General features: G+C 32.7%; 20 protein-coding genes across 39 annotated transcripts in view; 12 read left to right on the plus strand and 8 right to left on the minus strand.

Moving 5' to 3' along the window:
- Window positions 1-16395: 16395 nt before the first annotated feature.
- Window positions 16396-20294, plus strand: LOC106787824 (EF-hand calcium-binding domain-containing protein 11-like). Its single transcript, XM_014750521.1, has 5 exons — window positions 16396-16407; window positions 16548-16625; window positions 19746-19841; window positions 19899-20040; window positions 20113-20294. Exons 1-5 carry the CDS (start codon window positions 16396-16398, stop codon window positions 20286-20288), a joined length of 504 nt encoding a protein of 167 aa, XP_014606007.1. The 3' UTR covers window positions 20289-20294.
- Window positions 20295-20314: 20 nt separating this feature from the next.
- On the minus strand, window positions 20315-29265 carry LOC106787844 (multidrug resistance-associated protein 7). Of its 3 annotated transcripts, none has more exons than XM_014750561.1 (17): window positions 29196-29265; window positions 26580-26744; window positions 25745-26494; window positions 25410-25661; window positions 25044-25326; window positions 24756-24979; window positions 24447-24684; window positions 24108-24376; window positions 23800-24027; window positions 23532-23743; window positions 22581-23439; window positions 22279-22505; window positions 21664-22170; window positions 21401-21592; window positions 21059-21302; window positions 20827-20966; window positions 20315-20741 (listed from the first exon to the last, which is right to left on the minus strand). In XM_014750561.1, exons 2-17 carry the CDS (start codon window positions 26721-26723, stop codon window positions 20624-20626), a joined length of 4887 nt encoding a protein of 1628 aa, XP_014606047.1. In that variant the 5' UTR covers window positions 26724-26744; window positions 29196-29265; the 3' UTR covers window positions 20315-20623. The 3 variants fall into 3 exon arrangements, with proteins under 3 accessions (XP_014606047.1, XP_014606045.1, XP_014606046.1); XM_014750559.1 differs by lacking the exon at window positions 29196-29265 and adding an exon at window positions 27301-27389; XM_014750560.1 differs by lacking the exon at window positions 29196-29265 and adding an exon at window positions 27151-27300.
- Window positions 27543-34030, plus strand: LOC106787845 (vacuolar protein sorting-associated protein 35). 4 transcript variants are annotated; one of them, XM_014750565.1, is made up of 13 exons: window positions 27543-28471; window positions 28544-28706; window positions 30392-30590; window positions 30816-30939; window positions 31025-31220; window positions 31288-31482; window positions 31558-31641; window positions 31725-31961; window positions 32191-32339; window positions 32430-32916; window positions 32983-33402; window positions 33480-33623; window positions 33692-34030. In XM_014750565.1, the coding sequence occupies exons 1-13, from the start codon at window positions 27618-27620 to the stop codon at window positions 33869-33871; spliced, it is 3432 nt and encodes a 1143-aa protein (XP_014606051.1). In that variant the 5' UTR covers window positions 27543-27617; the 3' UTR covers window positions 33872-34030. The 4 variants fall into 4 exon arrangements, with proteins under 4 accessions (XP_014606051.1, XP_014606048.1, XP_014606049.1 ...); XM_014750562.1 differs by lacking the exons at window positions 27543-28471; window positions 28544-28706 and adding an exon at window positions 29321-29829 and having other exon boundaries at window positions 30371-30590; XM_014750563.1 differs by lacking the exons at window positions 27543-28471; window positions 28544-28706 and adding an exon at window positions 29323-29829.
- A 452-nt stretch (window positions 34031-34482) lies between these two features.
- On the plus strand, window positions 34483-37793 carry LOC106787847 (tRNA (cytosine(34)-C(5))-methyltransferase). Of its 2 annotated transcripts, none has more exons than XM_014750567.1 (11): window positions 34483-34624; window positions 34763-35242; window positions 35310-35394; window positions 35477-35639; window positions 35712-35819; window positions 35890-36077; window positions 36156-36300; window positions 36385-36714; window positions 36788-37155; window positions 37257-37424; window positions 37514-37793. In XM_014750567.1, exons 1-11 carry the CDS (start codon window positions 34559-34561, stop codon window positions 37630-37632), a joined length of 2220 nt encoding a protein of 739 aa, XP_014606053.1. In that variant the 5' UTR covers window positions 34483-34558; the 3' UTR covers window positions 37633-37793. The 2 variants fall into 2 exon arrangements, with proteins under 2 accessions (XP_014606053.1, XP_014606054.1); XM_014750568.1 differs by having other exon boundaries at window positions 35480-35639.
- A 115-nt stretch (window positions 37794-37908) lies between these two features.
- On the minus strand, window positions 37909-44319 carry LOC106787846 (centrosomal protein of 104 kDa). The gene is made up of 16 exons (XM_014750566.1): window positions 44030-44319; window positions 43182-43346; window positions 42290-42501; window positions 41994-42180; window positions 41710-41921; window positions 41380-41587; window positions 41075-41222; window positions 40860-40986; window positions 40301-40527; window positions 39962-40231; window positions 39559-39772; window positions 39311-39492; window positions 39069-39214; window positions 38885-38986; window positions 38685-38810; window positions 37909-38612 (listed from the first exon to the last, which is right to left on the minus strand). Exons 1-16 carry the CDS (start codon window positions 44067-44069, stop codon window positions 38542-38544), a joined length of 2637 nt encoding a protein of 878 aa, XP_014606052.1. The 5' UTR covers window positions 44070-44319; the 3' UTR covers window positions 37909-38541.
- A 950-nt stretch (window positions 44320-45269) lies between these two features.
- On the minus strand, window positions 45270-46484 carry LOC106787830 (probable dolichol-phosphate mannosyltransferase). The gene is made up of 4 exons (XM_014750528.1): window positions 46279-46484; window positions 45959-46169; window positions 45657-45847; window positions 45270-45576 (listed from the first exon to the last, which is right to left on the minus strand). The coding sequence occupies exons 1-4, from the start codon at window positions 46419-46421 to the stop codon at window positions 45357-45359; spliced, it is 765 nt and encodes a 254-aa protein (XP_014606014.1). The 5' UTR covers window positions 46422-46484; the 3' UTR covers window positions 45270-45356.
- Window positions 46485-47126: 642 nt separating this feature from the next.
- LOC106787854 (N-alpha-acetyltransferase 25, NatB auxiliary subunit) lies at window positions 47127-51294 on the minus strand. 2 transcript variants are annotated; one of them, XM_014750578.1, is made up of 11 exons: window positions 51196-51294; window positions 50961-51107; window positions 50595-50819; window positions 50196-50449; window positions 49855-50078; window positions 49379-49685; window positions 48995-49299; window positions 48618-48876; window positions 48247-48492; window positions 47581-48153; window positions 47154-47486 (listed from the first exon to the last, which is right to left on the minus strand). In XM_014750578.1, exons 2-11 carry the CDS (start codon window positions 51019-51021, stop codon window positions 47265-47267), a joined length of 2676 nt encoding a protein of 891 aa, XP_014606064.1. In that variant the 5' UTR covers window positions 51022-51107; window positions 51196-51294; the 3' UTR covers window positions 47154-47264. The 2 variants fall into 2 exon arrangements, with proteins under 2 accessions (XP_014606065.1, XP_014606064.1); XM_014750579.1 differs by lacking the exon at window positions 51196-51294 and having other exon boundaries at window positions 47127-47486; window positions 50961-51021.
- Window positions 51295-52354: 1060 nt separating this feature from the next.
- On the plus strand, window positions 52355-55236 carry LOC106787855 (nicalin). The gene is made up of 7 exons (XM_014750580.1): window positions 52355-52707; window positions 52918-53105; window positions 53193-53522; window positions 53632-53841; window positions 53916-54320; window positions 54427-54647; window positions 54721-55236. Exons 1-7 carry the CDS (start codon window positions 52533-52535, stop codon window positions 54857-54859), a joined length of 1668 nt encoding a protein of 555 aa, XP_014606066.1. The 5' UTR covers window positions 52355-52532; the 3' UTR covers window positions 54860-55236.
- Window positions 55237-60645: 5409 nt separating this feature from the next.
- Window positions 60646-61997, minus strand: LOC106787850 (serine/arginine-rich splicing factor 1B). The gene is made up of 3 exons (XM_014750573.1): window positions 61607-61997; window positions 60999-61383; window positions 60646-60884 (listed from the first exon to the last, which is right to left on the minus strand). Exons 1-3 carry the CDS (start codon window positions 61774-61776, stop codon window positions 60693-60695), a joined length of 747 nt encoding a protein of 248 aa, XP_014606059.1. The 5' UTR covers window positions 61777-61997; the 3' UTR covers window positions 60646-60692.
- Window positions 61998-62560: 563 nt separating this feature from the next.
- On the plus strand, window positions 62561-65305 carry LOC106787841 (protein RER1). Of its 6 annotated transcripts, none has more exons than XM_014750549.1 (6): window positions 62561-62786; window positions 63190-63382; window positions 64080-64184; window positions 64277-64373; window positions 64461-64678; window positions 64816-65305. In XM_014750549.1, exons 2-6 carry the CDS (start codon window positions 63308-63310, stop codon window positions 64906-64908), a joined length of 588 nt encoding a protein of 195 aa, XP_014606035.1. In that variant the 5' UTR covers window positions 62561-62786; window positions 63190-63307; the 3' UTR covers window positions 64909-65305. The 6 variants fall into 6 exon arrangements, with proteins under 6 accessions (XP_014606035.1, XP_014606036.1, XP_014606038.1 ...); XM_014750550.1 differs by having other exon boundaries at window positions 62573-62791; XM_014750552.1 differs by having other exon boundaries at window positions 62574-62786; window positions 63299-63382.
- A 406-nt stretch (window positions 65306-65711) lies between these two features.
- LOC106787825 (piggyBac transposable element-derived protein 4-like) lies at window positions 65712-67953 on the minus strand. The gene is made up of 3 exons (XM_014750523.1): window positions 67943-67953; window positions 67182-67395; window positions 65712-66809 (listed from the first exon to the last, which is right to left on the minus strand). The coding sequence occupies exons 1-3, from the start codon at window positions 67951-67953 to the stop codon at window positions 65712-65714; spliced, it is 1323 nt and encodes a 440-aa protein (XP_014606009.1).
- Window positions 67954-68705: 752 nt separating this feature from the next.
- Window positions 68706-97475, minus strand: LOC106787843 (diuretic hormone receptor-like). 5 transcript variants are annotated; one of them, XM_014750557.1, is made up of 12 exons: window positions 97221-97475; window positions 96642-96827; window positions 86649-87680; window positions 72925-73111; window positions 72497-72590; window positions 71836-71929; window positions 71374-71454; window positions 71216-71280; window positions 71024-71143; window positions 70750-70935; window positions 70325-70479; window positions 68706-69806 (listed from the first exon to the last, which is right to left on the minus strand). In XM_014750557.1, exons 3-12 carry the CDS (start codon window positions 86977-86979, stop codon window positions 69662-69664), a joined length of 1458 nt encoding a protein of 485 aa, XP_014606043.1. In that variant the 5' UTR covers window positions 86980-87680; window positions 96642-96827; window positions 97221-97475; the 3' UTR covers window positions 68706-69661. The 5 variants fall into 5 exon arrangements, 3 of the variants coding, with proteins under 3 accessions (XP_014606043.1, XP_014606044.1, XP_014606041.1); XR_001381845.1 differs by lacking the exons at window positions 96642-96827; window positions 97221-97475 and adding an exon at window positions 90182-90420 and having other exon boundaries at window positions 70131-70479; XM_014750558.1 differs by lacking the exons at window positions 96642-96827; window positions 97221-97475 and adding an exon at window positions 90182-90420 and having other exon boundaries at window positions 70370-70479.
- Window positions 97476-99064: 1589 nt separating this feature from the next.
- On the minus strand, window positions 99065-104760 carry LOC106787849 (protein spinster). 3 transcript variants are annotated; one of them, XM_014750571.1, is made up of 10 exons: window positions 104271-104760; window positions 103941-104137; window positions 103643-103794; window positions 103357-103560; window positions 103129-103257; window positions 102791-103052; window positions 102602-102700; window positions 102299-102518; window positions 101296-101394; window positions 99664-99749 (listed from the first exon to the last, which is right to left on the minus strand). In XM_014750571.1, exons 1-9 carry the CDS (start codon window positions 104371-104373, stop codon window positions 101342-101344), a joined length of 1419 nt encoding a protein of 472 aa, XP_014606057.1. In that variant the 5' UTR covers window positions 104374-104760; the 3' UTR covers window positions 99664-99749; window positions 101296-101341. The 3 variants fall into 3 exon arrangements, with proteins under 3 accessions (XP_014606056.1, XP_014606057.1, XP_014606058.1); XM_014750570.1 differs by lacking the exon at window positions 101296-101394 and having other exon boundaries at window positions 99065-99749; XM_014750572.1 differs by lacking the exons at window positions 99664-99749; window positions 101296-101394 and adding an exon at window positions 101795-101905.
- A 323-nt stretch (window positions 104761-105083) lies between these two features.
- LOC106787848 (melanotransferrin) lies at window positions 105084-109605 on the plus strand. Its single transcript, XM_014750569.1, has 9 exons — window positions 105084-105218; window positions 105455-105867; window positions 106002-106119; window positions 106189-106368; window positions 106442-106965; window positions 107043-107207; window positions 107314-107402; window positions 107483-107823; window positions 107930-109605. Exons 1-9 carry the CDS (start codon window positions 105164-105166, stop codon window positions 108577-108579), a joined length of 2535 nt encoding a protein of 844 aa, XP_014606055.1. The 5' UTR covers window positions 105084-105163; the 3' UTR covers window positions 108580-109605.
- A 7292-nt stretch (window positions 109606-116897) lies between these two features.
- LOC106787851 (mucin-5AC-like) lies at window positions 116898-229863 on the plus strand. 2 transcript variants are annotated; one of them, XM_014750574.1, is made up of 8 exons: window positions 116898-117632; window positions 215406-218362; window positions 219160-219285; window positions 219432-219542; window positions 219862-220048; window positions 224690-224871; window positions 227965-228205; window positions 228373-229863. In XM_014750574.1, exons 1-8 carry the CDS (start codon window positions 117482-117484, stop codon window positions 228618-228620), a joined length of 4203 nt encoding a protein of 1400 aa, XP_014606060.1. In that variant the 5' UTR covers window positions 116898-117481; the 3' UTR covers window positions 228621-229863. The 2 variants fall into 2 exon arrangements, with proteins under 2 accessions (XP_014606060.1, XP_014606061.1); XM_014750575.1 differs by lacking the exon at window positions 228373-229863 and having other exon boundaries at window positions 224690-224870; window positions 227963-228093.
- A 10803-nt stretch (window positions 229864-240666) lies between these two features.
- On the plus strand, window positions 240667-244791 carry LOC106787826. Its single transcript, XM_014750524.1, has 9 exons — window positions 240667-240850; window positions 240992-241017; window positions 241697-241820; window positions 241947-242070; window positions 242596-242772; window positions 243195-243350; window positions 243442-243754; window positions 243842-244131; window positions 244554-244791. Exons 1-9 carry the CDS (start codon window positions 240667-240669, stop codon window positions 244789-244791), a joined length of 1632 nt encoding a protein of 543 aa, XP_014606010.1.
- An 11024-nt stretch (window positions 244792-255815) lies between these two features.
- LOC106787835 lies at window positions 255816-257777 on the plus strand. The gene is made up of 3 exons (XM_014750532.1): window positions 255816-255999; window positions 256741-256843; window positions 257298-257777. The coding sequence occupies exons 1-3, from the start codon at window positions 255985-255987 to the stop codon at window positions 257537-257539; spliced, it is 360 nt and encodes a 119-aa protein (XP_014606018.1). The 5' UTR covers window positions 255816-255984; the 3' UTR covers window positions 257540-257777.
- A 359-nt stretch (window positions 257778-258136) lies between these two features.
- On the plus strand, window positions 258137-260647 carry LOC106787834 (homeobox protein 2-like). Its single transcript, XM_014750531.1, has 3 exons — window positions 258137-258162; window positions 258934-259000; window positions 259354-260647. Exons 1-3 carry the CDS (start codon window positions 258145-258147, stop codon window positions 260583-260585), a joined length of 1317 nt encoding a protein of 438 aa, XP_014606017.1. The 5' UTR covers window positions 258137-258144; the 3' UTR covers window positions 260586-260647.
- Window positions 260648-262117: 1470 nt separating this feature from the next.
- LOC106787836 (shematrin-like protein 1) lies at window positions 262118-263025 on the plus strand. Its single transcript, XM_014750534.1, has 3 exons — window positions 262118-262205; window positions 262452-262608; window positions 262695-263025. Exons 1-3 carry the CDS (start codon window positions 262188-262190, stop codon window positions 262751-262753), a joined length of 234 nt encoding a protein of 77 aa, XP_014606020.1. The 5' UTR covers window positions 262118-262187; the 3' UTR covers window positions 262754-263025.
- Window positions 263026-274141: 11116 nt separating this feature from the next.
- LOC106787827 (mucin-2-like) overlaps window positions 274142-275212 on the plus strand; it is a 2984-nt gene continuing 1913 nt past the window's right edge. Inside the window, exons 1-3 of the mRNA XM_014750525.1 lie at window positions 274142-274150; window positions 274250-274416; window positions 274543-275073. Of these exons, the coding sequence (XP_014606011.1) occupies window positions 274142-274150; window positions 274250-274416; window positions 274543-275073 (707 nt within the window). The remainder of the gene's footprint in view (window positions 274151-274249; window positions 274417-274542; window positions 275074-275212) is intronic.

The following is a 275212-nucleotide window of genomic DNA, read 5'->3' on the forward strand; positions in this document are numbered from 1 at the left end:
CTGAACGTCAACGGATAATCGGAGATCTCATAAGTACGATTCGTTTGTGAGACATCGAACATCTGTTTTTTACTTTGCCAACCTACTTTTTATCATCTCGTATTATTACCTCTCACGTTTTTTCTCTCGAGATATTTGTGATAATGTTTTTTTTAAAATTAAAAACTATAACACGTAACATTTTAATATATATATATTTTTTCTATATTTATTATCGTTTGTCGTACGTTTATACATTTCATGATGAAAAGTAAAATTATTGTTATAAAGATCCTATGAAAAATTACCTATATATCATACAAAGATATATGTAGGAAACAAGTTAAATCTGTTTCAGTTTATACATATGCGAATTAAAGAAACTTTCTAAACGATTAATTACTTACTTCGAACATTTAACACGAATGCTTGAATATCAGTAAAGAATCTTTTAACAAACCTTTATTCCACTACTATTGTGTGTATTTTCTTGAGAAAATCGAAAGACCTTAGATGCTTTTCTCTTGTCTGCTGATTTTATCTCAAGCACGTTTGCTTGAACAATATCGTCATTTAGAACGTTAGAGAAACGATCTAAACACTCGAAAATATTTTTATCCTATTTCTATCAATCTAATACTCTTAATTGAAAAGCTTTGTTTCCAACTAGCTTACTTTTCCAACATTCTATAAACCTATCTCTCTTTTAACTAGATTTATTAAATAACGTAGAATGAATAAAAATACTTGCAAAAGTAAAAAGTTTTAATTAGTACGAATTACCTAAGTACTTTATATGAATATATTCAGATTACTTGTACAATTTTTAATCAACATAAATACGTAGCTAAATATTTAGAAAGCATAGTTTTCACGAGACTCACTAGACGGTCTTTTCTTTTTTCCTCTCTCGAGCGGAGCATAGATATCAAAACGCGTACACGTATGTATGTACAATTATCTCGTGACTTCTGCATTGAACGACACAGGACGGAGTCTGCAAGGGTGTCTCCCTGCTTACAGCTTTCTACGAACAAACAACACGTACTTTATAAAACATCACGTTCGAGGCTACGTCACCCTCGAAGAAAAAAAAATCTTTGTCAGATTATTACTACGTAAATATATTTAAATATAAAACATACAAATTATCACGTTAATAACACATTCATACAATTTAATATTAAAAAAATATCCTAGTATCAAAATAATTTTCTATGTTAACACGTCGACAATTGAATTTTATACAAATTATTATATCCTCGTTATACTCATAATCATTATATACTCATTAATGTTATAAGTAATATTCACAGCTTTTTGCTACATATAATACGCAATATAAATAAGAAAAAGAGAAAACAACAAGAGAATCTTTAGGATCGAATTATCATTCGAAGCTTTATAAACGTTAAATTCAAATCGATTCCATACGTTACCTTCCTAGCACCTTTTATCTTCTTTCTACAACCACATCTTGCTTCTGTTCACCGCATCTATTGTTTTGCCTCTCTCCTGTTCCAACTGTGCAAACTTGTGTATAGATATAATATATAGAACTACACGGATCCTAACCGTCCATTTAACCCCCTTTACCCTTCTCATCTTGCCTATATAAGACGGGATATTCGTATAACATAATTAAGAGCATTCTCTTGTATTATCTATAGTATATCATTTACGTTTGTATATAACGAAATAAATAAGAAAACTAATTTTCTATCATAAGTGAAAATAAATCACAAGAAATTAAATAATATTGCAAAGTTACCGACTTAATTTCTTCTACCAACATCATTTTTGTTGCGGTACAAACGCAAATGATATAAAAAAAACGTATAAAAATCTAATTTATATTTAAAAAATTATAAAAATCATTCAGATATGAAAGTAACAATAAATTTTGTGTTAATAAAATGAAAAAAAAAATAACAAATATCTGCATATACGTAAATAAAAATAGAATTAGATGAAGCATAAAAATAAGTGCCGTTATTAAGGATAAATTTAGTGTATTTTGGCTGGAAGCTTAGCTCTTAAATTTAATTTGACATTTTTAGCAGATCCACAAGAAAGCTATGCGAAAGAAGGTAAGATGAACAATCGTGTGCGACAAGAATCCTCCGAACAGTACAAGATGCTTGCTTTTCTCAGTTTACACGGGTGCTCGAAAAAAGCTGACTTCGTTCTTCGTATCTTCTCATCCTTCTTTGTGTTTCGTATACGATGCTAGGTATTCGTCTTTCTCCGGTAAGATAATACATACATATATACCCACACATATATACGTATAAACACACGTCTTGAGACTGCGATGTATAGTGTGCAGTCATGGCACGTTTAAACGGGTTTCGTTACGGAAATTGTCTGCTCGATGTTATTGTGAAACGAAGTTCGGTTTTTCTACAAGAGTAACGAAAAGAAACATCCTAAATACTGAATGTAAGATATACGGACGAAAAGAAATACATACTGACCGAAAATAAAATGTATATAAGTATACATCATTGGGTATAAATATCAAAATTATGTATGGATATATATACATATATATTCTTATTAATCAACGACATAGCCATAGTTGAATTATTAGTTTCCGTCAGATCACTAAAGTCAAGCAACGTGATTAATAAAATAAAATAACGAATAATAAAATGGATGGGTGACCCGTTCGAAAAAACAAAAACTGTATAAATGGCTCGTTAATGATTTCCAAATAATATAATTATATCATATTTTATTTTTCGATTCATATTTTTGATTTAAAAATATGATTGATTAAATGTACTATTTTGTTCTAATAAATATAGTTTATGGAAACGAAAGAAGTGGTTAGAATCTCTTGATGTTACTTCCATTAGTCGTCTGAAGAACTTCTGAACTCGACAAGGATATTTTATTTCGTGATCGCAGTCTCTTCGTCGTAGTACTTTCGGAGATGTTCACGAGTCCGAAGAAAAACAGAGATTTTTTCTTTCATACTTGAGATCGAGAAACTTAGAAAGACGATGAAAGAAAATTGCTGTGTAAAAGTGTTATTTCTTACTTCCTTTTCTTTTCTTTTCTTTTTCTAATATTACAGTATTTATGTATCTTACAATTTGGTTAATGATTATTCTTATAATTGTTTCAACATTTAACTAAAAATATCTACCCCAAACAATACCAATTTATAATTTCAATACGATACTCTAAAGTTACTGGTCGAGTGCATATGAAAGAAAACTCAAATAAAATGAATATCTTGAAACTCTCGCTTATTAACGATAATTAAAAAAAAAAAAAAAATATAAATAAAGTAAAGAAAATGTATACGTGCATCAGTTTAAAGAGAAGCATAAGCACTTAAGGCCTCTTCCTTAAACAATACCCAATACGAAGGATACATCATATTCCATTATATTTAAGGTTGAAGCCTGCTAAGGTACACTAATTAGGTGCTACGAGTACGAGATGGGGGTTCATCGAAAGAGAACCAGCGATCGAGATACAAGCTCTTATAAGTTTCCATGACTCATTCTACGTATTAAATATAGATAACACACAAATGTACGATACACATATACATAGACATATATACATCGACATACATACATTGATAAATACACGTAAAAAGTAGTATTTGAACGTATACTACAGAGGTGGGTGATGTAGATGTATGTACGTTCGAAACAAAACGAGGTGCATTTAACGATACGCGTAGAAAAGAAAATTGCACGAGACTTTGTCTCTTCTTTGCTTCTCCATCTTCGTTCGTTCGTTCTCTCGCGACACGCGATGTAATGACACCAACGGAGAAATTGTGGTGGGACTGGGTGGGTGACATTGCCATAGTCACGACGATCCATTCCACGTCGTGGACGCAAGATCGTCGTATTATTGCACGGGAGAGTAAGAAAAGAAATACGACAAGGCATCCTCGCGTTCAATGCAATTTCTCGGAAAGAACGTTCTTCGTTGTCTTTCTCTGGCATTGACTGAAAAGAGAACCGTGTATTTATTAAGAACGAGAAAGAGAACGTTACTCGCCCCGATGAGATGGAAACTCGACTTCCTACATCCTACGTACGTACGTATGTATGTATTTATATACGTGTGAGTACATCTTTATTATATATATATGTATACTATAGGTATATAAACGTATTTCTTGGCTTGCTTGACGTACTTGCATTGTCAACGCGCGTTAAATACTCAACGATTTCGAGCGTGTCAGGTATATCGAATGAAGAATCTTTCGCGTCATCCACTTTAATAGAAAGCAGGAAACGATATCTGAAAATCGAGTAAATATACCGTATTGCATTCGTTCTTGACGTCGACTTAAAGCGAAGCAATCAAATGTTTTTTCTTTCATTCAATTACATTTGAAATAAACATCGAAACTAGTTATGATTTATCGAATAAATATATAAAAGCGTTATTACATTTGGAATTAATAACGTCAAGGTACTCATAATCATTGTAGGGTTAATAATATTGAAAAATCTTATCAGTACGTTGACATTTTCAACGAAATCAGTATTCACATCTATTTCTATAAAAGCATTGAAACATGTATCTAACACGCGATTTACATATCTATGAGACAGATTCTTCGTCACATCCATTACCATATGACTATCTGACACAAATATCATGTTATAAATACCATACACCAGTTTTACATTCATATATATATGTAAACTACATATAAATACATATACGTCTGTAGATTTTTCTATGAATTTCCAGAACAGTACATCTCAAAGCAATTTCCGTCAAACAGTATTGTAAAATATACGTCGATTTTGAGGCAAGTCGATCGTAAAAATAAGGATAGCTCGATATAGAAGAGAATCGAAGTAAAAGAAAAGAGGTTTGCCGTAGGAGACCGTATCGTGGAAAGCGTATGTGAAGAATAGGGTGGTAAGACGGGTGCAGAAAGGGGAGGATAGGAACGGAAGTCTCCTTTGTTCGAGCGAAGTACACCAGCGGCTACGACAGCATAGCGAAGCGAGCACTACGCTCGAGACGTATTTCTAAGTGTGCGTAGATACGATGTGTGTAGTATACGCACATTCACGAAGACGATGCATCGTCCAAGCACACCACCCCTCTTCTCCTCCTTCTCCCTTATCCTCGAACGCACCCCGTGCAAAAAAGAAAAAGGGTTGAAGTTTAACGTAGAGCATACGCACTCGCGTCTACCTACACATACATGGAATAAGAATACGAGTTGAGGCAAACAGTCGGCGGAGATGGTGCAGTGCTAACGTTTTATTTATCAGCGGTGATGGCTTTTCAAGGCCTTCCAAGGGTCGCCATTTTTTGGTAAGCACAACTGAAAGAGAAACTTCTTCCCCTCGCGAGCTAGTGCAATCGAGATCGCGCGATGAGCGACTCGCGAGAGCGTTTCGCTGGCTTTTCAATCTCTCTTTCTTCCTTCCTTTTCCCTTTTCTTTCTCTCTTTTCTTTCTCTCTTTTCGTATCATTCAACCCTCTCTTTCAGTCTCCAGTATAGTACATATTTAGACACGCGGAGAGATCGTGACGAGCACGCGATATACTACACGAGAAAATCGTAAATTAAGAAACACCTTCGTTTTTCTTCTTTTCTTTCTATTTTATTTTCCCTTTTTTTGTACCTTTCATTTTTTACTTTCTCCATTTCTCTTTGACAAAAATATTGTGCTCTTCCTTTCTTATGAACGCAACTTCTGTCCTCTATTTCTTTTTTTAGACGGTAGAAAAAGTACTACTACTACTACAACCAGATAATCTCCCATTCGTGTTAAAGTAGAGAAACTTTTCATGAACAAAGAGTCGAGCCTTTATTTACGATGGAAAAATCTTTCTTGTGGTCGGCATCATCGAGAAACGTTCGTAGTCAACTCAGTTGAGGTGACTATCGTGTACCTACAACCGAAGTCATTCCTTGACGTTTCCTCTCCCAATGTAACACCCAAGTGTGAGCCAGCGAACGAACGAACGAGTGCGCGCGCGCGCTTTCTTCCTCTGGGCCTCTCTTTTGCATACTCCAAGTAAAAAAAAAAAAAAAAAAAAAGCAAAAAAGAGAAAAAAAAATATCGTGAAGGCGTCGTTGAAATATTGCAACGTGTCATGCCACGAGAATTGCTGCACCGTCGACGATAATCTACCGCTGTCTCCGAGTAAGAACGACGACGATTCGTATTCCTCGAGTTCAAGACGGAGAAAAAACAAGTACTAGCACGAAGAAGGACTACGAATTTTACGACAAGTAAAAGTTCCCATTGATACGTGTTTCTATGTTTGTGCATGTTTATGTGTATTTATATATACTTCGTAAAAATGTGTGTACACGTGTGCATACGACATATACCTGTAAGTATCGTCTTGCTGGGATAGTAAATTATGAGACTCGGAAAGTATCCGTGGCCACCGTGAATAGATCTAACTCGATTTCCGCTATCTACCTTAAATCTATCGTGAAAAAGAGAGAAAGAGAGAAATACAGAGACAAAGAACAGTTTTTTTTTTTACTGTCATTCTATTTATTTTTGTCTTTATTTTTTTAAGATTACCCAATGGAAGCGACAAAAAAAAAGATTTATTTTTACGTGAATTATATTCGATTAAGTTTAACATATGTATTAGATAATACATTAAATAATTACGAGAGTACGGCAAATTTTGATAATTCTTACCCTACGGATGGTGGGAAAAATAAAAAAAAAAAAACGATAATAGAGATAACCGTTCAGCTGCGGTCAGGTTTTCGAGGTTCCTCTTTTCTTGCGGTGGATGTGTTTTTTGAGTAATTTTTTGCTAACATTCGCAAATTAAGCTCGTGCCAGTTACATGAATCGTACGGAAGTCATGAGGGAAGGAAGGGAGTTGGAAACAAAAGTTTTGGCGCCCCTCGAAAGCGAGAGAGAAGGAGAAAGGGGATAGAAAGTGAAAGAGAAGGAGAAACGAATAGGCGCTTAATTAACTCGTACCACCGGTATCCGCCAAATACTCGATGCTACTACGATTATTCGCAATTCCAGAATATATCTGTGATTCCTGGCGGTAAGCCAACAAAAATCACACGCCTGGACAACGATAATCACGAAAGCGACTTTTCAAATCGACTCTTTTATCACGTCGTTTGTTGCGATTAAAAAAGAAAACGTTTTCCATATAGATACCTACTACCCATTGGCTATCATACCATTTATCTTTGAACAGGAAATGACTATTATATCTCAATACTTTTTATTACGCGATTATTCGTCGTTGTCTTTAAAAAGAATAAAAAAGAAAAGAAAGAAAAGACACATAAATTTATCGTTTATCGAGCGTAGGAAAATTCTGGTTACGTAAGCATCCCAATTCGTTCAATAATAACTCGGTTGTAGATATTTTTTATTCCAGCTGCAAATCGTATACCCCACTCGTCTGCCTCTCTTATTTTAATAACGAACTATTAACAGACTTCCTCCCCTTGTTCTTACAACTGCCTCCCCTCTTCACCGGATAGCCGATCAGCCTTCTCTTTTACCCCTGACCCGTACCCTACTCCCTGTTTGCTTTGAAGCCAGCAGCTCGTGATTTTAAAACTTTACCATGAAAGAGAATCCAGAAATTACACAAAGAGAAAGAAAAAGAAAGTCCTCATCATACCACGAATTTTCTTCTATTCTACATTAATATTTCCAAAGCAAGTATTCCAATGATTTGTCCTTTAACGTTCTTTTGTGCTTTTTCTACTTCGTCGATACCTTACAAAGAATTCCAAGCGAAACTGCTTTTTATTTCATGAAAACACTCTTACATTTATTTTTATTACAATAACATTGCTTTCTTTTACAGGAAGGTAATACCAATAATTGTAAAAACAAAAAAAAAAGCATTGAAAATAAATAATTTCGGAAAGTATGAACTGCTGCTGCATCGAATTAAATACCCGGAAGGAACTTCTTTAGGCTTTCAATACCTTTCATCAAACGCTTTAACGTAGATAAAGCACGGAAAAAAGTGTATAGAAAGAACAAAATGATAACGAGTAAGTTGCATCTTGAAGATCGTGACTCTCGAGTAAAATCTAAGTACATCAATCTAATGAAAGAATTTGAAAGAGCCTCATCCCAACAGTTCTACCCTAAGGGTTTTAACCGAATGCTTGAAGTGTACGAAAAATAGAGAAAAGCGATAAAACAATACAACGAAAAGCGAATGTATGAATTATTAACACTGTTAATTAAATGAATTTAATCAATAAAACAAAAAAACCTATCCTGAACTAATAAAGTATACAGTAGAATATACAATTTTCATGAGTAACTCCTAGAAAGGAATTACTCATGTGCTCGTCACTAATTTATTGGAATRATTACAACCRGTAACTCGTGCCGATTRGGACCTTTCATCCTCGACATGATTGAGCACYGGAGGGACTTTAAATTTTTTTACTCACTCCGTAAGAAGTTCTACGATGGCTCCAAAACACTCCTACTTTGCAGCACAAGTATTGAAGAATATCTATCGAAGATCCATCGAAGATCCACCGAAAAATTCATCCCACATCTTTGACAAGGTAGAAAGTCCGTTGCCTGTAAAATAAAATAGAACAAAATGATAAGTCACATGTAATATGATTCAAAATCATATCAAACAAAAACGAATAAAATGTTAATTAAAATGAATACTTACAATGCATTCCAATGGGATGCAGCTCAATTGCACCATGGCGATGCACCTCGCGTGAATCTAATGACGCGGTATAAACGAAAATAAGAAACTATAGATGAGTTTCTTATCGCGAAACTGAAATTAAATTATACGGCGAACAACACTGACTCTAATTCGCGTTTGATTTTAATTTATTGTGCACCCGATCACTGACTCTACAACTGCTTCCAAAGACTGTTTTGCACACAGTCAATGCAAGTATAAAAATCTTCATTGATGCACTGACTCTAATACGCGAACAGTCTGTRCGACTGTTTAAAGATAAAAATRMAACTTTACTCGAACAAACTCTAATGCAATTACTGCATTGGTCGCAGTTAATTTAATATATAAATCTCAAAAATAGCTCGCGAACGCGACGGAATTGAAATTAACGAACGAACGTGCTTCTAATCCGTGATTTTAATTATATATTTAAGCGATACAACACTCCCGTATATTGCTTCGCGCACGATTGCAATCTGAAACAGAAATAAAAAAACAATACTATTAATATCATTACTATTACTAAAAACCATTAAAATGTTTGTGGAATTATGRAATACAAAAATATACTCACTTCGAATCTTCATCGATGAATGCACGATGGGTCTCCTACCCTTAGGGTGACGATGAGCACACGTTTGAACCGAATAAATAAAAGAAACTTACGGAGTTTCTTTACCCGAGCAAACGGAAACTTTTTTAACATGCGACGATCAACACTGATTCTACTTTCCGATTATTTTATATTTGATTTTAACGATGCAACACACGAGTACTTCATTGCCTACGCGCTCGATTGCAATGATGTTCTGAAACAGAAAAAGAAAAAGAACAATTAATGTCATCGTCGTAATAAAAAAATCATTAAAGTTATCATAGAAATGTTTAATAAAAAAATATACTTACTTTTAGTYTTCATTGATGACTGCAGGATGGGTGTCCTACCCTTAGGATGACGACGAATAAAATAAAATAAAAGAAACAAATCTGTAAAAAAGCTGAATCATACTAAAGATTATATTATAATACAATATTAAATATAATCTATAATAAAAAAATATTCTATCACAAAGATTCGATGTTAGATATAAAATGTTGTCTAATAAACAATTGTCGAATGTTTTAATTAGATAACACGTTAGAAATAAAATTAATCAATAATTTAATACGTTACACGTTCACGTTAGATCTTAACTCGCCGAAGGACGGGAGGGGAATGAGATACGTTACTACTTATTCTTCGTCCAACGTTCGGCTGTTTACGTTTTGTCCTCGGCTGTCTTTCTTCTGTTTTCACCTCGAGAAATTCCTACAAATATACATACACATTCATAATTGCCTGTAGGTTGTATGTTTTGTTTTCTTTTTCTCTCTCTTTCTCCCACTCTCGTTCTTACTCTTTTTATACATTTCTATGTAGGTTAGAAAAAGAATAATGCTTACCTCGATGAATATGAAGATAAAAAAAAGTAAACACAATTGTTATACTGAGTATATGTATTCCTGCTGCACTTTCCAATGCTCTCGAAACCTAAGAAAAATAAAAAATAAAATTACATTAGGTACAATATAAAGAAAATCAAATATATGAGTGTATGTGTATGAGCTACCTATCCTTATGTATATATGCCTGTATGTGTTTATAGGTTATAAAAATTGAATTTAATACGAAATACGATCTTTGAAGACATAATTATGAACAATAATTAATTAGAGCATCATTAGAGATGGTAATAAGTATCGATACTGTGAAAAAAAGCTTGAAATTAGAAAATAATATTATTAAGTAACATTGGTTAGATTTGGCGCGAAACTGATATACACCGATGATTATATTATCACAGATATCTTTCGAACTTTTTAATATTTCGTTTTAAAAACACTCACGTATGAAAATCTTGTATGTAGCAATCGTTTGATATATAATAGGAAGATGTAAAATACTTTATAATTACCTGAGATTAACGGGACGACGTAGTATCCGTGCAATCTCCAGCACTGACGCCGCGAAAAGAAAGAAGGAATATCAGCAAAGAGCCCTGATTGGCTGATAATTATTTAGATATCAAGTGACCAATTAGAAATTCCCAATAACAATATAGAAATGTATTTTACGCACACAAGCTTGGCCCGTCACACGTACGTAACTCGGCTTTCTTCATGACCACGCTAGTCAAGCTTGATATGATAATTTATTTATTAAATAAATTAAAAATCTATTCTGTTTTTAGAGTTATTTTTAATGTTTAAGAAAATGTATATGTGTTCAAAATTTGTAAAAATGTTATTATACAAATAACTTTTAAAAAGTCGATTATATTTTCGCGAATATTATTTAAATCTGACGACGCCTCGCGAATAATGCACGTTAGAAAACGGGTTATAAAATTAGAGAATAAGAAAGTTACGTTGTCTACTCTTTGTAAAGATTTCTTGAAGTAGGTTTGATAATGATAAGAGAAGTTTTTATATTACTTCTAATCTCCCTATTTTCTTATGCAAAAGTATTAAGAGAGATCTCGTTAAATTTGTATTAAGTTCGATAGTACGTTTAAAGTAAAGTCCAATTCTGTTAGATACGATAAAACATAGATACAAAATGTTCCAAGGACGGTCTGCTGCCCCGTTAAGACTTAAGGAACTGACGAGTAGCAAGTTCCTTAAACCCCCTAGACAAGTACGGTTCGTTTATTCGCAGAGGTCTGTGGTCTATCTCAAAGGCGACATCTCTCACTGTTCACGGAAAATGGCTCTCGCAATGGCTTTTCCTTGAATACTGGTTGCTAGTTGGGTCTACATTCAGAAGATATTAAGTGAAAACATTGGAGCTACTTCCAGTGCACGTATCCGCCTAATATTTACCCGGAAAGATATCGCAAAGAAACCATCAGCAGACACGGTTCTTTTTCTTACGTCGAAAGTACTCTTGCCTCTCTCGTCCATGTTGAATCTTACTCGTCAGAGTCTTAGTGAAAACCACAGACGTCGAGGTTCTTCCCGTTGACGGTACTTCGTGAAATCGCATAAGAGCAAGATACGCCTTAAAATAATCTTACCATTTCGCTGGTACATAGCCCAACAGCCCTCGGAGTCGTGTCTCTACGACCAAATAAACCAAGAGACGAGCAGATCTTATCACTATCAATTTACTATACGACGTTCCAAGGCCGTACAACCAGTGAACTTTACGATTCTGTTTTGCACGAGCTAAGCGAAAGGGATCTTATCGAAGTCACCCCGATTGTTCGGTTACGGTAAAGGGTCAATCTTCCTACTTTTTCCCCAACATATTGGTTACCTTAATCTGACGTCAAAGTACTTCAAAACTTCTATCAAAATCGTTCGGAGATCTCTTAACGAACATTTAGATGATACGATTACCTTAAACTATCTAATAATATTAACTTTCCTATTTACCCTAATCTCTTCTAGTATATATTAGCAACATACGGCTGTCTCGATTAATACTCGAGCTAACGAAGTACTTCCGACGCGTTAGTGCGTATAAAAATGTCCTCGAGCCGGGTAGAACGTACAGTGCCTGTGCAATTAAATCGACGTGCCAGCTCCATAACCTTTATTACACAGCCATTACTGTTTATTAATTAACGTAACCTATAGAAAATAATTACGTATATAACAAACGAGTCGCGGTTAAAAATCATTACCCATACGATAAAACCGTCTGGAAATGCGTGCAACATTTAACGTTTCACTTGAAAATGATTTTCTCTCGCTTCGGTTGCCAAAATAATTAATTAAAATGAATTCAAAGGACATTGACAATTTATTTTTTATTGGTAGACTTTCTTGTCGCTTCATTTAAATGATAGATTTTTCGATATATAAGTGAAAAATTTCAATCATTCGCCAATAAGATCTTCGCAAACGTTAAATACTGTAATTTATTTATCAAAATTTGAAATATGCTGAAAAAACTTGTCCATTACTTCAACGCGTTATTTTTCCTCGCGTTCCTTTATTCTATGTATTCTTCAGATTAATTCATGATTTATTTGGACTTTCCTTAATCTTAACTTTATCAGATTTGAGAGGATCTTCAGAAATTTCCTTTGAAATATTAAAAAAGATTTCCTTTTCTATAATAAATCTTCCATACTTTTGTGTTCTCTTATTCATCTATAATTTTCTTTATCTTATTTTTATTCTTCAAAGACATAAGAAAGAGTTCAAATGTTTATAAAAAGAAAAACCATTTGTGTGCTAAATAGTAGAATAATATTTAAATCTTCTAAAAAATATATAACTGAGATAGAAATAATCAAAAAAAGAAGAAGAACCTAGAAATAATTTTCTATTTCAGAAGAATATTATTACTAAATAAAATTGGAATTTATTCATTCAGATCACAATTTATTCAGATCTAATATGTATGTATGTACTATACTCTTGGTAAAAGCAGTCACGATATTACATGCCAAATGAAGCATGGATTATAAAGAGGTGGCCGCTATCGGGGAGTGCGGAAACTTCATCCCCTTTCTACGCTGTCGAACTAAATAGAAAGTCCTCGGCAGGATGATGAAGGCACAGAGATATTTAAGCGCGACCTCGTAATAATATCGTTTACAAGCAGAATCCCGCGAGAGGAAGGCGGTACTTTTTTCCGGTGCTTTATTCCATTAAAGCAAGGGAAGCCTTGCCTCATAACGAATCCTCCTCCGCCAGTCAACCAGCCAGCCAGCCAGCCAGACAGACAGACAGATAGATAGATAGACAGACGGTCGCTTGTCTCGAATTCGTTCTCACTCCAAACCTCATCCTCCATCGTCGTTTACTCTTTTTCAACTCGATGATACACCCCACGGTTATGACGATGTTGATATTGAAAATGCTTAAACTTCGAGTCACAACACTTTCCTCCTGCGAAATAAGAACTGTACAACATCTTTGATTCCAATAAAATGTATCTCTTTCAGTGATATTACACTTCACTTTTCCAAATGTAACGAGAATTCTTTGAATTTGCATTTTTCTCTTTTTCTTTTTCTTTTCTTCTCGAGGTTACACACCCTATTTATCCCAAAACTCTGTTTTTCCTCTTTTATAATCGTACACCAATGGAGCGTCGAAATAGATTTCTGTGGAAGGGTTCGTTTATTCTACGTGTGCCTGTCTTTAATTTCAACCCTTCGAAAATGTTCAACCCTTTGGAATAACCAACGTCGTCCTACTCATCTTATCGCACCAATACACAATACGAAGCCGTCCTTCGGCTCTTAAACTCTTACTTTGGAAAATGCGCGAGGGTGTGTGTGTATATACTCGTGGACAGTGCACGCGATCCGACCAAATTCGTTTAACCCAATTAAGGAACCCTGTTGCAAATCTTCGAGTGACTGCTCAGTCAATTGAAAGTTACACGTGTTTCTGTCAGCTCACATTTAACATCAAGCTACGAGGGTTAGGGGTGTAACCGGATATACATTGTCAGGAAGGAACGAACTAGAAGAGAAAAAAGGATGAGAAGAAGTAAAACGGTGCGTACGATTGGTAACTGAGTATCACCGTATTCAGTATTTATGTGTATACTATGTATATATCTACATACAATTTCAACTTCTCCCGTTCTAGAAAACATGGTGAAGTATATCGAAGTCCATTGAATGTACACAATTACTAAGAATCTGATAAATCAATATGATGGTTCAAGAGTAATCAATATATACACATACATACTTTATACATTACTTATGTACTAGATACGTATAATATATGGATATAGAACGAAAGACAGATCAAGCAGAATTTACTTTCCAGTTAATTGGCAACATTACCGTTACATCTCGAGTAGGTACTGTCAATACAATCGAATTTATTATCCTGTGAAATCTCTGTTCGTTTCAGGATTCTATTTTCATCTTGAAAACTAGAACGTTCCTTTTTCTACAATTAAACCGTTAAGATTACTTTCTATACATTGTTTTCTCTCCTTTATACCAACTTACCGGCCCAATTAAAGGAATATCCTCAAGAGTAAGATCGATCCTTTTCCTATCATGGAAATCTTATTATATTAGAACAGTACGATGGTATTATAAAGATAAGATAGTATATACGGTTTATCGTTTACGTAAACTAACATTGATCCTACAGTAACTTTTAAATAGATTATCGAAATACGTTTAATGCCGGATATCGATTCCTATAGTAAAAAGAAAACTCTTTCTCTGTTGATCCTTCGATATTAATTAATGCTATTTGCCTTTAAATTAATTCTTTTAAAAGGAAAAAGGTAAAAATCAAAGATATTTGTTTTAGTAATTTCAAAAGTTTCTAAATGAAGATACATTTGTTAATTTATATTCAACAATTAAATTTGTAGAAAGAGAAAGAGATAAACAGAAATAGAGCAATCCAATTGCTACCTCGCTTTATGCTTACACGTTTGACTTGCATCTCCATCCTGAGTTGCATCAATTTCGTATTGAATACGAACCGAACACGCATGTTAGGCTAGCCAATCGTATGCTTTTGACACAGTTCGCTGCTAAATTATTATAATGTTGTTCTAACAAAGCTACCCAACGGTTGGTTCAAATCAACCTACCTTCTGATTCTATACGAAAAGCTATCAGGAGAACTGGCCGTATTCGCAATCCATTACAATAATCATTCATTATTGTTCAATGAACAACTTACGAACGTTAACGAAAGGAAGTTTTTCATATATAGAAAAAGTGTCTTCTCTTTTAAGACGACTCATTTCCAGAATGACCGTTAGACTTAACGTAAAAATTTACATAATACCAGACGATAAGATTCGCTCGTCAACGATCCTCCTTTCACATGGCTCGTCAATTACGATGCACGAGTTATGAATGGCCGCCTTGACGATCTAGAAAAAAGAGTTAGAGTGAGGAAGAAAAAGAGAGGAAGAAAGAGAAAGAGAGAGAGAGCTCCTCTCATACCTTTAACGCATCAACGGTTGCCGTCAACGGGCGTTCTCGCTTCGCTTAACTCGAGACGTAGTAATGATTCCGCAGGACAGAAGTAAATGTAGAAAGACCCGCCACCTTCTCTCGTGTCTCCGCCATTTCTCGTCGCGACAGACTCTATAACGTGACTGAGTATGTATATGTACAAGAGAAAGTGTAAAAGAAAGAGAGAGAAACAGACAGAAAATACGTCGCGTCGAAACACGTGCTTATCCCTCGACGAATTCTCAACAGAAATTTACGAGATAACTTTTTAAAAGTGCGTCGCATTAATTGGAAGAAGGAGGTAGAAAAGTGTGTACAGAAAATTTGTTTACTCTAACAACATCGAAGACATCGTTTCTCTCTCATGTAATCGTACGGTTTCCTTTTCCATCCAAAATCACCTGATGGTGCATGTACATATATACAAACAAAGTTTTCACAGGTATACTGTATACGTAGCTAACAACAGGGTTTAATCTGTATGTATATGAGCATATATGATATACGAGCATGACACTGACCCACTTGATTCTTCCTAGTCCTCGATCGATGAGTTCTCCGTACGTTGATTCATAGACGACATACGAGCTAACTATTCTACTCACCCTTCTACTATTCTTCTAACTAACTTCCCTAAGCTCGATTACCTATAAGTACCGATAAAATAATATGCACGATCGAAAAGTCAACTGAATTATAAATTCCAAAATTGCTAATTATGTATATACGTTGAATTTTATTATCCAAAAGATCGACTGTTTTACATATTATTTAACGAAAGAGAATATACATGAGTAACCAAGTAAGTTAGATTCTATTCTCGTTATCTCAGTAATCCTATATATTTCTTCACTGTTCATTATCCTTTTATCTTCCATCATCAGGATAAATCGTCGTCTTTTATTTATCTTCTGACTTTTAACTCAAAAAACGGTGGATCAGAGTTATCTCGAGTTTCGCGAGCAAAGAAGAGATCTTCATCATCATTATGAGAAAAATCAACAACGTGTGCGAGGACAGGTATGAAAAGACAATCCATCATAGACAAGAAGAGAGGAAAAGAAATAAAAAGAGAAAGTAAGAGAGAGAAAGAGAGAGACAAAAAATAGGAAGATAGGAAGCTCGTAAGAAAACGATCGCGCTCGAAGATCCATTTTCCATAAAAATGGAGTGTCGAGACGTCCTTGGATTATCAGCGATCCCATCCAGCGTAATCATCGATAAAACAAATATTATCTAAAATTACAATGCGATATCTACTGGCTGACGAATAGGGAAGAAGAAAAGTGTTAAGGGAACTCATTTGACTGTGAGTGGAGAGACGCGAATAACGCGCGTTTACCGAGGGGAAAACTCGATAGAAAATGGTAAACCCGGATACGATTCTGTCGTGTTACGACACGAATGCGTTTCCTACCGCGATATACATACGGGAGATGCGCGTTCTCCAGCACACTTTTGCACCATGTTTCCCATCGCCTGCACGCATTAATCACGGTAAAAGCCGTAATCCACCGGCGCCAGTCCGTATCTTGCCTTAGTTAATGGAAATATGAGAGGTGTTACTTTCGTCTCGTGACATCTATTTCTTTTTTTTTTTTCTTTTTTTTTTTCGTCACCTCCCACTCTTCTCCTTCTTCGTTTTACCTTTCTTTTTGATTCGTAGAAAAACCATTGTAACATTACATCGGCGTAAATTTTGATATATAGGGGGAGGAAGTTCTCCAGTGGCGGACACCTAAAGTTTTCAGGAAATAAAATAAAAACTATTTCGCGAAAAATGTAACTTTATTTATTAATTATGTAAGTCAACACAAATTTTAGAATCAATATAAATTAACAAAAATACAACTTCTATATAATCATATTTAAAAACAGATATTAAACTTAGGTGAAAAAAAATATACAATTTGTGGAAGTGACACCTAGTACCGGACAGACTTTACTTCGAACCACTAGCACCGGACATTTTTAGCACATTCAGCATCGATCACATATATAGACGTCAGAACATTTTTCTATATTCGTTTAATAATCAAAGGAAGTATAAAATCCGTAGAAAATGAAAAGATATTTGTTCATGTTATACATAAAACTTTCGTTACATACTTTTCAAGATGCAGATTGCAAAAAGTGCGTTCTCCGCCGGCTTGCAGTAGGGAAAATTGTGATTTGTGCGAACAACGCGTTGTTCGCGTGCTTCTGACGAAAAGGGAATTGTGAGTGTAATGAGTTATGGTCGTTTCTAGTTAATTCGAATATATGGTCGAGTGGAACGAGCAATCGGCGTAACGCTGGACAGTTACATTGCATTCCGAGTGGAAAAGTAAAATGATCGAAGGGAATCATTTTTCTATATATCAACGACATTGGCATCGTATTTTCGTTCTTTTTTTTTTTGTTTATCGCGAAAATCGAAATCGTAAAGCCCACGCAATATTTGTAACTTTAAAACAAAACTCATTTGAATTTTCCATTATACTATCGACAACACATAAAGAGTAACACTGACCTGCTATGAACAAACAAATTATCATTACGCAATTTAACCGCAACTTTTTGCCGAGTTCCAGGTGAGCCAAGCGTGTTCCATCATGGCGCAAACTAGTTTTCAAAGAACGAAGCGCGGTCTCTGTGACGGCAAGGGCCTCTAGGGCCTCTGCGTACTCGTTGAACCGACCCTCAGTAGGTGCACTTTTGGCGTAGCAGGCAACCCCTACGGCAGCGACCATGCTTCAAGCCTCGAGTACTCGCCGAGACGGGCAGGGGTGAAAGGAGATATATACCTACCGTGTCACGACAACCTACGCGTAAGATGAAATTTCAAATATTCCTACGAGATCCGTTAAACCTCTTAACAAACGAGATCATTTTCGAAAAGAAACCTCCTGTATCGAAAGTCATTGATAAATATGAAAACTTAGTTTCTAGCGGATTGATCATTCATTCAAGAATGATTTCTCGTTATTTAAATATTTTTAAACATTTTCACAAGATTTCCAGAGACATTTCAAGACGAGTTAATAAAGAAATCTGAGGACCCTCTAATACACGACAAAAACTAATCTTAAATGTCACCAACGGTGTATTTTGATTACCGGAATGAAACATAAACTCGTTTAAAAGACTCATTTGATTTTACGCTCCAGCGATTTCAAACAGAGAAAATTCAAAGGTCTTAATTTGAAAAGTCAATCCGACTCTTGACCGTGAAACTCCGACGAAGCAAATTTTATTTCATTGTTAGTCTTCTTGTGCTCCTGTTATAAGTAGGTATTCTTCACCACAGTCTTAGGCTTTACAACTTAAATATAATACGCTTCCTTGTTAAAAGTTTTTCGAGTCATTGAAAGTAACGCTCAGTTAATACAACTTTTTGAACTTGAAATATCACATCAAAAGTATGCATTTGGATCTAAAACCCACATGGGGATCTTTTTTTATAATTATTTCTTCCTTTATATTATACGTATTTTCTTCTTATGATGGAAGGTAGAAAGTACCAAGCGTTTTGTCTAAAAGACGGGCAATTAAAAAATTAGAGTGCAAATTAGTCGAGATTACAGCTCATTAGTTTTCATCCACCTTGTAATGGTGACAGAGAAGGGCGAGGAATTATACATATATATACATACATAATACTGAATACGCGTGAATGCCTGAATGCAGTTATCTATAGACGTTATGTCAGTCCAGATGAAGCTGAGAAGCGAGTGCCAGTGTTTACGACAGTACGCTAATTGGCTGCGAAAACGGTTTCCATCGTAGAATGCTAAATATTTCAATAAAATAGATAATAACAATTATCGGCTATGAGATTAACATTCATATGTTTCATATAAAATATAAATTACGACACATTTGTTTATATAAAGAGAAAGAAAATAAGTTTCATAATTTTTAATTCTGAAAAAAAGATTTATCGATCTTTACCAATTATTAGTATAAATCAATCTAAGCAATAAATTTATTAAACTAACTTCAATCTCAATTTTATAAATATTTAAATATCTACAATTATTTTCCGAAAAATCTAATGAATCTTAATATTCAGCGATATATAAAAACGGTAACAAACAAGTACCTACATCGTCTTTACATTTTTTAAAATTTGTATTATTAAATATATGTATATTATAGGCATTCGATTATGCTGACAGGAATAATGAAGGATCTTTAACAAAACATCAATATAAAATAGCAATGACGGCATTGTTTGGTTACTGCCCTAATAAAGTTCGATAAGTAAAATCATTATTTGTTTCTGTTAACAAATTTACGTTATTATTACAGTTGGAGATAAATTATGTTTTTCGCTCTTCTTCACACGAAAAGATCTCATTCAAAGAATTTGAAAATTGGGTATTTAAAAAATATCCAATAAATCAATTGACGATTAGTTTAGAAACTATATTTGGCTTAATAGATAGTGATAGTAAGTATTACAAATGATATAAAACTTTAGATTGTTTTCTAATTTAAAAATAATATATTTATATGTCTATAGATAAAGGATATTTAACGATGATAGATTTATGGAAAACCAGTGAAAATATTGATATGAGAATATCACCATTAGTATGGTATAAGACATTTAAGGAATTAGATCAGTTCCAAAAGGGATATATTGATTTGGCTGATTTCACATTCAATTTTACTAATATCAAAAATAATATCAAATAGTAACAAATAATAAATGATTTAAAATGCATTCAACAACGTCGCATGACGCTAATATTTGATCTAGCGTTTTATATAAATTATTTATACACATTTGTATTCAATACTTAAACAACTACCTTTTTTCGCTATATCATTCTTCTCATCTCTTATTCAGACTTATATATAAAAATATAATTATCTTATATTAACAATAACATTATATCTTACGCATTATTTATCTACATGCGATCGTTATCTAATATTAGGAAAATAATCGTATATACAATTATGATTATATTCTATAATATAAATTCTAAAAAAGTATTAATATTAAAAGATATTAAATCGCATTAAATTTATTCTTTATCTGAAAACTCTTGATTAGCTAAATTATAGAAATACGAATCTGAATTTTGTATTAGTATATTTGGTTCATCAAATTCTAATACTTCTCCATCGCCCATTACTAATACCCTAGAAAATAGAAGACCAACAATTAAATACAAATTTTGGTATTCACACTTACATATTAAATATTTAAATAGTTAAATTATTATACCTATCACAATGCATAATTGTTCTTATTCTATGAGCTATAGTAATTACAGTGGCACTTCGAAAAGAAGACTTTATTGTTGTTTGGATAAATTTATCCGTTTCTTGATCGACATTGGCAGTTGCTTCGTCTATACAAACTATCTATAAAAATATAAATTTGTTTATTTAAACATACGTATCACTAGAAATAATCTCATATATTTTTGAAGATATTAATATTAACTTAAATATACCTTAGCATTATGTAGAATAGCTCTAACTAAACATAACAATTGTCTCTGGCCTGCACTCAAATTTCTACCACCTTCGTCTAATTGAGCACCCAAACCTCCTAAACGATAAATTAATGAATGAACCTTACATTTCTCTAGAGCTTTATATATATGTAAATCTGGATATTGATTTAATGGATCAACATTTTCTCGAATAGTCCCTGAGAAAAGGAATGGATGCTGAGGTATTATAGCTAGTCGAGACCTAGAATTACATTTATAATTTTTTATAAATCTATTTGTATAAACAATTATATTATATATAATATGCTACATTTAAAAAAAAAAAAAACTTAATTTTACCTTAATGCATTCAATTGCAAAGTTCGTATATTAACGTTATCTATTAATATACTTCCTGAGCTTATTTCTACTAATCTAAATAAGGAAGTAAAAATAGAAGTTTTTCCGGCACCGGTACGTCCTACGATACCAATTTTCTCAGCTGGCCGAGTAATAAATGATACTTCTTTCAATGATGGTATTAAATGCTCTCTACAAGAAAAATCTTCAGTTAGAATTATAATTAAATAATATATTATAGTAATTATATTTTAAATACTTGCCTATATTTTAGAACAACATTACTGAACTCTACAACACCTTGACTTGGCCAAGCAAATGGTGGACTATCTCCACCTATAGTCTCTATTGGAATATTATCCAAATACTGTTTTACTCGCTCGACCGCGATCAATTCTCTTTCTGTTTCAGTAAATGCATTTACTACACCAGATAATAAACTTGTTATGGATAAAGCATATGTAATAGCTAGACCTATTAAACCTGGATCTGCTATATCATACTGATGCTGTAAAACAGCTATAATGCTGACACCAGCTAAAAGTGCCACTCCTATAAATTGTAATCTAAGAGACAGCCATTGGCTCGCCGAAATTGATGCAAATTGTGTTTTTTGACTAGCTTCCAACAAAAGTTCATTTTCTTGTACAAAACGAGATACAGCTCGAAAGGCCCTAATACTGCTAAGTCCACACAACGTTTCATTGAAATGAGCATAAAGAGGTGAAAGAGTTGTACTGGATAGACGTTTTAACTCTCTGGACGTTAATCTAAATTTAAATTAAATTTAAATTAAATTTATAATATAAATCAATCACATAACAACATTAAAAATAACTTTTCGTGATGGCTAGTAATAAAATTTTCAAGCATAATACCTATAATGATTTTGTATCCAATGATAAACTGGGACAAGTGGAGCCAAAATTAAAAATATCCATGGTAACCCATAGGATGTTACAATGATTGTGGCAATTAAACCAAATAACTGTGCAAATAAAATATTTATAATAAATGGTAAGGTATCATCAATTGTATATGTGTCCGATGAAAATCTGTTTATAATTCTTCCCAATGGTTGAACATCAAAAAACATACTTTTAGCCTAAAATTATACCATAAAAGATATTTATATAATAATGTAATTATCATTCTCACACAAATTTTAACTTTTCAATACCTTTATCACAGTTTTTAACAGTTGTTTATGAAGAAAAGTAGCTGCTTGAATTCCACCATATGCAAATATAAATGCTCTTATTAATGTAAAAACTGAATTAAATAAGGCTAAGAGGCCATATACAGTTAAGTAATAGTTATTATCTTGTACAATAGAATTGCTGAGGTAATATCTTAATTTTATTGATAATGGCTTAATGGTTGAATTGAACGACGATATATTAGTATGTGTAACCCAATAAGACAACCATAAATCTGTCATATTTTTGGAACTTTGCATTAAAATCATAGAAATCAATATAGATATTGCTAAATAACGTCCCACAGCTGTAACATATGATGTATATACTTGAAACTTTAAATTTCCTTTCTCTGTATATTCTTCATTATATGCAGCATCTTCTTCTAAGTTTACAAGTTGATTTAATTCATTTGATGACATTTTTTTAAATCTATGATTCAAACCAATTCCAAATGATTCAGAAGATAACAAATAATCTTCTACATCAGGTATAACATCACTTGGTTTGCCCATCTTGATAATTTTTCCATTTAACATTTCTATAACTATATCTGCATGTATCAAGTATTGAGTTTGATGTGTGCATAATATCCTCGTTTTATTTTTTAATAAACCTAAAATAGCATGCTGAAAAACATGAGCGGCTATATTGGTATCTAATGTTGCTAAAACGTCATCTAATAAATATATATCTTTATCTGCATATATAGCTCGAGCCAAAGAAATTCTAGTTTTCTGTCCACCGCTTAATGTGTTTCCTGCCTCACCTATGGCACTTAAATCTCTTTTTGGCAATGAATTGATATCATCAAGAAGAGCACATGCTTCCAATATACTCCTACATAATATAAAAATATATTGATATGATATTTTATTACATATATATAATAATATATATATTCAAGCAGGATTATTTAAAAGAGTACTTACTTATATTTATTATAATCATAAGATTTTCCAAAAAGTATATTATCTCGAATAGTACCACACTGTAACCAAGGATTTTGCTTCACATATCCAAAACCTTTGTTTATATCGCTTAATGCAATAGTACCATGAACTTTAGTTATTTCTGCTAAAATAGCATCAAGCAATAGTGATTTGCCACTGCCTACTTCACCCATAATTCCAATCAACTGTCCCTGCATAAATCGATCATGATTTGTTGAAAGAAAATCCATACATAAATATTAATTACCTTTTGTACTGTAATATTAATGTCCCGCAAATTGAAGATATTATTATCTTCAAAAGTAACATTCTTTTTAGTCTCTGTATTAGAACAAGAAGGTTTCGTTACATCTTTGACATTCGAAAGCTCGACGCTATCATTATTTTGACCAATCACAGTTGTCACATTTTTAAACATAATCTCAATTCCTGGTGGACTTTCCATGTAATATGAACATATATTCATATCTGGTAACTACTTAACATAAAATAGATTTCATTAATAATTTGATATATACAAAAGATATTTAAAATTTATTTGAAAAATATAGGCACATTTAGCATTTTTTGAACTCTCTTGACTGAAACCCATGCTTCTGTAAGACCATTCAATACCCATGGAAATGCGTTCAGTGGACCAATTAACATATTTAATAGTGCCATGCTAGTGAAGACTATTTTAGCATTAAGTTCATTTCCAAGTAGTACATATGTCGTAAAAGTTAAAATTGATATCAAAACAGGTGTTGTTGCCCAAAAGTATACACATAAGGCATCTAAATATTTCCTTCCGCTTAAATATTTTATTTCCTTCTCTCGTAATTCTAAAAACAAAATCCTAAATAAAAATTGTTCAATATTACTTTAGCATATAAATTGATACAGTATACTAACTAAAAATGTTCCTTGAAAAATGTTCTTCCCATACATTCAATTTTATTGTAGTTATACCACGTAATGCTTCACCCATAATTCTAACTCTTTTATCTTTATATTCCATCAATTTTGTACTAAGTACACCAATTTTATTCGCTATTATTTTGTTTATTGGTATAAGTATAACTGCAAAAGTAACTCCAGCTAGGAATGAAATTCCTATTTGTTGATAGAGTAGATATAATGTCACAATTAGCTAAAAATAAATTAAAAATTTAGTTTATATTGATATAATTTATGTATATGCATCAAAATTAAAAAATTTACCTCCAGTGGTATACTCCAAAATGTATGAAAACTTGGACAACTGTTAACAAGCCGATCATTATCTGTGGTCATAAAATTAACAATTTCACCAAAATTAAATTGCTGATGTAAATGAACATTAGAAGAGTATAATGTTTTTCTATAAATCAGCGTAACAATTGTTGATCGTATTTTCAAACCAACAAGGGACATCCAAAATGTAAAATGTGCATTGCAAAAAGCACCTGTAAAATAACATATCATATATTAATTATCTATAAAAATGAAAATAAAACTAAAAACTCTTACCTACTAAAGCACTAACGATTATCAAAGATGCATATAAATATCCATATGAAATAGGTTCATTTTTGTCTTCAATGAAACTTATTAATCTACTCAGTAATATAGGTCCCATAAATGAAGAGCAATCTGCAATGAACTTTAATATTCCAACTGCATAAAATTGCCATCCAAAACATTTATGTAAAAGATTTAGTAATGTTAATTTATTTTGGATAACATTCGTATCTTGTTGCAATATTCTTTCATTAGTAATTATATCCTCTGTACCATTAGTCAAAGTTTGAATCTGAAGCATATTTTAATTTCATAAAATATAACATAAACAATAACGAATACACTAAAAATAAATATTTTGCTACTTATAAGAACCTTAGAATGTTTATCTATTTTTTGAGAAATGGTGTTTGTAGTAATATTTTCTGGTAAATCGAATAAATCATCAGTATGATTTAATAATCCTTGAACACCTTTCTCCATCAGTGGTGTCACCCAATGGAATAGCAATTTAGAACCCAAAGTAGCATCCTCCATTGCAGTCCCGAGATAACTTGGGTCTTGGTCTCCAGGAAAATGTATGTAAGATGAAGTTGGTGTATTCAATAATGCAGTATGTTCCCCTACCTATAAAAATATAAAAATAATATAAATAATAAATGCATGGAATAAATTTTGATTAAAAAGATCAGCAATTTTTTATAACTTACTTCATAAGGAGATCTTGTAGATTGCGATCTAATATTGACAGGTACTAATGTTAATATATAAAGTATCAAAAGCGCTACTGTACTGATACTGAATCCCAATGATAAGTTAGGTAGAACATCATCCATAGATGTGTTATTATAATGACTTCGCAGTAGTAATATGGAAATGACAGATAACAAAATTATCAATGCTCGAATCAATAATGGACCACGCACATTGCAATTATTTCTTCTCCTCAAGCTTATAATAAAGCAAAGATGAACAACCCATGCTAACCCTTCAGTTCCTGCTACAAGATAATCAATTGGTTTAGCAGCGGTTGCTTTATTTCCCAATGCAGTAAGTTCTGGTATATGCTCTTGTGAATATGATAATAGTATTGGAGAATGTGTGGTTTTTATACTATTAGGTGAAAAAACTAATTTGGCAAAATTTGCTGTGTAATTAATTCCATTGCGGATACTATTTAATACATCGGTAGACTCAAAATTGAAATCTTTGTTGTTTGGCGGTAATGTATCTGGCGTATTAGTTATAGACGTATTACTCTTGAATTCTTTATGCATTGGAGAAATAGTAGTATTAGTTAAAATAATATAAGCCCTTATTATAGGAAGCACTATGAGACAGAGAGTAATTAAAATCCTAAGAGTTATTGCATAGTGACAGTGACTTCCACGAAGTAGAGAGGCATTTTGTTTTCCGCAATGATATGCAGAAATAATGGCTATTAAAGTTAAAACCGGTATCTGTAAATAATCAAATACATTTAAATCAAATAACTAGATATATATAAAGGTATTCTAATTATTTATATGAGTTCTATTATAATACTTGAAGGCAAAGTTGTTGAAAACAAATTCCAAGATCATGTGTTTCAGGATTTAATGGTTTAATGCCACCAGAGTGTCCGCATAATTCCGTCCAATTCCAATCCCATGTCCCTCCACCTGTATCTCTTAGCCAAGCATTCTCCATACTTTTACGTTATCAATTTACCTTGGAGATAAAACAAATTTTGTTATAAAACATTATATAATTTTATTATAAATAAAAAATAAATGCATAAATTAAGAAATATATTTCAATATATACTAAAAAAGAGTATTTAATACACACAAAAATAATTGAAATCATTTAAAACATCATCAATAACATTATCAATTTTTTGTTTGATTACACATTTGTCATAGAAAGAGATTACAATTATATTTAGATATTAAGACAAAGAAAAAAAAAGTTCAAAAAAATAACCACTCTCTCTCTCTCTCTCTCTCTATTAAATTTATTCAAACAAAGATAATGTGAGTCACTTGGAAAATATGATAAAACACAATATAACAGTTATGGAAAAAATCGTAATATATTATTTATATATTTGCACAATTAAAAAAATATCTATTACTTTTATATATTTCACACTTTTTTATGATTTTTATTTTCCATTATATATGCAATTACACTACTTTGACAACGCTTTTAGTATATGCGAAGTTGATGCGGTTAACCCAAAATTAAACTGTGATTAATGCGAGGGTTCCCAACTACTACTCACGTTTCGAATCTGGTCCGGTAGATAATAGTGACGTTAAATTAATTTATATTATCGATTTTAAATAATCTTTACACATAACTATATATTTTTAGATAATAAATAAAAAATTAAGTAAATAATATGCTAAGGAGAATGAATTTGAGCACATGTTTGTGATTACATCGTTTATATAACTAGAAAAGGAAAACTATATCTTTTTCTACTTTTTGTTAATCTACATTCAACCATAATACTTCGTAATATTTATAGAATAAATTATACGTATATGATTATGTATAAAAATAAATAAAAGTATCAATTATTAAGAAAGTAAAATTATGTTTATGGAAAAACAGGTTTCAAGTGTCAAACAGAATCTTATGAAAACAATGACAGAGGTTAAAAACAATTTGGAAAATGAATTGTTAAATTATTTGGCTGGGAGTGATGCAAATTTCAAAAGTCAACAAAAAGATGATCCCGAATTGACATTTGAAGAGAAACGAACGATTGCTAGTGATTTACTTAAAAAAAGCTATTGTTTATTTCTTGCTAAATTTGGACATCATTTAAATGAAGAATATTTAAAATATTTTGATAGTGTAAAGGATGAAAATTATGAAGTATCTTATCATATAAATAGATTACACAGACATTTTAATAATTCCATTCGACAGAGAGATATAAAAAATAGGCGATATGAAGCACTTAAAAAATTAATTGAGGAAGGAGAATATTTCAGTGAATGTGAAATGATGAAGCGTAACCCATTATTGTATGAACATCTTGTCGGGCAATATTTAACACAAAAGCAAAAAGAAACTCGTGATAACATAGATATGAAAAATACTACTTTTGTTCATCTCCTCATGGAAAGTATTGAAAGAAATTGGGTTAAAGAGCGTGAAAAATCACAAAAAGAAGAAGAAGATAATGTTATAGAGGAGAATGATTCTGACGATACAAATGAAAGTTCTTTATCGAAACAATCTAACTTGGAAACAGAACAAATTAAATCTTGGGGTGAATTTACTGATGTTCCAGTTAAACAGGAACAAGAAACCAAAAAAAAACAGACACATAAATCTGTACAACAAATTTCAAATAAAGAAAAACAAATACTCAAAGAAGAATTTGTGACACATATGTATCAAAGCTTTCTAGAAGGAAAGGATCCTGATTTTGATTATAGGTATTATTAAAAAAAAATATTATTTAAGATTAATTTGAACTTTATATTTATATATTTAATATTTTGTTCTAGTGTGGTCGATAATAATGAAGCGTATGATAATGTAGATTTGCGAACTCAAGATGAAGAAGAAAAATATTTCGATTCTGAATCACCTGAAACTATTATTCCAGAAAATAGCATAGCTCAGAATGAATCTGAAGATGAATTGGATGCTTACATGCGATCGTTGAAGGTTAATTAATATTTCTTTACAATTAGTTCATTCCAAAAGTTCTGACTTACAGAAGAGTTATTTATTCAATAGGAACAGACTTCTTCAAACACGCATAGTGTCGACAATGAGACATAAATTTATAAATGTAATATTTTAACATAAATATTGTAAATATTAAAACAAAGACTTTTAAACTCTTACCAACATTTTTTTATTATTTCTTAATACTACTCTTATATACACAACAAAAGTATATTAACTTTTTATCATGTAAATCAAATAAATATATATTTAATATGATTTATTTATTTTTAATTAATTTAAGATAATCTTTCACATATTTTACATTAAAAATAAATTAATAAATAATGTGTATTTATATATCTCAGCGATTCTACAAATATTTCAGCTCCATATGGGGAATGGAGTGCATCATTATTATAAGCAAACATCACTTGCTCGGTATAGATTCTCAAACATTGGTCATAATTCTAGCCATTCCAGTACCTTAATGATGAAGTCACTGGAACAACGGTGCAATAAGACTATGGTTGCCGTGTATGACGCTAGAGTCCAGATTTGAAAACAGACACGTTACTAGAATAGAGGACGCGACTGCAGTAGCTGCTCCGTTTGTTTCCATTGATCAGCCGTGCAGTGGTGCTAGATTAATCCTGAGGCGCCACATATCTTCATTATTTATCAATTTTGTACTTTTGTTCGACTTGTAAATATCCCCCCAATATCTTTTTTATTGGTCTTCATGCAAAGTCGCCATTGAATGCATATTTGATAGATATCATATGTTGTAAATGCAATTGACATTTCTTGTTCGAGTCACGATTTCTCACATTGGATATTAGCAAACTTTTCATAATAATCAAGAATTCTCAAGCATTCAAGGCTAAATATTACTGATGGAAAGAAAAACTCAGTTGCTTATGTTAGAAAGGAAACTCCCCACCATGAAGAATTAATGTCCATATATATATTTATTCAAGTATATACATAATCAGTTGTACAATGTACCTACCGGCTTGACGACGCTCCGTTTAAAGAACTATAGTGAAATCAAATATATCTTCCTTATCGAGAGGGTGTTTTCAAAGTGTAGTAGTTATTTATTTTTGCCTAAAAAATGGTAAATACTTCATCACTTTAAACAGTGTATTATATATTTTGCTTGAAAGCTTTATTAACCCTATGATCTAATTGTAAGTAAAGATACATATGACTATCTTTAAACAACAAATTTACTGCATGACAAGGTTAATCTATGTAAAAATGTTTAATTATATACCTTGAAATATATCTTCATATAAAGTAATAAAAACTATTTCTTTTAAAAATTTAATTTATTATACAATTAATATTTTCAAAATTAAATATTATTTCTATTGTAATATAGTAACTTTTAAAAAAAATAATATTAATCTAAATGTATTTTATATATTGCTTAAGTTATTTTATTTATTCGTCTCATCTTTGCTATTTAGTATTTGTTCATATTTTAAAGAAATAATAAATTGTTGATTAATCAACACAAAATTTGTTAGGTTAAATATCTTTTATTTAATAAATTCAATTATCTTAATGACTTCTCAGATGCTTAAGCATATTAAATGGTGCATGCTCGATTTGAATGGCTTACCTGGTATGGTACTACCTGGTGTTCCTGGTAGGTATCTTTATTTTTTTCACAGCCTATGACATCTGCTATGACCGGAGTGGAAGAGCAAGAAAAACTCCTTGAAGATGCAATAGGCGTGGTCAAAGTTCAAGCTTTTCAAATGAAACACTGTTTGGATAAAATGAAGCTCATGGATGCATTAAAACACGCTTCCACAATGTTAGGAGAACTTAGGACTTCACTTTTAAGTCCAAAAAGCTACTATGAACTTTGTATCCTTATCTTAGTAAAAATTATTTATTCTTATTCTAACGCATAAGTTCTTTATAAAATATTATTTTTAAATATTGCTATATAGAAAAAAATTTGTTATAATAATATAAAAATAATTGCTTATGAATTTAAAAGTCAAGTATTGTTAATATGTGAAGATGAAATTAGTGTCCTAAAATATAAAACATAGTTTTAACAAAGTTTTCCTATAATATGAAAATCAGATATGGCAATTACAGATGAGCTGAGACAATTAGAATTATATTTATTAGACGAATTTCAGAAAGGAAGGAAAGTTACAGATTTATATGAGTTAGTGCAATATGTGGGTAATATAGTACCAAGATTGTACGTTGATATTTTTCATTACACTATATTCTACTCTCTCTTAGATTAGATTATTAAATTAATAAAAATTCTATTAATATTATAGATATTTGCTTATCACAGTTGGATTGGTGTATATTAAAACAACTCCAGGCCTAAAAAGAAATCTCCTTCGAGACTTAGTAGAAATGTGTAGAGGTGTACAACATCCTTTAAGAGGTCTTTTTTTGAGAAATTATTTATTGCAATGTATACGTAATATATTACCGGATGTTGCAGAAAGCGATGATGAAGATGGAACTGTAAGGAAACAAATTAAAAGAAACAATTTCAATTGAAACATTTATAATGAGAGTTGTTTATTTGCAGGTTCGTGACAGCATAGATTTTGTTCTTATGAATTTTGCAGAAATGAATAAATTGTGGGTACGTATGCAACATCAAGGTCACAGTAGAGATAGAGAGAGACGAGAAAGAGAAAGAGAAGAATTACGAATATTAGTTGGAACAAATCTTGTACGATTAAGTCAATTAGAATCTGTTACATTAGATAAATATAAGAAGGTAAGTTGTTTTAAATTTAAATTATATTAAATATATTTGATAAATACTATTTCTCTATTAAATATTTTTTTTTAGTTAGTATTACCAGGTATTTTAGAACAAGTAGTCAGTTGTAGGGATGCAATTGCTCAAGAATATCTCATGGAATGTATTATACAAGTATGATATTATAAATAAAGTGTGATTAAGTATTTCCTTAACATATAAATAATATAATTGCTTATTATAAATTATGCACATAGGTTTTTCCTGAAGAATTCCATCTACAGACACTAAACGCATTTCTAAAATCTTGTGCAGAGCTACAGAATGGAGTAAATGTGAAAAATATAATTATTTCTTTAATAGATAGACTTGCAGCATATAGTCAGAGATCGGATGGTGTGGGAGGACCAGGAAGTCCTAATCAAGTTCCAGGCATCCCACAAGATGTTAAACTTTTTGATGTATTTAGTGATCAAATAGCAACTATCATTCAGGTACAAATAATTAACAAATAGAAATCGATTTTGTCATTTTTATAGTTCACAATTACTCAATGATGATCGATCTTATGTAACTATTGATATTTACATGATTATATATAACATGTATACTACACATCTTCCTTACTCATTTAGTTTAAGTCTGAGAATAATTGAAAGGACATGTTATTAAAAAATACTTATTAATATATTTGTTAATTTAAATAATATTTTATTATTTTAGACGAGACAAGATATGCCAGCTGAAGATATAGTTTCCCTTCAAGTAGCTCTCATTAATTTAGCTCATAAGTGCTATCCAGATAGGGTAGATTATGTTGACAAAGTTTTGTTGACTACTGTACAAATATTTCAAAAACAAAATGTAGATAAGTACGTATGATTATAACGTAAGCAAATACAATTAATTTTTTTCGTTAATTACAGGAAAGATAGATACACTAAAACTTCATTTTTATTTAGGTTGGAGTACAATAGTGCTGTGTCAAGAGAATTAGTTAGATTAATGAAAATTCCTGTAGATAATTACAAGAATATTTTAACCGTCCTGAAATTGGAACATTATGCACCATTATTAGAATATTTTGATTACGAGGGTAGAAAATTATTAGCTATTTATATAATAACCAATATATTAGAAAATGAAACATTGATACCAACTCAAGAACAAGTGGATACTGTTTTGTCAATGGTCGCACCATTGGTTCAAGATCAATCTGATCAGCCTAGCATAGAAGAAGATCCTGAAGATTTTGCAGAAGAACAAGGACTTCTTGGTCGATTAATTCATCATTTTAAATCTGATACTGCTGATCAACAATATATGATATTGAGTGCTGCAAGGAAACATTTTAGTGCCGGTGGCAATCGAAGGATAAAATACACACTTCCACCTATTATCTTTCAGGCGTATCAGTTAGCTTTTACATATAAAGCATTAAAAGATCAAGTGCGTAGATCTTTTTGAAATAAAAAAAGAAGATATATATAATTCAATTAAATTTATAATTTTCAGGATGATATGTGGCAGAAAAAATGTCAAAAAATTTTTCAATTTTGTCATACAACTATAACTGCATTATTGAAAGCTGAATTGGCAGAATTACCACTAAGGTTATTCCTGCAGGGCGCTATTGCTATAGGAGAAATTCGTTATAATAATTTTGAAATAGTTGCTTATGAGTTTATAAGTCAAGCATTTTTAATATACGAAGATGAAATTAGTGACTCAAAAGCTCAACTTGCAGCAATCACATTGATTATTGCTACGTTTGAACAGATGAGTTGCTTTAGTGAAGAAAATGCAGAACCAGTGAGAAACCAATGCGCTTTATATGCTAGTAAATTATTACGAAAACCAGATCAGTGTAGAGGTGTTGCAACATGTTCACACATATTTTGGTCTGGAAAATCTTTAGCTACAGATGGAAAGGAAGTAAATATATCTACATTTAAACATGTATTATAATAGCAATTTTATGTTTCATATCATTAAAATTGTTATAATTTTAGATGCACGACGCGAATAAAGTGTTGGATTGCTTAAAAAAAGGAATAAGGATAGCAAGTCAATGTATGGATACGTCTGTACAAGTACAGTTATATGTAGAATTGTTGAATCACTATATTTATTTTTATGAAAAAGGAAATACTGCGGTAAGATGGTTATTAATCTCATGAAAATTGTTATATAATAATATATAAAATATAATTATTTACTACAGGTTACGGTACAAATCTTAAATCAAGTTATTGCAAAAATTAGGGAAGAACTTCCCAATTTGGAAGTTAGTGAAGAAACGGAACAAATTCAAAAACATTTGGCAAACACATTGGAACATTTAAGAGATAGAATGGAATCGCCAGAATCTGAGGGTTTATCTTATCAACGCCTTGTTTTGTAATAATATAAGAGTTTTATTAAAATTTTGTAAATATAATTCTAGAACAAAATGATCTAGAATACGATAATACGAAATTTTAAAAGCATATGTTTATTAAACGTACACCTGTGAAAAATGAATTGAATATATTTATCTGAATAAAATAAGCTGTTAATAATACGTAGTAAGATATTATTAGATTAAAATTGTGTGTGTGTGTGTGTGTGTGTGTGTACATTGTTTTAATAAAAATTTATTATATGTCATAAAAAATATATCTAATTTATATATATACACTTGACTAAATAGTTAATTTTAAAATGATAAATTTCTTTTCTATTAGCTAAAAATATAATAATAAGGTACACAAAAAGTCTAATCCATAATTCGTTGTTTTCACTGAAAAAAATTTACGAAAATACTTTTATTTCTGCGTCACTTATTAGAATGATCCCAGAAATGATTCGAGTAATATATTTGTTTTCTATGATATTAAAATCAATATATTTACAAACAAACATTCATTCCATTCTCTCTATTACAAGTCTTTTTGTTTTGAAATATTTTTAATTTCGCGGATTTTTTTAATGTATATAATGGCGCCATCTATTGTTGTTAATTTGAAGAAAAAAGTGGTTTGTTGGTGGTACAGTGTGGCACGTGTTTATTTTAAAAAGAATTCTTAAATACATTCGTTATTTAATAATAATGGGTAAAGGACGAAAACATAAACCAAAAAAGAATTTTGCTGAAAAGCGCCGTGAAAAACAACAAGTAAGAATTTATTAAGTTATTATATATACCGGCAACGATTAAGGGTTATCTTTTCTAATTCAATGATATGTTATTTTTTTATGTTGTATTATTTCTTAATACATATGTTTTCCTAATTTATACTTAAAATTTATCTAGAAAAAAAATGAATGGGATAATATACCACACAGAACTTATGCTGATATAGTAAGAGAGAATAAGGATTTTGAAAATTATTATAAAACACAAAATATTGTTCCTGAAGAGAAATGGGATGAATTTCTTTCCACAATGAGGACGACTCTACCAGTAGCATTTCGTATTACTGGTTCTAAATCCGAAGCAAAAGTTTTACTAGATATTATAAAGAGTGACTTTTTTAAAGAAATTTTAAATACTAATTTAGAAGATGATCAAGAAGATACTGATAAGAAAAAACCAATATTACATTGCTTACCATTTTATCCAGAAGAATTAGCATGGCAATTACAATTAACAAGAAAAATTATACGTAGATCTGAAGCGTACTTTAGATTACATAATTTTTTAATTGCAGAAACAAATAGTGGTAGTATTAGTAGACAAGAAGTAGTTAGTATGGTACCACCTTTAGTCTTGGATGTAAAACCTTGGCACAAGGTAAATACATATGTTATGGATTATTTCCTTAATCATTATGTTCGTTAAATATATTATTTTTTTGTAGATACTAGACATGTGTGCTGCACCAGGATCAAAAACAGCACAGTTGATAGAAATGATACATGCAGATGAGGGTAATATACCTCCAGGTATAAATTTTGTATATCTAATATATTTATATTTATGTGAAAAAAATACAATTTGCATACTAATTAATTTATTTATTCACAGAAGGTTTTGTAATAGCAAATGATCTTGATAATAATCGTTGTTATATGCTTGTACATCAAGCTAAAAGGTTAAATAGCCCTAATATTCTTATCACCAATCATGATTCATCAATCATGCCAAATTTTAATGTAACTCGGACTGATGGTACAAAAGACATTTTGAAGTTAGTATAAATTTTGTATTCATATATTTTTATATTATTCATGTATTAATACAAACATTATTTTATAAATAGATTTGATAGAATACTTGCCGATGTACCATGTAGCGGTGATGGTACAATGAGAAAGAATCCAGATATTTGGTGTAAGTGGAATGCTGCAAATGGTGATAATCTTCATGGGTAAATATCATAATTATGTTAATATAATCATCAAATTTATCATTCTTAATTCATATCGGCTGTTTTATAGTATTCAATACAGAATAGCAAGGAGAGGATTAGAATTATTAGCAGTTGGAGGTAGAATGGTGTATTCTACATGTTCATTAAATCCTGTTGAGAATGAAGCAGTTCTTCACAGAGTTCTTGCTGAAACACAGGACTCTGTTCAAATAGTGGATTGTAGAGATTTAGTACCAGGATTAATATGTGATCCTGGTAAGTATTTTGAATTTTCAAAATCGTATACATATTTATGTATAATCTGAAAAAAGTTGTAATAATAAAATATTTTAGGTGTAACACATTGGTTGCCAGCTTCTAAAAATTTACAATATTATAATTCATGGGAGGATGTACCTCAGCAGTGGCAAACACAAATTCGACCAAAAATGTTTCCACCAAATAAAGAAGATTGCTCGAAGTTTCATCTAGAACGTTGGTAAATTAAAATTATAGAATTTGTTTATTTTCTTTAAGCAATTTATAGTTCAAGTAATATAATTTATATTTCGAAATGACATAGCATGAGAATATTACCACATCACCAAGATACAGGAGGATTTTTTGTTGCTGTACTTGAAAAAGTTAAACCTTTGCCATGGGAAAATGAATCAAGCGTATCTAATCAAAATCTAGAAAATACAAACACCGATAATAAAAAAGGTGAACTGAGTCTTGAAGAAGAGGCAGAACATGAGGAAAGAGAAAATAATTCAAGTGACAAAAAAAGAGCATTGGAAGATGAAAAGAAATTGCAAGAACCCCAAAGGAAACGTAAAAGATTTATTGGATATAGAGAAGATCCGTTTGTTTTCTTTAAAGATGATAAAGAAGACGTTTGGTTATCCATTAAGTAAGATTTCATATATTTAATTCTAAAAAATGTTCAGTATACAAAATGTTGATCTTTTCCCTAAATTCATTAGAGAATTTTATGACATATCTGATGATTTGGATCCACGATGTTTATTAGTCAGATGCAATGAAGGGAAAAAGAAAAACATCTACTTCACATCACCAGCAATCCGTGACATTGTCATATCGAACGAAAATAAAGTCAAAATGATTAATACAGGTGTTAAAACATTTGTACGCTGTGACAACAAAAACATGAAATGTGCCTTTAGACTTGCACAGGAAGGAATGCAAAGCGTTTTTCACTATATTGGCAAGAGCAGAAAACTTAAAATAATGAAAGAAGACCTAATTATGCTCCTGCAAAATAATGAACCCCGTACGCCACCTGAAATTATCAAATTGACCTCAGAGACTCAAGAACTTCTTAAAGATTTTGGTATGATTTATTTAATATATATTATGTATTATTATAAAAATTAAATAATAATAAAATTAATAAATTAAATCTTATATCGATTAAATAATCTGCATTTTTAGCAACTGGCAGTTGTATACTTATATACGAAGAAGAAAAGGCTGATAAGCTTTATCCATTAAAATTACAGTTGGTAGGTTGGAGGGGTACTATGTCTCTTAGAGCTTATGTGCCTATTCATGATGCGATTCATAACTTACGTTTACTAGGAGCTGACTGTTCAATGTTTGGTATGTAATCTGAATTTTTTATAAAAGATATATACAAGATATATGAATTTAATTGTATAAGTAACTATGGTTTGATACATATTTTTCAGAAAAAAATAAATTCAAAGAGAACCGCAATTTGTTAACAGATGAAATTAATAATGAAGAGCTGCCAAATGAAGAGACTATTATTGAAGAAAAAATTGACGAAAATGGTGATTCTTTATAAATGATTGAAATAATTATTATTACTGGTGTCAATGCTAGTAATAATCTTATACCAATTTAATGTTCCTTAGAGCAATGAATGTTCGTTCTTTACCATATATACATATATAATATTTGTTATATACAAATAAAATACGTATATATACTTTACTACAAACTTTATACAAATTCTGCATTATTCAAAAATTGAAATAAGCAGGTAAAGGAATATCAGATAATGTAGATTCATAAGAAAAGAAATAAAATACTTTGAAAGGTAAAATTAAAACGTCTATAATAATGGGAAATGTATTTACTATCTATTTTTTGAGAAATAATTACTTTTATGAAATTACATATCTTATTTTATGATATTTGAGCAAGAAATACTCTTCTGAGAATTAATATTTTTGAACTATTATTATTATTGTTTGGTCATGGACCTAGTAAGATTTTGTTATTAAAGGATATTGTACAAACATGTTATAAATATTGGCCGGATACAGAGGAATCATGAATTCTGAGGTGGCTAATGCCATAACGATTGATATTATACTGTTAGATAAATTTAACCATCTGGAGTATTTATCTTATACTTGCAAAAAATGTATACTTGTCTATGATTGACTAATTTTTACCCTCGAATTGTTATATTAAATATCACCTTATTCGTTTTCTATTTTATTCCATAATAGAATTTTAATTTTTAAAGATTGAAGATTATGTCATTTTCAGTTAACAATCTTCTTAACTAAATGTTTCTACTTATGAGAAGGACGGGTTTAGCTAGAAAACGATTTAAATATAAGTATAAATATGAAAAACGTTGGACAAGTTATAACAAATATATAAACTACAAAAAATAAAGAAAATTATAAAAGATTTTCTACAATTTGTTGGACTAGAACAGATTTTAATTGGATGGCTAATGCTAGTAATCTCTTCCAGTTGGTGAAGTTAATTTACCACCAAGATTTTGTGTATTAGATGGTGATCTGGAACCTATAAAACAGAATAATATTAAGAATCAATCTTACTAATAGATATGAAAATAATTTTGTATATCTAACTTACAAGATTTTCCGATTTTATTTCGTGTATTATTTTTACATGGTTGATCTCCCATTAAGTGTTCTCTCCACTTATTTTGATTAACCAATTCATGACAAAGCGGACAGTGCTCATACCCTTCAATAGGTTCTAAAATAAAAATTTATTATTTTAATTTTATAACTTTTTTTCTTTCTTTTTTTTTTGACTTATTTTAGTCATACTTGAACATGTCTTTTCTTTCCTATGTTCATCAAAAGAACCTTCATGTACAGCTTGCTTACAAGTATCGCATTTTCTGTAATTACGCCTCATATCGCATTCATCTGTGAAAATAGAAATATATTAATATCAGATTGCCTCAATTTTCTTTTATCGTATACAATTTTTCAATGAATAGGTAATTACTTAGTAAATGTGAATTCAAATAAGAAATTTCAACAACTTGTTTACATGCTTCGCATCTTGTTAACATTGGACAACTTCTCCAGTAATGTATATTTAAACCTTCTTCAGAATATACTTGTCCTTTAGATAAACAAAATATGCACATTCTAGAATAATAGATAAAAATTATTTCTATGGATACATTTCTATTTACATATTTGCATATATATATTATAAATATTTTTGAAAAAGAAAATACTTACTTGTCTCCCTTATGATCAGTACTATTTTCGGACGGGGACGTAATACTCGTAGAACTACCTGTACTAACAACTGGACTTGTCCTTTGTGGAGATTTTGTTAATTCTGTTACATTATTTTCTGTTGATTTTGTGCGCGTTGGAGTCGTCGTAGCCTTATGCCCACTTTCAGCTTCTTTTTTTCTCTATAATTAATTAAAACAAAAATTGTATGCACATATTTTCTTTTTTTTTATTATAAAATCGTATACCTGAAGATCTATCAAATCGAACTCGTGAAAAAGTTGACGATAGAGCAAGTTTCTTCTAGTAATATCATCATCGGGAGGTAATTGCTTACGAACCAACCTAGGATTAACTTTATATACTAAAACTAAAATTCTTTCTGAAACTTTTCGTACTGCTTCTGCCGGATGGTGCAATCCTGAAGAACCCAGTTCAGACAATGTTCGGCATGTTAAACCACTGCAACAATTGCAATATCTTATCAGAGTAATTGCATTTTAATGATTAAGATTCATTTTGAGGAAGGACCTCTATAGATCAAATAAATATTTGAAATAATTATTATTCATTACAGAGGTCCAATATTCCTCTATTACTGATTTGATATAACAGAAAAATATAAAGTGAAAATAAAATATAATGGTTCACCTTTGTTTATCAGTTGATATTCCATGATTTAATATTAATTGTTCAACCATTTCTAGCCTGCTCAATGCCAGTCTTTGATGCGTACTACTACTAACTGGTCTTGTTAAATGAACTGGAATTATGTGCAATTCTCGGACACATTTACAATCTGCCATACTAAGAATTGTGTGCACTGCCATATTATGAATTCTTGGAGTAGTGTCTCCTGACTTTGTCAGAAGTTCTGGAAGTAAACGTTCTACGCTTCTTGCAATTTCAGTCGATGATACCCTGATAAAATATTATTTTTAATATTCGTGTTTTTTGTTAAAGCGGATGATACATTTATATTACTTTTACCTGTCTGCTGCAAATTCAGCAAAAAAGATTCTAATTAATTGCGCAGCTAAGCTATAAACACTGAAGACTTTGTCTCTTAAAGCTCTATGTAATAACAAAATAGCAGCCCTAGCAGTTTTATTTGCAGAATGTTTTGATACTTCTGGATCGAACGTCTTTAATTCTTCTTTTAACTGCATTAATCCTTCTTCTTTATCAGTAAATTGTTTCGAATAAAATTTTTCCACCTAAATATACATATCATTTAATATTAGGAGTACATTTAAGTTTCCGCCATTTGGTAAAAGACCGCACCACCAGCAAACTATGATTATATCGTTATATCGTAAGGTTGAACATTTGTCAACAACATAAAATTGAAATATTTAGCAATTTTGTATCAGCATCATATATTTTTTTCGTACGAAAATATCGAATTTTTAGCCGAGAATAAGCGTCATTTGCAAGAACTTTTAATTTACTTCTTTAATTTGAAGAAATTTGTAGCTGAAGCGCATCAACTTAAATATTTTTTTGGTTTATAATTGTACATCTAAAGATTAATAAGAATATTGATTACCATTTCCATTCCAAACACAGCAATAGGTAATGCAGCCTGCTTTTTTTCCCTATCGTTAAGTTTAGATGCAGCTTTTGTTTCTGTGTTGTCCATATGGCATTCCCGTGTGAATTCATTCGTATGCGAACTAGAACACGTTACATAATTAATACACTTGAAAAATATTAAAAATGTATTGTTTTATAAAGCTAACACAGACATTTAGATTTACTTACTGCCTCAAAGCAGGTATAGTTCTTTCCTCGTAAGCTTCATAGCTGGAACGGAGTGCAGGTCCTGCAGATTTAGTTTTTCTTCTTAATGATCCCTTATTACAATTATTCTGCCTTTCGAGTATGCCATTTGTAGGATTATCGGTAACTTCTGTAAAATTAAAATAAATATTAATTTACGTGTTTAAACACATATATGTATTAAATAACGAATTAGATTAGTTTTTTTTTTAACTTAATTAGACTATTTTAATTTAATTAAATTAAATTAGTTTTTTTATTGGTAGTATGAAAGAACTATGTTATACCGGGACTACTTGGTTTTTGATGTAACGGTGATACAGGTGGTTGATGAGCTGGACCTGTAGGTGACAAAGCTCCATCACGATTAGGTGGAACAACTAATCTTGGAGGAGACGTGATATCTTCCGCAACAGCGGTTACATTCGAAGTACAAGTATCTACGGTAATCGGTTCTTTTCCTTCCAATGACGATAAATTATTTTTTTCTAACGGCTGTAGTAAATAATGAAAGAAGAAAAATAATCGCTTCTTCCATTTCACTCGGATACTTTTATTTTATTTTTTTATTTTTTGTCGATCAATTACGTCTTATTGATTATACAAAGCAAGCTCACCCCATGAATTTCAAGCAAATCCTCGACTTCCAAACTTTGATAAACTTGTTGCCTATATTGTTGCGCCTGCGCTTTCTTCGCTTTTGCTTTGTCATAATCTTCCAGGGCTATCGCATATTTTTTTTCCAATTCGTATTTTCCAAGACGTTCTCCAGCTTTCCTTAAATTTTCCATTGCCACTTTGAGCTTCGATGCGTATTCGAATCTTTCTTCTGAAAGAAGAAAATTCGTAAATAAGAGATACTACGAAGATTATCAGTCAAATATTAAACAGAAAATTTCACCTTCCACGGCTTGTAACTTTTTTGCTTCCATCTGTCTAATTATTTTTGCTACTTCACGATCAACGTACATCTCAAATGCTAAATCGTCGTAAGGAGACGTGTAATGGGGGTTGTATGGTGCATCTCCTTGACCACTTAATTCTTGACCATAAGGTTCTCCGAGAATGTTGATTGCGATTAGACCAACCTGAACGAACATTCTAAAGTTACATTTTTGACTATGTACGAATAATTAGTTTAATCAAATATTAGATATTCGTAAAATCAATGTTTTTCTATTAAATTCAAATATATACCTGATCGTGGATATTGTGCGCATTTCTGTGCGGTTTGTGAAGTCTAAGCTTGAGCGATACCGCTTCTGTTTCCGGAAGTGCAACGCTTTTGAGCTCCCTACTTTTATAAAGAGTCGAGGCATTGTCCGATAAGGTAATATACCCCAAATAATTGAATTCCGAAGTAACAGAAACGTTTTCTTCTTTCGTTGTCCAAATTTCCAATTTTTCCGCTTTAATTATACACCCATTTATATATATTTTTATGCATATCTATCTATATATATTTCGATTATTACTTATTCAATTACGTATTCTTATAAATAAATTAATCGTGACATTGGTTAGAATTATCGTTTGAAAATCGAATAACTTTTATTAAACGAAGCCTTTAAAAATGTATAGGCTGACATTGATGTTTTAACGACTAATCTAATGCTCTACGAAATCCCTTTTTCCGACGTACCATTTCCATTTCCGGTTGTATAACAAGAAAAGGAGGAAGAAGAGAGAATGACAGAATATAGCCTCGGGAAGTTAGATTAGGCACGGCATTAATACAATTTTCACTCTACTCAAATTGCTTTTCTGTTGCGAGGTAGAGCCGAACAATAATAATGTTTTTTTTTTAAATACGAAAGAGACCTTTTCATTTATGAATTTAAAAAGAATAGAATACAAAAATGTACCTCAATATATTTATTTCCAAAGAAGACAATTAATAGTAATAAAAAAAAAAATATATAAATATTTATAGACTGTTCATTCTCCATTTTTAATTATAGAATATGCTGATAAAGTTTTGCGGAAAAAACTGGAACATTCCGTATATATATATGTATATACAATACATATTTTGTCTTTAATAATTTAATAAGAGGAAATAAAAAAGTAAAAAGAATATTTAATTTACGTATAAGGTACTGATGTGCGAGAACTTGTATCCTGGTAAGTTTTGTAGGTCCATGAAGACGTAGTATAAGTTCCTGAGGATAAACACACTTTCTTGCACTTTGCCAGCCTCGTACCGTCGGTCCATGTATATTAAGTTCTAAAGAAGAATGTCTATCCTCTTCACCTGTACGAAGGAGCAAAGAAGAAAAGAAAAAATAACTTTTCAAACGGTTGTATTAAAAAGTTCTTATATAATTTCTGTTCATATATAAAGCCTGTACACGTGCAGCATGTGAGACGTTATTTATATATTTCAAGAGTTGGTCGGAACCCGACGATAGTACACATTGATCTTTTCATTAACTTTATGGAAATAACTATTCCTCGTGCGTTCGTTAGCGTTGCACGTCAAATTATATCCTTCCGACGAATTAAAGGATAAATGTCAACTGGTGTCACGCGATGCAATGATACAAGAATTATATCGGTCTTTTAATGAGTAACACACAGAATGGGTTGAATCGAAATTCAATGATTGAATAATAATCTTCTCAATTCTTTTGAACACATGTCGAACACAATAATAATTATTTTTTACCGTATACATAAAATTGCATTTTGTTTGTAACAATTAAAAGAGATGTAAATTAATACAATTCAAATAACGCAATCTAAAAGAAAATCAATGCGCCTGAATGCATGCAATCGTGTAAACCCTATGTCTTTGCGGATTATCTATGAATTTGGATAAATATACGAATAATTGACTACCGATTAACAATATATACTTTTTTTACATTAATTATTATTAGGTTATAATAAAAAATAGATCTTTTTGAAGTAAAAAAACATAAATTGTCTGCTTACTCGTGGCGTAAACGACGTTGAATCCTATCTTCCTCGGCATGCTCGATGAAATCTATTTTTTTACGCGAAATAATGTACGACAGCTACGACTATTAGGAAGATACCCAAGTAAATTAGAAAATAATGAAAAAAAAAAGGAGAGAAAAAGATAGATCAAAATTTAAAAGGCACAGCCATTTGAAAGCTCGATAAAAGGGAGCCTGCAAGTTTCACCCCGGCGCGTTGGCGGATCAACTACCACGTCTAGCCGCGGCGAAGCTTGCGACAGAACTGACTGTCTTGCCCTGTGTTCTCCTCATATTGCTCCGCTACGAACATCAAAATTTCATTTAATTCGAATATATATTTTACCAGTCGTTCCTTTTTTTTAAATAATATAATATTCGAAAAACAAAATTCAAATTCATCAATTTGTTTCATTTCGAACAGGTACACGTAATATCCGTTATTACAAGATCGTGGTATATTGTTTTATTTTTATAAATGAAATTATTTTAACATTACGATCAGATGAATATTAAAAAATATTAGTTCCTATTTTTTTTTGTATTTTTTGATATCATTTATAATGAAATCATTCTTCTTTAAAATGCTCCAAGTGTTTTAGCACTTTGTGAAATTGTAAAAGAGTTAAAGTGGTATGAAATTCTGATGAAGTTCATTTAAGTACACCTCATTGTTATGAAAAAATGATGAAGAGATATCGATGCCTTTTTAATTTTCTATAAGATTTTAAGTATTTGATCATTAAGAAGAATCTGCATTCGCGGTATCTTCCTCCTTTATACTCGAGTCAAAATATAGACGTTAATATCGTAATGGATCAATAAACGGAGGCTGCGTGACGTCACAGGGTGCGGCGAGGGTGGATAAAACCGCGCGAATCGTTATACGTGTTCTGCTTTTATCATTCACGGCCACGTGAGTACGCACGTGCTTCGAAGTACTGATATTAGCACACACAGACCACTTAAGCTTATTTGTTTGTAAGATTAACGGATATATTAATTGATATAACTCGTCAACGTTAATTGATACTTTCAACTGAATTAAGTGATTATATCTAAATGACATACGTCGTGGAAAATATTTGCTTTACTTAAATTATTTGATTTTATATTATCAAAGAGACAGCGCATAAAGATATTTAAAAGTATCATAATTTAAAATAAAAACAGACAATACTTTATTTGTACATAAATTATTTATATAAATATTATATCTCTTACAATTATTTTAATATACATATATTTTATTATCCTATTATCTTAATATATAAAATTCAAAGGAATGTCAATATATTTTTTCATTTGAATTGAAAAGTTCACTATGTGGTAGCAAATAAATATAAAAGACCTTTTACAAATTGAACAATTTCAGAACCACCCAATTTAGATTCACCATACACTCGATCAATAAATGCAATTGGAACTTCACCTATGGTATAATTAAATTGTCGTGCTCTTATTATCATCTCCATTTGAAATACGTATCCTTTAGATACACACGATTTGATGAGTTGTTCCAATACATCTTTTTTATATAGCCTACAATGAGAGAAAGAAAGAGGAAAAAAATCAGCACATATTATATATCTAAAGAAATTATTTTAAAAATTAAATATTACCTAAAGCTCCCTGTAAGATCACTCGCACCAGGTCTCAGTAAAAATTGAGTTAGAAAATTAGCACCTCTGCTTATCAATTTTCTTTTAAAATCCCAACCGTGAACACCACCACCACCAGCATATCTAGTTCCGCTAACGATATCCAAATTTTGATATTTTTGAAGTTCTATCATTTTTGGAATATACTTGGGCTTAAATAAAAAACATTGATGAGTTATTTATTTTCTAAACGAAAAGAAATATGTAAAAGAAAAGATATAAATGTCATATTCGTAAATCATTATAAAGTACATGATATTTACATGATGAGACAGATCTGCATCCATTAAAATAATAAAGTTTCCTGTGGCATATTTGATTCCATGCATATATGCCGTTCCTAATCCAAGTTTTTTCTCTCTTGGTTTCAAAATAATTTTATCATCCCCATATAATTTTTGTAACTTTTTTGCTAAATCTAAAGTACCATCGGGTGAACCATCGTCAATTATAATAATTTCATATGTAAACTTACTGAAATTATAAAAAGTCATAAACACGTAATTATTTATATTATTCAATGAAACTGTAATAAGTTGATACATGTCACGCACTGAGAAGGTTAGCTCTTCTGTGTAGTTACCTCTCGTTCATATATTTTATTATTAGCCATACTATAATTGGTAAATTTTCAACTTCATTGTATGTAGGAAGTAGAATAGTATATTTATCGTTTTTTGATAATTTTCTCAGAGCTTCTAAAGTCTGTTCTTGTTCTTCAGACATTATAATAATCTGTAAAAACCTTGTTTTTATCACTTGACCAAAGAATACAGAAATACACAGAAGCTCACAAATCCACTTGTTTCTAACCAGATTCGTCTTAGTTACTAACCTGACCACCAGTAGGCGATAGTAAGTATTTAACGTAATGACGGTACAACTATCAAAGAAGGATTATAGGAAATGCTATCAAGTAAGGATTGTTGGATTAGATACTTGTTATCGCCCACTGGTGGTCAGGTTAGTAACTAAGATGAATTTAGTTAAAAAAAGTGAATTTTCGAGCTTCTATGTATTTCTGTATTTTTTGACTCGACAAGAATGTCAATGTGAAAAGTCAAATAAAAATTCAGATTTTTGTGTAGTTATCATTTAACATTGGAGGCGCCCGTGTCGTCATTTATAACACTCGCTCTAGTGAGCAAACAATATCAATAAAACAATTACAAATACCTAATTCTTTATTTTTTACAAATGAAATATTTCATTCTTATATATATAAGAATATATTTCATTTATATTTCATTTTTTCAATGATTAGCATTACCTTTAATTTTAATACAATCTTATCAAAGAAATAAAATTGTATTGAAAATATATTGATGACTATTATGAAAATCCAATCATTTTGTATCTAGTAGGATGGTTTATTTTATATATAAAATCTTCTATTTAAAAAAAACTTGTATAGATAGAAAACCAATTATCTAAACAATTTAAACAACTCAGTTCTTTATTATAATTGCTTAGATTTAAGAAATATTTACACGCTTAATGAATCATGTTAAAGATCAGTAGATTGATGGATGGATAGAATAATCTTTGTACAAAGTTTTTTGTATGATTTCAGCTTTTCAAGCTACTCAAAAGTTTTAATGTTAACTGAGAACGTGATCTTAATGATTTGCAACTTTGTGCGAGACTGGCTTGTCCTTGTTTTATAATCATGGCACATATAGCATCTTCCGCATCTAATCCTGTTTCAAACGGATACTTCTCTAATCTTTTTAAAGCTGCATCTACGTTTCGCACTTTCTCCGAGAGAAAAGCAACTATTTCTTTCCAACTCTATAAAATAAAATCAATAAGTTAATTAACAATAATATCAACCATTTCGATAAATTACTAACTGATCATAAAATATTTCAATATTTCATCTTACCTCAAGACCTTCATTTTTTTTATTCTTTCTGCTCGATGTTATAGGTTGCAATCGTGATGCATATGAAACACACATTACGCTAATTATAGCAAGTGTTTCACTGCATGTAGATACTCTTAATAAAAAGTTTTTAAAAGATATAGGATCATTATGTTCAGGAAGACATAGTGGTTGTAAACATAAAGTAGTTTTGAGCATTTCCATACAATCATTGTATAGAGAAAAAGATTGACCTAAATATTCAGCAAGTCGCGCTATAGTTTGTAATTGTTCAGAATAATGAGCCTCGCGTAACCTTTCTACTGCATCTAAAGGAACTAACACACCATATGGCTTGTCTTGTTTCTCATCTATATTGAACTTTTGAAGGATTTGTGGAATAAGTTCATTATCTAATTGTTGCAAATCTGTTGAAAGACAAAAGATGAGCGCAGAATTTGGTTCAGCAGTTGCTGCTAAAATCCGTAAAATTAAATTTCGTGCTGCAAGTAGTCTTAACATGCATATACAAGTGTCTTCTCGTCTTCTTGGATCTTCGCCATTTGGAGATAACGGTTCCCATTCACGTACAACCTATTTTAATATACGCACGAAAAGAGTTTATAAAGACGAAAAGCGAAGATTTTCAATATAGAACACAAATATAAATAATTATATGATATATACTTCCAAATCACGGTTATCACGTAATTGATCCCATCTAATTCTGTCTTCATGTGGTTGTATATGCATACTAGACAGGGCAGAAAAGAGAGACTTAAAATTGTCACAACAACTTAAATCTAATAACATCTTATCAATGGTTGTAACAGCAAAGTGTAATGAATTTTCCAAATGTTCTCTCAATTCCATAAATTCTTGAATTTTTGTAAAACTTCCATATTTATATGCAAATGTCAAATAATCTGCACTCTACAATAAAAACAAGAAATATGAGTAATCTTTTTATTGACATTCTCTAAACAAGTTATACTATATTTGACTATTAATGAATGAAAAATGAAAATAATAATTATAGTATTTTTTATAATACATACATCTTTATAATTAGCAATGAAGAACTTCGTTGAATGATCAAGTGTTGTTGAAGCTAATGATAAATGTCCAAATGGTGCAAGAAGAGGTACATGCAGATAACCCAATGAATCCAACTGAATATGTTTTATATCGAGTAATGCGAAAGCATTATCAGCAGAACCAACTAAACCAGCTTCTAAATATGTGCGCACCAGTAATATTTTAATATGAAAATTTGCAGGACTTGAAAAAAGGCCACGTTCGAGTATGCTCATTGCTCTGAAAAATAAATCCACCATATTTTTAAAACTGTTTGCATATTATCCAACATACAGAAGTTTCATTTATTTATGATTAGTGTAGGTAGAACTATTGCTAATAATAATAATTGCATTACCCATAAAGGAAAGAGGCTTCATTAGTTTCACACCATAATTGATGCAATAAATAAGTAGCCAAAAGTACGTAAGAATCAGCTGGACAAAAGTCAGTAGGTAATCTATCTGACATAGGACATAATTCACACCCTTTTTCATAAAGATCACATAATCTCCTTATCAAATATTTTCTGTCATTAATATCAGCTAAAGGAGAATGATGAAAGCCGCACATACGTCGCAATTGTTCTAAATGCATATGTCGTTGCATTTGTTCAACAGTACTTGGAAATCCGTCTGGTGCAACTCCAACATCTTCTGCTATCTAAAAAATTAAATTTATTTATTGTATAAAATACATATTAACTCGTTAAATAGAATATAAATATTAATAATAAATTAACCTTATTAAGTAGTTGTTCTTTGCCAGCAGGGGTTAATAAATGTAAATATAATCGTAAATCTCCAGCTATACAGCTCTTCTCACCAAAATTTTCAAAATATTGGCACATGAAATCAACACAATCCATCAAATTATTATTATCACTTTCTCCAATACGTTTTAATAATTCAAATCTTGCTAGATATGGTCCTCTCACTTTCCGTTCTGATGATGAAATGATTTCATTAAGAAAATCTAAGCATTCGGATGGTTCTTGAAATTTTAAAGCCGCAGAAAGATAATCTTGATAGTATTGCCAGTTGTCGGTACTATTTACAAAAACAGTTATATTTATACAATTTTAGAAAGAACTAAAACTAGATTAGAGAAGGAAATAGAACTATATTTTATATTTAGCTTATTTTATATAAATTCATTGATACTTTATTATAAATAATAACAAATCTAGTAATGACAAAAATATAGAATAATCCTTACTTCTGTTTAATAAGAAGTTTATACGTATCCGCAGCTTCACGAAATTGTTCTAATTTCATCAATAGTGCTGCTTTTTGTTGGGGAACATGTGATAAATGAGAAGCTAAAGGTCCAGACAGAACTTCCAGCATTGCTTCGCTCTTACCCTGAAGTTCTAATATCATTAAATAAAGCTGTACTTCTTGTTCAGCTTCTATTTTTCCTTCCTTAACAAACTTTAATACCTATTTATACAACACAATATTTCAAGATTATGAATGTAATAATAATAATATTAATAATAATAATAATAATAATCAATAAAATCAATCATGAGAAAAAAGTATTTTACGTTTACAAACCATTCGTTCTGCTAAAGGCAATATGACATTATTAGCTAACTTTTCCTCTGCGTTTATGGCCTGCATAACTATACTCATAACGGCCCAAAAATAATAAGGATTTTTTGGTTTTAATTTGTACAATGCAAGTGCAGTTTGTTGTTGTTTTTTATAATCACCCAAACGAACGTAAGACATAAAAAGATGCGTCAAAAGTTCTTCATTATTCGGATCCGCCTTTGCTGCTGCTTCGTATACTTCACTAACTTTATTAGCTGTAAACATTAGCATAATTGAATAAATTATAATAATCAAGATAAATATTGTACTGTTGAGTTTATAATATTATTAAATAAATAAATAAATGTGAATAAGTGGGGAAATTCATCATTTACTACTCTATAATGAATATTAGCTTACGTTGATTGACTTCTCTATAACAAATACTCATTGCTTGTAATGTTGAATCTTCGCATGGTATTTCAGAACGAACTTTATCCATTATAGCATGACATTCATTTTCCTTGCCAAGACGAAGTAAGGCTAGTGCTTTGAGTACTCTAGCGCATTGATTGCCGGGCTGTTTTCTAAGTACTTTGTCCGCCTCTTGAAGTGCTTGTTTATTATTTCCATTGTCTAAAGAATCTGAAATATAACGAGTGATCGTGTATCATTTTGTCGGTTATTACATAACCTCTCTACCGGTCTGAAGAAAAAATGTTTCTTTTTAAAAATATATTAATGTTCGGCATAGAGTGTTACTTTATGTTATACAATTATATTTACCATAAATAGGTCGCAAGCGACGTTCGTTAACCGTGCTATCCACATGGGTCTTAGAGGCCATGATACTTTTTAAAGAAATTTTAAATCAACAAACCGATGAAGCAACATTCCTTCATTTAACTGAAAGTTTAGGGCGACATCGGTCTACTAAAAGATATATCGAAATAAATCTAAAATGAACCTATACATAGTTTCTATCAAAAATGACACCTTATACGTTTAACCTTATACTTACACTTAGTTAATAATTCTTCTACTGACTCTTCATTTTTAAAATTTTATGAATACTCATTTTTGATTAAAAAATAACTTTAGATTAGTCCAATTCTATGGGATTGTTCTTAAACCAATAAGAAAATTAATACACCTAATACGTGGGTTATATGCAAGAATTACATCCAATAGCAAAAAGAATAGTTAAATGAAACTTTTTTATTGGCTCGCGTGTATAAATATTGCTGCATTATTTACAAAATAAACTCTCAATAAAAATTAAAGTAATTAAATGTCTTTTTCGTATAATATATAATATATTTACTTAAAAAATATTGTTTTTTATATATCAATTTTAAGAAAAAAATATTTTACTTTAGTAATAAAAAATTAGACTAAAGGAAGATTGGTATTATTGTTCAAAATGGCGTACATTTAGCAGAAATTGAAGTAGAATAAATTTAAAGTAAAAAAGAAGAAGATATTGTATACTAAATTTACTTTTAAACAATTAATAAGTACATATACATATCGTTTTATTGATGTTGATAATTTTAAGAAAGGAAATAATATATATATGCACATATAAACATAAATATATATATAAAAACTAAATGTTAAAACAGAAAATAAACATTAAAAAACTTAAGCAATGTAATTGTTCGTATAAAAATTATGTAAATTACAAAAAGAATAAAAAATAACAGAATAAAATAGAATTATAAGAAACATATTATGGGTTTATGCAAATTTTTTATGTGGCTTTAAATAGATTATCTGTAAAAATGTAATATACATTTCATTAATCCGTCATTAATAAAAAAGTCTATTACTGAATCAATCAATCTATGTTTTTAAGTGAGATGGTGCAGCACACATAACCGCTGCTCTTTCTATACCATGATTAGAATCAGATCTAGAATAATATTAAAAATAACAACCTGGTTTGAACCTATATTATTGCATATATTTTTATCATTTTGTCTAACATTTGTCTTTTGATTTTTTATTGAGCTTTTAATGTTATATACGTAATATCAAATAAATAATTAATTAATTAATTCGAGAGTTCTATAGGCACAATACGGATAATTTGTATTCAAAATATTTCAAATTCGACGACACTAGCGACCATTCTTGAATTTATCTAGTACATGTGTGATAATCTGTTGGCTGCACTGAATTGTACTTTGAAATTTAATTAAATAAAAGAATACGGTTTTTAGAAGTGTGGAATCGTCTCTTCAACCGATATTGTAGGTTTTATATGGAGTTAATCTATTAAAGATAGTTAAATGAAATTGACTGAAAAAAGTCAAATTTATAATAAAATTTTACAAGAAAAATACTCTTTTCATTATGTGGTTAGAAGAATATGATAGTTTTGCTGAATTATGTCGAGGCTATTTACCATATTATTTATTAATAGTCTTGCCAATTTTTATTATTATCTCTCCGGTTAATCCTGTGGCAGCATCACACGAATTTCCAGTATATCGCATGCATCAACATGATTTGCACGGAATTCCGCATGGTAACAATCGTTGGTTATATATTTTTAACTTTACATTCTAATTACCATATTTATTCCATTTTTAACCTTTACTCAAGACATTTTTTTTCTATTCTATTATGAGAAACATTGATGTTTTTTTATTCATCAATGTACAATTAGTTATCTTAAGTTAAACATTTTTTTGGAAGAAGTTCATATTTTCTGATAAAAATTGTAATTATTTCTTAGGTTGCAGAAGTGCTTCCATTTCATTGGAAGCAAGATCGCTCATCGGATGGAGTACTTCCAGGCACTGTGTTATTACTAAAGCGTTAGATCTTACACCTAGCATGTTTCAATCCATTAAGAACAAAGCTGGAGCTTTAGTTATCATTTTACCTGAGAAATTAAATGAGTTAACATTGGATGAGAAACAAGTTATTATCTAATTTTTATCACATTACTTTATATCATAATTTGTTTTTAATATAAATATCTCTAATAAAGCATTTCTTCATCTATAGCATATTATGGATTTAGAAAAAGCTATGCTGTCAGACACAGAAACTCCAATTGCTGTTTATTTTGCAACTTGGCATCCGGATCTTCAAAGGATTTTAGATGATATCACAGATGGATCTGTGATAGATGAAAAATCTCATTCTGCAGCAGAAGCTATATTTAATTCTATTTCTGCTAGTGGTTATCAAGTAGTTGTTGCATCAGGTCAACCTATGGTTAGAAATGATGCTAAAATAGCAATATTACATGGAAAATTAACAGGAACCGGAGCGGAAGAAAAATTACCTACTATAGCAATAGTTACACATTACGATAGCGCAAGTGTAGCACCGGTAAGTAAGATTGGTTTTTTATTTATATTGTTTTAAACTTATTTAAAATCATTTCTTTTATTATTATGAAACCATTAATATAAGATTTACATTTTATACTCATGTATAGGAATTATCTTTTGGAGCAGACAGCAATGCATCCGGAGTGGCGATGTTATTAGAATTGGCTAGATTGTTCTCTGCGTTGTACTCCACAGGACGATCAAGACCCCACTATAATCTTGTTTTCATTGCTACTGGAGCAGGGAAATTAAATTATCAAGGTAGTAAAAAATGGTTGGAAGATCAATTGGATGGACTTGAAGGATCTGTTATTCAAGTAATATTTTCCTGCATAATAGATAATTTATATTACTTTCACAATGTACATAACTAAAATGCAATTCATTTCAGGATGCAGCCTATGTTATATGTCTTGATACACTTTCTGCAACAAATAATCTCTATATGCATGTCTCAAAACCACCAAAAGAAAATTCATCTGGAGGAATGTTTTGTAAACAATTAAAATCTGTAGCAGATTCTTCAAATACGGTACACGTTGAAGGCGTACATAAGAAAATAAATCTTGCAGAAGAAACATTAGCTTGGGAACACGAAAGATTTAGTATTAGAAGATTGCCAGCAGCTACACTGTCCACATTGAAAAGCCATGAAGATCCTGCCAGAAATACAATTTTGGATATAATGGAAGAAGGACAAATCGATATATTGTACAAACACACTCAAGTGATTGCAGAGGCATTAGCAAGGCACATTTACAATCTAAGCTCTAACCATATATTTGCAGATTCTTTGGTAGGCTCTTTTTTTATTCAACTAAATAAAATATATTTATTCGCTGATATAAAAATAAGTATTTATAAATTATAGATATATAAGAATTAATATCCTTTCTATACAGGAAGTGTCAAAAGAATCACTGTCGTTGTGGTTTACGTACTTGGCATCTCAACCAAGAGCTGCTCCATTATTAGTTGATAAAAATAACCTATTAATTGCAACATTGAAAGAATCTATGTCACGATATCTTGGAGATGTTAAAGTCACATTACATGGGCCTGATAAGCAAGATCCAGAGTTTATATTTTATGATGTTACTAAAGCAGTGCTAAATGTATACAGGTAAACATTCATTTGTTATATTTTACATATAAGTGGATTATTAATTTTATTTACACTATCGACTTCATTTCAGTGTAAAACCAGCTGTTTTTGATCTTTTCCTTACTGTTGCCATTGTCATGTACTTGGGATTGATATATGTGATAGTACACAACTTCCCACGTGCTTTTAACCTAGCAATTAGACTTTCTACAAAAGGCAAGTCATCTTAAGCTTATACCATGATTCTAGAATGCCAAAGCAATAGTCTCAAACATTTATTTATAGAAAAAATTCATCATTAGCAATGTACTCGAAGAAATGAGATACATGTACTTTTGATAAAACAACTCGAAAAATGATTGAATAAAATTAAGGTGGACGCATAGAAAAGATATATACAATACTTTGATCATCTGTATATTACAGTGCATTTATGAGATTTATAATATAATTATTTCGTTTTACTTAATTTTTGTTTGGCAATTCAGATACTTACATAAATTTGGAGAAAAAAGGGAAATGGATAGCTATTTTGTGTTGTATATACGTGTGTGTTACTTATTAAAATGAAATGAAATAAATTATGAAGTCTGCTACAATGAGAGCATACAAAATGAGTATAATTAACATTCAATTATATATCCTGAAATACCATCCCTCAAAGTTAGAGAAACACTATAACGGAATAAAAAAAAAAAAGGGAAAAACTATCGTGATCGTCGTGTTCCTTATTAATAATTTTTGTTTAAATATGTATCTCAGCAACTTATATGTAATATGACACCAAGCAGATCCCTTAAAACTGTTCATAGAGTTTTTTGAGGAAATCAACGTTCACGATATTATTTTGCGTGTACATAAAGAGGAATCATGAATCATTAAGGTTTATAGAATGTTCATTAGACTTTATTAATAGATAGAAAATGATTAAAACAAATAGTGCAATATGCAATTGACAGCTACTTTATATTATATGAAAGTATATATATATATACAAAAATATATATATATATATATATATATATAAGAAGATTAAATTTATTATTGATCTATTGATTCAATTAAAGACACAAGAGGAAACATTCAGAATAAATATTAGCTCTAGAAAGATACCTGTTACTTTACTAACTGAACTTTTACTAAGATTTATTTTAATTGAAAACTTGTGTTGCAAATAACTAAAGATACATGCATGTTAGTTTTGCTTCAGTTATATAATAGCTGTATGTATACTTGCGTTAGAGTCAAGTTGAATGTCTACCAATGATTTGATTATTTTTAAATCTTCGATGATAGGATATTGTTACTTAATAATAAAACTGATTTAAATGAAATATCACTGCCAAATTATTTCTATACTCATTAAACTCATTAAATTTTTATACTCTTATACACGACAATTTTCATTCATTAAATATTCTGTGATTTTTGCAACGTAAATTAAATGTTAACAAGCGCATTTTTAATTAAAGCATTTAAGATTACGATAAAATTAGTGTTTATATAAAATCAGATGATAAGATTGCATATAAATAGAAATAATTATTAACATAATGAAATAACAAATGTACCGATCTAAAGCAAATAATCTATGATACTAAGTTAATGCTATTTCGAGCAGTATGAACTTCCAAAATTAAAGACAAAAAATTATAGTGAATATTATAGAAGAGCATGCGCGCTAATGAATTTGAGTGGTATCTCAAATAGAAATTACTTTAAATACCTTACAGAAATCACTTTTGTTATCCTCATATGTCAACGAAATCTGATAATCTTGCACAGATTCCACTAAATGTAGATCCAAATTCCATCATATGTGATCTAGGAGATTTCCATGAACCCTATGAGATGCGAAGACCGCTATACTGAGACACTTTCAATTGATAACATTTCATATCCAAATCCATCCTCCATACTGACAGTGTTCATATAATTAATCCAAGTCATCCTCTCAATAAAATCCGTCCATTATTTTCACTTAAATTATCCAATATTCCAAAAATCCTCCATGTATACTAATTTATCCTGCAAGCAATCCTAATGCCAAGTCCTGTCCTTGAGCCATGTTTGTTGTAAAATATAATTTCAGGATATTGAGTTTCTCTAAATCTATGGATGTAGTCCAAGAAGAAAAATTGTCTTTTCGAATCCTCTTCATACACTAAGTTTCGAAGATATATATTACGTTGGAATTAATAATGTTGCACAGATAAAAAAGTTTCACTTAATTTCAATTAGTAAGAGGTGCTAGTTTAAACCATGAGAATAGTAAAAATTACTGATAGAAATAAGCAAAACGAAATTAACATCATACGAAGTAATTTATCGGAGCAACTATCTAAACGCGAAAAAGACTATCCCAATCATATACACCTATACTATTATATATATGCAAAACATCCTATATACACCTACTATTTGGAGTTTTTCAATCTAAGTAAAGTTAGCAATCTTTTTCATTTCTTTGAAATACTTAAGAATATCTGGCAAAATATGTGATTTGTTATCACGAAGAAAAAAGAAAATCATATCATTATCCCGGCAGCTAACAACTCGATAAAAACGGATATACTTTGATATGATTATATCCTGTGAATAAATTTTGTTAAATCAAAAAAGACAAGTTGACATTCCATTACCAGTTTGACCGTTCACAAAGTAATGAATAAATTCAAAAAAGCAATATTGCCAGTGAGAACTTGATGAATAACATAACACTCAATCTAAGAAAACTTAAAGCACATGAATGTTGAAACTGCTGAAAGTTCACATTACTTTTTTCCTTTCCATTCACCGACATAAACAGCACTTTTAGGCACAAGCAAACATAATTTAAATGTAATTCGAAAAAAAAAAAATATGGACGATCGATTTGACTCCTTGTAATGGATTTGCCAACGTTTCCTGATGAAAATCCAGCTAAATGTGAATCCTCGAATGAAATGCACTGTGCTCTTAATTCATTCCTTTCCTTATCCTCAAATTCCTCTTGAAAGTATCCTTAATGTCTCATTACTTTGATTCTCATTTAATCCTTTTATAACTTATGCTCCACACAAAATCCATCCAAAACGCATTCCATTTTATCCCACCGTCAAGCACGAACGTGTATTATATCCATCCAAGAAGTAAGATCGTGTCGATTTGAGTTTTTCATTCATTGTGTTACAATCCAATCCAATATACAAAAGAAGAAAAAATACATTAGTCTCTTAGACAAGAATAGTTAAAGATAAACATAAATATTATAAATGCAAACATAATCCTTGTGATCTAAATAAGTGCTCAATTTAATGAAAATATTCACGTAATAGATACGTAATAAAGTTAAATTTTAACTATTAACGAGAGATGTGTACATGAAAGAGAAATTGAAAAGTATTTTACAAATCTGAATAAAAGTAAGATCACAGGATTAATTTGCAATATATTTTGATATTTAACAAAAGAATCAATTATTTTTCACTTGTAATGCTAAACATATTGGACAAAAGGCAGTTTTTAAAAATGTGTAATTCTAAGCATTACGTACGTCATTAAAAATACATTTTAAATAATGTTAACAAAGTATAGAAGCATTGAAATTGATAAAAAAAAAAGATTGAGCGCAATTGGATTATTCATCCATTATGAATGTATTTTTTAGAATAATGTAAATTTGATTTAGATTTGTTATTTTTGAAAATTAAATAGGCTTAATGCATATGTATATGCACATCTACAAATTTATATATATATATATATAAAAGAAAATCAACAACAAAAGAGAAATGAGAGAAAGTAAAGATGGCTAAATAAAATATTAAAGATGTTGCTATGAATTACAGATATTACAATTTCGTATTCTTAGCCAAAGATCACTTTCTCCCTCATCAATAAGAACATAGAAATGCAGGTGGATAAAATGCTTTAGCTGGATATTATATGTGCGTATGTCAGGACAATTGAAATCCTTGTAACAAAACTTAAGAAAATGTTTACTTGGAATTTTACAAGTCGCAATCCTAATATAGTAAAATAAATTTACCATCATCTACCATCAACAATCACTTAATTCATCATATTTATAGACATTTAAAGATTATATTCTTTTTATGCCAGATCTCAACAGAAATTTTGTATTTTTTAAATTAGATATCCGTAGGCATACATGCACCACTGTCCAGTTTATACAATTCATTTTTACTCACTAAAATATTTATATACAATTAAGAATTTTAATCATACTACATCAAATATAAAAGTATCTAGATTTTATGATAATTTAAATAGAAATAAACAGTGAAAATATAATCTCTACAGTTTTAACATTTTGCCTACCCATAATTATAATTAGTGTTATATATTAAGTTTAGCTGGATTATAATAATAAACAAGAAGATTTGAAATATTTAAAAAGGCAATGTGTAAAACTTTACCCCAATAATATTTCCATAATGAGTATAATATAAGTAATATCAATTAGTTGTAATTTTTTAATTATTCTTATTCGCGAATATTTCTTTTGTTTTACTAATAACATAATAGAGAAATAAGTTGAAGAATAATATAATTGTTACAAAATGTATTTTATATTTAAAAAAAAACCCATATATCATGCAAAATTTATCAGTATCTTTTTAAAAAAAAAAGATACATAGTTCTTAAGCAAATGTAGATTTATATAAGTGGTAATTAGGCAGTTAAAAAAAAATGTCTAATGTGTGTGTGGATTATGTATGTATATACTTATATAAAATTTGCTGAAAAAAAACACTCACAAACTTTTATGGTAACATAATTTGGTTCTATAGTGAATGAAAACAAATTATGGGATATATATCAAATAAACAGTAATTATGACATGCAACAGTTTTGTATGCAATAATTTATGATCAAAATATCTCAGTACCTTCAGTGATATTTAATGGAAAATATTAGTACGGAAATGTTGAAATATAAAATTTAAACTAATGGCATAATTATAAAAAGAATATAAAGTTTATGAAACTAATATATAAACTAGTCAAAAGAAATACAATTGGTGTCATTTATCAAGATTCAATATGACAGAAACATATGTATATATAATGATACATACTTTGATTAAAATACAGAATGCTTTTATCAAAATTATGTTCTAATACTGTAGTTATTTATTTCAAATTGTTTTGGAAACCAGATAACTTTTTATTTATCTACTTTAATTTTCGAAATATTATTTTTTTATATCATAGATAGTAATATAATTCTGCCATAAGTTTAACATAAAGCATACAAAGATTAAAAATAAAAAAACCTATTATATCTTAATAGGTTAGATAAATTTTAGTGTAATATGTTTATTTTGATAAATTTCGATAAATAACTATGAATGATTGAAAGAATCTCACACTGGATTTGGTACTGTAATATGCCTACCGGATTCTACATTAACTAATGTATCATTAAAAAATATACTGCAGATCATTGAATATGAATAATTACACTGATTGTTTGGAAGCATCAAACATTCTGTTGCAGATGTAATTAATCAATGTATGATCATTGAAGGTGGATCGTCACACACAATCCCTTTACTAACAGTACTTTAAAATTGTTACATGCTTTATAAGTAATTATGAAGAGAACCAGTTTGAAAATATAAAGGAATGTATTTTATAATGTACAAGTGATCTAACTGGTGTAGTTTTGCATATTTGTTGATTAATAGTCGATTATGAGCACAATTCCTTTTCATTGTTATTATGAAACTTGCTATTGAAACTTATTATACTTTATGATTATTTGGGATATCGTATTATTGCTGATTCAATTATCAACAATTTCAAAATTAAAAATAAAAGTCACAAATTTGTGGTTGTTATGTTTTCTATGCAAGAGGAATGTGCCCAATTCATATACCGAATATGATATCAGAATATTCTAGTGATGTCAGAAAAGATATTTTTATAATCCTTATAAAGTCTAATTGGATTGAAGTTTTCATAATTAAATTTTAAATCAGCAATAATAAAACATGGTAAAGCAAATATCAATAAACATTTACTTATATTACCATGTGAAACATATACGTACACACTAGTCGTACGATCGAGATTTGGAGTGTGATCTTGAGCGCGAGTAATTACGCCGTAACGGTGAATATGTAGGAGAACCACGGCGTCGTGGGCTATAGCTTCGTGAACGGCTTCTACCCCTTTCTCTATCCTCACTACGTCCTCTGTCGCCACTGTTGTGATCTTCTTTAACGCGTATATATGCCACTTCGCCCTACACAATTCAAATATAAAAAAGATATAACAAAAACAAGGATATATAAATTGACTTCACATTACAAAAATTATTTATATTTTAAATATATATACTTATAAAAGATCAACATACCTCATGAGACCTAAATCTTGAATCATCAAGTTTTTTCACTGCATATTTCATATCTTCGTAGCGCAAAAATTCAACAACTCCTGTTCCATCTTTATATACATCTGCAAAGCATACATCGCCAGCTTCCCGCATGTGATCTTTCAAATCTTGCCAACTTCCGGATGGAGGTAAGCCGGTAACAAGAACTCTATATTGAGAACGTCTAGCTGGTGGACCACGTCCACGAGAGTTACTCATTTCACCCCGTCCACCTCTACCAGTATCTCCTGCTCCACGACCTCCACGGAAATTATTACTTGGACCACCACCTCTTGGAAATTCAACTCTTAATCGGTAACCGTCATAATCATATCCATCTCTGGCATGTACAGCATCTTCAGCATCTCTACAAGAAGGACACAAATTTTATAATGAAAAATATGTTCACAATTTTACAAACATAAATATAGTAAGAGATGACCACAAATTTTAATAAAAAATAATGTTTAATATTATTATCGAAATAATGGCAATTTATCATTTATTATATATCTAGAAAAGTAAATATATAAACAATGGTAAATAGAAATTGATTAATTAATCAACTGGAATTAATTTATCGATGTTACCTTGGATCGTCAAATTCGACGAACGCGAATGGTGGTCCCCTACGATTTTTTAAATCCACAAACGTAACTTTCCCAAACTTATAGAAAAGATCTTGAATATCTTTTGTTCTTATGTCTGGTGGTAAATTGCCCACGTAAATCCTGCATTCATTTCTACCTCCATGAGACATGTTGCAATCTTTTTTTTTCTATAGACCACTATCTTATTACAATGTTACACGTTGATAATGTTCCACGTACAATATGATATTGTATCAACGATATTTCGATACTCTTCGCTGTTGTAATAAACAAAATGGAGGTACCGGCTGAAGAAGACGATGGAAAATTCTTCGAGAAAATCACAGAATAAGATATTGGTTAGTAAAAAATTGCTCTTATCATTGGTTATAGATAAAGTTAAGAGAAACAGGATGTGCAAACGAAGTTTGTCATAATCAAAGCGCTACCTAGTTGTCAATTTTGGAACTTATTCAAATTTAACTGGCAAGAAATTGAATTTGATCAATTGAAATGAAACTATACATATATTCATAATTTATAAAATAAAATATATACACATATATGTATAAGTTTTATTAAACTTTAATTAGTTATAATACGTAAATTCACGAATTATACGTATTTCATTATGTAATAAATTTTAAGACAGTTTAATGAAAATCATTAACGTTACATGAAAATGACATCTAACTCACAGAATTTTTAAATTTTTGTCTGTTTTTTGTTTTATTCTATGTTAATATCTATTTTTTTAGACTTACTTTATTTAAGACCAAATTTCTTGTGTATCTAAATTTATATTTATATTTTTTTATTTATTTAGTTACTGAATCATATTTTAAATAAAAAATTTCTTGGATAACTACTATCAATAACTAACTGTATCCTGACATTAACCAATCAATGGGAAGATAAAATATGTAGTTACATTCGAACTAGATTTTAAACCTTATGTTAGTGAGATGGTGCTGTGGAAGACTAAGCATTTTGTAAATTCTATAGAACGCTTAATCATAGTATCTCATTAATGTTGTGACGTGTTATATTTTTTTAACTAAATCTTAAAGATTTGATTGTATAAATTAATAAAGAACAGCGGACACTTTAGGTAATTCGATGCTGGATATATTATATGTTGAAGTCGTTCGACTATTGCTGAATCTTATAAGATGACGAGGTTAGGTACATACCTCTTCGTTTATTTTTCCTTTGATTAATAGGACATAATTTCAAAGTTTAGAATTTACCGCTTATGATAAATCGTAAGCTTCCTTATAATATTTTTCAATTAAGTATTAAGTTTTTCATTTCATTATATTATTAAAAAATATATAAGTAATTATAGAGATAACTTTTCAACTATTACTGTAACATATCTACAACCTTGAATTTCTATTGATAATACTTCAATTACACGTCAAATTACAATCATTCTGCTTAAGGCATTAATATTTTTCTTTCGGGTGATAGACCAAGATAATCAGATTATATTTCTATCTGAATTATTTTGATATATGTTACAAAGTTTCATTTTTAAGATCAGAAATAGTACTGTGTAATATATTTGTAATGGTTCCTAGATATCAGCATTAATCGTTTTTGGATATATGCAGCAACTATTGTGTAGTATTCAACTATCGTTCCCTGAGTTGAAGCTGGAATATAATAGACATTAAATTTATACTTTAGAAAAGTAAAATGATGCAAGATGAGGATCTTGGGGGTCCAGCTAGACGAAATATTTTTTTTCAAACAATATCAAAAATATCACAGGTTAGTAATATCTATTTTATTAGTAATATCTATTTTATTAGTAATTACTTTGTTATCCAAATATAGAGTTTCGTATAAAGATCAGGCATTATAAGATAGTTAACACGTTCCTTGCCACGTATACCGTTTTTGGTACACGCTAAAATGCATTTGTACATCAAGCTGAATTTTTTAATTTGAGATGTTTTCATCTAAAAGTAATTGCTGGTAACACTGTCTTATGTAACGTAATGATGTTTACAGCAATTTTTGAGTCGTGTACCGATAACGGTAAAAAATTATGTGTAAATTATAATAGTGAAACCGCGTGAAATACCACAAAAAAGGTAACAACCTTTTGTAATGATTGCCATAACTTACGCATTAATTATTTTAACAAAATTCATCGCTACATGAAAATATAAGTCAAATATAGGATATACTTTCTATTTCGTATTCACTTTTGTACATAACTTTTATTTCAATTATTCAAAATGAAATAAATTTAATTTATTAGTGTTATTTTTTGCGCATTTTGTCGTTTCAATATTTATAATTATGAAAGTAATATATATTCTCTAAAAAACAAGTTAAAAACAGGTATTCCTAGAAATGACATCTCCTTATAAACAGCATGACAGGGAACGTGTTAAAAATTTTTTTATATAATATTTCATCTATATTAATATCTTATAAAATAAATTTACTTTATATATAGGCACATCAGCGATACTTAGACTTGTGGACTCCACATGTTATATCAAGATGGGTTTTTGCTTTACTTCTAGTAATCATTTTTTTTCTACGTGTGTTCCTTACTCAGGTAAATATACATTTTATAATTGATCATTAATGAGATGAGTTTATCGATATTATTTTATTAATAACATTCTTAATATTTATATCCTCTTTTAGGGGTGGTATATAGTAACATATGCATTAGGAATTTATCACTTGAATTTATTCATAGCATTCCTTACACCGAAGATAGATCCTGCAATGGATTTGGATGGTAGCTTTTTTAATAGATTTATCATAGTAATATCGTATTTAAAAAATTATTCCAGATATAATTTTTGTTTTTATAACTTTTTCATAGATATCGAAGGCCCAGAGTTACCTACAAGGGCCAATGAAGAATTCAGGCCATTTATAAGAAGATTGCCTGAATTTAAATTTTGGTACTCCGTGACGAAATCTACAATTATTGCTATGATATGCACCCTCTTTGATTTCTTCAATATACCAGTATTTTGGCCAATATTAGTTATGTATTTCATAACATTATTCTGCATTACAATGAAGCGTCAAATTAAGGTAAGATTTCATCATATCTATTTTTACAAGTCCTTTATAGACAAGTAAAATAAATAAAAATATAAAAATAGTTTTCTATTTAGTTACGATTAATTCAAACTAATATATCAGCTTATGCATATATAAATTACTTTCAGCATATGATCAAGTACAGATATTTGCCTTTTACTCATGGAAAACCAAAGTATCAGAATCATGAGGATACTTCAAGATTAATACCAGCGAACTGAATAGTTGGAAAAAATGCTTATTCATACAAGCGCATAAGTATAGATTTCAATTTTCCAAGCATCGGATGGAGAAACAAGTGAAATTTTACTATGAAACATTTTTTTATGATGCTATGTATGAATAAGTTCATTTCCTTTTACCAGGAAAAGATTATTCTATACAAGCATTATTCCAAAATATCATGTTATGCAGTATATAAACTGAATCACATCGTAATATATGTGTATTATAAAACTTGTACAAAGTATTGTTAGGTCTTACATAAATGTGGACATGATAACAATATGAACAATTATGCAGTTGTTAATATAATATTAAATTATCACTGAATGTAAAAATTAATTCATATACATAGAATTCACAATACAGTTTCAGATCCATTTCTTAACTTTATAATATTGTTTTTTTTATCCTGTTTTGTATATACACAAATATACCGTGCACCGAATATAACCTTCCTTGTTTAAATCGAAGGAAGCTATTTTATGCATATGCACATATATGCATATATTTTTTTTTCTCACATAATTTTTATTTTATATTATATTTCTACATGGAATTTAGCAATGTAATAAATTAATGGGTCGCGAGTGATGTAATTTTTTCGTGTATTATGCTGATTGTAATATGAACGATTAATTGAACCCGTAAGAGGAAGAATTTTTTTTATTAATCCTTTACATATTTGGTAAATTTCTTACAGTTAACTTAAAATAATTTCATATACAAATTAATGTATAAGACTTTTATATTTTAATATTTTATATATCTTTATATTTCAAAGAAAGAAATTTGTTAAACATTAAGATTTGTATTGTTGCTTTGTATGGTATTTTATAAAACAATCTCCAAGATGCATCCTTGGCTTGTCAGGGCAAGTATCACAATAATATGTAGTTTGGTGTCTTTCGCCAGACTTTATTCGTTGAGAGCAAACTTTGCAATCCTTCTTAACTCCTGTTAGCATAATATGTAGCTTTCCATTCAATCGAATTTCATCAAAACTGCAGGTCGAAGTAGAAACTCGATCTCGTGTCTGGTGAAAATCTCCTCTCAATTGGTCAACTAAAGTTTTTACATACTGCAGATGAGTAAGTGGCCGTTCGTTTCTCTGCTTCTTTACTGATTTATAAAGAATATAAGAATTGATTAAGCAGATCTCTAAACCCCAAAAAAATAGTTTTCTCCACCATTTCAAGGACTTCCTTAAAAAACAGTATGTTGAAGCATATTGGTCAGCTTGATCAACACCACCCATATATTTTATATAATTTATTATAACATTAGGTTTTTTTACAGTAACTTCAATACCACCTCGCAAAATTCTTTTTGTGGCAGTTACACCTGCATTATCCCAAGTGGTCAAACACGTGACAATCCTTTTGTCCTTCCATGCTAAAACTAAAGTATTACCTTTGCGATATGCTACTGTAGAATTCTTCTGGAATTCTGGTTTTCTTATTAGTAATGGCAGTTCCTTCTTATTTGTTAGGATCGTCCCAGTTAAGTGGCACTTCAGTTCGCGTAATTCTTTAGCCAAAATATAACTAGTATAATACTGATCCGTGAATAGGTGGTGTCCCTGAGCACCGGGAATTTTTTCCAACATCATCGTGTAGAGATGCAGTGGAATTCTAGTTGATATTGGAAGGTCAGGTCTTATCAATTTTTCTGTTGTCAGAGCTCCATAATAGGGTAGTATACCACAAACATAGCCAGTGTTGGAATCTACTATTGTGTAAATTCTAATACCCCATTTGGTTGATTTCTTTGGATTATAGGTAATGAATGAAACCTGACCTTTGAATTTGATAGTGGACTCATTCATACAAATCTGTTGTCCTGGTATAAAGTAGTTCAAGAATTTGGAATTTATGTAATCAAGGAAGCTGCTTACTAACTGTAAACGGGTTCTTGGATTTGTATTTTGTGTTGAAATTGTCTTCAAATGAAGCATCCAAAAGATTTGGCTAAATCTATCTCTCGTGAATGTGTTTGAATAAAAAGGAATGTGGCTAACATTATTTCTTGACCAATATTTTTGTAAGTTTGTCAACGGCATGGTCCCCATATTTATTATTAATGCAATAAACGCCCAGAATTCTTCGTTGGTCACTTTATACCAAGTTCGCCATATAGAATGCGATGATAGTGTCTTCTCTTCTAACTTCTTTGTAGCATAATTATTAGTTTCATGCACTATTTCATTAATTAGTTGATCGGTAAAAAATAATTTAAAAAAATCTAAAGGTTCTTTTATGTTTGAAGATACTTGTGGTCCTGCGGATCTTTCGCCGGGTACAAATGGTATTCTTTGTGGTATTTCTTCGGATTCTGTGCACGTTATCCATTCCGAAATTTCTGTTTCTTCTGCGGAATCACTGTCGCTTTCATATTCATTCTCTATTACTCTGATTTTTCGCGTTCTTACATCTCTTACTTCATCACTATCTTCATCACTATCTTCATCACTGCTTTCCTCTTCTCTATTAACAAGTGTTTTGTAGATAGATGTAATTTCGTTATTTAATAACAAAAAATCAAATTCATCTTCACTTGAATTAATTTCTTTATAGTATTCCATGCTTATAGGATATCATAAATTAAAAAATAATATTCTTATTGTCACGACTACCGAGCTCAGATTAATGCAGAGAAACGAAATCTGATACAGAATCGCCGACTAATTTGAAATAAAAAAATCTTATCGCTATATAAAGGTATATCATATTACATTTTGGAAAGTTATGCATTTCCTTTTTCATAAGAATCAAAGAAAAATAAACATCGCCATCTTATAACAGTGATCGCATATCGCGCAAACCGAATGGTAACCGAAAGTCATCTCTCGAGTTGCAGCAACAAAATGATGACTGCGAGTCACCTCTCAATTGAAAAAGATTAACAGATCAATAAATTAGAAATTAAAAAATCAATTCGAGATTTGAACTTTTCCAATACATTTATATTTTATCATATCTTTTAAAATATAAATATAATATAAATATAAATACACTAAAGAATAGTGTTTACTTTACCGTCATCTCGTTAAGTACTTACTATCGCCCACTGGTGGTCCCAGTAGTAATTAAGATGAATCTGGGTAGATACAAAAGTGGATTTGTGAGCTTCTATGTACTTCTCGATTCTTTGGTATAATATAATAAATTTTAAATGAATCTGTACAATACTCCTATTTACATGTGTGCGTGAATTTTTCTTTTTATTAAAATAATAATTTTTAATTCTTTACTTATTTTTTATTATTTTTACTAAAATATTGTTTTTTATCGTAAATTTCTGTATCAATTACTATATGTATCAGCTCTAAACTACGTAAAAGGAGTATAACATATATAAACTTACATGTTATTATAGATGCATAATGAGGACGTTGTTTCTCTGTTCAGTTTTTATTTCATATTTTGTACATATCAATCGCTAATTTATAGCTTTCGCAAAATAAATTCTGTTCTTGCAGTCGTTATTACAATCAATAATTCTTGTTATTAAAAAAATAGTAACTATAAACTTACCGAAGCTGTTAATTTCACGTAATGTCAAATATAATGGTGTGTCTGTGATCTTGTAATATTATAATGAAATGTCCAATACAAGAGGTGCTTATGTGTAAAATAGACACTTTGAAAGTCTTTTAAAGAATCTTGAAATGTCAGGTACAGATTTCTAAAATCTTTATATAATTTTGAAAAAAATGTCACTTTTCATTTAGATTCCTAAATCAATTAGTAAATATGTAACATCCTATAATCAAATTACTTATTTATGACATTACTTTGTTTTTTTTAGTAACATTTTCAAATATATTTGATAGAGTTATTCCGCGTTTTACATTTCCTTAAAATAATATTATTCAGTCTAGTTTGTAATTAATATTTAATTGAATTTTACAATGTGAAAATGAAGATAATCCAAAATGAAGATCTCAACTGCATAACTTAATATTATATGCTCTTATACTATTTTATGTACACATACAATATTTCATTTACAATAATTAAATACTAATAGATAAAATACTATACATATACATTAATTTTAATCGTACCATGCTGTAAGTCAGGAGGTATGTGTAGAATATTATTATACAGGGTGGGTTAGTAATCGTAGTACAACTAGATAGGGGTTGATTTTACATGAAAAAATAAAACAAAATATTATAATGACATACGATTACTTACCCAATATATATATGTATCAGCGAACGTGTATATATCCAAGGAATATATGTAAATGAATTTTATGGATTCCTATAATTGAAAATTAATTTCTATACATAAATACGTACACTCGTATAGACATTTGAATCTCATCTTTCAAGTTTGCTTACAGATTTTTAAATATTTAAAAACAAACAAAAACTCTATTATTGCTAACGATAAAAGTGGAAAAATAAAGGAGTCTTATAATCTTATAACAAAATAATAATATAATATTTATTAGTAGTATTTAATCGATTTAATGCATATTAATATTAATTATATATCATAATTTTTGGCTGGTAGAAAAATCGTGAATACTTTTTAAGTGAACAAAGATGCGTTGAAAATTTTGAAGCAATCAATAACATATACAATGTATACAGATCGCGAGAAGTACATCATCAATATATTAACATCATAATTGATAACACGATGACATTTATGAAAAGATATTTCTACAATGAGTTCATTACGCTTAATTATCTTACCACAGTTTCTTCTCCCATCAAAATTCGCTTTGTGTTAAACTTTATTCATTTGAGTCTTCTGAAATGGGTTTCTTAGATTTGTCCAGAAAGGTTGTTGTTGAATTTGGACCTATCACCGTTGTGGTTGTTGTTTCACTTACCGTAGATTCCCTTTTACGATATGGATTTGAAGGTTGGCCGTATAGCCTGAAGATCATTTAGAAAACGTTATCGTTTAGTAATCAAGAATATTTCGACGAGGATTTATTCTCTCGTCGTGGCTCGATTTAAAAGTCTTAACGCAATAATATACGTAGGTGGGTAGACAAGTTTGGAGGTTCAACAAAGAAAAATTTGTTCGTTTTGAAATAAAAATGAGTTTAATCGACAACAATGGTTTCTATGTCAAGTTCAAAACTTTTCAACTCACCTACGCGTATATCTCTTTTAATGATATAGAGTTATGTTATATTTATTTCGCGAGAAAATTTTATTTTCTATTGATTTTCTATTTCCTTTCATTAGATATACCTTGATTATTTCTCGATAAGATTTATCGTTGAAGAAACGCAGCTTCTCTCGATTTTCTACATTTCGGTCGTCTTACAAAATAAAATTAAAAGAGGAGAGTCGCTCACGTTCGTCATTTCTGCGTTCTTTCAACGTCTTGAAGCACCGCAAAGCGATTTTAAGACGTGCGCGTCTTCGGCGCGGACTTCAAGTACCTTATGCTTTCTGTTCTTGAGCGCGGAGACCAATTCTTGTAATACCTTCGACTATTGCCAAGATCACGCGACGTTGTCCACGTTGCAAAGTGATGTCTCAGTGCACTTTGCACCTCGGTATTGAGAAAACAATAGAATAGCGTCACCAGCAAACCCTGTCGTCAAAAAAAGCATTTCAGATCCTTGCATTTTCTTCTTTTACATTCGATTCTTTTTAAGACTATTATTTTTTAGGATATTATATTTAAAAAAAAAAAGTAAATGATTGCGACACCATCAAAATGTGCAATAAATTTCCAAGCGACAGAAATTTTTAGGCAATGATTCTATTCTATTTTAAAAGCTTTCCTTTAAAGTTTCTCTCTGTCCTAATGGCGAGCGTAACAGAAGCTTACCATTAAAGGACCTTTCTGTCGTAATATTACCTGAGAAGAAAGTAACACAGCACGGGTGTAAGAAAATGCATTAGCCGCTTGACCTTCCGTTGGTCCAGCGAGAACCAGAACATATGTCACTCCAAGAAGTGGTATGAGCACCAGTAAAGCTTTGCTAGCTTTTCTGTATTGTTGCGTTTCTGCATTGTTCGCGGACCATAATTTAGTTATTAGTACCTATTAGAAATGAAGAAAAAATAATCGAGAGTCAACGCTCATTCGTACAAGAGATTGTTTTTTACGTGTCTACAACATAAATACATACCCACATGATCAAGAATAAGAAAATTACATTAACAGCAAGAACTGTAATGACAGATGCTTGATAAATCCAATCGCATGGATGTGATGTCATCCATGGACAGTGTTTCCAAAGTGCGATATTCTGTAAAATATGATCGATATAGATTTCAAATATGACGAATATCTTTGTTCATTCAATTTAATATCTTTATACCTGATTTTCTTGAGTGACCAAAGATTTGGCAATACCCCATATGGCTATGATGAAAATTGGAACACCTTCAAATCAGATTTATGGATTATACGTGAAAAAAAACTGAAGCGTTAGAAATATTATACAAAATTATCAACGATAAGATCTGAAAAACTTACCCCAACCGATCACAAGACACATCCTCAACTTAATATTATCACCCGTAAAAGTTCTTACAACTAACAAATAGAGATACAATCCTGCAAATAGAAAATAATTAGAACATTTACTTTGAGCTTTGTTATGATTTACGTATAACATTTATATATACGGTTAATTTATCTTCGATAAATATAGAATAAATATATATAATATAATCGATCTTTATAAATATCAAATTTAAAGAATTTACTATTAGTTAAATATCGTGTTACTGTTGAATGATAAATATTGAGTTCTTCTGCAACCTCTTGAGTTGTTTTACATGAATTCGTTTCAATAATGTTCCCTCGAATCATTATAGTCAATAGCTTAAAAATCAAGTATCAAGTATAAAATAATAAAAACAGTAATTATTTTTCTATCAAGCTAATATTTGTTCTTTGCTTTACTTGTTTGAATTTAATTAACAATATACTGACCTTCGACAAACATCCAGAAGAAATTGGTCAGTTGAAAATAATGAAGAAGGGAGAAGAACATGACACAAGTTGGTATATCTGTTTGCATGGAAACCTACAAAATGTGATAAGAAGAAATCGACTAATAATTATTATTAGCAAATTATTGTCATTAGATATCTTTGTCTTTGTTAATTTATTCATTATAAAATATAAAATGTTTATATAGATGGGAAAATACTTCGATAGCCATTTAATCGGGAACCTTAACTCTACAGATTCTAAAAGAGATTAAGGATACATTAAGTGAGCTTAGTCTCTATTATTCGAAATCGTGCCGACGAGAAAGAGCAAGTGCAGAAAGTAATTTATTCGATTAACGCTTAATCTGTAGAGTTTTACACGAAGAGAGATAAGTTGATAGGACACCGATTTTTTTTTAAATTCTACATAATTGTAGCGGTTCATCAGAACCATGCATTATGATAACAGTAAGACTCAATATTCAATCGTTTCTATATAAAAAAATGCATGAAAAAGTTTCACTTGCATTCTTATATATCAGTTCGTTTCAGATGGAAAAATAAATTTTTACAGTTTAATTTAAAAACAAAAATTATTAACATTATCGTAAAAAATGTTGATTAACATCAGGTTCATATGATGGTAAGTTTAACTATACCTGCATTGCGGTAGTTAATATCCACATAAGGTCAGCCAGAATGTACGTTAACATTAAATTTATATGAATATTGTTCCTGAGACATCTCAGTTCTCTATAACACGGAAAAAAATTAAAATATATATATGTTTCAATATTTAATAATAAATTATCATATTAATATATTTATGTAAATTTTCGTGTAATATTCAAATATGGAAATTGTATTTCTGAACTTATGTAAAGAACTATATTGCAATGAAACTATTCATGGTGTTATATAAAATACCAACGCCATTGCATTTTCATTAGGGAACGGAAGAATTATTTTCTGATGGAATAAAATATTATAATAAAAGAATAAAAAAAAAATATTTCAAATGCTATCAGATGACATTTTCCGCTTAATATCAATACTTTTTCGCTTTATTAAGATAGGTCATACTTACTTAAAATATAGAAATATGGAGACAGCTACTGCTAGTGTACAAAGAGATAAGCCATAACCAATGAAGTATATTTTTGTTGTAATTTCTACATCAGCTTCTACGGTTGAAGGTTGAATGTTATGACACGAAGAATAATTTGTATAACTATCCCATGTACCATTTTGCCAACACCATCGACTTGCGTTCTCTGTGAAATTCAAATATTACCATTTTAAATCATCCCTTCAGTGTTTAGTATTTTTATATTTAAATATTAATATAAACCTACTAATTATATTACAGTATTATCATCATGGTTTATATTTCAAAAGACTATAATTGTGTGTACTTAGTTAAGCTTGAAAATGTTAATAACCTTGTTTTCAGAAATAGGTTACTACGAGAAGAGGGGGGTACTTTATCGGTTGTGACACAATTTTACCTATCTCGTGTTTTTTTCTTTTAATATCTTTTTTTCTTCTTCTTTTCGTTCAAACATCGTATCGACTGTAAATTCATAGCCGTCTGATTGAAAAAAACATTTGTGCCATGACGAATTCTTTTCGTTGGATTGACATCGTGTTTCAATGTCGTCAAGTCAAATCAAATCTGAACTTATATCGTTCGAACGAAGCAAAAATAGTATCTAATAATTCGACAGCTTTGTACTAATCGATTATTTGCACCACGAAACTTTCGTGATATACACACTATCGGCAAAATCTTTGGAATCACTACGCAAATTTAGAAAAAAAATGATATTATTTATAGAAAAAAAAAATGAATATCTTTAAAGTAAGGGAGGAAAATTTATTTGTCAACCGAAATTTATAAGTAGTATGTTTTACATTTGGTATTATTTTTATTTTAATCAAAATTGACTTTAGTTTTAATGATAGCCTAATATATTCTGGTCATTTTTGCAATTAATTTTGCGAGTGTTTCTAATTGAATATTTTTCTATTCTTTCTTGTAGAAGTTGCCAAATATGTCCTATTGGGAAAGTTCATCTCTGTATATATATTACACATACGTGCAGCTTTATGGAAAAATAAAACTATATAGGAAAGTATAAAAGAGTATATGTATAGGAAAATGGATAAGACTCATCAAGTGTATTTGAAACATTTGTTTTTCTTCTTTTATAATGTTTCTTTTTAAAATCTCGTTCGATTTAAGAGAATGAGTTCTCATCCCTTAAAAATCTTTTCAGAAAAATACGAGAGAAAGCGTATTCTCTCTATTTCAACCTCTTCTGCAAGGATACATATTGAAAATTTCAAATCTACATTCGTTCGAAAGAATCAAGTTACCCATCGTGACCTCTTTCTTTTTTTCGTATTCTTGTGCTGCATTGATCGTGAAACAGAAATATCGAGAAACGACAATTTTTATTAATCTGTCTCGCGATAGTTATTATAGATCGTGTTGTATTATTCACGAGGCAATAGAAGAACATCCAATGTTCTAAAATAATCGAACGTCATCACTTGAACTTTCAATGTTTTGCATATTAAATAAGATTCTTCTCATTCGTAACCAATGCAATGTTATTCTTTTCTCTTTTTTTTTTTAACGTGATAATCGATAACAAACGTAAGAGAGAGAAAGAGAAAGAGAAAGAGAGAAAAATATAGAATTTACAACACAATAGATTTATGTTTTTAGGAGAATAGCTTTTGCGAAACAAGATGAGAAAGATAAGACATAAGGAAATATTTCAAGCTGTCAAGTTAGAAGTTTATTATTATCGCTCAAGTGGAAGGTGTAATATTACGTAGAACGAAATGTATAATTGTAGGATGATAAAATAATAATATAATATTAATATATTTCTATATAAATTACGAAATAATCTTTACATGGAGTACCTGTTGCATTTCTGACATTCTCATAAATTTTCAATGTGAAAAGTATATTAACTCACGTTATAAACATGAGTTTTTAATAATAATGGATAATTGATAGTAATTATATTAATGGATTTATTAAAATACTAATATGTGATTCGCTGTAAATCACGTAAATATATTCATTTATTATTAACTCTACGCATGTTTAATTATTACTATTTGGAATAACTACAAATAATTTGATCAATGGTGTATATATAAAATATACAAATTATATTTCTATATTTGTATTTTATACCTATTTTCTTTATTCACGTGAAAACGTACGAAAAATGCAGGTTTTATCACATTTTGAAATATGTTCCAACTCGGTGTAGAGCGCAGATACGAAGTCTAGATCTGTTGTTTGCAGTACGGTAAACAAGGGAGTCGTGTATACAATGAAATATTGCAGACAGATGCAAAGGCTAGGCGTTTTTCTACCATCATCTATCACCATCCCAATGCATTTTATGGAACATATAAAAATAGGCATGCTATTTTTTTTCTTTTTCTTTTTATCATGATACGGATAATTTTTATTTTATAAATAAACACTCGTAGACAACTTTTTACATAAATACCTTCGTTATGAATTAATGAATTAGATAAATAAGTAATTTTTTCTTTTTTCATGATGGAATATTTAAAAAATCTTTCTACTACTTACTACGGAAATAATTATAAGAATCTAAATAGTACAACTAATCCATTTATTCCTTAATTTACTATTCATAAAATAATACAATTAACTTTTTTTTATACATTATTTTACTATAACCCAACAATATATCATTTCATACTTTACTAATAATTATAATCGTAAGAATTATTTACTTCTACGAAACTTTTAAAGTTTCTTCTAGTAAGCAATATATTCATTCATGAGTAGGCCACACGTTATTTACCATAAAAGCTTAAAAAGTTTCTTACCGACGTATGGTATCTACAATAATGATTACTGACGAAGTATGAAGTGATGCATGTTTTTAGGCACATTACATTTCGTGTTTATAATGCTCATTTTCGTTTGTAGAATTATTATGTAAATATGTATTTATAAATTTATTCAATGATATATATATATATTAAAATATTTAGCATACATACATCGTATGCTTTACAAGCTCATACTTATTTAACGAAAAAAGAGAAAAATTATGATGATACGATATAGTTGCCTTTGGTAATTCCTGTGGGAAATCTCTCAGTACCCAATGGTTCATTTCTCGACTAATAACACACGATAACGCAAATTTGCAATTTCTATGAATGCAAATATTGTTTATTTTAAAATTAACATTCGCTATCGTAAAATTCCATACCAAATGGTCGGTTTGATATAAGCCACATTTGTATAAGAATTGAGTTGAACGATATAAAAAAAGAAGACATTGACTGCCATTGCAAATAGATTTTTGCAATTCTATTTGAACATCCGAAGTACCATAAAGACTGTCGATAATCCGATACATAATGCTATCACCGAGAGTTGTCACTTAAGGTAGACAGTATATTACGATAAACGAGTTAGCACCGGTGGAGTACACTTAGTAAGTGAATTTAGTACGATGAACTTTTCTTTCTCGACTTTTTCTAACTTTCTTCTAGATGGTCCATTTTAGGTTTATAGAATTAATGCAGCTGCAACAGCTCATGTAGGTGGCAGGGTTGTGACAGGCATCTGTGCGTTCACTGTCCTAGCTTCCATGTTACTTGATTATGTACACCAGATAAATACGTGCATGAGCAAGAGCTTGTAAATCAATTCTTCAAATATCGCCATAGAAATGTCTCTTACACATAAATATGATTAACACGTTCGCGACCGGGCCTAAATTTACTACACCATGAATCTACCATCGGTGATTTAACCCATCGTGAACGTGTTAAACAATTCGCTTGATTAAATATCTATTTCTCATTTCTAATTTTGCTGTCGATGTGGATGATAACGATTATAGATAGCGAGATGTCAATTGCATTCTCCATCAACGCATCGGTCTCTCTTCTCTCTCTCTCTTTCTCTCTCTCAGTGGCTTAAAATCATGAATTATATTCGAGAAGGATGGAAGCTTGTTGTCAGGCGTAAATGATTAACGTTCGTCGCTCATATCATCTTCATTTTCCACAACAAGGCGTTTTCCGTTTCCATCGACTATATTCAACGTGTAAAATCGATCGTACTGTTTCGAACAAGGTGATAGAAGAAAAGAGCAACAAAAGTGAGTCATGAGTACGTGTTATGCTTGGATGTTCGTCAAGCCGTAAGGAAGATGCACACTTAATTGCTGTTAATTGTACACAGTCGTTGGTTTAGTGTTGTAGCGTTAATTGAATCGGCAGCATCTGAACGAATTCCTGTGTGTTATGTTTACGGTGCTTTATGGCAATGCCATGACCAAATGCGCCAAGTGTACCACGTTAATTTCAACTTTATGTACATATATAACACACGTAACACATCTTTATAGATAATAGTACTGGAGAAATATCCATGTGCCTCGAGGCGAATACATTATTGTCAAACAAAATCCACTTCTGTCTTTAATTACTTTCGAAATAATTCCCCCTTCCCTAGCTCACTTCTTTCTAATTTTATTCTGTTTTTATTTAATGTTTTAGAAACGTTTTAAAAACGCGTTTTAAATATTTCCGTTACAAGTTTCAATCGTATCCGTCCATCCAAAGTACATTCACGTTTCCGTCGTATCGTGTTTCCAAACGTTTACAGACAGGGTCATAAATTCAATTACCAGTCTCTTGAAACAAAATAATCTCGTTTTCTCTCTTCAAGCTGCTACAGTAGTCAAGGTCCAACAGTCATTAGTTTCGTCGTAACAAGTTTTATCGTTGTTGTTGCACTTATTAGAAATGACGATATTGTTTTTTCAATAATAGACTTTTTCTTTTTATCCGAACACGTAATTCATGTTGTATGTTATTCGTAGGAACGGGAGCAAAAATTAATTCAAATTAATTCAAATTAAACATCTCAATATATAATTTGTGATTGTACGTATAAAAACAAATTTAATATCGCGATAGCTATTCATTTACTTTAAATTAGTGTATCGAATAAATTCCGATATTTTTTTCCAACCATACGTAAGATATTTGTAGAATATCGAATTGTATGTGATTTCGAAATTTACGTATAAAGTTCGTACATATTTAATTATGTATATAAATGTTTGTATAAATGATCTAATGTAACCGTAGGCTTGAATTTTTATCTTCCACGATAGAAATAGTTCAAAGTAGTTCTGATTAAAGTTACTATTAAAATATACTATATCTTATTTATTCGCTTTTTAATCTTTAGCGATTCTATCGCGAAGAAAAATAAACGAAAGGCAAAACTTATAGTTTGAAAGAGGCAAGGGTATTGTCGAGATACAAACCCTTGGGCTTTTGCCGAAACTTTTCTTAATTATTTCGTTTTAAAATGCAGCAGAATAAAGCAATTATTAATATTTAATTAAAATTTATATAGATTGAAAAATCATGGACATTGTACATCAATAGGTGATATCAAACAAAATTATCATTTTTCATTTTAAGAGATTTTCTCTCAAGTAAATAATAATTGGTTACTTAAGCTATGATATTTTATTCATTATATGGTAAACGGAAATGGCATGGTGAATGGTAATATCATTAGAATTCTAGAAGTTCATCGATCCTTTTTACGCAGATAGATTATTTTCTTTTCATTAAACGAGAGAGAATGCATTAAAAAAGAAGACAAAGTTTCTAGCATCATCTTTGTTATTATAATTTTATCATAACAAGAGTGAAGAGATAATATTATATATACTTAAAGTTTCAAGTTTAATTTGGTGGGATTTCACGATATTTAGGTATTTATCCGGATGACATAACTACATAGTGTATGTGTATATATTTCCATTATTCAAACAGTGAAATAGAGTCAAAGAGAAAGAGAGAGAGAGAAAGGATAGTTAAAAGCATTTGCTATAACAATGTGGTTACGAGAAGTTTGCAAGTACTTAAGTTACGTGAAATTGTGATACCGATGTATCTGTTAATTACGTTTCACGGTTTGCAAATCAAGAATTGTCTTGAAACTTATTTCTTGTTTCTATATCCAACTAAGGAAAAGGACGATTAAGGCCACTTCTGTGTCTCTTTCTTGTGTGTCTCTCTCTTTCTCTTTCTCTCTCTCTCTCTCTTTCAAGGTATCAGAACATATTTTACTACTTGAAATGTTCATTTACATTTTAAATAGGAGAATTTTTTTCATTCTTTTTCTTTTCAATTCAAATTCCATAGCGTTTGAATAAAGAAAGGCCGACATTTAAAATTGATTCATATTTTATAATTCAATTATATTATAATTCTAGCAAAATATATATTTTATTTGTTTCATATAAATAATAAGAAATAAACGTTTTTTTTTTATTTTTTTTTTTTAATGGTTTTCTTTAAAGCATAATTATTTATCGAATCATTTTCATGTTAAAATAATTGGCAATTACAAACGAACAAATTGAATTTTACTAATCTATTATTTGGAATATCGTTAGTTTTGAAAAACAGATGATTTTTGTTTGTAAACGGTATTACTTCCAACGAAGTAAAGGTTAAATTTCAAGAGATAAATTGGGGTTCGCTGTTGGCTTATAAAAAATAAAAAGGGTAGACACAGCAGATCCAGACATAGCACGAAAGGGTGATATGTTAACAGTAGAAATCTGTAGGAAAAAGTTTTGCAAATTCCGTTCACGTCTCGCCATTCCGCACGCGTTATTACCAATGTCATTTGTTAACATCTTCTAAGTTCACTATCCCTCTGACTTTTTTTCGATAATGTGACTGGAGTGTCTTCGAGATAAGAGCAAGGAAGGTGTCTAGGTGGCTGTCGATACCGTTTCCTAAATTTTCTGATGTCCTCAGTGATTTGAAATAAATAAGATAACACTATAAAAAAAAAAAATAACAAGGAAAGGAACAGAAAGACAGAGCAAGAAAGAAATAAAAAAAGAGAAAAATATTTGTATGACACCGTTGTTGGCATTTCTTGAACTTACACTCTAATAATAACATTTAATTAATGAAGATTTTATTTTTTTATTTATAACACATTAATTTCATTTTTCATTATAACATATTAGCAAAACAAAGAAGAAAAAACCATAAAGGAAATAAGAAATATAGAGACAGAAAGAGAAAGGGAGAGAAAAATAGCTCTATGATACGACTACTTTCATAAATGATAAAATTTAATCAATACAATTTTTTCTCATATATAACAAATTCTATTAAAAATAAGTAAAACTCGTGTCGAAGAATATTTATTTAATAAGATTATTGTCATTTAATCCGAAATTAAATTTTTATGATGTTTTTTGAGAAATGATAAATCTGTTTCAAAGAATTTGGTGGTCATTCTCATCGTTAGAACAGATATTTAACTTTTATTATTTCATTAAATGAGAAGCTGTGTTATATCATTTTTTAGATATTCGCTACGCCAAAGTTATACCTCAATATTATCTCATTTTCTGTAACTTCTGTTTCATCCGTTTATTGTTTTTCGATGCAAATACATTTCCTTATACAAAATTCTATGCTAATTACTATCGTGTTTACGGTTCTGGATCGATTTTCGCGTGTATTATAATATTCAGCTTATAAATTTCATATTGTAATCAAATTGATAACATTTGTTTCGCATACGCGAGATTAAGAACAATCCTTGAAATTGGTTATTATTTTAATTAATCTAATGGAATATTTGTTATTTTAATAGAGAGAATAAAGTATCTCGATATAATTCATATCATTAAATTATAACTTTTTTAAAAAGTAAAACCATTTTTTTTATTTCTATGTACAAGCGAAGTTACATATATGTATATGTATGTATACGAGAAGTAATCGATTATTCCCTATAGGCACACGCCCATATTTGTAAAAAAAAAAAGAAAAAAGAAGATTAAAAAGAAAATGGAAAAAAGATATATGAATTTCAAAGAAGATATTTTTCTAACAGATTAAATATATTAATTTAATTGAACATGTCATCCGATATATTTAAATATTGTTACTTTTAAGAAATTATATATACTACTTAATTGGACATATGTATTGATAGAAAGCTGAACTAACGAAAACAAATATTTATTTTCCACTTTCGTATTCTCCACTTTTAGTTTTAGTTATAGTTGTTGTTTTTTTTTCGATTTTTTGTTTATCACTGTTATTTCTTTTCGATGGGTGATTGAAAAACTTGTGCGTAGGATTAAATTCGGTATGAAAATGTCTGTTAGTATTTTATTGGAAAAGCCAATGGATGTTAAATGAATGCAGAATACATACAGAATATATGAATCAAGTTGGCACGGTAAAAGAAACGAACGAAGAATTCATAACAGCCAATCAACTAGACAAATTGATAGTGAAAATTCAAATAAATCTTTACATACGTGGGTATGTAAGATCTCTTTTTTTTATCTTATGGATTATCGACATTTGTCGATGTAATTTAATATTTGTGATTTGTACGACCGATTATGACTAGTATTAGAAATAAAAAATAATAGAAACATATTTATTACGGTATGTGCACGTTAAAATAGTCAAGACGGTTAAAATATATTTATAATAATAGATATGATGGTACCCATAACATAAATTCGAATATATTTATATTTATAATTATATAAGATATAATTTAAACTTAAATAAAAAGAATTATCGTAAGGAATTGAAAAAACAGTTCGCGCTTAAAAGTTGAACAATCGAAATTTACTACTTTTTGTTGATGTCTCCAATTTCACTAATATTACACATAATCACTATCACTAAAGTTTTTAGTTTTAACTATAGCCAATGTTTCAATGAATAACGTGTAAAAATTTTAGTGCAATCATTTTTGTAGTTCTTTTTTTTATCTATGAAACCATAAAAATTCAAATTTGACGGTACCGTTCTCAATATCGTACAATTAATGTATGCAAAAATAAATCGATATTTTTAACACTTTTGACTAGAATGACCTTTTGAAAATTGCGTAGGAATCGATGGAGCTGCGTATAAATAATAAATCTAATCATACGAGTTAAGGGTTATTATATAGGCAAGTTTCCGCTATTAGAACCGCGATAATGGTGAATATTCTTTGAGGTATAATCGCATCGGTTTTAGGTCATTACTAGCTGATGATGAGTAATAATTACGAACGATCTATGCAATTAGGATACAAATTTAACGATGGATTTCACGTCGTTTAGAATAAATCAAAAGCAAGCGTAAAAAAGTATCGATTAATTATTATCTTAAATATTAAATTGTATTAACATATTTTTTGTATATTAACCGAGAAAAATATTAATTATCGATGTTTAAAAAGATTGGACGGCGAAAGAATTGGGTCGAATTGAAAGTACGTATTGATGAAGAATATATCAAAGAGACAATAAAGTTAAATTAAAATAGATTGATCATAACAAACTGAATTAATTGAAATCACAACGTACAGGCTATGAAAAAAGTCTTTCATAAAAGTCTTTGAAGAGGAAAGATGAACGTATAATTGAATTATATCTAGTAAACGTAAAGCATTTATATCGTAATAAATGAAAAGCGATCGAACCTACGTAAATAACATATTCTTCGTAGGATAAAAAAGAAACATCGTCGTTAACGGAGTCATTAAGGTGTGAATTATTGGTTCATATGTTATAAAACATGTCTGATGAGATACAAGAAGAATAAAGAAATCGAAAAAGACGATATGTGGATCATAATAAATCTCTAATATATCTTTTTGAACAATCTGAAAATCGATCAATGCATCTAAATAAACATATTAATAATGTAAATTCAGTTGTAATCGATATATAATAGTAGTAAATTCAGTTGCAAACAAGACTTTTAATATGGACAGCAGTATTACCCATTCTAGTTAAATGTAAATCCGTAGCATAGCCGCGTAGTCCTGTTATGTTTTACTACAGATGTAGTAATGAATATAGCGCTAAGTCAATATTAATGATTGTACCCTTGGGATTAATTGGCATGTGAATAATTGCTCACTAAAAGTTTAAATCCTCGTTTTCTAGAAATAGGAAAGGACACTGGAGACCTGCTTTATGTATTTATGTATCAAGATTTTGTTTTTAAACTATATTTATTATTTTCTTTATATACATTTCGTAAAACGTTATAATTAACGTTAATGCAATGAAAATTGACAAAGAGCTTAATTAAGATCGTATCTTCTTCAGCGAATAGAAGTTTTTTTTTTGCAATAAAATCCTAATGTATTATATATGTTCAATATATACATACTCGTATTTATATCACGTATACGTATGTTATATACGCATATTACATAAAAATGCAACTATTATTTTATCAAGATACAAGCTGTCATTTATAGAATAATAGACAGTTCCATAGAGATGAAAATGAGGAGAAAACAAGATTTAAAGCAACATCGAATGTAGAAGAACGTTATCGGGCAAGGTAAAATATCGATTCTACGAACGATTCTCGTCGTTCTATATCGTCAATTACACGAATCTCTAATAATCTATTATCTCGGTGATATTGACTCTGTAACAGTGTATGAGAAAACAAGAGAGCAACTACATTAACGAGAATTCACACATATCGAAAATAAGCGAACATTCCTTCTATATATCAATTCTGGCGTCACCTACTGACGTTAACATTTTTATTTATAAATATATTTGTGTAGTAAACGATGAAAACACGTACGAAAAATGATTGCACAATCATTTAGCGAGAAGAACTGTATATTATCTTTAAGAGAATTAAAGAGACAAACAATCTACAGTTTCTTCAACAGAAAACAAAGGAAAAGAAAAAATTTAAAAAATCGAACGATTTCTTTACCGATATCTCTTCGAGAACATAAACGTAAAATGTACCATTTTTATTGATTCACCTAAGTGAGATTTTGTTAGCCTTGAGAAGATGGCAACTCTTAATTAATTCGACTCAAGACAATATTTGAGTGGCTTTTCCTTTCGCATTTAGCATTAAAGCATCTCATGGCATTTCCCTAAGGGTCCTTTTCAAGCGTTTCTCGAAAGTCATAGCCACAAGACCGTCATTCAAATTCATACGCAAATTTAATTACACCATCGAGGAGTGTCGACTCGTTTCTAACATTGATATCTTTCATTTCTTTTCTTTTTCTTTTTTCTTTTTATTTGTTATACATTTACAAATTATTTTCTATTATAAATGTGAGGGATATTTTCGATTCGTCTTGAATATTATTCCTCGTGGTTCTTGTTAGTATCTCTCTCTCTCTCTCTCTCTCTCTCTCTCTCGAATTGATTGCATTGATTTTCAATTCGTCCTGCATTGATAAGACATAAATTCAATTAGGATCGTCGATCTGTGAAATACCGTTGGTATATGGAGATATTTCAAAGACGCTTCCCAATCCCATTTTTCGTTCATCTCTCATACGAAATCTATTTTCTATTTTTCTATTTGTTTCCCAGGTTAACGTGATTTAGATTTTTGGATTTATAACTAACGTACAAATAACTACTATAACTATTCATTTAAATTGTACAATAACTAAAATAAATACACTTATATTCTGTTGAATTTATTTCATTTTGGTTTGATCGAATCGTATAATACAAAGCTACATATGGCTCAAAATTATGAATTAATATTATTAAATCCATTGTTAAATCTATTGTGCTAAACCAAAGTAAGCGATTATAGTAAAAGTCTTTGAGAAGCTTTTCTAGTTAATTCTCATCGTTAAGTAAATAAAATAATTAAATGTTGTACCAAAGTAACGATAAATGGATCATATGCGATAAAGCCGAAATGCAATCACAATTTCAGATATTCGTGGAGCCATTACTATAAAATAATCGAAGCGGCAAATATACTATTATCTGATCGATATTATAATATGAATATAAAGCTTTCTCTATTTGTTTTGTTTATTAATAAAAATAATAATATTAGTATAAAAGAAAAATGATGTATATGAAATTTCATTTTTAAATGAATCTTTTGAAGGTATACGCATATATATCTACTTTTGTGAGTTATCGAGAAACTTTCGGAAAAGTAATTCAGATTAATTTTTTCCTCGTAATGGATTAAATTTCCAATTTCCGATTCTCTTTTAAAGACTTTGAAGTCCTTATCAACGGAGATATAAAAATCTTAACGTAAACTGATGGCAATGAGGAAGGACTTATCCGAATACAAAAGAATCTAATTACAAATAAATGTAGATTATCGTTTTTCAAATTCTAATTTAAAAGCTTCCCACGTAAACAAAGCTCGCTAAGGAATTATTTTGAATAAGTTTGAAAAATATAATTTAGTTTGCAGGGAGAGAGAGAGAATGAGAAAGAAATAAAATAAAAGAAAGGAAGAAAAAATGAAATGTGAAAAGAGTATGTAAATAAATCGAAGACGTAAAACCTGTGTATACAGGTGCACGCTTTAGTAATTAATTTTTTCTTTTATACATTCCATGGAACAGAATGTTTTCAATTACAACAAATTTTTTTCAATTTCTTTTTCTTCTCTTGATTATTATGTCCATTTGACCGTACTGCTATCATTATTTTATTCGTTATAAATTCTAACGATGACGAATACAAAAAGAATAAATCTTTCAAATTTTTTATATTCTATTATAATATAAAAAAAAAAAATTCTATAAATATTTCTTGCTGCAATAGTAATGTAATAAAATGCTTATCGAGAATAAAGGAGACGTTTTACGAATTCCAAGAAATTCCAGAGTCTAATTGTAGACATCGGTCAGAAAATATTTTGACCTAATGCTATTCGATATTTCGCATTGAGAGATTCTCTTTTAACTTTCCTAAAGTTCGAATACATGACTTCACTCTAAGGGCATACCAATTTAATATCCATCATCTCGTAATTTAGTATAGTGTTCGAAGCTTTGTCTGGAAATATGGTGGGATAATATTCGATATGATTAAGTCTAAAAGAATAAATTACATAATGATTCTCTTTTTTAAATGTATGCGGTAAAGTACGAAATCCAGCATTCTGTAGAATTTTGTACTTTGCCGGTACATATATATGTTGCATGTGTGTATATGTTTATGTATGTGTATATGAGTTTGTATGATACATCAACGATGTACTTCTATAAACGAAGAGAAAATACTTCTAGAAGATATTATCTCTCTTTCACAGTGTAATTAATTAAAGTGAAAGTAATATACCGTTGGACTTGGATATTTATTTCAAGAAAACTAATTCGTATATCGTATTTAATCTTTAAAATAACACTAAGGAAAAGAAACTGAATTACGCTAAGATGTATTATTCTTGAGGCATTCTCCCGAGAGTTGGTTTAAAAATTTTATTCGAGTTGACGTAGCACAGACGAAAGAAATTCCTGATGGATTACAAGTTCCTTTACAACAACTTCCTCTTAGTGGTATTACATCATGATAATGTAATCCAATAATAAATGACTATGAAAATATACCTAATAATGCTTTTTTAAACCTAACTCTACTAATCTGCCGACCCCCGTTATTAATTCGAAATCAAGTATTATACCAAAATTCATCATACTTTCGAATAATTAAATAAGAAACTTTAAAGTAAACGTTATAAATACTTGGATATAAATTGTAAAATGAATCTTGCTTGGTTTTTAATTTTTAAAGAACTTAATTAATAAATGACAAGTAACATTCTTCCTTTAAAGTCGTCGCATGAGGAGACTTATTTTTTTTCTTTTTCAAGAAAGGACTGCGAGTGAAGAAAAGAAAAGTGAAAAGAAGTAAAGAAGAAAAAAAATGAGAAAAAAGCTTTGATACTTACGTGTATTGTCGTACCGTATGCCATTAAGTTCTTCGAAGCAAGGTAATACGGCAAGAGTTCCCGGTGAGGTGTAAGGCCAACAGAGTAAAGAGTCCCAATTAATTTCGCAGCCATCACGGCCCTCCGTGACTATTCCTTCTTTAACACCATCATTGATGGCTTGACGTTGGTATCGTTGTTCCAACAAAAGCTCTTGATGCTGTCGTGCGAGGCACTTCAATTCTTTCTCGTTGTTAAAGTCCTCCTTGAAGTCCGTAATGTACTTCAAAGCGTTTCGCACGTAATTACGATCCATAGATTCGTCGCTGTTCGACGACAGCCAGCTAGCCATGTCTTATTTATTTTTCTCTCTCGTTATTTCGGAATTTTTCTTTTAAACTTAACAAAATATTGGGATTTAATCGATCAGAGAGAGATAATTGCGAAAAGATCTAAATTGGCAGATTGCGCGAGAATAGTCTCTCTTTTAATATAAAATTCTATTTATTCTTTTTTTTTGTTTCTCCAATTATATTTTTTCTTCTTTTTTCACAACTTTTAGTAAGTACTTTAATCTTTCTCTTTCCTTCTAGTTTTTAATTGTCCCATATATGCTATAGTAGTTACTGCACAAATAGAATATCGTTTCTATAAATATTCTTTCTGTTTCTGTTTCTCTTCCACTTGTTGTCAAATATTTTTTACTTTGATCTATTATCTAATATGCGCGTATCGTTTCCATGACTCTTTTCATTTCGTATGAGGTTACTCGTAACAGAAAAATAAAATGTAAGATATTCTATTCTTGTCTTTAACTTTGAATCGGAATACGTCCCACTACATCGTAGTTTGTATGGATTAAAAATTGCTAAAGTTGGTAAGGCTCAAAAGAAAAAGTTATATACGTTTTCTCTGATATTCCTTATCTCGTTACAGCTAAAGTTAATAATGTCACAGATATGCCCTGCGGAAATCAGCCGTTCCTTTTATTTCCCCTCGCTTCGTTATTTACGTTGTCCATACGTGATGCTTTGCGTTGGTGTTTACTGCAAACTGCATTTAGGAAAAAAGAAAAAAGAAGAAAGAAATCCATTAAAACGCTTTTTTACCACAATCGCAAGTAGAATGAGAAAATAAATAATAACGTCAAATATTTGCGTTATCATAAACAATATTTTCTTAACTCCTTATCTACGATACTAAAGTTCGTAATTATGTTTTATTTTTTGTTAGAATAATCTCTATTGTAAACAATCGTACTTCCATTTTTTCTTATGTTAGAAAGAACAGAGAGAGAGAGAGGAAAAGAGATACATTTGAAAATCCATTAGTGGTATAAATAAGGAAAAGAAAAACCAAAAAGAGAGAAATTGTTTTTATAAAAATCAAGATATTTTAACCTTTAGAAAGAAAGTTTTGTAATAGTATTTAAAAGCATCTTATTTTGTATTAATTAAATTTAAATGAGAAAATGTGTTGTTTCTTTATCGATAAGAAATATCCTCTCACGTTTCCCCTTCATAGTTAGAATCACAGGACGTTCCTATAATACGCGCTTTATTGTCTCAATAAAGGTCTGAATCACATCTACTCGACCAATGAATACGATTCTTGAGAAGCATCTAGCGAAACTCTCGAAACGTCAAGCGAATTATCGATCCTCCACTCGAAAGGACGTGCGTCTGGTAACCATTACGCGTGATCTGGTAGCACCTTCTCTCAATACTAAGGAAATCCGGCCTTAACTTTCTATTGTCACGTCGCGTGCTTACACTTCATTGATATCTTAAATCGATACGCTATTACTAAATAGTGATAGATAGGTGGATAGAGAGAGAAAGATATAAACAAAATTAATAAAATACAAATGTCATCAAATTAAGAGACATTGAGAATCTACATTGCATAGAAATGGATTAGTTTCTAATCTCTTATCACTATTTAACAACATGTGGTGCATAAAAATCACGTTTGTCGCTTAAAATTATAAAATGGAAATTGCAATCCAATTTACACCCCTTTTGAAATCGATCGATGCAATTGGTTTAAGATCTTTGAGATCTTTTGAACGTTAGACAATTAGAGATATATATATGTATATAAACAAAATTAGTAAAATTCAAAACTTATGAAAGTAAGTAAATCATCAAGTTATCAATCCTTTTCAAGTCGACTGATATAATCGCAGTAAGATCTTTGAACCATGGTAAGATATATATTAAATAAAAATTTTAAATTTCGTCTATTCAGGAATAGATTCTTCGAAACCCTCTAAACGTTATAGGATAATCTTCTTGACGAATCCTTCGGGTCCGATAGTGTCTTTTTAAGTTACTTTGGAAATTTTATGTTCAAAGACATGCTCGGTCTCCATGGAGTAATTCCATTTTTTCTTTTAGATACGGGTTATGTTTTTCACAAAGAGAACAATGAAAACGTGGAAGAACGAGAGAGCGGTGTTGGTTCGCGACAAAAAGTTCATAAAAGTATATACGCTCAGTGAAATAGTACTCGAAAACTTCCGTTGAACTAATTCTACGAGTTCTCTGCTCTCATGATCGTGCTTATGAATTCCCCTTATTGTTAACGTTTTGTACCATGCAACGCAACGTACGGCATATTACTCGAGAATGAGACATTCTGAATATGTACCGGATAGAAATGGATTATATTTTAATCTTGTCGGAGAATTAGAAATGTATATGTTATTTTAATACATTTATATTTAACTATATTTCACACGTGGATATAAAAAAAATTAAATTTTATTTAATTTATTTTAATAATTCGATTGAAACGATTACTTGAAAAAATTATTTAAATATTTGTAGTATTTTTCGTTATTCAATTAAACATTTATTTCGATGTATTTAATTAATTATTATCTTCTTAATGGCTTTCTCTCTTTTTTTTTCTTTGCTTCTTTTTCTATCTCCTATTTAACGTATATATCTATCCGACAACGAGAGATCGACGATTAAACGCTTCACGAGAGCTTTCGGCTAGATCTTTCGCAAGAGCTTTCGTAGTTCCAGTTAATGGACCACCCATTTAATGTCGATGTACGTATATATATATATGTCTTTTTGAAATTCTGCAAATGGAAGTACGATCGATTTTTCCTATTTATATCCAATGTATCTCTAACTTTTACTTATTTTTCATTTTATAGAAATTAATTTGATATCTACTTTCTATGGACATTCGATCGTTGCAACTTTATTTATCAACAGAAAAATTGTTCGGAATATTGCTGATAGTATCTAATATTTTAACTTAAAGGAAGAAAAAAAAAACCCAAGGAAAAGAAATAAATTAAATGTTAAAAGTTTAATCTCATATACTCATATAAGTTTGTCCAGATAAGTTAGCGAGAAGTATCAAAGATATTTAAAAATTTATCTTCTTGAAGATTCTTTTGAAAGAATATCAAAAACTTGCTTTCAAAAGAAAAAGAAAAATTATAATAATTATTTTCTCGGCATAGAAGAAAAGAAGAAAAAAAATGATTTTACGAAAGATTTATCGTTAACTATATAATGAAGTGTTCTCACACTGAAAGGGTAGTTGCATCCTTCGTTGATAAGAAGATACGACAGGGCACGTGGCGAAGAAGGAAGAATAATAATAATAATAATAGGAGTCTGCGGAGTCATTCGTGAATATATGAAAACCGCGAAATTCGGAGAATGCACCACGTTCTCGATATGGATTTTCGTCTGCACCAGAAGCCGGCGAGTACGACTGCCTGCCTCTCTCAACCTCGCGCGTTCTCGCGAAACTCTCGAGGAAAACGAAAGAGGAGAGGAGAAACAAGGGGGAGTGGAGGATGTGTCTATGTTTCCATGCCTGTGCGTAGATGTATAAGAGTACGTGTTTCAGTAGGTGGAAGAAGGGAGCATGCGCTAAGATCCTTTATCATTCTGCGCAGGTGCAGATGAAACGCGCCGAAAGGACTTCCTCGACTGTAAAACGGATAAAAAAAGAAAAGGAAATGATAATGATTGATACAAATAAAGAAAAGGAAAAAACAGATTACATTTCGTATAATTTTTCGTATTACACTCGAAAAATAATTTAAAATATCAGATATTTATTTCATTTGTTAAATTAAAATAATATAAATCAATATACGTTGAGTGTATAAAAACATAAAGCGAAATGACGTTTTGTTTATTCACTTTTTGGTACTTCGAATTATTCAAATTCCTTTTTCATAGGAAGTGTTGTCACGAGGATGCCTGAAAATCGCGATGACACCGTTTTCTTGCTGGAAAATGTCTTGTCGATCGAAATGTGTTTAATACGGCGTACGGTCAAAGTTGGATGAGTAAACTTGTTTTCAAAGTTCGACAAGTTCAAGTTTCACAGAAGCTTTCTTCTTGTCTTGGAAATTCCCTTTCCATTTCTTTTCTTTTTCTTTTTCTTTTTCTTTTTCTTTCTTTTGTTCCTTGTCGGGGAACATTTTCTCTTGGGTATTTTATTTAAGTTATTTATAATTTACATCATGCATGAAACTTGCACGTTGCATTTCTATGTTATATGTACGTTTATATGTGAACGATAAATTCGTGAATTTAACGAAGCATAATAAAATAGCAAGACTATAAGGTAAAGTATCACACGTGAATATGAAAGAGAAAGAAATAGAGATGGAGAAAAAGAGAATGAGAGAAAGGTCGAATGAATAAATGCTGGATGAGAGATCGGAGGGATATCGTACCGTGTACTATGTGCGTGCGCAAGCACGAGCAAATGTTGTTAAAGAGAGTACACGTTCAGAAAATAATGATTCTTCCATTCGTGTGCAAATTTACGTAGATTTATTATCATTCTGATCGTTTGAATCGTATTCGGAATTATGCACTTCAACGAATTTATATTGAAATCATCGAATATTTCTCTTCCTTTGTATTTTTCATGCTTTGTGAAATTGGTTATTAATAAAAATTATCATTTATCAAAAGACTCTTTCAAAGTTCAAGAGTTACTTTTTGTCGTGTTACTGTCAGAGAAAATGTTGTCATCTGTCCATCTCAATAGAAGAAATATTATATTTCCGTAATATTTGTACAAATTGAAAAAAGGGTTGGTTTGACAGCTTGTCAAGGATTATAGACAATATACAAACGTTTGCCGTAAATAAAAACATACTCGATAGATATGGTTTTCTACGCGCTCGCGAATTGACGCGATCAAATATTATTTTAAATAAAAACATTAACAATCTATATGAAAAAGAGACAATTAATTCTAAGAATTACACTCTAATTAAAATAATCTTTTTTACTTATAGTAGAGAGCATGTATATTATTGTTATACTACGTAAGCGTGTGAGGTATGTATACATGTGTATCTATTGTATATAGACTCGTAAAAAAGAAATGCAATCTTCTATCGATTGCTATAAATTTCAAATTGATTGCCAGCAATTTTACGATTATTTCCTGGTTGTTTACTATCTCTCAAAGTTAACATTCTGTGTACAAAATAAAACTAGATTTAAGATACTAAGAGAGTTTAACGTTAAATATAATAAAAAATATTTAATACGTATTCGGGGTAATATTTCATTGCACATAACTCTTTTATGATTTTTAACTAATATTTAAGACATATTAACTAGAATATTTTTTATGCGTAGAGAAGAGTCAATGCAAAGTCTACTTATTGTCTGCTATGAAAAACATTAGTCTCGTTTTAATCAATTTAGTATCCTGTCATGGTATACATGAAATATTCATCACGTCGTAATGGGAAGAAAGAACAGTCGAAAGTGTCACGGAATTGAAGAAGGTGCGAGACATTATTTTAAATTTAAATCGAAAGAAACTGACTCAGCACTTTAATAAAACGAAGAATTCTGTACCTTGACTGTAAAATATTAACTTACAATTCGGATTTCATCATATAATTCTTAATAATCTATGTAAAGATTGGATTATGCAAATTTATAAAGAAATAATACAGTCTTTTATTGATTTTATATTAAGTATTATGCTATAATAATAAAACCTCTTATTCAAAATGATATAATAATTATTAATAAATAAACAGAAGTAATTTTATCGACTTTCAATCCCAGAATGATTTGCAATAACGAGTAAATATGTTTTCAAAGTTACTATACATACCTACACTTTTATATCCTCACGTAATCTTGTTTTCGGCATAAAAAGACGTAAATATAAAAGACGATTTTGATTACACCGTTCTCCATATAATATTACGACTTTCGCATAAATTACTTAATCGTAAACATTTGAAAACCCATAAATCGATATATAACGTAGGTAATCTTTCTTCTAAAATATGCAACGCATATTTCAACGTCTATACGAAATAGACGCTATTATGTATGAGTTTACTAAGGTATTTTCACAAAACAGTTGAAATCCATTCAACTGAAGTGATATCACAAAAGGTAAATCACAGAAGACGTTTAAATTTCCCATGTATCTCCCATGTTTCATATGAAATCGTACTCAAACTCAAAGTGGTCCAAATTGAACATGCGTACTAAATATATATATAGTTATATTCTCCTTAATGTCTGCTATTCCATTTTGGAATGGAAGGACTCGTGTGAGTGTATAGCGATATACTGTCAAGTGTCAACCCGATAGTGTGCCCTTGCTGCCATTTGCCAACGTCGAGATCTACAACTCGCAATTCATCTATATGTGTGTATGTGGTCAGGAATAAGTGTTTAACGGGAAGCATTTACAAGATATTAAAGCGTTAAATCATGTTCAAGTGAATCTTGTAATCATTTTGGTTGAACGACCGGTACAAGAACCGAAGCTATTCATTTAAACGAGCAAAGAAAAGAATATTATCCAAACTATTATCTTACTTTTTGCCACTAAAAAAAAGTTTGGCCCTACTAGCTAAGGAGATTAATGTGATGGAGTGGTGTTAAATACACCATCTTTTACTTCTACCGAAGACAAATGTTGCTGACGTTAGGAAGGAAAAGTGAGAGATCGTTTATCAAGATACAAATGACTATCTTTAAAAATACTTTCTTTTTTTACCTTAGATACGTCACACAATGGTATCGATTCAATTATGTATATAATTAATAGATATTTAGAAATAAATTTAGTTGATAGTGATCATGTTTAAAATAACTTTTATTCTTTAGTTTCGAAATTCCAATGACCCTCTCGTATATTCATAAAAACAATAAACAAAGATTCATATCCCTGTACTCATTTTCATTGATAAATAACTATGTTCCCCATTCTTTCTTCTAGATTCTTTATGAAACAGCATATTTTCGAAGTCTGAAGTTTGAAATTCTTCCCTCAACAATGTTGGTACATACATACATATATACATGTATACGAGATGCATATATCGTATAAACGCAATCCTGAGGACGAGTCTTTGGCAAAACCAAGGGAGAAGAAAAAAAAAAGTAAAGTACAACAGAATATGTCTGATATTCTCTTTCGAGAGAAATAAGTAAAAATTCACAAAGGATAATAACATTTCTCTCTCTCTCTCTCTCTCTTTTTCTTTTTCTTCCTTCCTCTTTCGTAGAAGAACCCTCAAGCTTTTTCGACCTGGGAAAAAATGTTCTACCTACGATACATCGATGTAAAAAGATTGAGGGTTGTGGTTGGAATAGCGGTGGAGCTATTAGATTCACGATAAAAGGCTGATCGACTAACCTTCCTTATGCATTTGCGAGATAACAACTAGATATATTTAAATGAAGACATTACTATTTATTAGCTAAAATACGAGAGAAAATCTACAAATAAGAAGTAGTTTATGGTTATTTATTTATATTTTAGGTTGATATTTACAACCCTATAATCGTACTATGACATCAAACATACTGGTTACTATAAAATAACGTTCGTGTTTCGCAATACATCGTGAAGAAAGTTTTCTAAAGTTTCTTATAGCGAACGTTTGAAATTGGATCTTCAAAATATAACTTCTTTCCCTTGACTTTTTGCCATTCGAGTTTACAATGGCAAATCCGATTGATACTACCGTGAAATGAAATTCGTTCTGTTAAATAGACTTTTACGTTTTAGAAGTATCGTGTATTCGATTACTTTCTAAATATATCTGGTTTTCTTTCTTATAATAAATAAATAAAACTGTAAATAATACTCTTCGTTTTCTTATATTTGTATGTACTTCAAAAAATATAAACTTATTGTTAGTTTGAAACAGAAAAGAAAAAGAGAGAGAGAAATGAAGAAAAAAAAACACGATAAAATAACATTTGATATCTCCATGAAGTCGAAATGTTCTTTTATGATATTTTCGAGATGCAATATTTTGTTACGTTTAAACGTCTATTATTTACCATCGAATTAGAATATTTTCAAATTAGGATTTCATCTTTAATACCTAAAGTATCTATTTTTTTAAACTACGGTTAAAAGAATGTAAAAAAGATATTAGTAAAAGTGGAAATTAAATTGAAATATAAGATGTACGTGCCAAGAAACCATTTTCTTTGATAATGTTTACCGAAAGAAAATGAAGTCGAGAGAAAAGAAAGCAAATAGTTACGTTTCTAAATAACCTTCGACACGCGATATCATTTTATTTATTTTTAGACCATGACCATGGGTGTTCGAATTTAGAGTAAAAAAAAAAGGAAAGACAAAAAAGAAAGCCTGTCTTCTCCAGAGAAAGAATCAATTTAGATAAAACGTATTCGTGACTTTGATTTCTTTTGATAATAAAAAGACAACAATTTTCCCTAGGAACGTTTTACTCGCACGGAACTTTGTCATGACCTTTTCACAGTCTTAATGGGACGCAATAACGCAAAATGTTCTGACTAAAGGTAAAGTACACAGTTGGGATTAGACGAAAATATGAGATGAAAGTAAACGCGGATACATTTATATTCAATACAAATTATTTTTACACATAAAATTATAATCATATGAGAATACAATTATTAATTAGTAAAATTAATCGTTTTTCAATAAAGAAAAACAAATTCTTTATTATGCCATGGAATAAACCTTTTATACACTTTCAAATAATTCCGGATAAAGCGAGTTTACGAGGTAATCGAACATGAACTATAAACGACCGTAATGGCGCAAACTATTATATTTCTTTAATGCTCTAAACATAACGAAAGAAAAGGAGTCGTCTTTCTAAAAGAGATCACAGCGCGCTTCAGAAATCAAACGTTTCTCTTATTAGCTTTATTATTTTCTTCTTCGATTATTAAATATAATAATACGCTTTTTTTAAGTTTATTAAAATGTTTACGTTAAAAAATTTAACATGACTTATATTTTCTATTATTTTATATTATTCGTATTAACGAAGGAAATTAGACCTTTGTATATACTATAACAGAGTTGGCATTTGTCATTAAGTTCGTAGTCTCTTTTGTAAAATTATACTTCTCTTTGTCCAGCAGAAACTCGCAAGCAAAAAATATAAAAAAGCATCAAAGAAGAAAATTCTTGTGTTTCAAATTTCTCTTGCTATATGTTTGTATTCTCGATTTGCACGCTTTAATTAAAATGTATATCGTTTCAAAAAATTAAATACTCACGAGAAAAAGAAAATGAGAATAAAATTTGGTTTATTCTCTTTTTATATATTGAGCATATTTGTTAATGTAATACTTGAAATAAATTTGATGAATAATTTTCTAATTTATCATCAAAGAAATCGATAATATTATGCGATATCGTCAAGTTAGAATTCTACCTTGTCGACGTCATGCATTACTCATTAAACTTTACCACCAACGAATTTCAAATACGTAGAATAAAAGAGATAATGCCATCTACAAGTACATTATTTTATCAAATAACTAATTATCTTTTTTATACACAATAATAAAAATAAAAACAACTAGAAATTTAAATAAAAAACAATGTAAAAATATTTGTTTTTTTTGTCTCTCTTTCTTTCTTTCTTTTCAATATCTTTACAAATCAAAAACGTAATTCAAAGATATCGGTCCAATTTGTATCATTTTGCTAAAAAATACTTTAAACTAAACTCACCTTAACATTTGCTTTATCACAGATGATGAAATATCTTTTAATAATAAACCGAGGTCCATTCATAAAATCGAAGTCATAAAATTTGATGCTAGTCGGAAGATGTAATCGGTAGTGGGATCGTTTCCAAATGTTTCCCGTATGTGCTGCGTTTTCCTTTCATGACTCAGATGTTTATTAGTGCAAGCTCTGGATCATAAAATATAAATTTATTGTACGTTTCATGTTATGATCTGTATTCGAATATAGAACATTTCCAAAATGAACTAAAATATAGACAATTTCCAAAAATATTTTAGAGTATAGAAAAGTTTCAGAAAAAGGAAGTTTTCAAAATTTAATACATTATAACGTATACAGTTCAAATTAATAAAATTCGAATATATAGAATATAACATAATTGAATGATTTTCAATTCTTCATCGATGAAATTACTATAATGTAAGAAATGTTAGAGAAATTCTCATATTCATTAAAAACATATTATAATTTTATATACGTTTTTTCTTGGACATGCAAATGATAAATAAATATTAATTATTAGAAAAACTGGGGAGGGGAATGAAATTCTTTTTAAAATACCTTCATGTCCCTTAATATTTATAAAATTCAATCATTGCATGGCGTCCTGTCTTGGTTTCACAATTTTCACTACATTCACCAAGAATTTCACACAACTTTTTAAATACTTATTCTCTCAGTTATATATAAAATGTTAATAAAGAAATTACACACTGTATTTTTTCTTGACATTCACAAAACAGCAATAATAATTCTGCTACGTCGCAAAGAGATTTCAAACTGAAGACCTGTAGCGTTCTGTAAAATTCAAACAGTAAATTGCTAATGCTGATTGGTCAATCGCTCAAACCATTGCGGAATCCAATCAACCAATCAGCGACCCCGTCTCTTACTTTATATAACTTCAGCCATCACATAAAACAATGTATATTATTCAATTAGGAATATATTACATGCAAATAAGAACTCTTCTTATTAAAGATCTTAAACGATTGGACAATTCGTCTTACTTGTGTAATCGTCCAATCATTGTCGAGGTGCATTGATGATATATACAATCTAAAAACAAATTCTAGATATTTATTTTTATATATATATACCGGTAATTAAAGATTTTTTTCTTCTCTTATTTAATATATGTAATGATTTATATTAATACGAATAGATTATTTAAATAATAACTCTCATTCGTAACAACTTAATACGACTCTTTTGATGTAATTAATGAACTAACGATAAGGAATCGTAGGTAGCACGATTAAAACTAAAAAGGTGGTAAGATTTTATATTCATTTATGAGAATCTTACGAGATATTCTTACTTATCTTGGTTAAATATTAGCACTACTAACAAGATCTTGGCTTCTTATATTTACCGTTACTGGTATGTTACATTGAGAAAAAGGTACACCGGTAATTCAAGGAAAAAATAATTGAAAGTTGCGCTGAGTGGATCACTTACATTTTTTCTTTTTTAAGATTAAATTCCTATCTTATAAAACATTAAAAAAAAAATATGTTTGTTTATGGATAAAAATACTGAGAAACTTATGAATATGATTTTTATACAGTACTTTATTATATGTACTGTCTAGTAGGAAGTATTTTCTTGTAATATTAGTATGATATATATTATTAAGTATATTTTAATAAGTAACATAACTATACGTTATTAATGATGATTTATAATTCGACGAGACTTATTCAGATAATATTTTTGGACGGCCTACTAATGCAGTAATTTTAAATATTTAATATTTTCTGTGAGAGAGAGAGTACTACAAAATTGAAATTCCCGCTATTGTATATATACTTACTCGCATGTAACTTTCTAATTTACGAATTTAATCTTTACAATTATTACTTCTTTAAATGAAATTACTCAGAAATATTTGTTATCATCTTCATTAATGGTAAAATAATGTCATTGATATCTAGAAAAATTGTCGTGGGTATCTATAAAAAGTATTTTACTAATACGTTTATAGATATATACAAATAAAAATACACCTGTACCGTTTTAATAATCTAACATTTAATCAATGTTTAATATTTTATATAATACCTTAATTTTAGAGACTCTAATATTTAACGTTTGTAAAATTAATTTTATATTGTTCAATGTTTCAATATTTTTAATAGGTATAAATTATAAATACTGTATTAAAATTGCTACATTAAAAGAAGATAAATTATTGATAATGTATTAGCGATGTTTAAACAACTGTATTGTAGCAATTATTGATATTATATTAACATATTTCGTCATATGTTAACTAAATGAATTCATAATTTGATTATCTATATTAAACCTATATTAAATTATATATATATATATATATATATATAAAATTATCATAAAGTTACAAGAGTATTATTCTAAATTAGATTATAATTAATAGTTATGCTAATTTTAAACATGAATAATTCAAATATAAATAAGTAATTATATATTAACTCTTGACTACATGTTTATTTGTCAAAAGCAGCACCTTTTATATCAATAATGATAAATGGAGAAATTTTAGTGCCAGAATAAGTACATAGAGTTAATAAGCCTAAATATATGGTAACTAATAGTAATTAAATATTCTCATTTCGAATAGTTTGACATTAGTATTGTTAATAGTAATTTATTTATCGATGCTTAATAGCACTAATTTCTTACTAATATAAGGACTAATATAAAAATATAAATAGCATCTGCAACATGGCTGCATATTTGATTGTATATCTTTTTTTCAAGGATTATCATTTGTTACACTAATAACAATTGGCTTAAAATAATCTTTCTTCTTTCAAATGGTGTTTGAACACAGTTGATATCCTTTTTATTCTTACTTAAACTCGTTTTTATATTGTAAACAATTCAATAATATTTTACTGTTCCTTTAAATGTTCAAATTTTCTTGAATCATCCCTGAGCATATAATTGCTGTCTTTTTCTACTTTTTTAACATCAATATCTTTCCTGTACATCTAATTTCACCTTAATCTTTCTAAATGATCAATTATGTCCTAAATGTTTCATCTTGTGATTCACTTTCAGTTTCACCGTTACATATATGTACAGAATCTGAAATACTTCCACCTAAAACATATGATATAATCCATAGATAAGAGTCAATAATTAAAATTTAAATTAGCCTATAAAAGGTAAAAACAAGATTATAATTTTTACACATTATTAAACAATAATACAATCTTAAAAACACATGTTATATCGTTCTAGATAAATTTGGGAATGAAGAAATTATTGTTAGGTAAATTTCTTCAATTAATACAATAATTTCAACGAGGACAATAAACTCTTCATCTATATATTTTCTTTTTTGTGATTTATTTTTTAATTTTACTCCCTTTAAACATACTTCGCATGCATAACATTAATATAATTGAATTAAAGCATTACTTTTTAAACTATACACATATGCACATTTCTCAAAACTAATATTTGTGAAAAAAAAAATAATGCATTACAATTAACTATCTAAGTGCACACAATCAAAATTAATTAATATTTTGCACACAATAGAATAACATACTCAAATGCAATATTATATTTCATATAGTGTATATATTACTAAAATATATGTGATTATAAGTAAAGTAAATAAAACAAAATTGTAAACAACATCTCCAATATAGTAAAAATATTATTTATCACTTCGAGCACGTGATTTACATGTAATATGTTTCAAATTTGTGTTGTTTAAATGTAAATTGTCTTCTGATAATAGAAAAGCACCATAGTTTTATGAAATGTTAGTGTGATGAAAGCTTCCCATGCTGCATCATTCTAAATGAATTATTGAAGTAATGTATAAAAAAAAGAAACAAAATTTAAATGAAACAACAAACGCATAACCTTTAAAATAAAATTTAAATAATAAAGTTAATAATATAAGTATGATTGTATGATGAAAAAAAAACAAATTAAACTGATAATCAATTTAATCTAATAGATAATGCAACATTCAGAAATTTTTCATATTTGAAGCTTTTTTCTACTATTTTAAAAACAACATTAAAGCTGCATATATTTAAATACAATTATTTGTTGTATTAGCATTGCAAATTTCAAATTATTTCAAAACGATTTCTTTTTTTCCCATGCAAAAACAAATTCTATAAGTAATATCCTTGTGATAATATCCTAGAAATTATATAGATTTGTTATTTCTTGATCAAAGCATAACAAAAAATTTATTAACAAGAAGAATCTTTTCTGAAAGGAAATTGGCAGGATCTAATTACACTTATCAATTTATAATGTGGTGGTTGCATATAGAGAATAGATTGTTCAAGTGTTCATAAATAAATATTATCTACAGAAGCTGTTTTAAAAAAAAATGGAAATATTTTATATTTATCTAGTGTTAATATATAAATATTTAAAAAAAATATATTGAATTATTTTTCACAACAAAATTGTAAACAGCGCTGTATATCTATGGCATATAATACTTGTTCGTTTCTTATTAAATGTGGCTGTAATATTATATTAATGTAAAAAATTTCTTTTTCAAGAGTTATCATTAATAAGCTTTGATAATGAAAGAAAATATGCATAAAAATTAAATTGATTATCATGTTCAAATAAAATAAACCAAAAGTTGTGAAAGTAAATTATGTACCAGATACACAGCACATTATCAGATGTGGCCCATTAAAGACGATGACCTATAAACGTGTTGTTGCAGCTTGCCCATTATTCTTAGTATCTAGATATTTGTCTGCAAGAAAGATGTTTGCATATTACACAAAATAATGTCATGCACATTCCACACATTAACTGTGCAAGATAATATATCTGCTAAAAAATATAAAACAATGCACCATCATCACCCACTATACTTGTAGTTCGTTATATAATTATTAGATTACTATTTTTTTAATTGTTTTTACATTTAAGTTAATTTAAATAAGTATTATGATTCCAATAAATAATTAAATAGTAATTTAGACATATGTGTAGTGTACAAAAGTTAAATAAATTTATGCTACGATGAAAAATATTATATTAATAATTAAAATGAAATGTTTTGTTTTACATAAAAGTAAATGATGATGAATAATTTTTGAATTGTTAGTAATAATAATAAACTATAAATATCAAACCAAAAAGACACATACACAAAACATTGCATGATACTATATCACCATTCCCATATATAGTATTGCAATATATAAACGGCTACTTGTTTACTACATTAACAGATGCAATTGTGCTTGAAGTGCCGGCGGCTAAAAAGAATAAAAAGTCATGCATACCCATTAATCCACATTATTTAAATTTAATTTAAATAGGATAGTACAAACACCTAGATAGTATAATTTACATCTACATGCAATAATGTTTGGAAAATTATAGTAGCATCTACTTTTTCTTGATTGTAAACATAAATCAAAAAGCAATAATGCAAAAGATTATAAATATATGAAGATCATAGATCCTTAAGAAAATATTCTGTTCATTCTCTTCTCTCTTCTCTCTCTGTTGTTATAATTCGAATAAAAGTTCATAAGTCTCTAATAATGAAGTTAAATTGAAATATGCAATAAACTTCATAACAGAGACGAAAGAGGTGATAAGAGTAAAGTAGAATTATACAAAATATAAGAAATATTTTCACTTACTTGTAATAGTAAGTAATTCAACCAACGCTCTGTCTTTCTCTATGTATAGAGCAGTGAAAAAGAAGAACAAGGCTCCAAGAACTTGCACAAAAATAGTAATAAATAGTGCATATTGTAAACTACGAAATTCTACAATATCACTGTAAACTTTGGGAACATCACTGGCAGAACCACCTAAACTCAGATCTGGTAGAATAACTACTTTTAGCCCTTCTGATATCTGAAAAAAGTTTCGATTAATAAATTGTCACAAAAATAAATAAATAAATGAATATAAATAAGAAACATCATATCTCAACTTACTAGACCTATAAGGTAAGGACTTCCAGCATCTCCAAAAGCATGTGCAAATAATATTTGAAAAGCTTCTGCCGTAGATCTTCTAGTTGGTATTACTACATACTGGAAAATTATATTACATACTCTTCTTAATAAATAGTGATACATATTAAATAATGTAAAGTTAAATATTATCTGTAACATAATACTCACAAGCAACATGTCTGCTACAATAGCCCAATTTAAATTTAAAGCTACTTGTCCTAAAAATATTAATACATAACAAAGAGTAGCATTAGTATTAGCGGTAATTGTTGCAAAAAATATTAATGGAGCGCTTATTAATAGACCGGTAGCACATATCAATGGGTCTATAGTTGTCCAACGTAATCGAAGTTTTTGTGCTAAAAAAGATCCTAAAGGTACTCCTATTATCCCAGACATCATTCCTATTAATCCAAATTTATAATCCACACTGAAAGCATACACGCAATACATTAACACATCAAAAAATGTATTAATAATTTATAGGTCAAATTTTGTTATCTTACTTAAGTGAATCTACATCAGATCCAATTAATTTAAATCCTAGTTGCAAATATGTTGGTGCCCACCAAGATAATGCGCCAGCAACAAACGACACACATGTAAACCCAGCTGTAGAAAGTGTAAAACTTGGACTAAAAAAAACATTATAAATAAACAATAATTTACGCAATCAATTTGACAAAAAATTAAAATGTTTTGGATTTTCATTGTGGCTTATATTATTAACTTACTTCTTCATTAAAGCTTTCACATCTTGTAACCATGCCGTATTAGTAATATGCATACCACCTTCTCTTTCACCTCTAACAGGTTCTCTTACTCCAATAAGTAATAGTATAATTGCTATTATCCCTAATACAGGTGTGACACGTAAACCCCATTGCCATGAACCTGTTACTTTTGACATTTCTCCTCCGATAATATAACCCATTCCACTGAAAAAGAAGATAAAAATTTATTATTTTCATTCTTTTTTATATTCTATTTTTTAAAATTTCTGAATATGTCAAGAATTACCTTCCAACGGGTATTGCAAAGTAGAACAATGCGAGCATTTTGGAACGAACATCATCAATAAATAAATCACTAATTAATGTTGGTGCAATTGTTGAATAACTAGCTTCTCCTATGCCAACCATTGCTCTGAATATTAAAAATGTCTCAAATGTCTGAAAAAATTTCATATACAACGGGTAAAATTATTACATTAACTTAATTTAAAAATAAATATTAGTGAGACTGCTTATACAAATATGAAAAGATTTTTATCTTTTTATATTTACGTACTACAGTTTGAATTGATTAAATGTATTACCGTCATAAAAGATCCAATAAATGTTGTAAGACTCCATAGGAAGACACCTATACCCATAATGGCTTTACGATTATACCTATCACCAAGATATCCAAACAATGGTGCGAATATCATATAACTTATTATAAATGCTGTCTGTAATAAGCCAGACTTATCGTAACCAATATTAAAGTCATCCTTGATTTTTGTTAACATTCCTATTAATGTACACAAGTGTTTATAAAATTTAATAATAAAAAAACAAAAACATATTGTAGATCATAAGTGCATGTAAAGATGTTAAGATAATTTATAAACATGAAAATGAGCATAGAAAATGTTAATAATTACCAGCGACAGTAAAACGGTCCATATAATTTATTAAATTAATAAAGCATAATATTGATACAGAGATCAATTCACTGAGTCTGACTTCTCTTAAGTTAAACGGCATTTTTAATTATGCTTTCTTAGGATTTGAATTTTTTATTAATATCAAATATTATTATGATTCATTTGGTATATCTCTGCTTTAATCACTCGATGCATTCACTTCATACACAATGTGTACAATTTTTCCCAAGCTGATTTGTACTCAAATTATTGTTTGTGATTTTATAATATAACCTCTTGTTGGGCTTTTAACTAATTTCAATAGTTAAGTTATATAGCTCCGTTAGTTAAGTTTACGAGAATGTAACCTAAAGTCACTATCGTATTTGCCTAATAATACCAATTTTCGTACGATAAATTTTAAAACAAACATTTCGTCATCTATTAGGATGATTTATTTTTCTGTTTACATGTATATGTAAGAGTGCATTTTGCACTACTACCTGTACATTTTAAATATAGCAATGCACTTTGTCTACTAAAGTAAAATTACATATGACTATGATTACAATGAACTTTATTTGAAGATTTTTGTATATATATTATTTATATTTATTATATACACATAAAAAATATGTTATTATAATAAATTAATTATTATTATATAAATACATAAATAACATTTATTATTTTAGTGTTGCATTTTTCTTAAAAAACAATTATTTAGTTCAAATTTAGCGCAACTTATATTCTACGTATAAATCTTAAGATGGCGTGGTTACTTCGGTAGATGGCGTAAAATATCATTCAGAAAAATATATTACACTGGCTTTAATTCATCCCGATAAGCGTCAATGGGCGTTGTCTATTAAAATTTGGCATTAAAGTTTTTTATTTATCATTAAGTCAAAATGTGGCCAGGCTACGTGTTTTTAATATTTATGTTTATCTGTATTTGTATCAATGGTATTGATGAAATATTCATTTTTATTAAAAAGTTTAGATAATAATTTAAATTTAAGTTGTTTAACACTTTTGATATTTATTTTAATCATTTATATTATAATATAGTTTATAATTCATAAGTATAATATTTTTATGTTAATAACAAACAGGTAGTAAAATGTATTATAAATCTACTAATAAATCTTGTATTTATTCATTTTATAGTTCACAGTAAAATGAGAATACTTTATTTATAGGATTGAAAGTGAATAATACGATGACATGGTGCACCGTTTCTGATGGCGAACAAAATAAATGTGAAGCTTTCTCAAATGCAGTTGCTCGTGATATTACTTTCTTTGGAAGTACCTATCTTATATTGAAGTGCAAACAAGCATTTAATAAGGAAGAATGTATGTCAATGTTGGATCAAGAAAAAGCTGAAATGACAACATTAGATGCAGGAGAAGTATTTTTAGCAGGGCGTTATCATAGTTTGGTTCCCATTATGCAAGAAATATATGAAAGTGGTGTTAATTATCAATATACTGTGGCTGTTATTAAGAAAGGGTCTTTACCAGATGTAGAAACGTTAGAAAATCTTAGGGGAAAAAGAGCATGCTTTGCAAGCGTTGGTACACTTGCCAGTTGGATTATTCCTATTCTTACGGTAAGTAAAATCTGATATAAAAAAATGTCAATTTTATATTATATGTATTTTAAATATATTATATTAATTTTATGTATTGTATGTTTATATTTATGCAATTCATTATAGATAAAACATGAATGTATTTGTTTCAGTTAATGAAGCAAGGTGGGATGGAAATCATTGATTGTAATAATCATGTAAAATCTGCAATTAAATATTTTGGACCAAGTTGTGCGGTAAACTCATTGATAGATAAATATAATCCTTTAGGTACGTATCTAAAATATAAATTAAAATATATGTAAATGGGGGGATTAAACAATGATCTATATATTCTAGGCGATAACTCGGACCAGTTATGCAAACTTTGTATTGGAAAACCACCAACTGATAAATGCACAAATGCAGATCCTTACGCGGGATATGAAGGCGCTTTTCGTTGCTTAGTAAATGCTGGAGAGATTGCATTTTTAGTTCATACAACTGTACAAGAAATGACATCATCTACATTTGAATTCAGTAAGTGTGTACATAAATTTGCCTCATCAATGGATAATAAGTTATTAATATTACCTCTGTTTTTTTTTAATAGATAATATTACGAAAGATCAATTTGAATTATTATGCAAGGATGGGACTCGAAAATCAATAAACGAATACAAGACTTGTAATTGGGGTACTGTTCCTTCTCGTGCGGTGGTAACATCTTCTGTAACGAAAAGCGAAATTCGTAGATTATATCAAAAATTTCTCGAAAAAGCAGTTAAAATATTAAACAAAAACAAAAGGAATGATCCAACCGATATTTATAATAATCGTTTTGACAATCGACAAGGTGATTTTGAAAATAGATTAGGATACGAAGATAGATATAGAGAAAATGATTTTGGATATGATAATCGAAATGAGTACAATACAGACAACCTTAATGACTACAATAGAAGTTACGATGACAACTACGCAAACTCGAATACTTGGAATAGGGAACACAATAACACGAATAATAATTATCCAATCAACGATTATTCTGAAACGACAAATATTCAACCGATCGAGACATTTGATTTATTTGAATCGGCTCCAAAATATGGCATTCATCATAATTTAATATTTTCGGTACTAATTATATTTTTAAATAATTATCATGCATTTTCAATTATTTTATGTATTTATGGTTGTGTCTGTACTTATAGGATTCAGCTAAAGATTTTGTACCACTTTCTGAAAAAGATCAAACGTATACAGGATATTTAGGTAGATCATTAGATTCTATTTTAGGAGTACGTCAATGTCCTGTCAATAGGATGACATTGTGCGTTACATCCGATCCCGAAATGGAGAAGTGTATAAAGATGAAGGTAATTTTCATTTTTAGATTACTACTATTATAAATCAATTAATAGACCACACAATAAAATGGGTAAATAAGAATCTTTAATTAAAATACTGCTGATTATTTTATAGATTGCTTTGAAAGCACAACTCCTGAAACCAGAATTATTGTGCCACAAGGCATATAGTCAAATAAATTGTATGCAAGCAATACAAAATGGGTATGTATGACAAGTTAATAAATGATTAAATATAGTGCATAAAATAACAGATGATACATTAAATTGTATATTAATTTTAGAATCGCAGATGTAACAGTTTTAGATGCCAGCGATGTATATACCGCTGGTTTGCGTTTTGAATTAATTCCTTTCATATCCGAAGTATATAATCTTGGTACACCGGATTATTACGTAGTTGCTGTTGCGAAGGAAGAGGATGATAATACAGACTTAACATATCTCAAAAACAAATATACCTGCCATACTGGAATTAATACTGCAGCAGGATGGGTTTATCCATTGGCGTATCTTCTCTCAAATCAATGGATTAGAGGCTACGGTTGCAATTCCGTACGCGCAGCCGCTGAATATTTCACTAAATCATGTGTTCCAGGTGCGCTAAGTCCTGAGTACAATACAGGTAAGTTTTTGAAGTTATACACTTGTATATAATAATCATTTTGATGTAATATTATGTATTTCAATTAATTGATTAATCATTAACTTTGTATATCTTTTAATTTCAGGTGTTCCATATGATAATATGTGTGACTTGTGTCATGGAACAAGTAACAAATATTGTCGAAGAGATGCTTCGGAAGATTACTATGGGTATACTGGTGCCTTTAGATGTTTGGTTGAAGGAGGTGGTGATGTAGCATTCGTCAAACATACAACGGTTGCTGAAAACACTGATGGTAAAAGAAGAGAATTTTGGGCACGTAATACATTTACGAAAGATTTTGAATTACTTTGTCCTGATGGTACTCGTCGACCAACTACAGAATATGAACATTGTAATTTAGGAAAAGTAGCAGCTAATGCTATAGTCACACGTGGGGGTTATTACGGTTACAATGAGACGCAAATCAATGCTTATATAAATCTTTTTATTTATGCACAGCAATTGTATGGTAGAAAGGATCCAGATGAGTTTAGTTTCAGTATGTTCTACAGCATTCCTCCGTATAGTGATCTTATTTTCCAGGATGCAACTCAACAATTAGTTATTATTCCACCCGAAAAAAGACAATTTAGCGCATATCTTGGACGAGATTTTATGAGAGCTAGAAGAATCGTAGATTGTAATGCTGGAGCAGCTTCTTTAGGACATTCCATAATCGCTACGTTATTAATGCTTATCTTAACTTGCTGGATAAGAGATTTAAATACTTAATTTTTATACGCGATCGTGAATTAATTGAATCTCGTATCTTCCAAAAGTATATTCAAATATTACGTGTTAATAGATAAATCTCTCGTGTTCATCTAATATAGGCGTAAAAAGTACAATCAACTATTAGTCATCGAATAGGATGACTATTTTGTAGATTTTAAAAGTTTTTATATTTTATAATTTTTTTTACCGTAGGTAATATATGCCTTATTACTTTAAGATAACCGATATCGATTACTATATGATCAATATTAAATCCGTCCATTTAAAAAAAATATATATATGTATAGATATATAAATATAGGTATTATATATATATATATATATAGTATACACACATATGTATATATATATTTTCTAAGATCACGTGGTTGCGGTAATCACGACCATCTTATGTTAGTACATAGACATTTTATATAACATTATCTATTAACGTAGATAGATATTAATTAATATTTGAAATGAATACAAAAGGAAGATAAACTTGTTGATCTTCGAAAGAAACGAAGCCGTCCATTTTTTATATGAAATGATTTTTATTTATTTTTAGATAAGTATAATATATTTTCATAATAATGTCATTCTTATAATGAACAATAGGTATTTTAAAAAGAAAAGATAAAATATTTACAACCCTTCGATTTTATTGTATCGAAATAAATTATGATTACCCTGGCCAGGAATTAATTGATTTTAAATTAGGCGATATTGTTGAGTAATCGGAAACAGTGACTGTGTTCTTCGTGACCGAAGCAATTATCGTCGAGGATATTATTCAAATTGCGTTTCTCAACGATAACTGGGCATCGGCGAAGCTTCGAGATCGCGGCAGGTAATATCCGTTGCCGTCTGTCCAGGATATTACTTAAGACTCCTGATGGTTTCTAACTATGTCGTGCGAAAATTCAAATCGATTTGTATTAGTCAGTCAACGTGTGTCCATTTCAGTTAATTTATTAAACTAATTATAATCCTAATTCCAATTGGATTACAATCTAAATAAAAGATCTGCACTTCAAAAAGAAATTTTTTATTTTTAAGATAATTATATTAACCTTTTTATTGTATATTTTTCAATAAAGTTGAAAAATATTAAATACATTCGACATATTTTATTCTTAAGTATAACGCCTATATGTTTCTTAACAGAAAAAAATCGACGTCAGAAATTATAAGCTATGTTAGGTTGTGCTTCATTTTGATATTATTACAAAGTATATGATGTAACAATAAATAATAGAACGAAACTTCATGAGGAAATCCGATTTCACGTTTATTCGCGATTTCGTCCGAAATATTTCACGATTAGATAGAAAACTATGAGTAAAGTAACTTTTAACTATTTGCAACACCTCATACTACTTTCGAATGACAATCAATCACATACGTCCTATTGATTTTTCTTTTTTATTTTCTTGTAATTTTACGGTCTTCGATCATCGGTTGTGATCGTTGTTGTTATGGTAGAAAAGTTCGTACAACGATCCTCTTATAAACATAATTTTGAAAGACTTCTTTGAATGCACATATGGGACATTGAAATTACATAGTTTCATGGTTCTTTCTTACAAATTATAACGTAGATAAGACACGTTTGTAAAATGTCAAAGTATACAAATTATCTTTTCGTTAAGTTTCGTAATTAAGTTTAATCGATGTCCGATATTACTTTGCTTTCGCTCAATCGATGTATGTCACTGTTTGTTCGTAGATTATAATTTTTTACTAGAAATTTCAAATTATGTTTATTGAAGAAAGATGCGCCTGTACGATGGCAACCACGTCTGACTTAGAGAGGACTTCGAATTCGTTCGAGAAAAGAGGAGGTCATTTAATCGTACAAGAAATTTTCTTGCAATGTTTTTTCTTCATTTTTTGTTCTTTAAGAAAACGGAATGTATGTATAAATGTATGATTTTATTCTTTTCAAGAAAATTGAAGATTATTAGGTGAATTTGATACATTTTACGCTTAAAGAATTCATTTGATTTTCAAGGAAATCTTTTTTTTTTTTTATCCTTTCGTGCTAAGAAATTACAAGGAGAATAAAGCAGTAGTTTACGTATAAGAGAAAAATCATGTTCGTCTTTCTTGCTCGTATTTTTCTAAGCACGCATTATTGTACAGTAGATTCTGAGTTAGAGATAGTAAAAGCGAATGGATCGAGGAGAATGTTGGACCGCGAAGAGGCGTTCTTTAGAAAATACAAATGAAAAGAGCTCTGGATATTCGAGATCGAATCAAGAACAAAGTATGAGAATATATGTTGCGCGAATGTATTTATGTATATAGGTATATATCGAGAGTGAACGTGGACTTTTAGCGCTTCCATCGGAATTATTATTCCGTGTTGCGTTCTGCACGCACCTCTTATTTACATAATCTTCCGATCGTTCGTAGAAATTAGATGCGCGCCTACTATGTTGAACGCTATCCCGCTGTGGAATCATTCGAGGGGTAGATCCATACATGCGAGTTATATATGCTAAAAGATGGAGAGAAAGAGAGAGAGAGAGAGATGAAAAGGATTTAATACGCCGATTATTGGAATTAATTTGAGACAAGAATGACTTGGATAATTAGATTAAGAAAGGGTTTTATATTAAAGAGAAAATAGCGCTACAATATCATTATGATATACGAATTTTGTATACTTTCTTGTATTTTTATTTGTATGTATTTTAAAGAGAGGGACAGAGGAAAAGATAAGAACGATTTAGTACACCGATTATATTGGAATTAATTTGTGACAGGAGTAACACTCGGATAATTAGATTAAATAAGAGTTTAATATTGAAGAAAAATAGCATTATAACGTCAATATGATGTACTTATTCTTTATGTTCTTTAATATTTCCTTTTGATGTATTTCAAAGAGAGTGTGAGAGAGAGAAAGAAATCAAAAGAATCATAATTGTCGTAGATTGTTGTGGTATAGTGAACATAGACTCCTACTTATCTATGTATGCACATATATACGTACATACTTACAATAGAGAATGCTAATTAATGGCGCATGTACAGGAAATGTATCTCGCCCCCTTTCTTCTGATTTTTTTTCTAACACGGAAATCTTTCGATGTCTATGAACGTTAGCAGTTATTCTAATTAATCGGAAACAAAGAGGGTCTACGAGAGAAACATAACTGGTCTTACGTGTAAAAGTTAGGATCGTTACTACGGAAGAGGTCCATTTGCCTCTCTCGGTAACACTCGACTCTGAATCGAAAACACGAAGGATGCTAATTAACGAGGAGCCTAAGGAAAATTTATTCCACCTCTCTGATCCTCCGTTGAGCTCGATTTTTAATCAAACCCTTTGCACGTGAACGTCTTGTAGGTATCTTTACCAGTGTGCCTTCCCTCCCACTCCCCACTTCCTCAGACTTTCGATTCGGCGAGAACCCAAGAGAGAAGCGACGTGTACTGTGAACGAACCGATATATCGCGCATGATGCATCGTGTATGAATATTTAGGCTCGTCCTGTCTTTTATACATTTTTTTTTCTTTCTTTCGTAATACCAGCTACAACGTATCTTCGAGACGAGCGTGTTAGTGCTAATAAAAATCATCCTAAGAAGCAGATCGTTACCGTGTGCATCTTTTTTTTTTTCCTTCATATGACATCGAACTCAGTCTTTCGAGGAACGAGCAACATACACCGATATACACACTGGACATTGTAAGAGCTTAAGGGCAGTTACTCGTAGTTCATATCGTCAACGTTCCGTTGGAACGAGGTACGGGCTCGTAAATCTGAAAAGAGTTATGGCATATTTTGCAACCAATTTGAAGTAATAAATTTGGTCCTCTGGAGAATACCCCAGTACCCTGTAATATGAGAGAGCCGCTAATGTCCCTTCATTTATTCGTGAATATTTCCAATGCGAGGGAGAGAGAAAGAAAAATAGTTAAAAGAATGCAATTCTTTCTCAAATGAATTTTAATCTGGCAATTTTTCGGTGGTCCACTTGAAAATAATGTCATTTTTAAATATTCATTCTTATTTGGAATAAGTCATCTGCTAATAGCGTTATTTATAAAGCATGAAGTTATTTAATTAAGAGACCCGAGTTTTCTTGTTTTAATGTTGTGAACTAATTGTACCTACGTGATTTTATCTGTTCGTTGGTCTTCGTTTTACATATAATAAGTTTGCTCATCGTTGGAGAACGATGTAACGCGGTGGAGTAATCGGTAAAAGTGTCGATTTCTCGCTCGGCCACGACTAAGCTTCACCTTCGAATCTAACTTCGAACCAGTAGAACCGGATTTCGTTTGAATATGTCTCTCTCTCTTGGACCTCAAAAAGGAAACAAAAAAGGAAACCAAAAAAAAGAAATAAAAGATGCTTGTAAAAAAGCATAGAATTCTCCCAAGTGAATGTTGTACGTTGGGGTGTAAGTTTAGTTTTTGTTCTGTTATCGTAGATACGCGAAGTGTATAATACATAAAAAAAAACTTTCATTTCACGAAAGTATTAGTCATTTTTTAAGAAATCTTATTTACGACTTATCTAGTTTAACCTAGTACGCGCGAAAAGATGATCTCAATTTTTCATCTGGCGTAGTCAAGAAATAAGTATACGATTAGAACGTTAGGGACTGAAAGCAACAAAGGCTTCGAGATTACTAGTACGTGAGAAATATAAACAACGAGCCGCCTTGTTTTCTCATTAGCGGCAGGATATTTCTTGCCAATCTACAGCGATCTTAACGTTTCTGTGAAAATCTTACTACAGAAGGTATATTCTTGACGACGAATGGATGGCTGGTTTTAAAATTAGCGAAAGTTCGACTTATTAAAGGCACAATTTCGAATATTGTTAATACATTGTATGTGAGATATTTTTGATTTAACTGCAATCGAATAAATTTTTCAAAAAATCTTTTATATATTTTAATCGTTTTAATTTATTACATTTTATATAATATGTATAATTATATAATAATATTATTAATAATAAGATTTTATATCGTGATACGCTCAAGATATGCCTTCTCGTATAAGCCAACAATACATAAGAGACATACCCTGCAAAGAATATACGAAAAACGTATTAATACTTGTTTTGCATAAAATGTGTTAAAATTGATGCTGACCATGGTATCGATATTCGTATTATTTATGTCCTTTTTCATTTCTTAAAATTTGACAAAATCTTCTTGTCTTCCTCGTGTTTATATTATTTCGATCATGCTTAATAATGAATCTCAGAAAGAATAACAATCGCATTCGAATTATGATCGATCTGACAATGAGATTGGTTCGTGATATGTGCACTGGCTGTTCATTTCCTCGTTGGGGTGAAAAACCGCGATATTTGCGGGAGTCAAAGATATAGAGTTCAGGAGAGAGAGGTAAAAAGGAGGAGGGTGGTGGGCGTTATACCGATCGCTGGCCATTATTCTCCGTCATCGGTGTGTCGATAATTTTTAAGCTCAGCATAGTTCAGAATCCTTCGGAATACTGACAAGAAGTTGCACCGGCATCGGACAAAGGCGTCAATACAAAATCTCGTAGTTTGTCGATTTAATTTCCCATAAGACTTTCATGGGACGACTACGCCAATGGTTTTGTGTCTCGTAACGGGCCTTTCGAAGCACGCTCCGCTGCTCGCGCGTAAGTACTCCAAACTCATCGCTTCCTGCACCAACGGCTTTTTTCTATCTTTCCTTTTCTTCCTCTTCTCCTTTCTCTACCTCTATCTTTTTATTTTCTTCTTATTATATCTCATTTATATGTTATCTTAACAAAGAAATTGTAGATAGTTAACAGTTTTGTCAACAGGACGACTCATATATTGAACCAACAAAGTTCTTCACATTTTAGACTTTGGCATCACTAATATTAAACTATACTCATATTCTAACGATAGAATTACTCGAATCTACTTCTGATCATATGACAATATTATTTAGAAATTTTCACCACTACTAACCACGAACAAAATACGTAATAAAAAAGAAAGTGCATTAATTAATTGCACTGTTATATTAAATGAATTTAACCGATGAGACAAGAAAACCTATCCTGAACTAATATCATAAAACATACAATACAATATACACAATGCAATTATACAATTTTCATGAGTAACTCCTAGAAAGGAATTACTCATGTGCTCGTCACTAATTTATTGGAATAATTACAACCAGTAACTCGTGCCGATTAGGACCTTTCATCCTCGACATGATTGAGCACCGGAGGGACTTTAAATTTTTTTACTCACTCTGTAAGAAGTTCTACGATGGCTCCAAAACACTCCTACTTTGCAGCACAAGTATTGAAGAATATCTATCGAAGATCCATCGAAGATCCATCGAAGAATTCATCCCACAGCTTTGACAAGGTAGAAAGTCCGTTGCCTGTAAAATAAAATAGAACAAAATGATAAGTCACATGTAATATGATTCAAAATCATATCAAACAAAAACGAATAAAATGTTAATAAAAATGAATACTTACAATGCATTCCAATGGGATGCAGCTCAATTGCACCATGGCGATACACCTCGCGTGAATCTAATGACGCGGTATAAACGAAAATAAGAAACTATCGATGAGTTTCTTATCGCGAAACCGAAATTAAATTATACGGCGAACAACACTGACTCTAATTCGCGTTTGATTTTAAATTATTGTGCACCCGATCACTGACTCTACAACTGCTTCCAAAGACTGCTTTGCACACAGTCAATGCAAGTATCAAAATCTTCATTGATGCACTGACTCTAATACGCGAACAGTCTGTGCGACTGTTTAAAGATAAAAATGCAACTTTACTCGAACAAACTCTAATGCAATTACTACATTGGTCGCAGTTAATTTAATATACAAATCTCAAAAATAGCTCGTAAACGCGACGGAATTGAAATTAACGAACGAACATGCTTCTAATCCGCGATTTTAATTATATATTTAAGCGATACAACACTCCCGTATATTGCTTCGCGCACGATTGCAATCTGAAACAGAAATAAAAAAACAATACTATTAATATCATTACTATTACTAAAAACCATTAAAATGTTTGTGGAATTATGAAATACAAAAATATACTCACTTCGAATCTTCATCGATGAATGCACGATGGGTTTCCTACCCTTAGGATGACGATGAGCACACGTTTAAACCGAATAAATAAAAGAAACTTACGGAGTTTCTTTACCCGAAAAAACGAAACTTTTACATACGGCGAACAACACTGACTCTAATTTCCGATTTTTATTTAACGATGCAAACATTCGTGTATCTCATTGCCTACGCGCTCGATTGCAATGATGTTCTGAAACAGAAAAAGAACAAGAACAATTAATATCATCGCTATAATAAAAATCCATTAAAGTTATTATAGAAATATTTGATAAAAAAATATACTTACTGTTAGTCTTCATTGATGACTGCAGGATGGGTTTCCTACCCTTAGGATGACGATGAATAAAATAAAATAAAATAAAAAAATCTGTAAAAAAAGCTGAAACATTAATGTTAGAATGGAATTAATGTTAGATATAAAAAGTTGTGTCTAATCAGCGCAGTTGTCGAATGTTTTAATTAGATAACACGTTAGAAATAAAATTATTAAGTAGTTTAACACATAACGTTCGCGTTAGATCTTAACTAGTTGAAGGACGGAAGGGGAATGAGGTACGTTACTGTTTATCCTTCGTCGAACGTTCGACTGTTGTCGTTTTGTTTTCGGCAGTTATCAAACAAATATAAGTACGTTACAAATAATGAAGAGAATAAAAACAACATACACTAAAAACTATATCAAATCGTACAGAAAAACACAATCGTATAGACAAGAAACCTCGTTGCAGATATTTTTAAAACAATTGACATAAAGCACTGTAACCGTCCTTAAAGAATTAAAATAAATTGAAATAAAACAATGATATCTCTCATGCGAACTATGAAAGTATAAATTTCCATATTCTGTGTATCGATATGGAAAAATTCTTGTTATTTTAGATTAAAGCTCAAGGGGTTAATGAATTTAAATGGAACGTAATTAGTTTATTAAATAAATACAGTATTTATTTTATTGAAATAAATCAAATTGATTTACAACAGATAGATATTTTATCATAAAAAAGAAAAATATATATATTATATTAACGTATGATCGCGCACGTGTTTTCAGGGTAGTACAGTTGGTGGGGGGTTGCGTGAATGAAAAGCTCGATCGGGAAAGCGGGGAGGGAGAGTGATCTAGAGTCGTACAGCGAGAGGTCGAAAGATGGCACGGTAATCGCGCGGCGCCAGCTTGAAACACCTGACGATCGACTTAACAGTGCAGCATGGACTCGGCTGGCAGGCACACACTTCTTTCAAAGAAAACAGGTGCCAACGGCGAACGTGCTGTCGAGTACCGTTGTCGGATCGCACGCGAGTGAGACACACAATAGTGGTGTAACAATAAAAAACGAAATATCCTAAGAAAATATCCTTATCCCCAAAGCTTATTGAGGCACCCACCCTTTACGTGAATGCGATTCACGAACGATTATTTGTTTGGAAACGATGACAAGAAATACAAAATAGACAAACATTGCAACCGTAACAATTAGAAAACACTTCAATATTTTCAATAATAATCGTTATTCGCAAAAATATCATTCCGTCCATGCGAAGAATCGGAAAGGTTAGTCGCGAGTTCAAACTTCCCGCGCGTCATTTCTTCCCTTCCCGCCCTTCCATTCAGCGTACGCGTCGATCAAGTATATAAAACGTAAGGGCCCGCGAGTAGCCGCACGCGACACGACAAAGATGTGACGCAATTTGGACGTTCCTTTTACCGGCCCTTTCGGAAGTGAGCGCGGAAAGAGGAAGAGCGAGATATAGAATCAATTTTTACTTTTCCTTTTTTTTTTTCTTTCCTAAAAGTAAATAAAAATGACAGCGAAACGTTTATCGATAATGAAGGTATTATTTCTTTTGACGATTTTTATACTTGAGCTGATCTACGCCAAGGATGGATCGACATTGGAATACGAGGATTTTCTTACAACCACCGAGAGCTACGTTCATCTTCGCGTCGACAGAGGTTAGTCCATTTTTTTCAATTGTCATTTTCAAAATTGTATTTATCATATTCTCATATTTATATAACATATTAAGTATTCAATCTTTTTAGTGGGCAAATTAATTTACCAAAAGTGCAAACGTCTGTAATGTAATTACGGTAAAAACGCAAAGTAACAATTTAACAATAGGAATTTAAAGTATATATGTATTCATCAATAAAAATAAGCATAGAAAAGCAAATGGTCGATTTCCAAGTATTATGATGAGTTAACTCGTCATCTCTAGTTTTGGAAGGTTTGAATAGGAAAGCATTACTGAAAAAAAAAAGAAAATAAAAAAAAGAACGAATTATCGTATTGCAATGATTATTTTCTATCTTTAGAAAGAATAAGACGCTGGTTGTGTAATAAAACGCACAAATGCAATATCCCCCGTAGGTAAGAAAAGGTTTCCCTTTAAACGTGAGAAATATTTAGGCGAAAGTTAAATCTATGTATTATAAACAGCTGCGCGTTGGCTCTTAGGAGTTACAAGAAGAACGAGAGGACGCGTACCAAGGCAATTATGGAATATAATTACGCGATTAATTAGCACCAGGATCGACCGTAGTTTAGTAATCCGTGCTGGTTTATGTACTCGAGAGAAGAACGAATAGATAATTCTATCTTTTTCTTTCATTCTCGCGATAATCATACGACAATCGCAACGTCAGAATCGTTGTAACGATGCTAAATGCCGAGAACTTTGTTGTTCTATCTTTTTCTATTTCTCTATCTTTCTCCCTCTTTCTCTTTCTTTCTGTTTGCTATGCCTACGATGAACGACCTTTACTCCAACGCCTTCGTGAAAGTGCGATCGCACGAAGAAGTCCTTGCGCCTTTACGAAGCTACTTTACGATCTTTGCTATCTTATTTAGCGATTTCCTCGAATTTTAACGAGTTTCGTGTCTAACAGTCATGGTGGTTTTTCGTGATCGACATTAATTCTTTTCAAAAAGTTGTCGTTGTCGTATTTTTATCACTATGTTATTACATGGGTGGATACCTAAGTGAAAAAATAAGGAACAAGCAATAGGATGACTCGACTATTTGTATCTGATCGAGAGATCAACGGACTCCTGTTAACTCTCCTCACACTTTGCGTCTTTTATCCTTCATAGAAATGAAAGATGCTTCGGAAAGGAGACACCGATGTCGAGCAGGTTAAGCGGATGAAATTTTCTTCATGCATTATTTATGTTGTTACTTGTGTGTTATTGTATGCCATAGGATTTGCTTGGACGATCTACTCCTTCCTTGGACTATCTCATTTACTTTGTATTTTATCGACTATGCAAAGCTTTAAATTGTTATCCTTAAGGGAAGAAAAAAAAGGTTTAACCATTTGCAAGGTAGAAAGAAAAAAAAAGAAAAATGTTGGATCGCGTTCCATCGCTCGTGATTAGACTATGCATCGATTGCCTTTAATAGAATCACTTAATTTGCATACACTTAGAAAGGCGGAAGCACGTTTCTTCGACGTCGAAGAGGACGCGCGCCAACTTGATGCGATTCTGAAAGACCCCTCGTCTAACTGTTGTCGCAAATTGTTCGCGTGCTCGCACTTTCTATTGGCACTTGATTACGATAAACCAAGCAGGTGGGTTTTCAATTGACTTTTGTCGCTATGACTGTTCAATAAAGTATGTAAAATATTACGCTGAACTATGAAAAAGAACATATAAGAAAATCATTTTTTACATCTCGTTAAATCGTATCTATACGAAAATAAAATCAAATGTTATCTTATTTATATGTTCGTATGTGTACGTATACAAATGTATTCGTATGTGAGTGAATTCATGAGAGAACCTTTCTCTCCTTTATATTTTCATTATAACTTGTTCGTGTAACCGGATAAATCTGTCACGCAAAGGGGCTTTTCACTCCCTAGACACGACTTCTCGGACTAATGCCAGTTTCCACGCAGCTATTCCAACGTTTAGTTTACGAGGTGCGAGAGAGTACGATGCAGCTAATGCATATGCATGCAGAAAGGAGGAGCGCAATAGAACGTTCTAGGTACAAACGTGAAATCTTTTTTCCAAGCTCGTTGCCTCGGTACGTGCTCGGACCAAGAAAGAGAAAGAAATGGGAGAAAAGTAACCTACGTAAGTACTTACATATATATATTTTTATAAATATATCTATATATATATATATATGTTTATTTGTATAATATATACGTACCCCCGTTCAAAGCTTATGACTTTTTGAGATTATTTTACGAGAATTCACCGCTTTGAGCGTTTAGTTAACGATTAGAAATTTATTATTATCCAAAGTTATTTACGACATGTAACGTGACTTCTAATGAATCACGCGAGCCCAATTTGGTGCACTCACTCGAGTGCACCATAGCATCCTTTGCTGCTCTCAACCATGGATATATTCCTCCTCCTTATTTTCGCTCTCGCTTCTTCAACGAAGTATCGTTTTAAACGATCCTATACCATTATTATTTTTCTTTTCTCTCCAAGCGCCTTTTTACGAAGCTTCAAAGTTTACGTTATTCTGGTTCTCTCTTGGTTAACTCTAATATTTTTTACTAATTCATATATCCTATTTGAAGGAATAAAAATCTAGTCATAAAATATTTAATTACTTCGTGTTTTTCGATAACGCTATCAGTAGGTAAGATCTGGTGAACGTGATATTCTTTATCTCTGTACATACTATCGTGTCCGTGCACGGTCACACATGTCCTAATCCAAAAGCAAGGAAGGGCTTGTTTCTTTGATACTATCGAAGTAGCTTCTTAGATTAATGTATGTGCCATGTTAGATAATTGAAGGAGATTTAATTAAGATTAACTCAGCCGCATCGTTGCGTATACTTGTTCAAAGTGAAACGTATGAAATAAATGAAATTACTTCGATTCAAATCTTAATTATAACTAGAATCATATATCTATCTATCCGATAATTTTCTACGAAAATAATAAATATTAACTATACAAAAAAATGATAAAACAAAAAAAAAAAATAAAGAGAACAAACAAGAAATAAGTAGGTAGGAATACATCGTAAAAATTGAAATCACTAGTTTGGATCGTGCAGGTGGAAGTTGGACGTTGCTCTTCGGTAAACAGATACGGAGCATCATTCGTCTGGTTGCTGAGTTTCAAAGTAGTTGAAGGTATCTCGTACCTTCTTCTTCCCGCGGGATACAAGGCAAATTTATACCCGGTCACTTGCACCGTATGTCATTATCCGTCATTACGACCGAACGGAGGATCAGCATTGGACCCTGTCGTTCTCTTGCGTGCCATGTTAAGTCGTCCTTGACGTTACCAGTACCACAAATTCATGCAACCTGTCCTTCTAACGCGATCAGTACTTACAGAATCTTCCTGCTTGCATGTCCACGTATACGCAAGGGTCTACATGCCGAGGGATAGGATATCGTTTAGGTCATTAAGGCTCGGGAGATGGTATCGACTCATTTTATTCCATTTTTCCATCCTTCCTTCCTTCCTTCCTTCGTGTTCGTGTTCGTGTTCGTTTGTAGCAGTGATTCGACTTTATAGCGATCATAAGTTAGCTACTATAAAATCAAATCTTTACTTACGCTCAAACTTTAAAATATACTTATCCTTTTTCCTATGAAGAAAACTTCGTTTTATCTATAAGTAATTTTCTTTTTTATCCTTTTTTTTTTTTCTTATAATACTTCCCTCTATTATTCTAGATTAAGAAAATAAAAACACGTATAAGTATTCCCTTAAACTCGTTCGAGATTGTTGTAAGTAGGGGTATGTTTGGTTAAAAGACTCAAGCAAATCGATTATGGAGAAAACGTAGGAGTTTCTTCGAGGCAACGATTCTCGATAACGAGATTCACGTTGCTGTCCGTCATTAGTCTCCCCCACCTCTTACTTTTTCTCCCCCTTAGTCCCTCCTTTCTGTTCCCGACTGAGTATAGTGGATCCGTTTAAGAATAATAGCGGACGATCGCAGAAAGTACCTCGCGAGCGGCTGGTAACGCAGGTCGACGGTGCAGGTCGGCACCGTGCGCCTCGAATTCGCGCGATGGTATCGACCCTAAGCGCCTGTCTTTATACCCTCGGTCTCGCATTGGATATCCTTCTCGAGATACGAGCCATTAAAGTCTCCACCGCGAGGAGATCCTTTCCTTCTTCTTCTTCCTCTCTCGTTACATTCCATCCTTCAAGATATACGTATTCATCCTCGGTAAAATGTGCTGACTGAATGGGGTAGGAGGGTTAGAAGGAAATGGTAGGAGTAACGATGATTACGGCATCCGACTTGTTGCAAAGAGGAACGAACAAAATGATCGGTCAGTTCTCGAGATCTTGCGAATGCCTTATTTCTCGACCAAGTTAATATACTTTTGGTAAGAAAAAAACTAGCACGAGGAATATAAACAGGAGTAGAAAATATAATTATCTTTTCTATATAGAGACGTTATTGATAATAATTATATATAGAGTAAAAAAAGATTTTTATTGAAATAATCCGTAGGAATCTTAGTTAACGAGGCTCATGATTCTTGCTCTATTTTTGACCACCTTCTTAAGGAGATGATCTGCTCTTCAAGGATAGCCTCTATCGGCTTCGTTCGATAAAACGTATCGTACGAGTAAAGAAAAATCTAAGGGAACGCGAAGACTCCGATGGTCTTCTTCGTGTCGTCGTCGTCGTCGTCGTCGTCGGCGGCGGTTGTGGTTGTCTTCGTAGTTGTCAAAGGAAGAAAGAAAATGAGGAAAAGAAGGACGAGACGTCGTGCTGGTTCTTCTTCTTCTTCTTCTTCTTCCTCCTCTTCCTCCTCTTCCACCTATTTCTGCTTCTTCTTCTGCTTTGCTTCCTCGAAGAAATACGTGCGTTGATCGGCAATTTTCCCGGAGAGTAGTCGAGTATCTCGTATCAAGGCGAGTATGCTACACATACCTATCTAGACTCTAAACAGGTTTCCATGCGAGTATATACGAGTGAAAAATCACTTGCACACTGGGTTTGCTTTCTCAGAATCCGCGAGAGAGAGAGCGATCGAACTCGAACTTGAAATCGAATCTGGCCTTCTTTTTTTATATCTTTCCGTTTCTCTCTTTCTCTCTCTCCCTCTATATATATATATATTTCTCTTTCTCTTTTTTGCTCTCCTATCTTTCTATGCTTAACTTGTCGCTTAACGTTTTTGCACCTGTTTCATGAAGAACAACGACGAGTACGAAGGAGATTCGCTCTTTGCCGATGTGCTCGTTACCATTTTCAATTTACCTTCGACTTTCCTTCTTGCGACCGGTTGCTGAGATCGTAGAAAGAAATCCAGTTCTACGGCGTCGTAGATCCTTCGTCTTGCTCGTTCGATTATATCTTCCAGACGGGATTGCAAGTAGATGGAATGTAAAAATATCATCTCATCTAAACTGATCGTTGCGCTATTACCATTCTCAGTCGAGAATCCTTTCAAATAAACAGAAATATCTTAAGTGACGATTCTACTCTATATTATTGTGTCGATTAATATTTAACTCGAAACGATATTTTTACGTATATATATATGAGTATTTATGTAAATACACCATAGTTTTACATGCAATGATCGTAAACCGTAACGATTGTAACGTACAGGGTGTACGGCAAACTCATAATTAGGATGTCGGTAAATGACGTTTCATTCGTAGGGAGCAGGTAAGCATGTAGGTGTGCACAGCACTGCTGGTAAATAGAAAGTATTATCCATTTTCTTGGATCCGAAGAAGAAGAGGAAGAAGAAGAAGAAAAATAAGATGACTACGAAGAAGAGAAAGAAGAAGAAGAAGAAGAAGACGATGAAAAAGGAGGATAAAAAGTGACGGCCGCTAATCTTCGCGCATCGCACTACGTCGCATACGATGATTTCGCAAGGTGTTCAAGCAGAAATACCTTCGCATGAGTTTTCAAACCCGTCGTCATGCATACCTACCGATAAAACTTCTCCCGCTGAGAAATTATTTAAATAGAATTCTTTTTTGTCCATTAGGCAGATTATTTTTCGTCTTATACTCGGATTATTATGACCTAATTTGACTCTGTTTGTGAGTAATAATTTAGCAAATGACTTTTTTAAACCACTTGTGAAACTTGAAGTTACTTGTCAGTGGCACGTTCGAGGAATCAAAATGTTATATTCCATAAGATACCGATGTTTTTCCGAAACTTGAACGATCTGCGTTTCGTCATTCGCGCGTTGCGTGAAACATGTGCGTTTATTCGTTTATTCTATGCGTGGAGTAATCCGAATGTTTTTCTTTCCGAGAGACGATCAGCGGTTCCATTTATCTTTGTTCGTATCCTTGATGAGCCTTTTGAAATCAAAGCATGTCGAGTTTTTTTTTTCAACGAATATTTGTACAATATAAAAAAGCTCTTGCAGTATCTAATTATCGTCAACGGATATATAGAAAAATGAATTCACACCTCGTATAAAAATGATACCGTTGGTATTTCACCGTTTTGATCATCTTACCATAAGTTTTTATACAACAAGCCAGAGAACACGTACTTTGATTTTTATTATATTTTCATTTTATTATCCTTTTTATTCTCGTCAAATACTCGATTTAAGGTGGTACAAAGTCACGCACGATGACATAGCAAACTTTGTTACATGGGTGTTGTTAGGTGATCACCCGTTCGGACGTGGAACGAATTTAACTAATCGCTTTTTTATCACAACAGGGCTTACCGTCCTACTAACCTAAAGCAGGAGACTTCCATGACTCGCACATCCTTTCTTGTGCGATCAAGCATCAAAATTCTTTTACCTTATCCGATCGAAAGCAAGTTATTAATCATTCCCCCTATCATATTTATCCATTTATAAGCTAATCGCGAATAAATTGCTTACGAATGTAAATGACAAATCAAACAGTTGTATAAGTCAATAATTATCATCTACACTCTTTAATAATAGAAATTTTCTAGATGATTCAACTTCCGTCATGATTGCAATTATCAATCGATTATTTGCTACGAATGATCATCTTCGATTTAGCGTGGAAATAAGACAATTTTATGTCGACCATAAATTCTTATCTGTCATAATAATATTGTGCGGAGGTAGGAGTTAGAGTACTTCAGTCACCGCAAGTTATTTCTACATTCTGACACTTTGCGAAAGAAAAGTCATCGTAAAGTCGCTTAACATGATTTATGCTAAAGCGATCAAAGATGACGAAGTTCGTCAATGCGTTTTCTTAGAAAACTACAACGTCTAGTTGTTCGTACGTTACCAAAGGCGTCTTTCATGACTGTTTGACTACCGATTATCGTCAGGTGTTTTGTAAACTGTGAACAAATTTTGTCTCTTTTTTTTTTTTTTTTTTGTTTCTCTTGCTGTAGAAGAAAATAGTCGAGAAATTCTTTGAGGCCTCATCGCGTATACAGATTTCTTTGTCTCGTAAGGAGAAGAAAAGCAAGACTCGTTTACGAGGAGCACCTCGAAAGTTTTCTGGACGTACGAGTTAGCCCTTTTTCGAAGCACATAAACGACGGCACTTTTATCGGCGTCGAAACGACGTCGGTGTTCGCACCTTTAACGTGCTCCCTTATAGCGCTCGACTAAACCGGCTTTTTATGTAAAAGTAATTGCGTTCTCGTACAACTGGAAGCAACCAAGCTGCTCGTTTCAAGCACGCATAAGACATTGGAACTGCGGTTCGTAGATATTACGGATTCATGAAAGTTTTACCGTCTCGGCTGTCACGCTAACGTCTCGTGGGTGGCGTTAAATAATCATAAATCTAACATGTCCCATTATGCGAGATTTAGGGGTCGCGTAATTTGTGTCAGAGCAATTCCATTACGCTTTCTCACGCGTAAAATGTTTCGTTGATTCATTTGGCTCTGTAAAAACATCGGTATTGCAATTAACGAGGATATCAAAAGATTATTGGAAGTATCAAATATGTGCCGAGTCTCGTAAAAAGATTTCAAATTGTCTAGAACTTTGATTTATATCGAGGACAATAAAAAGGATAGAAAATCTCGAAGGAGCGTGGGTGGTTCGATGGATAATTACGTAAGAATTTATTATACAAACTCATTAATGGAAATCTAGTGAGGGTGGTGACCTCGTACACGTTAGCTTAACACTGTTCTACTCGTTCTTAAGCTTAAGACGTTTTCTATTATGAAATCGTAAAGATAGAAAGTTTGAACGTTTTAAGTTTTCAAAGGGCTTCATTTTCGCTCATACGTTCATACATCGTCGATAATCGTCCAATGATTATCGTAATCATAGGAATGGCGGACGTTCGAGTTTTAAAATCAAATTACGTATATCTCGAAGGTCAAAGATGATAATTATTGAGAATATAAAATCGTATGTTCGTTCGTTCGTTCGTTCGTTCGCTAGCTAGCTAGCTAGCTAGCTAGCTTACTTGCGTGAAATACAATGAGCCATAAATTGCGATCGCGTTTTACGATGTTTCCGTGAGATAGTAGAAACGTCGTAGGAGAATGGCGAGGGTGAATCTTTTTCTCTCTCTTTACGTTTAGGGACACGTTCGAACGTCCACGAGATATACAATAAGACGTTCAGTTAATTGGACGGATGACCCAAGCAAGAGAGAGGGCTCGGTGCGTTACGACTATTATAAGATTCACTTGGTGAAGTCGGAAGGGTCATTACGTTTTACGCGCGAGCAGAAGAAGAAAAAGATAAGGTTAGGAAGGGGTGGTATAGGATGAAGGTAGATAAAGAAGAAAAGAGAATTTTGTATGGTCGATGAGTAAATTGCCTTCGGGGGTGTGGGTGGGGGTGAGGGGGGGTGGAGTATTCGAGTTGTTGCTTTCGGCTTTGCCGTAGCAGTATTTTCTCGCGGTGAAATTGAATGTCGTTGTAAAGTCAGTCGCTGACTTTGAGCTGGACTTGGTTATTCTTTATCTTTTTCTCCCTTTCTCTTTCCATCTCTTTCTTTCTCGCAGTTTGAAAAAAAGAGAAATAAACTGAAAGCCTCCTCGGATACACGCACGTAGGCGTCCAATCGTTATTCACCACCTCGCCGGGGGTCTGTTCGTTCAACGATTCCTGAGCTACTCTTTTTCAAGATCTGCAACAACCTACCCTACTGAGCGCGTACGTGAATTGACAGCGTGATTTTATTCGCGCCGTCGATCATGTTTGCGTGTCGATTATTCCATTCTATGATATCGACCATGACCATGGAACTATTCTGAGACTTCTCCTTGTCAGGAATGAAATTTTTTTGAATGAACATTCATCATTGATCAAAAATGACGATATGTATGCTAGTATAAGATTTTATTATATACGATTATCGATCGATATTATATTTTTAAATGATCGTTAATACTTCTTTGTAATATTAACAAGGAGCAACGCGAACCGTTTTACAAAAGAAATTTATACTCGACAGAGTGATCTCAGTGCTCGGGTTATAAGCCCGGTAGTATCTTCCTCAGTGACACAATCTCCGAATGCATCTGCACGATGGAAGAGCATTCAAGTGCATTTATCAAGCCATTAAAACGACAGAGGAAAGTGGTTGGCTTGATATCGGTGCTTGGTACTCAAAACGATTTATCAAAGTCGTCGAACGATTCGCGAGCCAACGTGTCATTCGTTTTCATACCAGTGCAAAATTTCGAAGCGAGCAGAAGCAAAAGAAGAAAAAGAAGAAGGAAAAAAGAAAAGGTTCAAGTCTTGGCAAATTATTTGGTGGACATTTAATTCGTTAAATGTAAGTACGATACTTTTCGGTATCGTTTTTCTCTTCAGTAAGGCGTGAATACTGTCTCGTTATTGATATCAAACCACTAGGATCTGGAGCATACTGTGGTTAAACAAAAAAGTATCGGAGTCGAATCGAAAATGATACGAAATTTGTGGGTTATAAAGTAGTAAGTATGATTTATAAGATAAGAACGATGTGACGAATTCTCATTTGCTTTCAAAATCAAATCGCTTGAACTCGAAAGGATTTACATAGGCAACTATAATTTATATTACAAATCAAATTATTTGAATCTGAAAGTATGTATTTATATTTTCAAACATTATTTATTCTCTAAAATATATAAAGTAGTTGTAATTAAAAAATATTTAGCCGAGGAATCGTTTCTAATTGTTCTCGAAAGGTTGGCGAATTAGCAATACGCTTCCGGTAATTATGCAGGACGTGAGCTAATTAAAGTCGAAGCCGGTAAAGTTTGGCCAGTCGTGTGGATAGACGAGGTTAGAAGAGGAAGATCAAGAGGGGTCCATTTGGTTTCCTTCAAAGGTGCGCCCACGCGATTTGATTTACGGGCTGACTGGGGAGAACACGAAATAGCGATGTAGGAGTACGGGGACGACATGGGGAGGGCCAAATTACCGTTTCTTCTTCTGTGTACCATCCTTCACCACCCCTGTCCTAATCCCACGCACTCCCTTTGTCTCATTGTTCTCTTCCACGAGTACGTTGGGATCGACCAACGAAAACCATTTCACTTTACAATAGGATTATGATCCATGCTGGAAAACGCCCCGTTACGCTTAACAATGCGATCATCGTTCATCGTCCGACACGATAACGTCGATTGAAATTCCCAACCTCGACGAATGAAATCTTTTAACTCTTTTTTAGTTCTTTTATCGAATAGGATCAATTTTTCCTTTAAATTGCGATCGACGGGTTTCACAATGGTCGCTTATTAACAATGATTTACGCGCCTTCAAAGAATAAAAGAAGGAAGAAGAAGAATAAGAAGAAGAAGAAATTTTCTTATTTGATCCCTGAAGTAATGCGTTATAACTTATAAGTCGTGACAAACGTATATACGTACTTACTTATATGTATTTTGTTCCGATGCAGGTAGACAATACCAAAAGCCCTCTATCATCGAATCCAATTTACGGACAACAACGAGCCGATTACATCGCTACACGACCGCGTTCATAGGTGTTTTCTTTCTCCTTCTTACTCTTACGACAAGCGACGTTGTCTCGTTAGTGTTTGAGGTCACGAGTTATGTCTATCACATTGTTGTTCGACTAGTTCTACGGTCGATGAACGATTATTCGGCTATGTAGTAATAACCCCGACATCACGAATCGAGGATCGTTTGAGATAAGAAGCTAGTAACCAAATAAAGGGGGCAAGTGGAAGCTTACTTAGATGATGTTGGTGGAAGGAGAGTATAGTAACTGGTAGGAGTCTATCGGGTATTTGATCCACGAAGTATCGAGATAATCGATTCATCTTCCTTCGTTCCTCTTGTAAAGCTTCCCCTTGTAGAAATAAATGTTCGAATCAACGTTGTGTAACTTCTACTAAGAACCATCAAGTTGTTCATGAATTTTATTCACACAACATTGAGATGAATTTTTTTTAAATTATTTATCCTTTTGTATGTAAGGTCTGATGATCTCGTCATTAATTTCATGAATATGCATATTTTATCTAAGTTTCTCGACCGACCTTGTTCAGAAGAGTAGGAAGGAGGGAGGAAGAAAGAGAGAGACAGAGAGTGAGCGAAAAGGCAGCATCATGTGGCCCACTTGTGAGCACGAACATGACATAACAACCGAGAAGATGTTCGTTCGAATGCTGTCTGCATCTTAAAATACTCGACGAGAAATTCCTGTCAGCTTCTCGATGTGTCGTTGGCGTGCCATTATTTTTCAATTCTTTTTTGGTCCGCCCATTCAGAAAGATTTTGCATTAGGTTTGGATTAAAATTTTGTTCATTTTATTTTCATCGATAATGATAGTAGATTTCTGTTGCAGTAAGAAAATCCTTTTAGAGGAGATATTCCTCGAAGCTGTAGGAGAGTAAAACGTTCCTTCCTCAGGTTTCTAAATCCATTTGTAGACGTTCGTCTAAAGTGAACACGCAAGCCCTTAAGCCGTAGCCAAGTCGAGAAGAAATCTGATAAGTGTTTTGCAATCGAACGCCTCTAATTTTTCGTTGGTAATTAAGACCACTAGAAAAAGAAAGAGAAAGGGAGAAAGAGAGAGAGAGAGAGAGAGAGAGAGAGAGAGAGAGAGAGAGAGAGGGAATGGATAGTTCTAAGGGTCTTGTTAAAATATAAAAGGTAGTCGTGTATCTCGCGATCAGTTTTCTAGATGGCAAGATGAGGATCTTCCAGAGCCGAGTTCGTTCTTGGCAATTAAGACTTCGACCTTCGCGCTATGCAATTAAGACGGTCGAAGCAGGGGACGGAACCCTCTTGGTATTAGCCTATGCCATCTAAGGTATCTAATTGCTTACTTCGTGTCTGATTAACGAATGATTATTGCTTATAGGAGGAATAAGATGCACGATATCGTCTGCGCATAGACGAACTTTTAAGATTGAAAGTTATCTATCTACAAGATAATTATTATCTAATATAAAATCGGAAATGTCGTTAGGGGTGAGATAAATTGTTAATTTTCGAACGTTTTGATTACTTTCCTTAAGCGCGATAAATCTTTTGAGTTTTATCGGAATGAACGCGTTCCAACGTCTCACGATCTTCTCTTTCTCAGAAAAGGTTTTTGCCTTTCTTCTCTTGAATGCAATAAAAAGCCAAAGGGACCGAAGAAAATCGGCGATCGGAGCGTACCTACTCCTCCTCTCTTGCAAGGAGTATTTTCTTTCTTGGAAGAAGAAGCAAAGACGAAGAAGAAATGGAGAAGGTAAGGAATAAAAAGAAGTAAAGAGGGTACGGCTCGATGGCCCTTACCGGAGCACCCATTATCGAACGTTATTCTTACTCGAGCGTATACCCCAGTACCTATCGACTTTCATCACAGAAGTTGAGGGGCCCAAAGTCGATGCGCCAAGATCTCGCTCGCAACCTGGAACAACTTGCCATCCAGCTTTTTGCGCGTGGTTTATGGTGCAACACAACTGGACTCCCGAGATTTCTAGGTACGCCCTATCTAACGATCTTGCTACTATTTCTTTCTCTCTTGCCCTCATTCGTTCTCTCTCTCTCTCTCTCTCGTTCTCTATTTTACTTTTCTGTACACTTGGTGGAGAGAAGGTTCTCTTGCTACGGAAATACTTCCTTCCACCTACCGACCAAAAGCTCCCGCTTGAATCTACGAGCGTAGTACTCTAGCTTCGAGTTTATCGCGGTACATCGAACACACAGCCCGTTTCTATCGAATGGGCTCCGCAGAGACGAGAACCACCAGAAGAACGTCTATCCCGCAGCGTAGGTGTGAAAACGATCGAGAACGTTATTTCCGAACACCTGTTTCTAACGTACCGATTTCTCCTATTTCTTTATCTTCTCTATTTATTTGACTTATTCTTGAAATTTATTGGATCAACGCGTATTTTTGTCAAAGTTCCTAGGTTCCATTTTTTTTCTTTTTTTCACAAGACTCCTCAGCACGATACAAAAAGAAGGTTCATTTCAATTCGGGCGATCTCGTTTATCTTTATTTTTATTGCATACATTCCGAAGCTCAAGATATCCGGTCTCGAGATCTCTCTACTCCTTGGAATCGGCAAAATCCTACGAGCTCTTTTATTACGAACAGAACACTTCCTTCCTTACGAGTATAGTTCCCGGTGGGCCGATTACCCAGCCCTTTCACTGATTTCGACGTCCATTATTTAACTCTGTTTTTATGTGTGTTCCGGTTATCGTTTCCAGGCTTTTTTATGTCTAAGATCCCTTTATGTTACAAATCTGCACGCGGTATACCATCGAACCTACGTACTTTCGTGATCCTTTCTTCTAGTTTTCATAGTCTTTCGAAGTAAAATTTAATATTTTTGTTTTCGTTAAACAAAGATACACGTTGATCATTAATGAATCGTTTGGTAATTTATTAAGGAAATGTTATGGTACTTTTATTAGCAAATACCACGATAGAAACGTTTACAAATAGGTAGAGCAAGGAATCGTTAGGTTCTTATCGGAGTTCGAGGACATCGGCCCTTACCTCGATGATTTTATCTTTAGAATTCGCTGCGCGAGATTAAAATCTATCCCTGATGCGAGTATACTCGAGGGTATTCGCGTGCAACAGGGAAGTTTAGCCAGGTGGCTCCTAACCAGGATTGGGTAAAAGCAAGAAACTCAATTCACGTGACTCTCTTTCAAGAGACGATATCGTTTCTATGTCCTGTTTACGGCATAGAACTCGAAGCGAAGCTATCCTTGCATGGGATCTGGTACCTCCATGGTATTCACGTTGTCCTCCGTGCAGGAATCTAGCCTTAATGAGTAAAATTGACTCGGACTTCCCTCGCTAGGCCGAGCGAGAAGTCTCAAGGAGGAGATTCGTGCTCGCCTTTCAGGGCACCACTACCATCACCAAGTACTAGTTGCATTAGTGTCTTTCTATTCTAAGTCTTCTATTTCTCTCTTTCTCATGGAGTTAGTAAGTAGAGAAAAATCAGCTAGCGAGAAGACGAGGAAGAGAAAGAGTTAGAAGAGGAAGAAGAAGAGGAAGAAGACTCGTTCCCTATCTGGCTTAGTCTAGTACATTGAATCAGGATCTGGTGTACAGCACTAGCCGGTGTACGTGTTACGTTGTTCTTGCGGTTCGTAGAATTACACCGCTGTCGGTCGTGTTAGTCCGAGAAACAGGAATTTGCGCTTAAGGCACGCTTAAAGCAGAAGTCCAAGAGCTTCAAATGGGATTACTGGTAGCCCAGTCGGTTATCGTTTTCTCCATGGCTTTTCGATAAGATCCTCGAGTCTCCTAATAGGTTCCTTTTGTTGAAAATCCCTGTAACGATCGTCGGCTATGGCCTGACTCGCCGAGATAGAGCTTTTTACCAGACTTTAATCGCATCGCGATTGCTGGTAGTCGAGGTTCCTTTTGCGACATTCGGACGACCGTCTTTATCGTCTCGGAGAAAAGGTTGGAGAATGATGTTCGATTCTTTTTTCTTTCCCTTTTTCTTTTTCCATTGTATATCTAGCAAAGGATCGTTTGTCCATTTAAAACTCGTATAGTCACGAGAGAAACAATTAAAACTAAGGATATAGGAATAAAAGGAAAAAAGTGGAATGTTAGCTAGGAGCCGAGGGAATGAATATCTCGAAGAGAAAAAATGAGTTACTCTCTCTGGCTTGGCGTTAGCCGACAAACAGGTACATAAACACTGCATTTAGTTTCGCTATCGGCAGGCCATGGCAGTGATAGAGTAGCGTTACACGCGAAAGGCCCTCGCCGTAAGAGAGAAACCATCATGGACCTTCGATCTCTCCTCTCCGTGATTCAAAGACAGCTAGACGGATGCCCAAAGATCTTTAACGGCGATCGGAAAATACTTATTTTCCCTTGGTGTCAGCTTCTTTTTTCTCAGTGCTTCTCTATGTAAACTATACACAATCTATATATATAAACATTACTACACTACTACACTCACGTATACAACACTAGTCGAGAAAGTCAGTTCTCCGCAAATGAATTCGAGGCGTAACTTAAGGATAGGAGAAGGATGGGTGCGAGGTTCGCGATGGAATTTCTCGACGATTCCCTCGACTCCTGGCGATCTCACGAACTGTTGCCGCGTGCGTGCGTGCGTGCGTGAGTGAGTTTGTGCGTGAGCTGAACGCGTAGGGGAACGATAGCTCAAGCGAAAGTAGGATGCAATATATTCTCCTTTTTCGCTGGCACATTCAGCTAAGGGAATTCGCAGGAGAACGGCGAGCAATCGTGATTCTTCTTGGACAGGTACGATCGTTATCGCCTTATCGGAAGCGCGATCGGCAAGATATTCAACGCTTCATGGATTTTACATATCCGGATTTGTACGTTCTTAATGGTAGGTATCTATCCTAGTGTATACTACTAGATACCTAAACTAAAAATCTACGAGTAGAAGTTAATGCTCATTTTCTTCAGCATTGAATTCATTGCAATAGGAATTTTAGATTGGTAAAGTATCTTATCTAAAATAATATACTAACGAGTAGTCTAATCATTTTTTATGTCATCACGGTTGTCAACCACAAGAGACAAATTCATGTTCCTGAAACGCGGTCACTTTTCTTTCATACCTAAGTATATGATACTTTCATTAAGCTCCGTCACACTGTATTCCTCGAGCTTTAATAGCTAGGATAAGAGAAAGAAAGAGGGGGAAAGATTTATCTCGGTGCGGTTTCGTGCCGTACCGGTCGTAAAACGTCACGGGCAAGCGGCATGGGCAAGCGGCACGGGCAAGCGGCACGGGCAGGCGGCACGCACGTCGGACGTTCTTGCGATTGGTCGGTCGGTGCTAGGGAGATTCGAGCTGTCGGTGAAATCACCCCGTGTCTTCGCTCTATTAGCTCACCACCAGGTTTTCACGGAGGCGTGACGAGTGCTCTCGATTTAATCTTCAAGATAATTAATCGTTTTTCTTCGATCTCCCGTCGCGTACGAAGACTGAATCGAATTGCCTTTCAATTGGGGGATTTAATGTTTAGAAATATAATAATTAACTATATAAGAAACAGATTAATGTCATTCTGTTTGTTAGTTCGATAATAATTTGGATTAGTTAGATAGGATTTGGATGTTTGTTAAGATTTTCGGAGAGTATTTGAAAGGTACACGTATATACATTCGTTTCAATAGGTCATTCACTCTGGCCGCGGTTAATACACAGCCAACGGCCATTAATATTGTTTCAAAACGGCCGCAATGCTGCGAAGGCACGTGACTGCGAACTGGTTTCGTTGTCGCCCAGGGGCCGGTCGGACCCTGACACTGACATCCTTCAAGGTTTCTCTTTGGATCGTCTCTCGCGTTGCCCGAGGGCTTCGTTGCCCGTGGGCTTCGTCGCACGTTGCCCATCCAAAGCCCCTGACATTGACTTCCAAATGGAAGTCTCCTGAATATGGTAATACCTTTCCAGAGAGAATCTCCTTATCTTCTTTCCATCTTCTTCAGGTAGAGCTGAAAATTTGGGATTATTTGTTAGGCGAGTTAAGATGAAATGGGCATTGATGATAGATCATTTAATAATACCCTTGAATAATTCGTTTAGATTCTAGTCGAGATCTCAAAAGATTTTTAAATTCAAGCATATACTCTATCTGCTAAAAGTTTCGGATCACTACTTAAATTTAAATAAACAGGACATTTATATAAGAAACAATGAATTATAATATATATTATATAATATAATTATAAATATAAAAATTTTTTTTATCATAGAATATTTTTCTTCATATTGCTCTTTCATTAAAAAAAAAAATCGCGTTCATTTTTAATGACTGTCTGACATATTCTGGCCATCCTGGCAATAATTTTATTCAATGTTTCTAATTAAATATTTTTCTATGCTTCATGTAGAAGTTGTTAAAGATAGGAAAATTTATTCTGAACATTGCCTGAAATTCGATTTGTAAACTTTTTTTTACGGAAATCAGCAAGCGACTTTAAACTTTTTGCCAGCAGTGTAGATGTTAATCATCGTTAAAATGAATTTCGCTTTCTCCTTTTATCGTTTTCGATCAAGTATAACATCTTGCATTACAAGAAATTCTTGATCTATTACCTATGACCCATGATCGATGTTAACTCGCGTTGTCTCACTTGTTAGAATTGTCTGATTTCTACTACTGTCTTTTAGTTCAACCATCTTTCTCACCGAACATGCAATATAATTCCAGCGGGCACAGAAATGGATGACCGCTCCTAGGAAATAACCGACGTGCTACATGGGAGCTCGTTACTCGGAGAAAGACACTCTTGCATCCTTTCTCCTTAGAGAATTATCCAAGAACGCTTTTGTGTTGCGCTTCTGACTCGAGATATAAGGAACTACCGTTGTATTGGAAGGGCTCGCTTGTTTTATCAGACTTCGCGTTTTTAAATTTATTATTGTTAAAGAAATCTATGTCATCGTATTCTTCCTTTGCTTGGCAAGATGCATATGAAATATATTTGTACATATATATATTTTTTTTTTATTGTATTTCCTATCGATTTTCCATGATCTCGATCTTGGTAATAAGGGCGTAAGTTTCATCCTCAATTCTCACACATATCGATTGCATTACTTATATGTATACATGAGTACTATACTCGTACGATTTATGTTGAGAATAATTAAATTGATATTTTATTATTAATCTATTATATCATACGTATCGTTATGTATTTATGCTGAATCGTGTGGTTGCATTCCAAATGTATATTTCTAATGAAACGTAAATATAAAAGTATTTACGTATGCATATATCCACATCAAGAATATTACATTCGTCATGTACTTAGTAATGTCGTGAATGCATTTACATAGATATGTATTTTATAAAAGAATTATCAACAATTTTATTTATCGTTTAATATTATAATTTTTTATATATTCGTCTACTCGATAGTATATAGCATTTCATTTTTAGGTAATTTAATTTAATTTCAACGAAGAGAATCAAAATAAATTCTCGTGGGTGTGGACAGGATACGGAAGTAGCACCCATTTCCGTTTTTTTTAACAATGCTCGATCTTTTCTCTTTCCCCTACTAATTATAGTAATCACCAGTAAAAGCTATATTTTGTAACTATAAAAAGATTTTCGAGCTTTTGTTGCTTGTAAATAAAAATATAGCAACGCACACAAAACGAAGGACTTTAAAAAGAATCACGTGGATTCAATATCTTGGTATTAGCAATGCAGATAGTATCTTCTAATAGGATAATTCAATGATTTCTTTTGTAAACATAACGCGTTTTGTGTCGTGCCAATCGATTAAACGTGATCTCATGTTGTTTGCATGGTAATCGCTCAAAAAGTTTCAACCTTGGGTTGTCTATGAATAGGACGCGTATTTAGAATAGTTTTGTACTCGTTCGAAGGTCTCAAATTAAAAACAATAGCATAATAAATGCAATTAAACTAATTCTAAGTAAATTATTATAAAAAGATAAAGTAATCGAGGTAGAGATAAAAATAATTATACCGATAATATAAACTAGAGCAGCAATAAAAAAATTGTATCGTACGATACTTTGGAAAGGTTGTTTGGTAAATTGCATGATTCAAAGGACAAGAGCAATGATGACTCATCTTTGGGAACAATTGGTCGAACTTGATCATCGATTTTCAAGAATATGTTTCGAGGAGGACGCTAACCTATGGGATAAAAGGATAGAAAACAATGGTTCCATTAATGCATAGTTTGGGGTCAATAACCTTGCGGTACAATGAATACGCTTGCGTGTCTACCTTCGAGGGAGAGGGTTTGAGGTTGGTAGTAGAGAGGGGTGAAGAGCAATCAAAGCCATCTCTTCGTGCTCGCAGCTATTCCGCTTAGATAACGCTACACATACATACAAATAAATCCACATATACACTAGTGCTATACGGTATAAGACTCGACTGTTTGCGTAGGTTCATTATAATATATCGAGTCGTTGCGGCGTGTGCCAGCGTTAAGCCGACCCAAGATGAATATGTATTTTCTGTGCCGTTCGTGAGGCATTACGATCGCCGACGGTCGGTGCAATTTGTATTCGTTGCAGTTACGGCTAAGTATGCCTACACGCACACAAACACAGATCTATAGATTCTACCATCCTAGAGAATCTTACTCTTTTTCTTAGTTCCGTTCTAGAAAATCGAGTCTCGTTTAGATAATTTTGTTAAATTGCTTATACATTTAATACGCTTTTCATTTCTAGTTAATAATATCTATATATCTATATATATATATATATATATATACATGAGATAAGATATAGAAATCGAGATAGGAAGTAGAATTTAAGAAGACAAGTTGAAATAAGATCAAAAATTGTGATCATCAGCACGATCGCGATCGTAGTTAATGAAAGTGCAATGAATCGTAGCTGATTTCCGTTTGCGAAACCTCTCTTGTAATGGCACGGCAGGGAGTAACCGAGTCTTATAGCAAAATCATTCGCCGTTATGAGTTTCTCTCGATGGGACGTCGTTCCTCCTTTCTTCTTCGTAGGACGATTCGAAGCGTGCAGCTGTTGGCTCGATGTACTACCTTTGGAATTTCTTACAGAGCTCTGATTAATGATCGATGATGGGTAGATGGATACTATTAGGCATTGTTCCTCTTGCGCACTAAGGGAGCAACTTCGTTGTCAGGAATGTTCCAATTAACCGATCTCGAGCATTGTGTACCGTTCTATCAGATACCTTTCACGTAGACTTATCACGCTACGTGTACAGTTAAATATACTAATGTATATTACTCTCTCTCTCTCTCTGTTTAAATATTCCAATTTATTTTTATTTTTACTCTCCTCATTTTGATCGTCATAATATCTTAAATTGGTATTTCAAGGATTCACTTGAAGATGAACGTCGAACTTGGAAAAATTGCTAATAATCATTATCATATAACCTTACAGATTAATATTTGAAAAAGTCTTATTTATGTCGGATGTTCAATTAACACGATTGCACATAAATATGGCCTTTATTATAGATTTTTGTTTTCTTTAAACGGACCTTCGCTCGTGCGATCAACGCGATTCAAGCAAGTAGTAGACGTTAAATTGCTTTTACCAAGGTTGTGATACGAGATTCGATCGTTTCGACGAAGAAAGGTCCGCGTAAGAATATTTTATCTAAATATGCTTGGTACGGACGAAGGAAGGAAGGCAAGTTGGGTCTCGAGGCTCGAGACGTAATTATCCTTAGCGTGATAAGTTCTCTTTCTTACCCATCTTACGATCCAAGCAACGATGGAAATTGCCAAATTGGGATGCATCGCGTTACGTGAAGGCTGCTGCTGAGGAGTAATTGCCGAGGGCCTTCGTTTTTCAAAGAGCGAATTATTATGGAGATGCGCTTCGACGAACGATCCTTTACTCTTTACGTGTGAAACTATCCCGTCGAAATATTAAGGCTATCATTAGCGAGACGTATTACCATTTAAGACAACGCTTTGCATGTTTAGTATTTTTCTTTTTTTCGATAATATTACTTACGAGTCATTATTTCCCTGTTTATTTGATTTTTAACTTCAATTTCTTATACTTTTAAGATAATTTATATTACAAAGACGCAAAAGTCTGCGAAGGATACCGAAAGGTTTCTTACGTATTCATACTGAGTCCTGTGACCGGAAAGACTACGAGCTTGTATCCGTCTATTCGAGTGTTAAAGGTAGTATGAAACACTATCTAATACCGATAAGTATCGCTTCTTGAATAGCAATAATCCTCCCTGAGAGATATAAAAAAGAAAAAAAGGGTGAGAGAACATATGCTTGTCGACTAAATCGATAAAGAATTCCTTTAAGATTTTAGTTTGTTGTATTTTGTACCTTTTGTTAAATTGTCACCGAAACGGAACACTTTCTGTTTTAGCATATCTTTTCTTGATGCTCGATTCGCGACGATGTTGTGCCGAAAGCTTGACAAAGTCTATCTCGTTGGTGTATCTGAGAGCTCCTTTCTCAATTTGGTGTCGGATGTCACTTCTCCTGACTGGTGTCTCATCGAGGATTAAATTCGGTCTTGAGCAAAGTGTACGTTTATAGTCCCATATCCAGGGCTTTGCTCGCCACTGTCATCAGATAACGTCTTCGATGGCTCCCGCGAGAACTCCCCTATCGTTTCGTAAAGCGTGTAGTCTCTTTCGCATCGAATTCGACGTTAGTGATTCACTTCTCTCTTCTTCAATTTTCCTTCTTCATTTTTGTCTCTTATCTTTTTCTTTTTTTCTTTTGATTTTTAAATGTCCTTTCGTGCGTATTTACAACAGGAGTCTCAGATTACACGTTTAAAAGGAAACGTGAATTACCGAATGGGAAATGATCTACCGAACGATTGTACAGTTAATGTCATGGTAATAAGGATCTCTTTATGCGAGTAATTATAATTTCTTGAATAGTCTAGCGACGGGTTTCTCTTGAACCTTCTCGTTTATCCTCTTTTATCCTCTTGCGGAGAAACAGCCTCACTCTTTCTACTTGACTCTTTTTCTTCTTCGTACACCATAGGGTAAGTCTCTTCGCTAGTTGCGATATTCTCGGCTACCCCAGAGGTAAATAGGTACGAAAGGATAGAAGCTATAGGAAAGAGGAAGAAAGAGCGTAGAAGACGAAACGTTAAAGCCGGCAAAGGATTAATGTCCCCATCCTGCAGCGTGCATTGTGACGTTTAAGAAGACCGTGGATCGTAGCGCGCTATGCATCACTCTGTTGCACAAAGTACGCGTACGTACACAAACCACCGGTTGCTTCTAAGCAAAGCCAAAGTTATATTAATGGCATCACCATTAGTTCCACCGTGGGACACTTGTATGGTGTATCATGGCAAGCAACGTTTCCTCTCTTCTTCTCTGTCTACTACCTACCACCCCCTATCTTCTTATTTCCCTTCCTCGTTTTTTCCTTCCTTTTTTCCTTGTCTTTATCAACTTCGACCATTCAAGATCACTGAACATCGGATTCGTACAACGTTTCCCTGTCGATTCGCTTAAGACTGAATTTAAAAGGAGTCCGATTGCTTGATCAACTTGATGGATCGATGCCATTCTTGGGAACAGCCGTTTAACAGTCTTCGTCTCTTTACTTTCGATCCGATCTCTTTAGTTCAATTCGAATATACAAGAATTCTTTTCCTTGTCTCTCTTCTTCTTTACGTCAGACTGATTTCATTTTACAGTCCGTTTTCTCATCGTGTTTTAATATATCTTACATGGTAACAATGAAAATAATAGAAAGCTCGTAGATATAAATATCAAATAATTTGTTCTCGATGTTTTCGATGTCCTGGACGATAATCAATCTATATCCGTCAATTAATAATAATTCCTAAAAAAAAAGAAAAATTATGATTTTACCATCGTTCGCGGTGAAAAAAAATTAACTTTAATAGACACATCCAGGAAACGAAAGTCAAAGGAAGAAAAGATCCAATGATTAATTTAAAACGATAGGAGAAAGGGAATTTTGCGAGAGATGGGAATCATTCGGCTGTACCGTCCTTTCTCTTCTTTCGAATCTTTCTTTCTTTCTCTCTCGTTGGAATTACATTTTAAGAAATGAAACGAAAGGTAAAATGAGTCCGATTTGCGAAATAGCCACTCCCAATATGTGCTTTTTTTTTTTTCTTCTTCTTTCGTTTTGAAAATAATGAAATAGAAATCCATCGATTAATACCATTCGAACTTTCTTTCGAATTGTACCGTACGATAGGTAGAATTTAAGAGGTTGATATGTCTCTTTGTTATCCTTTCTCCTTTCGCTCGATATCATTTATTTTTTTGGTGGACAGGTAGAAAGTGAACACATAGTAGGTAAAGAATGTATATATATATATATATATCTTTTCAATCTTTTTTCGAATGGAATTTATATTTAAATCTAGATGAGACGTAGATTTTTTGTGCTTGTTATTCTTCTTCGTATATTTTGTTTTTCTTTCAATCGTTCCAGATTAGTTGCCAAGTTTCTAAACGATCATATTTTATAAACGGAGAGAAGAAGAGAAGAGAAAAATCTCACGGAGAGGGATCGGTAAGAAATACTTTGGCCGTAGTTCGTGCAGAGTGCACCTCTTCTTCCAGTAACGCTACACTCGCGGTCAGATGAGAGAGCAAGAGAGAGAGAGAGAGAGAGAGAGAGAGAGAAAGAGAGGCACAACCAAGGGATCTAACATTTCATTCTGGTCGAACGAGTTTGATGGAAAAATAATTGTGGTTTTTGAGATGGTCGTTCGATGTAATATTCTTCTGATTCGTTCGTACCCGATCGTTTCCTGCTACGGAAATTGAATATTCTACTGATACGCGTTCGAATAACATTACTCTGTCTCGATTTCAAACACATTAACAAAGTATCGATTGTGGTAATATAAAAAAAAGTAATAAGGAGGCGATCTCTCTATGGAAGATCACTCTACCGAAAATAATTGAATATTAATTTTTTGTTGCGGTATTACTTATTTGAAAAACACGCGTTAATATTAGAATGAACAGGTATCAAATATAAATACCTGTCAGGAAATAAGACAAGGGCTGATATGATTTCTTCGTAGAAAGATTCACGGACCGATTGAAGATTGGAAGATCAAGATTCTTCAGGATCCCTATCGTTACGAAAAGATCGAGTTTAACATGACAGCTTTACCAAAACACTGTCGAGCAATCCATTCTATATATATATATATATATATTGCAGTTGTCAGTAGATTGGCCTAGTCATTCTTTGCCGCTTCAGCAGCCCTTTCTCCCTTTTTTTTTATTCTCGTAATATGCAGATGAGAATATAAATATGAAACGTGAGATCACCGAGAAGGAGCCACCTACGGAACCAAGTGCAACACGGCGGATGAGAGAATTCTTCTTCTCTCTTCGATGTGCCCATTGATGCGCTACGAATATCCGTTGGGACGTATGCACGAGTAAAAAGGACGATGCACTCTCTTTATTTATAATTTTACATGTCTCTTATTGTTACACAATTTAGATCTTTCTTTTTTTCTTTAATATTTGTCCTTTTTTAGTTTATAATAATCGAATAACATTTATTATGACTCGTTCGTTCGAGATATATCATGAAATCTAGAAAAATATATAAATACTCGGAAAACCAGTTATCAAGATTGAGTTCAAATTACAGGCAGTAGGCGTTATTGTTTTCATAAGATTTTCGATGGAGTTCTGATCTTGAGACTCGGTTAAGATCTTAAGAAGCTATTCCTAGTCTCGACTCGCGTGCAAAGACGCGCACGTAGATAAACTAAGAAAAACAAACACACATTCTCTTCCCCCCTCTCTCTCCTTCTCTCTTTCTCTCCATGAAACGTAAGCTTCGATCAGATCGTCCTCCGGCGAGGAGAGATTAACGAGGAGTCTCTAGACTGTAAAGCATAGGTGGTCTCGTAAGTGCGCTTTGTCGTCTTAAAGATAAGCGGAGTAAAGCTGGGTACCCCCTGATAGTCGGGTTGCCGATCCACCCTCGCTTTACCACCACCCGTTTCAAGGACATTCCACTCGACTACGAAGAATACGTTCTTCGGACGCTCGTTAACGTATGTAAATTTTAATATCTCCCGATCGGAGAAATTCGCTGGGACGAGCGATTAATTTAAACGACCGGAGGAAGCTTCTTGGTTCTAAAGAGAAACAGAGAGAAATACACTGGGAGAGAGAGAGAGAGAGAGAGATAGAGAGAGAATAGAAGGTAGTTATTCTTTTCGAAGACACAAATACTATTCGAATTAAATTCCATATGTGTACCTGCCTTGACCCGAAAGTTTTCGATCTTTAAGGTCAATTCTCTCGTATTTTCTTGCACTCTTCTTTTTCTTTATCTTTTTTTACTTGTTCGTATTATATTTTCTTGTGATTTTGACAAAATTTTGATAACAACTATATACTCAATTTTTTTTACAGACGTAAACTCGGCGCCTTATTGGGCTTAGCCCAAGCGAGTTCATAAAACACGATTACGTCGGTGGTGAATGGAAGGAGAGTTAGATTGAAAATGCGGATCGATAAAAGCTAACGCGTATCGTGCACCTAGAACGATTATTATTTATCGCGATCGTTGCGCCCCGATACGTCGACGATATCTCATCGCTCTTTTGAGCAACGATCGTCTTATACCGGTTGCTCCTTTGGCTTCATTGCAAGATCGTTTTATGACCGGTTGCGTTAGATTCACAAATCCTGCGGTATACTATAACTTTCGTATCATCGCACTTCCGTTTCAACGATCATGTTTCCCACTATTCCGGTAACATATAAGTGTCGATAGGATATTTTTATTTCTTTTTGTATTTTTCTTCTGTTTTGTTTTTTGTTTTTTTTACAAAGAGATTTTCGAACACAAATAATAAGAGTCTTCCTTTTCCTTACGGTTCGTTAATGTTGTTTCGGGTTTAAAGTTCGTTAAGATACTTGGTGAAATCGTGATAACCATTTACTCTTTGTTCTTTCTATGAAAGTTTTCTTTTTATTCTCTCGTAAAATCGTATACCTATCATTGAGATCGTCTTTCAAGCTTTTCCAGTTGTACTCTTGCGGGTAATCCTCGAGACCGCGAATAAGGAAACGTTTCGAGTTAAGAGAAAGTACCTAAGTTGAAGAGGTATGCGTTGGGAAAAGTGGAAACATAATTAATGTCATTCCACTTGTCGTATCTTCATTTTATATCTTTATTTTTTTTTTTATATTACAATTTTCGTCGAAGGAAATTGACGATTCACGACGAAAAATCGAAGTATATATCGTTGAAGACTCCGATTCGCAATGCACGATTTCGCTGTCATTGACGATTACGCGCTTGGAAATTACGATCGGTTGTGCTTATCTTCTTTCGATCGTTCAGTTTAAATCGGACTTATGACGGATGCAAGAATAAGTAAAAAAATGTTGATATATATTTCGAAGAATCACGTTCTATAAATATTTGTAGAGAATATTCGCAAAATTTTTGCACAAAGTTGCGCAACAAGAACTGCAATTTTTAAATCAACGAGAAACAGACGTTATGTTTTTCATTTTTATTGGTATTAATGTGATTAGAGCATATAGAAATTATGCGTGAAAAATTATATCGGCCAAATGGCTACCTCGGCTTCTGTGCTGGATGTATACGTAAATTTCAGTAAAGTTTTTATAAATACATTATTTTGATAGGTGTATATAGAAATATATCATCATTAGGATCATTTAATACAAACACCCACACACTTGTGCTCGATTTTAAATTCCCATATATGCTATGGTGATGTTGCTAAAGCAAAGTGGCATACGCATCGATGGTGTCAACTCGATTGATTTAAAAGTTAATATTTTATCTGCGCTTGTGCGACGCACGCGTATAGCGCAACTTTAACCGTGACACTTATGATATACGATAATCGTACACCATGGTCGTCTGTTAAATATATTTACCTTGAAAACATTTCATAAAAATATACACTTGTAAAATCGATTCATTTGTTTTAATTACTAATCGTAAAATTAATATTTTCACTTGTAATAATTAAAATTAGATATGTGTTATAATAAATATACCAGTCAATGAGTCTAATATTTTCACAGTATTAATTAAACGTAAAAATATTATAACAAATAAAAATTTCATGATATTAATATAATATCATAGTATTCATAAAACGTAGTAGATATAGATATCGTATTATAATAAATACAAATCGTAAGACTAGTATTTTCATAATATTAATAAAACTTAGATATATTATTATAATAAATACTAGTATTAATAAGCAAATAAAAAATACTAAGTCTATTCGTTTATGCAATACACGTTGCACGTATAAAATATTGCGAAAGAAGGATACAATAGCAGGAAGGTGGCGGACCTTTGTGCCTCTGCGTTAAGAAGAGAAAGAAGATGAAATAGAAAAGAAGAAAAGGAAGAAAAAGAAAGGGAAGGTGGGAAAACATAGTCGATTATTTTTATTTTTATCTCTCTTTCTTTCTTTCTTTCTTTCCTTTTCTCTTTTTAACGATTTACAACGAATTCTTCGTGTTGATCCGCGATCTTTGAGCTCTTTGAGCTACGAATACGAACTCTGTTATTTGTCTACGGTGTGGAGAATCGCAAACCATAAAATTATCGACGAAAAAGGTGAACCTGTACGTGCCGCATGCGTGTACAACACTAAGAGAGAAACAAAGAGAAAAAGAGAAAGATAGATAGATAGATAGAGAGAGAGAGAGAGAGAGAGAGAGAGAAAATGAGAAAGAAAAAAGCGAACGTGACCGTGAACGAAGAACCAAATAACAAGGTGTGCTAGGCGTTGCTAAAGTGCGATAGGTGTGCTCGTTAACCTCAACATCTTCGCGTTAATTAAAATTTTACTCTCGTTAATGCACAGATCCCGTGGCTTTTCGCATTATCTTTTCCTTTTTTTTTTCTATTTTTTACTCTTTACTCCGTTGAATTTTCTATTATTTTATTTTAGCCACATGATCGGATGACAGTTAGGTTATTATAGTTATTTATATAAGTATATAGGTATTACGTTTGTATAAGTATGTATTTTAAATGAAGGTGGGTGTAATAAAAATGATGTACGCGTTCGTGCGTTTTTCTTCGTTCGTTCGTTCGTTCCTTCGTTCCTTCCTTCATAACGAGCTTATAATCGTCGGGCCGTGTAATTATACCTCGACGAGATGACCTCGCGATGCATCGCGAAGCTAGTCAAGCTCATTGATAGTCTCGATACGGTCTCGTGCGCTTACATACGTATATATACGAGTATAGCTCGATGAAACTTTCACGGACATTACTTATTGATGGTACATGTGAAACACGCGAACGAGTAGTTAAAAGGTATATTAATTTTCATCACTTGAATCTATCGTTCGTATATATATATATCTACTTTTTAAAAGGAACGATAAATTTTTAATTCTTAACGTTTGCGAATTGAAAAAGAAAAGAAAAGAAAAAGGAAAATATAGGTATAATATATTGGAAAAGAAAAAGAAAAAAAGAAAATGAAAACATAACGAATAATCTCAAACATTGAAAATATGTTTTCTCTTGGAAGAATGTAGCACGAGGACGTTCTTCGTGACTGCCTCTTGTCACCGCGCTACATACACGGTGTATGATTCACATTTGCGACGCGTGTCATATGATCAACGAAACGTTCGAATCCATAAACAATTTATTATATTATACGATTATAACAATAGTTTATATTTTCGAATGATGTCATTCACATCGATATGATAAGAAAAAGATAAAAAAAAAAACAAAAACAGAAAGAAATCTCCTCGAAATTAGGACCACCCTCTTAGCTAAAGATTTCGACTTTCATTGTTGCAACAAGAAGAAGAAAAAGAAGAACATAATGATAAAAAAAGCAACAGCAACAAGAACACAACGAGAAGAACAACCAAGAAGAAGAAGAAGAATAAGAAAAAGAAAGAAGAACTGTGGATGGTACACGCGAGTTACATTCATAAACCAAGCCAGCCAGCCAGCCAGCATCGGGTTCGCGCATACCTTCTCGTCGTTCCTTTTTTTACGCTCTCGAATCACGAAGTCTGTACGCTAATTGATCGAGTCCGAGCACGGTTCCACTCGTGTAGCACGTATTCTTCCACTTGGAATACTCTCGCCTAGAGGTAGATATAGAGAGGAGGGACGAGAAGAAGGGAGGATAATGAAGATGCGCAGGCACGACGCTTCCTAGAACCGCACGACTTCTTTCGCCCTTTACTCACCCCACCAAAGTCTCTTACTCACTCTCTCTCTCTCTCTGTCTTTCTCCTTGTTCTTCTCCCTCTTTCAGAAGGGAGGACTCCCTCCGGCTCATTTAACTTCCTTTAACTTTTTCTTTTGATTTTTCTCCCTCCCTATGTTTTCGTTCTCTCGTTACTTTGGAACCTTTCTAAACGAACCGCGCACAAAACTCCTTTCGCCATCTTCCCCCCTTTTCCCCCTCCAGTATCCTTTCCTTTTTCGATGTTCTTAGCAAAATAACGAAAACCAAACATCCTTTACTCTCTTTCTCTACGTTTACATATTTGACGTTAAACTTTTGAGACGTTATTATTTGAAATATCTTATAATATCTCATATTTGTGTGTGTAGATTTATGGAATGAAATTATCGTGGCGGTTCTTAAAATATGTTTATATTTGTTTGAGGTATAGTTCATGAAATCAGATAGAAAATCTTTTTTTTAAGAAGGATTAAGAATAAACAAGAGAAGAAAATGATAAGTCTTCCGAACGATTTGTTTTATTCGGAAGAACCGGCTGAACGATCTTCATCCTCTCGATTCTCTTCTTCTTCTTTTTCTTTTTCTTCTTTTCCCCCCTTTCATCCCTTTTTAAGCGTTACGTTCCGCTCGCTAAGTTGCTTTCTGCTCGCGATACTCACCGCAACCGGTGTTTCTTCCTCGCCCATTTCGTGTCTGCGATTGCACGGAACGAGTTGACTTTGCCTAGTGAAAAGGGAAAAAGAAAAAGAAAAAGATAAGAAAGAAAGAAAGAAAGACAAAAAAAGAATTTTTATATCTCTTTACCTTCCCACGTTGACGTCGCGTTACGTCGCATAGAAATAAATAGAAAGAGATAAAAGACTCCTGATAAAGACGTAAAGGACCTAACGCTAGTCGGCTTTACGATTTTGCGATTGTCAGGGAGAACGAAGCAACCGTTACGACCTCTATTATGGCGTATAACGTCACGTCGAATGATTTTCATGGGACACTGTAACGAGACTTTATGCTTTGACTCTTATTCGATCTTTTTATCGCTTTTTCGATAAGAAGCTTTGCAGCGATCGAAGAAACTACTATGTTCAATGCTTTTCGGAATTGACATTTCGTATTACGGTTATGGATTTGTTTTTCCTTTTTAACATATATATTACAGAAAGAGAAGGAGAGAGAGAAAACGATAATGAGTTCGAACTATACTCGATACGATTTACATATGTAATAACACAAATTGATAATCGAAGAACAATGAATTTTTATATCGAACATATCACTCGAATTTTTTTAAATTAACATTATATAACAACTTTTTTTATTGTTATGTTATATTATATTATATTTTAACGAAAATAAATTAAAATTTCTTTCAATATAAGATTAAAATCTAACATAAAATAATTCTGACTGAATGAATGAAAATATAAAAAATAAAATGCATAGGATTATTAATTTCTCGTTAACTTTCTCTCTTTACCTCAATTCGAATTTCCTTTGAGAATCGTTTTGAATAAATGTATTAATAATTTATACTCAATGTATAATATAATAAAATAAAAAATATACAACTTTTTAGTCACTTTCGAAAGTAGCTCGGAATGTCGTGGGAAAGAGGTCCGATATTATTTACTAACTTATTCGAAAGTGTAACGCACCAAAGTATTATTAATCATCGTACGCGTGCAATCGAAAAGTTAACGACCTTTGAGAAAAACGTCGATGATGCATTCACCTTCGACTCATTTGGAATTCTTCAATGTAACTTTCGGTTCTATCGAGTTAGTTAAATCACTAGCTTGTATTTTTTTTTTTTTAATACTTGTTTATCGATATTTAATTAAGCGGAGAAAGTTAAGCTAGTATCTTTATCGATCGACGTCTTTTTTTCGAAAGAAGTATCTCGTAATCTTCCTTAAAATGAAGATGCTTCGAGGATCGTTAAATCTCAAACATTTATCGAATTTTCCGTCAGTGTTGTCATTTATCGTCAATTTCATTAAAAATTATCGTATAAGTCAAATTTGTAAATATTCCAAAATAAAACACGAAGTGTTACGTATAAAATTAAAACAATCAACAAATTCGCTTGAATATAATTTTAATCTAATATTAAATAATAATACAAACTCTATAAAATATTTCATCTTTTTTTCTTTTAAATATTATATTTCACATTATTTTCCTATGATAGTTTTAATGTGATTTATTTAACGATAGCTTTTATAAGAATTAATTTGTAGAATCATTAAATGAAACGATAGACGGTCAATGTCTAGGACATACCGTTAGAACATATCGACGATGGATATTGTAAATTGATCTTACATCTGGGTCGCAATCTAACGGGACGTTAGAAACACAAACGACTGGTAATGGCAAGTATACCATTACCAAAGATATATCATCGTTTGAGACACAGCATCGTTGCGAGGACAAAAATTTTGGTAATAAGGGAAGGAGGGAAGGAAGGAAGGAAAGAAAGAATGAAATAAGAAAGTCATATCGGTTGGAATATAGAAGCACGCGGAAATGGCGATTGGTGAGAGGCAGGAAGTTCCCGGTGCGTTCGAACGGTGCTCTTTGAACGGCACCGACTGACTCCAGCGGGTTCTTCGGAAGGGCGAAACTCGTTTCTGGGACCGGGTTACCCACATAGGATTCGAGCTTGGGTTTGTTGCGGTGCTGCCTACTTATTCCGGCTGCATGCGACATGCGGCACGCGGCAAACGACACATACAAGTACCGAGTAAAGGTGGGAGGGGGCTGATAGGAAGGAGAAACGAACCGAAGAGGGAGAAGGAAAGGAAGCTATTGCCGAGGTCGCCCGAACGAACATCACCGCTCCCGCCTACACACGCAAATGAAGATACCTATTCCCTGTGTTTACACGCAACCAAGCACGAGGCCAACGTCTCGTAAGTGTCTTGGTCTGACTCCTTGATCATTGAAAAATATTTGGTTTATTCTTTCGATGACTTTGCATCCGTACACTTCGTACTCGTTTCTCGAGAGATTATCAAAACAAATGGAAGGAACTACGAGTAATAGTATAACGACTTTGTTATTGCATTAAGAACAGATAGGATCAGTGTTAGGGAACAAAAAGATAGAACAGTAAATATTAATCCAGGTAACGACCAGGAAGTTAACCAAGAATAACCACTTTTTCAAGTAGAATCGTAGCGAATTTATTTGGAAGCCCATTTGTAATCATTTACTCTTGTACACACCGTTAGAGTGGTTGTAAAGTTGCGTATTCGTCTCTAAGGGATATTCATTTTGTTGGAAGGAAGGGAGGGCGTGGTAGCTAGGAGCATAAAGATGAAGCGGGTTGTCGTAAACGTCGCGGTCTCTCGCTCAGACCCTCTGGCACCATCGTAAAGCCTTCTATCTCGGCTGGTATCCGCATCGTAATATCTTCTAACATCGGCTTCTTCTATGCATCGTACGGTTGATCGCGTTCCTCCAGCGTAATCTAGATGTCTTCTCCTGGAGTTTTAACCATGTTCCAGGAGTAATAAGGAAGAGTAGATGAATTTTTACTTAATTTTACGAACGAATCTATTTTATTCATATATAATAAGAATGATGATATAATAGGCAACATTATCCTCTTGGATGTTGCTTCGAAATGATCACTTTTCAATTATTATATTTATCTAATCATAATCTTATTCGCGTATCTAGCGATAATACATAGATTTATCGATCACTTTGAACGGTAGGCCCTTTTCGGACTTTAAAATGTGCATTATTGTGTGTACCGAGATGGTAACTCTTCGTTTCACAAATCACTTTGACCGTCAAAGTAGCAGCCATCTGGCACGTTCGCGTATCCATCTGTATGTACGTGTGTGTGTGAATCTCTCTCTCTCTCTCTTTCTCGCTCTTTCTTTGACTCTTTTCCTACGTGTTTGCCTCTCCCTACGACATTTTATCTTTCCTATAGGATTTATGGCTTTCTCGATTCTTTCTTTCTCTTTCTCTTTCTCTTTCTCTTTCCATCCCCTTCTAAGAGAATCTCCTAGATCGCGAGCTACGACGTCCTTCGGCGGCCACGGCGGTACATCAAAGACCACCAAATCCTACTACGACGCTTTACGATAACTTTACGAGTTGGAATATCACGGACTAGGCGATATTTTCGTGCGATTCTCTGCCATCCTCGCGGGACATCGATCGTTTTTCTGACGTTTCATCGCGATAGCAACGTTTCTCTTCGTGTTTCTCCTACCACCCGCTGCTTATCGAGCAATACGTTACGACGCCTTTGCTGTTCGACGTTTAATTTAACGCTTTTAACGCATGATACCAGAAGGTTTACTTCTTCGTCCTGTTAATCCTTTTTGTTTTTCGAAATATTTCTTTTTTTTTTGTTACAACTGGACTCTCCCGATCCAACAAGGGTTTATCTTTTTCTTTAACATATCTTCCATGTTGTGTCGTCGAGCAAAAACATGTTAAAACAATTAGTTTTCTAATTCGATGATACCATCGGATTTCCCACGTTCGACGAAACCTCCGAACACTATAAAAACATATTTATAATACGTCGATTTACATACTAGTAAAAGGAAACCTCGCATTTGTTATCTTTTCCTCAATCGTTTGAGTGCTGACGCGTTCTTTGGATTTCTCGTTGCTGAATTTAAATGAATATTTCGAACGTTTGGGAAAATAATATAAGAATGAAATGTTATTTATTTTTCACATTAGGAATGTGAAATTAAATTCATGCGCAGAAACCACCACTTAAATGGGTCGAAACAAGATCGTATTTTTGCACAATCGAAAGAATATTGTTTTCTACGTACAGTTAATTTTGTTTTTTTTAACATTTAAGTCTATAAATTAGACTTTACAGATTTAACTAGAAAAGTAATTTTGTTACAATATCATATTTACAGATTTAACTAGAAATTATATATCTTTTTAATAGATCTACAATCCTCTACCATTAAACAGAAATATGTTAAAAAGAATTAGTTCGATGATACAATCGCGAATTTCCCATGTTCAACGAATTCTTCGAACACAAGAAAATACTTCAAACATATTTACAGCGTATTGATTTGCATATCAATAGCGAGGCCTTGCATTCGTATTATTTTTCTTAAGATTACGAGCAGATTAATATACTTTTTAGAACATGATATTATCAATTACTGAACAAGGGTTTATCCATTTTTCTAACACATTTTCCATACTGTCTCATTAAGCAGAAACATATAAGAACAATTAGTTCGATGATACATACCATCGAGTTTCCCACGTTCGATAAATCCTTCGAACATACGTAAAGTATCATTTAAACATATTAATAGCTTATTGATTTACATGCTAGTAGCGAGACCTTGCACTCGGCCTCATTTCCGTAAGATCGCTCACCATGCTGTCATGCGTATTCAAGACAAATAGGATTAGTCTGTGGAGATTAATAGTATTCAATAATCATTACAATAATAACTGCTTACGTTATCGATACTTCCTGGTAAGAACTTGATCAGACTGTTATTAATTAAATTCGATAAAAGCTCAAGGTCTTATTACGTATATTGATCTGAACGTGAAAGATTTGATTAATCATGCTAATAAATTCTTTTTATCTAACGTCATTTGTGTAAAAATTTTCGATTGATTTGAAAGATCGAATAAAATAACGGGGGTTCGAGATAAAGGAAGAAAATCGTTAAATGTAAGAAAGATCGTTCGAGCATGAGAATAGAGTGATCGTTTGTAACACGGAAGCAAGTGTTTCGTATTTAAACGGAAATGTTGGAAGAACGAACCGTTTTTCGTCATCCTGTTCTCTTAACGTATACTTCGGATAGGTTCGGAGGATTGGTAAGAACGATCGTAGAACGAAGGCTGAAATCGCGGCTCGTAAAGCGAAATAAACTTGACGCTTAGTACTTCGGCGGAGGCGTTTTACGATTTCCCGGTGAAGGGCTTGCTGAAGAGAAGCAACTTCTCTCGTTATCATCTTGCGAGGATATAGGCGTGTACACGTCGACAAGCCAACGTCGTTTCTCATATCGTTATTTATCGAATTAACATTTTAACAATAAGTCCTCGTTAATCAATTTTTATCAAAGTTCGAACAAACGCGTATATTTTTCGCTTCTAATGGTTTCTAAGCAAAACACCGATCAACATTTTATATTTTTGATTGATGAAAGGTACGAGAACAAAATATGTTTAACGTGATTCTGAAAATTGTTCAGACGAACGTTTATAAGGCTTAAACATTGGGTTACTTCTTTTTTTCTTTCGACTTTTTTTTTTTTACATGCAAAATTATTCATCAACCAGTTTGGATATACTCTGTATAGAATTATTTATATTGAAAATATTTATTTGAATTATTTTTATATTTGTTTATTTATATGTTAATAGAATTTCATTGCTAAAACATATTTTTCCCTGATGTTACATGGATAAATTCTACCTGTTTTATTATTTTTCGTTTATTATGTTTCGTATACTTAGCAAAATAATCTATGTCAAGTGTTAACAAACAAAAAATGATAATTTCTGTTTCAGGTAAGGGTCACAGATCATGATTTTACGATCTTCTTTCTGTATGCAGTCTGACAATTTTGCGGCTGTCAGGTATGACGAAAGCTAAAATGCAAATTGTTTTCTCGTTAGCAAAAACATCCCATTGATCGTATAAAATGCATCCTTAACATGGATAACACATAACTCGATATAGAACCTTGAGCCGAGCCCTCGTCTTTGATATTTTTTCTTTCTAGCATATTTCCCGTCGTCGCGATCTCGTTCCAATGATTCTCCCACATGGTCATAGATGATTATGCTATTTCTTGATTAACTAGAACGTAAATATTATACTCATCGAATTCTAATGGCTGGGAGAGGATCGTTAAGGCTATCGCGTTGATTCTCTCGTAACCTCGATTTGTTCTTATATTATTACTCTGACGTTTCATATTTTTTTTATTTCATGAAAAATATCTCACGCTCGTGATTTCACCTTGCATGCGTATTCGATTTTTTTAGAAATTTTACTCTCGTATATATTAAATAAATATATAAAACATTTGTTTGTTTATATCGAACGCGATCGAATTTTTTCGTAACGTCAATGTTAGATAAACAAAACTGATGTACTCGTAAAAAAGATTGACGATTAAAAATATGAAAAAATATCAGAGATAGATATATGTATATAAGTTGTGCGACCATTTTATTTCGATTAGTCACTCGTAATAATTGACTACTACTTCGTATTAGCAATCTGACGAACGAAAGTTCATTATTATCGGCGATCAAAATCTAATAATACTACAGATTATGAAATACTCTCACGGGCCATTCGCACGAGTGCTTTCTACATTCCATAGTCGGTAACGTAACAACGTTCTATCTATTCTGCGTGAGACGATCAAAGTGGCGAGAAATTGTACGAGTAATTTATACGACATTTTACACACTTCGTTAGTTAGAGGATAATAATTTAGAAATATATTGTCACGTTAGATTATTTTTCTTGTAAATTTATAAACGTAAAACATTAATCATTCTTCTTTCGTTGTTTCATATTTTTTATTTCGTTTATGTTAAGTCAAATATCATTAACCACATTTTCATATTTTTTAACGAGAACATTAATGTATTTAATTTACTAGCCATATTAATTCATAAAAATCATTAATAGTAATATGTGAATGTTTTAGGAAAAATGCATACTTTTCTCAATGTTTATTTTTTCTTTGAAAAATTTGTTTAACGAGAAATCATTCAGGTTAGCATAAATGTTAATTAATGACTTTTGATTGAATATAGATGATTTTTTGTTTGTTTTAATTTTCTTTAACTTTGAGCGGTTTATTGATAGAGAAGAGAAGGAAAGGCAACGATATAAAGAAATAAGTCGATCGAGTTACGGTTATCGCCGGTTCGGTGACATTGAAAGTAACGTAATCACGTGAACGAGCTCTCTCTCTTTCCCGCAGGTGGAAATAATTACGTCGTTTTCGCGAACGAGTCGAGCATGCTTACACGCTTGTGGAATACATACCAACGCCTCTTACGAACGAGGTCGAACGAGGATTTGCTCTTTCTCGATTCACGAACCCTTATCGATTCCTTCTCGATACCTTTTCAATTCCTTCCTACAAGATCGTTTCCAAGTGTTAACACGTTGCAGTTAACTTAGCTCGTACAATTACAATTATTTTTGTATTCTTTCGTATAAGCTTGAAAAAAATAGTTTAAATAGTCGTATTTATTGAAAGAAAAATATTTGAACATTTTCGTTCATATTTACAACTTGAATTATATGATTTAACAAAAAGAAAAAAGCTGGATACCTCGAAGAGTATGAAATTTAATCCAAACGGAATAAGTAAAATAAGCTTTAATTGTGAGCATTTGCTACCAGTTTGAAATAGATAAAGAAACAAAAAGAAAGATAAAGAAAATACTCGTCGGACGATCGTTATCTTCTCGTTATGTTCTTAGCGTTTATCGTTTTAACCTTTCTCGAAATGTCCCCAGTAGGATGTCTCGCCATTTTAAAAGATACGTAAATCGTAAGAAAAGTACTAACAACGATTCTCGTATTCGTTCGCATTCGTATTCGTTAGAAGGTAACTGGTATGAGCGCCTTGGCACGAATATACGCGTTCTGGATTTCCAACAGGTGCGTGGACACTCGGGTAGGATATAAATCCAGATGGAAACACGTTCCAAGGTGGAAAGATAGTCCCTTGGTGCGATGACTGCAAAAGATAGGCTTGGGAAACGTTCAATGTCATTTCTAGTAAATGCATGCGCACCTGAGTCCACCAAAAACTTCGACTATCTCGTTAAGCTTAAAGTAGACAAATAATTTATTAACATTTGTTCGTTAAAGCATATGTATAAACAATTTTCTAACATGATTTTATGAATGTCAGAGAAAGTTGATAGATTCGAGTAAAGTACTCGATGGAAAATGGTATTGTATTTTCGCGTGGGAGTCCATTGAACGTGGAACATTAATAATGAAATCCTTCGGGGGGAGAGTTGGGTCCGTTTGTATGAAATGCGACGGAAAATTCAAGACACGTAGTATGTATATACGGTAACGCAGCATCTTGTTTATTGAAGTTTATGGGATTGCATGTGGCCGCTTTCGAGATAAAATCTATCTGACAGTGGAAATACACTTTGTAACAAGACGGTATAGAGGATCGTGTTCAACCGGTAAACCACGCTTACTACGTTTGTATATGTGCGTCTACGCCTCTTTACTATGCGTGTATATATGCTCTCTCTTTCTATCTCATTTGTTCTCTTACCGTCTTCCATATAAACTCTCGAACGCATACATGCTCGTCTAACAACGATCGTATTATGCAACGATAACCGTATGCTCACCTGCTTCGTTGTGGTTTACGAGAAACGTTACTCACTGTTATTTCTATTAATTATTCGCTAACGTAACAACAATACCGCTGCTCTATTCGTACTCATAGATCTACCGCGTGACTAGTCCTAATGGTATCCGTGTAATCGTTGAATATTAATCCTCCAAGATTAATCTTACTTCATCTAACCAAAGTCCACATGTGGAAGTCACAAAGAAAATCGAGAAAGAAGAAGAGGTGGAGTCACTTGTACTTTCTCGATAACCTTCCTTGACCTCGTCGGGACTATAAGCCAACAACTCTTTTCCCTAAGTTTACCACGTAGAATTCAATTGGACATTTATTTTTTCTTTGATATATGCATATCACGATAAATAACGACGCGAACATCTTTCTCTATCTATCTTCAAGGATATTTGTCAATTCAGGTAGCTAAACTTGTTACGTGTTAAATGCTACGTGAACCACCAATAGTTCATATTGAACTTGCCCCATTCAGGCAAGTCCAATAATTATGAAATATTTTAAAATTTTATCAACCGATGCATAATTCTCATATAGTATAACGTGATTTAAATGAATTCTTATCGGCTCACAAGGAAGTGTAATTTATTACTACAAGAAATAATTTTACTCAGGTAATAATGATATTGAAGTGAAGTAAAACAATCGACAAAAATTTTAATTTTATCTTTTATTTTGTAATATAAATAATTGTAAGATAAATTTTTGCAATTTTCTGACTTAGTTAATTATTATTATTGGTAGAATTATCCTTGAGAAATTTATTGGATACCTGTTAGATAAAAAAAGAGATAATTTTTTAACAAATAATAATTTTATGTTTATGCGCGTGGCAAATATCATATATTACAGCTTCTTTTGTCAACTAATTATTTTATTTTATGTATATCATAAATCATGTTTTATAAGTATTTACAATGAATGAAATATTGCGGTCAGAACAGAAAATCATGTGAAAATAGCCTAACACTCTGAACGTGTTAATCCTTCAAAAAGGAGTAAGAACTGCTATACCTACGTGAAGTGGTCGATCACCTCAGAGTGTCGAGAAATCGTTTCACCGGATAGTTTATTGCTTTGGGAGAGCGTAAATCTTCGTTAATAATGAGAGAAATAACTCTAACGAAACGAAGCCGCGTCTCGGTCAGTTCTTATTTTTTTTTTCATGGTCTTTGGATGGACTTCGATGAGTTTCGGTCATATAATTTGATTGGGGGCGTGGTAACTTCAGGAATTTTCAATTATCTTGACATTTTAAAGTAATAACTCGAATGAAATCATTTCATTGTCAATCTCATTTAAGAATAAATAATAGAGTTGATCGGTCGATAAAAAAATGAATATGAAATAATTAACAAAAAATATAGCCTATAATTGTCGGCTGATATTATTATTATTTTTTTAAAATTAATTCTCGATCATCAAAATTGGACAAATATTGTGACCATGAAAATAAATACACGGAGTGAACATTTGCAAACGTATAAGAAAAGAACACCCGTTTTTCGTGCTTTTTTGATTCGACGAAAGCGTTTTGGCGGATATTAATTATTCTCGTTTAACGGAGATTGCGATTTGTCTGTAAGTAATTTTTCTCTTACGTCACGATAGGAGTCTCTGAATAAACTTGTTATCTTTCACGCGAGAGACGTTACAAAAGAAAGAAGAGAAGTAAAAGTGTTAATGGTCGAAGAGGTGAAATAAATAGGATTTTGATAACAAACATTTCACGTGCATAATCTTACTCAGTCATATAAATATACATATAGTGCATAAGTATAACCTATTATACTTATCTTATTATACTTAATATTATACTTAGGTTATTATACTTATCTTATCTTTTTAAAAGCAGTACCGTTAGAAAAAAATCTAAGAAGTTTTGATTATCTTGAGGATGGGCCAATAAATGAATAAATGATTATACTACATCTTACCACAGCACAATAAGCTGACAGCTGCTCACGAATCTCAAAGAAACCTAACGGTCATCCTGTTTTTTATAACCCAATTTGACTTATTTAACCTATTCGATACATCCGCTTAGTGTGGTGAACCAAGTAGTTTTTATTTATTATCAAAACTTGTTTTTGGAAACATTATTATCTGAATTTATATTGATGTTTATGTTGATGTGTAGCTACATCGATTTAATGTATTAGTTTTTTTATTTTTCTTCATTTTTATACATTTTTTATAATACCATCCCCCCTTATATAACGCTTCTTACTTAAATAATACTTGAAATAAAAATACTATTAGGTTATTAATGTCTTTTTTAAGAATTAGTATACATATAAAATAATTATAGTCTAAGAATAAAAAATGATATTACAATAAATAAATTATTTGACATTACTATTTAGAATTGTAATATTAAATAGTTTTACAAAAGAATTTTATCACAGAAAGTTAAATATGCGTTCAATAAAAGGAGGTTAAAGGAATATAAAATTTATTTTTCAGTTATTCATATGTCTATCTTACAGGTGAATACAAATAAATGATTTTATTTTTACGTACTGTGATAGTTAAGATACTAAAAAATGTTTTCACAATTTCGCGCTATTTCATAAAAAAACTTATGTGTACGAATATGCAAATATTGTTCGTTTCATAGTATAGAATAAGAAATGTAACAACGCCCGTGGTTCGTTCATTTTTATTTTTTAAAGTTTTTTTTTTACTTATAGATCAAAGCATAAAATTGACAAAAACCATTGGACACTGAGAAGTTGACGACGGTCAAGAGCACCATCATTCTTTCTTATATTTTCTTTTCCTTCATCCAGTCGAGCGCAACCTTGTGTTTTTGTTTTATCTTTTCCTTATTTGTTACCGAACGATAAACTTTACGACACTCCATTACAAGTCGATATTGCCGAGTGGCGTGATGTACAGAGTCTTTGCAAATATTATAATATTAAAAACTTAGGTTCGTTATGGAAAGAATAGAAAATATTAATATTTAAAACGATGTTTGTATGAATCGAAAGCTGGTAGGAAGATCGTCGTTTTAAATGAAACGATAAAATTAGATGAGAGAACATTTCTAGCTTTATGGAGTTGCAATCCATGAATGTACGATCGTAAAACTCGATTTCTCGTTTATCGATTGTAGAAACTTCAAGGAAGAAAGTATTTCGTAATAGTGTTTTTCGAGAAGCAAGCAAATGTATAATATATCTTTGTGCAAAAAATATAAATACAATATTTTATTTAAGATAGTCTTAAAGAGCACGAATGTTCTCCCACGAAGAATTCCAACAGATTTCACTCTTACTTTTCGCCTTTTTGATTTTACGAGGCTCAATTTAACGTTTCATTCATTTTCTAAGCAGAATATTCATACCCACGCAATGTTAAGAGCTTAATCGGATTTAGACGATGCATTCTAATTTTCTCACGACCGATAAACGCACAAATACGATCTTTTTGCATACATACACGTATACCGATAATCAGGATAGTAAATTAAATCCAAAAATTCATAATAATTTAATGCAGAACATAGGTTCTTCTTCGAAACATCCGTCCAGATTATCAAAAAATAAAATACACACACACACACACAAGAAATTGGATATTATAAAAGATACAACTAGAAGATGTACTAAAACACACGTACATTGTACTCGACTGCAGATAGAATTCAAAACCAATAACCGTGAACTCAAATTGTTGAGACAAAGAATCGTAAAATTTAATTACCCATTGAATCGGTAGTCGATGCAACTGGTCGATAGTCCGATGTAACTGGTCGATAATAGTAAAAGTATGAAAAAAAAGAAGAATAAGAAGAAGAAAGAATGTTGGATAGATCGATCTGGTACGAAGTAAGTTGCATCTTGATCGACCGAAGAAAGTAGGGACCGTTGCTTTATACTCTTATGTTTGTCGAGGATTCCTTATTTTAATTTCTTACTAGTATAGGAGCTCTCGCGTTTTACAGCTCAATGATTTTGCGATCGCGTATCTCTACGTTAAACCACGATCGCATCGCTCGGACTCGAAGCTTATTATACTCTTAAAATTGTATGCATGCGCACGATTCGCTCGATGTATCGTATTTTTAATATTATTTAGTAACTTTCCCTGTTAAAATCAAGACCAGTGGCTGCTCGTTATTTAAAATCGTCTGGGAATTGCAACTTTCGAAATATGTATAAACGTTTTTAAATACAATGTATACGTGTTTGGATAAAATATCAAAATTATATTGAAATTATAAACAAATTACACAGTTTAGTCAAATTCAAAATTACATTCTCATTATTCTTATTTTGTTAGTGAAACTTACATTTAAACAATACTGAATATGGTATTGCATTATGCTAATAGATCAATACAAAAAAATAAGACAATTGTGTAAGATTATTGATGATGAAATGAAATATATAAAATAAATAAATTAATAAATATAATGATATATATATATCGAGAAAAATTATTATTATGCACGAATTATCACCTGATCTAAAATATGAGCATGGAATGTGAACAAAAAATGTATTGGATTATACAATATTATTAGAAGATATACAATTTAGAAGTTTTACGAGTTACCGAGGAATAGAAGATATCGTGGGCAATAGAGAACAAGCTAAGCTCGAATATACGTAAGTAAGTAAGTACACAAGTAAGTACTTACGTCCTACTCGCGATTATCTTGGAACGGAGGGACTATAAGTCACGTTAAGACTTGGTAAGCCAACGTTTGAATAAAAAATCACACGAAAGATATTCCCTTGGCGGTAGGATTCATTGCGGTCGTTAATTGTTTCACCGGCATTAGCATATAAATGTAACCACCAGACCGATATGATCGTTAAACGCGGGAAGACACGCCGGACGTGAACGTCTCGATTCAACCGTGCGTCCTTCGAGTATGTTATACTCTCTTGCATTAGTCGAAAAACGACTAAAAAGTATTCTCGGTTATATTAATTAACGTTTTAAATATACCCTGATTCGCGTGCGTTCGATCACAAGCGTAGAAGTAAATCGATCGCCAAGCTGAAAATATCGATCGGAGTTGCTATAGAAATTTTATTTATTTATATACACGCGTCTTATTCGTTGAGTTCAATATCTTTTGAAATATTGCTCCAATTATTATCACGTGTTTTTTTTGTTTGTTTCTTTTCAAATGTATTTATATTATAGCATTATACACAGTGGATGTTTATTTTTTCATGTAATTATACAAAAGTAACCATGATCGCGAATGGGGCCGGCCGATTCGTTAATGGATTTATCGTTTAAGATACTCCAAGATTTACGTGTATGGAGTATTATAGTAGGGAAAAGAAAAGGTTGGAAATGGTGAAAAAGTGAGAGCCGTCGCATAAATCGCGTTTTGCTTGGCTGGCTGCTCTTACAGGCAACGTTGCTTTTACTTACCACGGTGGCATGCAGAAACGAGCAAAGTGCACCATCGTAAAGCTTCGTTTCTCTTTCTTCATCCTCCTCCACCTTCTTCCTCCCCGTCGTTTCGACCGCCTCCTCCTGGGATGAATGGAGCCGGGACTCTGTCGGGCCAACTCCACTGGTTGGCAAGTGGAGCACGTCTAGAAAATAAATAGCAACGAACCTTGCTTGCTTGCTTGCTTGCTTGCTTGCTTGCCTGTTTGCCTAGCTCCTTTGCTTTGCTATTGAACTTTACAAGTCGCCGTAAACCTTTTAAACTCTCCTTTCGCTGTTCGTCGCACACGATCGATCCGCGATAAGATCTCGCGGCCCCTTTCGAAACCTACGGGGTTGATTATACGCGTGCGTTCCGTTAATAAGTCACGCGAGTCTGTCAATTTAGAATATTTTTCTTTAAAATAGATATTACATATATCGTTCAAGCCAAAAGTCATTAACTAACATTTATGTTAATCTGAATTATCATTCGTCGACAACATTTTTAATGGAAAAAACATTAGGTTTCGAGAAAATGTGATTAGTGATTTTTGACAGAACATAGACCGATGTAATATCTATTTTAAATAAGAATATTCAATAATTACACCTTTCGTCCTTACCACTATATTGATTTTGTCGATAACTCAAAGTTATTATTTCTAGAAAATAAGAAATAAAATTAACTATCAGAATTGGAATTATTTAGTTTAGAAAATCAGTATAGAGGAAGAAACAAAAAGTAGAATTATTTATTTTAATTATTCAAAATATCTCAATAAAGAGAAAGACAAAAGGCGACAGATGAAAAATTGAATCATTTAAAAAAGGGGGTGGAGAGAATAGAATATGGTTAATTTTTGTATCACCCGTTTGTCGCTCATCTTTCATCTTCTTCATTTCTACGAAAGAAGAAATTAAATCGGAATGTCTATAATTCCATACGCGATATACCAAGTCGTATAATCGAGAAGAGTCATTAAAGGACGCTTGTTACGAATGATAGCGAGTTAATATCCAATTACGTAGCATTTACAGTGTCGAAAAACCGGACACGAGAAGATGAAAAATTATCAGGAGGAGTACCGTGCGTCCCGTAGAGCATCTCGATCGATCCGAAAATTATTGGGTGTAAGACGTTAATTCGTTCGATAAAATCATTTCTCCGTCGTCTTCGATATTATTATTTTCTTTATGTTTGTTTACTTGTCTTTTTTTTTTTTTTCTTTTTTTCTGCTCGTATAGGAAGTCATACATATATAGTGGAAAAATGTTCTTCTCGTATGATCTCTTATCTCGTTCATTTCTATCCTTTCTCTATTTTCATTTCTTTTTATTTTGTAACTTTCCAAATAGTTTCGTTTACATTTTCAAGACGAGACTATTTTTCTCTTATTCTCTCTCTCTCTTTCTTTCTTTCTTCTTTGATCACGACTTAGCATTTTTTACTATCAAGGCCGAACATTTAATTGGATCATAGGAGAATATCTTAGGCTTAGCGCGGCTAATTACCACGGTCATTATTTTTATATGATACGCGTTCACGGCTCGCCGAGCGAGTATTCGAAAAATGTACTTTGAAGTTAAACCGATGAAGCGTAGTATGCGATGTTTAAGTCGATGAGATCCTTCCGTAATCATTTAGAATAATCGCTAGAAAAACAGAATCGCGATCGGCGATAATCGTTACATTGACCTATCGAAGTTATCAGGTTATTGGCATACCGTGTGTCGTTGGCTTCGCGATTATCATTGCATTTAAAATAAAACTGATTGGATTGAGAAAAAAATGAATTTACTAATACGCTTGTGAAAAATTCCTTCATTGCATTTCTTTTTCGGTAACATAAACATTTTCTTTTATTTATATCATAATGTAAATTATGCTTTTTTACTAACATTCTAGAAAAATGTTCATTCGATGAACGTTGCGTTACTATCTTAGTTATTTATGCACGCATAAAGAAGAAATATTCTATAAATCAGTGGTGATTCTTAACCGAACATAAACCGATAATTATAGTTCTGAGGTGTTACCGAGAAGAGGGGTGTTCCTGATAAGAAGGCGAATGAAATATCGTGTTTTACGCGATACATACGCTCGAGTTACTCGTTATACTTCTATATCCATACACACATTACTTGCGGTATCGTTTGCCTCGAATCTTTCTCCAACGGCCATGTTGATTCTTTTATGTTTAATTTATTGGAAAAATGTTACCTCTTGACTCGACATCGTTTATTTCAAATGTAAGTCTATACAATTTGTTTTTATTCTGAAATTCTTTGATATATATATACATTCTAAAGATGAAAAACAAAAAGTTCGCAGTAGACGAGACTTGTTGTATGAATTTCAAGTTGGAAGCCTTGAATCAAGCACCTGTTTCCATGTAACGCCACGCTCGGATTATTCCGATCGTAATAATGTGACGAATGCAACGATTATTATCAGTCGAGTAAGATTTCATTCGTAACATCCCGCTAAGAGCTAAGAGATAAAGAACATATTTCTGATCGCGTTGCATTACATTCTCGTAAAGAAACTCGTTAGGGATCGTAACCGAGGCATTTATATTCCACGGAGGAGGAAGTTAGCCGAGCACGGAACATCAAGAAGAGTCGAAGGTGAGAAACGCTTCTTGGCAGCTGTGCGTCTCGCATCGTACACCTTCGTAGACCGCAAATTCCAACGTAATTTCTGAGTGGTCGATTCCACTGCTGGACCGAGCATTACCTACCTACCTACCTTCCTACCTACCTACCTTACCTATCCTTTTTCACCCTTTTCCTTCACTCGAACACGTGCGTATCGTTTTGTAATACGCGGATGCGTTAACGTGATTTCTTTCGTCACGATATTTTTATTTTATTTTTATTTTATTTTTATTTTATTTTTATTTTATTTTTATTTTATTTTTCTTCTTCCAAACATTATATCTATATAGGAAATAGAGAAATATAAGAATCAAATGGTCAAGAGAATATTGCAGTTTTCACTTGCTCGAGCATACCCCGTTCAGTTACGAAATTTCGATCGAAACTCAATTTGCATTTTTATGCAGATGGTAGAAGACTGGTAGAATAATTGCAAATTGCATTCTCCCTCTCTTTTCGATCGTCAATCCTCTTGCTCTTCAGACCGGATCACTTCTCTTTTGCTTAGAAAATATTTAGGAATGCGTTGAACGATCTTCCTTCTTTTTTATCTCTTTTTTACTTTTGTTTTTTTTCCTTCATTTTGTATTCTCTCATCTCTTGAACAGTTTTTCTTTATTTCTGTGCACGAACGAAAGTCCGGTTTTTGCCTCACACCATTTGTGGTTAATACGGTCGCGTCTCTTCGAATAACGTATAACCGATAGAAGCTTCAATAAAGCATGCCAGAGATGGAATTTAGGGCGTGCTGCTATTCCAATGGCAATTGCCTATCTGTAACGGATAATTAACACGGTATTAAGAATTATCTCCGTAAATTCATCGGATAGTCTCTTCGAAACGCCTTCTACGAGTCGGCCGATATTCGCCTAACCTGAGTTACGGCCTACTCTCACGCCAGTTCGCGTTCCTTCCTTCACTTTTTCCTTACATTTCTTAACTTCGATACAATGGAAAAGATTATTTTCTATTTCGAGGAAACCTATCGATATCTCTATCAGCATCATTCTAATTATTCCAAAAATATTCTCTCCCTTTAACGAACTTTATTTATTACTATAACTTATATTTTTGTATGTTATTTTACTAGGTAATATACGATTCATTCTATATTTCTTACATATTTTTTACGAAATATTATGCATGCGTAAGAAAATACCGATGACCTTGAAAAAAATTCATATAAAATGACCTTGCAAATGGATTTCTTTCCCATAATATATTTCTTGAGAGAGACCAATCACAGTTTTTATATCATTAAAAACAAAGAAAATATTTAGCCGGCCTCCATCAATTCGAACGCTCTGTATATTTCGAAATAAGGACTTGTTATTCGTTGCGCAAACTAATCATTATAATTTGTTTCTGACTAAATCGTACGAAAGTTTAATCTTAGAAAATGGATATCAATTTTTTCCCTCTTATCGCTTTTATTATATAAAAACTTTCTTTTTTAATTTCTCATCCTACTAATAACGTTTGATGAATTATTCTTTTAAATAATGCAGTTACAACATCACTTTGTTAACACGTATATTGTACTTTCTTATTTAATTGCTACGTTCAGTTAGGTTTCTCTCAAATGATGATAGGTCTTGCTCTTTCTTAGATACTTCGTGTGTAGGTATATACATGCATATAGCCACTGGCAAAACTTGGAACTCGCTAGACACCATGCACGATAAGTCGCGACACGTCCACATTCTCCTTCTTCGCATACAAATACATACACACTCGCAAACTCCATATGTGTATACTCTACGTTACATGCGGGTATCTCGAATATCCTTTCTACGCGGGATCTACGCTGGATCTACGCGTGATCATGCGCGAGTTTCCCATGGATTTCACTAGCAGGATGATGCGGGTATATCGCGTCTAGTTTATGCTAAAAGGTCCTAAGGGTCATCCTATTGGATAAACCCACCGATTTAGGCTATCGTTAATAAACAAAAAATTGAGACTATTGCCGAACCGGTTCGCAATTAACGTCCTATCTCTCTTTCGTTCAAAAATAATCCGGTCTTCGTGTTTCTTTTTAATCTTCGTATAATTAAGTTAACGAATGGATAAAATAACATTTTTCAAATCCAATGGAAATTGATATTTTTTTTCTATTATTCTTGCTTTAACGAACGATAAAAGAAGGATGAAATATATTAATGATTTTGATATCATATAAAATGACTCTTAATAATCAATCTTATATTAAATTCACACGTATAGAACTCGGTTCACCGTAACGAATAAGCATTGATTTTTTTTCTTTCTTTCGTTAGGTATTAAAGAAACGTTAGCGCATAAGTACTACTCGAGAGTTTGAACGGTAACACGTAGGAAGCATTAATTCCAAAAGATCGGACCGTACGTCAAAATTATCGTCTTGACCATCGCTAGAGGATGTTACCGTTACTTCCTCCTTTCTCGTTCGTGGGAATGATAAAAGAAGATTCAAGCTGGAGATCAATAATACTTACATTCTCTCTTCTATCTTCCGTCATTCGCGATATAAATTGAACGACACGATGTTAAACTATACCGTGTCTTTGAATTTTTATTATTTCAAATCAATGACCCATGTTAAAATGATTACTTTTATTATATCGTTAGACTCGCGTCGACATTTTGATTTATAGAAAATGATTAAATTCTGATGTGACTGTGTGATGAACAAGAAAGAAGAAAAAAAAACAACCAAATGAAAATGATTGAAATTATTCGAAGCAAAGGTGAGATCGTTGCATATCTCAAAGTCTTTCATCGATCATTCTCGTTCTTCTCCCTTTTGCGCGTTTAACACTCCTGCTTATTTGTCTCCCTCTCTCGGTCGTGATAATTTATTTGCCCTGTCGTCGGTTGCGCGCATAATCGCATAACCGTACGTCTGTATAAAGTATTAGAAGCCCTTTATGTACTGTACATACGTTTACGGTCTTGCCGAGGAAACGATGGGGCTCCTTCATGGAACAATGTCGTTTCGTAACTTCTGCGGAGTTCTCCGACTTTCCGCTTCGCGGAAGAGTCCCGTACGTCTTTCGTCCTTTAAGGACGCTACGATTGCTTTTCTCAAATGGAATATGACCTGAGAAAATATTCTGACAAATTGTTACAACGATTTTTCAACCTTTTTTTCTTTTTTATCCAAAAATATTTTACTCATAATATTATTCATTTTTGATTTATTCTCGAGATCATAATTCTTGTACGATTGTATACAAATTTCGATTTGCCGATATACAAAATTGAAATTAACACTATCAAATTAAATAGTTATACAATTTTAATAAAGACTTGTTTAAACGCTTTTGTTATTATTATTATTATTCGTGTATTTTTATGTTTAATTTATTTGTCAAGCACAAATTTGTCGAACAGTCATAATATTTTCATACAACGCAACAAAATGAAATCTCGAGCTAAGTAAATTACTTTCTCAAATATACGTATTTAAACTTTCTCACTAATATAATGATATTTGTCGATTACTTCGATTCGTTTTCATTGGAAAGAAGGTGTGACACTTAACAGGGCCTTAAAATTCATTTATTGTTTTCCATCGAGGAGACATTTTCTGCGCTTCATTGATATCACCGACGACAAGCTAAGACTGCGAGCTCGCAGTCTTGGCTTCGGCCCATAGCATCGGATTTACGATTACAGAAAACTTAATGTTATAGCCATAATGTTCATCGGCCGTAGTCGTAGGACTATTTCTCGACTCTTATTTTTCCTTCCTTTTCACGCTTGAAAAAGAGATTTCGAAGGATAAAACCTTGCACGTCTGTTTCTTTAGCAATAGAGTAAGAAGACTTTCTGTACTTTTTACTATGAAAACGTTAACACCATTTTATATATCTTGTCATTGTTTTTCTTCCTTTGCCTCTGCTTTAGCTTCTTTCTTGGTATTATGGCTCCTTTCCCATATGATTCTAAGGGTTGTCACCTTAAACTATAAATATTCTCTTTCTCCCTCTCTCTCTTTTACAGTGTATACGTGTGTGTTAGTATTTCTCCCCTTCGGGCAAAGTTCGCGTCGTCCGGCTGCTTGTAAAATATACATACCTACGTACGACAGCGTTCACGGCGATAATTTAGCCAACATTTTTCTACGAAGGTACCCTCGGTTAAGGCGAACTGTGTTGGAAGATACGAGCACTTTAATAAAGCAGGTGTCTGTACGCAGCTAGCATACACGTACAAACTCTGGCACGTTTCGCAAAGTGCATTTGGCTTGCAAGTTGTATGTATAGATATATATATATATATATAGCGAACGTTCAGAACCACAGGTACGTTTTGCGAACGATTACGAAGGATAGTACGTAAGGACGCGTCCATCTTCTTCGTATTTTCTTCCTACTATTATTTTATTTGCCTTTATAAACCCAAGAAAACTTCCTTCGGGATATATAAGATTCGTAAGACTGGACTTTATTACCGGTCTATCCGTCGGCCCTTGTTGACCTTAACCATGCGTTTCGCACTTTCAACATCTTCACGTCTAGAGAATACTTTTCGAGTAATTACATGAACGTTACCAACCGATGGAAGAGAATTTTCTCGCCTCTGTTAATCTTTAAACTCTCATATAAGCTTTCTCTTCTCTAATTTTCATTTATTCAATCTATAAATTAGATAGATGGATAGTACATTCTAATGTTTCGTCATCGTTGTAAAAGTATGAAAACAAATAACATGGATTTGACTTTGGAAAGAATAATCTGATGAGAATGTTGTATAGATTAGAGAATTCTTCTATCGAGAAGGTCTAATTGTTCGTATTTTATGGCTACGCCACCGGCTTCTTCTCTCTCTCTCTCTCTCCCTCTTTCTATTTCTACAAGATGTCTCCGTCATCGGTAAAGACTTTTCCTATAGACTTTGCAACACACATTTATATATCTATATATATATTGGTACTTCTTCTGAGCGCTCGAGGAGGCCGCTGCGGTGGGCCATATCGATTATGCTTATTGAATATCGCCATTCGGATTAATTATTTGTTCTTAACGCGTGCCAGTGTGTGCTCGCGCGCGCACCTAAGCAACCAAGTAGTAGTAGTAGTAGTAGTAGTAGTAGTGAGTAAGTAACGGGTGGGAGCCGCGTTCGCATAAATTCCTTTCACCTTCTCTCCTCCATGCTGCGTGAGCAACGATCTTACGCTCTGTACGCGAGCTCCTTCTTTCTTTCTTTCCTTCCAATCCAATCTTCTTTCTCTCTCCTTATTATAAATCACTATATGGAGAGATTCATTAAAAAAATAAGAAGAAGAAGAAGAAGATAATTGACGATAGACATTGACGAGTAGAAACTAGTGTAGAAAAAACATATCAATTAGATTTATCACATTCATTAATAAAACAATAATAGTATAAATCGTTTCTACATTTAGTGACCCACATACAGTGAGTCATCGTAGCCGCTTCTCTCTCTATTGTAAATTTCAAATTATTTATATTTGAGATTGTTAGCTTCTCAACTTTTATAAATGAAAACTTATTTTAAGAGATTGTTAAAAACTTTCAAATTTATATCAATTTTAATGCAATTTACAATTTTTTTTCAATAGTCCAGAAAGAGTATTTGCATTTACGCAAGATATAATCAAAATATATGATGAATAGTTTTTCGTAAGTAATAGTTAGTTCGTTCTTATAATTAATTAGATCAATTTTCTTATCAATTATGTACAATTTTATTTCTCTTATAATAAAATGCTCTTTTTTTTTACAAGCAAATTAAATATCAATTCGAAAGTGTAACAATTCTAAAATACGTTTCCGTGTATAAGAATTAAGAAATATTGTATTACAAGAGAAAATATTAATTGTTTTAAATTGACAGTGGTGGTAGTGGTGGTGGTGGTGGTTGAAGTACAAATATTTCCGATACTAACTTTATGTATCATATATTTACCAAGACCATCCTTGTTCGAAAGTAACTCTTTCGAAGGTGAATTACAAATCTTGTTAGCCTAGATTCGATATTGAATTAACTTAGCGGAATAAAATGGATCGCGCGTCTAAGTTTACCATAACAATCTTATCGGACCACATACGTTGAGAAGAAAACGTATGAAAACGCTAGAAGGAATACCTCGATTCATTGCTTTCCAAACAGGGCGATGCAAAGAATTGGGGATAACCTGAACGTATATACGGCCATCATAAATTATGGTCTTTGGCTCGTGTATCGAAGGTGTGTACCCACCTACCGGTGGATGAATTGCGAGAGACACTCTCAAGCTTGGCCGTTCGCAAAAGCGTCTCTTCGATTCACTGTGAGCACCTCTTACGATTCCCTTTCACCTAACGGTTCCCATGCACGATAATATCCGATGCCCGGGGAAGAGGTCTTCCTTTTTTTCTTTCCTTCTTTCTTTTTCTTTTTCTTCTTCTTTTTCTTTTTCTTTTTCTGCCCCTCTCTCTCTCTCTCTCGCTCTCTTTTACTCAACAAGAAAAGCAAAATCGCCGTTCACGACGTCAGTTTTATTTACTTTTTTGAAAGGCATCGTTCGCAAATGGCCCCACCGTAGATCCCAAGCTAACTTATCTTCTTCTTTTCCTCCTCCTTCTCCTCCTTGTTTGAGTGCAGGCTAGGACGACGGCACGGATGCGGCCCGGTGAAAGCTGACCCGCAAATATTCTCAGGGACGACCCACGATGCACTAACTCAGCTAGTAACTCCGTGATGCGATTTCTCCGTTTCCCGATCCTTCCTTTCCTTCGTAACGATTTCTATGACATTACGTTGGAAAGTTAGAAATTCAATTTAATGTAATCTCGAGCAAATAGATAAGATTGTATAACTATTGCGGTCATATTGGACCACCCTATGTGTATGTACTTCTAGTAAAAAGATAACGAAATATTTAACGATTATCTTACGTGTCGTAGATAGAATATATATATATATATATATAAATATTATTGTTGGTAAATATATATATACTATATATACATACTTATTACACAGATATTCACCAGAGTCGAGGTAGGGTCCACTCAATTTTATTTCTCAAGCTATGTAACGCAAACAGGGATGGTGCCTTTAAATATAGTATATAGTAATGTAATATTCTTAATAGAAGGAGCACGTAAACACCAGTAATACCGATTCTATCGGATTTTAATAGGAAAAATTATTAACCAAACAGTATAAGAGTGGTAGCAATAGCAACGCCAGCAGTTTTCAAGTAGCAGCAGAAGCAGCAACAGTATCTTGCTCGTCGGCAAAGATCCCTATTTACAACGTTCAACGATTACAAGTTGTAGCGAGCTACTGAAATACACGACAACATGCGGTATTTTCCTTTGATACTTGCGTACCAACTACGAGTCTAATCCCTTCTGCCTGCCTGCTGCGTCTCGATGGACTAACGTCATTGAAATTACATAATACCATTTGGTTTTACATCCTGCGAAAATTCTGGAACTATTTCATTTCTAACTAACTCAAACATATATTTAACGTATTAACATAGGATACCATATTCATTAATTTTCTATAATTCTGTGTGGCCTCTTGAAATCGAGAATATATCAAGATTTATCTTTTGATCTCATTTTTGTCCACAACATGGCGTACATATATTATTTTTAAATTTTTATTAAGTTACCAATAAAAGATTCTTTCTATTGATTACAAATTCATGCTTGAAGTATCGAAGTAATATTAATATCTTTGAAAATTGTTCATTTATTGTTAATATTTATTTAGATATATATATATTTGTTGTGATTTCAAGTTATATACATTTTTAGTTTACCCATTCACCGCACAGACTACAATATATCTCGTAATAAAAATATATGAATTTGATTTATCGCATTAAAAGCAAGGGATGTTTAATATATTTTTCGGCAGTGATTGGGTTAATCGAAATGTAAAATATATAATTTATGTATACATTTGATTGATTCAAAAGACAAAACGTGTGACGTACATTTTAAAGGTCATCAAGAATGATTAAGTAAAGGAATCAAATTCTTAGTCAAGAATGATGCTCCAATCAGACAAAAAACACACTCGAGGCGTACAGACTTGAGGCAGGTTGTGGCTCTTATTTGGAATTCACCATTCCGTTGGCTCGGTGAAAGTCGAGAGGATGCAACGACGAGCGTGGTTCGCAAAGCGGAAGCTTTCTCTCTCTCTCTCTCTCTTGTTTTCTCTTTCTCTTTATTTCTTCCTTTCTTCCTTTTACTAGGTGCAAGGTTGTAAAATCGTTGGAGCCGATGCTTTCTTTGCCGGCAGGGCAGCCACTGGAAAAAGCTTCCTCTTCGATAATTACGCGCTACTTGCTATTTTTCTCTCTTCCTTTTATTATTTATTTTTATTTTTCAGTTTTTATCGTATGCAGAGATACTTTGCATCTTACGGAATTCATCACCGTCGAATACATTTTAATATCTATGCGATATAAGATTCAAAATTTATGATAAATTTGAAATATTTGTCTTTTAGACGACGTAACAGGATAATAGATTAAGTAGAATTCTAATAAAATAAGAGTTGCGCACCACTGACTCGTAATAATTTAACATTTTTGTTCGTTTGTTTTCTCCATGACTGGTTCTTCCTCGAATGCATTGTAGATCATTAGGGGAAGAAAAAAATGTTATATTTCTATCGCGATAACGAGCGGTATTAGATAGATATCTATTCTTGGAATATCGTTAAGGTTGATTTGAAGAATGTGAATCATTGTTATTAACGTATTTTTTAATATTTGTCATTCGTTGAAAAATCAAAGGAAAAATAATATAAAAAAGACACAAATATCAACTATTCGTTTACATTATCTATTTTTAAATCCACGTATGTAAGCAAGAAGCAAATTGCAGCGAGTTCAAGTTGAATTTTTTCAAATACCTAACGCACGTTAACGCACCGCTACCTTTGGAATTTCTCATTGGCAATGAAATACAACGTGTTTTACCGGTGTTTTCCTCAGTTATTACGGCGACTTTACCAATAAGAACCTTCAGTGGTAATCGTTTTTCAACCATCATAGATTTTCGAATGACGAGCAATACCTGGGCGTAAATATTTTTTGTAAATATTTTTTCTTTTGCATTATTATTAAAAAATTATCTTCATAATATATTTTTTGTTGTGAACCTACCAAGTGGAAAATCGCGTCGAAACGATACGAACGTTTCTCATTAACGCACTTAAACAGGTGTCGTCGGTCATTAGAGAAACCTTCGAGCAACCTTTTAAGGTAAACCCAACGTACCTGTTTGTACTTCCATATAATCCATTAACACTCGCAGTCAAGGTTCTTTCTTTTCTTTGACGTAACTTCGTGATCAAAGCTTGACTATATACTTGAGTTTTGCATTCCTATAAAGAACTATTATAAACAGTAATATTAGTCAGAGTAGACATCTAATACGTCGATAATCGTTACGATCAAAATTTGTCTATTTTAATAATGCATGTAAAAATATTCTATTCGATTCGCCTTTAGCCTTTATAAACGTAAATACGGTACGCTGGTAGCACGCAGTTGTTGGTTGGTAAAGTCCGTTGCTTAAAGGAGTTACGCGGCATGTTCGACGCGTTCAAATGCATTCAAGGTGCGTCATATCGACGCATAAAGTATCGAATGTTACGATGACCATGCTGGAACTCCCAGGAGCTCGATCGTCTGACGTTAAACGTATAATACAAATTGTGCATACACAATTTAACATTTTGTCCTAAGGATATCTATAACCGATTTCTAAACGGGATATAACGTGTAAAGCGCGAGATATCATGTAACTAACTAATAAGTATTTACATACCTAAGCACTTAGAAAAGAGATTCGTTTATTCGACGAGACGAGAAGCTAACGTTCCCTGCCAAATCACTATTGTTCTCGTTCACCCACGCCATAAGTGTCGGCGCACTTTCTTTCTCTTTCGAATGCACGCGCATCACCGGAAACACACCGCCCCCGCACCATCTTAAGAGAACACGTTGAAAAGTTAATACATACGAGAGTAACAACCGATCGAGACTCGTATAAGAAGTCAAACCTACGCGCGTAACGCACGTGCGCTTTTACTCTCGTCTTGCTTGTAGAAAATCATTTTATTTATCGTTTAATTAAATGTGATCAACACAATTATTATTCAATTTTATTTAATACTTAGATTTTTGTTCATTTTATAGGATAATAACCTAAAAATTTCATTAAATTCGTACATGTTTATATATGTAAAATAAAAAAAAAAGCAAAAGTCGAATACGTATGAAAGTAACCACCGATCATCAAGAACTCGTATAAAATGTGAAACCTACGCGTATAACGGTACGTCAGCTTTTACTCGTTCTGCTCATCAACAATATATAATTTCTTTATTCTTTTAATGAAATAATTAAGACAGTATTGTAATGGTATTTGATTTGTTATTTTTTCAATAAAATAATTATAGAAATTTTTGGAAATTTGTACGTCTGGTAAAAGTTGGCCCAAGTAAAATAACACTGTACGTTGAGTTAACTACTATGAAACGTAGTAGAGAGAAAGTCAAGAGTTCCTCGCGAAAAGTAGCTTTTATCAGTTTTGTCTACTTTATGTTGTACAGGCCGGAAGGTCATTCGGTTCGTGGGATCGTCCTTTCTCTATGGATTTGAAGTTGCCAGGATAACGAGCATGTTCATTGGATTCGTATCGAGAATACGAATTAGGAAAGGTTCTGATCGTAATTAAAAAGGAAAGTCGATAAAATCAATTGAACGAGCACGTTTACAACTTCGAGTATAATTCGTGTAATCTATAAAACTATTTTAATGGCGATTCTTGTTCTGGAAAGTAAGTGAAACGTTTTATTTGCTGGATCGTAGATAAAACGTTACTGCACGACAAATCATATCGACAATACTGAACACAATATCTTTACATATTCACCTCCTACGCTTTCATTCGAATCTCCTTTCTGATCGTTCTGCCATTGGTCGAACTAAAAAGTCTCTTTCTATCTCTTTCTCTTTCTCTTTTAGTAGAACGATTAATTATCATTTGTTGGCAAGAATCGTATTGATTATTGCATCGATCGTAAACAAATCGAGGTCGGTTATTTATCATCTTTTTCTTCTTCATACATATACATATGTATACTGTTAATTATAACAGCGGATTAATTAAAGAAATTAACAAACAAATTTATTTCCTTATTTATATTTTATAATATAAATAAATTGTACTATATTTTTCTCTAATATATTGTGACCTAGTTCACTGAAATACAACGCGTAGAAATATTTTTTTAACGGTAGTATGTCTCGAGTATGCGGGTATTATATTAGCATTGTTTCTACTTAACAAAGGCGGAAACTAAACTTTCTTTTAAAAAACAAAGAATCCCAGGCACGTGATTATACATGAAATAAATTCGCGACCATGTTTGCGCGCGGCACTAGTTAAGAATAATAATTATTAATCAGTCGATTGTGAATTTCTCAAGATCAACATATTATGTCCTTCGTAATTATCGGATGGATCGATTGAAAGTAATTAATATGCTTAACGTGTTGTATCATTTTGTAATCGTATCTTCGTATAGACAGCTAGTGTAGGTTGGTTTATTAGATTTATATTTCCCGAGATATTACGTATAATAAAATTGAAGTTTTGCGACGATCGCGTTTTCGCTTTCCGGTTTATAAATTAAATTTGTAGCTAGTCCGCGTACCGTAAGCTAATAAGATAAGATATTCATGCGAGATAAAACGACTACGACTACGACTACGACTACGACGACGACGACGACGAGTTTCGAAATCATAGAGAGGATAATAATCAAGCTAATTGACAAAACAAAGAAGTAAATACTTTCGTACAATACAGGAAGTTTCATATTTGAATATATCGATATAGAAAAAAGAAAGGTTATCGAAATCGTTGATAAAAGATATAAGGATGAAAATAAAGAGAAAGAGAAAGAGAGAGAGAGAGTCGAGAGGTAAATTGAATGCTCATGAAAGAGTAATCGCGAGTTAGAAAAAAAAGCAAATAAAAAACGAAGAAGGTTGCTCATCGAAGGGGTAAAAAAGATCTTGGGCGTGAACCCTATGGAGAGATAGGAGAGTAGAAAGACGAGGGGGAGGATTAGGAGGGTCGTAGATCATACGGCGAGGCGGGAGCTACGTAAGAAAGAAAAAGATAGATAAAGGGGGAGAGAGAAAGACATATATATATATATATATAGAAACTAAGAGGTAGACGTGGAAGAAGGAAGCCATGGAAAATAAGAGAAGCCGCGTGGTTCAGCCTCGCTGGAATTTATTAGCGATCGTACATATAGATACACTGGCACATCGCAATAACACTTCTTCTAACAGGTTTTCTTGCCTTCGATAAAATCGTCGGCAGTCTCGTTGCGCTTTTTGCAACGCCCTGTACACACCTGCGCGTCACGCTCCTTCCATCCTAAGATTCTCTTAATAACGCCGCTAATGGCATAGAAAAATCTTTTTCCTCCATGGTGAAAATTAGGTTCACCTTCGATTCTTCACGTTAGTAAGTACTCGGTAATTTGCAATTGATTGAAAGAACATATTCTTTTGTTTTTGTTTTTTTTCTTTTTTTTTTTTTTTTCATTTTTTATTTCTTCCCGAAGAGGATCCTTCGAGATCATCGATGTCCTTCGAGGGACGTGAAGTGATATTCAAGTATAAATACACGTGTCTTATATTCTTTTTTTTATTTTTGTTCCTTTTTCCTTATTTTCTTTCCTTCTTCTTTTTTTTTTGTTTTTTTTTTTTTTTCTCTTAAAGTATCTTCCGCGATAAAGAACATCTTCTGGATTGATAGCTTATCTCGTAGCTATTTTAGTACTCTCCACTGAATACAATCTTTTCTCAAAGATTCATCAGATGTTTTATTCACTAGGATGCATCTTCTCCTCTGTGCAGCTACTACCAATGTACTCTTTGCCTTACTTCGAGTCGAACCAAGTCCAATATTTTATATTTAACTCGTTCTAACAACACACTATATTCTGAGATTTCACGCATCAACGTTGAAACTATGCTAACCCTCTATAGTCCTGTATAACATTGAAGTTATATGTTGATTTTAAGATTTTCTTTTTAAATAAATTTACCCCCTGCCCCAATATAAGCATACACAGATTTGAAATAAAAAATTATCTCAACTTTAGCTTGAAATAAATTATATAGTATAATATATATATATATATTGATTATATATATACCTATATATTTAAATATTAATCGATCATATTTCATTTCTTTTTAGAGGTTGACATTTTTTATCGTCACGTTTGTGACGTTAATTTGTTTTTATACTCATGGAATAAATTCCGATTATAAAAGGGTTAATAAGCGATCGTCTTATCTCTCAGCTTTTTTTTTTGTTCATTATTATTATTATTATTATGCACAAGGTCATCTTTTAAAGCGTTTAACAAAGATATGAAAGAAACATCGCGAACGAGGCCAGAGTCGTCGTCGTCGTCGTCGTCGTCGTCGTCGTCGTCGTCGTCGTCGTCGTCGTAGTCCATTGTCTCGTGCATACTATCTTTTGCTTTGTAAGATCCACTTGTCTTTTTTTTTTCATTTTTTTTTTCTTTTTGCCTTTGCTACGGCGAGGAGGTCGATAATTATTATCGAATCGGCAGAGAGGAGGATGACTCGTGAGGTCAAATCGAAGGACTTATGGTATAGTAAAGAAGACATAGCGTTAGCGAAGCAAAGAGATTCGATAAAGATACATCCGGCCGTTGGCTTATCGATACGTCCTTCGAAATAATCGAACTCAGCATCGACCTTTTATTCTCGTCGTTCACACTTTCCACGCTTCGGGGACTTCGAGGAAAGAAATTTCTATCGGTGAAAAATCGAAAGACTATTCTTTATTCTAGCTGTTAGATGGATATATGTGTATGTATTTATTTAACGAGCAACAACAAAATAAATTCATCAATTTGTTTCTTGTAAATAATACACCATCTCGTAAACAGGTGTATAAAATATTACTTTTAAATTGCTTTCGGAATAATATATCGTATCATCGTTTTTGTTTCTTGCAATAATTTAATAATAAATCAAGATTTCACTTTGTTTTATTGAGTTTATTACTGGTAACGCGAAATTGTTCTTGGAATCATTAAGCTGTTAAACTGTGTATGACGAATATATCCGTCACAATTTTTTTCTGTTACGACGAGTATAATTCGTCTCATGTGAAAATAAGCTATATATTTTTTATATTATATAATTAGTAATTATTGTTATCCAAATTATATATATTATATTTATATATATTATAACAATAACAAATAATTTTGTGTTTATTGTAATAAATTCATACTATTTAAATTTAGTGCATATTAATCATAACACAAAAATATTAACGAGTATATTTTTCACATACAGCTTCGTAGGAAAATTAAAAGGAAACGCAAAACTTTGGAATGCCTCGTTGGCTATTGTCTCAGGACATTTTTTTTTATTCGACACCATTTATAACCCCCGCTTTCAAGAAACTCCGACGTTTTGTCTGCACATGAACGTATTTTACAAGAGAAATAAAGAAACAGAAAAGTGAAAGAGAAGAAAGAAAAAAAAGAGATCGTAGTAATGCGTGCATCCGGCGTAAAATCTCGTTCTAGGAGAAACAGTAAAAGAGACTTAGGGTAAATAAGTAAGCAAGTAAGTAAGTACGTTGTTCGTTCCAAAAGAAAGCGTACGTTACTTCCTTTTCAAATATTATATCCGTTTTGAAATTGTGTTTTTAACGGACAATCGTGTAAGTGTACACTTATATTTTTTTTCTGCTTGAAAATCATTCTTTTCATCTTAATTCGTGACACTCCTATTTACGTTTTTTAATTAACGACTCTTCATTAATGACCTTGCTTCTGTTCGTTCTAAATAATTCCGTCGTCTACTTATGCTAATTCAGCGAAATATTTGTGTGCACGTATTAACAAGCCATTCACAGATCAAAACGATTAATTACATTCTTAGAATTTGTTTGAAATTCTAGTACCAACATTTAATTGATGCTTAACTTATCATATTTAAAATAAATTTCTTAAATAATGATCCTAGCACAATTAACCCATATTCTCATTGCTCATTTGTTCATTACTCATTTAATTACTACTCATTTAATTACTGCTCATTTACTCATTTCTTTTGAGAAGAAACGTTTTATTTGATCATATTCCATGTCGATTATTGCATCGTCGTTCGTATTTTAATGGCAATCAGTTTCCTACTGATTGGCGACGATGCAAAAGAGAAGCTCTCATCGTTAACGACTAATCGTACGAAACCACAGGGTACCGTGCTTCATAGTTATACTCTTACGCGAAATTCAAATTGGTCCATACAAAGTAGAGGATGATTAAATGAAGCGAAACCGATCGCAATTATGTTAAAATTGATCGAACAATTCGACCTTTTGAATCTCCATCGTTCCATGAAAGATATTTAATCGATGCAAATATCGATTCTCTTATAGGAATATAAATTGCAATCCGATAAGTGTAGATATGTCTACGAAGGAAAATACAGATGAAAGATTAAAAGAGGAAATCGAAGGACAGGATAAAGAAAGATTTCTACGAACTAGAAATTTGTTTTCACTTGGAGCAACTTGTATTTGAATTGACGACAAAGTTCGTGACTATTAAACGGCGATAGATCACTCGACGGCGAGTAAGGATCGATGTGGCCTCTTGCCAGTATCTTTCTTCTTTCTTTCTCTCACGAGAAGGGAACAAGTACCACGGCTTGTATCGTACGAGCTATTGGAAGCTCAGTTTTCGCCGTTGATTCGATCGTCCATAAGTCCTTCGACAAGGTGGTTAAGTTCCTTTAGGTAAAAGAAATCTCGTTTTGAGAAATCGTTCGTTCCTAAAGGAACGGTAACTTTATTCCAAAAGAAATAGTAATTAAATCTTTTCTTGTGTCTTTTTATTCTTAAATAAAAATTTAATCTCATTAATAGAGAGTCAATTACGTTAAATACTTCCTTTTCGAAAAGAGTACTACTACTACTACTTAAGAAAATGTTCCTAATGGTTAAGAACTCGTTGATTCGAGTTAATCATGAGTTTGGATCGGTTAACTTTAACCAGATGCACGGATACTCGCGAATTCCGTTACAACGAAGCATCCAATTAGAAGGTTCGAAAGGTAACGAAAGACCGCATTTAAAACTCCCGTCCGAAGACGGATCGGATTCGCTGATTTTAGGTAGCCTGGGACGAGGTACTTCGGACTAAACCTGAGATTATCGGAAGTTTCCGTTGAAGCGTAAGCGCGGGATGCCTTTCGAGGAAGCTAACGAGCATCGAACCAAGTCCTTAATTGCGGCTAAAGAGTTGCGTGCTTCTGCTAACCTTGAGGTAGCCGGGCGACAGCTCCTTTTCTCTTGAAACGACGAGTATAGTAGGTACGACGAGTCCGCGATCTTTGCTACTACTTTTTTCCTCTTTCTGGGACGCGTGCGTGCGTGCGTTCCCATTCTCCCCCTATTCCCTTCTACTTGTTTTCCAACCAAGATCCCCAGAAAAAGAACGAAACAACGTGTGCATTCGATATCAGTTAATCTTCTTTTAATCACGAGTTTGCGTTCGACCTCCAGGTTGGTCCCAGTCGTGGTAGAAAGTGAGCGAGATAAATAAATGGTGAAAGAATGAAAAAGAGAGAGAGAGAGAGAGAGAGAAAGACAATAAGAATGAAGAGAAGGAAAGAGAGAAAGAATCACGACTCGGCTCTCGGTCCCTGTTACAATGCACCATCATTTGTCTTGGCAAGTTCGTTTATTTGGCGCTTATTAATTTCAACAAGAGGAGAGGGTAACCTGTGTGATAAAACGTTCGAGCAAGGAACCTTCTTCTTTCGGAACGCCCGTATTTTGCTTCTGGCCCTTCACCTTCCTTCCTCTACCAACCCGATCTTCATACTGTTTCGGCTGTTTACTTCGGCCCACGTATTGTAATCCCATCGCGTTGTTCGAGATAAAAATCATTTTGAGTTATCCCAAGGCTTGTGATAATAAATGAAAATTTATTATTCGAAACAACCTATGAGATTGAACGTTCAACGAACAATCCTTGCACCGTAGTATAGTAACGATCGCGAATGATTGATGAGTTTTAGAATAATACATTGCCAAGTTCAAGTCTCTCGGTGAATGAAACAAAAAAAGATGACAAAATCAAAAAAATAAATAATAATAATAATAATAAGAAAAAGAGGAATCATAAAATATTCACAGACCTGTCTCTATGTTATTGATGATCGAATCCTTTGAATTCTTAATGCGTATGATCAAATTTACTGTTCTTCATTAGTCACTCGCTAAGTACTCGCGTTGTATTCTTCGGGATAATCGTAGAGAAGAGTTCAAAGAAAGAGTTCCAAGTTCTCTTGCTCTCTCGAACGCTATATACCTACCTTCGTACACCTGCACGTTATTTCCTCTCGGTTTCTTCGCAAGCAACAATGGCGGCGTCATACACCGACCCTTCCATTTCTCCGCGATCATCCTGCAGTACCTACCTTCTATACTATACCTTCTTTTATTTATTTTTTTTGTGTTTTTTTTTTTTTACTTGGATCTCGTGAAGAACGTTTCCTTCTCGTAGAGTTCTTGAAGCAAAAGAACGCGTTAACGAAGGGGCTCGATTAAAGGGTCCGGCGAAGAAAAATGTCCTGCCTTCGGGGCCATTCTTTGGTACTTCGTTATTCCTCCTCCCTTTCTCCCTCTTACTACCTTTTCTTTTTCTTTTCATCTCTTTCCTTTTTCTCATCCTTTCTCTCGTTTCTTTTTTCTCTCTTCCTCTCTTTTTACTTCGTCGAAAACAATTATCTACGAATGCGGAAATATATAAACAAGAGAATGAATTTACCTACTTGATTCACTTCGAATCAAATATTTAAGTGCATAGATATGTATACGTAATAGGTAGGTATGTATCTATTTTCTTGTTGGGAAGTGCATACAAAGTTACGACGTCTCTCTCCGCGGGTAAGCCGAGTCAAGTGAAACGTTCAGCCAGATTATTATTCAATAACGATCTAACAGAAACGACGTCGTTCGCTCCTACGAGCGATAACGGCATGGTAAAACGACGCGTGCCTTCAAAAGGGACAAGTAACAAAAAATGCGATCGAAGTATTCGTTCGCGTTGAGCTATGATATTTTATAGGTTTTGTATAGGTAACTCTGATGCTTTTAGATAATCCTTGGTAAGTATTAAGTGCAATTGCAATAACCGACACTTTATCCCATTTTCACCTGCGTGTCAACATTTAATCCTATGACGTATGGATTGAGAATATTCATATCAGATATTTTTTATACAGCTTGCTTTTAATCTTTTATTTTACTATTATATATATTGGCTTTTTTAAAATGTTTTTATTATTTTCATCATTATTTTGGAATTTTTAGAGAATGGAGACAACCGTCTGTGTGTGGGTTTTTTTTTTGCGTTTTCTGTATTCTAAAAGCACCATTTTATTTCGTAGACATTTTAACACATTTATAAAGATTAATAATACGTACTATTTTTCTTTTCTTCGAAGAACGAATACTAATTTTGCGTCATTATTTTTCTTGGATTCATAAAAGTTGTGTAAAAACCTTCCGTTCTTTTATACAAATGTTTTTTTCCTTTTCTTTTCAATAAAAAAGAAAATATCGTTATCAAAAAAGACGGATCTATAAAATAATAAATTATTACATGTCAATTATAATCTTTTAGAAAACGAAGACAAATTTCGAGTTATCATGTTTACCGAGGATTTCAATAGTTCGGAGAAAAACGTTCAAAACGTTCAAAACATTTTATATGCAGTCTTCAAGTTTTCAATAGGACGAAGAGTACCGAGAAATTCTCAAACGGGTCACAATAGAGAAAAAAAGAAATAACAAAGTCGGCGCCTCTGTTCTTCCCACCTCGACGTGTTCACCGTTTCTCCTTCGAGGCAAGTAACCAACCAACCCGTCCCTCGATTGTATTTCCAGTTGCTGTAGGTAGCGTGTGCAGGAAAGAGAGATAGAGAAAGATAGAAAGAGAAAGAGAGAAAGAGACAGGAAAAAGAGAGAATGCCACTCGCGGATATATCACTGCATTAGAGTATATTTCTTCAGAAGAAAGAGGAGGAGGAGGAGGAGAAGGAGGAGGAGGAGGAGGAGGAGGAGGAGATACGATGTAAATTTTTATTATTGCCGACGCACGCATACAATTCCCTTTTTACCTATTCGCACGCTCGCGCTCGCGCTCGCATGCGCACACCTTTTACGATAATCGAACGCGGCAGATATCCCCCATAGCAATGCGACTTCGAAAACAGTCCGTTCTTCTCTGTTAGTGATACCATCGGAAGGACTCGCTAGCGTGCTGCTCCCTTCGAGAAGAAAATTTGCCATGAAATTCTTATGGGAATCCTTCCGTGTAATAACTTCCAGTGATACGCGATAACCGAATGATGAAGGATACATTTAAACGATAACGAGATACGATTTGTTCAGAATTTTCATACAAAAGGACGAATCACACAAATGTGGGGATAAAGATTTATTTCATGGGGGTTTGAATCAGGATCGATTTGTTGAAAGAAAATAAAACAAAACAAAAAATCATAGAGATTTCAGCATAAAGCGATCGTTACGCGTGATCACGTATTATATAGTTGATCTATCTTGTTGTATATCGGCTTCCATATGAAGTAAAGGAAAATTTGCAGGACCGTTCTCTTAGATTCTTCTTCGAACGATGCACGAGCACCTACGACGGTGGTGCACTACGGCGGTCGGACTCGTCGATAAAATTTGATTACCTCAACGTCGCCTATTAATCTCGTCCGCAATATTCTAGCTCATTACGATAACCTTCGCTCGATGGTGGGTCTTCTTTGGTAGTACCTACAACTCCGACGATGCTCGATCCTAGTCCTACGTACACGTCTACTTATCTACGGTGTGTCTCGCAAATGAGAACGTTGACACGATAATCCTCCATTAGATTTTCATTATATTTTCTTCTCGCGTGTTATTTTTTTCTTTTTTATATAAATAATATTATTAATTTTAAACACATTTCCATATACGTTCACTTTTGTTATTGAATTATTTGGAAGAATAATTAATTGATAATTTGAATGGTCATATTTTGATCTCGTCAAGCAGTAATAGTGAAATGTTACACCCGGTATATATACTGTATACGTGTTGCGTTGTATAGATCGCGTAGTTCGACGACATAGCGTACATAGTTGTATTATATATTGCGCAGCATATCTCGCGGCCAAGGGAACGATCCGTGATCCTCGAATGATCGTGCCGCGCGATCGCATAATGATGCTGTCCGGGAGCAAGGGCAAAGATGGAACAGGAGGAAACGGATAATGTGCGCGTATCCTACCGATCTTGGTAATACCCTTTAACGTAATCATTCCAAATGATGTACAAATGTACAATGTTTTCTTGTGGTTACGCTCATCGTCATTTTCTACCCTATACGTATGCGTATGATATTCATTTCATATAAGACTTTAACCTCGTCTCAAATGGATACAAACAGAATTATCGTATTATATTTGTGCTAATAATCTTTTATTTTCAATGAGATATTAAATTCAACTTCTATTTCAAATTAAACAATATCATTTATGATGACTTTTTTTATTTACGATGAAAATACTTTTTCTTGTACTATACACATATTTTAATATCTTATCTGTTAATAGAAATGAGATATAAACTTTGTGCACAATCGGATACTTAAAAATAACAATATCTATAATGGTAGTTCGAAGCGGTATCGAAACTTGTTTAGGTCGTGCAGCAAGCCATTCTAGTACTAGAATGTTTAGCCGGTAGCGAATGCACTATCAACGATAAAGTTAGTCGTCATTAGCATCATGTATACGAACTATATATTTACATATATGTATATATATATATATGGCCACCCGTTAGATAGGCGGAAGTCGAGCAACCGTGATAAAGTAACCATTAAAGTATTCTTGTTGTGACGAAGTGTCGATTTCCTGTATTATTGTCACAACTTGTCATTTATATTTTACACGCACACATACAATGTTATACAAAGGCATAGATCTTCAGGTAGGATCGAAGGATCCAGAAACTTTTACAGAAACTTTTCAAAGAAATATCAGAGATTGCGATGCTGTAAATTGTACAACTTTGCAATTTCTTCGAAAAGTTTTGGTACATATTTTATATACTTTTAGCAAATGGATTTTAATGATTTTTATATTAAATTAAAGTACACTCTTTTGTTTACGCGAAGAATACAATATCGAGTTATAAATCGATTTGCAAATGTTCAGGTTATATTTTCTAAACATTAGTGAGACAAATATTCATAGAGATTTCCACGGATATCTATATCTTTTGTTCCCTATCGTATCGGAAGATGCACAGGTTTAGAACGAAATGTTTTTTAGCTGTATAGGTTGCTTTGGGGGGAAGGGGTTGCGTATGGCTGTGTGTGTCTGTGCCTGAGAATGTATTCTTTTCAACGTTGTTTAAATAGTAATTTGATATTCTATAGGATATCAAAGTATTATGTTCGATGCCTAGGAAAATCTCTCCAAAAAGTCTTATTTCCTACTTCGTCTGAAGTCTATTTGCATTCATAGTAATGTCGAGGAATTACTAGCAATGACGGATTTCTGGCTTTGACGGTAACATATATATATATTTTGTAAGAACGGTCTCGCGAGCGCACGTTCTTCCTACCGGCATTATTATACGCGATCGTGCAAGACGATCTCTTTCGAATCGGTAAGATACAATGCACAATGCAGAGGCTAACTGTATCCGTTACGTATATCCAGACCTCCTTTTTTCTTTTCTTTTCTTTTCTTTTTTTTTTCGTTCCTTAACTTCGCATCCGCGTTATTACCACGTACGATCGCCGCGATAAATCATAAAGATCGTTCTTTTTATCGTTAGATCGATAGTATTTTTCCTTTACTTTTGACCGAATTTTATCGATCGATATAAGGATTTGTTTTCTTTTTATTTTGTTGTTTACAAACTGTCTTTTATTTCCTATCGTTAATTACTTAATTTGTGTTTTCGAATCAACCCTTTGCAACTTCAATTCTTCAGTCTTTTCATTGAAGTTATATCTATAATTTTGTAAATGTATTATATAATTTCATTGTATTATATACTATGTGTGTATATAGTAATTGGATAGTTATCTGGTTACTAGATAAATCCTGTGGAGATGCATATTATTGTATAATGCTATAATTGTACTATAATTATATACTATATTATAATTGTATTATACTAAGAAACAATTAGGATTGTATAAATATGAAAAATTTCGATATGAAGTAATAATTCATTGTGTATTAACAATTATGATTTTGATAATAAATAATAAGAGATCCTATCATTCTTTTGTTGATTTTGATAGTTTTTTAAAGAATATATGTATCATATTTTAGTTAAATTTTGTTTTTCATTGTTGTTAGTTTTTTAAGAAGAAAAAGGTCATAAGTACATTGAGAAGAAAAGAGAGAAAGTGGTGAAAGTCGAGTGAGAATGTTGCGTTTGGTCGATAAGTAATGTCTCGGAGGGATCATTGAAATCGAAAATGTCGATAAAGAAGAAAAAGAAGAAGAAGAAGAGGAACTCTAACTTCCTTGAGAATGCAAAGTTAATCTAAAAATAGGAATACGTAGGTGCCGTAGACAAACGCATTAAACGATTATGGATTGGTAATCGATAACAATCGTTCGCACGATCGTTCGCACGATCGGAGATAATGATGGCTCACACCGAATAACAGGTGGGACTGTGTTTTATAGTATCGTATCATTGACTATAAAGAGATAAAAGGTTAATGGTCCAAGAAGTATAGTATAATAATCATTTTCTCTCTTTCACTCTCATTTCTAATTTGGTCGAACTCTGTAAGTAGGTTGAATTTGTAAGGTTGCATTGAGAAAAATATTTGATATAATCGCCAGAGCAGTCGCATATTTATAGGCCACGAATGTATGCCTACGAATCCCACTCGCGTTACTAACATATAATACAACGTGCGTGCGCGTTACTCGTTACTCGCATATGCGTGTATATTTAATATTTACGATAAGATACTTTGTGGTTGCGCATACATGAAAGAGATGTATTGTATACACGTGGAACCTGTATCTAAGTAATTTCTCATTGTTTCACCCCCTTTCATTTAACATTTTTTTAATTCCATCCTAATATATGGAATTACTTTGCTTTCGTGAATATTGTTAATAAGACTTTAGAATAGCAAAAGGAAAAAAAGAGATTTAAAAAAGTAAAAAAAAGGAAGAAACAATTGTGAAATTATTTTAGATAGCTATTCTCGATACGTATCATATATTTTCTCGCTGGATAATAATTCTTTAGGATAATACAAAAAGAAAGATAGAGTTTGAAAACGTAAGCAATGTTCTATACATATCGCTACATATATCCCTGACCATATGCGTGTATCTTTCATGCTCAATGTCTATGACGAACGACTTGCGATACTGCGATTCATCGGTCCTCCTGCTCGAGAACACGCGACAATGCTGACCGGCAAGCAAGTGAATACATGTAACAGAGATCGATTCAAAAAATATTCCTTCGGGAACATGCTTCGTTCGACGATTTATTTCATAGTGCTCTCGTAAAATCCTCTTATTTTCTCTTCCTTTTCAACGAGATCCAGTTCGTCGAGTTTTTCTTCTGCCTTTTTCTTCTTTATTTGTTTTCTTTTTTTCTTTTTTTAATATTACTTCGTTAAATTTTTTCTCGTTAACACATGACAAGTCGATTTATTATCAATGAAGAAAAATTATAATTGTATATTTTTCTTTTTCCAATTTATGAAATTTTGAAGACATTATGGGAGAGAGGAAAAAACATTTTTTTCATTAAATTACAGATGATTTTTGTTCGAATCTCATTGAACCTGTCGGAATTGTGGTACATCGAAAAATACAACTATCGTGGCAAAAACCGGATACCGATCGTACGCATGCAGATGTTCGGAGAAGCCAATGTAACGGTTAATCCTGGGCCTTCTTTTGCGTTCTCTTTTTTCTTCGTTCATTCCTTATCCATCGTTGGGATTTTAAATCGAACCTTGCGGTATTCGAAGGAGGGTACGTTTAAATGAGAAACGCTTGGTCGTATCAAATTTTTTTCCACGAGAGAGAGAAAGAGAGAGAGAGAGACAGGTGCGGAAAAAGCGTTAATTAAAAACGAACCGCTATTCACGGAACAGAAATTTCGATCCGTTAGGTTAAAAAGTCTACGGCTTATCCGGAAATAAATAAATAAGTAAGTGAATCGTTTTTCCGGTTGTATCTTTTTGTTTTTTCTTTTAATATCAAATAATTTTGTTATTTTACACTCATTATATTCATTCGACGCTTAAATTGACCGATAATAGACACTTCATTTCCAATAATTATGAGTTTCTTCACCACAAATAAGTTTGTAATGCTACCTATTATGTATTTATTACAAAATCCTTGAAATAATAATTTTGTTATCATCGACTCGCCATTATCATATTTTGACGTTAAATCGATTGATAATATGCACTTCGTTTCTAGAAACTACGTATTTTTCAAACATAAATTACTTTTTAACAATATTGTATAGTAGAAATAATTTGTAAGGTGCTCATCACAATATCCATTTAATGCACAGACTTTAATTTCCTTTTTTTTTTTTATATCCGCTGAACATTAATTGTATAAAATGATATTGAATTTACTTCCTATCCGAATAATTCTCATTTTTTGTAGAAGAAAAATTAATTTTCAATACTATTATATATCTTATAGGTAATTCATATTGCATTATTCTATTTATTATTAATTTATGAAGTTCTAGTTTATTGTTTTTTTTATGTCCACATGAAATTATAAACAGCCGATAGTAATTTACTGTGCTTATTCAAATAATTATAATTTTATTGCTAGATAAATTAATTTCCAATACTAATACACAACAATCATATAATTAGAACATACAAAATTTTAATTTCCTTTCTATTTTATGTGTGTCCGCGACAAATTAAATGTATACATTTGATAAAGAATTAACTTTTAATTCGAATGATAATTTGTTGCTAGAAAAAATGAATTATAAATACTATTACATTTTCTATAAGGAACTCATTACAATATCTATATAATCTCAACACAGAAGGCTCTAGTTTCTCTTCTTCTTCTACGCGTCTAGCTAACATGTACTATATACAACTGATTGTAAGTTTACTTCTTTTTCTTCATTCGATGCACGATACGGCATGGTATATATTCGTAGAGAAAAAGAAAGAGAGAGAGAGAGAACTCAATGTATGTATGTACCTTCTTGGAGGAGCTTTAATCAGATCTCACGAGTCCTATCCGGTGGAACGTATAGGAACATAGTTCTTCTCTTTTCCTCTTTGCTACTCGTACTCGTCCTCGTATTAAGCGAATATTCGAGCAGGTTCGAGTAATCGGTTTGCACGAGAGTACTCCTGGAGAAAAAGAAAAACATAAAAGGTAGAAAGAGAGAAAGAAGAGGAAAAGGAGAAAGATGGAAAGAGAATGATTCTCTCGCCTTAGGGCAAATCCAAAAGGAAAAGACGAAAGGGGGAACGGGAAGCTGCGAATGCGATACACAGTGTTGCATCGCGACGAGAACGATGCACCGTTACGTGACTCCGCTGGATCCGTACGTTCGAGTACGAGAAGAGGAGACCAAAGTATCGACCAAGACTCTCGTCAAATTCACCATTTTCTTCTCAGTTAACAAAATAACTCTGTAGAAATAAGACTCAATTTCTAATATTTTCCATTTTTACATATATATATATTTTGTTATTTTATTCAAACCACTTTACTTAGAAGGTCAAAATTCTTTCTCATATATTTTATTAAATAATCCATTATATATTTTTCTTTAATTTCATTGATGTTTAATTTAACATATTAAACACACATCACGATCGGCTCTTCTTTCGATTTACACAAAAAAAAATAAACAATTAATATTTTTTTATTAATCAGTAAACACAGCGTTCGACGTATATACTCGTCATTGTTTGATTTTAATTACTCATCCCGGAAGGAATTTTTCAAATTCAATTTCGCACAGTTAACTGGTTAAATATTTTTTCTTCATTTGACTCTATAAAAATGATATAATAATAATCTCTCTTTTATTATTATTTAGAAATTGTTTTATTTATAATATTAAAAACAGTACTAAATTGATTATTAAATGCGCTTAATTATAAACAAAAATATTTCTATAATTTTTTATTAAAACTAGTCATCCGACCGGTTCCGGTATAAATAAGTATACGTAAACTGTAGATAAGTTTAGTTGGAAAAAGATGAAATAAAAATCTGTAATATTTATATATGTTATAAAACACGCGTTTTATTATGAATTATCGTTTATTCCGGTTTAAGTTGATCGACCTCGAGTTTGTGGTAAATTTGAGCAGAAAACGTGTGCGTAACTGCACAATTATCATCCGTAGCATTTAAATGGAATTATTGGTAGTTTGGTTAGTTACGCAAAAATCGTGATCGGAGAATGTATACATGGTGTAAGAATGTATGATTAAAAATTAGAGGAATTTGCAATGTTTGATCGTCGATAAGGAGGAGTTTGGCGAGTCGATTGAGAGGAAGAGGACGCTTTGGAAGGAGAATCGAGCTCGTTAGAAAGCTACGACGACGTCTCAATAACACTGTACCTCTCTTTCTTTCTTTCTTCACGGATATAGAAACACCCTCGAAACAAATCGTATTGATTAGATCGGCTCGTTATTTACTGGTAACGTTTGATTTTAAGGAACGCCTTGCACCCGCCAAGGGAAACCTTCGTGATTCGACTCAATTATCCTCGATACGATTCTCTCAAGAAATGTGGAATATACGACGTAGTGCCACCAACAGTTGAACAGCTAGGAGCAATTTAATAAGTGTACCTTGTGATACCTTTACGATATCTTGCTAATTTTCCGACAACTTATTTCTTTTCGATAAATTTATTTTTATAGTATGTAATAATATCGAAGACAATATGTGTGGGAACGTAAAGATAGATTTATAACTGATAAAATAATGTTTCTCTTTTTTTTTTTACTCGCGTTCATTCATTTACGAAAAATATCATTATTAAAATAAGTCAAAATTTCGTAGATTAGCTTAATCGGTCAATAAATTTTGAGTCAGTAACTAACCTCGTCCTACTTTTTTAATAGTTGCCGATTAAAAATGAAATTAACGTGTTAATTAATTTGACAGAAAAATTAATGATAATTTTTCATTTATTCGTCTTATTTGTTAAGAATCATCGTCACGCTTTTCAACGAAAAATCGTGAAGATTCGTAAGAAATAATCGTAACATCGGTGGTAACCAAAACGCGTAACACTAATTATTCACGAGGTGCTCGAGGCCACAGACACGGCACACCCTCGTCATTAATTCGTTAATTACGTCTCTCACGAGCTAACGAGCAGTTCCGTATGGAGAAGTACGAAGTTCGACTATGCTTGTTTGTAAAAGTCTATTACTTTCGAAACTCGTGAGAGGAATTTGAATTCTTCAACGATTGTTAAGTAAATAAATCCTTTTTTTATCCTATTGTTAAACTTAACGAATTTGATAATACGTGCTCGTTTTTTAATTATATAATATTTATTTAACCTTAATAGTATTATTTAATATACATACAATTGCCTTTTAATAATATTTTATCATTGGTACCAAACAAACTAAAAAAAGGCAAAAGTAACTTAATTACACTGCAAACTTTTTTTCCCTTCCTTTTCTTGGTCTCAATATCCAACATGACCAATAACAAACAGCCGTATTTATCTACCTGCAGCAACAAAAAAGGGGAGTGGAAGGACTCATGTTTAGAAATAAAGGGCCCTCGTTTGGACGAAAATTGTTTCGAATTCCATTGGCTGAGGGTGGGTCGACCCTTAACCTTAAATCTTACCGTATCAAAATATAATTGAGAGGTAGCTATAAGGATAGTCAGTTCCCCTCTAGCTTCGAGGCACGAAGTTTAACGTATGAATTTTACGTTCGGATGCATCAACCTTCTCAACTCGCCCAACCGGCTTTATTGCTGGGCGTACCGCGAGCACATAAAACATGCAAATTTCTCAGACATTACAGATTTTCGTGCGACCGATACATTCTCGAAGGAAAGGTACGTTATCTAAGTTGTACTGTTGTTGGCTAATCATTTCTAATGTAAATATATGAAATTATCCTACATAGATAAATTCATACATGAGTCGTGTGCAGGCCAAAACGATTAACTTTAATTTTAGAATTTTTAATAATTTTATTATCATAGCACACGAGAGAGAGAGAGATGAGTTATTAACTTTTTTTATATTAAAAATAAGTTTCCTTAATAATTAGGCTTAACACCGTCAAATAATTTCAATCATTTTTCTGGCGGTTCGATAATAATTTTCTCTACTTTTTGTTTTGTGAGATTAATCGATTTAGTATACGAATGATTCATATATCAAAAAGATTCTATTATTTAATAAGAGTGAGTTAATTTTGTTTAATATATAATTAAAATTGTATAGTAAAAATAATAGAATTTTGTTATTAAAATTTACCATCAAACGTCCACTCATAATCATATTATTTAAGTTTATAAAAATATTTAACTTATAAATATACGACAATCTGGTTGTATCTTTTAATCTCATAATCGGTCTGAAAAGACACGTGTCATGCAAATGATATAACAGTTTGCTTTCTCTAAAAATAAAGAAGCCAAATATTCAGTCAAAATCATTGACCTAATCAAAAAGTAAAAATGAGAAAGAATTAAGAAATAATATATGAATAAAATTATCTCAATCCAAAAATCACACAGAGTGAAAAAAAATATATATTTATTATAAATGCTAAATATATATCTTTGGACTGAAATTAAAATACATAATGAAGTAAACGTCGAGCTTTCTGTAAAGAATATTTATTGCGAAATCGTTCGGATTGAAGTTAATTAATCACCGAGTCGGGACCGATTCCGGTCTGAATTTATAAGATACACGGACGTACGCGTTACCGCCCTTCTTAACAAGATTCTTAATTACGATCGTCCAACAAAGTTCGATGAACTTTTCCACTCTTCCCACCATTTTCTTCATTCTCTTCCTTTTGCCTCCGTTTACGCGGATACGCATCAGATATTTCGATTTGGTTCCACACGAACGATGATTCGTGTCGACGCTCGTACCGTATCCGTCCTCGACGAAACGGACCGAGGCAAAAGGATATGCTGACGTGCACTTTATGCTCAAGTTTACATGGCCTTATTTACATGGATGAGTAAAGAAAAGAATTCTTCTTCATTTTTCTTTTGTTTTGTTTCGTTTTGTTTTTTACAATATAAATAATAAAAAAGCAAATAATTTTCTATTATAAAAATATAAATAAATGTATATAAATGATAGTTCACAAATTATATCAATTTATTAATGATCATATACTATTACCACGTTACATTTTATTCTCGTTAAAAACAACAAATAGAATTTGTACTTTTATCCCTCGATCGAAGAAAATCTTTCCGTTTATTTACGTAAGAGCGATCATACGTAATTGTTATCTCACGGTATCGTGCGTCGAATTTTTCGCTGCATCGATTCGTTCGATTCTCTTAGAGGCCGAAGGTCCGCGCGAAAGGATGCGCAAAGTTTATTCAACGCGAACGACGATGCTTCGTGAGAACATCGATTCCGGTCGTCAAGTGAATTTACCTGATTGAAACGGCACGTTTTGTGCTCGATATCGTTCGAGACTATCATCTGCAAAACGATTTATAAAAAGCTATTAACAATAATAATAATAATTGAATACAGACACAAGTAAGAACAAAGTTATCTTAAAAGAAATTTCTAAACGAGAGATTAAATCAAGATTAAAATGATTTAGAATAGGAATCGTAACAATGACAAAAACGTAAGTAACATACTCAAAGGTGACATCTACTTACATGCGTATCGACTATCGAGTATGTGAGGCGACACATGTTACGGGTATTCCATTGAGTAAAGTGAAAGTCGGTTCCTTGACACGTTTTCCGGTGCCCACATTTTAAAGGAAGTCGTTTACCGTCGTTGGACGAGCTCGAAAGAGACGAGTACGACGATCTTTCCCGACATATGTCAATTAAACCGTTAGAATTTAGTCATACAAATTAAAAGACTCATTCGGCAAAACCACTTTGAAGGAAGTCATAATATATTTTGATCTAATCGTATTTACACAAATTTCTTTATGTAAACTGAATCATTTCTAATTACTATTATACCGTTGTATAATATTAATGTGTAAATTGATTATTTTTTACAAACATAAGCACGTTCATTTGAAGACTATGAAGAAAATCATTAACGGATACTGTAATAAGTATAGACAGCTAGTAAGAACATTAAAAGATAATCGGCTTAGAGCCGCACCTTTAGTTCGATAATATTCACATTCGAAGGGAAGGTGCTCGTACAACTTGTAAAGAGAGAAAGAGAGAGAAAGATAACGTCTTATATGCGTTCGTGTGAAAAAGAAGAGAGAAAGGCTCGTTCGGTAGATCTTTTTAGAAGCGTTTATCGGTCGATTAGCTTCGAGTACACGTGGATTCACTTTCGTTAGTTGTCTTGGTATACGTTCCCTTACTCTTTCCGAGGACCGACGCCATTGTCATTAACGAGAAAGTCGCACGACTTCTTCTGCTTCTTCATTCTCCTATCGTAAAGTAAGTACTTCTCTATGTCACGACGCACAACTCGTTTCGAGAATAAGGCGAGAGATAGATAAACTTTTAATGTACGTCGTCGATCCTGCGTCGATCGGGATGCTCGATTAAAGCTTCGAGTTGTTGTCTTGCTAAGAGACTAGTTTAACCAGTTAAATTTTCTGATTTTAACTTTATCCTCTTATGTCTCATAGAAAAAATTATCTACAAGATACAATTTGCATTATCATTTTATTTTATCTTTTAGGCACGATATTTTGTTATTTTATTTTTCAAGTTATATTTCTTTTCGCGCCTTTGGGAAAGAATGAACTTTTACGATGCTCGGGCAAAGCGATTTCAAATTTACAGCATGAAGTCTTCTCTTCTTCTTCCTCTTTCTTAGTTCTTAGTTCACTTAGCTTTTATTTTCTCGATTCAATTATTCTTTCTTCTTTTGTAATATTTGTTATACAAAAAAAGCAATTGATTTTCTTGAGAAATGATTCTTTAAATTTTTAACTTATTTATATATTAGATTCGATTTTTTTATTTGTAATATTTATTGTAGACAAAAAAATTGATTCTCGTGAAAGAGAATTCTTTAATTCTCTCTGCTTTTATATTTATTTTTTAGACTCGAATTTATAATGCTTCTACAATTTTGTTATTCGATAAAAAGAAAAGAAAAAGAACAATTGATTCTCATGAGAGTGCTTTTAGTTCGCTTAGCTTCGGTTGATCGTCTTTAATCTTTGTCATTTCACCGCTGCTACCTTCTGGCAGCTTGAAAAATAGCGCAAAACATCGGTATGACAACTAGTTTTTGAGATCGCAAAGGGGCAAGGGAAGAAATACGCCTTGTATATGCTGAGATAGAATTGGAAGCAATGTCTCGGAAGGATGCTAAGATGTTAGCAGAACGTACACCTATATGTATGATCATTTGTCTGCGTGTGCTCGAATAAAGAGAAGGAAAGAAAATTTGAAGCTATAGCACGCGAAACGCCATTGCGTTCAACGAACAACGTATAATTCGTGATTACGTGAATTGTGATATTTGAAATATTCATTTGATTTTTCGTTAAATCATAGAATAAATCTCGTAACAGAGTTGTATTATATATACAAGCGTACATGTAAATACGTACTTTAATTTCGTTCTAAGAAAAATCACATTTAATGAATAATAATTATTCGTGCGCATCTCGTGTTATCCGCGACACGATTGTATTTTTTCTTTTTTACGAACGACGACAAGAGACGACAATAGGTAATTTCGAGAGGGAAAGAAATCTTTCTGTTTCCCTTTTTTTTTTTTTTTTTTTTTAAATGCTTCTGTATATCATTGGCACGAAAACGGGAGGTCGTGTTGCAAAATACGAAACCCGTACGACAAATCGTTCCTTTGTTGCTGACTATTGCAGGTGTCCGCATTATATGTTTAATTCACGAAGGAACGAGGAAGAATAAATAAAGTGTTATACTCTTACGAAACTTTTGCATTCTTTGACGATATAATTTTTATTATTATTATTATTATTATTATTATTATTATTATTTGTCAGTAAGATATGTTCGAATCTTTCTTTATAGGTATTCGTAAAGTTTCGAAAAAGTACGTTGACGTTAAGAAACGATGTTAAAATCATCGATATACCGTATTATTTATTCTTTCTCCAAGGAAACGATGCCATTTCCGTCAGTGGTTGTTCATTTAAAAGAAAGAAATGTGGCGAACGATGTATGACACGCTACCAGACGACCGGAAGTACGTAACTTAAGTAATGATGATATGTAGTTGGACATTAGGGCGTTTCCTCGTGTCTATTTGTAGAAGCTCGTCTTCGAAATAACCGAACGTTTTAAACTTTCTTCTTCTTCTTCTTCTTCTTCTTTGTTTTCTTTTTTCTTTTGCATATGAAATATTTCTCTATAAATACACTTATGAATATTAATGCAAGTAATTTTTCTATTAATAATCCAAGTTTTAATAATCATAAATAATCGTTTTTATTTAACCGGATATCTTCGTCGATCATTTGACGAACTATAATTAGGAAAATTGATTCGATCGAATTATAACTTATTTGTTGTTTTTTTTTTATAGGTGAGTTGGCCGGATATTATAGTAAGCTGACGGAGAGTATCGTGAGAGTATCGAGAGTCGCCGGAAATGCGGTATGATGCATTTTGCACATGTCGTCCGTGCTATTTCTTGCTCGTCTCATCTAACCTTATTTCTTTTTCTTTCTCTCTTTTTTTCTTCTTTCATCTTCTCGTTTCTCGTTTCGCTTCGTAAGCAAGATCAAGGCAAGCCTGTATCTTCTTTTTCGTATTTTATATGTACATTAACTTGAAGTTGCATCCTTATCATTTCGAAGTGTCCTTCGAAGACCATCAAACAAGACCTTTCCACGACCGATCAAATTGATAATTTCATTTCTTTTATCTTCGGTATAATTTTGGTACATTTTTTAAATATATATTTACTTGAAATTGTATTCTTACCATTTCGAAAGTATTCTTCGAAGATCATCGAGTTTTGTACGCGACCAATCGAATCGATCTTATTTTCTTTTATCTTTCATATATTTTTCGAACAAGATACAAAAATGAGAAACTCATTAATCTCAGTATTACGTAAACACTCGGAAACAATGAGTCACTTTGTTCGCGGATGACTCGAAATTAAACTTTCGTGAGGCATACACATTTCGAAATTTCGTGGCAACGAATCGTAAACTCCTCATGTTTGATTATATTTTTGTATTTGTTCGTTATATCTTACTTTTTTACGCAATATCCCGAATTTTCGAGCATCGGTGTATTCTAAGAAAGATTAACGGGACGCGTTTAACGTTAGTATAGTTAGTTTAGTCGGAAGTAAGACGTAACACATTGAGAATCAAACATTGACGTTTGTCTAAGGTTGGGATGTTAAAAAGTTACCGCATGAAAATATAATCGTTAAATCGTTTAGAAATTCTATCCACTTTTTTCTTCTACCTTTCTACCTGTCCAACATTTTTTACACTGCGAAGTTTTTTTATGTGAAATATTTCAAAGTGTTCGTCACGGGGAATTGGTATATTAAAACATGAAATTGTTTCTAAAATGCTACTCTCTAACTATTTAAATAATTAATGTTTTTCTAGCAAATGTAATTATTATTAAATGTATTTAAAAGCTTGTTGTAGTTGAGGTCGTTGTATTAAGAAATTGTCGTTCCGCGTTTACCAGCAAGACTAGTCCGTTTTATTCGACCGCTATGGATCGTTAAGAATCATTATTGATATTATACCCGTCTTACCTTGCTCCCTATTTTCATGAAATTACATGAGATTTACATTACAGTACCTAGGAGTTACGGAGAACAAAATTGCGTTGGAAGAGATGGCTTAGCTAAAGTTGTAATTTACATTCGAGACGGGGTAGTCACTGAAAATCGTTCAACGTCATGACTAGTCACCGATATTACGTTCCTTTTTCGATAAATAAACTTTTCTTCGTGCGGTGATCGTTTGCAATTATTATTAACTTTCAATAATCCAATTTATTTTGTATTTACAATATCAAAATAATATATGTAATGTGAAACTTATGGTGTATAAATCTCTAGTAAGTATTATTACAAAAAATATACGACCACGAGATTACGTTATTTCAAATATTTACAAAAAAGTAACATTTCTTACTTTTTCTATTCAATAAAAACTTTTAAATGAAATAGAGAAGAGGGATGAAAAAAATGCTTCTTTCCTCTTTACCCCCTGTCTCTCTCTCTCTCCCTCTCTCTCTCTTTAATCTCCTTTTCTAATGAATCCACTAATTACATGGCGGCTTTAAAGCATTGTTAGAAGGTAATAGAATCGTAGGTCGTTTCTCGTAGTTCTCTCGTCATCTCGCGGTCTGTCTCGCAGGTGAAAATGCAAGCTGGCCTTGCTGGCCCAATTGCATCAACAGGGAGATACGCCGTTACCAACAAAATTATCTCATTACTTCATTAAATAACGAGACCGTACCGTCTACTTACAATTAAGCGTCTCTCCTCTCTCGTGACCGTTGGAGAATGTCGCAAAGGATCATTCGCGTTGCAAAGTACCGTAGGACATTAGCCTACCCCCCCCCCCCCTCTTTTTATAACTTTGTCGTTTCTCTTCGTAATCGAGATTATCGAAAGAATTTTAAATGGGAAATAATAATTCGTTTCAACGACGACGCGTCGTGTTTGACCTTATTGTTTTTCTTTTTTTTTTTTATTCTTTTCTGTTCGCCTCTTTTTTTTTCTTCTCCTCTTTTTCTTTTTTTTTTTTTTTATCATCACCGTGAGAATTCGACCTATCGACTTTTCACGAGGAACAAGAAAAAAAAAAAAGAAATAAAATCGTTTGCATCTTAATCGGTCGATTTCGTTTAATTCGCTGTTTGATTTTACTTTTGAAATCAGAAGCTCTTAAGTAAAGAGATTTACTCGCTAATCGGTGAGTAATGAATAATGAAAGGATGTAACGCGATTTCCCTTTTGCATTAAAGCTTATCCGTCGCGGTTCTCATCGTCTTAGTCCTCGTCGTATTTGTTGTTGTTGTTGTTGTGTTGTCGTTGTTGAGTGCAACAGATAAGTACAACGATGACGTAGGGTTCCGAGCTACGGACGTGTCATGCATCCGTTCGCAATCGTTCGTGTAACACGACTCACCTCTTACCGAATCGAAAGTCATCCGTATGTATGCAGATATCTACGTATGTATAATATATACATATAAGACATAAATATATATATATGTATACGTGCATCGTTGATGGCTACCTACTTTCTTCCCTCTTACGGACCAGTCTCGATTTCTATGACGCTCGACCGACAGACGAAAAAACTTGTCCTTTCTCCAAGAGAACGCGCAATTAACTTTTCGTCTTAATTATCCTAATTTTCTTGACACATGTGTTGCATCAGAAAAGAAAAAAAAAAACAAAGAAAAAAGAAAATGAAAAGGTATAACCTGTTCAGGACCTCTGCTCGCATCATACATAGATATATTTACGTTTTAATTGAAATTCCACCTAGTAAAACTATTTGCACTTGTGAAATCGCGTTAAAAAAAAAAAAAAAAAGATAAATATATAATCTTAATGAAATTTTTTTTATTCTCGAGATGTTTCATTTTCTTTTATTCATAGTTATTCAAATGAACATGATAAAAATCTTCTTGTTATTATCGAAAAATAAAAATTGGACTTTTGAACATCGTTAAAACCTGACAGGAGATTTATCATTTCGCGATACGACGATTGAAAGATGCAACTTAGATCGCGAAATAAGTATCAAAGCGTATACTTTCTAGAAGTATAATAAATGAGCGTATATCTGATGCGTATGGCTATCAAGGCGACCCGCATTTTCTTTGACGATGTTAAAAGAAGAGAGGTTGAAATAACCGGGTGCTTTCACTGTTTATCGCAACCTGCATTGCCTCGGTACGATGATGCACGAGTGCAACGCACTCGGTCGTACGTTCGTCGATGCACCCGTATGGTGTACTATAGTACAAGTACGGACGGACAGACATGACGGTACACGATGTTTGCGGATACGCGGCACGTTCGGCTGCATTTTGTCCTGCCGATCGTCCTCTTCTGTCTGCTTCGTCTTCACCCATCGGTTTAACGAACCGATTCAAGGTCGTTTTTCTTCTCTAATTTATTTTTCCTCAAAACAATAGACCCTTCTATACAAACACAATAAAGATATTTTCATTTTGATCCTTCCATTGGCAGTGAGCTATTAGTTTGTTAAATTTTTCTCTTTTTCTTTTTTTTATATTGCTATAAAATGTACAAAAATGGTTAAAAGAAAATGAAAAATATCAGAGTTAATATTGATATACACGTTTGTGCATTTCCAAATGGAAAAGAATAAAAGTAGGAAGTGTCCGATCGTTGTTATGCTTATTCCTCCTGTGAGTCGTGCTTCGACAAATCGAGCCCGACTTTTGCACGACCCGCATATCCCAGCGAGTTCCGTTGCATCGTCGTAGGGCATCGTGACTTATCGTGCCCTTTAGCTATCTTTCTACTACCCTTCCTCTGCACTCCTCTTTCTTTAGAATCGCGTATACGGTCACCTAGACAAGAATACTTTAGAAAAGTTGGTGATAAATGCAGATATGCACTCGAGGTAACACGCAAAAGCAATATATGTATACCCTATCGCCTGTTCTAAAAGCACAGCTGCTATAACCAAAAGGGTAACCCTTTTTTCCAATTCCTTATCTCGAACTATTTGGATCTTTGAAAATAGTAACTAAGGTAAGAAACATCTTCCTTTTCTTCTTCTTCTTTTCATTATTTTCTTCTTCTTGTCCATAAAAGTAATGTTGGTTCTCTAGCTACCAGTCATGTATAAGGCATGAGTATCGAGAGGCAATGAATAAATGTAAATGTAGGCCCTCATAGTAATTGTTTTACGGGGGTACGTACCACTGTAATCAGCTTAATAGCCGCTTCTGTCGTGGCCTTCGAGACGCGCGATGAGCGGCCGTGCATTAATGGTGTACTTTACGACACAGTGCACGTAGCCTACCTACGTGGGAAAAGGGGAAGAGACAGACCCTTTTCTAAGGTCGACCTTATCGACGTTTGCTTTCGTTAACTTCCCTATTGTTTTAATACTTATCATAAAAGATTATCATTTGTTCTCTTTGTTTTTTCTTTTTACAATATAGAATAAAACATGAAATATATATTTGAAAAAGCAAATTCGTAATCTAGATTATTAGAGCTTGGTAAATCGGTTAAGTAATTGTTCCATTGGTGAAAAGAAAATTCTCTCAGGCTTTAAAAGAACAGAAAAAGATTCTTCGTTCTTAGGCGAGAGAGCACAAAGACCCATTCGTCACATGTAATGAATCCTTAAATTATCCTCGATCCTGGGAAGAAGAAAAGCACGCGCTTTTACGCTCTCCTCGACCGGACGTGCCTCCAATTAAGACTAAACGCGAGTCTTGCCTTTCTTGCCCTCTACTTCGTGCGATCCTTGATATTAAGCATCGCTAAGAAGAAAGAGAGAGAGAGAAAGAAGAAGATAGTAAGACTGGGTACCAACTGTTCTCTCTGTAATCGATAATTAAATCCCTCTTCTTCTTTGTTCGCCGTTTATGTTAGTTCCCTTTTCACAGCTCGAACTGGAAGATAGTATTGAAGAGACGTAGGTGCTCTGAACAAAAACTATTCTTAAAAAGACTATTCGGATGTACAGGCACAATTTTTATTTCACGTATACACAGGATGTCTGAGGGGTTTTCTTTCATAAAAAACATTGTAAGCGTGTTCTAAGCTCAAAAATAAGAAAATAATGTTGTATAAATATAGATCATTTAAAGCTTTATTCAAAAGCTATAACATGTCCATTTCATTCATTTTTCATTAGTCTTGCCTAATTTGATGGACAACCATCTAACTGCAACCACCCGTTTTGACGAAACATTAGTGGTACTTCTTGTAGTAACGTTTGTAAATCATGTGATAAAAATCTTAAAAATGATTTTTATTTCTGAAGTAAAACAAGTTTATGTAAGTAAGATAGCTACACTTGACGTTAAGATAGAATGAATTAAGGATGCAGTTGCAGAAATTAATAGAAATCGACAAGAAATTTGCCATGTCATAAACACGCGGTATTAAACTTGTATTCGCGTAGGCGGGCAACATTTGAAACAGCACATTTAGATAATTTTACAATTCATGTTATAAATTTTGTATAAAGTTATAAATGACCTATGTTTGTATAACATTTTGTTCTTATTTTTGAGTTTAAAATACGTTCACAAGGTTTGTAAGAAAAAGCATAAGGACACCCTATTTATCGAATAAAAGACAGCATCCACGTTTAATAGGGACATTTAAAAGAGTCCTAAGGATAACGACCGAGTGTCCACGACTCGAATCCTTCAATTATTTTCTCGAAAAAAGATAAAGAATGATGCGTCGTCCTTGCGAGTATCTTCTGGCACGCGTTCCAATTAAAATAAAGGCGTCTGTCGGTTTTCTTGTCACCGTTCGAGTCATCCTGTCGAAGAGAACGCATTCTTGCGCTAGTTAAGCGAGCAAGACGAATCCAGGACGACAACGAATTCCCGCCGAGTGTTTCTCTTTTCTCTCTATGGCTTCTTGTCAGGATATACCATATGTTGCCTCGGAGGAAGGTTAACGACACTCGCTCTGGCATTGACTTCCGACGACTTGCTGCTCGGCACGCACTACTCAAGCTCCTAGACTCTTCGACCTTTTTGTTATGAAATAAGAGACAGAGGAGCCCAGGTTATAATAGTATCTCGAATTACTGGACCTAGTCATGCACAATTTTTTCTTCCCTTCTTTTTTCATTTCATTTTATTTTATTTTCATTACATAGAAGAACACAGGATCATCCAACCGAGTTCTTTCGTCGCTAACATCGACATAATCCATACGTGCTGACACCGAGACAGGATCTTTCCATTGAAATTATTATGCTACTCCTTATGTTATACTCCTTTCGTCCGTACGATCGTTCATTTTAATATTTCTAAGAAAACAATAAATATCCACGGTCTTAGCTCGATTCAGAGACTACACGTGTATAAAATAAAATTCTAAGAAATAAGGGGGACTTCCAGGAAGTTTTATGAGTTTTCGATCGATCGATCGATCGATAATTCTCGATAGGCTCCTTTCCCTTTCGGTAAAAGCGTCACGCTTTTATCGACTAAAGTTTGAGTGGAGAAGGATCAGGCTTCTGGATTTTGTAAGCAACTGCTAACACCATTCGAAAGGAGGCGCGCGAACGGAATACCGAGATGGAATAAGGAATCATATAATCATCACGTCTCTCGTACTTTGGATTCTACTTCTTTTCCCTTTTCTTCGTTCTTCTTTTTTCAAGGGAAAAAGAAAAAAAGAAGCCCGTATGATTCAGCATGTTTCGGTTGGTTTCATGAACGAAACCAAATCAGGTGGCTTCAAGTGTCGTTTAAATATACATGAACCGTGAAAGATGGGTGCGGATTCTTGATCTGATAAAATTTCCTATTGTTACAAATTTCATGTTATTTATTTGTATTTTTACGATAGTTTCATCATAGCTTACCTTTTCTCGTATCAGACGATAGAGCCTTCAAAGGTATGCATGGTACTTACTTCTCTCGAGACACCTGACGCTAACGATCGAGATACGATAGAATACATATACCTTAGTACACCTGTTAGAGGGAGAGAATCCTTTAGAATATAGTCGTGCTCGCGGTAACTTCCTCCTAGGTCGATCGTAAATTTTACGACGTTACTTCCACGACAATATACTGCATATATCGCTAGTGCTCTTCGAACTCTTATCACCTTTGCTACCTTTATAAATTCAACTTACCTAACGTTCAAAGATACCATCGGTGTTGGATCACGTTTACTTATTTTCTATGAAAAATTGAACGATTGTCCCTGATCGATTTAATGATTGCTCAAATTTTTTATCGAAAATATAAAACTTTCAACGTTCTATTGAAGTATCCGTTAGATCAGAATATAAAAAAACATCGAATAGGATATAAATTTACAATAGATATTGCCGTTAAATTTTTGTCAAGTGAAACTATATAGGAGCGTTTTGCCTTTATTATATTCTTTGCTGGCAGCAGTCTGTAAAATCCGTTGTATAGTACAACACAGCATACATCGGTCTGTAGCTCGGTCGTTCCCTTTTACTCGCCGTTTTACGGCAGGAAGTCATTACGACATGCAGATTCGCGGTCGCGCCGTCGGCTCCGAAGAAAATCACGAGTGAAGATTAAACGAAGCGAGACGCCCCAAGGATAGATCTTAAAAATGTAACGGCAGATCGTGTTGGTCCTAAGAAAATCTCAACTAGACGCATATATATATATATTTATAAATCTTTCATTTCCGTTTTGTAGGAAGACGTTTGAAATCTGCATATCTATTGAAAATTAATCTCAGAGATATAAACATGTAAATTTATGCTAAACCCATCACCACTTTATTTGGAACTTCGGTTGGAAGTAAGGAAGGAAGGAAGGAAGAATAAGAAAAAGGACAAATGACTCACGAGGAATGAGTAATCCTTGAATGGAATCAGCGTGCAGAAATAGTCAATCTGTGAATCAGATGTATATTGTACTTTATGCATTATCCAGGTTATTGTCCGATATTACCAACTATGACTTCAACGTGTCTGGTTACAATTAGAATATAAATCGATGGCCTGCAAAGTGACATAAACGCATCATGTTTTGCGGCATGAAACACTTTGAATTCAATACGTATTTATCTGTCGCAGTATGGAGTTCTCACTCGTAATTCTTGCGTGTAAGGTATGCGTTAGACATCGGTTGGAAACGTTTCAATGCTCGTGTGTTACTCTAGCACACGATGGAAATACCAGAGCTCGCAATTACAGAATTTTTCGACATTTTTAAACAATTGATTCGTGCCCTTTCGTATTGTCTGCGGTTAAACTCGAAAAGATTCGCGAGAGGATTCGATGGGAATGCGATGCCTTCGGACAAAACACGCGTGGCTACCGTCAGCCGTTGTAAATCCTTATAGGTTCCTTGGTAAATAGCCACTGTCGATGGGAAAAATCTTCGACAATGGTTTACGCGGATACCAAGATGAACAGATGGCCGTGTTAGCCTTTGGGCGATTTACGCTTCCCTTCGATCGTTCTTTACCCTTTCCTTCTTCTACCCTTTGACTTTTCTCTCTTTACTTTTCCTTTGGTCTATACAAATCCAGCCATTATTTTTTTTGTTATCGACAGTAACATTTATCAATACCTGAATAACATCTGTCACGAACTCAGTTCGCTACCGAGTTCAATGTTCCGCCGTGTCCCGTTTATTTATTTTCAAGGTTTTCAAGAATCTCGAATAATTCTAATGAATACTAATAATTATAGGAAGTAGGAAATCATTATTTTTATATTATAAATTGTTCGGAAGGAATATTTGTTTTACATATAATATTTTGTTTCAAAAAAAATAACAAAAATGATTTTTATTTTTGTATTATTAATATTAAAAAGAAAATCCGATATACAAACTTTCAACCCTTAGGATGGCATGTTAGGCTTGGAATAATATTAATCCTTCAAGACTAGGACACTTTAGACGTTGATTTTCTTGGAATTCTTTCGAAGTAAAAACGGAAGAGACAAAAGAGAAGATCTTTGGGGTCGTTGGATTCTAGGTAATCCTAAGGTATACGTTCGAAGCCTTAACGTGCACGCGGCATTGTCTGAAGATTTTTCTGCTTAGGAGAAGACTCCTCGCGTGCAACGTTATATAACAAAATGGCCGCATCCTTCTAGAGTCAGCACCACAACACGGCTCGCGTGTACGAGCTGTAGCGAGCGGTGCGTTCCTCCTGTCGGATGCTCGTCGTAAGAAAAGAAGGAAGGGTCTTATGGGAGGACTTAACGTTAGGCAAGGCTAAGTCGTCTGACGACGAGAATATGCTAGCACTGGAGCGTAAACACGTAGAACAGGCTTATCATTCTTACTTAGCTGATTATAAATCTTCATTGAAAACGATTATACATATATTATAAATCATCTAGATCTATTTTATGAATTATCGTTTTTATTTTCCCCACATACATTATAAAAAGATTGAAAGAAGAAAAATCATCAGAAAAATACGAAATCGTTGGATGATGGGTTTATATCGGAATAAATAAATCCTATAGCGATGTTTTCTTATCTCCCTTATGCGAAAGCGAAACAATGGCATTCCCATAAGAACTCGAGCGGTAGATTCGCGGCGCCGTTGTGATATTTTCAGATCGTTCGAAGTTTGCTCCTAGCTTCGAAAGGGCTTTCCAGAGATTCTAACTAAATTTATGGCATCACCTGCCTAGGAACCTGCCTGGATACAAAAGACAATAGTTGCCCGACTAGCTATTTTATAATATTTTTCTTATCTCTTTTTATTCACTTTTTACCTCGTTTTTGAAGACGATTCATGTTTTTCTTATATATTATATTTGATAAAAATATTTGTAAAATGATATGTGTGTATATGGGTGGGGGAGAAAAAAAATGACGTAAAAACACAGTACAAGGATTGAAGTTTGAAGTCTCGCATAGAATGTTAACGTGGGCGTTAAAGGTTTACGGGTAAGTTTGAGAGTCTTCCCGTGTGTCCTGGCATCGGAGTCTCTCTTTCTCTTTCTTTCTTTCTTAGACGACACTCTTGGTAAAAGGGTAAAGGCTGTAATTCAAATCGACAGTAGCATCCGTTTGGTTAAGGAGCCTTTACCGAGATACGAATCAGTGATTTATAACTTGCTGCCGGAATGCGTGCGGACATGCCGATGTCTTCTCCGACATCATCGATATCCATTATTGCGCTTCCTTGCTAAACCCTCGAAAGGGCAAACGGATATAGAATGTCGCGAGAAACCCTCTTGGCCGAGACACGATCGACGAATCCTCTTCCGCCATTCGTGAACTTGCCTTCGTATAACGTGATTCATGTACTCCTTTTGCGACTTGGAAACCTATGCGAGCACCAGCCGTTCGTGACGTGTCTTCTCTCCTCTCTCTCTCTCTTTCTCTTTTTACTTGTATTTTTTATAAAAGGTCGCATTGTTTTCTCAAGCCAGTCCTCCCCCTGATCGGTATCGAACGTAAATCTTCGATATTGATGAAAGAGAAGATATCTGTAATATTTTTCTTTATTCAAGGTTAATAATACTATTTCATAAAAAAATATATATATATTGTATATATATTTTCTCAAATTATTTTGTTTAAACATAAATCATAAATATTTGATAGATTTTCTTGTACTTATGTATGTTAATACCACGATTAGAAGAGGGTTCAAGGCTCGCGTCAAGACGTTCCGACAGCTTCTCTTGTGAGATCATTAAGGTCGTGAGAAGAACTCGAGTCGGTTCTTCATATGTACGTGCTTATTGCGTGTATGTTCCTAGGTGGAAATGATTTGACTTTTGAAGAGAACTTGAAAAACTGTAGCTTTGTGTATAATAGGGATTTTGTGAAAATTCCATTTCGTGTGTGTTGAAATATAGATTATTTATTAATATTATTTATCTAGATTTATTATGGCTTTTAATAATTATTTAATTCTCAAAGAGAGAGAGAGAGAGAGAGAAATTATCCAGTAAGTTCCGAGTAAGGATGAAGAATAGCGTAACGGTCTCTGGAAGATCTGGTTTCTCTAAGGATAAAAGGAGTTTCCTACGAACGTGTTCCGAGATCCTCGGAATTATATCATCGGGCAGGTAACTTTAGAAAACATTACGTCCGAGACGATCAACGTTTCTTCTTCTTTTATTTGGTGATCTTGACCGGGCAAGTTTTTGGCGGCGATCGTCTGGAATTCAGGTTTATCCTTGAAAGAGGACCGATTACGATAGACCCTTTTAGAGGTATCCCTCCAGACCGTGAAAAAAAAAATGAACACTACCGGTACGTCTTCCTAAGCAAACCCTTGACATTGAGAAAATAACATCCTTGGGATCGTCCGCCTTCGCTATTAAATTGTTGTTTGTTTCGATTTTGAAGAAACTAAAAAAAAAACAAAAGAAAAATCAGACCTATTTTCGAAAGAATGCACGAAGGAAGATCAGAAAGATCGGAATGAGAAGGGCTGGATACATAGATCAGTTCCCTTCGATATCTACAAGACTAGCCCTTCGATTTTCTGCGTGACCCTAAAGGGCAAGTATAGCGCGGCGCATTGTAACGATGCATCATCTTGTCGCGCTGGGAGGTTCGGTACTTCAAGGCTGCCTGAACCTGCGACTCCGCTTACGGAATACAATGGACGGTTCAGGACTCTCTCTTTCTCTTTCTTTCTCTTTCTCTTTCTCTCCTCGTCGTTGTTCCTTCGATGCTTACATTATGACCATCCCCGGTGCCTTGGCACATGTAACGATACTTATCCAACTATCCTTACAGGCTTTGTCTCGCATCTCTCGCGAAGAGAATAAGAAGTGCGAGAAACGAAAAACAACCAAATTTATTTGATTTTTTATAATTTTTCTTTCAATTTTTCTGCCAATCTTTTTCATCCTTCCTCAAAAAAAATCACCAAAAAAGAATCATAAGAAAAAATATTACTCACGGATTTAGATAGCCCTGTTTCGTTTTCTCTTTTTCTTTCATTCAAACTCGTAAACACAGGCAGGAGGAGGTCGTTGACTTTTCTTGGAAAAGACCGGACATACTGACCTAGATAATTTCTCTTACTCGAGGAAGAGGATGATCGTTCGTGAATTGAACGAATAACTTAAATGCATTTTTCACATTAAAATCTTAGATAAATATACGTCGAGCGAGTTGACGGGAAGAGCTGAAATGCATTGGACCTGATAAACGTTTTCCTTCTTACCATTGTTAGAAGCGTGACTCGAAGATGAAGCGACTTCAGTATTGGCCTCTCTCTTTCTCTTTCTCTCTCTCTTTCGTTCTCGTGGTGCATCCACGCCTTTATGTAACGCGCCGCTAGGACACGTGGTCTCATTAGCCACGGCATAACGTGCCGGAAGACGATCGCGTGTAAATTATCAGCGTACGTACATCCGACGATGTGTTTGCGATCGAGCAATGGCCGAGGACTCTTCTTACTATCTTCACGACAACATCTCTGATAGTACCTTTCCTTCTCCCTTTCTCTCTTACTCCTTCTTTCTTACTCCTTCTTACATTACCTTTCTCCTACAATTTTTCATCTATTTCTATTTTATAAAAAAGATCCTAACCATTTCTTATCAAAATTGTATTGTTTCATTTTAGTTCATTGATTTGTTAACTTTTCTAATATAGATCCAAATAAAGAGTCTAAATCATCGAGAATAATTAATAGTACTTGTTAATTCTTTTGGTGTTCATCTTGATCAACATTATAGCGGTATTTCCTTTGTAGGAATGTTTATAATGAAGATGGACAGTCTTGATTATTCTTTTAAAGACTTAAATTGTGTATAAACCGTTTACGTGTATACACATATGTGTATCCTTTTATATGCTTATACAGTTGGGTGCTAAAAGTGGGAATAAATGGTGCTCGAAATGGCAATGAACTTTACCGGCCCGTGCCACTTTAGCCGTTTCCTCAAAAACCGGTCTCGAATCTAGCCAACAGGGGAATACGATGATGATCCTTGTACTGTTACGATCATTATTAATATCGTTTTATCGTTTCTTTTCGAGCGTATAATAATGCCGTGAGATGAGATCGATAATATTTCTAAATCTTATGCAAAGGTTACGTAATATTTGTGTTAATCAATTTTTTTTCTTTCGAGTTAAGTATATGATATACGAGTCGTAGTTCGTAATAAATGACGATATTAAGAATAGGCTAAAACTATTCTTACAAAGAAAATTCTCTTGCCAAAATCTGCTACTCAAATTTTATTGGAAGACTAAAAAAAAAAACAAATGTCCATTGGCTTTACTCATACTATTTTCAAATGCATATTAATATTTACATTTACTACAACAATACTAAATTACAGGATTATTAATAATTATGTCTAAATACCTCAAATGTTTCTAAAATAACACATTTAATAAAAATGTAAACATTAGCGTGTGTGATAAATACGGAAATGTAAACCGTTCTAAGGCAAAAGCGATAAACTCCGCTTTTAGAATTATTTAAAATTTCAATGTCAAAGCACTTGTGTGATTGATGACTAACACAATATATATTTAAAATAAATTTTCTTATAATAATTAACTTAAATTCAATTAAAATAAAAACAAAACTTTTTAATTATGTTTGTTGAGTAATAAACGATATAATAATTTATATTTTACACAGTTAAAAACGGTTTAGCTGATTAGACGCTCATTTATCAGAAGTATTCTACAAACCAACAAAAAACTACAATAGTTCAGCATAGATAGCAACGAGCAAAAAATCGTTAGTTCAAAGGAAAGTATAATGAGTCATATAAATGATATCTAAGATATAAGTATGATGCACATACATAAACACGTAAATACATTTATATATATATTATATAAACATGGTGGTATTATATTCGTAGTAAATAGATAGGTAGTAGATAGGTGTTGTTGAGAATCGTACGATGACTGATGGCGATCGTCCAGGGTATCGGCGACGTGACCGTGATCTTGAGGATAGCCTTGAACGTGCGTTTGAACGTAATCCAACGGGCAGGCACGCCGGAAAGTCATCCTTTCCTTTCTCTCGGTCGATATCGAGTACTATCTCGATGCTGGCGCGCTCGAACCGGTACGAGCTTCACTGGTTATACCTATAATCGAATATAATTAGCCGTGCCGACCGGTAGACTCGAACGATTTCACGAATAATCAATGGAGAATAACAGTCTGTTTCTAAATAACGGGTTCGGGATACATCAATTTTATTAACGAGTTATTTAAAACTCCAAATTTCAACAAAAAAGAAAAATATTAATATCTTTCATAGTTCTCTCTACGATAGAAAAAAAAAAAAAAAACAAAGTATAAAGAAAAACTGTCGTAATATCGATGATAATTTTGATGATAGGTGAATCGTAATAGGTTCATAAAAGCAGTCGATGAACTTTCATGCTCGTAGTAGAGCGGAACAATTTCATGCTTGCTACTTATCAAGATCAAACTGAGTAATTCGGTCAAATCGAAGACATCGCGTGCGTGCGCGCGTGCTAGAAATGATAATTTTTGAACAATGTCGATGAAAATGTAAAAAACCTATATGTTCGTCCTTGAATTCCATTTAAATTCAGGATTCGTACAATACTCTCTTCTCTCTTTCTCTCTCTCTCTCTCTCTCTCACTTTTTTCTTTCTGTGTAAATTAATAATACGATGGTCTCGATCGAAATCTGAGTAGGTAAATATGTATGATGCATGAAAAACAAAGAAAATATTTTGTCACAAAAGAGACTTCGACGTGGCAGAACGTGACGTCCTGCAGATGCACGACTATGATAATCCTGTCCTTTCTCCGAGTCTACGTGATATCCGGACGAAAGATCCTAGCAGCAGTACGGAGGCTTTCGAGGGATCGCTTTACATTCGTGAGAAGTCAATGATCTTGATCGTGATCGTAAGAACGTGCGTTCTTCGTCGAGGTAACGAAGCTAAGAACTTTGAACTTCAAAGGTAAACTCTTATAATACCTGGTTAACTATTTTCATATCTTTTTTTCTTGACACGTAAGTTGATACGTCGAAATTCCTTTATATTCTCGTATCAATCATTTCCATCAATCAGGAAGTCATTCCGAAAAGTATTTGATGATTTTTCGCGAACACCCATTCGATTCTTTGCGTTCTATTGTTCTACCAGAACCTGCATACCATTTAATGCAACATCGAGAATCCATTGTAATGTTCCTGGAATTGTTATATAACTGTTGTGCAAGATGATACCATTATCTTTGCCATATAATCTTTCTCTTAACTTTGACAAAACCAATTTTCAGTTTCTTTTTTTTTTATTATAATTATACAATCGAAACGTATTACTATATTATAAAAAATGAAATGTCTACATGCGAAAGGATCGTATTGTCCATTTACATTAAAAGTTATCATTTTTATTTTGATGTCAGTCAATTAGTGTATTACGTGAGTTATTTAAATGAAACGTTTTTACGTTAGCGACAATTGATCGTAGGTTAGCAACAGAACTGTCTTACGTGTCGTTTAGATAACATTTATCATTATTGTTCGTGTCTGGAGACTTGCTTTTTACGTACGTGTCGTTTTACCAAAGAGGAGGATCGCGTGGCCATTATGCAACACGTTGAACGTTGTGCGATGCGATCTTTGACACGTAATCACGCGCGTAAGTTGCCATCGCTACCAGGATTAATCGCGTGCATTCGCGCCATCTTCCTTCCGTAGTTCCGTTCACAAAATGAATTATCAAACGAAAAGGAAGAAAGGAGTCAAATGGGAAGAGGGAAAGAGTTTAAAGAGAAGAAGAGACCGTGACCCTTGATTCTTCTAAAAAAAAAAACAAAAAAAGAAACAAAAATCATAAAAAGAACCAACGTGTAATACTTTTTTCAGCTTTCTTTTCAAATCAATCGATAAATCGGCATGGATCGTTAATCCTCCTCGGTCGTTGGCCTTCGAAGGATCATCCCGATTTACGTCATTAATTGCTCGTCGGTGTTTTCAAAGGATCGTCAAGAGGTAGTTGTTTAAAAGAAGGAAGCTTCTAGAACGATCGCGATCGTGACTAACGAAGATACGATCTTCTGATGGATCGAACTTAAACTGTTCCCATTTATCGATTATCCTATCGAATTATGATCGCTTATTTATGTTCGACTAACATAATTCACAATCTTTAGTTTCATAAGAATTTCAAGTATTTTACGTGTTTGAATAATACGACACGTTGATAAAATTCTTTCGAATTTTCTACATGTCGATAAAATTCTTGAACTTTGTCTTGTATACTTCACTTATATCGTTTTACTTATATATATTATTATGTCACTTGACATTTGCACTTAATAACAATTATTTTTTTATCAAATATCGTACATACGTACAAAAGAGAGTTCTTATTAAAGTAATAAAAAAAAATTAATAATACAAAAAGTGATATTCGTTTTTATACATTTCTGTTAATTATTTTACTGTACTCTCAACGTAATATATAAATGAAAAATAATTATTCAAAGCAAATCTCTCTCTCTCTGTTTCTCGTTAATTTGTTTATAAAAAAATAATTGCAATGTTACGTGAGAGAAAATAGTTTTGAAAAAAAGAAACAAAACCATTGAAGGTGTTTGTCATTGATCGTGAAACTCGTAGAGTTTGAACGTAATGTCCTCTGTAGTTGCGAGCCAGGATCCACGAACGGAAGCGGATCCACGCTTCGCGAAAGACGGCCACAAGAGTGAAACGAACCGTTTCTGAATGTACTGGAGAAAGAGAGAGAGAGAGAGAGAGAGAGAGAGAGAGAGAGAGAGAGAGAGAGAAGAGGGAAGAGAGAAATAAAAAGAAACAGAGAAAAAGAAATAAAGGGATAGAAAGATAAAAGTACAAAATACACTTCTGGCTATAATAAGAGGAAGAAATACTGAACAAACTAGAGATCTCGTCGCGTGTATTATAGCCAACGGCATTGGTTTGAAGAAGAAACGATGATAGGGCAAATTTTTATGTAAATATTTAATGATTAATCGTTGATATTCGAAGTGGTACTTCACGATCATTTGATAATACTAAACTATCGTAATCGTCGATGTTCTTGATCTTACTTAACATCATTGTCGTTCTTAAATCATCATTTTCACAATCTATGTAACAAAGATCTTTTCGTTGGAATCGATTAAATACAGCTTGTTAACATTGTTAAATCGACGAAACGGGAAACATCAATCAGTAATTATTATATAAGTGCAAAGAATCCTTTTGTTTAGCATTTCAGTCGTTGTATAATATAAAATCGTTTCATGGTGCTTCTTTAAATGGACGATAATATTGAACCATCGTAGTAGATCGTTTTAAGATACCGAGAGGATAGCTAAGGCCAAGGTTCTCGGTATAAACTTCGAGATAATAAACTTCGATAACAAGCAAGAGATTATCTCTTCTGGTAAAGATCTGAACTCATAATTTTGTCCTTCGATGTGTATCATATCGCGTGTAATACCTGTGTATTAGTATCTGATAAATTTGACGTTACGTTTAAAAAAATATTACGATATCAGCGTTGTGTAATTTCCCCATCGATAGGGATAAAGACTTACCATTAATTAATTAGAAAAATAAGAAGAAACGTGTAGCTTGGAGCATATAACGCGTTCATATTATAGTTTAGTAGGCCGACTCGTTGAATCGTCGAGCTAACGTAGCACGCTCGCGTACTCGCAAAACAAGAACAGGAGCAATACTGACCTTCCTCATACACGTGTTCTCATAAAATATTACGATCCTTTATGCGGTCACGTTCGCGGCGATAACCCACGACTTCGTAGCCTCCTTCCAACGCCAACCAACATACACGACGGCATTCATAGCTATATTCCCTTTTTCTGTTTCTCTTTCTTTCTTTCTCTTGTATTTTTTTTCCCCCCCTTTTATTTTTTCTTCCTTGAGCTACTCGTTTCATATCTGGAAATAAAGAAAGAAACGATCTCTCCTCCGAGCGTAGCAGTACTCTTAGAATTTCGATTCTGTGCGTCTGTGCAACTTCAAGGTCAGATGATAATTCTTGATTAGGATAGAGATAACGGGGTGGACTGCATTATTCAAGACACGCGACGACAGGAAAATGAAAGGAACGGTTTCGCGGATGATAAACGTTCGCACTGCACTCGACTAACAGTTGGCTTGTACGCGCAAGCCGGTTGTATATTAATTTTCATTTATTTGTTCGCAGAAACAACTGAGGAGGAAGACAAAGTTCAAGGTCTGGTGTCCTCGAGTACGGAGATATACTCGGTTGAAGTACTCTCCTCGAAAGCTAAGAGGGAACAGGTCCTACGAAACATTCTTGCAGCACGAAGACGACGAATGTCGAAGCAACGTAACAGCCGTCTCATCGATGTCACTCTAAAGTATCCACCAGACATCCTGGAGGCACAGGAGACGAAACACGAAGTCTATGCCAGTGTTTCTCTACCGAAGAACGGGACCGACGTTGACAAGGAAACGTTGGGAGCAACGATGGAAGAGAACCTAACGACGTTGATGAGTGAACGCAACGAGAACACCGAGTCCACAATGACAATGGCGCCAGTAACGAGCATTCCTTTCAAGTCTTTGGAAGCTGATAATGTCCGTAGAAAAAATACAGTCTCCATGCCGGAGTCCCTTTACAAGCACTTTAGACCAGTTGAAAGTAACATTCCGATGGAGGACATGTCGCAGTTTTTGTATTTTGGTCAGAAACTACAACCAGAGCTGCAGAACGTAACAACAATTGTTAACGATTCGAACGAGCTTGTCTCAGTCACTCCAACCTTAAGAAGGAGAAACCCTACCAAGAGAACAAGCTTGTCTTCTTCTACAACGACAACGACACCGACGACAACGACAACGACAACGACAACGACAACATCTCCACCTGAAGAAACCAATGTTGCTTTGGAAAGACGCATAATCGAAAAGAACAAAGTATCTAAGACGACTAAAAGCACGTTACGAGATTTGCCGAATTCGTATTACAGGAAAGCAAGATTGTCGGATTCCACGATCGCTACGAACGTGATCCCTAGCAAGGACATGACACAAAATAATAACATGACAAAGTTGGAAGAGCAAGTGGAGGAGCGGAGCAGGGATAAAGATAGTGTTCAGAAGACAAAAGTGTCAAGAGGGAGTTTTCGGAGAAGTAAGAAGGTAGAAGATATCGAAGAAAAAGGAGAAATTAATGATGGTTCCGAGTACCGTTCGAAGGATGATAAGAAGTCTCGTGAGAATAACAGTATCGACGAGAGTACGACCCGTTCAACGACTTTAAGAATCGTCGTGATAGAACCAGAGCCGACGACGACGACGACGACGACGACGTCGAGGAGCAGAACGCAAGAAACCCGGCGGCATCAACCGCAACACGTGTACGCGTATACGATAACCAACGTGACAAGACTGTTGCGCAACTACACCGGACCTGGGCAAAGTGGAGAGAATGAAGTAAGAGGAAGAGGAAGAGCTGACGAAGTAGGAAGCTCTCGGAGGAATAATGCTTCTAGCGAGATAACGAACACCAGGGTAGAGTCACCGTCGACGGCGGAGGCTTCTGCTGGCGTCAGCGACGAACCCTCACAATCCAGTGGACTCAGTACTGGCAGGAGCGTCGAAGCGGTTGGAAGACCGAGGACGATCGGTACTCCCTCATTGGTGGGGGAACGACGAAGAAAAGTTGTTGCGAGCGGTGGGCACCGAGCCGGCGTTCAGTCAGCGCCGCAACGCGCACCCGTGAGAATCGTGAGCGCTCTTACTCGAAATAGACAACACTATCAGCAACATTTGTCTGATCGAGTAGCCCTCGTTATCGACGAACCACCTACTACCGCGGATCATCATCATCGAAGTTTTATACGAAAATCAGCTAGCGCTGTTTTACGCACCGGTGTGGTGAACCCAATTGACACGAGCCCGGAAGCAATGCCTTCCACGGGCACGCGAGATTCCCTTCTCCTCGACGCTGACAGAAAAAATTACCTTCATCTGGAGCGTCCAGAGGATGAATCTCGTCCTGAAAATGAAACCTCCTTGAAGCCCAATCAAACATTCGGGAATATACTTACAACGAATGAAAGTTTGTTAGCTTTGAACGTACCGGAAGAAACAACTATCGTCGATCTTCTTACATTGATCGAGAACCTCTCCGAGTCCGATACCAAAGACGAAGTTCCGAAGGAGAGTAACTACGAGAATTCAACTACGACAACAATAATGACGGAAGTCACAACTAGTGCACCCGTCTCTCCGGTTACATCCAAGTTACTTGCCGAAACAACATCGAGTAATAATCGTATGACCACCAAAGAGACTCCCACCTCTACTTCGACGGAATCTCTTAATCGATTAAATCCTAGTAGGAAACCAGATCAAGACAGACCTTTCGGTTTAGCAGCCGATCTTGATCCATCAGAAATTCAAAAAATGTATAGATCGCAAAACACTTCGAGTACGGAGAGTAATACTCTTCCGAATTTGGAAACTTCTACCATTTCGACGACGACGAGTCAATTACCTATTCAAATTGGACAAAAACATATACACGAAATGCATGAAAACAGAGGGCGCAGTCTTTCTGACAAAACAAAACAGGAAGACGATGTGCTCCCTATAATGCAACTCTACAACACTTCAGACATTTTCAACGATAGCAGCACCCTCGGTCCTGCTACTCGTACGGTCGAACTTCCCTTAGAGGAAAGCAATACGACTAAAGACGTGCAAGAGTCTCCAGCTTCTCGATATACCACTCCTTCTGCTAGCAGCAAACCTACCGTTAAACCCACTCCTAAATCCATCCCTAAAACTACTCCTAGAACCGCTCCCAAACCTACAAGCACATCTTCCACTTTCATTAACAGGACAAGATATAAATCGAGTTATCCTAATCGCTCCATTATATCGGATTATTCTGACTTAGGGTATCAACCTATCGAATTTAATAGGACGTTCTTTGATAGTGGTTCGATCGCTGTTAGCCCACGAGAATCAGTGAATATCAGTGAAGTGACCAAGAGACACGATGGTGATGCTATCGCGTCTCAAGAAACAGTAGCTGTAGTCAGCTATATTTTGGCTACTCTCGTCGTATTTCCAATTGCCGTTGGCGTTGGACTCATTTTAAGAAGACTGATCATTAGGAATCGTAAGGTGAGTTTTAAATCTGGGAAGTAAACTGGCTTCGTTTTAGCAACATCTTTTTGGTATTTGGGTTAGCGTAGGCTTGACCCAGAGAAACAGAGAAAAAAATAGAGGATAAAAGAGAAAGAGAAAGACGGAAAGAGGAAAGATGTCGTAGATTTGAAAGTAAACTGCTCCGCGCGAGCGAAAGTAGTCCGAGTTCTTTGGATTCTCTTTTCGCCGAGTCATCGTACTCGAATGGTATACAATTATCATACTACAATAATATTTATCATGTTGAAAAAGCTTCTCTCATTTCCATTTTTAAGTTTTAAACGTTATTAATTACTTGAAAACGCGATTAAGAATGAAAATGTAGAATAATACAGTGACAACAAAAAATCGGTCATCGCGTTGTCTCAATTCTCGATGAATCATCCATGAACGATCGAAGAGCTCTCGACTCATGATTATGGTCGTGGTATTCGTACGCCTTACGAAGTCGCGTAGAAAAAATAAAATAAACGTAAAAATGTGACGTTCTATTAGATCATTTCGACTAAAAATAAAGAAAAATTCATTTCTTTTTTCAAATCACAACAACAGACGTTCCTCTCATTATATATATTATTATTATTATTATTATTATTATTCTTTATTAGTCGATTTATTTACCGCTTTGAATTTACGTCAAACTCTCTGTCTTTTCTCGTAATAATAATATTTGCGAGTTCTTTGTGACTGTTCGTCGCCGTGGCCGTTACCGCGTGCGACGCTATCGAATATTTTTTTCTTTTAAAATTAACATTGATAATATACTTATGCAGGTGCTCGAAGAATCGGACACGTCATCCGAGATAAGTTACAGAAAGGATGCTCTTAATCTTGAAAATGGTGATTTTAAAACGTCCATAGAAAAAGCGATTACAAAACTACCGAGGATACAACATTTGGTAAGAATTCAAATTCAAATGTGAGAGGACTAATAATTATTCCTTCTACAATTTAATCCTTCTTATTTCGTTGCCCCGTTTCTTTTTTCAATTTATTTGTTTTTTTCTTTTGATTTATTTATTTTTCATTTTATTCATCCATTCAGTGTCACGAAGCAGAGAAACCACCACCACCTTTCTCGCAAGAATCCAGATGGGAGTTTCCTAGAGATAAGCTTAGGTTACAGACGGTCCTCGGGCAAGGAAACTTTGGACAGGTAAGGCATTATGTTTTCTTTTCTGCTCAGCCGGAAAGCGGGATAATAAATCGCCAGAGAATCGTGCATATACGTGGGATGCGTTTTTTGTCGTGCGTAAAAAGCTCGCGTAAAAAGGTACATTTTAACGGGAATATAGAAATCTCATGATTATATACACGGAATTCATTGTGAATGAATACACGAATTCTTGAATTCATTATGTTGATGAAATAACGAATAGTCGAAAGATGTCAAAATGTCATGAATTATAATCGTTATTTTCTTTTTACCAATAACTAGAATCTTTTTAAACGTTATATTTGTTATAATTTGTTAGGTTTGGAAAGCCGAAGCCGATGATTTGACTGGTCATCAGGGTACAACGAGATTGGTGGCTGTGAAAACTGTAAAAGAAGGTGCTTCAGAACGAGAAAAAGAAGATCTTGTTCGAGAACTAGAAATCATGCAACAACTTGGTAGTCATCCGAACGTTGTAACACTTTTAGGTTGTTGCACCGAAGAGGGTGAGTTTTTTTTTTTATTTTAATTACTGTCAACGTTCCAAAATTCTTATATATAATATTTAATTATATATTTAACATTATTGAATCATATAACAATTTAATTCATTATAATTTAATTTTTTTTTTTCTGTTCCGTTCGATGTTTGTATCTCGACGATTCTAATACATTTTTAACATAAATCTATTTAAAGCTGCATCTATTCATTATGTTTTCATTGATGACGAAAACATCGTAAAATGTGTGTTTGATGTTAAATCGTAAAAGAATTCCTTTCCTATAGTTTATCTCAGAGTCTACAAAAAGAAAACAAGAAAACAAGAAAACTTAGGAATGGCGCATCTTCGATAATGATATTTGTTTCCTCTTTCGTAGATCTTGATAACAAAAAGTTTATAAAAACTACTAATAACACTATCACCGTGGCTACTATATTTTTTTCTCTTTCATTGACGTAGATGTTTTTATTTGCAAAATATGCTGATCAAGCAATTTGGTGGTCATCCTACATTCTTATTATATTATATTCATTCACCGGTGTTAATTTATCGTTTATAAATTTGTACAATTTATTGGTAGAGAAAATTTTTCACAATCGCGAAACGTCGATTAAAAAGAAAAAAAAAAACAAGTAACAAAAAGTATCGAATTAAAAGCAAATTAGAGTTTGACGAATGGAAAACACATAATATAAAAGTAATAATCCGTTTCGAAGTTAGATCTTGATAGAGACAAATTTTCAACGTGTTGATAAATCATCCATTTTGTTATTTTTCTTCTTTCCAGCATACACAATAAGCGCCGATCATTTACGTCGCATTCTATTATTTTGTAAATGAAAGGAAGACGAATCGTCGATGTTCAGTATCATTAATTTATAATCGATTAGTACCCATACGGAATGTTAGATTCATACATATATTATTATTTATTATTAGATACATAGACCGTGATGCAACACCGTAAATCTTCTTCGACAAACAAAACGTCAGGCTCATATTTTTATCTTTTTCAAATCACTTATTTTCTTTTTACCCTAAATCGAATTCATTGAATATAGCTTTTTTTTTTCCTATTCCGTTCGATGTTTTTATCTGAACGACCCTAATACATTTTTAATATAAACGTACGCTATCATCTCATGTATGTCAAAGGATACGAGAATCCTTCGAAAAGAAAAGAATCCTCGTCATTTCCATTACACGGTGATTATATCGTCGATAAAGAGATACACATTCTTTCGATTGACATACAGACAACAGAATTTTTTCTTACCACGTTATTCTATCAATAGTATCACAATGATTTACACTCGATCTCTCGTCGTCCTTTATTATTTCTAGAATAATTAATTATTTAAGAGATCAGAGAAGTATGTGTGCGATTAAAAGAAAATAAAAAAGAAGAAGAAGAAAAAAAAATAACAACGTATGATTGCATTTATCAAATTACTATAGTAAGAAAAAAAAAATAGCTTTTACCGAGGACTCTGAAATTTATTTTTCAAAGAAAAAATAACTTCGTCAATTTCATCATCATGGAATACTCATGAGAAGATAATATGAAAACTAGTTTTTAATTTTGTTATCCTTGAAAATTTAATCGCTAAGGTATATCGTATTGAAAAAAGGTAATGAGAAAAATAGAGGAAATCATTACTCCTTGTTCGAAAGATGAATTTATCGTGTCACTTTATCTTGAGATATCGCAGAATCTCTTTCTTCCTCAATCTTTCTCTATCTCCGCTTTTATCTATTCTTGAGAGTAGTCAATCGATCGCGTGATCCCTGAGGATTTTATTTTACTGTTGAGACATCAAAACTAAGGACGAGTAAAAACAATCTCGATGAGAAAATAGATAAATAAAAGCTTGATGACATTATATACGAAATTTTCCTTCTATACTCTTTTTTTCTTTCTATCTTTAATATCGTTTTCCTCATGGTGTATATAAATTTCCACATACGTGTACTTAAACCAAATCTTTTTCTCTCTATCGAGATTCTTTTTCGATCAGATTCTTATATTTTTTTTTTTTCCAAAATACGAAAAAAAAGAAAAAGTAAATAAATATTTAATTACGTCTTATTTGTTTTTTTTTTTGTTCCTCCTTAACGTTCGCACGTTCCTTCGAAAATCGAGATTACCTTTGATACCATCCTTAGAATGTTTTAACGCAATTAAAATAATCGCTTACTCCCTATTTCGGGCCTTTAGCTTTTAGTAGAGTTTTTGGTTGAAGCTCAAGGGAGCGTGGGCCCTTTTCGGCGTACAATAGAATGCGAGGAGGGTCCGTCGCTGAAAATTTACGACTTTGTGGTTTCGTGTCCTCCGCATTTATCCTTTCGGTCTCGACGCCAGAGAGGATAAAGCAAGAGGACCAGGAGGAGTAGCTTGAAAGAAGGTGGCTACGTATTCCCTTTCTTTTGAACTCGACGTATCTCTTCGACAATAAGACACAACCCAACGCTTCCATTATATCCATTTATCGATCACTTCTATACTCCGATGATATTTCAATTAAGAACACGATCGATTATTTTTCTTTCGTAAATTCTCATTTGAAAATTTGTTTATGCCATCCGAATAAAGATGAACTTATCGACGTTTCATGTATACTTATTCTTACCGTGAGTAATCGCTTACAACAAAAAAAGAAACCATATATACTAATATAGAATGAGATTTTAACCAATTGGATAGTGGAGACAATATTTTTTTTTTTTATTTAGAAATAAAATAATGTTTTTATAAAATTACAGGATTTTTACGAATTACAGAACTCGGTCGTTTGGCCTCACTTACTAGGTTTAATGTTGACAAATTTATTAGTGTTTTTTTTCTTTTCTTCCATAAATACATACACATGTGCGAAATGTTTGGAGAACTCGAGATAGCTCGAAAATAATAACATTTTATTTTTCTTATATTTTCACGGAAGCTGTTTATTTTATTACGTGTTAAACAGCTGTGACGATAAACAGCGTATAAATGTATGCATATATTTCGCGATAATGAAAATTGAAAATTGCTATTACAAGGAATCAAATCTAACGTATATTATAGCCTTATCGAATTTCGTTAATCGAATACCGCGGTAAGCTTTAGCGACGAACGTTTATTATTTTCCATTTGTCTTGGCTATTGTTCCGATTACGTGCCGTATCGATGCGTGCACGTGCGCGCAAACACGATCATTCGATTAAAATACGATGCCTATACGCTTTGTTCATCATCCGTCAACTAATTTCTTTTCTTTTTTGTTTTTTTTATTTTTTTTATAAATACACAAAGGAAGTAGAATTTAAGAACGATGCGTATAATTTGCGATAATAACTCGCGTACGTGGAAACATCAGGGTTATGTCTCCATAAAATGACGTTCATATAATAATGTATTAAAAACATCCTTTTATGAATCATAGTGGTAATTTTTTTAATTGCGCAACATTGGCAAATAATATTTGTATCATTAAAAAAAATATTTGATAACGGTAAGAGAGTAATGTTAAAATTTCAACAATTATACTTTACAAATCATAAAATTGCACCTATTTGATTAATTGTATAAGAAAACATAAATGGGAAATATAAATAAAAATAAAAGAATGTGTGCGTCAGCGATAACACAGCTCGTATATCAAGGTGGCATAAATACATACTTACATATAACATACATAAAATATAAACGGCATGAAAATCGACGTTGCCGCGTTGTCTCAAATATTATGATACTTGCAAAAAGAATTTGCTTACGTAGAGTATAAAGGTAGATGGAGGGTTCGTTAACAAACCGAAGTTATTAAAGGGGAGTAATGTTGTCCTAATGTGAGAGTTACGACGACGAAGCGCCAACACGAAACGACCGGCAAAACTGCACGACCAAACTGGCCCCATAAGTTACAATCAGCCGGATACTGCCCACGGGGTCCCAAAAATGCACACTTTAAATTACTTTAACTGGGATCTATACTTCGTTCATAATCCATACCCTACATGTCCTAATCTCAACATATACTTATTTCAAATAGAAAAAACGAGTAAGAGGAAAAATGTCGTTTAGAAGAATCACCGTCGTGAGATAGATACATTAATTTGTTATGGGTAACGATCGGATCTCGTGACGAGATCGAATTACACTATCGATATATTTCCCGTTCGGCATGATTTATTCCGTTCGATTCTTCTATGTGAAATATTTGTCTTACACAATTAGAATCGAGGGATACAAGCGTTTACGTATACAAAGTTCGCAGAAAAAAAGAAAAAACAAATTTACACGCGCTTTAATAGAAGAAAATTTATACAAATTTGTAATATAAATATTATCGTATCGGATTTATTCGTATTTCGAAATTGTTACTTACGAACTTGACAAATTCGTGAAATTGTCAAGCGTATTGATCGTGAGATTCTGTTCAAACACTCATCGTTCTATTTTCAAATTAAAAATACCAATTTAGAATGATTTTACATTGCGCTCAATTGATAATTGAACCGCCATTTTGCTATTATCATAGACGTCACTTGTTGATGTCATAACGAGTGTGAACAAAGTGTGTATCCATTTTTTTGAACTTAATTTATATCTAAAAAAAATAATAGAAAAAAAGGTAAAGTCGTTTAATTGTTTTCTTTTTACAGAGCCCCATTACTTGATACTAGAATACGTAATGTATGGAAAGCTGTTGGCTTATCTACGCGATCACCGCACCAGGCAGGACTTTTACAATTTCAGTGAGGACTCGGCGGCCCTGACATCGAGAGATCTGACGGTATTCGGATACTGCGTTGCACGAGGCATGGAATATCTCGCGTCAAAAAAGGTAAACTTACTTTATCAGTCTCCTTATCCGAACAAACGACTGAATAAAGAAAAAAAAAAAAGAAAAAGAAAAAAGGAGCAAGAAGAAATAGAAAGAAAGAATTAGTGGTACAGTCTCATTGCTTTTCGAGAGAAAAAGATGGAGAGAAGCAACGGTAACGAGCGAGACTCACGTGATATCGGCTTGTTTACGGATCCACGACATCGAAGGAGAGTCGAATCACGTTTCGTGCCAGTCAGTGGGTCAGTATAATTCATTGTCAGTCCTCAGGACAGGTTTGTCGCGGTAAGAAAAAGTAACTTTGCGCGAGCCGAGTAGAACCAAAGACAAAACGAACGGGTCACTTTCAACCCTCTTCTTATTATTATTATTTTCTCTTTCTGTCCATCTTTATCTCTTTCCTTTTCTCGTAGTAGGCGCGTGCTTCGAGAAAAAAGGACAAAATTCGTGATAAATTTCGGTACGGCAGCACCTCGACGACGAATCGATACGACTTAAAATGTTTAGATATCGCAACGGCTCGTTAATCTCATCAAACAAAGTCAGCACCAATTAATCGTTCTATAGCGTTCACTCCTTTTATCAATGTCGTCCCATCTTTCCAATCCCACCATATTTTATTTCTACTTTATTTTATTTTCAACTCGTTTAAGAGAGATTTATCTACTTTTAGACAATTGGTAGAAGAGCATTGTGGCCAACTAATGGATTCTAATATGTAATTTAAGTATTTTTCTTATATAACAAATATCTTATTTTTCTATAAAGAAATGTTTAAAACCTACTTACGTCATTCTTATTCAAAGATAATCGCGCGTTATCTCATCTTCCGTTTTAAAAGAAACACTTTTTTTGTTTGTCTAAAATACATGAAAATATCTTGATTCTTTAGAAACACAACAAATGGACGTTGTGACTTTTTAAAAGACGACATCAAACTCGGTCGACGTATTTACATACATACATACTTACACGTCCGTTCCGTTATGTTAGAATTCACGGATATTCCAAAGTCTTTTTTTGTAACGTAGCAAGATCGTAATTCTACTAACGCTCGAAACTCGGACACCAAGGTCGATTAAAGACGTTCTCCGATGTCTTCTCGCTTCGTGTAGTTTTATTGACACGAGGATTTTTAGGAAAAGGTCGAGTTTACTTCTTAAACAAATTAAAACCGCCGATTTAATAGTAATACTACATTCGAACATTTAATTTTTCATAAATTTCATAATTTCTTTTTTTTATGTAGATGAAAAGTATACAAGAGAATTCTTGATCACATACTCTTTACGTTGGATATTACATTTATGCTAGATAATAAAATATTAGTCTTTGAAAGTGTCATCGAGGACAAAATTAAGAAGCGTTTTTAAAAAAACGTCCTACAAATTTTGAAAAAGAAAAAAAATGAAAAATAGAAAATACCAGGAAAAAATACCGATATAATGGTATAATCGCATAAATCGATATTAATATTTATTTTTAAGAAACTTGTGTTTAATTTTATGTGTAGATATAAAGTATACGAAAGAATTCGTTACGTTAGATATTATACACTTTATGTTAGATAATGAAATATTAGTTTTGGAAACGTCATGAAAGAAAATATTAGAAAAACGTATTTAAAAATGTCTTGTAAATTTGTAGTTCTGATCAGCGGTAATTCTCGTGGTATTTATCATGTTTTAAAATTTGGGAAAAAAAATGAAAAATGGAGGAGACCAGTCAATTTTTTGTCTCGTCAGAAAAACAACAAAAAATATAAGATAAGAATAGATCATCGATCGGCTTCTTCGAAAGAACGAATTGCGTGTTTCCGTCTGTATAATGATTTCCCAGAAGCGCAATGCGAAAACTAATCTTCTCGACTTGATGGATAATTGCGAGAATAAGAGAAAGAGAGAAAGAGAAAAAGAAAGAAAGAAAGAAAGAAAACAGAAGGGAGAGAAAGAAAGAAAGAAAGAGAGAGAGAAGAAATGAACGTGCTAGGTTCGCATAGGTAATTTCAGGTATAGGTAAACTTATCTCCCCTATCTTCGAAAATGCTTTGGAATAGAGGATGTATCTAATATCGCACGTGACTTGCCGCACGAGACCTTTTGATTGTGATTTAAAGGACGTCTTGTGTTTGGCATTGATTAGCAAGGATTTCAAGACGATGTTATTACATGAAATAGGACATTATCTGAATATGTCTCCTATCATGTGCATTTTATTAAATAAATTTCAAGGAAAGCGGATACTCTTCCTTAGAAATTCTTTATCTAATCTCGTTTAATCTCTTTGTGGAAGAAAATTGACTTAAATCGATCTTATGACATAGATATTTGTAAAAGGTTACAAAAATAAAGAAAAATAATAAAGAAGAAGAAAAGAAAAAAAAAAAGAAAAGAAAATAAATGAAGGATCAACATCGTACGCATCGTTCGCATCTACAGCCAGCAAACCTTGTCCGTATTTAGCTATTACGAAGGCAAAATTACTTGCTCATTAGTAGGATAAGGTAACGAATGTAACAGCTGGCAACGAAGCGAGACCAGTTGTCTTGAAACTGGTGTTTAGAATGATAACGGGTGTTCATACGATCACGTGGGAAATTCGAAAGACGTAAGATAGCTAGCGATGCACGTATTCTCTACGACGTATTATCGATTATTGTTCTTTACCATGTGCGAATTAAAAATGATATTATTGTCCTTGTCGTATTCGATCGAAAATAACATGTTAAGAATTCGCAAATTGACATACCTCTCGTGTTTCGTAGCAGCCACGAAAACAACGGCGGGAAGTAATAAATCTAGGAGATGAAATCATTAAAGAAACGAAGAGATTGTATATCTATATACCTATATATATCTTGTTTGCCTTGGCATTGAGTCGTTTGGTTCATTAGCATCATCTACAGGTTGGACAAGGTCCGAAGATTCTACCGAGAGACTTTACTTGCTCATATTTTTCAACCAGTTGTCTCTATTTGTATTCAATATTTAAATATTATATGAGACAACCCTTATGATATAGAGATTATTCTTCATTATAAGTTCGTTTAAAATATCTCTTTCTTTAATATCATTTTCTTGTTCTCTTTTTCAGATAATTCATCGCGATCTAGCAGCCAGAAACGTCTTAGTTGATCATAACAAACTCTGCAAGATCGCGGATTTCGGAATGTCGAGATTTGCGAATAAAGATGGCGAGGTGATCGAAACTAGACACGGTAGAAATGCATTGCCGATAAGATGGATGGCACCAGAATCATTGATTTATTCTCTTTTTACTACGAAAACCGACGTATGGAGCTTCGGCATTTTAATGTGGGAAATAGTAACCCTCGGTAAGTTTTCCAAAATAAATAAGATAAACAAATTTGAAATTTCAATCGCGTATGACCTGTCAAAATATCTTACAGACTTTTAATATCCCTATAAATTTTCATACCAATTCTCGAGTAAGTTAGCACGATGAGCATAGGTAACTGACAAAATATTTGATGTTGTTTAGGGTCAACGCCGTACCCGGATATGACGGCAAGGGAAGTCATGCGGAACGTGCAAAACGGTTATCGCCTCGAGAGACCGTCCCACTGTCGAAGCGAGCTCTTCAGGGTGATATCCCGATGTTGGCACGCTGATCCTAACCGCAGACCAGAGTTTCAGATTCTCAGGAGAGATCTGGCACAGCTACTCGAGGACAATATGAACGGTCACTACGTCGATCTCGAGAGTTTTGCTTCCGAGTGCACCGACTGACGCCATTTCGAATAAACTCACCCTACTTTTTATTCTATTTTTTTCTTTTCTTTCTTTCCTAAACTTCGATATTCTTATATTTACCTCGAATTAAAGAGGTCTGAATGATTTTAGGTTCTATTATATCGAAGATAACCGAGTTTAAATTATAACAGACACAGTTTGCCATTTTGATGCCGAATTTTACGCGCGTCGAGGTAAACGAGACAAGATTTTTCTTCATTTAATTCTTTCTTCCTTTCATATATATTATATATCCTGCGATAAAATCAAATCACGTTTATACTCAGGAAAAGATTTAAATGTGAACAAAAGAGGTGAAAGAATTAAATCCTCTTTATCATAGATTTATATCCGTCCAGAATATTTTTTTCTTTTAAACGAGTGTATCGTTATTGTTATTCGATTGTGAAGCATTGTGTATCACAGGAACCATTAGTTAAGGGTTCAAAATGTGCTATAATATTAATTTATTTGTTAGGTACGTAATATTAATTATCATAAACAAGACAAACTCGACAATAACACTGCATCGTGTTTTTACAAAGATTCTTTCACGATATTCATATCTTATTTCTCCTCGTCATTTGTGTATTTCGTTGTCGCGAAATTGTATATATTATTAAAGTTACAAGCGTATCGTTATATTATATATATATAAATAGATACAAAAAATATATGTATTTTGTTTAACGTAATTACCCTTAATCAAAAAAAAAAAGCAAAAGGTACGAATGTTTATCTTACGTTTTCCATCAGTTTATAACTATTGTATCAATATTATTCCATCCTCGTATCATTATGATTATTTTAGATTTCGTTATTATTATAATAAGTAGAAGGTTAGATTTCTATAGTTGCGAGCGTTTATTTTTAATCATTCTAGTCTTTCGACACATTTGGAGTATCGATTGGTTATCATTCACGGATTATCATTTATTTTATCTCCTTATTTTCTCGATTTATTCAAAAAATAAAATAAATAGCCGTTCTAAACAAGATGAACCGTTAAAAATCGATCGGAACTCCAAAGTAGTCAGTTGATTATTTCATTAAGTTTTAATTTTACAATTGGTATAATAGTTATTGCGTATCTTGACAAGACCGAATTTTCTCGATCGTTCGAGAGATCGCTTAAAAAGAAAAAATAATAAAAGAAACAATGTATAACTCGACTATCGTATTAAGAAAGTTTTTTGTCTTTTATCTTTTGTCAGTAAACGTTATTGATTTTTCAATGGAGACTACTACTTTTTATCATTTTCGATCATTGATCGATCCGATCACAACAATCCTATCGATCTTTTACAAATACCTATCTTTCATTTTTACCAGCTCGTCGTACTGATCTATTGTGTATATGAAATAAAAAAAAACATAATAATACGAACGAAAAATATAAAAATAATGATAAAATATTATTGGAGAAAAATATATTAATTCGAGTTAATTCATGAAATTTCACTGCGAGGAATTTCGATCGAGATCTTGGCAAATACCATTCTCGATCGAGCTCTCTGTCCGGGGAAACGTTTTAATTAAATTAATTAAAGTAGCACATATCCGCCGAGCGTCGATTTAATTACGAAGACGTAACAAATTGTGGTGGACCGCCGCGGGGTTGGGACGAGTTCGCGTGGGCGTACGTATATCGTAAATCTTCCTTCGTGTACACGTAAACCCATGTATGTATATATTTTATGTACGTATATACATATATGTGTATATATATATATGCTTTCTTACTTGAGATTGTTATAATTAATTCACTCCGTGGAAGCTTTTGCATCAATTAACACTTATACCCGGCACGTTTCCATCTCATGAAATGTCGAGATTAAAAGCGTGCCCACCCCCTCCCCTCCCTCCGTGTGGGATGACAAAATAATTAAACATTAAATTTGTATGTATGAATGTATTTATAATACATGTGTTTCTTATGCTCTTTCGGAATTTTAAAAGAACTCGTTATTATTTTTAATACAAGTTCTATTCGTTTCGTATATGTCATGCTGATAATTATAATAAGGGGGTAAGTGAAAATATTTTGTTTAATGATTTATTTTATAATATAAATGTTTTTAATTTTTCGTCTTAGTTCGTTATCAAAATTATCGGCACATATCTATATATATATATATTTTATATGTATCTATAGATTACGTTAACTAATAATCATTAAATTGTAATCATAAATACCTTACATATCTATAGTTTTCTCTAACTAAGCGACTTATGCAATAGTAGTCAAGTTAACGTTTTAATTAAAGTTTCTCTCTAAAGTATACAATTAAGATTGTTCTCTTATGAAATCTGTATTAAGTTAATTGTAAAATTCTTTTAACATGAGACATAACATCGATTACGTATTTTTAACGAAGTTTTACATTATAATAGGAGAAATGGAATGAAACGAAATAAATGACTCGCGAAAATTACTAGAGAATTGTGTTCGACTTTACGATCTCCGAGATTTATAAAATACGAGCACAGAGTTCTCGAACGAATCCAAAGATTAAGTTTCAAAGTAACGACGAAGTCAGCTTTCACGTTTGGCTCAAAGGCTTAGCTTTATTACCTTAGTACCTACGTACATATGTATAGTACTCTCTCTTTCTTTCTTTCTCTCTCTCTCTCTTTCTTTCTTTCTTTCTCTCTCTCTCTCTTTCTTTCTTTCTTTCTCTTTCTCTTTCTTATCTTATTTCTCAAAGTTTGCCAGTACGTTTACACTCACTCACCGTACGCATGAATACTTTAGATTTTATTTTTCTTCCTTACTACAGTGTTGCGAATCCATTATTTATCGCTCCCACGTCGCAGATTCGATATCTTGCCAAAGAGTCTTACAGCGGCCTCGTCTTTGATTCATGTAGACTTGCGAACGAGTCTCGAATCCTGAGAATACAAGTTGGAAGGAACTGGAAACTTGTACTTCGAGTGCACACAGTAAGCTCTACTTTGAATTTTGTATTATTTTAATAATCTCTCCACGTTTTTATTTTCACAAAGGAAAAAAAAAAGAAAAAGAAATCAAAACAACAAAGAAATAAAACAAATTTGATTATTCAATCAAAAAGGTAAAAAATGTTATTACGAAGGGACCACCCGAGTACGTAATGTCATTGTAGTGCTGTAGGAATGATCGGAAAATGAATGAAGATACTTTTACTTTCTTCCCACGCTTTCTGCATAAATAGAGGAACGTAAGTGGAGAGAGAGAGAAAAAAATGAAATAGAAAGCTACATGAAGAAACGAGTCGAGGGAGAGAGAGCACGTACGTGCAATATTTTTCCAAACCTCCAATCATTCTCATCGTCCTCGTCTTCGTCTTCGTCGTGTTTGTTGTGTTCGTTGTCGCGTTGCTTGGATATTGCGAATTGTCTTCTTCTTCTTCTACGTATCCCGCAATGTTGAAGATTTCCTCTTACCTTCCTTTCATCTCTTCTTCCGTTCAAAGAGGAAAGAAACCAAGTAGACGATCCGTACGCACAGCCATGTGTCGGACAAGGATCGTTATCGTAAATTGGATCGCATTCCTGAAATCTTGAAATAACCATAAAACGTAGAGAGAGACTTGTTTATGGCCCGTGGGTATGGAGAATGAGAGGAGGTAGTTGAGAGTAGTTAAAGAAGATGCACCTTCTTTAGAAAACTCTTCCGCTATTATGAGATCAACATAAAGAAAGAAATCAATCAATCAAAATATTAATAAGAAAATGTCGTAAAAATTAAAATAATAGAAATTTCAATGTTAAGATGTTGAAAAATATAATTAATAATCAATATATATGGAGAAAAAAAATCAATTTTTTCTAAACTTCTTATCAAAAGAATCCTTTAATAAAAATAATAATAAAGAAAGTTGTCATAATGTTTATAGGATTGTGTTGATAAAAAATAATAGTGAAAGCTAAGTTAGTCTAAGCCATGTGCTACACGGTCAATTTCAAGGAAGGAAGAGATCATTGAGATTTCTTTAGAAAACAAGGATAAAAAAAAAAAACAAAAAAAGGAAAGCGCGTGGTACCAAGAACTCAACGGATTTGAATATTGTATATGCTATACATTCATCTCAGTGAACAAGAATTGAAACATAGTAGCGACACTGAACACCTACCCTGCTATCTCTCACAAGTCTTGACCAATCGATATTTTCCCGTTTCTCAACCACCATACACATAAAACGCTTCCATAAAAATCTTTCACTTTTCGTGTCGCTTAAAAATTTTCAGTACCCTATGAAAGTTTTATTTCAAAAAAGAGAAGGAGAAAGTCTTTGATCGTTTGAACAGATGGTGCAAGATGCATACACAATATATATATTATCGTGTATGCATATTCTTACTTATATATCTAGATATATATGTATGACAATAAAAGATAACTATCTCTTTGCGGTCCTTTCTAATCCTAAACCGAGTATGACGTTTCGTTCGAAAACCAGATCTTCGTTCCTGCCCTACTTTCCTTCCAATCTCTGTCGCATCTGTCCGAAAAATATCTCAAGGAGAGAAGAAGAAAAGAAAAGAAAAGAAAAGAAAAAGAAAAAGAGCAAAGGTAGTTAAAAAGTCTTATTCATCGTTGAGTTATCTTTTATCTTCTTCCTTTTTCTGACCAACCATGCTGTGTATGGCCGATGGGTTTCCTGACCCAAACTTAAAGTTACCCGAGAACATTGACCTACATATTTTAGTCAGAGAAACGTTTCATTAATACTATCAAATATTATTTCAACCAATCAAGTTTACACATTCTACTACATACTCTATCGAGAACGATATTTCAAATATGTTCTATAAGTTATCTCGAGAAAATGATCGATAAAAGATATCATAAATGGTACGGTCTTGTACTTCGCATGAAATAACTTTCACTCGATTTACCTCTAGTATGTGATCAATAGAAGCATAGATTATCTGAGAAGAAAGAAAAACATAGAAGAAGAAATTAGAAAACGACTGTTAGATGAAACAACAGGAAAGTTTAATGTTTACTTACCCTACTACGTTATAGTGATTTATATATATATATATAAATCACTATAACGTAGTAGGGTAAGTAAACATTAAACTTTCCTGTTGTTTCATCTAACAGTCGTTTTCTAATTTCTTCTTCTATGTTTTTCTTTCTTCTCAGATAATCTATGCTTCTATTGATCACATACTAGAGGTAAATCGAGTGAAAGTTATTTCATGCGAAGTACAAGACCGTACCATTTATGATATCTTTTATCGATCATTTTCTCGAGATAACTTATAGAACATATTTGAAATATCGTTCTCGATAGAGTATGTAGTAGAATGTGTAAACTTGATTGGTTGAAATAATATTTGATAGTATTAATGAAACGTTTCTCTGACTAAAATATGTAGGTCAATGTTCTCGGGTAACTTTAAGTTTGGGTCAGGAAACCCATCGGCCATACACAGCATGGTTGGTCAGAAAAAGGAAGAAGATAAAAGATAACTCAACGATGAATAAGACTTTTTAACTACCTTTGCTCTTTTTCTTTTTCTTTTCTTTTCTTTTCTTTTCTTCTTCTCTCCTTGAGATATTTTTCGGACAGATGCGACAGAGATTGGAAGGAAAGTAGGGCAGGAACGAAGATCTGGTTTTCGAACGAAACGTCATACTCGGTTTAGGATTAGAAAGGACCGCAAAGAGATAGTTATCTTTTATTGTCATACATATATATCTAGATATATAAGTAAGAATATGCATACACGATAATATATATATTGTGTATGCATCTTGCACCATCTGTTCAAACGATCAAAGACTTTCTCCTTCTCTTTTTTGAAATAAAACTTTCATAGGGTACTGAAAATTTTTAAGCGACACGAAAAGTGAAAGATTTTTATGGAAGCGTTTTATGTGTATGGTGGTTGAGAAACGGGAAAATATCGATTGGTCAAGACTTGTGAGAGATAGCAGGGTAGGTGTTCAGTGTCGCTACTATGTTTCAATTCTTGTTCACTGAGATGAATGTATAGCATATACAATATTCAAATCCGTTGAGTTCTTGGTACCACGCGCTTTCCTTTTTTTGTTTTTTTTTTTNACGCAGTTAAATTAAATATTCGAGGAAATCATTTTTATTCCGTTCACAATTTCGTATGTATACACATATATAAATATATATATATACATATAACTGACTTGATAATATTTATAATTATAACTTTTCCGAACAAGTATCATTAAAAAAAAGTATGTTGATTTTCGAGAATGGCAAAGGTTAATTATGGACTCTGTCAGATACGTGAATCATCGTATTTAAAGTCTCACTTGTGTTTCATCTTGTAAAGATACAGGTACAACGCGCTTTCACCCTCCGCTTTATCGAGCACCTGCTAGAAACGACCTCCGGTCAGGTGCGAAACGAATCTTAAGAGTAAAAGATCTATGAATGATGAAAGAACGTTCACCAACCCGGACTCTAAATTTTTGTTTTGTTTTATCTGTCAAAAATCTAAAATAATTTCAACGTATTAATGTGTCTATAATGTTGAAAATTAATATAAATTTTGAATATAGATCTAAATCAAATGAACAACAGTAATTATGCTCTATTTAAACTGGAATTATCAAATCAGTCAAATGAATTTGAAAAAATTATATGATTATATGATTTCTTATTAATACAAAAAATTTCGGACTTTTATTGAAATATCTAAAAAATTAAATTTATCGATTTTATCTATCTCTTTTATTCCAAGTTATCCGTACAGGGTATCCTAAAACTCGCTTAACCTAATGGAAAAATTAGATTTTATTTTTTACTTTAGACGCGGACCCATATTTTTTTAAAAACATTATAATTAAAAGCTTATACTTTTTGAAATAGAAAATAAAATATTGTAATTCTATTAATAAATGAATATTGATTTTTTTATATTACTTTCTTTTTTTTTCGATAAAAAGTATACTACATACAGTTATTTTGATCGTTGTAATAAAAACATATATAGATATACATTAATTGTTAGTACTTTTAATGTAAAAAGAAGGAACGTGTTCTAGCAGAGAGAATAAAGAGTAAAAGAAGAGAGAAGGAAGAGAGTGGCCGACTTCTTCTTCCTTCTTCCTTGGCACTCCAAGCATCGCAATGCATTTGCTTCTCGTATCTTTACGATACTTAACTATGTACTACGTTCCGGTTTTCTCGGTCATGGCTACGGGAACGAAACATCTTATAAGATTCTTCCTCCTTTAAATAAAGTGATCAATTCGTAATGGAACGACCTTAAATACTACATCTACCATCTGCCGTTTTTATCAATGAGTATAAATTTTATAAATGAAAAATAAACGTATAAACGAAAACGCGAGCATCATAATATTATTACTTTTCTTTTTTTTTTTTTTTAATTTAATTTAATTTATATAAGAAAAATACAATCTAATAACATGAATTGAATTGTGGAAAATTTTAACTGAAAAACTTTTTATACAATTTAATTCGATGAAAAGATTGATTGCCCATTTAGATTTGTTTGCGATGATAATATTTGAAATAGAAAACAATATCTTTTTTAGCTTTAGGGAAGAAAAGTAAAAACAGTCATGGAGAAACGATCATGAGTATTAAACGTTTTGCGTGGCGGATAGAGAATGTTTAGAGAAAAAGTGGAAACGTGGCTCCGAAGGCTCGACTTAGAGGGGAACGAATCTTCTTCTTCTTCTTCTTCTTCATCTTTCTCTTTCTGATCCACCACCATCACCAGGTAGGTACACCTCCACCACCATCATCACCACCTCTACCTTCCGCTAACGTAAGAATGAGAGTTGAAGCTCGCGAGTTTTGCGCCGTTGGAAGAAGAGATCAGTTGTAGCCCATTCGACGAAGTTGCTTTATTTTTGACCTCGAAAGGAACAACGTTGTTCCAACGAGGTGTTTACATTCAATTATTCGATTAATTATTTCTATTAAATTAATATCTTTAATAATTATCATCGCGAGTGTATGTAATAGTGAGAAGGAAAATCGATTTATCGAAAAATACACAAAATTCGAAGCGATGAGAGTACGACGATCTTTTCTCGTTTTGGTAAGGAATTAATTTTAATATCATAGAAAAAATATTTATTAACATGAAGATACGTGTATAGGGTTATTAATTTATATAATATAATCATTTCGTATATAACTCTTGTAAAATAAAAAATAATCTTTTTCTGACGGAAATAATGACGGAAGCGAGGTTGTGCCGTGACGAAACGACTTTAAATAGTAACAATTTTCCACTGGTCGAATCGATTAACTAACTAAAGGTAACAAATTGCTAAAGGGTTGAACGTCCTTATGGATTCGCACTTGTCTCGGTCGACTTTATCTCAGTAAAGTGGAACAACCTTTACCGTGGCCTTGATCCGAGTAAGCCGGTAGAACGAGGAAAAGTAATAGAACGTTCGTTTACGCCGGAATACCGAGTTCCCTCTCAGGAGAAAGGTTCATTAACGTCATCTGCATAATACTTCTCTCTTATTCTCAGCTAATAAAAGAGAAAGATTGATACGTCATTTCAAAATGGCAATTACAGCTAATAAAAAAAAAAAAAAGGAAGATAAAATAAAATAAAATAAAATAAAATAAGAAGGAAAAACAAAGAAGGATGAGAGATTCGTTGGAATGATGATGATCATCGAAATGATTTCAGTGAAATCGTCGACCTCTCCACATTTTTCTTTTTTTTTAAGTGAAACTTCTTAGGCGACGATAAAAATACAATTTTATGAAACAACGTGAAAAGAAAGAAATAATAGAGATAGGAAGAGAGTTAGATAAAATTCATAATCGAACGACAATTGGACGGGATTATGGAAGGTTCTAGTGTTAGTAGTGGTGTGCACGTGTGTGTGTGTGTGTGTGTGTGTGTGTGATTAGATACATCGATCGATAATTATTGCGAGATGCGTTTATTTATGGAAGAATGGATGGGGATATAACATACTTTGAAAATATTCGACACATACCTTAAATGATTGTTAATAATTAATGGAAGGAAATATATATTGTATTTTAAAAGCACGGAATATAAATTCGATGTACCGTCTTCTTCGAAATCCACCGTTAGACTAGCACATTGTCTTCTATGAAAGTCAGTTAAAATTTCTTTTACTGATTCTTATTTATATAACCTCTTTGATAAAATAAATTTTATTTATGACGAATATTATTTTCGTTTTATTCGGTTATTTATTTCTAATTCGTTACTCTCAACTTACTATATTAATAGTTTTCAAGGAAAAATCTAGTAAGCGTAACGGTGTACAATTTTTAGGAACACCCACTGTATATATGAATCAATTGATTATTTTTCACATGATAATACGAGTTTCAATTCTATCACGCGTGGATGCAACGTATATACTTCGTTTCTTATCTTTCCTTCTTTTTTTTTCCTTTTGTCTTGCACAGATGCACGCGCTTACTGGGTCAACGTCGATTATAAACGTGTAGAACAAGATGAAAAATAGCTTCGTGGAGATAGAGAATTTCCTCTTTTATGGCGATTTCTCAAAGTATAATAAACGTTAACTTATTGTATATTAGTTTATACGGTTCTTATTTTCTACCGCTAAATGTTAATCGTGAATGTACTCGATAAGATAGATAGCTGTTACAGCTTTAGTATAGCACTTTGCGTAGGAGCCTATTTAGAACGATAAGGCGAGAAACTTACGAGAAAACCTGTTATATTCGAGAATGAAAGAGAAAGAAAAGCAAATAAATAGAAATACGTGGGTAGAAGTGAATATAGGTGAACTGGATATTTCGAGATACAATTTTTAAATGTTAAAAATGACGAATTCATTTTTTTCTTGATATTTAGAACAATGTAACGAGAAATTTACACGAGAGAACCAGTTATATTCGAGAGTGAAAGAGAGAAATACGTAGGCAAAACATAATATAAGTGAACAGACTATTTTCAGGTACAATACTTACATGCAAAAATGACGAAAGTATTTTATCTAGATATTTAGAAACAATAGGATCAGAAATTTATACGAGAACTTGCCATACTCGATAAAGAAAGAGGTCACTGGGTGATATTGAATATATAGGTGAACAGGACATTTTGAATTCTAATACTTCTATATAATTATAACGCGCTCGCGAATGAATTATATCTAGTTATTTAAAATAATAAGGAAATAAACATTAATGATAATCTATTGTACTCAAAAAAAAAAAAGAAAAAATGATAGAAATAAACATATGTAAGAAACTAAATTTAAGTGAAAACAGGACACATTTTGAGATTCAATTGTTCTAAAAAAAAATATCAAATGTGAATTTTATTTAATTATTTAAAGCATTATATTATATCGCAAAATTGAAGTGACAATCTATGTTGTACTCAAAATAAATATAGATATAGAAACTGAATATAAGTGAAAAGAGGACATTTTGTGGTCGAGTATTAGGCCTAACTTTAAAAAATTAGTTCTAACTCAAATACAGTTAGCTTAAAGAACTAAAAGAGAATCTAAATGGGAACTCTTTCGCAGTGAGTAAGATCTTATAACAGAAAACTTGGATAATCAGTTGTTATTGTTGAGCTTCCTCGGGAAGAAAAGATAATCTTTTAGTTGGAAAACTAGTGGAAACTAATGCTATATAACCCGAGCTTCCTCTTACTGATAATTCTTACGTCTCCAGCGTAATCCTATCTTGCACACGCGCTACAATTGTTTCTTCTCGAGGAAGTTGCATTGCCTTCTTTAACTATGCCTCGAAATCATTTCTTAATTAAAACTCTGCCTATTCAATTTTTTTTGTTTTTCTTTCCCTTCCTACCTTTTCTTCTTTTTTTCTTATTTATATTCCCGAAGTACGCGTGTCATATAATATCAATTCTTAAACAGTCTCTCACATTTGATTTTACCGATATTTTTCTCCGTTTACAATGAAATATTTGTTATCATTATAACATCTTGTTCTAATATTATCAATTTTATTTGAAAATATATTATAATAAATCAAGTAATTTTTTTTAAATTTTTAATTAATTGTTTACTTGTGTATTTTTGTAAAAGTTTTCATACTTATAAATGACATGCCTTATAACTATTTATTGTCGCGAAAAAAATTCCAAGTAGGAACGTTTAATTTATATGATTTTCATACGATTTAAAATAATCAAGATTTTCATTCTAAAGATTTGAATATACAATCGATATATCTCGGTAATGATATTTTCTAATGCCGTACTTTCACGCGCACATATCAAACGTATCTAGAATTCCAGGCTGTCTGAAGAATCTTACTCGGCACGCGTACGTTCGGGATAATAAACGATTTTACTCGTAGAGATCTGTTAAAAGGTAAAAGAGAAGAACTAAAGTAACATTGCTTTCCGTTTCACTCTCTAGACGGTTGTACTACTATTCTCGTTTAACGTCGACTCGAAGGAAGATCGGAAAAACGATGGAGTCGACGAGGAGAAGAACTCGACGAAAAAGGACATCTCTGATTCTTCGACGATCAACGAGGACCAAATTAATGTCAAGAACAGGACCGATAAAATACAAGACGTAGTGAAATCCGTGAGTAAGCAATATTTGAAAAAAAAAATTCACTCGAATCTATTCGAATTTCTTCTCCTTGATGTGTCATTTATTTTCCAATTAGATCTTATTTCGAATGAAATCATTTTGTTAATAATTATTTAAATGATCGCGAATTATTTATTATTTCAAAATATTCCAAAATATTACAATAGAAATTTTGGAATGAATTTAATCGAAAACAAATTGTTTCTATGTTAGGCTCGAAACTTGTCAACCCATTCACCTTTACGTGATAAATTACAAAATAACTCTTAGAATTGTGAAAGTATTATTTTATTATCACAGATTAATATAACAAAATAAGGTAAAAGACTGGAGTGATAAATAGATTAAATAAATAAAATAAACTTAACTAAAAATAACTAAAACTTATCAATTGTATTTGAAAAGGGTTTAGATGTGTCGGAGAAGAGGGAACAACTTGGCCAGGTAATACGTAATATGTCGTCGCGACGAAAGTTACTCATGGCAAGATTAATTTCAAAGAGAATAAACGATAACGAGACAAGGACGTCTTCTCCAATCGAGAAGGACCAATCTCTCTTCTCCTTTGAGGAGGATAACAGCAGGAGGAACGCTTCGAGAGAGTTAATGTTGCCTATCAGTGCGGACATCGCAAGGATCATTTCCGACGACATTTCTGGAGACGAGATGGAAGAAGAGGAAGAAGAGGAAGAAGAAGAAGAAGAAGAGGAACAAGAAAAGGAAGGAGAGGAGGGAAAAAAGGAGAATGAGAAGGATAAGAAAAAGGAGAACAAGGATGAGAATAATGAAAAAAAAGATGACGGGAAGGAAACAGCTGAGGAATTGCCAAAGGTAATTTTAACTTTCTTAATTAACACGATATAGATAATAATCCTTACGAAATCACAAACCTTCTTTTTTCTTTTTAAATATGTGAATCTTCACAACTTTTTACGTCCACGAAGGTGGACGAAATAGACTTTCAGAAATTATTTGATACCTCGTCCATCATTTGTTCGCAATTACGAAAGAAGCCGTAAAACGTTTTTCAAACGTTTACGAAAAAAAAAAACAAAGAAATAAATAACATCTTTAATTATATTCTAGAGAATAAATTATTTTAATTGTGTGGTTAGATCGTATCAATGCTAGAATCAAAGAGAATTAACACATTTCTCCGAGATAGTGTTTCGAGCACGCACTTTCACAAGTTTGCATTTGCCGCGTATAATCGCAATGGCTCGTAAAACTTTTCAAAAGGATAATTGAAGAGAAATATATTTGAAAAAAAAAATACGAACCAAATCTATTAACGTTCTTATTTTTAGATCATTTTTTCTGATGAAGGAAAATATTTAAATGATGCACGAGAGATGATACGAAAGTGCAATTGTCAGTATACAATCGTGGAATATCACAATATTCGAAGATCTCTAAATATAAAGCATAAATAATGTTAATGATGATGATGCCTTATTTATATTATTTGTTTGTTTATTATTTGTATAATTTGATTGTATTTTTTTTCAAGGCAGAAGAATTGCGATCGGCAAGACCTGCTCCAAGGAGAAGACCCTTTTATCGAATGCCGCCGCCTGTGGCAAGTCTCCCACCAAGAAGACCGGCTTCCTTCAATAGAAGAAACGTTTATACAGGTCGGTCTATTCTTTTTACATTGTGAGCTAAAGAAAAAAAAGAAATAGAAGTCTCGTGAATGTCGTCATTTCCTTGCCACGATTACTCAGAGGAGATAAGGAAAATCGGATCTTTCGCTTTTGCAGATCCGCAGAGAACATCTCCATTGAGACCATCGAGAAAACCAACCGAGCCAAAGAGGGCTCCCACGGAAAAGGAATGTACTTTTTTCTCGAAAACTGTATGCCTGGAAGCTACAGATTATCCACAGTAAGTACGATCGTTTCGTTTATTTCGCTTCCACAATCTGGTAAGAAAAAAATTATCACAAAAACTCATATTTTCTTGCAGTTATTTTACACAATACGTTTAAACTTATAAATGTATATAAAGTATACTACATAAATAGAACAAAGTTTTCTATATATAATTTTATATATTTAATTTTATGATTTATTTTATATTATTATTATTTATATTATAGAATTAATCATAAAATATAAATGTGTGATGTGAAATTGATTTCTTCCATTTTCCATTATCATTAGCCACGTATATAAATATCACAAATGTGTAAAATTTAATATTTTATCATCCAAGCACTTGATCAATACTTGACTTCTTATGTTTAAAATAAATTTTCTTAATAATTAACTTTAACACTATTAAATAATAACAATTTTTATAGCCGTTAAATAATAAATTATATAATAATGATAATATCGACAATACGCGTGATAAAAAACAATAAGATTTACTTTTATTTATTATAATTTTATATGTTCTTACTTATAGCGAAGCAATAACGAGAAGTTTGAGAAGTAACAAAGACATGGTGGCAGCTTTGTTATCCGATTATAAAATACAAGAGGGAAGATTCGATGAGCATGCTTCCAATCTGTTTAAAAATCGATACGAGAATCGCTATGAAAATCGTTACGAGAATCGATACGAGAATAATGAAATTAAAAGGTATGATATTTGAATAATCTTCTGAGAAATTTAATCGCATGACGTATCTCTACTCTCTAAAAACTTCATCGCGTTTTCTTAACACGTTCTACTTTTCATCAGTAAATCTGTTGCATCGTAAAATAATTTAACATAAAACGGTAATCTCTAACAAGCACAATGATGTATTTATTATGATGAATAGAAATCTAAAGACACGGAAGGATTGATAAAGAAAAAAAAAAAAAAGAAAACCATTTTCCTAACCGAGTGAGAACGATATTTTGTTTTCTTCGGAGTATATATTTCGCATCGTTTAATTAACTTTCACCTTTAATGAATGTGTAATCCAACATATGAAAGAATATACACGACCGATTTTAAAATTGCGTAAATACAAGAATAAGTATACGACTGATACAAAAAATTTCATTTTTATTTAGATCTGACAATCCATTTGACAACGTCGAAGAAGGATTCACCTGTCCATCTACAGTTAAATATGCACGTCCACAATTGGCCAGAGCAGCTTCTGGAATTTGGAAATACATAATAAATACTGGAGAGCATACACAAACGTTACGTCTTGAAAAGTGTTCGTAAGTATCGTTCTAAAAACAAAATAATTAAGTAAACAGTCACAAAATGGATTAAAATGATAAAAAGATAATATCTCATGTTTTTATACAGAAATACTCGAGACAGTTGTTCCTTCATCTCAGAAAACTATCGATCGTCATGCGTACAAGTTTACAACTATCATCGATTGTTAACATGGGATTCGAAATTAGGTCTTCATATGGATATTTTTAAGGTGCCTACATGTTGTAGTTGTCACGTGCATGGTTATTCAGAAATATTTCCACCTCATGAAAAAGATCCACCACCTAAACCCAAAGAAAAGTTCCCCGGTGCTGAATTTATTACCAATAACGAGCCAAACGACGAGTATCAGGAATTGAGTAAACCCAACCACAACTATGTCGGCAAATACAACAATCCAGTACTAAGCTACGATTCAAATATTGGTATATTTAATAAAAATTCATTAACACTAACAAGATATTACGATGAATATGATCAAAACAAGCATTTTCCAGCACTATCTAGTAACAAAAGGCCAGTGATCGAGAGTTCGTCAACCAGTCGACCCAGTTTCACAATTCCTGGAAGAACCAGACCAAAAATACCCTCATCTATTCACAGACCCTTTGATAAATTACCTCAACAACATGCACCCAATACGAGAGCCCCTGGATACATTGGACCACTAAACAAGGGACCTTCTAGGCCTTCTAGACACAGACCACCGTTCAGAAGGGAGTCTAATAATCAAATGGAGGAATCTGTTGATAATCCTAACAATAGCTCGTTCACCAGGTCAGTTTTCTCATTACAGATGAAACTATCGAATTGTCTTGAAAATTTGTACAAATTAGCAATTTAACTTTATTAAATACATGCGAATTTCTCTCTCATTTTCTTAGTTTCTAAGAAATTTTATTTCTGTGTTATTTCGTAAATTGTAGTGTTGGATGCTCACAATAAATCTTTTGATTCTCATCATCTGTTTTAGAAAGTCTTCTAAAGTGTTTTGAATTTGTAAGATTCAAAATTGATGAGGTCTCAACTTTGTAATTTATTTTCTAACAATAATTTTAATTAAATCATTATTTTCATAAACACAACATAAATCTTGTACAATATTAATTAATTGTTGATATCGTGAAAACGTGTGGGAACTATCACGAATTTGTTGGACAATCGAATATATACCAAATGATTAAACTTTTTTTTTGCAGATATAGTCAACCATTCGACCAAGATATAAACGCTTCTACTAGATTACAAAACGGTGGATTCGGTGACGAAGAATTTCAAGAACCCCAAAGACGAATTAATTATAATTATCATCCAATCTTAGATTTCTTTAAACCGGAAGCATCGATGTTACAATCTTCGGAGATCAAATTCCCATTGCAATTATCCGATGTTCCAAACGATTCGACGAACTCTTGGAAACCAATGTTAACGTCCTAGAATATCTCATTATCTTATATCAGTACCTGACGCATCGTTTTTTCGCAAAGAATTGTAATTATTTCTTCATTTATTTGTGTTATTTATCGAAATTCATGATCGATCCGAACGATCGTGTATTATATAAAGAGTACTTAGACATATAAATTGTACTAAAAGAGAAAAAACAGATAAATTTCATATTATGTGTACATATGTATGTAAATCAAATATACAAGGTGTCTTGTAACTAATGGTACAAACAAGTAAGGAAATAATTCTACATGAAAAAAACTACGCCAAAAATATTGTCAGTATGATGATATATCTTGTATCAGTTCTAATTTTATACTTATCGAACAAAGTTTTTAATTTTCAAAATTACAAACTCAATCGAGTATATGCGTACTCAATAAATTTTCAAACTTATTTTTATCTCGAAAATGAACAAATTCAATTCTACATTATATCAAATTAGTTTTTTCATGTAAGATCACCCTCTCGTCGCTTGTACCTCAAATTACAGGACACCCTGTATATATATTTATGCGATAACGAATATGAATTAACGACGAATTCGAGTTAAAATATCAGAATACGGTATTATATTCTCGTCCGCATTAATCTTTTATTAAAGATCACGAAAGTCGACCTAGATAAATGATCGAGTTTTTTCGTGACCGTTATTTTTTTATATTTATTATTATATATTTTTATATTCCCTTATTTATACATTAACTTTTAAGAAAACGAATTAAATTATCATGCAATTATACNTATATATATATATATATATATTTTTTTTTTTGGAAATAAAACTTCGAGATGAATACTCGAAAGAAACAAAAAAAAAAGATATAAAAAGAAGAAAAAAGATTGAATTTATAAGAGGACACATTCTTAGAAATATCGATGGTCGAGGACTTCTGCTCGTTAACTTTGAAATAAGGTTAAAGTAATTTTTATTTCGCTCGAATAAAAAGAAGAAGCCAATCTCTCTCTCTCTCTCTCCCCCCCTTTATGAAGAGAGAGAAAAAAAGAAGCTATCGAAATATTTGAAATATCGTGAGAGATCAAATAAGAAAAAATGTGCGAAATGATTTAGTTCACTCGGTCGTCCGTGAATCGTTTGTCTCTCGGCAAAACTTATTATCCCGCTCATTACCGCGTCGATTCGCAAAGCGTGACGATTCCACGCCGGATGCTTTTCAACTTTCTTCCTTCGACCGAAACTTACAAAGAACTAACGAACGTTCCCAGTTGAAGATAAAAGTTCGTAGCCCTTTGAATCGTATGGTATAAACGCATTAACGCGTGGTGTCTCATTTTAAATAACAAAATATCCTTTCATCTTATATATTGCTTTTATACACTAAATATTTTTCATCCAAATTTCTAAGTTATTTTTCATTTCTAGGATATTACATTATTCTTTTTAATTTTATATTAAGGTGCTATCAAATGACTTATATATTTTTTCATAGATACTTCATCGAGTGTTACGACACGTATTAATATAAATTAATATTACACACAATGTATATCTTACTATTTAATATTATATTTTTATTTCATTTTCTCTTTCTAATAATATTAATATTGTACTAATATTAGTATATAATATACGAGAGTTGGTCGATAAGTTTTAAGGACTTAGATTCGTCCAGCAGTGCCAAAAAATGCGCTAAAAGAAAAAAGAATTCGGAAAATTTAGCAATTTATGGCAGTTTGAAAACAAGTATGCGTTTTACGTCATAAATTTTATACTTTAATTATTTTTATAAAGTTTTAAAAAATTAAAGTATCCAAAATCCGACTCGACAACTATAGAGAAAACGATTTCGAATATTTAAAAAGAAATCGCATTAAAAAATACTAAAAACTGTATGAGTTATCATGCCGACCATGGTGGAAAAAGTAGTTTTGAGAAAAACGCGTTTAAAGTTTTAAGTGTCTCCAATAAAAGACAGCTATCTGTGTGCACTAAACTCTCGTCGGGCAGTCACATTTTCTATCATAACTTTTGATCTATGGGGAATTTTTATTTTTTCATAAAATAAATATGAGTCTGAGCGATAAAAAATGTATTCTATGTTAAACTTAAAACTTGTTAATTTATACGCGTATGTTATGTTATATTATATTACGGTTTATAATGTAATATAATAATATATAAAATAATATACAAAATATATATAATATATTTTTTTATAATAATAAAGCTTTCTATATAATATTGCTTTGTATTTAGCGTTTTGCATTTTTTGTATCTGATAATTGTGGTCGTGCCGTGCCGTGCCGTGCCGTGGCATACTCTGCTATGCTCTATATTATATTATACTTTTCTTATTATATATTACTATATTATTATTATACTAAAATATATATACTTATATATATAAAAAATCTTTAACAACACATTTTGTAAATTAAAAATACAAAAAAATGTATTCCTTTTCCGTTAGATTTTATTCTTGTAAATAGTAAAACACAAATTTGCTTTAATATTGTAAAATAATTCTTTTAAAAATGTATTAAGAAATATCTACAAGAAAATTAATTGCAAGTCACTAATAATCAGTATTCAACACACGTTAATATTATACATGAAATAATATGACTATATAATGCATGTGGTACGTTGCATTCTATAGCAAGCGAACAAAACATAATCGAGAATTTCAATTACAATACTTTAGATCGAGATTTATCGTGGTAAATAAAAATAAGAGAAACGAAAGTATCCGTAAGTGGTACCGATACTATTATATTATATTTTATTCCCTTTCTAGTAATAAACTCGGAGGGTACTATCGAGAGATAGTAAAATCGAGTCGAACGTCGACGATCTGCACGCTTCGTGAATAAGGTCTCTAAAGTTAACTCTACCATTTCTCACCCTACCACTACTTTTTGTACTAAGCTAGAAAATATAAATCAGCTCAACGGGATAGTAATTTCGAACAGTACGACGGAAGATTTTGTAAGAGACGAACTAACTAACAATTGAACTTCATTGAAATAAAATATCTATTTGTGAATGGATTTTGTTTTTCGGCCACAATTTGAAGTGAAGTGAAACATTCTCGTGCATAACGTGACTTCGAATCTAAAAATAAGTTTAAATATATCCGAATTATAATGATTTATCGTGATTTATATATTAAGGAATGGATATAAAATCGATTATTTTCTTTTTATTGGTAATCTATACAATTTGTTGTAAGTCATTAGCGATCCAAATCTTTCCTAATGATGATAAAATAATTCAATCGGAAAAACTCAGAATTAAAAATGATCTCAAAGGGCATCAGACAACGACTGAAGATGCTTCTTCGATACCATCAGAATATATAGAGGAACCAGCAGATCATAAAATACCATATTCCGAACACGAAGATCCTAAAGATGTTCCAACGAAGCCTAAATTTATTGCACCTGGTGAATGGGCCAAGCCATCAAAAGATACAAATATTTCTTTAGATTTTGTACCTACGAAAGTTTATGCCCAAGTTAGAGGAACCCATACAATTAAACGTGCACCACGAGAAGAAGCCATCAAAGAAGCTGAAACAGACGAAGAGAAATTAAATGCATTAAGATTACGAGAAGTTGTAAAAAATTCTAAGATCAACACGGTTTATACCGAAGAAGGTTACGAGGATTCTGCTTATGATCATGCTGGACACATCAGGGACGCTGATTTTCACGAAGGATTTGCTAGAAAACTTCAAAATCGATTGAAAGAGAAACATGAAAAGGAAAAGATCAATCCGGATGAACTTGAAGATTACGAAAATGACTATAGCGATCAGGATGAAAATGACAAAGAAAATTCGCGTGAAAATTATTTGGAATCTAATTTGAATCCTAAATTGATCGTTCGAAATGAGATCGAAGTTTTAGAAAAAGATGTCGAGCGAAGCGGTGAAGAAATAGCAAATTCTTCGGATATACGATCGTTCGATTCAAAGAAATTACACAAATCTACAAATTCTGATAGTAAATTGGCAGGAAATAATAAAATTTCTAGAACTGAAAATGATAATCAGGATTTTAGACAAAATGAAGGAATTTACACTCGAAATCCAACCGATCGGGTGACATACGAAACAACCGATTATCCTGAACAAAGGATTGTCGATCGTTCGAAGGAAAATCTATCGACGAATGATTACGGTCGAACTGTTTGGGACTTTTTGAAAATGACGAAAAATGACCCACTAAATGAGCAAGAAATGACGTTAAATCATAAAGAAAGAACGACATTATCTCCTAACTTACAACTATTTACTATGATGCCATTGACTCTACCTGGACCATATTTAGAAGAAACGGTAACTTTACCTTCCATTTACTCAGTTTCTCAGACCTTTCTTCCGCGCGGTCTCGATTCTGAAATAATTAATCCCGGACAGATCACATCGATTACTCAAAACAACGATCAAGTTTGGCCAAGACAAACTAATGGTTTTAATAATGTCGAACGCAACGATAATCCAACGATTCGCTCAGCTATCTTGGACTCGGAAAATGTTTGGAACCCCTTCACTTTAAGAACACCTGATCGTTCTTCCTTAAATAATTATGATGAGTACGTTTTAAAAAACACATCAACCGAATCTGCGACAACAATTTTACCAAAAGAAAATCAAACAGAAAATTTGCATCTGAATGGAATTCAAATGAATGATAACCATAACAATTCTTTCTCGAATCTTAAAACCGATCGAAAGAAAACAAAATACAAAATTTCGGTAAGACACAAGCCACGTAAATTAACGAAGACATCTAAATCAGCTCGATCTCGAAAAGAAAAGGATGCTAACAAATATGACAGAAATTTGCATGATCAGAGAGCAAAGTACATGAAGGTTTTGAATTATGTGATGAATCAGGATCGATCTAAAGAATCTGACGATTTTACTGTCACAAGAAGACCAAATGAGGTCAAATATTTCGACTTTCGTATGGACGATCGTCCAATAGCAGGTAGCCAATTGGCTATCGTTGATCAATCAAGCGTACCGATCGAAAGCGAAACGATAATGAGAGAGCCGAACGGTAAAAACTTTCCACGGAATCAGCCGATCTCAAGCGTGGACAGCTTCCTTGGTACGTCCTCGCTTCCGATCTATCAAGTTGATACTTTTCCATTTATCGATTTATCACCGCCGCCATTGCCATCGACTAAATCTCGAAACAAATATCGTTCGATTTATAACAACGATAAATATCATCGTAATAACGAGCCGATTATAAAATATGCTCCGGTGATCGTAGATCTAACACGAAAATCACTAACGAGAAGAAAAAGATCGTTGGAGTATGTGAAAGGCAAGATAAATAATGGCACGACTAATCGCGAAGAAATAAATCAAGATAATAATGATAACATTATTCGAGTTATGAAAGATCGAAGAAATTCGAGAGTGGCGGAAGGATCTAGCAATAGCGATTATTACGAAGAAAGACAACGTCAAAGAAATATTGCTAACTCACGTGGGAGTAGAAAAACTCATGAGGAATTATTAAACGAGTCACCTAAAGTAAGTACTCTTGTAGTGGACAAGGAAATCGAGGAGCGATTTAACAAAGACACTTCAAAAGATACTGACAAATTGAACAATTACAAAAATGATAAATCCAAAGTCGAAGTTGAAGTACCGAGTTTCGATTACATTGAAGAACTCGCGAATCAAGAAGTAGAAAAACTTCATCCGAGCGTTACAGACGCCACGATTAATTTCAACAAATATCCTTTTTATAAAAACGAAAGGATATCCGATTTATCCGGTCTCAAGTACGCTCTTGATCCTAAAAATGTTCCAAGAAAAACGTCAACCGGAATGGAATTTTATGATTCCCGTGATAGATATAAAAATTGCGAGGAAGTGGATGCTGATTTAGATGAAGTTCATCCTAAGGAAGAAGAACCATCCAACGATCGAGATCCTAGTGAACACGAGCCTCGTTTGAGAGGATTAGGTGAAAAGCTAGATTGTTTCAAGGCTAAATACTTTGACGAAAATCCGTTCGATAATCCACTGTTTATGGAAAAAAATGTTGGTGATCCTAACTTACCAACAGAATTAGATCCCAAAAAGCTTACGGAAAGAGTACTAGTTTTACCAATCGGAACTAGTAAAGAATATATTCCACAGAAATTATCTAGAAAACCGGAAAGAAATTCTTATTACCCTCACGCTACGCGAAATTTGAAAGGAAATGTAAGAGCTCCGACAAATGAACAGAAAAAAGAACGTATATCTACTTCATTAGAAATATCACCAGCCCCTTATCAGAAACAAGTGTACGAGGATGTAATGAATAACATCAAAGAATCCACAGATATTTATCGAAATCATCGAATGACAACTATCAATCCTACATTATTAACAAACAATGAATCAAGTGTTTCATCTACTGATAAAACGAATGTAAAAACATACGACAATGTTTTCACTAATAAAACCAATTTGATGGATATTGAAACAGATTCGAGCACTACCACTATCGATGGTCTTTTACCTCCTAGAGGACCACATCATTTTGGAAGAATAAATAACTCGAGAAGAAACAGAATGACACGAAAAAGTAGAAGAAGACCTCCTTTGCATCACGTTCCAAGAACGATCAGACGTTATCACAAGATAACGATTCAAAAACGAAGTTTAGAAATACCAATTGACGATTCGAAACTTGAAGATTTAGTAGCCGAAGAAAGTAGAGATATAATTAATAAAAATCCTGACACATCTTTCGTAACATTTAGATCTCGTAGAAAAAAGTCTTCTGTTGTATCTAAAAATTTGACATCTATGAGGGAGGATCCAGACAAAGATTCATCAAGTAGGATCGTTTACACGATCAGAGATAGATTCAAGCATTCGAAACCAAAAGATGAATTAAAAGATGTCGGCAAATTCACGGCGAAGTCAAGGATATTAGACGAAGATAATAGAAGAAAGGAGCCGAGATATAACAGCGTTGAAAGGAAACGAAACAGTTACGATTCTTCCACTATTTCATCAACTATTTTATCCGATGATTCCGACATAGATGATTCGACGACACTGAGTACGATTCCGAATAAACGATTAAAATATTCAACGTTAACGAGAGATAGGACAAGGAAGGATCCCGAAGAACATCCTAGCGAAATGGAATCGATAACGAAACAGAAAAATAATTACGAAGTTCGCGAAAATATTGAAGACATTAGTACAACTCCTACAACTTTATCAACTTCGTTAAAATATTCTAAAATTAGGGACTATATAACTTCTGATCCTCCAGAATACAAGGAAATATTTTCAGAAGAGGCAACAGAATCTCCGATCGTTGAAGAAACTCGATCGAAAGAACCTAACAGTGATCTTGAAGAGGATTCCGAATCCATTGAACATAAGTCTGAAGAAGATTCTTCGGAAAAAGAAGAAGAGAATGAAGAGGAAGAAGAAAATGAAGGAAGTAAAGAAAGTGACGAATCCAAGAAAGAAGACAGAACATTTTTCCATTATTCATCAAGACCATATTCTCCGTCGGAAAATTACGAAGATATGAAATATTCTAAACTGGGAGCTCGTATCAACAAACCAGCATTTTATCATCCGCCATTTTCTATGCAGGGATACGAAAGATCTAGTTTATCGCCTTTCGAAGAAAGTAGCGAAGAAACGTCTAGTGGTGGAAATAAAAAAAAAACACGTTACGCGTCGTTCCCTTGGAGTTTGGATGATGAACGACAAAAGCAATCCTTCGGAGAATCGAAATATTATTCGACTCCGATTTGGAGTTACGAGTATCCTTGGGAGAAGAGGGAACGATTGGCAAGAGAACGAAGAAGAAATAAAAAGAATTATGGAAGATTCGATGATTTTCATTCGAAGGATAGCAACGAAGATGTTTCATCCTCCAATACTCGGACTTATCCTTGGGATTTATACGACGTTCCTTCGAAGAAACATAAAAGAAATAGATATGGATCATATTTCGATACGGACGAAAGCAGTTCCGATCATAAACCTATTAAATACAGCAGCAAATATAATTCCAGTAATCCCAAATCATCTCAATCGATTCAAAATAATGTTAATCATATTCTCTTTGATCCGAAAAAATTCGATAAGAACAAAACTCAAATATCTTCTTCTAATTGTCGTCGAATTTTAACTGGAACTTTAATACCAGAGGACATAACTTTGCCACCGAGAAAAGAAAATGGAAGAAGAAGAAAAGTTGAAGAGAAAAATCATTTAGAAGTCACTTCCGTATCTACGATAGAACAGAAAAATCTTAAGAATGCAACGAAGAAAGAAATACAAAACAAGCAAATGGAATTTACAACTTTACAATCTCTCATAAATATGGAAACAACAACTAAGCCTAACGTCACTGATCGATCTATCGACACATTGCGAAGACGTAGAATAATTAAAACAAATTCTACGAGTAACAATGATGAAAAAGAAAATTCTACGAAACGTAAAGAACAAGTTAAGAAAAGAAAGATTCGATCGACGACTATAGCACCGACAACAACGACAACAACGGTTATCCCTACTTTTACAAAATCAATTCGACGAAGACCACAAATGAAATCTCAAGGACCAAATAATACATTTTCTAAAGTAAAAGATATTCTTCCAACACCATCAACTACAACTGTTGAACATCGTTCGAGAGTCTCGAAGGAATCCTTTATTAGGACGACTTATCCTGATAATGAAAATTCGACTACCAATACAGATGAGAATCCTAAAACATTTGGAGTAAAATATTATAACAAAAATAATGAAAAGGATCGTAATCGTGGAAATATTACAAGCGAAAACATCGAAAGGATATCAATGACTACCAAGGAAACACCTGATCATGTTTATCGAACAAAACAAATAGACAAGGATGGGGTTAAAGAAATGTTTATCTCGATTGAACCTAACAAAGCTAAAAATATTTCTGAATTAGAAAATTCCGATATTTCGGAATTCGACAAGGAGAATAATTGGAAAATCTCCCAGGATCTTGACCTCAGCGGTATTCCATCGACAGAAGTAAGTTCTCTTGGTCAAGACAGAGTCGTTCGATTGATCGAGCACAGCTCGAGCAACATCAGATCTATCATTTCCTGGATGTCGGAGAATTACGATTTTTAATTCCAAAACTAAAAGTTTATATTCTATTTACAATTAGATGGTTTTCGAACTTTTATCAATTATTTCACATACAAAATTTCAATTAATTTATCTTACTAAGTTCGAAGATTATCGTCGCAAATTTGTCTTTTTAATTTTCAAATATAAATATAATATTTAGGCTTATCGTATATTCTCTCAGGTATAAATGCATACATTTTTCCTAAAAAATTACAAGAGATTATCGTTGCAAATTATATTTTTTTTTATTTTTCTATGTAAGTAATTTTAGATTACTTTCCAATTATTGCATAGAATTATGTTTATTAAATAAACAAATGTAGATTTTATGAATAGATGATCTTCGAACGTTTTTAAACAATTTTTATTGAAATAAAAATTGCAATGAATTTATTGTAAAAAGTTCGGAAATTATCGTCAAGAATAATTTCTTCATATTTTCGTCTGAGTATTTAGAACATTATACGATTTCAGAGTTATCTGATAGGCAATCCCTTGGAACAAACATTGGAACCATATTCGAGGAACGATCGTGTATTCGAAAATGGGAATAGAAAATTAAAAAAGATAAAAGAGAAGGATGAAAAAGAAGAAGAAAGAGACAAAGAAGAAGGAGAAGAAAAAACAAATATTAAAATTAAATCGTCGATCAAATTTATACATCATCCGGAACAGAGGTTGTATTATTACGTAGAACGGCGTAGGTAATTGTTTGCATGTTCATTTTTTTATTCTCAAGATTGTAATCGAATACAAATTTTCATTGTGTTTAAAGACTTAATACTCTCTCAATCTCTCTTATACAAATACTTAATTACTGTAGTTTACAACTCATGTATTATTTAATTGTTCTTTTCTTGTATTTGAAATATCTTTTCACACTTTGTGTGTATAATTATTTTGTTATGAATAAAGAGTGCAATTTTTATTTCATATTTTTCATTTTCGATGATCAAGAATTTCAAATGATTAGTATTATACCGAGGTCATGAAAAGGGTTACGTAACTGCATTTAATGTTTCAACAGTATGAAACCTTGATCCAATTTTGGGTATAGTTCCCATAGCATTCTGTTTAACACAGATACCTGCATACGTTTAAATAATTACAAGTTAATTACTTAAACATTCTCATCAGTATCGACACAGACAAAGTAAAGAAGGATAAACAACGTTACGTATATAATCATCAGATTATCGGTTGACAGTATCGCCAATCGATCGTACATATGCGGTTAGCCTCAATGCCGGTTCATGTGTAATACAACAATATAAATGGCACAACGTATCGAGACGATCGACGTAATTACGGTATTGTGAAAAGCATGACTAACATAAGTTGAAAGAGAATTCGTATATCGCTTAGAATCTTCTTTAAAAAAAAAATAACAAGATATGTGTAAAGAATCTGAATCTGTTTACCTATATCCACATATTGGAGTAAATCCTGATATGAAACCAGGACATGAAACACTTTGCTAAGTGGTTGAGTAATCATAAAACTGAATTCAAAATTATTCATAAAAACCTGTTCTAACGTAAAAAACTTTTCTTAAATATTTTTATATCTAAAGGAGACATCGCGAGATTATTTCAGAGTAGAAGGGATGAACAATGCCTAGAAGGTATGGTCCATTGAAAAAACATAAAGAGAAAAAAAAATTAATAATAAATATAATAATAATAATAATAGTTAAGAGCAAACGTAACTAAACGTGAACGTGAATAAAAGATAAAACCTTGATTGTTGTAGACAAAAGTTATTTTACGTATAGATAGGATGTGAGAGGCGCCCCGCACTTTTCTCAAGGTTAAGGTACCTCAGGGTAGGAGAACATAATACGTATCTTTGTGTTACGGTAACGAATGTGTTGGCATAGAATAATACGAGTTGATAAAATCCTAGAGAACGATAAATAAGTCCTCGGGAAATTGAAAGGGAACACTAGTGTTCGATTGGTCAACGGTATACCACGCAGTCTATATAATTCGATCCTTGCCTTTATACCCTAGTTTGGCCTGTTAGTTAGTTGAACAGTATCATTTAAAACGACGACATGATTGCTACCAAGGTATTTTAAGTGACTTTTATAATATGTGATTACCGGATTTTGTTCTTTCCAGTAATCCTATTTGATTGATAAGTTTTTCTTCATTAATTTATCAAAGTATAGACAAATGTCACGAAGTTCAAGTTTGATATTCCCGGTGGTGTTGATTTTTCGTGAAAAAATTTTATTATATCTAACTAAGCTGTTGTAACAGTGGTGATATCAATGATTGGAATAAGCTAGAAAAAAGCGTGAGAATATTAATTAAACGTTATAGAAATTTTCCATGACAAATTAACTTTTATTACCTCGATTTGTCGCGATGCAATTCGATCCGGAACGTGTTCTTACTATTTTAATCTGAATAATTGTGATCATAGTTCAGTATTACGTTCACTTAAGACAAAAGAAAGGGGCACGTTAGGTTATATATATACTTATATAATTATTGATTTCATCGATTTATAAGGAAAATATCAAAAAAGTAAATTCGTCGTTCAACGATAGAAATATTTATGCCTATTACGAAATATTATATAATTTATTCGATATTTTACAAGAGTTTTATATCAATACGTCATATGCTTTCTAAAAGATATAGCAATATATTAACTTAATCGAGCGTAGCGAGAAAACATTTACATATTTAACGAATATAAATGTTATTTTCTAATCCACATTTCTCTCTCACGTTAAAATCATATTAAAATTTATTCAAAATATAAAATATACATACGTAAATATGTATCTTCTTTCATGCAGATTCTTTTTTCATTTGGATTAATGCAGTTGATTCATCTATCAATAGCAGCACCATTACCGGACAGCGCAGGAATCGTTGAGATGGTAAACGGATTAGCTTATGGTAAGTTAGCTCTGCTAATTGGTACTACAGATTACTACTATGACGATATCTTTTGATAATTCATTCATTGTATCAGAAGGTTTCGTATTAAATATAAAGGTGCAAGCCCATGAGCACAGAAAACTTGGTATAACTTTCAATTTTTTGTCGCTGGACATAACTCCACTTATTTCAGCTAGATGGAGCCATAATTTGACGCTAAAAATCAACGTCAAGCGTCACCATGGGGTTGCACCTTTCTAGATTACTGCATTCGAAATAGTTTTATAATAATTATATCTATTAAACAATTTAAATAATGTTAATTAAAACACATTTTTATAATTTTATTGTATATATTATATAAAATATTTTATTTAATATTATATGCAATATTTACATTTTTAGAATATATATAAAATGTATATTTTAACATAAATATTGAAACAAAAAAATATTGTTTATTAATTCCTAGGTGGTATTCCTTATGGGAGTGTATCAGGTATGCTAGCAAAATATCCAAGATATCCAACCCAACAAGCGATTCAATCAAGAAAATTATCTAGTATGAAAGCAATTCAACCTGTGATCGTGACACCCAATTTTAGAGCAACAAGATTGGCAGTAACACATGGAACGCGACCTGTTCAGATTTATAATCTTCCAGGTGTAATTGCACCTGGCGTCGTCGGCACGATCAGTCAAATTGGATTTTGAAAGGTTCATCGTCATTATCTTCTCCTTGAGAATCATCGTGTTATATCTAACAGAAATATTTTTTATTGAAAATTCAAGCCTCATCGTTTGGTTTCGCAAGCATTCAATAACGAAAAACGAACAAGAATTAATGTTATATATTTTTATTAAATAATTCCTCGCAAATTACATATTAATACCGCTTAACGAACGTTGATGCATTTATTGAAAATACAAATGTATGCCATATGTTTTGACTTACTAGAATGTAATAATAATAATAATAATAACATTAATATTAATAATAAAAAAATAATAATATTAATATTAATAATAAAATATAAATAATATAAATAAATTTAATATTAATAAAAAAAATATTAATAATTCATTTAAGTATATAATATGGAAAATACGTAGTTCCAATTATTCATGCGTTAAGTAAGTTGCGAGCATCGAACGATTGAACCATGTAATTGCATCGAAATGCCGATTATACGTTCAAATCCATATACACTCGTATTATATTTTAAGAACAAAGGGACACAGAATTGTTTAGAGAGAGGAAAGTATAAATGACATCGGAGTCGTTGCGTATACCTTAGTCGTCATCAATCCCACGCACGATGCATTACAGTCTGCACGTGAGTATCTAATGTGCGTACTAACATTAACTACAATAAGTCATACTTTAATTACATGTTTTCATAAAAAATCTTGCAATCGTCAAAGTGTAACTTCGGTGCTTGTTACAAAATCCAAAATAATTTAATTATAATTGGAACAATGTAATTTTGAATATTCTAACATCATATTAATCAGAGTGTTTCATATACGATAATAATACTCGATTATTTATAATAATTTCTAATCTCTTTTCATAGAATATACAATTTTATATCGTTAATTCAGCCTTTTAACACGGATTTCCTAGAAAGATCGTTCCTATTCTTAGTCCAATGCACATTAAAGACAGGCGTGATTCTTAGTAAGATTTGAAAATGAGTTGCAAACGCGAATATTATGCTAATCGTGCATCTTGTTACTCCGTTTCGTGACTTCTCCCGATCGGTGAACATGTGCACCGAATATCTTTGATTAGCCTTAAAACCAACGATCCCAAACAACTTAGAAAAAAATACTTTTACTATTTCCGTGAGGACGCAATCGAAGATAGGCATATACATAAAAAAGTTCCGCACGAAGGGACTCACTGACAATTTATCCCTCGTCCTTTTAATTTGACGTTCATGCTTCGTTGAACGGAGCATTGATAATGTTAGTCATTTTATTCTATCCCTATTCTATTCATTAAAAATATCCTAACCGTGAAAACTTCCTTGTGTTTAAATTAGGACACCTTAAAGTCTCATTTGATTAATCATTATGTAAGAAAAAATAATATTCTTTTATAGATACTCCTATGCTACATAACATTGTGGAATTTGTCGAGTATTGGAAGTGCTGCCAAAAGCACGATCAGTAAGTAAATTACTTATATAAAATTTTAATTATTAAAAAAATATTGATTCAATATCTGGAGAATAGAAAAAAAAAAATATTTCTTGTTCCCTCAGATCCGTCTAAAATTTTTCGAATTTTTCTTCCTCTCCGTAATCCGATGATTTCATGGAGTTTTAAATAATTTTTATCTTACATTTATTTTAATTCGAATCTTATTGCCTTGACCAGAACGTAATAATTTACAAGTTATTTAAATTCCTAAATATCTTACTTTTAGTGTCTCCTAAAAATATGTCGACTTTTATAGAGACACCACAGAAAAAGGAATCCGGTCGAATATAAAAAATATAATTAACTAAATTTTATTGTAGATTCCGACATTTTGACGACCTTCGCTAAAAACGTCGCTTCCGCACTGACACCAACTCTATTCGGGGATTTTCCGGCTAACCGAGCTAACAGATCATTTTTCGAAATATCATCGGTCACTAAAACTGAAGAGATTCCAAGATTATTTCAAAGTACCAAAGACAAAATTGACCAGCCTGCAACAACTGAAATTTACCGAGAAGAAAGCAACGCTAATAAACCCAATCGTTTATCAAACGTCAGAAGACAGGCTGATGATTTTTACAGTCCTTACGAGAGACCAAATTATCCAGACAATGTTGGTTATCGACAATCTCAATTTTACGACTCTTACAACGGCCCAAATAATTATTTTCAACCAATCGGTCGAGATGATAGGACCAACTTACGTGGAAGTTTGAATCTAGGTCGTCCTGTAAATACTAGGAATTTTGTAAATAATGAAAATATCGAATCACCAGATCGTTTCGATTCTATTTATCGATCTCACGAACAAATCTCGAACGATAGAAATTTGGGAAGACCGTTTAATGGTTTTAACGAATTCAATGGTTACTCATCTTTCGAAGATCGACGAAGAGGTAATCTCAGATATCATCACAGTCCATTACCAATCGATGGACATTACTTTGGACCTTTTGGATTTGGTCCACACGTTCCTTATCATCATCCCCTAGGTTACAAATATCCGTATGGTTATCATGGCCGGCGACCAACTACAGAATCCAATAATTCTAGCGAGAATAACAATAGTAAGGAAGAAACTAAAGAAGAAAATGGGTCGGATCGTCCAAAATCTGATGATCGTCGACCAATTTATGGAGGCTATAAACCCTTCTATGATTTTCCTCCACCTTACAAATTCGGTCCAGGCTATTATCATCATAGAGATTACAATGAAAGTTCCGTCGATCATCGTCATTATCACGATCCTTATTATCACAAGTATTATGATTATCCATATTACGATGATTTTTATCCTGGTCCTTATGGTTATGGTCCGAAACCGAAAAATGGTAATAAAAATAATGGCAATAATAATGGTGGAGGAAATTCTGAGACACAGGTGAACAAAGACGCGGAAACTATTTCAGCGAGTGAGAAAGCGGAGAAAACGATCGATGCTTCCAATTTAGAATACAAAATCAAAATTCCAACAACTCCCTTCGAAGATGGATTAGAAAATAAACGAATCGTCGATGATGAAGTAGATCATATCGATCCTAATGCTTAATTTATCAAGAAAAATTCGTCATCTTTCTCATAATGTATATTTGTATTCAAGAAAATGATCTTTTTAAATAATTATTCAACGAATTTATATTTTTTTTGTATCATTGATACCATAACCAATTCGATAATTTGTATATAAATAGAAAGATTAAAATAATTAAGTGTCATAATGATTCATTCTCCTCGATCCTATCTCACACTTATTCTATTTCTAAAAGTTTAATTATTCATTAGCTTGTCTGTTCGATGACAGAAGGAAATAAGTATACTTACTATTATCAGAGAATGAGAAAAGTTCAACGATACTCGATATAGGCGCGTTCAAATCTTTGATCTCAGGCTCAATGGTAACCGTTTCCCATGATAATGATATCCGACATGTTCCCACCATATCGACGATTATCCCTATCCTGCTATTATACTTAATTCAACAATATAAAAACATGTCGAGATGTAAAATATATACGGTCTACTAATATTCTTCTTTCATGAGACTGATCTCTTGAAGACTATATCTATGTCGTCGATCACGACCGTATGAAAGAAACGTTTATGCAACGAACTGCATGCAATTATATATGATTATATCCTCTTCACATTTCTTGAAATAGAAAACAAAAAGACTTTCAAAAAAAAAAAAAACGAAAAAAGGAAAAGAAGTTTTGATCTCTTCTCGAATAAAATAATATATAATATGAATAATTAAACACCAAAAATAATGATGACTAATAAAATCAAAATAAGTCAGAGGAAAAGAAAGAAAGATATGCAATAAAGACGGCTCGTAAAATCGGGTTTGACATTTCGCAGTCAACTTGCATATTATTCGTTTGTGTCGACTTACATCACTGCGGTCTTTCCACGCGTCCCTGCACCATACGCAATAGATACTATTAAACTTGGCGTTATCATTGTAACTCTGGCATATTTCTACATTTTATAATTGAATGTTCCTTTTTTCTTCTTCTTCTTATTCATTTTTCCCCCTTTCTTTCTCTCTTACTTTCAATATTATTAAATAAAATTTCAGCAGAGCAACCATTCGTCTCTCTTCTCATATTTCTGTTTTGGTTACGATACTCGTGACAGGAAGGTTTCATTCTCAATTCTCTAACACATCGATATCACATACGTTAGTATATATCGTTGAATGATCTCTAATTATGAAGTACTAAGCAATGGTTTCGCTTGACGTATTATCTCTCTCTCTCTTTTGTGTAATAAGCAGACAAGCTATTTACGGTTATTAATCAAGAATCGTCGACAACATAGTTGTTGGGAAGAAATTTGGATGTCAAGGCACTCCGTCTATGTATATACATTATGTTTACCTCGGAATCAGCCACACATGTGCGACCACGCCATGCATTATTCTTTCATAACGTCGTCTTCTATTCGTATAATCTTCCCTGACAATAGGCTTTGCTATTAACGTTAGAACGGACCAATACCGTAGCCAGGGAAAAAAAATCTTATAAACAGAACTACTGGTTTTCTTATAAAAGAGCTTTACTCGTGTCTAATCTCGACAGTTTTCTTTGAGAGAGTACTCGTCTTCTTTCTTGTTAGATCGATCGATCAACGAAGAACGAACGGACGAAAAATGGCCTACTCAAAACTCGTAAGTCAAATTGGCGTTATGTTTATAGAAAAATTAATTACTACTTTTATTTAATGTAAGCATTACAAAAATATATAAAATAAATAAGTATCGAGGAGAAAGATTTATATACGTCACGAGTGTTTCTCGATAATATATTCGCAATTTAGAATCTTATTTTTATTTCTTTTCTTATGAAAAACTTTCTCTGTTACGTCTTATCCCAATAGTTCTTCTTCTTAATATTTTGGTTTGCTTCTTATTTAGTTAATAGTTTTGTTGTTGAGTCTCATCGTCGGCATCGCAGTTGCAAAACCAGGATATCTCGGCTATAGATTCGGTGGATTCGGATACCCATATGGCGGCTATGGTTATGGCTACAGATATCCATTCTACGGATATGGTCATGGTTATGGATTTTATGGTAAAATTTAACATATTAATTAAGTAACTATTTTATATAATGATAAACCTATATGATTTCTATCGATTCTAATTTCTTTTTTTTAGGAGGTTATCCATATTACGGCTTCGGTCACGGTTTCGGTCATTATGGATATTATATATGATCAGTGAACAGTGACAAATTATTTCTGTTAAGGAAAATATCAATAAGAAAGTAATCGCATTTATCTCGTACTTCATGTTACGCGAACTATAAGTCTGTGCTTTCGTAAATTTCTTTACAAATAATTTTTACATGATAACTCACAAATTTATGCTATGTTATCTCAAAAGATTTATTGCATTTATATCAAATTATTTACAATATATTATATTATATAGAATAATATTAAGTGAAATAAAATAAAGAAGATCCACGTTGATTCGATTATATAAATGATATTGCAATGTTTTAGCGAAGCTAATGATTTCAAAATCTCTTGAAATAAAGTGAAGGAGTTACGTCGAATTAGAAAACTAATTTTAAGCACTTGTAAATTTCTAAACACCTGACAATAAATTACGACTATGTTACTGCCAAATATGTTTCGTCAGGTAACATTTTTGGTAACCTCTAACGAACAGATACAATCTCGAAGACTTTTGTATCAATTATAATACATGTTGCTTAGAAGATCAGTGAACCCAAAAGAAAAAGGTTTCCTTAATTTTTGTTCTAACAATTTAATCTTATACGACGAAATTTCAAGCCACATTTATTAATCAGAAATATTTGAAAGGTCAATAAAAATATATATGCATAGCTTGTTGCAATACGAAAATACATTTTCGGTCTCGAGACCCAAATCCATGACCTTCTTTGCCCAAATGGATGGTAAATGTTCCATCTCCGTTCCTTTTTTGTCCATTTTTTTTGCAGCCGAGCTTCGTTGTATAATAAATGACCAAAAAAAAAAATAAGCTTAAGAGAAGCATCTTAAAAAAAAAAGACCGGTTCAAGGAAAACCAAGCCAGATCATTGAATATAATGCATGCATACTGATATATGTCTAGATGTTTATATAGTATATAATAATCGTGTAATTTATCCTATTATAAATGTTATCGTACATTTTCACTTTCTAAAGGAGACTCTTTACGAAAATTGCAGCATCATATATGAGGTGAAATATCAAGCGCATCATCGATCATACAGGTTCGTGCCTCGACGAATAGCTCGAGACAAAATATTACAAAAATGTTATCTTTAATTATAGTTAATCGTAGTACTATAATTGACACACTATTAGATATAATATTATTCAGGTAATATATTAGTATTAATAGATGTCATTAATATGAGGGTTATCATCTTATCTAATATAACTTATACTTTATTAGTAAAATAAAATAATTTTATTTCTATCGAAAGAACCTGCATTCGAAAGGAATATCCCTAATTAATATTTTTCATTGTTAGTAAGAAGTGAACAAATTATTGATAAATCGTATTCTCCTTCGTATACATTCAATGACGAAACGCTTGGATTTTCTGCGAAGAATGCATCAATTACTAATTTGCATAATTTAATACTGTTTAATTTATCACTACTTTGTTCACGCGTTTTCATTATTTGAATGATAGCATAGAAGAACGTTATAATTACATCGACAAAGAATAAATCGAGTCTAAGAAACAATGACATGACGCGAGTAAAGAAATAAGAGTATTACTGGTATATGTTCATAGAATATTGATTATGTGTCTCATCTTCTTGAAGGATCTTCCTTTGTAAATATTTTTCTTTTTTCCTCCCTTTCTCTTCTCGTATATGAATAAGAAAAAAAGAAATAAAAAAGAAAAATTAAAAGTAAAAAAAAAAAAAAATATATAAAAAATATATAAGAGAAAGAGAAATAATGATATAAAAATATTCGTGAAGTTTCGAAATCCACGCACGCTTGGGTAATAATTATGGAAAAGAGAGTTCCAATGAGAGTTCGTATCTTCGGAGAAGAAGAGTCGTTGAGGTCGCTTAGAACTTTTCAGGTCAACGAGCGTTTCAGCATTTACATTACAATAGTCGTAAATATAGTATATCATTTTATAACTCGCTTATCATGTAGAATTCAGTTTTATTAATGCTATCCCAATCACCCTTGAATATGAAGAAAACTTCGTAAGATTTGGTTGATATCTGCATCGAGAGTCGATTATGTAATTCTTATGAGAATCATCGTTAGAAACATCGTAAGTTAATATTATCACTTTCTTTCTCTCGTATATGTATATTATATATATTTTTTCATTTGCGTTAGCCAATCATCCTAATTCGAGAACGCATTTTCTCAGCAGGTTTACCTTGAAAGTTTAAACACATTCCTTTTCTACATTGAATCGAATCTAATTCATTTTCAAGGCTTTCTTTCCTGAAATTATTTCCAAGGCTTTTAACGCGTCGCTCCCATCGACAAATTCTTAACCAATTCATCTGGACATTTAGTGATTATGTTATCCTCTTAACTTAAAAATAATTTCATAAAAATAACTTCAGCCGGATGAGATAGATTATTCATAGGTCATTGCCTTTAGGGATCGAACGTCTTCAATTTCTCTACTTGAAATGAATATTGAAAATAATTTTTCTCTCCTCGACTTTCTACTTGGTAACAGTTATTTATTCTTTTATAAAAAAATAATATTTGCGCAAGGATTTGTGTGTGCACGATTCGATGACGAATGTCACGAATATAACACCCACGTTATATGACACCTACTCCAATGTGGATCCGTGATAATTATCTTCTAGTGAATTAAAGGTCTCTATCTTGAACGTAATGAAGCATTGCTGGATAAAATCGCACTTTATCCAAGTCCGTTTCGTGAAATGTAAGCAAAGGAAACATAAATAAGTCGTATCCTGATGAGAGAAAGGTACTACCACACAACATTTCCGTTAGGTGCAGTAATCGATTTTGAAACTTCTCATTTTACTCTCTACCTATCTTATTTGTACGGTACATTGTCGACATGAAATAAATTTAGTTTTCCCCATCTCACTCCCGACATCCTTATCATCCTTTAACAGACATCGTCTTTACAAAGATTTATATCAGAGTAAGAAAATATCTAAGGTCAAAGGAATCGCGATTACGAACTTTTATATAATATACCTATATATCTATATAAACATATATATTTACGTTTACACGTAAGAACGTATAAATACATATTATTATATATCTATACGGTGCGATACCCACGGTAAGTTCCTTCATTCACGCTAAAACAGAATATACGAGAGAAAGTTATGATCTACGAGAGAAGGATTTCATTCATGGATAATTACCATTAAGAAACTGATACACCGAACGTTTTGTTGGCCTTGAGAATTTACCAATAAGATGATCAGTTTTAATCGGACTCTGTGAGTCCGGCATTAGAAGGTTGTATGCACCATGAAATCGACCTTTGTAAGCTACGTGATCAGTGGGAAAGAAGAATCGAATATGTTCGATGAGAGATTTTCTTCTCGTAACGATCTGATCGATTTGTATCTATAATAATCCTCTTTCGATTGTATTCGATCAGAAAAACGGGTCTTTCAAATCTTTTTTTCAATGTTATCATTATATAAAATCCTGCCACTTCTGTTTGCTAATATGCAATAAATGCGAATGTAAGATGCATTAATGTTCTTTCGATGATTCGTTACGTCGATATTGCTTATATCGAGAAAGATCATCTACTCTTTATAAACATTAATTAAATTACATCGTCTACTAATATATTCTCTTAATCGTTTCGCTTAGGATGATAATTGTTTTTAGCATTCCAATTACCAACCTTACCGATAAATATTGTTCTCGTTTTTAGTTATATTTTATGGATATTATTTAATTTATTACTTAAACAATATTGTTTAAAAAATATGTTATAAAAACGTATTAATAGTAATTGTAAGAAAAAGTTAAAAGAAAAGAAGAATAATGAAGACACGCTTTAACCAATCATTTTAATTGATTTCAGCAAATCTCTAGGATTAAATAAGTTTACGAAAAACAAAATTGGTTTTTCCTTATGTTATTACACGTACACGATTGTAACGAATACATGTATAAGAAAAGAAAGACACGATTAATGATCTACCATCGAACATCATTTTATCCTTGCTCGACAGTATCCCTTATTTCTTGCAAACAGTTTTATGTAATATATACTTGTGCTATCCTCCTCTTAACAATACTTTCCAATTGGTTAGTGTTGAAATTATTAGGTGTAACGACTAATTCGGTGCCTTGATATAAAATTCATTTCAACAAAATTGACATTTTATTGTCGTCAAAGAATTCGACATTTGCCTGAAAGATAGATCAGATTCATTGAAAATAATAGACTATTTCGAAGAATAATAGATGTATGATTATATTTGATAAATAAATACTACATTTTTTAAAAAGATAATGAATTCATCGCTACAGTTAATAATTTGAAGAAATGTGAAAATCGATCATATTGAAAATAAAAAGGGTTGCGTTTTGTTTCTACGTGAAATGAGATCTTGAAAAGATAATCGGCGCCTGTACGATTGCACGAACAGTCAAGTACAGGGACTCTGTCATTAAAACGTTCCGCCAAATCATTCCTTTTCTTTATTCTTCTATTTCGCCTTTTTATTCGCACGAACAACAATGAGCAACCGTCGTTATCCAAGTAGCATTTCCAGTCAAGATCCACATTGCAATTACAATGTAGTAGTCGTGACAGGTATCATCGCATCCGAATAATTCGTAATACAATTAAGAAACTACTGGATTCGTAATTAAATATCTTAAGAATGGCTATGTGCTAATCTGTTTTATAATTAACGAGTTAACGTAACGTCTGTCATTAGGTATTACGATATTAAGTCGAAAGGCGTATGTAATCCTAGTACGTATAATAAATATTTTAATGTTATTTCCAAAAAAAAAAGACTTGACATAAAAAAAAAATAAAAAAAAATAAATAAAAAAGCATTAATAAGTATGCTTAAAACTTAGCTTATATATTGATATTACCATTAATGAAGATTTATTAAATTATTATGAGAGCCCGAATGAATATATCACATATTCGAAATAATTTGAAGTCGTATGGACGAGCACGGGCACTCGATCGAAATTATGTGTATCCTTGAATCCTCCGAAACGGTCGATCGCGAGATTCCGTTGTGTCGGCACACGCAACTCAATGGACCTTTTGAAGATATAACTTGGTTGGCATCGTCCTTCTTTCCTTTTCTCCTACCGAAGCGAACTCTCACTTTCTCTCTTTCTGGATCCTTCTTCTTCTTCTTCTTCTTCTTCTTTCCTTGCTATTGGCTCCCCCTCACTCACATCGATGTTCTTTCTCTCTCCCACTCTAGTAGGACACGAAAGAAGAAGAATTACAGCATCCTCTTGGACACATTGGATCGCAATAATTGTATGGACCGAACGTCTCTCCCCCACCAACCCAATCAGGTGAATCCTATAAATGCTCTCAACGTTCGCTCGGGACGAAGAAGTCAACTCTATCGAGATAGAACCTCCCGCGAGACATGAGTTCGTTTTGACTCGCCCTTCGCACGCTCGGTTATTATCGTTAACGACGAGAGCTTCTTCAAATTAGTGAAATGGTAAGTAATCGACGAGAGTTTTGTGGATATATTAGTGATAAAGTACGATCAGTGAATTATAGTCCCTTCTACGAGAGGTGTGTTTTAAACGTATATTACGTGAGACGAAACGACGAAAGTGTGATCGATGTGGACAACTTTTAGTGGATCATTGTTAATTAGCTACTTCGGAATTGGCACTTCTGTGAGAATCTATTTATCGAGAGAACAAAATTACAATAAATCTACGTAGACAATCCTATTATTACAATCTTTTTTGTTTTTATATTTACGTTTTTAAACGATTACGTAACATTTTTCTATATTTTTATAATAACAAATTAGGTCATCAAATTTATCCTCTTCGATTTATGACAGAAACACGTGCTCGATCGCGATCGTTATAGATATTTCTTATCATCCCCTATTATATGGTTTTCCTATTTGAAACGATTGTATTTCCCATTATTTGTTCCACCACATAGAAATACCACATAGAAAAAAAAAAAATGGACAAACTTTCGTCGTTTCGCACTTTCATTCTACTGCAAAATAATATTTCTGACGGTGAGCTTAGTCGTTGGTATTTGCAGATAGTGCGGCCGTGCGCACAACCTCTTAGGAATTAATACCAAGACTCGAACGACAGCCAGCTGTTGGCGCTTAAATGTCAAAGGTTATAATTGTTTCTTAACTCGCGATACATCTGATGGAATTCTTCTTTTCTTCTTGTTTTTACCTTTTTTTCTTTTTTTTTTTTTCTTTTTTTTCTCGTTGTCATTATAACGACATAAGAACTTACTAATATGGTGTATAATGCTACTTCAAATAAATTTCTTTATAGATTGTAAGATCGAGAGACGACAGACGCATCCTTTCAAATGCGCGCCAAAATATTATTTGCATTATCTTTGCGTGTGTGTATGTCTGTGCGTTACTAAGTCTTTTATGCATTTTTCATATTCCAACGAAAACATTTACTTTCGACAATACTTTCCTTTTTCCATCAAATACAACATTAGAAAAATATTTCTCTTATAATCTTTAACTTTGTTTTAAAAATTCTATCCTAATCATTTTTTTGTTTACGTAATTTCGCGAAACAAGAGAAGAAGAGAGAGAGAGAGAGAGAGAGAGAGAGAGAAAGAAAAGAAAAAAGATAAATGTGAAAATTTACATTTTCAAAAGTACTCCTGAGTATTTAATAAACCATCGAGAAAAAATATTTATCTACATTAAAGACGACTTCCGGAGTAATTTTCGTGAATGCAATCTTGAGGAAGACAACAATCTGTCACGCAACGAATCGGCTGGTCTAATCCAACGTCCGTTCATTTTCGGACTCTAGCGCAATAGAGAAATTTCTAAATGATTTAAAGGTCAATTTTGTACGTTCCGAATAAAAGAGAATCGGTCGACTCGTACGTTATTAGAAGTCGTGAGGTTCCGTGACGTAACGTGACATTCTAACCGATCTTAGATATCTTAGGATGCTCCTAGCCTAAACCGTTTCCTACTTTTGCCACTTAAAATACGAAATAATCATGTTTCGTTATTTTTAAAAACATTTTTTTTTATATATAAAAATAGCTTCCTAATTATTTCTTTCTTTTTTTTCCATAACTTATCATTTACAGGAACTATAGTCTTATTAGCAGAAATTTTATTAGATACGATCACTATTTAACTGGTAGTTCGTGTTGTATGTTGAACTTATAAGAATTTAATTAAATTCTGGCTCGTTGCTTTCAAAACAAAAGTAGTATAGAAAAGATCGATATTTAACGAACTTACTAAACTATAGTTTAACTCCGTGAGTCGATTCAGGAATGAAAGATCAGGCCACGTCTATTCCTAATCCTCCTCTTTGACTTATTCAACATTGTATTTTTATTTCAAATATACTCGTCTCGCATACATAATTGCATACATTATTGAAATCGATATAAATATGTAAACAAATTATCTACACGTAGATATAACAATTACATTTTTCTTTATATATATTTTACATCTAACAATTATTTTATTCATAGGTATGAAACGCGTTAACAGTTCCTTATAGAATTAAAAGTACGAAGAAAGTTGCGATAAGATTGTCATCGAAATTGCAACGTCATTACATAAGCAAATCACTCCTATTGATATTTTCATATCTTTTTTATGTGAAAATCTGTATGTGTGTGTTTTTGGTAAATCAATCTATACGCGTATAAACACGCACACATACACACATACATAATAAGGCAGCATGATGGATAACTCTTCCAAATCGATGACACAAGAGAAAACGTTCGTCGTGGGAGTGAGAAATGTAATTCGACCTGTCCATCTCTTAACGAATTTCTTTTTTTTTTTTTTTCTTTTTCTGTTTTATCTTTTTTCTATTTGTTTCTTTTTCCCTCTCAACTCCGAGGATCGTGGTTATTTTCAACGAAACGATTTATTACCAACTACTAATCCGTCATAGCTGACATTTATTACGAATGATTAACAAAGAGCAAGTACGAGCGTAAAATCCATGATCGAACGTTAAGCCAAAGTTTAGAGTTGATGATGCGCGTTGATGATCTTTTCAAAATTCTTTTTATACCATTGTTCAGAAACATATTACATATTCATATTTATTATGATACCTTACGTTAGACTAATCCTAATGAAGAATCCCTTTCAAATGATATTTTTCAAATGTTAAACTGAATTGTGAAAATGAAGGTCAATGACAATTCGTCATTCGTTCGTGTAACAATTATTATTACGATGTTAAAGAACTTTCAATTTCTTTGTGGTTACGTCTTATAACCACCTACTCATTACTCGTACTACAAACAACTATCATCACCTAAGTTTATTACCTTCGGTAGTACTTTAGTCGTTTCAGTGGATTCATCTTGTAGTACTATTCTACTCGCCCACGTGTTCCTTTCTTTGAATTTATGTAAGCCGTTCGATATGAGAACACTCATGGGCAGGATAATTTATTCTCTTACTATGATCGTCCTCCAAATGTTAAGATAACATTAGCATAAATTAGAAAAAAAAAAATAAATCAATAAATAGTAGAAGAATGATACAAGAATGTTCGCGTAGACAGAAAAATGTATTCTCTTTTGAAGATCGTTAAGATGAAACCGGGAAGAAATTAGAAGAAATGAAAAAATTAATAAATAAGAATAAATAGCAGAGAAAAAGATATCACAAAACTCATATAAAGAAAGAAATGGTTTTTTTTCCTTACGACAAACGTATCCTCGAAAGTTAAGATAGGAGTCGAAGACGAGATAATATGTAAAGAAGAAGAAGGGAAAAATAAATAAATAGGTAAAAGAGAATATTAAAGTAAAAGCAAGGTATTTTGGTTGTGTAATCGAGAGAAGTCAAATTGGTCAGTAAATTTCAAGATGATCCGCGGCCTTTCGTAAGAATGATAAATATCATGTCGTCCTTCTTTTCTGTCTCGTTTCTTTTTTTTTATTCATCCTCCTCTTCTACATCTTTTTCTCTCGATATTTTTTCCTTCTCTTTCCTCGAATTCTTCGGAGATCGGCCGATTAAACTTTCGATTTCGTCACAATTGGGACCTCTGCCTTTTGGCCAGACGATGGGGACAACTTTTTCTTATTTTTGTTTTTTCAATTTATTTCATTTCTTTTCATTTTATTTAAAATATCTTTTGAACGCAACGTGACTTGTAAATTCCAAAAGTCATCTTCATTATTAAAGTAATAAAATTATACAAGAGGTGAATTAAATCTATGAAAAAGGAAAAAAAAAGAATATGAAATAGGGGGAGGAATAAAAAAGAAAAAAGATTCTGTAAATAGATAGAAAAAAAAATCATTAATGATGCTTCGATACTTTACTTTTTTATTAAGAGTGAAAGTAGAAATCCTACGTTCAATAATAGTATCTTCCATATTAGCGAGCGTACAACGTCCTTGCCGTATAATAATGACGGAGATAAAAAACGGCGGATGGATTTTCCATTTGCATGTACCATAAAACAAGGCGGATCTTTGTTATGTTAGGAACGATCATTTTACCAACCGACTATATAAGTTCTATGCTTGGAGATTTTTTTCTATAATTTAAAAATAATTATTAACGAGTGAAAGAGATAAAGAACAATTACGAGGCGTGAAGCATTCCAATTCTCCGAACATTCGTTACCAAGAAAACTTTCTCCGTACTAACAATCGAGAATAATATAAACAGTTTTTGTTGTCTTGTTAGAAATTCTTATGTTTAAGAACCATCGAAAGATACGAACAAATCTGATAAAATTCGAAGAAAGTTTCGATAAGTTTGTTTGTATCGTAGAAACCATATCTTGTACATATCTCAATAGGCGGATTCTCTAACGTTTCACAATATTGCTGTCTTTGTTCCTCTTCATTTTTCATTTAATTACGCGCATTATCACGTATAGATCAACACATAATTAGAAAGTGCAGGTAAAAGAACGCAGACGTCTTGGTCATCTCTTCTCTACGCTTTATTAGTACTAAAGTCGTAATGCGTAACTGCAACAGGCGTTTACATTATGCAAGAAACTATTTTCGCCTATCTCTCATGTATTCCATTTCAATAGATCTTTCAGCGGTGAAAGAAGGTGCCGTATCTAACTCATTGATTTACGATACGACCAAATTATTAAGTTGTAAATTAAACTAAATCGATCTTCCAATGATATTTTTATGTACCAACTATTATTTAGAATTTTTCTTTAATAGTCATTTTGTGAAAATCGTCTGGCCAAGGTGACGTATCATTTTTATCATGTATCTTATGTCTTTTACATATGCAATGAAAATATTAAGAAATTAAGCCGGATGGCATATATTTTCGATTTAAAAACATGTTCCGCACGGCCGGCTGTGTTTTCAAAGATTACATCACGAACGACGTACGACTTCTTCAAAGCTACTCATCGATTTGCGTTTTATAACGCGCTGGATATGGATTGCGTCTACTTCTTGGTGCAATGATGCAAGAAAGTTTGCATATCCCATAAGCGATGAAGTCCTGACGCATCTTATAAAAGCCATCATTGTATTGATACCTCGTTATCTCGAAAAGTATCTTACCGTTTTTTTTTCGAATTGTTAATAGGTCAGTCAAATACGTAACGATCGATTAAACTTTCGATCAAATAATGTAAAAATAAAATCGTGATTTTTCATCGACAAGAAAATTTGAAAATTTTTTGCACGAAATATGGAAGCTTTAGCCAGATCGTATTCTTGACACTTCCAAAAGATTTAAAATACAAATATTTATACCAAGTGCATTGCAATACGATGCAAGGTGAAGCGTATGCAATTTTACGATAATATGTATCGCGTGTTTCGCAGACCATGGAAATACACGGCAACACTCTTGTAAACCACTGCAAAAAACCTTTCGCACACTTCTGACGGACACCGATGTTAGAGAATATTATCTCTCCCACAAGCGCGCGATCATTCCATATAAATTGTACAACATAAAGGTCACTGGACGTTTCTCCGAGCTAGAAACGTCATTCGTCGTATTGTATCTATGAGATATTATGTACGAATGAGACAAGATGATTTAGTAATACTCAATCAATATACGATAAGTCTAATTTTAATCAATTAAAAAATTCTTTGATGTCATCAAGAATGTTATTACATCAAAATATAGAAATTACTTCCAACTTCATTCAAAAATTTAAATATAGAGTATCTAATACTTCATTTATCGAAATCACAGGTTTGTAAATAGCGATTAGTTAATAAGACCATAAAAACAACCAATGACTATCTTTAGAGGTTTAGCAAATTACCAATCAATAAAAGCATTCATAGTATAGTGTATTTCGTGCCAACAAACCTTTCACGATCGTCCCTGCGTTGTAAGATGTTATTATGTAAGTTCATTATAGGTGGGGCATGAGATTATCCCACGAAGATGATGCTCGTACTATCGCGAGGCCTTAAATCGAACACAAGTTCACTGAAAAATAAATAATATACAATTTAAATCCTATTTTAATTTTCTATCTTTTTCTGTTCACAGTGGAAGCTGCTGTGTATCGTCACCCTCGTGGCGGTACTATCCACATGCCATGCGCAGCAAATTGAAAGGGATAAACGGGCGATAGAGAATTATCCACAACCCCAAAGAGCATTTGATGGATATTACTACGAAACACCTAAAATACCTTTAACTTTACCTCCTATAAGGTGAATAATTTCAATCAAATGAAAAATATTACTTAAAGATTATTCAGATTTCCAATGAGAGCAAGAAATAATCCAATGAACGAGACAGTAAATATTTTTTTATTTCAATAATTTCTCCTTTAACAGAGAGGATACAACAAAACCCACAATACAAACGAAAAAGACGTATCCAACGATAAAACCACCTACGACAACAACGCCAACATATTCGTATCCAACTCCGGGGACCCGATTAACTTATCCATCAAGTCCGAAAACGACCACCAGGCCACCACCAATTACTTTCACGACTCCGCCGAGTACGACGCCAGGATATTCATATCCAACTCCGAAGACACCATTAACTTTTCCACCAAGTCTAACGACGACCACCAGGCCACCACCAATTACTTTCACGACTCCGCCGAGTACGACGCCAGGATATTCATATCCAACTCCGGAGACACCATTAACTTTTCCACCAAGTCTAACGACGACCACCAGGCCACCACCAATTACTTTAACGACTCCGCCGACTAAGACGACAAAATATACGTATACAACTCCGAAGACATCTAGACTAACTCCTCCAACGACACCCAAGATATCAACCGTTCAGACGACACCACATCCAGGATATATTATATCAACGCCAAAGAATCCTTTAACTTTGCCACCGTACACATCGAGACCACCGTACCAGCCACCCCAGACACCATCTAAACCACCATACCAACCTCCTCAGACACCATCTAGACCACCATACCAACCTCCTCAGACACCATCTAGACCACCATACCAACCTCCTCAGACACCA

The sequence above is a fragment of the Polistes canadensis genome, unplaced genomic scaffold, assembly GCF_001313835.1.
Source record: "Polistes canadensis isolate GaletaPanama2010 unplaced genomic scaffold, ASM131383v1 scaffold_116, whole genome shotgun sequence".
Taxonomy (NCBI): Eukaryota; Metazoa; Arthropoda; class Insecta; order Hymenoptera; family Vespidae; genus Polistes; species Polistes canadensis.

What these genes read in the sequence shown, in the direction of transcription:
- LOC106787848 (XM_014750569.1), top strand. Translation starts at nt 105,164, where the DNA reads ATGTGGCCAGGCTACGTGTTTTTAATATTTATGTTTATCTGTATTTGT. An exon ending in AGATAAATATAATCCTTTAG is followed by an intron (nt 106,120 to 106,188) that starts GTACGTATCTAA and finishes TATATATTCTAG; the next exon opens with GCGATAACTCGGACCAGTTA. An exon ending in AGAAGTGTATAAAGATGAAG is followed by an intron (nt 107,208 to 107,313) that starts GTAATTTTCATT and finishes ATTATTTTATAG; the next exon opens with ATTGCTTTGAAAGCACAACT.
- LOC106787847 (XM_014750567.1), top strand. Translation starts at nt 34,559, where the DNA reads ATGGGTAAAGGACGAAAACATAAACCAAAAAAGAATTTTGCTGAAAAG. An exon ending in AGGATTAATATGTGATCCTG is followed by an intron (nt 36,078 to 36,155) that starts GTAAGTATTTTG and finishes AAAATATTTTAG; the next exon opens with GTGTAACACATTGGTTGCCA. An exon ending in AAGTTTCATCTAGAACGTTG is followed by an intron (nt 36,301 to 36,384) that starts GTAAATTAAAAT and finishes GAAATGACATAG; the next exon opens with CATGAGAATATTACCACATC.
- LOC106787844 (XM_014750561.1), bottom strand. Translation starts at nt 26,723, where the DNA reads ATGGAGAATGCTTGGCTAAGAGATACAGGTGGAGGGACATGGGATTGG. An exon ending in AAATAGATAAACATTCTAAG is followed by an intron (nt 25,327 to 25,409) that starts GTTCTTATAAGT and finishes AATATGCTTCAG; the next exon opens with ATTCAAACTTTGACTAATGG. An exon ending in TTAATATTACAGTACAAAAG is followed by an intron (nt 23,744 to 23,799) that starts GTAATTAATATT and finishes CGATTTATGCAG; the next exon opens with GGACAGTTGATTGGAATTAT.
- LOC106787841 (XM_014750549.1), top strand. Translation starts at nt 63,308, where the DNA reads ATGATGCAAGATGAGGATCTTGGGGGTCCAGCTAGACGAAATATTTTT. An exon ending in TACGTGTGTTCCTTACTCAG is followed by an intron (nt 64,185 to 64,276) that starts GTAAATATACAT and finishes ATCCTCTTTTAG; the next exon opens with GGGTGGTATATAGTAACATA. An exon ending in CAATGAAGCGTCAAATTAAG is followed by an intron (nt 64,679 to 64,815) that starts GTAAGATTTCAT and finishes AATTACTTTCAG; the next exon opens with CATATGATCAAGTACAGATA.
- LOC106787855 (XM_014750580.1), top strand. Translation starts at nt 52,533, where the DNA reads ATGTGGTTAGAAGAATATGATAGTTTTGCTGAATTATGTCGAGGCTAT. An exon ending in TTTGCACGGAATTCCGCATG is followed by an intron (nt 52,708 to 52,917) that starts GTAACAATCGTT and finishes ATTATTTCTTAG; the next exon opens with GTTGCAGAAGTGCTTCCATT. An exon ending in TAACATTGGATGAGAAACAA is followed by an intron (nt 53,106 to 53,192) that starts GTTATTATCTAA and finishes CTTCATCTATAG; the next exon opens with CATATTATGGATTTAGAAAA.
- LOC106787849 (XM_014750570.1), bottom strand. Translation starts at nt 104,373, where the DNA reads ATGCCGTTTAACTTAAGAGAAGTCAGACTCAGTGAATTGATCTCTGTA. An exon ending in TTATTGGATCTTTTATGACG is followed by an intron (nt 103,795 to 103,940) that starts GTAATACATTTA and finishes AAATTTTTTCAG; the next exon opens with ACATTTGAGACATTTTTAAT. An exon ending in TCTGATGTAGATTCACTTAA is followed by an intron (nt 103,053 to 103,128) that starts GTAAGATAACAA and finishes GTATGCTTTCAG; the next exon opens with TGTGGATTATAAATTTGGAT.
- LOC106787835 (XM_014750532.1), top strand. An exon ending in GGTAAACGGATTAGCTTATG is followed by an intron (nt 256,844 to 257,297) that starts GTAAGTTAGCTC and finishes ATTAATTCCTAG; the next exon opens with GTGGTATTCCTTATGGGAGT.
- LOC106787826 (XM_014750524.1), top strand. Translation starts at nt 240,667, where the DNA reads ATGGCAAGATTAATTTCAAAGAGAATAAACGATAACGAGACAAGGACG. An exon ending in CGACGACATTTCTGGAGACG is followed by an intron (nt 240,851 to 240,991) that starts AGATGGAAGAAG and finishes AAGATGACGGGA; the next exon opens with AGGAAACAGCTGAGGAATTG. An exon ending in TCGGCAAATACAACAATCCA is followed by an intron (nt 243,755 to 243,841) that starts GTACTAAGCTAC and finishes GATCAAAACAAG; the next exon opens with CATTTTCCAGCACTATCTAG.
- LOC106787834 (XM_014750531.1), top strand. An exon ending in TGCTGCCAAAAGCACGATCA is followed by an intron (nt 259,001 to 259,353) that starts GTAAGTAAATTA and finishes ATTTTATTGTAG; the next exon opens with ATTCCGACATTTTGACGACC.
- LOC106787836 (XM_014750534.1), top strand. An exon ending in TCATGGTTATGGATTTTATG is followed by an intron (nt 262,609 to 262,694) that starts GTAAAATTTAAC and finishes TCTTTTTTTTAG; the next exon opens with GAGGTTATCCATATTACGGC.
- LOC106787850 (XM_014750573.1), bottom strand. Translation starts at nt 61,776, where the DNA reads ATGTCTCATGGAGGTAGAAATGAATGCAGGATTTACGTGGGCAATTTA. An exon ending in GTCGAATTTGACGATCCAAG is followed by an intron (nt 61,384 to 61,606) that starts GTAACATCGATA and finishes TCCTTCTTGTAG; the next exon opens with AGATGCTGAAGATGCTGTAC. An exon ending in CAAGATTTAGGTCTCATGAG is followed by an intron (nt 60,885 to 60,998) that starts GTATGTTGATCT and finishes TGAATTGTGTAG; the next exon opens with GGCGAAGTGGCATATATACG.
- LOC106787825 (XM_014750523.1), bottom strand. An exon ending in AAAGATCCGCAGGACCACAA is followed by an intron (nt 66,810 to 67,181) that starts GTATCTTCAAAC and finishes ACCCGTTTACAG; the next exon opens with TTAGTAAGCAGCTTCCTTGA.
- LOC106787846 (XM_014750566.1), bottom strand. Translation starts at nt 44,069, where the DNA reads ATGCCGAGGAAGATAGGATTCAACGTCGTTTACGCCACGA. An exon ending in CGCACATCAGTACCTTATAC is followed by an intron (nt 42,502 to 43,181) that starts GTAAATTAAATA and finishes GTATAATTAAAG; the next exon opens with CGGAAAAATTGGAAATTTGG. An exon ending in TCGATTTGATAGATCTTCAG is followed by an intron (nt 39,493 to 39,558) that starts GTATACGATTTT and finishes AATTAATTATAG; the next exon opens with AGAAAAAAAGAAGCTGAAAG.
- LOC106787854 (XM_014750579.1), bottom strand. Translation starts at nt 51,021, where the DNA reads ATGGCCTCTAAGACCCATGTGGATAGCACGGTTAACGAACGTCGCTTG. An exon ending in TGCCTTTAGCAGAACGAATG is followed by an intron (nt 50,079 to 50,195) that starts GTTTGTAAACGT and finishes TTGTATAAATAG; the next exon opens with GTATTAAAGTTTGTTAAGGA. An exon ending in AAAAAAATGAAGGTCTTGAG is followed by an intron (nt 47,487 to 47,580) that starts GTAAGATGAAAT and finishes TTTATTTTATAG; the next exon opens with AGTTGGAAAGAAATAGTTGC.
- LOC106787824 (XM_014750521.1), top strand. An exon ending in TTGGTTACTGCCCTAATAAA is followed by an intron (nt 19,842 to 19,898) that starts GTTCGATAAGTA and finishes TTATTATTACAG; the next exon opens with TTGGAGATAAATTATGTTTT. An exon ending in TGGCTTAATAGATAGTGATA is followed by an intron (nt 20,041 to 20,112) that starts GTAAGTATTACA and finishes ATATGTCTATAG; the next exon opens with ATAAAGGATATTTAACGATG.
- LOC106787851 (XM_014750574.1), top strand. Translation starts at nt 117,482, where the DNA reads ATGACAGCGAAACGTTTATCGATAATGAAGGTATTATTTCTTTTGACG. An exon ending in TACCGAGGATACAACATTTG is followed by an intron (nt 219,286 to 219,431) that starts GTAAGAATTCAA and finishes TCATCCATTCAG; the next exon opens with TGTCACGAAGCAGAGAAACC. An exon ending in AATATCTCGCGTCAAAAAAG is followed by an intron (nt 224,872 to 227,964) that starts GTAAACTTACTT and finishes TCTCTTTTTCAG; the next exon opens with ATAATTCATCGCGATCTAGC.
- LOC106787830 (XM_014750528.1), bottom strand. Translation starts at nt 46,421, where the DNA reads ATGTCTGAAGAACAAGAACAGACTTTAGAAGCTCTGAGAAAATTATCA. An exon ending in ATAAAATATATGAACGAGAG is followed by an intron (nt 46,170 to 46,278) that starts GTAACTACACAG and finishes TTATAATTTCAG; the next exon opens with TAAGTTTACATATGAAATTA. An exon ending in ATGCAGATCTGTCTCATCAT is followed by an intron (nt 45,848 to 45,958) that starts GTAAATATCATG and finishes TTTTTATTTAAG; the next exon opens with CCCAAGTATATTCCAAAAAT.
- LOC106787843 (XM_014750557.1), bottom strand. Translation starts at nt 86,979, where the DNA reads ATGGCTAGCTGGCTGTCGTCGAACAGCGACGAATCTATGGATCGTAAT. An exon ending in TCCATATTTCTATATTTTAA is followed by an intron (nt 72,591 to 72,924) that starts GTAAGTATGACC and finishes TCCGTGTTATAG; the next exon opens with AGAACTGAGATGTCTCAGGA. An exon ending in CTGTGTTACTTTCTTCTCAG is followed by an intron (nt 70,480 to 70,749) that starts GTAATATTACGA and finishes TTTTGACGACAG; the next exon opens with GGTTTGCTGGTGACGCTATT.
- LOC106787845 (XM_014750565.1), top strand. Translation starts at nt 27,618, where the DNA reads ATGTTTATGGAAAAACAGGTTTCAAGTGTCAAACAGAATCTTATGAAA. An exon ending in GATCCTGATTTTGATTATAG is followed by an intron (nt 28,472 to 28,543) that starts GTATTATTAAAA and finishes ATTTTGTTCTAG; the next exon opens with TGTGGTCGATAATAATGAAG. An exon ending in AAAAAGCTACTATGAACTTT is followed by an intron (nt 30,591 to 30,815) that starts GTATCCTTATCT and finishes TATGAAAATCAG; the next exon opens with ATATGGCAATTACAGATGAG.